The sequence below is a fragment of the Scyliorhinus torazame genome, chromosome 5 (genome assembly GCF_047496885.1).
Source record: "Scyliorhinus torazame isolate Kashiwa2021f chromosome 5, sScyTor2.1, whole genome shotgun sequence".
In the NCBI taxonomy this organism is placed as follows: domain Eukaryota; kingdom Metazoa; phylum Chordata; class Chondrichthyes; order Carcharhiniformes; family Scyliorhinidae; genus Scyliorhinus; species Scyliorhinus torazame.
Window position 1 is genome coordinate 135,907,542 of NC_092711.1, and position 283,801 is coordinate 136,191,342.

General features: G+C 54.0%; 2 protein-coding genes across 2 annotated transcripts; one reads left to right on the forward strand and one right to left on the reverse strand.

Moving 5' to 3' along the window:
* Positions 1–22,003: 22,003 nt before the first annotated feature.
* LOC140417928 (uncharacterized) lies at positions 22,004–230,576 on the reverse strand. Its single transcript, XM_072501359.1, has 22 exons — positions 230,252–230,576; positions 160,848–161,045; positions 153,663–156,441; positions 150,976–151,280; positions 149,330–150,104; positions 143,964–144,087; positions 141,039–141,132; positions 140,457–140,543; positions 135,370–135,486; positions 129,488–129,586; positions 96,116–96,264; positions 89,427–89,565; positions 88,715–88,837; positions 85,530–85,721; positions 75,496–76,502; positions 72,538–72,787; positions 70,469–70,558; positions 67,719–67,943; positions 64,032–64,202; positions 56,919–57,096; positions 55,314–55,394; positions 22,004–24,283 (listed from the first exon to the last, which is right to left on the reverse strand). The coding sequence occupies exons 1-22, from the start codon at positions 230,252–230,254 to the stop codon at positions 24,261–24,263; spliced, it is 7,209 nt and encodes a 2,402-aa protein (XP_072357460.1). The 5' UTR covers positions 230,255–230,576; the 3' UTR covers positions 22,004–24,260.
* Positions 230,577–273,736: 43,160 nt separating this feature from the next.
* LOC140422694 (ubiquitin-like protein ATG12) lies at positions 273,737–274,211 on the forward strand. The gene has a single exon (XM_072507659.1). It carries the CDS (start codon positions 273,754–273,756, stop codon positions 274,150–274,152), a length of 399 nt encoding a protein of 132 aa, XP_072363760.1. The 5' UTR covers positions 273,737–273,753; the 3' UTR covers positions 274,153–274,211.
* Positions 274,212–283,801: the final 9,590 nt, after the last annotated feature.

Here is a 283,801-nt window from a genome sequence, read left to right on the forward strand (position 1 = left end):
GCCCTTATTGATATCAGCTCCCCTCTAACCACTGCCTTCAGTGCCTCCCAGACCACTCCCACCTGGACCTCCCCATTATCATTGAGTTCCAAGTACTTTTCAATGCACCCCCTCACCCTTAGACACACACCCTCATCAGCCATTAGTCCCATGTCCATTCTCCAGGGTGGGCGCCCTCCTGTTTCCTCCCCTATCTCCAAGTCTACCCAGTGTGGAGCGTGATCCGAAATGGCTATAGCCGTATACTCCGTTCCCTTCACCTTCGGGATCAACGCCCTTCCCAGCACAAAAAAGTCTATTCGCGAGTAGACTTTATGGACATAGGAGAAAAACGAGAACTCCTTACTCCTAGGTCTGCTAAATCTCCACGGGTCTACACCTCCCATCTGCTCCATAAAATCTTTAAGTACCTTGGCTGCTGCCGGCCTCCTTCCAGTCCTGGACTTCGACCTATCCAGCCCTGGTTCCAACACCGTATTAAAATCTCCCCCCATTATCAGCTTTCCCATCTCTAGGTCCGGAATGCGTCCTAGCATCCGCCTCATAAAATTGGCATCATCCCAGTTCGGGGCATATACGTTTACCAAAACCACCGTCTCCCCCTGTAGTTTGCCACTCACCATCACGTATCTGCCCCCGCTATCCGCCACTATAGTCTTTGCCTCAAACATTACCCGCTTCCCCACTAATATAGCCACCCCCCTGTTTTTCGCATCTAGCCCTGAATGGAACACCTACCCCACCCAACCTTTGCGTAGTCTCACTTGGTCTATCAGTTTCAAGTGCGTTTCCTGTAACATTACCACGTCTGCCTTAAGTTTCTTAAGGTGTGCGAGTACCCATGCCCTCTTTATCGGCCCGTTCAGCCCTCTCACGTTCCACGTGATCAGCCGGGTTGGGGGGCTTTTTACCCCCCCCCCCCCTTGTCAATTAGCCATCCCCTTTTTCCAGCTCCTCACCCGGTTCCCACGCAGCTGTGTCCCCTCCAGGCGGTGCCCCCCCGCCCATCCCACCCCATACCAGCTCCCCCCTCTCCCCAGCAGCAGCAGCCCAATAATTCCCCCCTCCCACCCCCCCCCCCCCGCTAGATCCCCCACTAGCGTAGTTACACCCCCCATGTTGCTCCCAGAAGTCAGCAAACTCTGGCCGACCTCGGCTTCCCCCCGTGACCTCGGCTCGCACCGTGCGACGCCCCCTACTTCCTGCTTCCCTATTCCCGCCATGATTATCATAGCGCGGGAGCTGAGCCCGCGCTTCCCCCTTGGCCCCGCCCCCAATGGCCAACGCCCCATCTCCTCCACCTCCCCTCCTCCCCCCATCACCACCTGTGGAAGAGAGAAAGGTTACCACATCGCAGGATTAATAACATAAAACTCCTCTTTCCCCCCTTTTTACCCCCCTCTTCGCCCCCCCATACTCGCCCCACCACTTTGTTTCAAACGTTCTTTTTTTTAATAACCCACTCATTCCAATTTTTCTTCCACGATAAAAGTCCACGCCTCATCCGCCGTCTCAAAGTAGTGGTGCCTCCCTCGATATGTGACCCACAGTCTTGCCGGCTGCAGCATTCCGAATTTTATCTTCTTTTTGTGACGCACCGCCTTGGCCCGATTAAAGCTCGCCCTCCTTCTCGCCACCTCCGCACTCCAGTCTTGGTATACGCGGATCACCACGTTCTCCCACTTACCGCTCCGAGTTTTCTTTGCCCATCTAAGGACCATCTCTCTGTCCTTAAAACGGAGGAATCTCACCACTATGGCTCTAGGAATTTCTCCTGCTCTCGGTCCTCGCGCCATCACTCGGTATGCTCCCTCCACCTCCAGCGGACCCGCCGGGGCCTCCGCTCCCATTAACGAGTGCAGCATCGTGCTCACATATGCCCCGACGTCCGCTCCCTCCGCACCTTCAGGAAGACCAAGAATCCTTAGGTTGTTCCTCCTCGCGTTGTTCTCCAGCGCCTCCAGTCTTTCCACACATCGTTTATGGTGTGCCTCGTGCATCTCCGTCTTCACCACCAGGCCCTGTATGTCGTCCTCATTCTCGGCAGCCTTTGCCTTCACAACCCGAAGCTCCCGCTCCTGGGTCTTTTGCTCCTCCTTTAGCCCTTCGATCGCCTGTGATATCGGGGCCAACAGCTCCTTCTTCAATTCCTTTTTGAGTTCTTCCACGCAGCGCTTCAAGAACTCGTGTTGTTCAGGGCCCCATATTAAACTGCCACCTTTCGACGCCATCTTGGTTTTTGCTTGCCTTCCTTGCCGCTGCTCTAAAGGATCCACCGCAATCCGGCCACCTTCCTCTCCTTTTTTCATCCGTATCCAGGGGGGATTCCCTTCTGGTTCACCGCACAGTACTTTTAGCCGTTAAAATTGCCGTTGGGGCTCTTATTAAGAGCCCAAAAGTCCATTCCACCGGGAGCTGCCGAAACGTGCGACTCAGCTGGTCATCGCCGCACCCGGAAGCCGTCGCGACTATATCTTAATCATCGATTACTTTTCGAACTATCCTGAGGTGCTGAAGCTGCTAGACCTCACCTCACGGACCGTCATCAAAGCGTGTAAAGAGACATTCTCACAGCATGGCATCCCGAACACCGTCATGAGCGACAATGGCCCGTGCTTCCACAGTCGAGAATGGTCCACGTTTGCCAAGAGCTACAATTTCAGGCATGTCACCTCCTGTCCGCACTATCCGCAGTCCAATGGCAAAGTCGAAAAAGGGATGCACATCGTTAAGCAGCTCATCCGCAAGGCCGCGGTCTCCGCTTCCGACATACACCTTGCACTACTTGTGTACCAGCTCAACCATGATCACCTCCCGGTGCTGCAGAAGATGCAGCAGCTTTGTGACAGCCAGAAGCAGGGCTATGGCGCACATGCGACCGATGATGTGCTATCCCCGGCAGACACGGTCAGGGTCAAGATACCGGATGGTGGGTGGTCTGCTCCGGCTGTCGTTGTTCGACAGGCCGCGCCCAGATCCTATGTCATACGTATGGCTGATGGCTCCATTGTGCGAAGGAATCGAAGGGCACTGCGAAAAGTTGCTCGCCCACAACCACTTTCCCCTCCATTTCCACATGTCGAATTGCGCCTCCAGACCACCAGTGGGAGCCACCAGTCATGCCTCCCACTCGCCTGTCAAGACACCGTCATCCCCTCCACCACCTCTCCGGCGGTCGGCGAGGATCAGACGGACGTAAGCCTCAGAGACTGGACTTATGAGCATTTGTTTTGTTCGTTCTGTTCTGTATTCCTCAGTCAGTCACATTAGACAGACACATTCACATGTATATACATCTAAAAAAAAACTTTAAAAAAGGGGGAGATGTCATGATATGGAAACAAGCAACCAATGAACACTCAGAATAGGACACAACCAATGGGCAATCAGAACACACAGAGGTGGTATCACCACAAGGGGGCATGACATAAACACTATAAAAGGGATGAGACACTCACGCCCTGCCTCTTTCCACAGACAGACATCTAGAGAGTTAGACAGGGCTGATCAGCAGCATCACACCCCAGCACGTGGCTTAGAGCAGGCTGGTACAGTTAGACTGAGTTACTACAGTTAGATTAGCAGAGAGTCGAACTCATTTGAGAACTGTGTTAATAGTTCAATAAACACGGTGAACTCATTTCAGAGTCTGGAGCATCTTTTAGTTAAGACTGCATCAAGTAGCAGCCTGTGTTATCCGAAGCAGCATATCTACGCCGGCCCTCCCCTGTCCCTCGCCGCCTCAGACAGTGACTTCCTGTCCGCGGACCGGCCCCGCTCTGCCCGATTGTGAAGTTGACGCCCCATTTCCCAAGTGACCCGGCCCTGTGAACGCCTTGCCCCATCTTACCAGCCTGGCGGCGATAGTAGCCGCGCCTCTACCCACACGCTGCTCCAACAGCAATGTCGCCCCCGTGTGCCATGTCTCTCTCACTCGTGCACTAGGCGGGGACCCCGCCCGCGGCTACCTACATCAGGGCGCCTCCAGCAATGGGCGCTCGCGCCATCTTCCACACGAGGGGGGGGGGCAGGTGAGTCACCGCCCCCCTGGCATAAGGTGAACCTCGGTGGAAGGGCAGTGCCTTCGGTTTCCCGTTGATCATTGCATGTTTCCCTGCCTGCGTGGACGGCGGCATCAGCTGCGATCCAAGACCGATGGAAGCAAGTGAGACGTCCGAAGCATTTTCATCCAATTCCACCACCACCACCCCCCAACCGCAGAGGGAATGAAACACTCCACTAACATCTCTCCCCCCCCCCCCCAACACCTGGAATGGAATACTTCACCAACCCCCCCCCCCCTCTACAGAATGGAGCATTCCCCCTTCCCCAGAATAGAACACTCAGTACCATCCCCACATGGAGTGAATACCACCCTCTCCCCAACCCGCCCCCCCCCCCCCTTCCCGCTATCAACATCCTGGGGGGTTACCATTGATCAGAAACTGAACCGGACCCAGCCATATAAATAGTGTGGCTACCAGAGCAGGTCAGAGGCTGGGAGTCCTGCGGTGTGTAACTCACCTCCTGACCCCCCCAAAGCCTCTCCGCCATCTACAAGGCACAAATCAGGAGTGTGATGGGACACTCTCCACTTGCCTGGGTGAGTGCGGCTCCAACAACACTCGAGAAGCTCGACGCCATCCAGGACAAAGCAGCCCCGCTTTGATCGGCACCGCATCCACAAACATTCACTCCCTCCACCACCGACGCACAGTGACAGCAGCGTGTGTACCATCTACAAGATGCACCGCAGCGACTCACCAAGGCTCCTTCGACAGCACCTTCCAAACCCACCACCTCTACCATCTAGAAGGACAAGGGGCAGCAGACACATGGGGAACTCCACCACCTGCAAGTTCCCCTCCGAGCCCCACACTCACCACCCTGACTGGGAAATATATCGGCCGTTCCTTCACTGTCGCCGAGTCACAATCCTGGACCTCCCTCCCTGACAGCACTGTGGGTGTTACCCACACCACACAGGGACTGCAGCCGGTTCGAGAAGGCGGCTTCTCAAGTATATAGAGGAGGGTAGCTAAAGGAAACATTGGTCCCTTAAAGTCAGGAAAAACTGGACCTATAGGGCGGGATTCACCCTTTTGGGGAGTCCCCACGCCCGCCGGAAAGCCGGCGAGAATCACTCTGGACGTTTTCCTTAAAAGTCCAGGGTGATTCTCTGTCTTCCAGGAGGCTTTACAGAGCCACGCAGTGGGCCCGTGCGGAGGAAGGTAGATCCCTCCCAGATGGGAATGGCCCTCCGATTGGTGGGCCCCGATCGCGGGCCTGGCCACTGCTGGTGCCCCCCCCCCCCCCCACCCCCCACGGAGCCAGATTCCCCCCGCCCCCCAGCAGGACCGCCACCGCGGGTCCCAGCTCCCGCCGGGTGGTACCACATGTAAACCACGCCAGCGGACGTTCAGCCGGTCGACCGCGGAGAATCGGTGCCGGGGCCTGTTCAAACCGGCGCCGCATCGATCGCGCTCGCGGGACTGGCGGGTGCGCGGAAGCGCCGGATTTCCGGCGTGAACGGCTATTCTCCGCCCCCGCGCCGGGCGCGATTCCGGCACGGAGAATCCTGCCCATAGTCTCTGGAGTTTAGGACGAGAGGCGATCTCATCAAAAAATATGAAATGTTGACAGGGTGGGTTACTGAGAGGTTGTTTCCCCGAGGCTGGGTGTGGTAAACCACTGTGTTCCTATATTAAGGGTTGTACGGTAGAACCTGCACTACAGGTTCACCTGGGCCCCTGCATGCTAGCTCCGCCCAGGAGGCGGGGTATAAATATGCGTGTCCTCCAGCTCGCAGCCATTCCGCCAGCTGCTGTAGGAGGCCACACTTCAGATACTAATAAAGCCTCAGTTTGAATTCAACTTCGTCTCCAGCCAAATTGATCGTGCCTCAATTTATTAGTATCTGATTCAGAAGATGGACCTCCGGATTAAACCAGATCGCCTGCAGCTGGATCCACACTCAAGCGACGCCAGAAAGGACTTCCAGCACTGGCTAGCTTGTTTTGAAGCGTATATCAACGCGGCGCCGGCCCCTGTTCCAGAGGCCCAGAAGATTCAAATCTTGTACTCCAGACTCAGCTCTAAAATCTTCCCGCTGATCCAGGATGCGCCCAATTACGCTGATGCCATGACTCGACTTCAAAGAGAGTTATGAGCAGAAGATGAACATGCTCTTCGCCTGACACGCGCTCGCAACGCGTACTCAACTACCGGGTGAGTCAATCGAGGACTTCTGGAGCGCCCTGGTCCTACTAGTTCGGGACTGTGACTGCCAGGACGTTACAGCTAAGGAGCACTCAGATCTCCTTATGCGGGACGTTTTTGTAACTGGGATTGGGTCCGATGTTATCAGGCAGCGGCTCCTAGAAGGGGCCACGCGCGACCTCGCAGAGACTAAAACACTAGCGCTTTCCATGACGGTCGCCCTGCACAATGTACAGTCCTACCCCCCCCCAACCGCACGCCCACTCCTCCTACGCTTCATGGGCCCCACAGGCAGCCGCCCCAGTGGGGGCACTACCTACCCAGTACGCCTGCGCTACGCGCCAGCCAGTGATCTCCGGGGTGCCCCGATGCTATTTTTGCGGCCAGCAAAGACACCCCCGCCTATGCTGCCCGGCCCGCGCTGCCCTTTGTAAGGCCTGTGGGAAGAAGGGCCACTACGCAGCGGTGTGCCAAGCCCACTCATCGGCAGCGATCGCCCCCCCCCCCCCCCCCGTCATGGACAATGGGTGCCGCTATCCTCCTCTCCTCCCCAGGCCATGTGCGATCAATGGGCGCCGCCATCTTCTCCCCCGCGCAACACGTGTGTTTCATGGGCGTCACCATCTTGCTCCACCCCCGCAACATGCGTTCCATGGGCGCCGCCATTTTGTGACCCCAGGACTCCGGGCGCCGCCATCTTGTCCACCCCGCAGCACATGGATACCAACGGCATTTCAGGACCCCAACTCAACGGCCGCCTCACTACCCGACGATCAACCATGGCTCGCATCCATGGCAATCGACCAGTCCCGACCACAGGCGTAGAGTTCCAAGGTTTTCGCCTCTACATCCTCCCTAACCTCTGCGCTGCACTTATCCTCGGCCTGGATTTTCAGTGCAGCCTCCAGAGCCTGACCCTTAAATTCGGCGGACCCGTAACACCCCTCACTGTGTGCGGCCTCACGACCCTAAAGGTCGATCCTCCTTCCCTCTTTGCCAATCTAACTCCAGATTGCAAACCCGTCGCCACCAGGAGCAGACGGTACAGCACCCAGGATAAGGCCTTCATCAGGTCCGAGGTCCAGCGGTTGCTTCAGGAGGGACTCATCGAGGCCAGCAACAGCCCCTGGAGAGCTGAAGTGGTAGTGGTTAAATCTGAGGACAAAAACCGAATGGTCATGGACTACAGCCAGACCATCAACAGGTACACGCAGCTCGATGCGTACTCCCTCCCACGCATATTTGACACGGTTAACCAGATTGCACAGTACTGGGTCTTTTCAACGGTGGAACTGAAATCCGCTCACCACCAGCTCCCCATCCATAAATCGGACCAGCCATACACCGCCTTCGAGGCAGACGGCCGGCTATATCACTTCCTTAGGCGTCACCAATGGGGTTTCGGTCTTCCAAAGGGAGATGGACCGAATGGTCGACCCGTACGGCTTGCGGGCCACGTTTCCGTATCGAGACAATGTGAACATCTGCGGCCATGATCAGCAGGACCACGACGCCAACCTCGCTAAATTTCTCCACACCGCCACTCTCCTCAACCTCGCGTATAACAAGGAGAAATGTGTGTTCCATCCTCGGCTACGGAGTTCTGGGGCCCGATCCTGACCGCATGCGCCCTCTCATGGAGCTCCCCCTCCCCCACTGCCCCAACGCCCTCAAACGTTGCCTGGGGTTCTTTTCATCTTACGCACAGTGGGTCCCAGACTATGCGGACAAGGCCCGCCCACTCATACAGTCCACTCATTTCCCCCTGACGACCGAGGCCCAACAGGCCTTCGCCCGGATCAGAGCTGATATTGGCAAAGCTGGAATGCACGCTGTAGACAAAACACTTCCTTTCCAAGTAGAAAGCGACGCATCGGACGTCACCCTTGCCGCCACCCTCAACCAGGCAGGCAGGCCCGTGGCATTCTTTTCCCTCCCCCTCCATGTCTCCGAAATTCGGCACTCATTCGTCGAAAAGAAGGCCCAAGCTATCGTTGAGGCTGTGCGACATTGGAGGCATTACCTGGCCGGCAGGAGATTCACTTTCCTCACTGACCAACGGTCCGTAGCCTTCATGTTTAACAACACACAGCCCGGGCAAGATCAAAAATGATAAAATCTTGCGGTGGAGAATCGAGCTCTCCACCTATAACTACGAGATTAAGTATTGCCCTGGCAAACTCAATAAGCCCCCAGATGCCCTATCCCGAGGTACATGTGCCAGCGCACAGGTAGACCGACTCCGGGCCCTGCACAACAGCCTTTGTCACCCAGGGGTCACTCGGTTGTACCACTTCATTAAGGCACAAAATTTGCCCTACTCCGTCGAGGAAGTAAGGACGATCACCAAGGACTGCCAGGTCTGTGCGGTGTGCAAACTGCACTTCTACCGGACGGACCGCGCGCACCTGGTGAAGGCCTCCCGCCCCTTTGAACGCCTCAGCGTGGATTACAAAGGCCCCCTCCCCTCCTCCGATCGACGCACATATTTCCTCAGTGTGATTGGTGAATACCCCCAGTTTCCCTTCGCCATCCCATGCCCCGACATGACGTCTGCCACTGTCATTAAAGCCCTTAATTCTATCTTCACTCTGTTTGGCTTCCCCGCCTACATCCACAGTGACAAGGGATCCTCATTCATGAGTGATGAGCTATGTCAGTTCCTGCTCAGCAGGGGTATCGTCTCCAGCAGAACGATGAGCTACAACCCCCGGGGAAACGGACAGGTAGAAAGGGAGAATGGGACGGTATGGAGGGCCGTCCAGCTGGCCCTACGGTCCAGAAATCTCCCGGCCTCCCGCTGGCAAGAGGTCCTCCCTGATGCACTACATTCCATTCGCTCATTACTCTGCACGGCCACTAACAATACACCACATGAACGTCTTTTTGCCTTCCCCAGGAAGTCCACATCCGGGGTATCGCTCCCGACTTGGCTCACAGCTCCGGGAACCGTGCTTCTCCATAAACATGTGCGGCTCCACAAGGCGGACCCGTTGGTGGAAAGGGTGCACCTGCTCCACGCAAAACCACAGTACGCCTACGTGGCATTCCCCGACGGCTGCCAGGATACCGTCTCCCTCAGGGACCTGGCACCAGCAGGTTCCACCCCCACACCACCCCCGTCGCCCCCGGCACCACCCTCCCCACCACCCCCCTAGGACCGTCCATCCTCCCCCTGCCCACCCCTGTTGATGAAGAGGATTTTGGCATGCTCCCGGAGTCAACTTCGACCACGACAGCACCAACATCGCCGGCTCCACTTCGTCGATCCCAGAGGACGATCAAGGCGCCGGACCGGCTGAACCTCTGACCGGCCCACCGGATGACCAGAGACATTCTTTTTACTGTTCTGTAAATATTAAAGATTGCTAATTGTATATAGTTATCCACCACCCCCGCCAGACTCAATTTTAACAGGGGGTAAATGTGGTAAACCACTGTGTTCTGATATTAGGGGTTGTACGGTAGATCCTGCACTACAGGTTGACCTGGGCCCCTGCATGCTAGCTCCGCCCAGGAGCCGGGTTATAAATATGCGTGGCCTCCAGCTCGCAGCCATTTCGCCAGCTGCTGTGAGAGCCCACACATCTGATACTAATAAAGCCTCAGTTTGGATTCAACTTCGTATCCAGTCAAATTGATCGTGCCTCACTGGGGAGTCTACAATGTGAAGGGGTGACCGGGGGCATGGCCACCAGGTGTTCACTTTGGATTGATAGGAGGGGAGAATTCTTTCATCCCAGAGCTGCGAAGACTTTGACAATGTGCGCCACCCCCCTCCCCCTTCCTCCCCCCCCCAAAGGGTTGCGGATGAGATCTTGGGAGTATATTTAAGGCTGACCTTTGATCTTGCGGTGGGAGGGGGAGTCAAGGGACACTCGGCGGTAAAAGTGAGCAGGAGGTCGGCCACTGAATCGTACTGAACAGAGGAGCAGCCTTGCGGGGTGTAGCGCACAATGACTTACGCGAGACGAGAAGCGATGAAGTCGATCTAGGCTTTATTAAGCGAGACTTGTCCCCAGCAGCTCAGCAACAGAATGAGGCTGCGGGGAGAAGCTCGGGCTCTTATACTCCGCCTTCAGGGCGGAGCCAGAAGTCAGCAGATCCAACCAGGACCCGGGACCTGTCAGCCAATAGCCTCTCGGCTTCACAGGTACCACATTACCCCTAATACATACCACCACACGGGGCCAAATGGTCTACGGCTCCCAATTGCTCGGGGGAGGGGGAATACTGCACCTAATTCCTCGGTCTGGGCCTACTGGAGATTTCCCCCTCCCCACCACCCGGCCTGGAGTGCCCGTAGGGAAACTGGAGGGGGGAGCAGCAGCGAGTTGGGAACTTGCCTGTAATATCCACATCCCGAAGGGAAATATTTTTTAAAAACAGTGTACTTCCTCCAGCATATTCAAGTCAGTTCTCATGACTGCTGCTCCATTGAACTCACTAAACCCGTATTTTGTATTGTCAGTAACTATAGCAACAATGTTTTGGCCCTTGTTTGGGTGCATTTTTATTCCTTTCATTGCGTTTGGCCTTTCCAGCATTGTGTAATTTTGGCGTTGGCTTTTTAAGTGTTGTTGGCAACACAGGGTTGCCCTGGCGACTGGGAATCAGCGTGCTGTTTTGAGTGGAACCTTCCTGCGACCCCAGTAGGTCCTGGCCGAGGCAGGGCGAAAGTTCGCCCCTATTGCTAACTTTAGCTGTTTCTTAATTTGGCTCTGTTTAATCACGTTTGCTCAAGAGTCGCCAGGTATCTTTCGACACCGCCACAAGGTTCAGAACCGAATACTGATCAATGACTCGATACACCAGTTAGTAAGTTCAAAAGCAATGCTCATTTATTTACACACAGTCAAATCTCCTCATGCATAAACTCTACAAACTAAACTATGACTATTAGGGCAGCGCGGTCGCACAGTGGTTAGCACAGTTGCTTCACAGCTCCAGGGTCCCAGGTTCGATTCCCGGCTTGGGTCACTGTCTGTGCGGAGTCTGCACGTTCTCCCCGTGTGTGCGTGGGTTTCCTCCGGGTGCTCCGGTTTCCTCCCACAGTCCAAAGATGTGCAGGTTAGGTGGATTGAACATTTTAAATTGCCCTTAGTGACCAAAAGGTTAGGTGAGATTACTGGGTTCCGGGGATAAAGGAGATAGGGTGGAGGTGTGGGGCTTAAGTGGAGTGCTCTTTCCAAGGGCCGGTGCAGACTCGATGGGCCGAATGGCCTCCTTCTGCACTGTAAATTCTATGATGATTACTAAAGCCTATACTTAGCTTCGGGCGCCCACTCAGTCAGAGGAACAATGGCCGTTGCTCGGTTCTGAGGCTGCTTGGTTGAGCTGTTTACAGGGTAGCAACTAGGAGCGTCTATCAGGGCAGCACGGTAGCAGGTTAGGTGGATTGGCCATGATAAATTGCCCTTAGTATCCAAAATTGCCCATAGTGTTGGGTGGGGTTACTGGGTTATGGGGATAGGGTGGAGGTGTTGACCTTGGGTAGGGTGCTCTTTCCAAGAGCCAGTGAAGACTCGATGGGCTGAATGGCCTCCTTCTGCACTGTAAGTTCTGTGAATTCTGTGATCTCGTAACGTGCGTTGACTTGGGACTTACTTGGTCTGATGCAGCTGCTAGGCTCGTCTCTCTCTTCGCTGAGAGCCAAAGCCAAAGGAGATTCTCCCTTGGGTGATACGTCTTATACTGCAAAGGGCTTCGCGCTCTTTTGGGCGGGCCTTGAACTTGGCCTCAACTAATTGGGTCTTTCCCAATCATCGGTATCGATTTTCCTCCAATAGAGGGGTGGTTCCCTGATCGCTGGGCGTGTGCTGGTGACTGTCAGTCTGCTTTGTCTTAGCTTCTTCTGGCGCCGGGGAGTCTGTCCTAACAATGTGCATCTAAATGTTTCCCTTTTGTTCCCGGAGATGGCTCATTAGTATGTAAATCGTTTGGTAGTTTCTGTCCTGTCTGAGCATTTAAGGTTCTAATCAACACACAGAGCTTGCACCAGCTTGTTTCTTAGCATTGTCCAATTTTCCCTGCAGTCTTTGCAAGTGTCCATTTTGTAATCGGGACGTGGCCATCCCAGACGGCTACACTCCCTCCTTGTGATCCTCAACACGAAGTGTGAAGGATCACATTACCATGGCGTCTTCATCCTTTGATCCCCAGGGCACCCATGCGTAGGCTCTGCACTGTCCTATCCTATGCAACACAATTTTACCTAAACCATTTTAAATACATTCATTATCAAAAAATTCTACGGGGCACTATGACATTAATACATGCATTACAGAAAAATAAAAAACTGGAACCTCTAACTATTCTCAATAAACTATCCTCATTCAAACAATCCAAAAATACAAACAATCCAAAAATAATCTATACATCTTAACCTGTACAAAATAGCAGCACACAGATTTCTCTGGCCTGGCAGTCAGACACAGAGGTTTACATCTCTTTATTCCATAGAATACATTAAACAAATGGATGCTCTTTAATCCGTCCCAATGGGTTCGGGGGTCTGGTGAAATCCGAAAATGGGGGACCTAAACCTGTATACCGGGGTGCGAGAGCGATATGCTCTCCTTCGCCATTTCCTGACTCTAAACGTTTGCACGACACTGCAAAGTATTCGCAGCACTAAGAGTGCTTCGACTACATATGAGAGTGAGTACCAGGTGATAAACTTAACACACCAGGTCGGGGTATTGCTCGCTGTCGCTGGGCTAGTTATCTCGGGGATCCGTGTATTACAGGGGTGAGAATCATTTACGGTTTGTGTGGTAGGGGTCAGGGGGGTAGCGTCCGTGCGCAACTGAAGGGACCCCGCTAAGATCCATGTGGACACGAAGGCTGTCTTCATCTTTGTCGGACTTCTTTGTCTTCCTCTGGGGTTCCTGGGTTTCTAGAGTTCTGTGAACACAAGCATAATTTCTGTTATTATCTTGCTTAAGATTTCGTATGTCTGTCTGTCTGGCCTTGATTGCCAATTTCCCTTAATAATTGGGCACCATCTGTGACTCCCTCATTTTTAAAAAACCCGAATATTTGGACAAGACATCTAAGAAAATACTGCCGTACTGTGAGCCGTCTCGCAGCCTGTGTGATTTACCATCCCAGTGTTTGAGGATGTAAATAGCACAGGGAAGCAACCCAAGGGTTGCCAAAACCAAACAAAAGAATTTTGAACGTAACGAGCCAAAATGGGGTGCGTATGGGCCGCGGCGGGTAAGAAATGGGTGGAATCCCCGGGTAGGACGGTGATCAATGCCGTATGTGCTCTACCCGAGTGTAGCTGACCAGAGGGGGGTCCTCAGGCAGGGCGGGGACCAATGCCGTTTCTCAACTGCCTGAGCAACCGGCAAGAACGGGTAAGAATGTGGTCGTCGTGGGGGGCTGCCTCTCGAATTAGGAGAGCAACTATGAGTCGGATTCTGTCGACAGACTAGTTCTTCTGAACTATTGTCTGGGACAAACTTGTTCCATTAACAGCCGGGGGGCGTCAAAGGGGGTGGTGACGTGGGGCCGTGAAAAAAACTTTCCGAGTTTACACACAACACTTAACGATAACACTAACGAACAAACATGGTGCAGGTTCCATCAGGTAGGACACCGTATCTCTCCATCGGTTCCTTTTTCTGCATCATCTGGACACCTCACTGCTCAATAGTGAACAGGGTCGCAAAGGGATTGGTTTGGTGGGAGTCAGACTCTCAGTCATCACCTTCTCCCGGCTGCCAAACTCTTGACTGTAGTGACCGTGCTAAAGCTGCTTGGGGCGAATTGGGGTCCATCTCATCATTCCGGATGAGCCTGAACGAATTGTCTCGGTGCCAGAAACGTGTGTCGAGGTTGGAGCTACTATGCTTCAATCCGTAATCGTCGGACGGTGGGTCTGGGTCAGGGGCTTTGATATAGGTGATCTCAAATGGGTCGGTAGAATCATGCTCAGATTCACTGGGAGTGGGGCCTGGTGCAGGAGTGTAGGCATAACGTGGTGTGCTGTGGCTATCGTCATCGTGATCGCTATCACTGTCGCTGCTGGTTGAGGGAAGGGAGAGGCGGAGTCATGCCTCTGGGGGCGGAGGTGAAGTTGTGTCTGAGGACGGGCTGGAGTGGTTGGGGGAGGGTAGGAATACGTCATTTGTGGGCGGAGCGTGCTCGTCTGCTGCTGCGAGCAGGATGTGGTGTGTGTGGTTATTCTGTGAGCCGTAAGCCTTGAGCTGGTTTATATGAAACCAAGCAGACTTACCATTGGGATAGGTTATTTTGTATACTGAGGGGCTGACTTTGTCCGAAATGGAGTACGGTCGGGAAAATTTTGGGGAGAGGAATGAACTGGGGTTGTAAAGGGAAAGCATAACTTGTTGCCCTACTGTAAACTCAGTGGCGTGTACTGTTTTGTCGAAACAGGCCTTGCTCTGTTTCTTCCTGGTTCCAAGTCTCACTGCTACAGCGAGTTATGTTCTGTACTAGTTGTGTGACCGCATTTTCATGCGTGAGGGCTGTGACTGCGGGGCTGGCCAAATCCAGTCCTAATAAATACTCAGTGCCTTTCATGGGGCGTCCGGTCATGAGGGTGTGGGGGGTGAAACCTGTGGATGTAGATACTGTGTTTCTTAAAAACATTAAAGCAAATGGGAGTATTGAATCCCAGGTGCTATTATTCTGCTGTACCATTTTCCTGAGGGTGGCTTTCAATGTCCTATTCATTCATTCTACAATACCACTTGGCTGGGGGTGGTATGCGATATGGAACTTTTGTGTAATTCCGAAAATTGTGAGGACGTTTTTCATTACACGTCCGGTGAAATGGGAGCCTTGGTCGGACTCTATACTGCGTGGGAGGCCCCAACTTGTAAAGATGTGGTGTGTTAATATTTTAGCCGTTGCCTTGGCCGTATTAGTTCTTGACGGAACTGCTTCCACCCATTTTGTGAAGGTGTCTATGACCACCAACACACACTTGTAACCATTTCTGCACGGGGGTAGGGGGTCCTATATAATCCATCTGGAGATTTGTCCAGGGTCCATTAACGGGGCGGGTATGGCTAAGTTGAGCCTTTTTCGCATATCTGTCCGGATTGTTCTGGGCACAGATTAAACAATTCTCTACGTAGTTTCTGACATCGGCTTTTAAATCAGGCCACCAGCAAAGCGGTCTGAGGTGGGCTAGGGTGGGTTCAATTCCTTGGTGTCCATGATTGTCATGGAACTGACAAATGATCTGGTTCCTGTCCTGGCTGGGAACTATATAAATGCCATCCTTTTAAATCACACCGTCGTGTGCGGTGATTGCGTTTCTAAACTTGTCGTACGGGGCTCGGAAGGTTCCCTTTAAAACTTTCCTGAGTTTCTCGTCCTCTTTCTGGGCCTTTGCTAAATCCTGAATCCTAGCAGTTCTGTGAGACCTGAACTGCGTGTACTGGGGTGCTCTCGGGGGGGTTCCAGAAATAACCATGCCTGGAGCCTGCCTTCGCTAGGGCGTCTGCTTTAACGTTTCCAGGGGGGGGGGGGGGGAAGAACGGTGATGATTGCAAACATTAATTATGCCGTATTTCCTATCCTTCGCTGTCTCTAAGATGTGGCGGAGTAATGGGGCTGAGGGTAGGGGTTTACCGTCCGCGGAAACAAATCCTCTTGTTTCCCAGAGTGGTAGGAACTCTGTCAAACTATTACAGACATACAAGCTGTCTGAGTAGATGTTTGCTGGGGTCGGGAACGAGTCTGGGTGGTCTACAATATACGCAATTGCTGCCAGCTCTGCTGCCTGCGAGCCTAAGAGTCCTGGCAACTTCAAGGAAATTTCGTCTGGGCACGTCCCTGCGCGTCCTCTACATATATACCGCAACCGGTAATTCTCTTTCTGTTTAACACTGTGGAGGAGCCATCCACATTTATCTTCAGGGGTGCGCATGTGTCTGTGGGCTGGGGTCTCTAGGATGTACTACCTGTTTTCCTGGGAGGTGTCTTGGGAATAAATGGGCCTGTGTTGTGTTTAGTGGTGATGATCTCACATTTATGAGGGGTGCCTACACACTGCAAATTATCGGCAAGGAAGGTGTGGGTTTTGGTTCTCTTTGCCGTGATGTCCTGTCCCTGTAAAAGAAGGGTCCAACGGGCTGTACAGATTTGGCTGACTGTGCCATCTTTAAGTCGGCCGTCTAACAAAAACTGTGTCGGTGTGTGTTCTGTGAGAATGGTGATGGGGTTGAGTCCTGTAAAGTAGGCAAAGTATTGCACTGCCCAGAAAACTGCGAGCAGGTGCCTTTCACAGGCAGAAAATCCTTGTTCTACGGGGTCTAACATGCGTGAGGCGTATGCTACGGGGCGTAACTGGTTGTGGCGTTCCTGGAGGAGCACAGCCGAAAGGGTTCGGTCGGTGCTTGCTAGCTCAATAGCGTACGGGGAATGTGGATCTGGGACCTGTAGTGCGGGGGCTGTGCTGAGTGCTCTTTTTAAAGCGTCCACGGCATCTGTATGCTGTGGAAGCCATTCCCAAGGTGCCTGCTTCTTAAGAAGTTCGGAATGGGGCACTGCTTTAGTGGCGAAACCGTCAATATGGTTTTGGCAGTAGCCAACCAGTCCTAAAAATGACCGGAGGGCTGAGACATTGTGGGGAAGGGGCAATTTGACGATCGAGTCAATTCTCTTGTGCTCGATCTCGCGTTTACCATGAGTGATCACTGTTCCCAAGTAAATCACTTTTTCATTCCGAATCTGGGCCTTCTTGGGGTTGACTTTACAACCAATTTCTTTTAGGAGTTCTAGGAGCTCGGCGAGAAGCAAAATATGCTCTCCCTTGGTGTCTGTCTGTAGTAACAAGTCATCTACATACTGGACCAGACAATCGGGGCAGGAAAACTTTGCTAATCCATTTGCCAGCTGTCGGTGGAAAATGGAGGGGGAGTTGTGGAAGCCTTGTGGAAGGCACGCCCACGTGTACAGTTGCCCTTGGAATGTAAAGGCGAATTTGTACTGGCACGCTTTAGCCAATGGAATGGACCAGAAGCCATTACTAATGTCCAAAACTGAAAAACATTTTGACTGGAGTCCCTGTTTGAGCATGGTCTCGGGACTCGTGGCTACGGTGGGGGCTGCTGCTGGGGTTACTTTGTTCAGTTCCCGGTAATCAATGGTCAGTCGCCATGATCCATCCGGTTTCCTGACGGGCCAAATCGGTGCGTTGTTTGTGGAGGCTACTGATCTGAGTACGCCTTGATCCAACAAACTCTCTATTACTTTGGAGATTTCTCCCTTTGCTTCCTGGGGAAATCCGTACTGCTTCTGGGGTTTAGGGTCGGGGCCTGTAATGTTCACAAAGCCAGTCAAACTGCCACAGTTGTGCTGTGCAAATGCTGCTTTATGTTCCTGCAGGACTGCCCTAACCTGTTTGTCTGCACTAATGGCTCGAGGGTCGAACCAGAAGTCTCCTACTGAGCTAATCCTATTTATGTATTCTCCTACTGTGAGCATGGCGTTGGCTGGTGCTGCCTTTGCCATTTTCCATACACACTTGTTAACTGGATCAAAAGAAAGGTCATGGGAGCTCATGAAATCGATCCCAAGGATATGTTCTGCTGTCTGGGGCAGATCAACTAAAACTACGGGTGCTTGGTTGCGATGTTCCCTATCTGTATTGCTATAGGGGCTGTGATGTGTCCCTGTTGCAAATGGCCTGTAAAACCGCTGAGTGTGGTGGTGTCTGTTGTGGGCCACGTGTCTCGCTGGAACATCGTGGAGGAATTGAGTGTGGTGCGGGAGCCTCCTATGTCCCAAAGAAATTCCACAGGTTGTCCCCGAACTTTGACTGCTACTACCGGTCCACCAGACTTGTCCCAAAGGGTGTCGCAGACCCAAGTTGGGGAGCCCGAACACCGTCAGTCGGTGCCGTTCATGTCTGTACTCTCTGAACGGGCGCTAACACTATGGATCGGCTTTGCCCTATTCCTGTTTAGGGTGCCTGTCTGCTGGCTCCTCTGCTGCTGCTGGGGCGCGTTGCACTCTCGTGCAAAGTGTCCTAGCTGTCCACAATTATAACAGTACGAAGTCTTACAACACCAGGTTAAAGTCCAACAGGTTTGTTTCGATGTCACTAGCTTTCGGAGCGCAGCTCCTTCCTCAGGTGAATCACAATTATAACATTCTTGAGGTTTTGGCTGGGGTTGACTGTTCCTGCCCTCATTTACCCATGCAGGGTTCTGGTGTGCCTTAACTGTTTTCATTTCTACCTGCTCTTCATCGGGTGTTATAAATGCGATTTTGCCTGCAATTGATTGCTCCCAAGGGCGGGACAATCTCTTCAAAACCCATTTTTTATTGTGGGCCTCATCTGAGGGGTCATAATTTGCGCAAGCTTTTCGTCCTGCGTCTGTGGCGTGGGAGACTAGAATTCGGGTCCATTTGGCCATATTATCTGGGGACAAATGGGCGCGGGCTAACTCTCAAAAAACTGCGGTGAAGTGTATCCACAAGCGTCCAGCAAATGATATGGGGTGCTCTGTCTTCTTTTGCCTACACTTATTTAGGCCTTCTACGGGGTCTCCTCTGTTAAAGCCGGTCGCATCAAGGATCGCTGTGTGCATCTCTTGGAGTGTGCCTCCTCCTACATTGTGGGTCGGGAAGGGCTGCTCCGACTGAAGGGTCGAGGTTCAAAACTGTGAGCTTCACTTGCTCCTTTTCGTCCAGGCCGTCCATGGTAGCCTGTTGTCTGACTTTCGCGAAAAATTGGTGGGGGTCGGATGTGGGAAGGAACGGTGTAATTTTTCCACACGCGTCCCGTAATTGGGTCACGGTTAACGGGGTTGTGTAAAGGAAGTCTGCTTCTCCTTCTCCTGCGGCGTGTGGTCACAGGATTCATGGGGGTATGTTCTGCCTGTTCGGTTGGGGGTTGGGGCGCTCTCCTTTTCTGGGGGTTTTCCTGCGTACATGTCCCATGTACGTATCTATGGGCAGTCTCGTTCAATTCCTGCCAATCGGGGCCATTTTCTTGATCTAATTGGGGTCCGAATGTACTCTGAAAGCCATTTTGCACGGACAGCAGAGATTGCAATCCTGCAATTTGCTTCCGGCACTTTGCATGGTCTACAGAGCTCTGCCTATGTTCCGTTGTGGAAGTATGGAGTGCTCGTAGGGCTGCTTTTAAATCATTGCACTGTTTCTGCAATTTCTCAACTTGCTGTTCTGTTTCTTGTCTTACCAAGACCCCACGTTGCGTGTCCTGGTAGGCCTTATCGTATTGTGTCTGAAAGCTGTTCAAATGCGCGAGACAAGACTGATGTGCCCTCTTGGCTTCATCCACCTCTCTGTCCCTTGCTGCTAACTGCTCTTGCAGATCTCGATTCTCCTTCTCTACCTCACTCATGTCTACCTCACTACTTCTGTCTCTCTCCTCTATCTCCCTACGGAGCGTCCTAACGACCTCCTCTGTACCTCGCAATTGTGCCAAACAGGGCACGATTGCCATCGGCTTGCGAACTTTCCCTAAGCTCTTCTTGTGGATCTCTGACAGGTTCTCCCACCAAGTATGTCCTATACTCCCTGGTCCTGTTTCCTCATTATCACAGAATTCACTCCAAAGGGGCCATCCTTTCCCTTTGAGATATTTCCTGATCTCATCTTCCCAAACGGGACACTATCCTACTCTACTGGTTGCTGCGACCTCAAATTCCTGGGGGTTCATAAGGCGTTCCATTGCCTTCATTGCCATTTTCTCTATCTAGCTTCTCTACTGAATTTGGAACAGGGGGTGATAAAGCGGTGATGTAAACATGGGTACGGCTTACGCTAATTTCCGGCCTATCAAACTCCCGACAGTTTTTCGCAACAAAATCTCTCAGGTTTACCTTATATCCCTGTTAGTACGCACGCATTAACACACTTCCGAATCTCAGTGGCTTGATCAGTGCTGTTTTGACGCTTGTGGTTTTTCTTTCCCAATTGGATTCTCAATTCAAATTTTGGGTTCTCTCGGAGTGGTTAGGCCACTTCTAAATCGAGTCCCGTCAGATGTCGCCAGTAAATGTTGCTGACTTTTGGTTGGTTCTTCATTTGGCTCTGTTTAATCATGTTTGCTCAAGAGTCACCAGGTATCTTTCGACACCGTCACAAGGTTCAGAACCGAATACTGATCAATGACTCGATACACCAGTTAGTAAGTTCAAAAGCAATGCTAATTTATTTACAGTCAAATTTACTCATGCATAAACTCTACAAACTAAACTGCCCCTATTACTAAGGCCTTTACTTAGCTTCGGGTGCCCACTCAGTCAGAGGAACAATGGCCGTTGCTCGGTTCTGAGGCTGCTGGGTTGAGCTGTTTACAGGGTAGCAACTAGGAGCGTCTATCTCGTAGTGTGCGTTGACTTGGAACTTACTTGGTCTGCTGTAGCTGCTAGGCAGGTCTCTCTCGTCACTGAGAGCCAAAGCCAAAGGAGATTCTCCTTTGGGTGATACGTCTTATACTGCAAAGGGCTTCGCGCTCTTTTGGGCGGGCCTTGAACTTGGCCTCAACTAATTGGGTCTTTCCCAATCATCGGTATCGATTTTCCTCCAATAGAGGGGTGGTTCCCTGATCGCTGGGCGTGTCCTGGTGACTGTCAGTCTGCTTTGTCTTAGCTTCTTCTGGCGCCGGGGAGTCTGTCCTAACATTGTGTATCTAAATGTTTCTCTTTTGTCCCCGGAGATGGCTCATTAGTATGTAGATTGTTTGGTAGTTTCTGTCCTGTCTGAGAGTTTAAGGTTCTAATCAACACACATTGCTTGCACCTGCTTGTTTCTTAGCATTGTCCAATTTTCCCTGCAGTCTTTGCAAGTGTCCATTTTGTAATCAGGATGTGGCCATCCCAGATGGCTACACCCCTTTGGCAGAAATCTGATAGAAAGACATCGGGAGGATGGCCTTGTGGGGGGGTGGTATTGTGGGGTTGAGATAGGGACCTTCCATCAGCGAGGCCTGGCAATTAACCAAATGGAGGAAGTGACGGCTGGAACGGAAAAGTCGAGTGACCCGCGTTCAGGCTCCAGCTGAGAATGAGTGCCTGGGATACGATGGCACAAAACAACATGCGGGCCTGGTACGCGCTGCTGACCGGGCAACAAAATGGCCGACAGCCGACCAACAAACTTGATCAGAGCCTGAAGACAGCCAACAAAGTGGCTTCCCACGCGAGAGCAGCCAACAAGAAGGCCGACAGCCCCCGAGCAGCCGTGAAAATGGCCGAGAACTGCGAGCAGCCTGAAGTGTTGGGTACTCTGCTACACAGATGAACCAACACGGTTGCGAATGGTACAACGCAGTTTTATTTCAAACATCTATTTACTCTGGTAAACTGTTTACTGAGGCTCGATCATGACCCTTGATTCTGTGGACCTATTCCTAATTCTATCTTGTAGTGGCACTCAGCACATGATGGATGTCTGAGTGGCTTGCTATGAGCTTTGTGCCCTGAGCTGTCTCGTCCTCGAGTGCCCAGGAAGTGTCGTGTTCCCTGTTTTGTACTGTGTATGCTCTTGCCTGTCCTGTTGTGTGTGTGTTGATTGATCCGTTGATCTGTCCATCAGTATGTATGTATGTATGTATGTGCTATGATGTTCACCTGGATATCATGACACAGCCAACAAGGTGGCCAACAGCCAGACAGCGGGCAACAAAATGGTTGACAGCCTGAGAGAGGCTGACAAAATGGTCTCTGAAGGAAACAGATATGTGAAACGGGTGCAGTTTGGGGTGGCGGTAACACGTGGTACGAACTGTCGATATAAAGGAGTACGCATACGCAGTGAGCAAAGGTCTTTTCCAAATGTTTATTTAATTTACAGCACGGTTTGTCTCCGTGAGACGTCTCTTATCTCTTCACCAAATCGGAGCGTGTCTTCTCGTTCAGTCCCAATAAATTAAGGAATCTCCACGGTGCCCTGCTCCTTCCAGCACAGACCCCGAGGGTTGGGCGGATATGAAACTGGGCCCTTGCTGCCCTCCACAAGGCTCATGCAGCCTTCCCGCCTGTCAACCGATCAAGGCATTGGGAGGGTAGGGAGTTAGTTCAGCGGGTCTCGCTTGTGCCTCTCACTCTCCATTCTCCACTCCACAGACGCGAGCCCCCTATTATCGAGGGCCAACATTCACAATTTCCTGGTGTGCAGTACTGGGTGTGGGAGGTGTGGGGAAGCATGCTTCACTATCATCAGACGTGCTGCCTATTGGCTGACCCAGTAAAACTGAGGGCATATTCCACGGTAAAGATCCCATTATCGCCGGTGGACAACGAGTGCGGCTGTCTTTGGGGGGGGGGTGAGAGAGCTAACATTTTGAGCTCCGTAGCCCAAAACTAAAATACAAACAACGGACAGCCGATCTTTTGTCATTCTCGTGCAGTCCATTCTGTGGAGTAAAGAACCCACCATGCAGCTTACGGAGCAACAGTGATCACTCTTCTCTGCGTGTGCCACGTTAGAGAGACAATAGGAGGGCACCGATTTGTGGTACAGACATCCGGGTTCCGGCGTCTGCCCCGACTCTGCAGAACTGCAGCGGGAGGGAAGGCGGGATGAATTGGGAGTCGGAGTTTGGATTTATTATTTTTCTCATATAAACAGAAGGTGGGCCGTCGCTGGCCGGGCCCAGCATTTATTGCCCATCTCTAATTGCCCCTTGAGAAGGTGGTGGGTGAGCCGCCTTCTTGAACCGGCTGCAGTCCCTGTGTGGTGTGGGTAACACCCACAGTGCTGTCAGGGAGGGAGGTCCAGGATTGTGACCCGGCGACAGTGAAGGAACGGCCGATATATTTCCCAGTCAGGATGGTGAGTGTGGGGCTCAGAGGGGAACTTGCAGGTGGTGGAGTTCCCCATGTGTCTGCTGCCCCTTGTCCTTCTAGATGGTAGAGGTGGTGGGTTTGGAAGGTGCTGTCGAAGGAGCCTTGGTGAGTCGCTGCGGGGCATCTTGTAGATGGTACACACGCTGCTGTCACTGTGCGTCGGTGGTGGAGGGAGTGAATGTTTGCGGTTGGGGTGCTGGTCAAATTGACCCACTCTCTCTTGGGAGGGGAACTTTTCCAGACGGTGGTGTCAGGCTGCTGCCCTTGTTCTTTCTTAGGATCTCTACAGTGCAGAAGAACATCACTCGGCCCATCAACTCTGCACCGACCCTCTGAAAGTGCACTGTACCTAGGCCCATTGCCCCGCACTATATCCGTAACCCCGTCTTTGGACTGTGGGAGGAAACCGGAGCACCCGGAGGAAACCCACGCACACACGGGGAGAACGTGCAGACTCCGCACAGTCAGCCAAGGCCGGAGTTGAAAGCCGGCCCCACTGGCGCTGTGAGGCAGCGGTGCTGACCACCGTGCCATCATGCCGTCCAAGTCCCTATTTTTGTCTCAAGTGCCTCTGGGTGAAGTCAGGGAACAAGGCGGCGGTGGGGGGGGTGCTGTTAAGAGTTGGGGCTTGGAGATTCGAGATGGAAGGGGAATGGAAGGTGGGGGAGCTTCGCAGGAGTCAAAGCCGGTATAAGGAGCGTGGACTCTGCGATGGCAAGCCCCTGAGGACGCTTTCCCCGCCAGGCCCCCCCCGCCCCCCCCCCCCGAGAGGCTTCATCAAGATTCCTAAATTCATGGTTATGAAACAGTATGTGTCCTTTTGGATAATGGAAAAAGAAAATCAACCCGCGTGAGTTCTTGAAGGCGAGCGGGAAGCCTCCGCCTTGGTCCCCGGGTGGCGTAGAGGAGGGTGAAGGATGTTGAGACTGAGGGGGCCAGGCTAACCCCTGCTTCCCCCTCCCGCCGTGGTGAGGGAGAAGACTCTGGTGAAAGAGAGAAAGAACCTCCCATCCTCGGTATCGCCAACAAACCCCGCATTAATCTTTTTGCGGGCGCTTGGTCTTTCCTCCGCCGCCAGTCGCTGCGAACCTCCGGGCCCGGCCCCCGCCAGCTGACCCGGCTTGTGCGATTCCGCCGCCAGGCTCTTCTGCCTCCTCCTCTCTTCCCCGCAGCGCCCCCAGGGACCTCGTGTTCTTTGATCCTCCGTCAGGGACTCGCCAAACGATCCGTCCCTCACTCCGACGTCGCGTTTCCTCCTGCGTGCGTTAAAAATGAAAGGATCAGTCGGATCAAGTTATAATCAGCTGGCGGTCCTTTCCCCTCCCGTGTCTGCTTACAGAAGCGGACATGTGATGGTGCGAATCAGGAGGAGGGGTGCACGCCACTCAAGACTGCTCCACTATTCAATATCCACGCTCCTGCTGACTCCCCGATAACCTTTCACCCCATCCCCTTGGTAATCAGGAATCTATCCAGCTCGGCCTTAAAAACATTCAGAGACTCTGCTCCCACCGCCCTTTGAGGAAGAAAGTTCCAGAGGCTTACCGCCCCATGAGAGAAAATATTTCTCCTCATCTCCTTATTAAATGGACGACCCCTCCCCCACCCCAGTTCGAGATTCTCCCACAAGAGGAAACATCCTCTTCACATCCACTCTGTCCAAACCACCCCCCTCAAGATTTTATGCGTTCCAATCGAACAGGTGAAAGGTCATCGGGGCTTAGGCGGGAATGTGGGAGTTGAGATTCCAATCTGATCAGCCCTGAACTTATCAAATGGCGGCGCAGGCTGGAGGGGCCGAGTGGACTGTGTTCCTGCTCCTATTTTGTATGCCGGATTCAACTGGCTGAATGGCCTGCTCTTGTGTTCATGCCTCTTGTATTTGTGGGGCTCCAAGCATCTACTTCCGCTGAAGGTGTGGAGTGCGCTGGCTGACACATCGGGCTACATTCTGAGGAATGCTGGGGAACAGAGAGAGAGGACGCATCGCTCCTGGGAGTGCTGCTGTCACCTGACTAGTAAATAAAGAGGCCAATGCCCGAATCCTGTCAGCTAACAAACAAGTTCAAATCCCACCAATGGCAGCGGGTGGAATTTAAATTCAATTAATGAAATCTGGAATATATGGCACTAATCCCAGTAATGATGACCGTGACAACTATCATCAATTGTCGCTTAAAAAAACCCCATCTGTTACACTAATGTCCCCCCTTCAACGAAGGGGAAATCTACCGTCTTTACCCGGTCTGGCCTACATGTGACTCCAGACCCACACACAGAGCGATGCGGTTGACTCTTAACCGCCGCCCTCCTCTGAAAAGTGGGTTTCCTCCGGGTGCTCCGGTTTCCCCTCAGTCCAAAAATGTGCAGGTTTGGTGGATTAGCCATGCTAAATTGCCCCTTAGTGTCCAAAATTGCCCCTAGTGTTGGTGTGGGCTTGGGTAGGGTGCACTTTCCAAGGGCCGGTGCAGACTCGATGGGCCGAATGGCCTCCGACTGCACTGTAGATTCTCTATGAGCCTACACTCAGTTTAAGGGGGCAATTGAGGGACGGGCAACGAATGCTGGGCCCCTGCTGGCGACACAGGTGTACTGTGAAAAAAAAAGGGTCCGGAGGAGGAGGCGTGCCCCGTATATGTGGGGGGAGGGGGGGATGCTATCCACCTCACTCCCCCCGCCGGTTCCAGCAGCTTTACCTGGCCTCACATCCTCCTCCCAGTCCACGTCAAGAACATGAACACGGGCGGGTAACCCCTAGCAAGTTGCCCCTTTCTCCAGGGGGAAAGGTAAGCGTTTCTTTAAGCACCGAACATCTTTTTATTTTATTAAAATAAATTTTAGAGTACCCAATTAAAGGGGCAATTTCGCGTGGCCAATCCACCTACCCTGCACATCTTTGGGTTGTGGGGGCAAAACCCACACAAACAAGGGGAGAATGTGCAAATTCCACACGGACAGTGACCCAGAGCCGGGATCGAACCTGGGACCTCGGCACCATGAGGCAGCAGTGCTAACCACTGTTCCACCATGCTGCCCCAAACATCCTTTTATAAGGGGCACTTGAAATCGAGGTGGGCTCTGACTGGTTCGAGCACCCCCCCCCCCACACACACACACAGGGAAGAAAGACCATATTCTATCCATCCCGTGTTGAGTTAATTCTTGGCAGCCAGATGTTGGGGTGGGGTTGTGAAGAGGGGGGGGGGAGGAAGATGTGCTGCACTCTTCCTGAAAGGCTCTTGACTTCAATAATTTGCTCTGTCATATCAGGTCTTGTAGTACAGATCTGCTGCCAGCAGACGGCACCATTGAGTCCCATCAGCTGCTGATCGGTGAAGCTCTTCACAGGGAAGCCTCGCCACCCGGTGGCCGGGGGTTAAACTGCAACATGGCATAGTCTGAGTCCATGGGGAGGGGGTGGGGACGGGAACAGGAGGAGTGAGTCATTCAACCTCGCGAACTCCGTAGCACCCCTAGTTGCAGAAGGAGGCCATTCGACCTTCCAAATGAGCACCCCGCCTCGGCCCACTCCCTCGCCCGAACCGTGTAACCCCACCTAACCTGCACGTCTTTGGACTGTGGGAGGAAACCGGAGCACCCGGAGGAAACCCACGCACACACGGGGAGGATGTGCCGACTCCGCACAGACAGTGACTCAGCGGGGAATCGAACCTGGGACCCTGGAGCTGTGAGGCAGCCGTGCTTACCACCGTGCCTCAGTCTCCTGGTCCCACAAACCTTAATGCCTACACCAGGTCCTAGGTCTCATCTATTTGAGCGTTGAAATTCTATCCCCACCAACCTACACCACTTCCCCCCCCACCCCCAACCTCAATAACCTTGTCAGGTGGACATAGTTAAAGACGTCCATCACGTCCAGGAAATGATTTCAAACTTTGCCGTGGACGATTTTCACTGATTTTCAGGACCCCCCCCCCACCACCCCCGGCTGGAGAAAATAGTCCTCCCTCCATTCCTCCCCCAGTCCCTGCCCTGTCCACTCCTGTGGTCAGAAACACTTGGCTCAGACCGCCCCTTCAATCATCCACACTCGAGAGATCTGAAGCCCGGGTCTGTGCCCAACCCTGTCCTGATAATTTAACCCTTTTATTCCCACAGTCGTTATGGTGAATCTGCTACATCAACAAAGAACAAAGAAATGTACAGCACAGGAACAGGCCCTTCGGCCCTCCAAGCCTGCGCCGACCATGCTGCCCGACTAAACTACAATCTTCTACACTTCCTGGGTCCGTATCCCTCTATTCCCACCCTATTCATGTATTTGTCAAGATGCCCCTTAAATGTCCCTATCGTCCCTGCTTCCACTACCTCCTCCGGTAGCGAGTTCCAGGCACCCACTACCCTCTGTGTAAAAAACTTGCCTTGTACATCTACTCTAAACCTTGCCCCTCTCACCTTAAACCTATGCCCCCTAGTAATTGACCCCTCTACTCCGGGGAAAAGCCTCTGACTATCCACTCTGTCTATGCCCCTCATAATTTTGTAGACCTCTATCAGGTCGCCCCTCAACCTCCTTCGTTCCAGTGAGAATAAACCGAGTTTATTCAACCGCTCCTCATAGCTAATGCCCTCCATACCAGGCAGCATTCTGGTAAATCTCTTCTGCACCCTCTCTAAAGCCTCCACATCCTTCTGGTAGTGTGGCGACCAGAATTGAACACTATACTCCAAGTGTGGCAAGTTCTATACAGCTGCAACATGACTTGCCAACTCTTATACTCAATGCCCCGGCCAATGAAGGCAAGCATGCCGTATGCCTTCTTGACTACCTTCTCCACCTGTGTTGCCCCTTTCAGTGACCTGTGGACCTGTACTCCTAGATCTCTCTTACTTTCAATACTCTTGAGGGTTCTACCGTTCACTGTATATTCCCTACCTGCATTAGACCTTCCAAAATGCATTACCTCACATTTGTCTGGATTAAACTCCATCTGCCATCTCTCCGCTCAAGTCTCCAAACAATCTAAATCCTGCTGTATCCTCTGACAGTCCTCATCGCTATCCGCAATTCCACCAACCTTTGTGTCGTCTGCAAACTTACTAATCAGACCAGTTACATTTTCCTCCATCATTTATATATACTACAAACAGCAAAGGTCCCAGCACTGATCCCTGTGGAACACCACTGGTCACAGCCCTCCAATTAGAAAAGCATCCTTCCATTGCTACTCTCTGCCTTCTATGACCTAGCCAGTTCTGTATCCACCTTGCCAGCTCACCCCTGATCCCGTGTGACTTCACCTTTTGTACTAGTCTACCATGAGGGACCTTGTCAAAGGCCTTACTGAAGTCCATATAGACAACATCCACTGCCCTACCTGCATCAATCATCTTTGTGACCTCCTCGAAAAACTCTATCAAGTTAGTGAGACACGACCTCCCCTTCACAAAACCATGCTGCCTCTCACTAATACGTCCATTTGCTTCCAAATGGGAGTAGATCCTGTCTCGAAGAATTCTCTCCAGTAATTTCCCTACCACTGAAGTAAGGCTCACCGGCCTGTAGTTCCCTGGATTATCCTTGCTACCCTTCTTAAACAGAGGAACAACATTGGCTATTCTCCAGTCCTCCGGGATGTCACCTGAAGACAGTGAGGATCCAAAGATTTCTGTCAAGGCCTCAGCAATTTCCTCTCCAGCATTCTGGGGTAGATCCCATCAGGCCCTGGGGACTTATCTGCCTTAATATTTTTTAAGACGCCCAACACCTCGTCTTTTTGGATCTCAATGTGACCCAGGCTATCTACACACCCTTCTCCAGGCTCAACATCTACCAATTCCTTCTCCTTGGTGAATACTGATGCAAAATATTCATTTAGTACCTCGCTCATTTCCTCTGGCTCCACACAGATTCCCTTGCCTATCCTTCAGTGGGCCAACCCTTTCCCTGGCTACCCTCTTGCTTTTTATGTACGTGTAAAAAGCCGTGGGACTTTCCTTAACCCTATTTGCCAATGACTTTTCGTGACCCCTTCTAGCCTTCCTGACTCCTTGCTTAAGTTCCTTCCTACTTTCCTTATATTCCACACAGGCCTCGTCTGTTCCCAGCCTTTTAGCCCTGACAAATGCCTCCTTTTTCTTTTTGACGAGGCCTACAATATCTCTCGTTATCCAAGGTTCCCGAAAATTGCCGTATTTATCCTTCTTCCTCACAGGAACATGCCGGTCCTGAATTCCTTTCAACTGACACTTGAAAGCCTCCCACATGTCAGATGTTGATTTGCCCTCAAACATCCGCCCCCAATCTAGGTTCTTCAGTTCCCGCCTAATATTGTTATAATTAGCCTTCCCCCAATTTAGCACATTCATCCTAGGACCACTCTTATCCTTGTCCACCAGCACTTTAAAACTTACTGAATTGTGGTCACTGTTCCCAAAATGCTCCCCGACTGAAAGTTCTACCACCACCTGGCCGGGCTCATTCCCCAATACCAGGTCCAGTACCGCCCCTTCCCTAGTTGGACTGTCTACATATTATTTTAAGAAGCCCTCCTGGATGCTCCTTACAAACTCTGCCCCGTCTAAGCCCCTGGCACTAAGTGAGTCGCAGTCAATATTGGGGAAGTTAAAGTCTCCCATCACCACAACCCTGTTGTTTTTACTCTTTTCCAAAATCTGTCTACCTATCTGCTTCTCTATCTCCCACTGGCTGTTGGGAGGCCTGTAGTAAACCCCCAACATTGTGACTGCACCTTTCTTATTCCTGATCTCTACCCATATCGCCTCACTGCCCTCTGAGGTGTCCTCCCGTAGTACAGCTGTGATATTCTCCCTAACCAGTAACGCAACTCCGCCACCCCTTTTACATCCCCCTCTATCCCGCCTGAAACATCTAAATCCTGGAACGTTTAGCTGCCAATCCTGCCCTTCCCTCAACCAGGTCTCTGTAATGGCAACAACATCATAGTTCCAAGTACTAATCCAAGCTCTAAGTTCATCTGCCTTACCCGTAATACTTCTTGCATTAAAACATATGCACTTCAGGCCACCAGACCCGCTGTGTTCAGCAACTTCTCCCTGTCTGCTCTGCCTCAGAGCCACACTGTCCCTATTCCCTAGTTCTCCCTCAATGCTCTCACCTTCTGACCTATTGCTCCTGTGCCCACCCCCCTGCCATACTAGTTTAAACCCTCCCGTGTGACACTAGCAAACCTCGCGGCCAGGATATTTATGCCTCTCCAGTTTCGATGCAACCCGTCCTTCTTATATAGGTCACACCTGCCCCGGAAGAGCTCCCAGTGGTCCAGATAACGGAAACCCTCCCTCCTACACCAGCCCACTTCCACAGTGTGATTTCCTCTCTCTCTCTCTCTCGTCGAGGGGCAATGCCCAATTCCACAGTGTGATTTCCTCTCTATCTCTCGTCGAGGGGCAATGCCCAATTCCACAGTGTGATTTCCTCTCTCTCTCTGTCTCTCTCGTCGAGGGGCAATGCCCACTTCCACAGTGTGATTTCCTCTCCCTCTCTCGTCGAGAGGCAATGCCCAATTCCACAGTGTGATTTCCTCTCTCTCTCTCTCTCTCGTCGAGGGGCAATGCCCAATTCCACAGTGTGATTTCCTCTCTCTCTTTCGTCGAGGGGCAATGCCCAATTCCACAGTGTGATTTCCTCTCTCTCTCTCTCTCGTCGAGGGGCAATGCCCAATTCCACAGTGTGATTTCCTCTCTCTCTCTCTCTCGTCGAGGGGCAATGCCCACTTCCACAGTGTGATTTCCTCTCTCTCCCTCCCTCTCTCGTCGAGGGGCAATGCCCAATTCCACAGTGTGGTTTCCTCTCTCTCTCTCTCTCGTCGAGAGGCAATGCCCAAATCCACGGTGTGATTACCTCTCTCTCTCTCGTCAAGAGGCAATGCCCAATTCCACAGTGTGATTTCCTCTCTCTCGTCGAGGGGCAATGCCCAATTCCACAGTGTGATTTCCTCTCTCTCTCTCTCTCTCGTCGAGAGGCAATGCGCAATTCCACAGTGTGATTTCCTCTCTCTCTCGTCGAGGGGCAATGCCCAATTCCACAGTGTGATTTCCTCTCTCTCTCTCTCTCTCGTCCAGAGGCAATGCCCAATTCCACAGTGTGATTTCCTCTCTCTCTCTCTCTCGTCGAGGGGCAATGCCCAATTCCAGTGTGATTTCCACTCTCTCTCTCGTCGAGAGGCAATGCCCACTTCCACAGTGTGATTTCCACTCTCTCTCTCGTCGAGAGGCAATGCCCAATTCCACAGTGTGATTTCCTCTCTCTCTCTCTCTCGTCGAGGGGCAATGCCCAATTCCAGTGTGATTTCCTCTCTCTCTCTCTCTCTCGTCGAGAGGCAATGCCCAATTCCACAGTGTGATTTCCTCTCTCTCTCTCTCTCGTCGAGAGGCAATGCCCAATTCCACAGTGTGATTTCCTCTCTCTCTCTCTCCCGTCGAGGGGCAATGCCCAATTCCACAGTGTGATTTCCTCTCTCTCTCTCTCTCTCGTTGAGGGGCAATGCCCAATTCCACAGTGTGATTTCCTCTCTCTCTCTCTCGTCGAGGGGCAATGCCCACTTCCACAGTGTGATTTCCTCTCTCTCTCTCTCTCTCGTTGAGGGGCAATGCCCAATTCCACAGTGTGATTTCCTCTCTCTCTCTCTCTCGTTGAGGGGCAATGCCCAATTCCACAGTGTGATTTCCTCTCTCTCTCTCTCTCTCGTCGAGGGGCAATGCCCACCTCCACAGTGTGATTTCCTCTCTCTCTCGTCAAGAGGCAATGCCCAATTCCAGTGTGATTTCCTCTCTCTCTCGTCGAGGGGCAATGCCCAATTCCACAGTGTGATTTCCTCTCTCTCTCTCTCTCGTTGAGGGGCAATGCCCAATTCCACAGTGTGATTTCCTCTCTCTCTCTCTCTCTCGTCGAGGGGCAATGCCCACCTCCACAGTGTGATTTCCTCTCTCTCTCGTCAAGAGGCAATGCCCAATTCCACAGTGTGATTTCCTCTCTCTCTCTCTCTCTCGTTGAGGGGCAATGCCCAATTCCACAGTGTGATTTCCTCTCTCTCTCTCTCTCGTCGAGAGGCAATGCCCAATTCCACAGTGTGATTTCCTCTCTCTCTCTCGTCGAGGGGCAATGCACAATTCCACAATGCGATTTCCTCTCTCTCTCTCTCTCTCTCGTCGAGGGGCAATGCCCACTTCCACAGTGTGATTTCCTCTCTCTTTCTCTCTCTGTCGTCGAGAGGCAATGCCCAATTCCACAGTGTGATTTCCTCTCTCTCTCTCTCGTCGAGGGGCAATGCCCACCTCCACAGTGTGATTTCCTCTCTCTCTCGTCAAGAGGCAATGCCCAATTCCAGTGTGATTTCCTCTCTCTCTCGTCGAGGGGCAATGCCCACTTCCACAGTGTGATTTCCTCTCTCTCTCTCTCTCTCGTTGAGGGGCAATGCCCAATTCCACAGTGTGATTTCCTCTCTCTCTCTCTCTCTCTCGTCGAGGGGCAATGCCCACTTCCACAGTGTGATTTCCTCTCTCTCTCTCTCTCGTCGAGGGGCAATGCCCAATTCCACAGTGTGATTTCCTCTCTCTCTCTCTCTCTCTCGTCGAGGGGCAATGCCCAATTCCACAGTGTGATTTCCTCTCTCTCTCTCGTCGAGGGGCAACGCCCAATTCCACAGTGTGATTTCCTCTCTCTCTCTCTCTCGTCGAGGGGCAATGCCCAATTCCACAGTGCGATTTCCTCTCTCTCTCTCTCGTTGAGGGGCAATGCCCAATTCCACAGTGTGATTTCCTCTCTCTCTCTCTCTCGTCGAGGGGCAATGCCCAATTCCACAGTGTGATTTCCTCTCTCTCTCTCTCTCGTCGAGGGGCAATGCCCAATTCCACAGTGTGATTTCCTCTCTCTCTCTCGTCGAGGGGCAATGCCCAATTCCACAGTGTGATTTCCTCTCTCTCTCACTCTCGTCGAGGGGCAATGCCCAATTCCACAGTGTGATTTCCTCTCTCTCTCTCTCGTCGAGGGGCAATGCCCAATTCCACAGTGTGATTTCCTCTCTCTCTCTCGTCGAGGGGCAACGCCCAATTCCACAGTGTGATTTCCTCTCTCTCTCTCACTCTCGTCGAGGGGCAATGCCCAATTCCACAGTGTGATTTCCTCTCTCTCTCTCTCTCTCTCGTCGGAGGCAATGCCCAATTCCACAGTGTGATTTCCTCTCTCTCTCTCTCTCTCTCTCTCTCGTCGAAGGGCAATGCCCAATTCCACAGTGTGATTTCCTCTCTCTCTCTCTCTCGTCGAGGGGCAATGCCCAATTCCACAGTGTGATTACCTCTCTCTCTCTCTCTCTCGTCGAGGGGCAACGCCCAATTCCACAGTGTGATTACCTCTCTCTCTCTCTCTCTCGTCGAGGGGCAACGCCCAATTCCACAGTGTGATTTCCTCTCTCTCTCTCTCTCTCTCTCGTCGAGGGGCAATACCCAATTCCACAGTGTGATTTCCTCTCTCTCTCTATCTCTCGTCGAGGGGCAATGCCCAATTCCACAGTGTGATTTCCTCTCTCTCTCTCGTCGAGAGGCAATGCCCAATTCCACAGTGTGATTTCCTCTCTATCTCTCGTCGAGGGGCAATGCCCAATTCCACAGTGTGATTTCCTCTCTCTCTCTATCTCTCGTCGAGGGGCAATGCCCAATTCCACAGTGTGATTTCCTCTCTCTCTCTCTCTCTCGTCGAGAGGCAATGCCCAATTCCACAGTGTGATTTCCTCTCTATCTCTCGTCGAGGGGCAATGCCCAATTCCACAGTGTGATTTCCTCTCTCTCTCTATCTCTCGTCGAGGGGCAATGCCCAATTCCACAGTGTGATTTCCTCTCTCTCTCTATCTCTCGTCGAGGGGCAATGCCCAATTCCACAGTGTGATTTCCTCTCTCTCTCTCTCTCTCGTCGAGGGGCAATGCCCAATTCGACAGTGTGATTTCCTCTCTCTCTCTCGTCGAGAGGCAATGCCCAATTCCACAGTGTGATTTCCTCTCTCTCTCTCGTCGGAGGCAATGCCCAATTCCACAGTGTGATTTCCTCTCTCTCTCTCTCTCTCGTCGAGGGGCAATGCCCAATTCCACAGTGTGATTTCCTCTCTCTCTCTCTCTCTCTCGTCGAGAGGCAATGCCCAATTCCACAGTGTGATTTCCTCTCTCTCTCTCGTCGAGGGGCAATGCCCAATTCCACAGTGTGATTTCCTCTCTCTCTCTCTCTCGTCGAGAGGCAATGCCCAATTCCACAGTGTGATTTCCTCTCTCTCTCTCTCTCGTCGAGAGGCAATGCCCAATTCCACAGTGTGATTTCCTCTCTCTCTCTCTCTCGTCGAGGGGCAATGCCCAATTCCACAGTGTGATTTCCTCTCTCTCTCTCTCTCTCGTCGAGGGGCAATGCCCAATTCCACAGTGTGATTTCCTCTCTCTCTCTGTCGTCGAGAGGCAATGCCCAATTCCACAGTGTGATTTCCTCTCTCTCTCTCGTCGAGGGGCAATGCCCAATTCCACAGTGTGATTTCCTCTCTCTCTCTCTCTCTCGTCGAGGGGCAATGCCCAATTCCACAGTGTGATTTCCTCTCTCTCTCTCTCTCGTCGAGGGGCAATGCCCAATTCCACAGTGTGATTTCCTCTCTCTCTCTGTCGTCGAGAGGCAATGCCCAATTCCACAGTGTGATTTCCTCTCTCTCTCTCGTCGAGGGGCAATGCCCAATTCCACAGTGTGATTTCCTCTCTCTCTCTCTCTCTCGTCGAGAGGCAATGCCCAATTCCACAGTGTGATTTCCTCTCTCTCTCTCTCTCTCTCTCTCTCGTCGAGAGGCAATGCCCAATTCCACAGTGTGATTTCCTCTCTCTCTCTCGTCGAGGGGCAATGCCCAATTCCACAGTGTGATTTCCTCTCTCTCTCTCGTCGAGGGGCAATGCCCAATTCCACAGTGTGATTTCCTCTCTCTCTCTCGTCGAGGGGCAATGCCCAATTCCACAGTGTGATTTCCTCTCTCTCTCTCGTCGAGAGGCAATGCCCAATTCCACAGTGTGATTTCCTCTCTCTCTCTCGTCGAGGGGCAATGCCCAATTCCACAGTGTGATTTCCTCTCTCTCTCGTCAAGAGGCAATGCCCAATTCCAGTGTGATTTCCTCTCTCTCTCGTCGAGAGGCAATGCCCAATTCCACAGTGTGATTTCCTCTCTCTCTCTCGTCGGAGGCAATGCCCAATTCCACAGTGTGATTTCCTCTCTCTCTCTCTCTCTCTCGTCGAGGGGCAATGCCCAATTCCACAGTGTGATTTCCTCTCTCTCTCTCTCTCTCTCGTCGAGAGGCAATGCCCAATTCCACAGTGTGATTTCCTCTCTCTCTCTCTCGTCGGAGGCAATGCCCAATTCCACAGTGTGATTTCCTCTCTCTCTCTCTCTCGTCGAGGGGCAACGCCCAATTCCACAGTGTGATTTCCTCTCTCTCTCTATCTCTCGTCGAGGGGCAATGCCCAATTCCACAGTGTGATTTCCTCTCTCTCTCTCTCTCTCGTCGAGAGGCAATGCCCAATTCCACAGTGTGATTTCCTCTCTCTCTCTCTCTCTCTCGTCGAGGGGCAATGCCCAATTCCACAGTGTGATTTCCTCTCTCTTTCTCTCTCTGTCGTCGAGGGGCAATGCCCAATTCCACAGTGTGATTTCCTCTCTCTCTCGCTCTCTCTCTCGTCGAGGGGCAATGCCCAATTCCACAGTGTGATTTCCTCTCTCTCTCCCGTCGAGGGGCAATGCCCAATTCCACAGTGTGATTTCCACTCTCTCTCTCGTCGAGGGGCAATGCCCAATTCCACAGTGTGATTTCCTCTCTCTCTCTCTCTCTCCCGTCGAGGGGCAATGCCCAATTCCACAGTGTGATTTCCTCTCTCTCTCTCGCTCTCTCTCGTCGAGAGGCAATGCCCAATTCCACAGTGTGATTTCCTCTCTCTCTCTCGTTGAGGGGCAATGCCCAATTCCACAGTGTGATTTCCTCTCTCTCTCTCTCGTCGAGGGGCAATGCCCACCTCCACAGTGTGATTTCCTCTCTCTCTCGTCAAGAGGCAATGCCCAATTCCAGTGTGATTTCCTCTCTCTCTCGTCGAGGGGCAATGCCCACCTCCACAGTGTGATTTCCTCTCTCTCTCGTCAAGAGGCAATGCCCAATTCCAGTGTGATTTCCTCTCTCTCTCGTCGAGGGGCAATGCCCAATTCCACAGTGTGATTTCCTCTCTCTCTCTCTCTCTCGTTGAGGGGCAATGCCCAATTCCACAGTGTGATTTCCTCTCTCTCTCTCTCGTCGAGGGGCAATGCCCACTTCCACAGTGTGATTTCCTCTCTCTCTCTCTCTCTCGTTGAGGGGCAATGCCCAATTCCACAGTGTGATTTCCTCTCTCTCTCTCTCTCTCTCGTCAAGAGGCAATGCCCAATTCCACAGTGTGATTTCCTCTCTCTCTCGTCGAGGGGCAATGCCCAATTCCACAGTGTGATTTCCTCTCTCTCTCTCTCTCTCTCGTCGAGGGGCAATGCCCAATTCCACAGTGTGATTTCCTCTCTCTCTCGTCGAGGGGCAATGCCCAATTCCACAGTGTGATTTCCTCTCTCTCTCTCTCTCTCTCGTCGAGGGGCAATGCCCAATTCCACAGTGTGATTTCCTCTCTCTCTCTGTCTCTCTCGTCGAGGGGCAATGCCCAATTCCACAGTGTGATTTCCTCTCTCTCTCTGTCTCTCTCGTCGAGGGGCAATGCCCAATTCCACAGTGTGATTTCCTCTCTCTCTCTCTCGTCGAGAGGCAATGCCCAATTCCACAGTGTGATTTCCTCTCTCTCTCGTCAAGAGGCAATGCCCAATTCCACAGTGTGATTTCCTCTCTCTCTCGTCGAGGGGCAATGCCCAATTCCACAGTGTGATTTCCTCTCTCTCTCTCTCTCTCTCGTCGAGGGGCAATGCCCAATTCCACAGTGTGATTTCCTCTCTCTCTCTGTCTCTCTCGTCGAGAGGCAATGCCCAATTCCACAGTGTGATTTCCACTCTCTCTCTCGTTGAGGGGCAATGCCCACTTCCACAGTGTGATTTCCTCTCTCTCTCTCGTCGAGAGGCAATGCCCACTTCCACAGTGTGATTTCCTCTCTCTCTCTCTCTCTCTCTCTCTCTCGTCGAGAGGCAATGCCCACTTCCACAGTGTGATTTCCTCTCTCTCTCTCGCTCTCTCTCGTCGAGGGGCAATGCCCAATTCCACAGTGTGATTTCCTCTCTCTCTCTCTCTCTCTCTCTCGTCGAGGGGCAATGCCCAATTCCACAGTGTGATTTCCTCTCTCTCTCTCGCTCTCTCTCGTCGAGGGGCAATGCCCAATTCCACAGTGTGATTTCCTCTCTCTCTCTCTCTCTCTCGTCGAGGGGCAATGCCCAATTCCACAGTGTGATTTCCTCTCTCTCTCGCTCGTCGAGGGGCAATGCCCAATTCCACAGTGCGATTTCCTCTCTCTCTCTCTCTCGTCGAGAGGCAATGCGCAATTCCACAGTGTGATTTCCTCTCTCTCTCGTCGAGAGGCAATGCCCAATTCCACAGTGTGATTTCCTCTCTCTCTCTCTCTCTCTGTCGTCGAGAGGCTCTGCCCAATTCCACAGTGTGATTTCCTCTCTCTCTCTCTCTCTCGTCGAGGGGCAATGCCCAATTCCACAGTGTGATTTCCACTCTCTCTCTCGTCGTGGGGCAATGCCCAATTCCACAGTGCGATTTCCTCTCTCTCTCTCGTCGAGGGGCAATGCACAATTCCACAGTGTGATTTCCTCTCTCTCTCTCTCTCGTCGAGAGGCAATGCCCAATTCCACAGTGTGATTTCCTCTCTCTCTCTCTCTCTCGTCGAGGGGCAATGCCCAATTCCACAGTGTGATTTCCTCTCTCTCTCTCTCTCTCTCTCTCGTCGAGAGGCAATGCCCACTTCCACAGTGTGATTTCCTCTCTCTCTCTCTCTCTGTCGTCGAGAGGCAATGCCCAATTCCACAGTGTGATTTCCTCTCTCTCTCTCTCTCTGTCGTCGAGAGGCAATGCCCAATTCCACAGTGTGATTTCCTCTCTCTCTCTCTCTCTCTCGTCGAGAGGCAATGCCCAATTCCACAGTGTGATTTCCTCTCTCTCTCTCTCTCTCGTCGAGAGGCAATGCCCAATTCCACAGTGTGATTTCCTCTCTCTCTCTCTCTCTCTCGTCGAGGGGCAATGCCCAATTCCACAGTGTGATTTCCTCTCTCTCTCTCTCTCTCTCGTCGAGAGGCAATGCCCAATTCCACAGTGTGATTTCCTCTCTCTCTGTCTCTCTCGTCGAGAGGCAATGCCCACTTCCACAATGCGATTTCCTCTCTATCTCTCTCTCTCTCGCTCTCTCTCGTCCAGAGGCAATGCGCAATTCCACAGTGTGATTTCCTCTCTCTCTCTCGTCGAGAGGCAATGCCCACTTCCACAGTGTGATTTCCTCTCTCTCTCTCGTCCAGAGGCAATGCGCAATTCCACAGTGTGATTTCCTCTCTCTCTCTCTCTCTCTCGCTCTCTCTCGTCGAGAGGCAATGCCCAATTCCACAGTGTGATTTCCTCTCTCTCTCTCTCTCTCTCTCTCTCTCTCTCGTCGAGGGGCAATGCCCAATTCCACAGTGTGATTTCCTCTCTCTCTCTCTCTCTCTTTCGTCGAGGGGCAATGCGCAATTCCACAGTGTGATTTCCTCTCTCTCTCGTCGAGAGGCAATGCCCAATTCCACAGTGTGATTTCCTCTCTCTCTCGTCGAGAGGCAATGCGCAATTCCACAGTGTGATTTCCTCTCTCTCTCTCTCTCTCTCGTCGAGGGGCAATGCCCAATTCCACAGTGTGATTTCCTCTCTCTCTCTCTCTCTCTCGTCGAGAGGCAATGCCCAATTCCACAGTGCGATTTCCTCTCTCTCTCTCTCTCTCTCTCGTCCAGAGGCAACGCGCAATTCCACAGTGTGATTTCCTCTCTCTCTCTCTCTCGTCCAGAGGCAATGCCCAATTCCACAGTGTGATTTCCTCTCTCTCTCTCTCTCTCTCTCGTCCAGAGGCAATGCGCAATTCCACAGTGTGATTTCCTCTCTCTCTCTCTCTCGTCCAGAGGCAATGCCCAATTCCACAGTGTGATTTCCTCTCTCTCTCTCGTCGAGGGGCAATGCCCAATTCCACAGTGTGATTTCCTCTCTCTCTCTCTCTCTCTCTCGTCGAGGGGCAATGCCCAATTCCACAGTGTGATTTCCTCTCTCTCTCGTCGAAGGGCAATGCCCAATTCCACAGTGTGATTTCCTCTCTCTCTCTCTCTCTCTCGTCGAGAGGCAATGCCCAATTCCACAGTGTGATTTCCTCTCTCTCTCTCTCTCTCTCGTCGAGAGGCAATGCCCAATTCCACAGTGTGATTTCCTCTCTCTCTCTCTCTCTCTCTCGTCGAGGGGCAATGCCCAATTCCACAGTGTGATTTCCTCTCTCTCTCTCTCTCTCTCGTCGAAGGGCAATGCCCAATTCCACAGTGTGATTTCCTCTCTCTCTCTCTCTCTCTCGTCGAGAGGCAATGCCCAATTCCACAGTGTGATTTCCTCTCTCTCTCTCTCTCTCTCGTCGAGAGGCTCTGCCCAATTCCACAGTGCGATTTCCTCTCTCTCTTTCGTCGAGGGGCAATGCCCAATTCCACAGTGTGATTTCCTCTCTCTCTCTCTCTCTCGTCGAGGGGCAATGCCCAATTCCTCAGTGTGATTTCCTCTCTCTCGTCGAGAGGCTCTGCCCAATTCCACAGTGTGATTTCCTCTCTCTCTCTCTCTCTCACGTCGGAGGCAATGCCCAATTCCTCAGTGTGATTTCCTCTCTCTCTCTCTCTCTCTCGTCGGAGGCAATGCCCAATTCCACAGTGTGATTTCCTCTCTCTCTCTCTCTCTCTCGTCGGAGGCAATGCCCAATTCCACAGTGTGATTTCCTCTCTCTCTCTCTCTCTCTCTCTCTCGCTCTCTCTCGTCGAGGGGCAATGCCCAATTCCACAGTGTGATTTCCTCTCTCTCTCTCTCTCTCTCTCTCTCGCTCTCTCTCGTCGAGGGGCAATGCCCAATTCCACAGTGTGATTTCCTCTCTCTCTCTCTCTCTCTGTCGTCGAGAGGCAATGCCCAATTCCACAGTGCGATTTCCTCTCTCTCTCTCTCTCTCTCTCGTCGAGGGGCAATGCCCAATTCCACAGTGCGATTTCCTCTCTCTCTCTCTCTCTCTCGTCGAGAGGCAATGCCCAATTCCACAGTGTGATTTCCTCTCTCTCGTCGAGAGGCAATGCCCAATTCCACAGTGTGATTTCCTCTCTCTCGTCGAGGGGCAATGCCCAATTCCACAGTGTGATTTCCTCTCTCTCTCTCTCTCTCTCGTCGAGGGGCAATGCCCAATTCCACAGTGTGATTTCCTCTCTCTCTCTGTCTCTCTCGTCGAGAGGCAATGCCCAATTCCACAGTGTGATTTCCTCTCTCTCTCTGTCTCTCTCGTCGAGGGGCAATGCCCAATTCCACAGTGTGATTTCCTCTCTCTCGTCGAGGGGCAATGCCCAATTCCACAGTGTGATTTCCTCTCTCTCTCTGTCTCTCTCGTCGAGAGGCAATGCCCAATTCCACAGTGTGATTTCCTCTCTCTCTCTGTCTCTCTCGTCGAGGGGCAATGCCCAATTCCACAGTGTGATTTCCTCTCTCTCGTCGAGAGGCAATGCCCAATTCCACAGTGTGATTTCCTCTCTCTCGTCGAGGGGCAATGCCCAATTCCACAGTGTGATTTCCTCTCTCTCTCTCGCTCTCTCTCGTCGAGAGGCAATGCCCAATTCCACAGTGTGATTTCCTCTCTCTCTCTCTCTCTCTCGTCGAGAGGCAATGCCCAATTCCACAGTGTGATTTCCTCTCTCTCTCTCTCTCTCTCGTCGAGAGGCAATGCCCAATTCCACAGTGTGATTTCCTCTCTCTCTCTCTCTCTCTCTCTCGTCGAGAGGCAATGCCCAATTCCACAGTGTGATTTCCTCTCTCTCTCTCTCTCTCTCTCTCGTCGAGAGGCAATGCCCAATTCCACAGTGTGATTTCCTCTCTCTCTCTCGTCGAGGGGCAATGCCCAATTCCACAGTGTGATTTCCTCTCTCTCTCTCTCTCTCTCGTCGAGAGGCAATGCCCACTTCCACAGTGTGATTTCCTCTCTCTCGTCGAGGGGCAATGCCCACTTCCAGTGTGATTTCCTCTCTCTCTCTCTCTCTCTCTCTCTCGTCGAGAGGCAATGCCCACTTCCACAGTGTGATTTCCTCTCTCTCTCTCTCTCTCTCGTCGAGAGGCAATGCCCAATTCCACAGTGTGATTTCCTCTCTCTCTCTCTCTCTCTCTCTCTCGTCGAGGGGCAATGCCCAATTCCACAGTGTGATTTCCTCTCTCTCTCTCTCTCTCTCGTCGAGGGGCAATGCCCACTTCCAGTGTGATTTCCTCTCTCTCTCTCTCTCTCTCTCTCTCGTCGAGGGGCAATGCCCAATTCCACAGTGTGATTTCCTCTCTCTCTCTCTCTCTCTCGTCGAGAGGCAATGCCCAATTCCACAGTGTGATTTCCTCTCTCTCTCTCTCTCTCTCGTCGAGAGGCAATGCCCACTTCCAGTGTGATTTCCTCTCTCTCTCTCTCTCTCTCTCTCTCGTCGAGGGGCAATGCCCAATTCCACAGTGTGATTTCCTCTCTCTCTCTCGTCGAGAGGCAATGCCCACTTCCACAGTGTGATTTCCTCTCTCTCTCTCTCTCTCTCTCTCTCTCGTCGAGAGGCAATGCCCAATTCCACAGTGTGATTTCCTCTCTCTCTCTCGTCGAGGGGCAATGCCCAATTCCACAGTGTGATTTCCTCTCTCTCTCGTCGAGAGGCAATGCCCAATTCCACAGTGTGATTTCCTCTCTCTCTCTCTCTCTCTCTCGTCGAGGGGCAATGCCCAATTCCACAGTGTGATTTCCTCTCTCTCTCTCGTCGAGAGGCAATGCCCAATTCCACAGTGTGATTTCCTCTCTCTCTCTCTCTGACAGGTAATGCCCACTTTCAGGGTGATTTCCTCTCTCTCTCGTCGAGAGGCAATGCCCAATTCCACAGTGTGATTTCCTCTCTCTCTCTCTCTGACAGGTAATGCCCACTTTCAGGGTGATTTCCTCTCTCTCCCTCTCTCATTCTCTCTCTCTCTCTTCACCGTCGTCCAGTGATAGCACTGATTGACGGCAGGAAGTGGCAGACTTAGGAGGGCCGGGAATCGGAACATTCCAGTGTTTCATCCATCCCGGGCCGACGTTCAAACAAACAAACAAAAGCCTCCTCTGGGACCTAGCTTCAAATCCAATCTGTGATTGAGGAAGGAGGTGGAGTGGTATATGAAGGCCTCCTCTCTCTCTCTGTGATGGACGGGGTTGACTCTGTTCGAGTGCGCGGGGGAGGGGGTGGTAGTGGGGGTGCGTAGTCAGTGGGCCAGACAGTGACCTTTCATCCGCTGGGATCTTGGGGACAAATTGCAGCCTCATACTGGGCCAGGGACACAGCTGGATCGAGTGCGTGCAGACTTTATTCTGGCCCTGGTTTTAAATTACACACCCAAACAGACACAGATACAGGGTAGACATACACACAGGCATACGGGATAGACACACGCAGACACAGACACACACATAGGATAGACACACGCACAGACACACGGGATAGGCACAGACACATGGGATAGACACAGACATATGGGATAGACACGGGATAGACACACACAGACATACGGGAGTGACACACAGACACATGGGATAGACATATGCACAGACTTATACACAGGCACACGGGATAGAGATATGTAGACACACGCACAGACAAATGCATAGACGCATGGGATAGACATACCGGATAGACATACACAGACACACAGGATTGACATACGCATAGACACACAGGATACACAGACACACGCACAGACACATGCACAGACACATGTACAGACACATGGGATAGACACATACAGACACACGGGATAGACATACTCATAGACACACAAACACAGACACACCGGATAGAGACACACAGACACACGGAATAGACACATACAGACACACGCACAGACACATGGGATAGACACACGCACAGACACACAGATAGACATATCCACAGACACATGCACAGACACACGTGATGTACCTATGCACAGAAACACACAGGCACACAGGATAGACACACGCACAAAAGACACATGGGATATACATACGCAGACACGCACAGACACACACAGGCACACGGGACAGGCACACACAGATAGACACACAAACACAGTACAGGCAAACGGAATAGACATACCCATAGACTCACACGCAGACACATGGGTGGACGGACACACAGACATGCGCACAGACAGACACACAGAAACACGGGACAGACACACGGAATAGACATACACATAGACACCCACAGACACATGGGACAGACACACGCACACACACACGGGATAGGCACATGGGGTAGACACACAGATACATGGGATAGAGACGTGCACAGACACACAGGATAGACACACGCACAGATACACAAACAGACACAGGGGATAGACACACACACACAGACACATGGGATAGACATGCACAGACACACAGGATAGACACACGCACAGACACACACAGGCACACGGAATAGACGCACACACAAAGACACACAGGATATACGTACGCAGACACACACGTGCACAAACACACACATGGGATAGACACACTCACACGGGATATACATATACACAGACGCACACACAGACACACGCATTGACACACACACACACACACACAGGAGAGAGACACACACACAGACACACAAACAGACATGCACAGACACATGGGATAGACATACACAGACACACACACAGACATACGGGATAGACATATGCATAGACACACACAGACACAGGGGACAGACACAAACACAGGCACACACAGACACACGGGATACACATATGCACAGACGCACACAGACACATATGATAGACACAGACACACGGGATAGATGTACACAGACACACGCACAGACACACACACAGACATACGGGATAGACACAAGCACAGAGACATGGATAGACAACACGCACGGAGACAAACAGACACACGCGCAGACACGTAGACAAATGGGATAGACAGATGCACAGACACACACAGGCATACGTACAGACACTCAGATAGACATGCAGACAGCACACACAGATAGACACACGCACACATGCGCAAATAGACACATGCACACACACACACACATTGCACAGTAGCGGGGGTGTGGTGAATGTATTTCACCGAATGCATGAGCTGTCTGTACTGTCAGTATAATGATGTGACCCATGACCTGGAAGTGATGATACGGACTACTTCCAGGTACTGTAATGGAAGCCCAGTGGGCTCCGCCTCTGGCTCCGCCCTCACCGGGGCCATATATAGTCCGGCCACCTGCGGGTGGCACTCATTTGTACAGCCGACTCTGGCAGGCGAGTTCATGGATATTAAAGCCATTCTCACGTTCTCCATTCGCTCGTTCTCACGGTCTCACAGTGAATTGACGGTCTAACAAGTTAATATCCATAGACAGCATCATGGAAGCCGCTCTAAAGCCAGATAAGCTCGAACTCGAAGCGCGCGCGTCGGAAGCCAAGGAGATCTTCGAACATTGGCTTCGCTGCTTCGAGGCCTACCTCGACTCCTCCACAATGCCTCCCACTGAAACCCTCAAGCTGCGACTCCTCCACGCTCGGGTGAGCCATTGAATCTCCGTGCTGATCAAGAAAGCGGCCACGTACGAGGCGGCGGTCGCAACTCTCAAAGCGCATTTCGTGAAGCCTGTAAACGAGGTGTATGCCCGACATCTCCTCACGACTTGCATTCAACGCGCTGGGGGAATTGCTAGGTGAGTACCTGGAAAAACTGACCCTACTCGCGAGGAACTGCAGCTACCAGGATGTGACGGCGGAGGAACACATGAACCTACAGATCCGGGAAACCTACGTGGCGGGGGTCCGATCGAACTACATCAGGCAGCGCTTGCTGGAAAGCGGGACCACTGACCTGCGGGACACAGTAAAGCTATCTACCTCGTTAGAGGTGGCCTACCAGAACCTCAGTGCGTTCCCCGCGGACCCGGCGAACCCCTCGTGGACGCCACCGTCGTGACCCCCGTCGGACCTGACTATGTCGCGGGCCTGTGCCACACGGCTGCCAGTCCAGCCCAGGGAACCGCAGTGCTACTTCTGCGGTCAGGGTCAACACCCCCGGCAGCGTTGCCCAGCCCGCACAGCGACGTGCAGGAAAAAGGGACACTTCGCCAGTCTGTCTGGGCCGACCTAAAGCCCAGAAATGGAACACTCACCAGGCCCGACCGGTGGACTCACAGGCCCGCAGACCCCACAACATGGCTACGTGCCTGCCTGGAACGACCCCTTCAGACGCGTCATCAGCTTTGTGCGATTCGTGGGGGCTGCCATCTTGCCCGCCGGCTCCAACACGTGCGACCGATGGGGCGGCCATCTTGGTCGCCATCTTCGACCCGGCCCGACATGTGCGACTCATGGGGGCAGCATTTTGTGACCCCGACACTGCCGACCACGTTGGCTACCCACTGCTGGGCGCAGTCACCCTCGACCAGTCGCAGCCGAAGCACTTGAAAAACTCAATGATGGTCGTCCGGGTCAACGGGCACGAGACCCCCTGCCTTTCCGACTCCGGGAGCACGGAGAGCTTTGTTCACCCTGACACGGTAAGGCGTTGCTCCCTTCCCATATACCTCGCATCCCAAACCATCTCCCTTGCCTCCGGATCCCATTCGGTCCAGATCCGGGGGTAATGTATCGCTAACCTCGCGATGCAGGGCGCCGAGTACGCCAGTTTTAAGTTATACGTCCTCCCTCACCTTTGTGCCCCCCCTACTGCTTGGATTAGACTTCCAATGCAGTCACCGAAGCCTGAGCCTACAGTTCGACGGACCCTTACCCCCCCCTCACGGTATGCAGCCTTGCGACCATCAAGGTCTCCCCCCCTTCGCTCTTTGCGAACCTCACTCCCGACTGTAAGCCCTCGCCACCAGGAGCAGGCGGCACAGTTCCCAAGATATGGCTTTTATCAAGTCGGAGGTCCAGCGACTGTTGAGTGAAGCGATCATCGAGGGCAGCAACAGCCCATGGAGAGCGCAAGGGGTGGTCATCTGGACCGGGGAAAAGAACCGGATGGTTGTGGACTGCAGCCAGACTATTAACCGGTTCACGCAACTGGATGCGTACCCTTCCCCGCATAGCGGAGATGATCAATCAGATCGCACAGTACCGTGTGTTCTCAACGATCGATCTGAAGTCGGCCTACCACCAGCTCCCAATCCGCCCGGAAGAATGCCACTACACTGCTTTTGAAGCAGCCGGCCGACTCTTCCACTTCCTCAGGGTCCCCTTCGGCGTCACTAACGGAGTTTCGGTCTTTCAGAGAACGATGGACCGAATGGTGGACCAGTACGGTTTGCGGGCTACATACCCGAACTTGGACAATGTCACCATCTGCGGCCATGGTCAGCAGGACCATGACGCCAACCTTCAGAGGTTCCTCCAGGCCGCCCAATCCCTCAACCTCACGTACAACAAAGAGAAGTGCGTTTTCCGCACTACACGACTGGCCATCCTCGGCTACGTCGTGGAGAACGGAGTCCTAGGGCCCGACCCCGACCATATGCACCCCCTCACGAAACTCCCCCCTCCCCACAGCCTCAAGGCCCTCAAACAATGCCTGGGGCTGTTCTCCGACTACGCCCAGTGGGTCCCCAACTATGAAATGAAATAAAATGAAATGAAAATCGCTTATTGTCACAAGTAGGCTTCAAATGAAGTTACTGTGAAAAGCCCCTAGTCGCCATATTCCGGCTCCTGTTCGGGGAGGCTGTTACGGGAAAAGCCCGGACAAAGCCCGCTCACTTATTCAAACCACCACTTTTCCCCTGACGGCTGAGGCCCGCTCGGCCTTCAGCCGCATCAAGGTCGACATCACCAAGCCCGCTATGCACGCGGTGGTCGAGTCCGTCCCCTTTCAGGTAGAGAGCGATGTCAGACGTCGCAATGGCCACCACACTCAACCAGGCGGGCAGGCCAGTAGCATTCTTCTCTAGAACCCTCCATGCTTCTGACATCCGACACTCCTCGGTCGAGATGGAAGCACAAGCCATAGTGGAAGCCGTGTGGCACTGGAGGCACTACCTAGCCAGTAGGACGTTCACCCTCGTCACCGACCAGCAGTCGGTCGCCTTCATGTTTGACAACGCACAACAGGGCAAAATAAAAAATGACAAAATCCTGAGGTGGAGGGTCGAACTCTCCACCTACAATTACAATATCAAGTATCGTCATGGGAAGCTGAACGAGCCCCCAGATGCCCTGTCCCGCGGCACATGCGCCAGCGTGCAAGATGACCGACTTCGGGCTATCCACGATGACCTCTGCCACCTGGGAGTCACCCGGCTTACCCACTTTATTAATGCCCGCAATCTGCCCTTCTCCACCGAGGAGGTCAAGGCCATGACCAGGGACTGCCAGGTCTGCGCGGAGTGCAAACCGCACTTCTACCGGCCAGACAAGGCCCGCCTGGTAAAGGCCTCCCTGCCCTTTGAGCTCCTAAGTATGGACTTCAAAGGGCCCCTCCCCTTCACCAACCGCAATATATACTTTCTTTTTTTTTTAACAAATATTTTATTGAAAATTTTTGGTCAACCAACACAGTACATTGTGCATCCTTTACACAATATTATAACAACACAAATAACAATGACCTATTTTATAAACAAAAAATGAATAAATAATAAATAACAAAAATGAAAACTAACCCTAATTGGCAACTGCCTTATCACAAGTAACACTCTCCAAAAATATAATTTAACAGTCCAATATATAATTATCTGTAGCAACGACCTATACATATTATGCAGTATATATTAACAACCCTGAGAGTCCTTTTGGTTCCTCCCCCCCCCCCCCCCCCCCCCCCCGATCCTGGGCTGCTGCTGCTGCCTTCTTTTTTCCATTCCATCTATCTTTCTGCGAGGTATTCGACGAACGGTTGCCACCGCCTGGTGAACCCTTGAGCCGACCCCCTTAGAACGAACTTAATCCGCTCTAGCTTTATAAACCCCGCCATGTCATTTATCCAGGTCTCCACCCCCGGGGGCTTGGCTTCTTTCCACATTAACAATATCCTGCGCCGGACTACTAGGGACGCAAAGGCCAAAACATCGGCCTCTCTCGCCTCCTGCACTCCCGGCTCTTGTGCAACCCCAAATATAGCCAACCCCCAGCTTGGTTTGACCCGGACCCTCACTACTGTCACCATAGCCTGTAGGCTAGTCCCCCTACAGGACGCCCTCTCTAATCTCTTCCACGCCGCTCCCTCCTCCTCTCCCATCCACTTACTCACCATTGAAATATTAGCGGCCCAATAATACTCACTTAGGCTCGGAAGTGCCAGCCCCCCCTATCCCTGCTACGCTGTAAGAATCCCTTCCTCACTCTCGGGGTCTTCCCGGCCCACACAAAACCCATGATGCTCTTTTCAATCCTTTTAAAAAAAAACACCGGGAGGCACTGAAACACAAAGAGGAATCTCGGGAGGACCACCATCTTAACCGTCTGCACCCTCCCTGCCAGTGACAGGGATACCATATCCCATCTCTTGAAATCCTCCTCCATTTGTTCCACCAACCGCGTTAAATTTAACCTATGCAATGTGCCCCAATTCTTGGCTATCTGGATCCCCAGGTAACGAAAGTCCCTTGTTACCTTCCTCAACGGTAGGTCCTCTATTTCTCTACTCTGTTCCCCTGGATGCACCACAAACAACTCACTTTTCCCCATGTTCAATTTATACCCTGAAAAATCCCCAAACTCCCCAAGTATCCGCATTATTTCTGGCATCCCCTCCGCCGGGTCTGCCACGTATAGTAGCAAATCGTCCGCATACAAAGATACCCGGTGTTCTTCTCCTCCTCTAAGTACTCCCCTCCACTTCTTGGAACCCCTCAACGCTATCGCCAGGGGCTCAATCGCCAGTGCAAACAATAATGGGGACAGAGGGCATCCCTGCCTTGTCCCTCTATGGAGCCGAAAATATGCAGATCCCCGTCCATTCGTGACCACGCTCGCCATCGGGGCCCTATACAACAGCTGCACCTATCTAACATACCCCTCTCCAAAACCAAATCTCCTCAACACCTCCCACAAATAATCCCACTCCACTCTATCAAATGCTTTCTCGGCATCCATCGCCACTACTATCTCCGTTTCTCCCTCTGGTGGGGCCATCATCATTACCCCTAACAACCTCCGTATATTCGTGTTCAGCTGTCTCCCCTTCACAAACCCAGTTTGGTCCTCGTGGACCACCCCCGGGACACATTCCTCTATTCTCATTGCCATTACCTTGGCCAGGATCTTGGCATCTACATTTAGGAGGGAAATAGGTCTATAGGACCCGCATTGTAGCGGGTCCTTTTCCTTCTTTAAGAGAAGCGATATCGTTGCTTCAGACATAGTCGGGGGCAGTTGTCCCCTTTCCTTTGCCTCATTAAAGGTCCTCGTCAATACCGGGGCGAGCAAGTCCACATATTTTCTATAGAATTCGACTGGGAATCCATCCGGTCCCGGGGCCTTTCCCGCCTGCATGCTCCTAATTCCTTTCACCACTACTTCTACCTCGATCTGTGCTCCCAGTCCCACCCTTTCCTGCTCTTCCACCTTGGGAAATTCCAGCCGATCCAAAAAGCCCATCATTCTCTCCCTCCCATCCGGGGGTTGCGCTTCATATAATTTTTTATAAAATGTCTTGAACACTCCATTCACTCTCTCCGCTCCCCGCTCCATCTCTCCTTCCTCATCCCTCACTCCCCCTATTTCCCTTGCTGCTCCCCTTTTCCTCAATTGGTGTGCCAGCAACCTGCTCGCCTTCTCCCCATATTCGTACTGTACACCCTGTGCCTTCCTCCATTGTGCCTCTGCAGTGCCCGTAGTCAGCAAGTCAAATTCTACATGTAGCCTTTGCCTTTCCCTGTACAGTCCCTCCTCCGGTGCCTCCGCATATTGTCTGTCCACACTCAAAAGTTCTTGCAGCAACCGCTCCCGTTCCTTACTCTCCTGCTTCCCTTTATGTGCCCTTATTGATATCAGCTCCCCTCTAACCACCGCCTTCAATGCCTCCCAGACCACTCCCACCTGGACCTCCCCATTATCATTGAGTTCCAAGTACTTTTCAATGCACCCCCTCACCCTTAGACACACCCCCTCATCTGCCATTAGTCCCATGTCCATTCTCCAGGGTGGGCGCCCTCCTGTTTCCTCCCCTATCTCCAAGTCTACCCAGTGTGGAGTGTGATCCGAAATGGCTATAGCCGTATACTCCGTTCCCCTCACCTTCGGGATCAACGCCCTTCCCAGCACAAAAAAGTCTATTCGCGAGTAGACTTTATGGACATAGGAGAAAAACGAGAACTCCTTACTCCTAGGTCTGCTAAATCTCCACGGGTCTACACCTCCCATCTGCTCCATAAAATCTTTAAGTACCTTCTGCTGCCGGCCTCCTTCCAGTCCTGGACTTCGACCTATCCAGCCCTGGTTCCAACACCGTATTAAAATCCTCCCCCCATTATCAGCTTTCCCATCTCTAGGTCCGGAATGCGTCCTAGCATCCGCCTCATAAAATTGGCATCATCCCAGTTCGGGGCACATACGTTTACCAAAACCACCGTCTCCCCCTGTAGTTTGCCACTCACCATCACGTATCTGCCCCCGTTATCCGCCACTATAGTCTTTGCCTCGAACATTACCCGCTTCCCCACTAATATAGCCACCCCCCTGTTTTTCGCATCTAGCCCCGAATGGAACACCTGCCCCACCCATCCTTTGCGTAGCCTAACCTGGTCTATCAGTTTCAGGTGCGTTTCCTGTAACATAACCACATCTGCCTTAAGTTTCTTAAGGTGTGCGAGTACCCGTGCCCTCACTATCGGCCCGTTCAGCCCTCTCACGTTCCACGTGATCAGCCGGGTTGGGGGGCTTCCTACCCCCCCCCCCCCCCCCATGTCGATTAGCCATCCCCTTTTTCCAGCTCCTCACCCGGTTCCCACGCAGCTGTATCTCCCCCAGGCGGTGCCCCCCCCCGCCCATCCCCTCCCATACCAGCTCCCCCCTCTCCCCAGCAGCAGCAGCCCAGTAATTCCCCCCTCCCACCCCCCCCGCTAGCGTAATTACTCCCCCCATGTTGCTCCCAGAAGTCAGCAAATTCTGGCCGACCTCGGCTTCCCCCCGTGACCTCGGCTCGCACCGTGCGACGCCCCCTCCTTCCTGCTTCTCTATTCCCGCCATGATTATCATAGCGCGGGAACCAAGCCCGCGCTTCTCCCTTGGCCCCGCCCCCAATGGCCAACGCCCCATCACCTCCACCTCCCCTCCTCCCCCCATCACCACCTGTGGAAGAGAGAAAAGTTACCACATCGCAGGATTAGTACATAAAACTCCTCTTTCCCCCCTTTTTAACCCCCCCTCTTCGCCCCCCACACTCACCCCACCACTTTGATCAAACGTTCTTTTTAATAACCCGCTCATTCCAGTTTTTCTTCCACAATAAAAGTCCACGCTTCATCCGCCGTCTCAAAGTAGTGGTGCCTCCCTCGATATGTGACCCACAGTCTTGCCGGTTGCAGCATTCCAAATTTTATCTTCTTTTTATGAAGCACCGCCTTGGCCCGATTAAAGCTCGCCCTCCTTCTCGCCACCTCCGCACTCCAGTCTTGATAAACGCGGATCACCGCGTTCTCCCATTTACTGCTCCGAGTTTTCTTTGCCCATCTAAGGACCATTTCTCTATCCTTAAAACGGAGGAATCTCACCACTATGGCTCTGGGAATTTCTCCTGCTCTCGGTCCTCGCGCCACCACTCGGTATGCTCCCTCCACCTCCAACGGACCCGCCGGGGCCTCCGCTCCCATTAACGAGTGCAGCATCGTGCTCACATATGCCCCGACGTCCGCTCCCTCCGCACCTTCAGGAAGACCAAGAATCCTCAGGTTGTTCCTCCTTGCGTTGTTCTCCAGTGCCTCCAACCTTTCCACACATCGTTTCTGATGTGCCTCATGCGTCTCCGTCTTCACCACCAGGCCCTGTATGTCGTCCTCATTCTCGGCTGCCTTTGCCTTCACGACCCGAAGCTCCCGCTCCTGGGTCTTTTGCTCCTCCTTTAGCCCTTCGATCGCCTGTAGTATCGGGGCCAACAGCTCTTTCTTCATTTCCTTTTTGAGCTCTTCCACACAGCATTTCAAGAACTCTTGTTGTTCAGGGCCCCATGTTAAACTGCCACCTTCCGACGCCATCTTGGTTTTTGCTTGCCTTCCTTGCCGCTGTTCTAAAGGATCCACTGCAATCCGGCCACTTTCTCCTCCTTTTTTCATCCGTATCCAGGGGGATTCCCTTCTGGTTTACCGCACAGTGTTTTTAGCCGTCAAAATTGCCGTTGGGGCTCCTATCAAGAGCCCAAAAGTCCGTTTCACCGGGAGCTGCCGAAACGTGCGACTCAGCTGGTCATCGCCGCACCCGGAAGTCCGCAATATATACTTTCTAACCGTCGTCGATGAGTACTCCTGCTTCCCCTTCGCAGTCCCCTGCCCCGACATGACCTCGGCCACTGTGATAAAGGCACTGCACAGCATCTCCACACTGTTTGGTTTCCCTGCTTACGTCCACAGCGACCGGGGCACATCGTTCATGAGCGATGAGCTGCGTCAGTACCTGCTCAGCAAAGGCATCGCCTCGAGCAGGACTACGAGCTATAACCCGCAGGGAAACGGGCAGGTGGAGAGGGAGAACGCGACGGTATGGAAGGCCGTCCTTCTGGCCCTCCGGTCTAGAAGTCTCCCGACCCCCCGGTGGCAGGAGGTCCTCCCTGACGCCCTACACTCCATTAGATCGCTCCTCTGCACAGCCACAAACGAGACCCCTCAGGACCACTTGTTTCTCTTCCCTAGGAAGTCCATCTCCGAGGTCTCGCTTCCATCTTGGCTGACAACTCCGGGACCTGTCCTTCTCCGGAGGCACATGAGGAGCCATAAGACCGACCCCCTGGTCGAGAGGGTCCAGCTGCTGCACACCAACCCCCAGTATGCCTACATCGCGCACCAGGACGGACGGCACGATGTGGTCTCCCTACGAGATCTGGCGCCAGCTGGTTCCCCTGCCAACGCGCCCCCCTCCCTGCTGCCTACAGTCACCCCCTGTGCCCCTTACACCCCCCTGGGTCTCCTGTCTTGGCCCGCGCCGGCTCTGCCGCCACCCCCTTGCCTACCCCCACGGGGGCTTCCCAACTGATTAACCAGGCGCCTGCAACCATTCAGTTGGTCTGCCCTCGCGCCTTCCCTAGACGGTGCGTGCAGCTCGTGATGTTTAAAATCACCGCGCATCCCCCCTTGCCCATCCTCTCTCAACCAGCACCCTCCCCTCCTTAATGAACTCTCCAGAAGGGTCAATGGCCTTCCAGACAGAGCGAGTGGGATCTCGTGGTCCAGCACTCTCCCGCCCTGCTGAAACTAGCTGGAGGCCAGCATGGGGAAATTTCTGTGCGTGTATCTATCCCGTATGTCTGTGTGTGTGTCTATCCCATAGTCTGTGTGCGTGTCTGTGTATGCCTATCCCGTGTGTCCCCACCACCCCAACAATTCCCCTCACCCACCCTCCCCCATGCGTGGGACCCAAACAGTCAGGCCGTGTGAGCGGCATGGTAGCACAGTGGTTAGCATTGTTGCTTCACAGCTCCAGGGTCCCAGGTTCGATTCCCGGCTTGGGTCACTGTCTGTGTGGAGTCTGCACATCCTCCCCGTGTGTGTGCGTGGGTTTCCTCCGGGTGCTCCGGTTTCCTCCCACAGTCCAAAGATGTGCAGGTTAGGTGGATTGGCCGTGATAAATTGCCCTTCGTGTCCAAAATTTCCCTTAGTGTTGGGTGGGGTTACTGGGTTATGGGGATAGGGTGGAGGTGTTGACCTTGGGTAGGGTGCTCTTTCCAAGAGCCGGTGCAGACTCGATGGGCCGAATGGCCTCCTTCTGCACTGTAAATTCTATGATCTAAGAAACGTGCTCGGTCCTGTCATTTGGCTCTGTCTGCAGGTATGGAGCTCCGAGGCCTATAGGAACCTGCTGCTGCTCTTCATACTTCACACATGAACCAGGGGCAGGAGAAGAGGCCACTCGAGCCTGCTCCGTCATTCCACAAGATCACGGCCAATCTGATTGTAACCTCAACACCCACATTCCCGCTGTCCCCCGATAACCTTTCACCCCCGATACCCTTTCACCCCCCCCCCTGTTAATCAAGAATCTATCCAGCTCTGCCTTAAAAACATTCAGAGACTCTGCTTCCACCGCCCTTTGAGGAAGAGACTCACCGCCCTCTGAGAGAAAATATTTCTCCTCATCTCCTTTTTAAATGGATGACCCCTTATTTTTAAACAGTGACCTCCCACCCCCCCCCCCCACCCCCCGTTCTGGATTCTTCCACAAAAGGAAACATCCTCTCCACATCCACTCTGTCCAAGACCCCCTCAGGATCTTAAAGGTTTAAAAAAAAATTTAGAGTACCCGATTAATTTTTCCAATTAAGGAGCAATTTAGTGTGGCCAATCCACCTACCCTGCACACCTTTGGGTTGTGGGGGAGAAACCCACGCAGACACGGGGAGAATGTGCAAACTCCATACGGACAGTGACCCAGAGCCGGGATCGAACCTGGGACCTACCCTGCACACCTTTGGGTTGTGGGGGAGAATGTGCAAACTCCACACGGACAGTGACCCAGAGCCGGGATCGAACCTGGGACCTCGGCGCCGTGAAGCAGCAGGGCTAACCCACTGCGCCACCGTGCTGCCCAGGATCTTAAAGGTTTTGATCAAATCACCTCTCACTCTTCTAAACTCCATTGGCCTCAAACCCGGCCTGTCCCAACCTTTCCCCATAATACAACCCGTCCATTCCAGGTGTGAGTCCAGTAAATCTTCTCTGAACTGCTTCCAACACATTGACATCATTCCTTAAATGAGAGCAATACTGTACACAGTGCTCCAGATGTGGTCTCACCAATGTCCTGTATAACTGAAGCATAACCTCCCTAATGAACATGCGAATTAGGAGCAGCGGAGTATCGGCCACCCGGCCCCTTGAGCTTGCTCCTATATTCAAATGCCCTGGCGCCTCAGGACAAGGGGGGTGGGGGTTCTCCTACCTTTGCCGCTGGCGGAACACAGCACGTCCAGGAACAGCTTGCTTCCCATCCCCATGGAAACCATCTCCTGCTGCCGCAACTCTGGAAAAAGGAGGGGAGAGGGAGACGTTTTCAAAGGAAAATCGAGACCGGCTGCAAACCAGCGCGAGGGGCAAACGGAAAATTTAACAAAAAAAGAGGGGGGGGGGGGGGGGGGGGGGCACGGACGGGATGGGTTTGCCCACGAGGTTTCGGTCAATTCAGAATGACTGGTCTCTTGACCTCTGGGGAGTCTGGAATCAAATCCAACTCCGGAAGGTTGGGCACAAAGTTCCCCCTCTCTCAGGGACGTAGTGGCGTTGTCACTGGACTGGTAATCCAGAGACCCAGGGTAATGCTCTGGGGGCCCGGGTTCGAATCCCACCTCGGCTGATGGTGAAATCTGAACTCAATTTTAAAAAAATTCTGGAATTAAAAATCTTAATGATGACCGTGAAACTGTTGTCCATTGTAACAAAAACGTATCTGCTTCGCCAGTCATTTAGGGGAAGGTGAAATCTGCCGTCCTGATGTGGAGGGCCGACATGTGACTCCAGACCCCATGAAATGTCCACTCAGTTCAAGGGCAGTTAGGGAAGGGCAATGAATGCTGGCCACAGCGACTCCTTGAGTTAAGTAAAACACACCACCCCATGCGCCTGTTCCTAGTTGCCCGGTTCTCTCTTTCCACCTATCTCGCTCCCCAATCTCCCTCTCATTTGGTGTCTGCCTTGTGCCTTTCACATTTTCTTTCACTCACGCTCTCATGCGCGTTCTCGCATGCGTTCTCTATTTTGCACACACCCTATCACGCACTCTTGCATGTTCTCTCTCCTGTGCTCTCTCTCCCACACGCTCTCTCTCATGCTCTTTCTCGTTCGCATGCCCTCTCTCTCTCGATCTCAGTCTCGCATGCTCTTTCTTTCTCGCGTGCTATCTCTCTCACGCACTCTCGCTCATTCTCTCTCTCTCTCTTGCTATCTCTCTCATGCTCTCCCTCTCTCTCTCTCTCGCGTTTTCTCTCTTTTGCGCAGTCTCTCACACGATAAAAATCCATCTGGTTCACTAATATCTTTCAGGGAAGTGGAGGCTGTCGTCCTTACCTGGACTGGTCCATGTGTGACTCCAGACCTCCAACATAGCAATATGAAAATGAAAATCGCTTATTGTCACAAGTAGGCTTCAATGAAGTTACTGTGAAAAGCCCCTAGTCGCCACATTCCGGCGCCTGTTCGGGGAGGCTGGTACGGGAATCGAACCGTGCTGCTGGCCTGCCTTGGTCTGCTTTCAAAGCCAGTGAGTTAGCCCTGTGCTAAACAGCCCCTATGGTTGACTCTTAAAATGCTCTCTTAGAAGGCTGAGCAAGTCAGCCAGTTCAAGGGCAATTAGGGATGGGCACTAATTGCTGGCCCAGCCAGCGATGCCCACATCCCCTCTGGGTACCTGGCTGGTACAGGAGTGCGGACCAGCGAACTACACAGTGATACATTCCTCCTCCACCGCCCCTGCCCCTGTCCCGAAAGCACACCCGTACGCCACCACCCACACTCATGCTACCCCCTCACACCGTCCCACACCGCCTATCACCTTTATTTCGCGAGGCCTGCCTCCACAGGATCTGGGCGATATCCCTTGTCCACGCCTGCTTGATGTCGGCCGTCTCGGCCTGGAAGACATAGGCCTCATTTGAGCGCCTTCGCCGGAACCACACCTCGAAGCGCAGCCCGGTGTCCCCGATATTCTCCGTCAGTCCGACATCCGCTGTCTGAGGCGAGAGAGAGAGAGACAGGGTTAGATAATAAAGGTCAGGTGGTACAGTGATTAGCACTGCTGCCTCACGGCGGCGAGGTCCCAAGTTCGATCCCGACCCTGTGTGGAGTTTGCACATTCTCCCCGTGTCTGCGTGGGTTTCGCCCCCACAACCCTGGGGCTGGTTTAGCACAGGGCTAAAGAGCTGGCTTTGAAAGCAGACCAAGGCAGGCCAGCAGCACGGTTCGATTCCCGTACCAGCCTCCCCGAACAGGCGCCGGAATGTGGCGACTAGGGGCTTTTCATAGTAACTTCATTTTAAAAAAATGTTTATTCAGAATTTTTCAACAAAAATTTTCAACCATTCAAACCCACCCCCCATAACAAAAAAAACAAAAGAAAAGTCACAGAGCAAGACATAAACAAATCAATTCAACATAATACAGAACTTTGTAGAATGGGTTCCTCCCCCACATATCGACTTTCCCATGTTTGTTTTTCCTTTCTCAAGTGCCCCTAGGAAAAACCCCTTTCCCCGCCCACCCTTCTACCCCCCCCCCCCCGAAAGAAACGCCGCCCCCTCCCCTCCCCCCACCCCCGCCCCCTCCCGGGTTGCTGCTGCTGCTGACTGACCTCCATCTAACGCTCCGCGAGATAGTCTCGGAACGGTTGCCACCGCCTGAAGAGCCCCTGCGCAGACCCTCTCAAGGCAAACTTTATCCTCTCCAGTTTGATGAACCCTGCCATGTCGTTTATCCAGGCTTCCACACTGGGGGGGCTTCGCATCTTTCCACAATAGCAAGATCCTCCGCCGGGCTACCAGGGATGCAAAGGCCAGGATACCGGCCTCTTTCGCCTCCCGGCTCGTCCGCCACTCCAAATAGTGCTAGCCCCCCACAGTAACTTCATTGAAGCCTACTTGTGACAAGAAGCGATTTTCATTTTTTCTTTCAACCCAAAAGATGTGCAGGTTAGGTGGATTGGCCACGCTAAATTGCTTCTTAATTTGGAAAAAAAAAGAATTGGATACTCTAAATTTCTTTTTTTTTAAATATAATAAAGGTCACTAAACTGTCAGACTGCACCACTGATTACCCCCGACATTGATCAGAAACAGAACTGGACCCAGCCATATTAATACTGTGGCTACAAGAACAGGTCAAAGCTAGGAATCCTGCGGTGAGTAACTCACCTCTTGACTCCGAAAGCCTGTCCACCACCGACAAGGCACAAGTCAGGAGTGCGATGGGATACTCTCCACTTGCCTGGGTGAGTGCGGCTCCGACAACACTCAAGAAGCTCAACACCATCCAGGACAAAGCAGCCCCGCTTTGATCGGCATCCCATCCACAAACATTCACTCCCTCCACCACCGACGCACAGTGACAGCAGTGTGTGTACCATCTACAAGATGCACCGCAGCGACTCACCAAGGCTCCTTCGACAGCACCTTCCAAACCACCACCTCTACCATCTAGAAGGACAAGGGGCAGCAGATATTTGGGCCCAGCACCACCTGGAGGTTCCCCTGCAAGTCACTCACCACCCCGACTTGGGAATATATCGCCTGCTCCTTCACTGTTGCTGGGGCAACATCCTGGAACTCCTTCCCTATCAGCACAGTGGGGGTACCTACACCTCATGGAGGCAACTCGCCACCACCTTCTGAAGGGCAACTAGGGATGGGCAATAAATGCTGGGCCTAACCAGGGATGCCCCACATCCCGTAAATGAATTTTAAAAACACCATTGTCCCCCGCTTTTGGAAGAGGATTAGGGGGATTTTCACATGCCTCCCTGGTGTTCCACAGAGGGGTTATGGAGTGACAGTGTGAGGGAGCTGGATTAACATCTTTGACAAAGTGTCATCCTTATTTGAGGAAGGATGTGGTGGCATAGGAGGCAGTTCAGAGGAGATTCACCAGGTTGATTCCGGGGATGAAAGGGTTGGCGCATGAGGAGAGATTGAACAGTTTTGATTTATACTCGCTGGAGATTAGAAGGGTGAGCGGGGATCTGATCGAGGCGTATAAAATACTAAAAGGGATTGATAAAGTAAATGTAGACCAAATGTTCCCCCTTGTGGGGCAATCTAGAACAAGAGGTCACAGATAGAGGTTGAGAGGCGGTAGATTGAGAACCGAGATGAGGAGGGACTACTTCTCGCAGAGGGTGGTGAATCTGTGCTGCCCCATAATGCGGTGGAATCTGGATTAAAACGTTTCAAGGAGATGAATATATTTCTGATAAAAAAACGAGTTTAAAGGATATGGGGAGCAGGTGGGGAGGTGGATTTGAGACCAGGAAGAGATGAGCCATGATCTGATTGAATGGTGGAACAGGCTCGAAGGGCTAAATTGCCCATTTCTGCTCCTGATTACGATGTTCCTATTTTCCTTTCTCTCTCCATAGATGCTGTCAGACAGTGTGAGGGAGCTGGATTAACATCAGGGCAGATGGCCTGAGAGGGTACAGGGTTAACACTCTGAAGCATTCCCTGGGACTGAGCCCATTCTCGCTTTAAATCTCGTTGCTGATTTTCTGTATGGTCCTGTTTCTATTGCTTTGAACCTTTTATGAGGGTGTGGGTGTACTAGGTTTGGGACTGAGCCTAAGTAAGCAGGGGGGATTTCCTGTGCGTCTGTGCTTATGTTCAGAGCGCGGCCTTTTTCCTTTATCCCATCATCAAGGAATGTGCAAATTCAAATCATGATTCTGAACAGCATGTCACCCCAGCAAAGCTACTTTTAACGGTAGAGTCTCTCCGTCAGGGACCCCTTTTAAAGAGGGAGTCTCTCCATCAGGGACCCCTTTTAAAGAGGGAGTCTCTCCGTCAGGGACCCCTTTTAAAGAGGGAGTCTCTCCGTCAGGGACCCCTTTTAAAGAGGGAGTCTCTCCGTCAGGGACCCCTTTTAAAGAGGGAGTCTCTCCGTCAGGGACCACTTTTAAAGAGGGAGTCTCTCTGTCAGGGACCCCTTTTAAAGAGGGAGCCTCTCCATCAGGGACCCTTTTTAAAGAGAGAGTCTCTCCATCAGGGACCCTTTTTAAAGAGAGCGTCTCTCCATCAGGGACCCCTTTTAAAGAGAGAGTCTCTCCGTCAGGGACCCCTTTTAAAGAGAGAGTCTCTCCATCAGGGACCCCTTTTAAAGAGGGGGTCTCTCCGTCAGGGACCCCTTTTAAAGAGGGAGTCTCTCTGTCAGGGACCCCTTTTAAAGAGGGAGTCTCTCCGTCAGGGTCCCCTTTTAAAGAGGGGGTCTCTCCGTCAGGGACCCCTTTTAAAGAGGGAGTCTCTCTGTCAGGGACCCCTTTTAAAGAGGGAGTCTCTCCGTCAGGGACCCCTTTTAAAGAGAGAGTCTCTCCGTTAGTGACCCCTTTTAAAGAGGGAGTCGCTCCATCAGGGACCCCTTTGAAAGAGAGAGTCTCTCCGTCAGGGACCCCTTTTAAAGAGGGAGTCTCTCCGTCAGGGACCCCTTTTAAAGAGAGAGTCTCTCCGTCAGGGACCCCTTTTAAAGAGGGAGTCTCTCCGTCAGGGACCCCTTTTAAAGAGGGAGTCTCTCCGTCAGGGACCCCTTTTAAAGAGAGAGTCTCTCCGTCAGGGACCCCTTTTAAAGCGAGAGTCTCTCCGTCAGGGACCCCTTTTAAAGAGAGAGTCTCTCCGTCAGGGACCCCTTTTAAAGCGAGAGTCTCTCCGTCAGGGACCCCTTTTAAAGAGGGAGTCTCTCCGTCAGGGACCCCTTTTAAAGAGGGAGCCTCTCCGTCAGGGACCCCTTTTAAAGAGGGAGTCTCTCCTTCAGGGACCCCTTTTAAAGAGGGAGTCTCTCCGTCAGGGACCCCTTTTAAAGAGAGAGTCTCTCCGTCAGGGACCCCTTTCAGAGAGGGAGTCTCTCCGTCTGACTGGGAAGTATTTGTTGATGGAAACTAAAGTCGCCGAAAGAATAAGTGAACTTTGAAAGTGATGTAGCAGAGAATATAAACTTGTTTTTCGAAAAACAGCACCGTGAATGCCATGTGCTAAACTTCTCATTGCCGGGTGGTGCTAGCTTCCTGCTGTTGACCCGCCTCCCACAACAGGCCTCAGGCAGTATTGATGACACTAACCGGCCAGGACGAGAAATTCTTCCCAGTAAATGGTTGGGGTCAAACCCAACTTGAATTCCCAATCGGACCAAGCGCCGCAGAAGGCCATTCGGTCCGGCATGCACGTGTTGGCTCTGTGAATGAACTAACCAATTAGTCTCCCCTTCGCCCACTCTTTCCTCAGAAACCTCCAATTGATTCATTTCCAAGGATTCACCCAGAATCACAGAAGTGCCCCCCCACCCAACTGCCTCCTCCCCTTAACCCGGCAAGTTTTCCCCATTCAGATAACAATCTGGGGCGAGATGGGCCGAAGACCCGCCACTAAAATGCCTGTCCCGCCGGCGTAGATTAAACCACCTACCTTACCGGCGGGACAAGGTGGCGCGGGCGGGCTCCGGGGTCCTGGGTGGGGGGAGGGGGGCGCGCGGGGCGATCTGGCCCCGGGGGTTCCCCCCACGGTGGCCTGGCCCGCGATCGGGGCCCACTGATCCGCGGGTGGGCCTGTGCCGTGGGGGCACTCTTTCCATTCCGCCTTCGCCACGGTCTCCACCATGGCAGAGGCGGATGAGACTCCCTCCACTGCACATGCGCGGGAATGCCGTCAGCGGCCGCTAACGCTCCCGCGCATGCGCCGCCCGGAGATGTCATTTCCGCGCCAGCTGGCGGGGCACCAAAGACCTTTTCCGCCAGCTGGCGGGGCGGAAATTTGTCCGGCGTGGGCCTAGCCCCTTAAGGTTGGGGCTCGGCCCCCCAAGATGCAGAGCATTCCGCACCTTTGGGGCGGCGCGATGCCCGACTGATTTGCGCCGTTTTGGGCGCCAGTCGGCGAACATCACGCCGACACCGGAGAATTTCGCCCCTGATTCGTTCTTGAATGCCTCAATTGAACTTGCATCCCCGCCCGGCTTCAATTCCGGCCTCAGGTGACCGTGTGGAATTTGCACGCTCTCCCAGTGTCTCTGCGTGGGTTTCCTCCGGGTGCTCCGGCTTGCTCCCACAGTCCAAAAGATGTGCAGGTCAGGTTGTGGGGTTACGGGGTTGGGGTGAGGGATTGGGCCTAGGTAGGGTGCTAGGTTTGGAGGGTTGGCATTGACTCGATGGGCCAAATGGCCACCTTCCGCCCAACAGGGGTTCTGTGATTCTGTAGTCACTGGGCTGGTAATCCAGAGACCCAGGGTAATGTTCTGGGGACCTGGATTTAAATCCCATCACGCCAGATGGTGAAATTCGAACTCAATAAAAATCTAGAAATAAAAGTCTAATGATGACCATGAAAGCCATTGGCGTTAAACCCCCCAATCTGAACAAACAACAACAAAGAAATGTACAGCACAGGAACAGGCCCTTCGGCCCTCCAAGCCCGTGCCGACCATACTGCCCGACTAAACTACAATCTTCTACACTTCCTGGGTCCGTATCCTTCTATTCCCATCCTATTCATATATTTGTCAAGATGCCCCTTAAATGTCCCTATCGTCCCTGCCTCCACTACCTCCTCCGGTAGTGAGTTCCAGGCACCCACTACCCTCTGCGTAAAAAACTTGCCTCGTACATCTACTCTAAACTTTGCCCCTCTCACCTTAAACCTATGCCCCCTAGTAATTGACCCCTCTACCCTGGGGAAAAGCCTCTGACTATCCACTCTGTCTATGCCCCTCATAATTTTGTATACCTCTATCAGGTCGCCCCTCTATCTGGTTCACTAATGTTCCCCTTTAGGAGAATTCTGCCATCCTCACCCGGTCTGACGTACATGTGACTCCAGGCTTCCCCGCACACACACACAGGTTGAATCTTAACCACGCCCCCCCCTTCGCCCCCTCTCTGAAAGGGCTGAGCGATCCCACACTCAGTTTGAGGGGGAAATTAGGGACGGGCGATAGATGCTGGGGCCCCTGCCGCTGACGCCCACACCCCATAAAAGAAAAGCGCCTTGAATCTGTGCCCCTCTCGATGCCTCCACCAGTTTCTCCCTGTCCAGAGGGTAATGACACTGGATCAACAAATCCAGAGGCCCCAGGCTAATGGTCTTTGTGAGCATAGGTTCGAATCCCACCAACGGAGCTGGCGGAACTTAAATTCAACCAACAAACATCTGGAATTATAAAGCTTGTGAAAGGAATGGTGACCATGGACCGTGACAACGATCATCAATTGCTGCACGATTCTTCATTTGCACACTCCAGAGTACTCTGCACGGAGTTCCATAATCAACAGCGATCTCGGCTCAACCGCCTTCCTCAGCGAGCTTCCGTCCATCGTTAAGGTCGGAAGCGGGGTTGTACGCTGATGAATGCACGATGTCCAGCGCCATTCGTGACTCCTCAAGACAAATGCAGCAAGGCCGGGACAATATCCAGGCTTGGGGCTAACGAAGTGTCAGACGATGGCCATCTCCCAACAAGAGGATCCAAACCATATTCCCTTGGCATTCAATGACATTGCCGTTGCTGAATTCCCCCATCCCGTCCCGTAAAGAACATAACATAGAATTGCTACAGTGCAGAAGGAGGCCATTCGGCCCATTGAGTCTGCACCGGCTCTCAGAAAGCGCACCCTGCCTCGGGCCACTCCTCCCGTCCTGTCCCTGAAACCCCACCTAGCCCGCACATCTTTGGAATTTCAACATGCTGACCCAGAGGCCAGCGAGCTGTGGACTGACACTCGTTATTTTTCAAAACATTTTCTCTCACGAGACGTGGGCATCGCTGCCGTGGCCCAGCATTTGTTGCTCACATCCCATCACGAGAAGATATTTGAACGCGGTCTCTCTCATGCCTTCCTCCATCCGAACCACCTTCCGTTCAGCAACGGAACGGCGGTGGGGGGAAACATCCAGATGCAGGTGAAAGAGAGCACCTTCCGACCCACCTTGAGGGACGCCTTGTAAATATAGGTCTCGGAGGCTCCCTCTGTCCTCTTCAACTTGCTGAACACTATGAGCTGCTCGAAGAGGAAGACGTGGCGCATCGACTTCCGGCGCCTGCAGCACACAGCGAAGCTGTCATGGCGGAGGAGCTGGCCTTGCTCCATCAGGTTGACCTACAGAACAGTGAGACCAGTTTTACTCACATAATCCACATCTCTACACTGACTAGCGTCTCTCAGTCCCCTCTCTCTCAGGGAGATGTCTGTACAGTGACTGGTGTCTCTCAGTCCCCTCTCTCTCAGGGAGATATCTGTACACTGACTGGTGTCTCTCAGTCCTCTCTCTCTCAGGGAGATATCTGTACACTGACTGGTGTCTCTCAGTCCCCTCTCTCTCTCTCAGGGGTATATCTGTCCACTGACTGGTGTCTCTCACTCCCCCCTCTCTCTCAGGGAGATATCTGTACACTGACTGGTGTCTCTCTGTCCCCTCTCTCTCAGGGGGATATCTGTACACTGACTGGTGTCTCTCTGTCCCCTCTCTCTCAGGGAGATATCTGTACACTGACTGGTGTCTCTCAGTCCCCCCTCTCTCTCAGGGAGATATCTGTACACTAACTGGTGTCTCTCAGTCCTCTCTCTCAGGGAGATATCTGTACACTGACTGGTGTCTCTCAGTCCCCTCTCTCTCAGAGAGATATCTGTACACTGACTGGTGTCTCTCAGTCCCCTCTCTCTCAGAGAGATATCTGTACACTGACTGGTGTCTCTCAGTCCCCTCTCTCTCAGGGAGATATCTGTACACTGACTGGTGTCTCTCAGTCCTCTCTCTCGGGGAGATATCTGTACACTGACTGGTGTCTCTCAGTCCCCTCTCTCTCAGGGAGATATCTGTACACTGACTGGTGTCTCTCAGTCCCCTCTCTCTCAGGGAGATATCTGTACACTGACTGGTGTCTCTCAGTCCCCTCTCTCTCAGGGAGATATCTGTACACTGACTGGTGTCTCTCAGTCCTCTCTCTCTCAGGGAGATATCTGTACACTGACTGGTGTCTCTCAGTCCCCTCTCTCTCAGGGGGATATCTGTACACTGACTGGTGTCTCTCAGTCCCCTCTCTCTCAGGGAGATATCTGTACACTGACTGGTGTCTCTCAGTCCCCTCTCTCTCAGGGAGATATCTGTACACTGACTTGTGTCTCTCAGTCCTCTCTCTCGGGGAGATATATGTACACTGACTGGTGTCTCTCAGTCCCCTCTCTCTCAGGGAGATATCTGTACACTGACAGGTGTCTCTCAGTCCCCTCTCTCTCAGGGAGATATCTGTACACTGACTGGTGTCTCTCAGTCCCCTCTCTCTCAGGGAGATATCTGTACACTGACTGGTGTCTCTCAGTCCTCTCTCTCTCAGGGAGATATCTGTACACTGACTGGTGTCTCTCAGTCCCCCCTCTCTCTCAAGGAGATATCTGTACACTGACTGGTGTCTCTCAGTCCTCTCTCTCTCCCAGGGAGATATCTGTACACTGACTGGTGTCTCTCAGTCCCCTCTCTCTCAGGGAGATATCTGTACACTGACTGGTGTCTCTCAGTCCCCTCTCTCTCTCTGAGGGAGATATCTGTACACTGACAGGTGTCTCTCAGTCCCCTCTCTCTCAGGGAGATATCTGTACACTGACTGGTGTCTCTCAGTCCCCTCTCTCTCAGGGAGATATCTGTACACTGACTGGTGTCTCTCAGTCCTCTCTCTCAGGGAGATATCTGTACACTGACTGGTGTCTCTCAGTCCGCCCTCTCTCTCAAGGAGATATCTGTACACTGACTGGTGTCTCTCAGTCCTCTCTCTCTCCCAGGGAGATATCTGTACACTGACTGGTGTCTCTCAGTCCCCTCTCTCTCAGGGAGATATCTGTACACTGACTGGTGTCTCTCAGTCCCCTTTCTCTCTCTGAGGGAGATATCTGTACACTGACTGGTGTCTCTCAGTCCCCTCTCTCTCTCAGGGAGATATATGTACACTGACTGGTGTCTCTCAGGGAGATATCTGTACACTGACTGGTGTCTCAGTCCATCCTCTCTCTCAGGGAGATATCTGTACAATGACTGGTGTCTCTCAGTCCCCTCTCTCTCTCTGAGGGAGATATCTGTACCCTGACTGGTGTCTCTCAGTCCCCTCTCTCTCAGGGAGATATCTGTACACTGACTGGGGTCTCTCAGTCCCCTCTCTCTCAGGGAGATATCTGTACACTGACTGGGGTCTCTCAGTCCCCCCTCTCTCTCAGGGAGATATCTGTACACTGACTGGTGTCTCTCAGTCCCCTCTCTCCCAGGGAGATATCTGTACACTGACTGGTGTCTCTCAGTCCCCTCTCTCTCTGGGAGATATCTGTACACTGACTGGCGTCTCTCAGTCTCCTCTCAGGGAGATATCTGTGCACTGACTGGTGTCTCTCAGTCCTCTCTCTCAGGGAGATATATGTACACTGACTGGTGTCTCTCAGTCCCCTCTTTCACAGGGAGATATCTGTACACTGACTGGTGTCTCTCAGTCCCCTCTCTCTCTGGGAGATATCTGTACACTGACTGGTGTCTCTCAGTCCTCTCTCTCTCAGGGAGATATCTGTACACTGACTGGTGTCTCTCAGTCCTCTCTCTCTCAGGGAGATATCTGTACACTGACTGGTGTCTCTCAGTCCCCTCTCTCTCAGGGAGATATCTGTACACTGACTGGTGTCTCTCAGTCCCCCCTCTCTCTCAGGGAGATATCTGTACACTGACTGGTGTCTCTCAATCCCCTCTCTCTCAGGGAGATATCTGTACACTGACTGGTGTCTCTCAGTCCCCTCTCTCTCAGGGAGATATCTGTACACTGACTGGTGTCTCTCAGTCCCCCCTCTCTCTCAGGGAGATATCTGTACACTGACTGGTGTCTCTCAGCCCCCTCTCTCTCTCAGGGATATATCTGTACACTGACTGGTGTCTCTCAATCCCCTCTCTCTCAGGGAGATATCTGTACACTGACTGGTGTCTCTCAGTCCCCTCTCTCTCAGGGAGATTTCTGTACACTGACTGGTGTCTCTCAGTCCCCCCTCTCTCTCAGGGAGATATCTGTACACTGACTGGTGTCTCTCAGTCCCCCCTCTCTCTCAGGGAGATATCTGTACACTGACTGGTGTCTCTCAGTCCTCTCTCGCCCAGGGAGATATCTGTACACTGACTGGTGTCTCTCAGTCCCCCCTCTCTCTCAGGGAGATATCTGTACACTGACTGGTGTCTCTCAGTCCTCTCTCTCTCCCAGGGAGATATCTGTACACTGACTGGTGTCTCTCAGTCCCCTCTCTCTCTGGGAGATATCTGTACACTGACTGGTGTCTCTCAGTCCCCTCTCTCAGGGAGATATCTGTACACTGACTGGTGTCTCTCAGTCCCCTCTCTCAGGGAGATATCTGTACACTGACTGGTGTCTCTCAGTCCCCCCTCTCTCAGGGAGGTATCTGTACACTAACTGGTGTCTCTCAGTCCCCTCTCTCAGGGAGATATCTGTACACTGACTGGTATCTCTCAGTCCCCTCTCTCTCAGGGAGATATCTGTACACTGACTGGTGTCTCTCAGTCCCCTCTCTCTCAGGGAGATATCTGTACACTGACTGGCGTCTACTGAGAGGGTTGAGTTCCCGTCACTCCAGACTCACGTCACACCCCCGGATGGCCTCCATCGCCAGGAGGTTGTTGCCCTGGCGAAGCTGGAACTGGACCATTTCTGTGGCAGCGCGCAGGCCGAGCAGCTCCCGTGTGGTGTCGACCTCGCACTCGGCACTCAGCTCCTGCAGCAGGAGGCTGTAGCTCCTCATCCTCTCGATGGGCTTCTGGAGGTAGGATACCAGGTCCATCCTGTCACCCAGGAAAATCTGCCTTCTCTAGGGGGCGGGGGTAGGGAGTAGAGAGAAAAGGGCAGAGGGAATGGGTTAGAAGCGGATAGGACTGCAGCACGTGGAGAGTGAGTATTTTAGTTCTGAAAAAAAGTTGCTTCCCCATTATTCCTTCACAGGGCGTGGCCGTCGCTGGCAAGGCCCCAGCAGTTCCTGTCCCTTGAATGGACGTCGCTCGGGCAAATGCAGGCCCTACCTGGAAGTGCGCCACAAAAAGACGTTGGGTGCATGACCCCACGTCATCGCACACTCGCGCAATGTTTCAACGGTGGGCGGGCGAGAGAAGCGCTCCTGAGAACAACTAAGCGGGAATTTGGGCCACAAAGGGACCAATTCAGGAATTTTGCGGGAGCCGTCTTTGACGGTCGGCGGGAGGAGGGCGGCGATTGTGCCAGGAGGCCTTTTACCTGTTAGCTCCAATCTCGATCTGGTGCGGGGTGAACCATCCGGGGCTGAAATTAAGTTTTTTTTCAACGGTTGCCTGGGTGGAGGGACTGAGAGTTGTGTTTGAAAGCGCCGCCCAGACACTCTGTACATCGTTTTTCCCATCGCTATTTATTTTTCATGGGTCTGGAGCTCCCGAGACAGCTCTGCAGGTGGCTGTCAACTGGCCGCCCGAGGGAGCACGTTAGAAACGTGAACCCCACACCTTCCTGTTTCTCAGCACTCGCCAACTTCCCGCGCAGCGCTTCTCCTTTTCCAAAGTGCATGTTAATTGGGCAGCCATGCAAAATTGCGGTCCGGGTTTCACGCCCGCTTCCGGGCCCGCCTTGTGCGTGCGACCGATGGGCGACCAATTCTGGCCAGTATCTTGTTCGGCCATTTTGGAGAGTGGCGGTTGAGGGTCAACCACATTGCTGTGTGTGTGTGTGTGGCGGGGGGGGGGGGGGGTCTGGAGTCTCGTGTAGGCCAGACCGTGAAAGGATAGCAGATTTCCCCTTCCCTAAAGGGAGACATTAGTAAACCAGGTGGGTGTTTTTAAAAACGACAATCGATGAGGGTTCTCACAGCCATCATTACCGGGATTAGCACCGTCTATTCGAGATTTTATTAATTGGATTTAAATTCCACCGCATGCCATTGGTAGGATTTGAACCCGTGTCTGTCGTCCCCCCTACAATTAGTCTGGGGCCTCTCAATTACCGGGTGTACCACTATCCCCCCAACCTACAGATTTATGAAGTTCTGCATGTCGATAAGAACAATGGCGGATCTGCTTTTGGCCTCACTTTTCAATGAATCCCTGCAGTGCAGCAAGAGGCCATTCGTCCCATCGAGTCTGCACTGACTCCTAACTGCTCCCCTCGCAAATGGTCGAGAGAGCCAAAGTCTGTTCAAGAGAGCAATCAAAGGATGGGGACAACAAATGATGCGACCCCGCATGATGTGACGTCCACATTCCTTTAGTCCCTTATTTCCCCTTTGTTTTGCCGTTATTATTTTTTATCCATGGATGATTAATGGACATGTGTCTTTAAGTCAAGCAGCAGCGAGAACGAGGAATTCAGAATGCAGGAGAGAACACTCTGCTAGTATCCGCTACTTTGAACAGGAGGAGCTTCAGACTTGTTGACACCAGAGAGAGATGGGGTGGGACTCCGTTTGATCGATCGGCTGGTGGCCAATGAATTGATCCAAAAGGCCTTTCTCTGCCCGGTAACAGGTACTGATTAGATTCTACGATCCTATCCCAGTGGGATGGTTCTGAGTGTCCCAAGGAGTTTGTTTGACTCCTGGCAGCACAGGGACAAGATCCTACTCTTTCTCCAGAAAGGCTGTTTGTCTGAGGCTGCAGGGAACCTAAATGAATGAATGAATCTACAGGAAAACTATTGCAGGCTGCAAACAAAGACAAACAACCTTCTCTCTGGTAAGGTTGTGTGTGCTGTATTTTTGAAACTAGAGACCTGATTGAACCTGCAATAAGATCATGGAACTGAAAGCAAGGTTTGAAGAGGAGTAAGGTGCTGGAAACCACCATTGTGTTTGTCTGTCTTTTGTGTGTGTGTGTGTGTGTGGAGGGTGGGGGCAAGTTAAAGTGGGGAATTCGGAATTAGTTAAGAGTTAACCAGTTGTATTTGCTGCATATTTCATTACAGTTCTTGTTATAAACTAACAGTAATTGTGTTTACATGTACAAACCTGGTGACTGTAATTATTGGGCCGCCAAGAGCCAAAGACGTTGGGTATTTTTCAAGGAATTATTGGTTAATTCACTTGTGTTGTGACTCCAGGGCCTGTGGGGCTGGAATTGATCGTACCCTAGTCCAGGATGTCACAACACCCTGAATCTTTTTTTTAATGATGCTCAATACTGTCCCGCAGAGTAGCCATCTTTTTAGACCAAAAAGCTGGGAGATGGTGACCACTGCCGCTTGCTCAGGCTTCGCACCCACCCATCCAACACTACCACCGTTCCCCCACCCACTTTGTGGCCAACGACCGCCCCTTCCTGTCCAATCGTCACCCGAGACCGAGGTCGGGCCCAAAGAAATCCGACCCAACGCCATTACCTCGAAAAACACGTTGCCATGGCTGGTGAGGAGCGCATCCGATTTTGGCTTGTTCCTCAGGTAGAAGGCGTACATGGCGAACTGCTCTTTCTGTGGAATGGGTTGGGGGAAGTGGGGAGGGTGGGGGGGGGGGGGGGGGGGGGGGGTCGGGGAGAGGGAGGAGAAGAATCACGTCACACCGGGTTACAGTAAAATCGAACGTGATAAACTACCAAGAAGGCACGAGGCGAAGGGGCAGATGGGAACAAGAAGTTATTGAATGGCGAGGCAGCCTCAAGGGTGCGGAGGGTCTACCCCTGTCCCTCGTTCTCGGGGTGTCTTGCTCCACTTGCAAGGATCCATGACAAAGCCCATTAGAGGGAGAGCGAATGGGCAGGGAGTGTACTGAAACGTTACAATTTGTTTTTTTGAGGGGTTGCGGGAGGGGGGGGGGGGGATATGGGTGACACACTGGCGAGGCTGCTGTTTGAAACCGAGATTGGGGGTTAGTGCTTGAGCGTCTTTTTTGAATGGCGGTCAGGGTTGTCTGAATTGTCCCGTCACAGTGGGGGTGGAGGGGCAGTGGCAGATGGTGAATCGGAGCCATGTGTAGATGAGACTGGTCGGCGATGGGGGGATATGGGATGGCCAGCTCACTTCCCCAAAGGACGGAGAGCAGCTCCCAAACCCTAAATCCAGCACTTTTTTGCCACCTCGGGAAACGGGGCTGGCACCCAGGCCACACGGCGATTGAAGCTGTTCGAGGAGGGTCTGTACTAGCCCTGGTATCTTAATGCAACTAGGACTGGGAAATAAAGCTGGGAGAAGGGGTGGTGGCCCTAGACCGACATCACCCACATCCCCAGAATCCATACGCCAATAAATACATTTATTCTGGGCCAAGGGAGGCCTGGCCCCTTTGTAGGTCAGATCTGGGATCAATGGCGACAGGATTGTAATTACGCTTAGTGTTAGAAACCCACACAGCCCCCCCCCCCCCAGTTTAAAAGGTTTTAGGTGGGATTTTCCAGCCCCTCCTCCAGCAGCTCCCCCTCTGCCTCCACTCCGCTGCATGTTTTCCGGTGGCAGAGGCGGTCGGCATTTGCCAACAGCGGGATCTTGTGGTCCCACTGATTTATATGGCCGTTTTTGTGCATGGCCCGCCCGTCCCAGTGTGGGGGTGCCGTCATCGTCATCGGAAGAGGGTCTCACTGAATATTTATAAGGCAGGATTCTTTTTTTCTTCTTATAAATTTAGAGTACCCAATTCATTTTTTCCAATTAAGGGGCAATTTAGCGTGGCCAATCCACCTACCCTGCACATCTTTGGGCTGTGGGGGCGAAACCCACGCAGACACGGGGAGAATATGCAAACTCCACACAGACAGTGACCCAGAGCCGGGATCGAACCTGGGACCTCGGCGCCGTGAGGCCGCAGTGCTAACCACTGTGCCACCGTGCTGCCCTAGAAGGCAGGATTCTTGTCGGGCAATGGGATCAAAGGTATTGGGGAGGGGACGTAGATGGGGAACGTGGAACTCGAAACACAAACAGATTGGCCAATGATCCTATCGAATGACGAAACACGGTCGAGGGGCCAAATGGCCTATTTCCTGCTCCTATCTCTTCTGTGCGTAAGTGACCATGTCCTCTTGTTTCTTCTTGGGTTTGAGGCATCAATCTCGGTCTTAGGCCGTTGAGGGGGAAGCCCCCACCCCCCTCCCAATCGAGAACATAGGACCGTCGACGTCCATCTGCAAGGGAAGACAGATCCCTTCGGGTTGGCGTGCCACCTGCGAGAGACAGCGGGCTGAATTCTCCGCCGTGGGGAAGCTCCGTTTTGCCAGCAGCCCAGGGGTTTCCCGACGACATGGGGCTGCCCCACAATGGGAAACCCCATTGACCAGCCGGTGAAAGGGAGAACCCCACCGGGGCACGGAGCTTGCGGCGCTGGGAGAGTTAGCCAGCCAGTCAGGGAGGATGGGGAACACTGTGCGGAGTGGACAGGGTGAACGTGCGCACCGGTGATCCTGGCCCGGAAGGGGAGAGGCGAGTTGGGAAGGGACTAGGGAGTATGCGCGAGTACTCACGTGACGGAGGAAACATTCGCCAAGGCGGAGCGGGTGAGACAGGCAGCCCCGTAGCTCCGGCAGGAGGCGCTGGCGGTGGAAGGATAGGAGCTTCTCTAGGTTGCCGAAGACGATGCCCCGCTTGCCGCGGAGGTCCTGCGGCACGTCCGGCCGGTCCAACTCCGGGAAGTAGTTCTCCACCACGTGCGCCAGCGAGCCGATGTACTCCTGCTCTGCGGCCAGAGCCTCGGCCAAAGTGCGCCGGGCTTTGCTGAGAGGGGGATGGGGGGGGGGATTGGATGAGAGAAAATAAAAACTTGCCGTGAGCAGGGAGATATCTGTGTCACCACCACTGGTGGGTTGCAATGGGATCCGGTGAGAATGGAAATGGAGGATGGTGCTCGTTTAATACAGATCTGAGGAAGAATTTCTTCCCTCAGAGACCGATGAATCTTTGGAACTCTTTACCCCGGGAAGCTGTGAAGGCTGAGACCGTGAACATTTTTCGAGGCCAAGGTCAACAGGTTTATGATCATCGGGGAATTGAGTGTTACGGAGAGAAGGCAGGAAAGTGGACTTGGTGTGTTCATATCAGCCAAGGTCTTATTAAATGGCAGAGCAGGCTCGAAAGGCTGAATGGCCAACTCCTGTTCCTGTATCTTATGGTCACAACAAGTGGAGGAGGTTTCCACTTGTGGGAGAGTCTCGAACTGGGGTTGGGGGGGGGTCACTGTTTAAAACTAAGGGAGTCTCTGGAACTCTCGTCTTCAAAAGGTGATGGAGACAGAGTCCTTGAATATTTTTCAGGTGGAACTAGGTACATTTTTGATTAACAAGGGGGTAAAAGGTTATCGGGTGATCGGCGGGATGTGGGAGTTGAGATCACCATCAGGTCAACTGTGATCTTACCGAATGGCGGAGGAGGTTGGAGGAGCCGTGTGGCCTCTATGCCCGCTCCCAATTGGTCTGTACTCAACAAGCTTGACACCATCCAGGACAAAGCAGCCCCGCTTTGATCGGCACCCCATCCACAAACATTCACTCCCTCCACCACCGACGCACAGCGACAGCAACGTGTGTACCATCTACAAGATGCACCGCAGCGACTCACCAAGGCTCCTTCGGCAGCACCTTCCAAACCCACCACCTCTACCATCTAGAAGGACAAGGGGCAGCAGACACATGGGGAACTCCACCAGCTGCAAGTTCTCCTCCGAGCCCCACACTCACCATCCTGACTAGGAAATATATCGGCCGTTCCTTCACTGTCGCCGGGTCACAATCCTGGACCTCCCTCCCTGACAGCACTGTGGGTGTTACCCACACCACAGGGACTGCAGCTGGTTCAAGAAGGCGGCTCACCCACCACCTTCTCAAGGGGCAATTAGGGACGGGCAATAAATGCTGGGCCCGGCCGACAATGCCCACATCCCTGTTCCAATGGGGAACAGTTTCTCCCCGTCTACTCTGTCCAGACCCCTTGCGGTTCTGAAAACATCGTCTCTCGACGTCTTCGCCTCACGAGGAGAACGGCTTCTCCAATCTACCTACGTAACTGTTTCCCCCTTTTGACGGGGAGAGCGCAGCGTATTTAGGCTCTGTGGGACCTTCCTAATCGGAAAAAAAAATTAAAGCATTGTGCCTTCCAGGTGTTGTGTTTTACACGGCTCAATTCCTGCATTGGTTAATGAAATAATTCTAAAAATAAAATGAGTTTAAAAATATGAAAGCAAAGTGTTTGCAGTATTTCCTGCTTGCCACGGATCCTGCTTTCAAAATGCCCCCCTCCCTGATTCCCCTGGTCGCAGCGGGTCCTCCTCCTCCCAGACCTCAGACCCTCCCCGACCCGCCCTCTCGCTGAACCTCCCACTCCCCGACTGGCCTCTCGCCGCCTCGCTCTCCTGAGGTCCAAGTCCCCGCTCAAGATTACGATCCGATCCGAAGCTCCGGCGTTGTGGAAGCACGAGTCTCAGTGGTGCAGAGGCACTGGTCTGGGGCCGCTACAATCCGTGTTTTCACTGCCGCTGCGGGCAAGGGCTCGGGAGAGGAGCAGTGAGGTGGGTGGTTTGGGGAAAGAAGGTCCATGATCGTCGTGGCCCCGTGCGTTGCAGTTTAGCACCATCGGCACTTCCATGACACCAGAGCTCCGGCTTCAGGTCGAAACTGGATCTTGAGCAGGTGACGCGGGTCCAGGAGAGAGAAGCAGGAGGAAGGGTAAGTGGGTTGGGTGGGGGCACCCATGGGGCACATGGGAAGTGATGTTAAAGCGACTCGAGCAACGCTGGATCAGAGGCCCCATTTCCCTACCAATGCCAAAGGGGAACAGTGTTAAAGGGGGGAGGGTGCGGGGGTGATGTTAAAGGAAGACTTACTGTCTGAACTCGTCGAGACCAGGTCAGAGGCTGATGGGCTACCGTGGAGATGTGATAATGAACGACAAATTGCTTTTGATGTAGCAAATGGCCTTCCCGCACCACCCAGCAAGGTTTCTCCAACAATAGAGAGCTGACAGCGGGCCACGGGCAGAGAGATTGGTCTTAAGGGCAGGCTTAAAGGAATGGAGAAACCGGGGGAGGGGGGTGTGTGTAGGGAGGGCATTCCAGAGTGCAGGACCCAGGTAGCTGAAGGCATGGCGCGACATGGCAGAACGACTGAAATTGGGGCGAGGTGCGCGAGAGACGCCGGGATTGGAGGAGGGCAGAGATCTCGGAGGGTCGTTAGGATCAAAGAGATATGGAGGGTTGGGGGATAGGAGGGTGGGAGGTAGCGAGTCCACGGAAGGATTTGAGAAAGACAATGAGAATTCTTAAATGGAAGTGTTGATTGACCGGCATCCGATGTAGGTCTGCGTGCACGGTGTGAGGGAGGTGGGCACTTGGAGGACGGGTGAATGGGGAATTGGTTAGACTTGGGCCATGAGTGCTGAGGTTCGGGGGTAGCTCAAGTCGAAGGGATGCTTCGTCACGCTTGTTCACCTACCTGCCCTTGGTCTGCAGTCCCGTCCTGGGTGCACCTCCCCAAGGGGCGTCGGGCAGGGCGGGCCCCGCCCTCGCCAGCATTACGTGCTCCTTGGGTGAGCAGGTCCTGTCCACCACCTCGGTGCTGCTGACCTCCAGACCCCTGATGAGGACCCTGGCGCCGCCACTGTTGCTACTGCTGCTGCTGCTGCCGCTTCCGCCACTGCCTGGCTCACTGAGGGACCTTTGGCTGAAACCGCTGCAGGGGGGTGTTGCTTGGTGCATCAGGGTCTTCTTCGCCACCCACCGGGGGTCGTAAACAGGGGATGGGAAGTCTCCCCGTACCCGCCGCCCCTCTTGCGGCGAGCAGCGGGGGCGGACGAGGAGGCGATCAGTCCCGCGGACATCCGGGGTCGAAGCGTAGATGGGGGAGAAGGTCCTGGTGAGGTCGGAGCTGCGTAGGGGGCTCCCGGTACACCATTCGTCGTCGCGGCCCTCCGAGGATGAAGCCAGGGAGAGGGCCGAGAGCCCATCGCCGGTCCACTCGCTCCTGTCCAAGAGCCTGCAGGCGCCATCGCTGCTCAGTGAGGTCATGCTGAGCGAGGGGGTCATGGCAGCGGTGGCGTCAGGCGGCCAGGGGCCCCTCCGTTCCACGCACGGCGTCCGGCTGCCCCAGGCCCAGTGCCCCGACGCGCCCTCGGGAGCCTTCCTACGGCTGAGCCAGCCGGGACTTGGCCGCCACTCCCCCTCCACGCTGGTCCTCAGGGCGGCCGTCAGCTTGCGGCCGGCCTCTGCCTTGGTCTCCTGGCACTTGGCCCGGCAAGAGGCCCACTGATCCAGGCATCGCCGGTCCCCCAGCTCCTCGGCCAGCTCGCGCATCTCCTGGAAGCGGGACTCGGGAATCTCGGGGTGTCTCTCAGCCAGACGCTCCAAGCTGGCTATGGCTGTGCTGCAGTGTCGGAGAGACAGGCAATGGTCCATACTGATGCCAGCTAGGATCCGGATACTACCCAACGTCCAATTGTAGGCCTGCATGGATGAGACAAAAGGGTAGAACACAGCAGAGAATAATTTTTCATTTGGTGCTGTACAGCCTGTGTCTTTCAGCCAACCCCTGTACATGTACAGAACAGGGCGGGAGAAAGGGGAGTCATTAACTGCCCATCTTCACATTTTTAACATGGAGTCAGAAAACCCTCTCCCCCTGCCCCCGCAGCACCTCACAGTCACTCAGTAACCCCTCTCCCCCAGCACCCTGTGTTACTGACTGTATCTCTACTGATGTTAATCCAGCTCCCTCACACTGTCACTCAGTAACCTCTCTCCCCCAGCACCCTGTGTTACTGACTGTATCTGTACTGATGTTAATCCAGCTCCCTCACACTGTCACTCAGTAACCCCTCTCCCCCAGCACCCTGTGTTACTGACTGTATCTGTACTGATGTTAATCCAGCTCCCTCACACTGTCACTCAGTAACCCCTCTCCCCCAGCACCCTGTGTTACTGACTGCATCTGTACTGATGTTAATCCAGCTCCCTCACACTGTCACTCAGTAACCCCTCTCCCCCAGCACCCTGTGTTACTGACTGTATCTGTACTGATGTTAATCCAGCTCCCTCACACTGTCACTCAGTAACCCCTCTCCCCCAGCACCCTGTGTTACTGACTGTATCTGTACTGATGTTAATCCACCTTACTCACACTGTCACTCAGTAACCCCTCTCCCCCAGCACCCTGTGTTACTGACTGTATCTGTACTGATGTTAATCCAGCTCCCTCACACTGTCACTCAGTAACCCCTCTCCCCCAGCACCCTGTGTTACTGACTGTATCTGTACTGATGTTAATCCAGCTCCCTCACACTGTCACTCAGTAACCTCTCCCCCCAGCACCCTGTGTTACTGACTGTGTCTGTGTTGGTGTTAATCCAGCTCCCTCACACTGTCACTCAGTAACCCCTCTCCCCCAGCACCCTGGTTACTGACTGTATCTGTACTGATGTTAATCCACCTTACTCACACTGTCACTCAGTAACCCCTCTCCCCCAGCACCCTGTGTTACTGACTGTATCTGTACTGATGTTAATCCAGCTCCCTCACACTGTCACTCAGTAACCTCTCCCCCCAGCACCCTGTGTTACTGACTGTGTCTGTGTTGGTGTTAATCCAGCTCCCTCACACTGTCACTCAGTAACCCCTCTCCCCCAGCACCCTGTGTTACTGACTGTATCTGTACTGATGTTAATCCAGCTCCCTCACACTGTCACTCAGTAACCCCTCTCCCCCAGCACCCTGTGTTACTGACTGTATCTGTACTGATGTTAATCCACCTTACTCACACTGTCACTCAGTAACCCCTCTCCCCCAGCACCCTGTTACTGACTGTATCTGTACTGATGTTAATCCACCTTACTCACACTGTCACTCAGTAACCCCTCTCGCCCAGCACCCTGTGTTACTGACTGTATCTATACTGATGTTAATCCAGCTCCCTCACACTGTCACTCAGTAACCCCTATCCCCCAGCACCGTGTTACTGACTGTTTCTATACTGATGTTAATCCAGCTCCCTCACACTGTCACTCAGTAACCCCTCTCCCCCAGCACCCTGTGTTACTGACTGTATCTGTACTGATGTTAATCCAGCTCCCTCACACTGTCACTCAGTAACCCCTCTCCCCCAGCACCCTGAGTTACTGACTGCATCTCCACTGATGTAAATCCAGCTCACTCACACTGTCACTCAGTAACCCCTCTCCCCCCAGCACCCTGTGTCACTGACTGTATTTGTACTGATGTAAATCCAGCTCCCTCACACTGTCACTCAGTAACTCCTCTCCCCCAGCACCCTGTGTTACTGACTGTATCTGTACTGATGTTAATCCAGCTCCCTCACTGTCACTCAGTAACCCCTCTCCCCCAGCACCCTGTGTTACTGACTGTATCTGTACTGATGTTAATCCAGCTCCCTCACACTGTCACTCAGTAACTCCTCTCCCCCAGCACCCTGTGTTACTGACTGTATCTGTACTGATGTTAATCCAGCTCCCTCACTGTCACTCAGTAACCCCTCTATCCCCAGCACCCTGTGTTACTGGCTGTATCTGTACTGATGTTAATCCAGCTCCCTCACACTGTCACTGAGTAACCCCTCTCCCCCAGCACCCTGTGTTACTGACTGTATCTGTACTGATGTTAATCCAGCTCCCCCACACTATCACTCAGTAACCCCTCTCCCCAGCACCCTGTGTTACTGACTGTATCTATACTGATGTTAATCCAGCTCCCTCACACTGTCACTCAGTAACCCCTCTCCCCCAGCACCCTGTGTTACTGGCTGTATCTGTACTGATGTTAATCCAGCTCCCTCACACTGTCACTCAGTAACCCCTCTATCCCCAGCACCCTGTGTTACTGGCTGTATCTGTACTGATGTTAATCCAGCTCCCTCACACTGTCACTCAGTAACCTCTCTCCCCCTGCACCCTGTGTTACTGACTGTATCTGTACTGATGTTAATCCAGCTCCCTCACACTGTCACTCAGTAACCCCTCTCCCCAGCACCCTGTGTTACTGACTGTATCTGTACTGATGTTAATCCAGCTCCCTCACACTGTCACTCAGTAACCCCTCTCCACCCAGCACCCTGTGTTACTGACTGTGTCTGTACTGATGTTAATCCAGCTCCCTCACACTGTCACTCAGTAACACCTCTCCCCCAGCACCCTGTGTTACTGACTGTAACTGTACTGATGTTAATCCAGCTCGTTCGCACTGTCACTCAGTAACCCCTCTCCCCCCGCACCCTGTGTTACTGACTGTTTCTATACTGATGTTAATCCAGCTCCCTCACACTGTCACTCAGTAACCCCTCTCCCCCCAGCACCCTGTGCTACTGACTGTATCTATACTGATGTTAATCCAGCTCCCTCACACTGTCACTCAGCAACTCCTCTCCCCCAGCACCCTGTGTTACTGACTGCATCTGTACTGATGTTAATCCAGCTCCCTCACACTGTCACTCAGCAACCCCTCTCTCCCCAGCACCCTGTGTTACTGGCTGTATCTGTACTGATGTTAATCCAGCTCCCTCACACTGTCACTCAGCAACCCCTCTCCCCCAGCACCCTGTGTTACTGACTGTATCTGTACTGATGTTAATCCAGCTCCCTCACACTGTCACTCAGTAGCCCCTCTCTCCCAGCACCCTGTGTTACTGACTGCATCTGTACTGATGTTAATCCAGCTCCCTCACACTGTCACTCAGTAGCCCCTATCCCCCAACCCCCTGTGTTACTGACTGTATCTGTACTGATGTTAATCCAGCTCCCGCACACAGTTACTCAGTAACCCCTCTCTCCCAGCACGCTGCGTTACTGACTGTGTCTGTATTGATGTTAATCCAGCTTCCTCACACTGTCACTCAGTAACCTCTCTCCCCCAGCACCGTGTTACTGACTGTATCTGTACTGATGTTAATCCAGCTCCCTCACACTGTCACTCAGTAACCCCTCTCCCCCAGCACCCTGTGTTACTGACTGTATCTGTACTGATGTTAATCCAGCTCCCTCACTGTCACTCAGTAACCCCTCTCTCCCCAGCACCCTGTGTTACTGATTGTGTCTGTACTGATGTTAATCCAGCTCCCTCACACTGTCACTCAGTAACCCCTCTCACCCAGCACCCTGTGTTACTGACTGTGTCTGTCCTGATGTTAATCCAGCTCCCTCACACTGTCACTCAGTAACCCCTCTCCCCCAGCACCCTGTGTTACTGACTGTATCTGTACTGATGTTAATCCAGCTCCCTCACACTGTCACTCAGTAACCCCTCTCACCCCAGCATCCTGTGTTACTGACTGTATCTGTACTGATGTTAATCCAGCTTCCTCACACTGTCACTCAGTAACCCCTCTCCCCCAGCACCCTGTGTTACTGACTGTGATGAATGATATCTGTATACATATGTACCGTTAATGCGTAGGCCCCTTTAAGACCGGGTTTGGAACCCTGGGGAACTCCGCCGCCGGCTCCACCCACAGGAAGCTGTATATAAGGTAACGTTCAGCAGGCAGCGTGCAGTGAGCACACTTCTCGGCAGCTGTCTGGTTCTCTGGTAATTAAAGCCTTTGTATTATCAAACTCATCTCCTGAGTCGTAACTGAGGGTATCTCACTGACTGTATTTGTATTGATATTAATCCTGCTCCCTCACACTGTCACTCAGTAACCCCTCCCCCCAGCACCCTGTGTTACTGACTGTATCTGTGTTGGTGTTAATACAGCTCCCTCACACTGTCACTCAGTAACCCCTCCCCCCCAGCACCCTGTGTTACTGACTGTTTCTGTACTGATGTTAATCCAGCTCCCTCACACTGTCACTCAGTAACCCCTCTCCCCCAGCACCCTGTGTTACTGACTGTGATGAATGATATCTGTATACATATGTACCGTTAATACGTAGGCCCCTTTAAGACCGGGTTTGGAACCCTGGGGAACTCCGCCGCCGGCTCCACCCACAGGAAGCTGTATATAAGGTAACGTTCAGCAGGCAGCGTGCAGTGAGCACACTTCTCGGCAGCTGTCTGGTTCTCTGGTAATTAAAGCCTTTGTATTATAAAACTCATCTCCTGAGTCGTAATTGAGGGTATCTCACTGACGGTATTTGTATTAATATTAATCCTGCTCCCTCACACTGTCACTCAGTAACCCCTCCCCCCCAGCACCCTGTGTTACTGACTGTATCTGTGCTGATGTTAATCCAGCTCCCTCACACTGTCACTCAGTAACCCCTCCCCCCCAGCACCCTGTGTTACTGACTGTATCTGTGTTGGTGTTAATACAGCTCCCTCACACTGTCACTCAGTAACCCCTCTCCCCCAGCACTCTGTGTTACTGACTGTATCTGTACTGATGTTAATCCAGCTCCCTCACACTGTCACTCAGTAACCCCTCCCCCCCAGCACCCTGTGTTACTGACTGTATCTGTACTGATGTTAATCCAGCTCCCTCACACTGTCACTCAGTAACCCCTCTCCCCCAGCACCCTGTGTTACTGACTGTATCTGTACTGATGTTAATCCAGCTCCCTCACACTGTCACTCAGTAACCCCTCCCCCCCAGCACCCTGTGTTACTGACTGTATCTGTACTGATGTTAATCCAGCTCCCTCACACTGTCACTCAGTAACCTCTCCCCCCAGCACCCTGTGTTACTGACTGTATCTGTACTGATGTTAATCCAGCTCCCTCACACTGTCACTCAGTAACTCCTCTCCCCCAGCACCCTGTGTTACTGACTGTATCTGTACTGATGTTAATCCAGCTCCCTCACTGTCACTCAGTAATCCCTCTCCCCCAGCACCCTGTGTTACTGACTGTATCTGTACTGATGTTAATCCAGCTCCCTCACACTGTCACTCAGTAACCCCTCTCCCCCAGCACCCTGTGTTACTGACTGTATCTGTGTTGGTGTTAATCCAGCTCCCTCACAGTCACTCAGTAACCCCTCTCCCCCAGCACCCTGTGTTACTGACTGCATCTGTACTGATGTTAATCCAGCTCCCTCACACTGTCACTCAGTAACCCCTCTCCCCCAGCACCCTGTGTTACTGACTGTATCTGTGTTGGTGTTAATCCAGCTCCCTCACACTGTCACTCAGTAACTCCTCTCCCCCAGCACACTGTGTTACTGACTGTATCTGTACTGATGTTAATCCAGCTCCCTCACACTGTCACTCAGTAACCCCTCTCCCCCCGCACCCTGTGTTACTGACTGTATCTGTACTGATGTTAATCCAGCTCCCTCACACTGTCACTCAGTAACCCCTCTCTCCCAGCACCCTGTGTTCCTTACTGTATCTGTACTGATGTTAATCCAGCTCCCTCACACTGTCACTCAGTAACCCCTCTCCCCCAGCACCCTGTGTTACTGACTGTATCTGTACTGATGTTAATCCAGCTCCCTCACACTGTCACTCAGTAACCCCTCTCACCCAGCACCGTGTTACTGACTGTATCTGTACTGATGTTAATCCAGCTCCCTCACACTGTCACTCAGTAAACCCTCTCCCCCAGCACCCTGTGTTACTGACTGTATCTGTACTGATGTTAATCCAGCTCCCTCACACTGTCACTCAGTAACCCCTCTCCCCCAGCACCCTGTGTTACTGACTGTATCTGTACTGATGTTAATCCAGCTCGCTCACACTGTCACTCAGTAACCCCTCTCTCCCAGCACCCTGTGTTACTGACTGTATCTGTACTGATGTTAATCCAGCTCCCTCACACTGTCACTCAGTAACCCCTCTCTCCCCAGCACCCTGTGTTACTGACTGTATCTGTACTGATGTTAATCCAGCTCCCTCACACTGTCACTCAGTAACCCCTCTCCCCCAGCACCCTGTGTTACTGACTATATCTGTACTGATGTTAATCCAGCTCCCTCACACGGTCACTCAGTAACCCCTCTCCCCCAGCACCCTGTGTTATTGACTGTATCTGTGTTGGTGTTAATCCAGCTCCCTCACACTGTCACTCAGTAACCCCTCTCCCCCAGCACCCTGTGTTCCTGAATGCATCTGTACTGATGTTAATCCAGCTCCCTCACACTGTCACTCAGTAACCCCTCTCTCCCCAGCACCCTGTGTTACCTACTGTATCTGTACTGATGTAAATCCAGCTCCCTCACACTGTCACTCAGTAACCCCTCTCCCCCAGCACCCTGTGTTACTGACTGTATCTGTACTGATGTTAATCCAGCTCCCTCACACTGTCACTCAGTAAACCCTCTCCCCCAGCACCCTGTGTTACTGACTGTATCTGTACTGATGTTAATCCAGCTCCCTCACACTGTCACTCTGTAACCCCTCTCCCCCCGCACCCTGTGTTACTGACTGTATCTGTACTGATGTTAATCCAGCTCCCTCACACTGTCACTCAGTAACCCCTCTCACCCAGCACCCTGTGTTACTGACTGTATCTGTACTGACGTTAATCCAGCTCCCTCACACTGTCTCTCAGTAACCCCTCTCTCCCCAGCACCCTGTGTTACTGACTGTATCTGTACTGATGTTAATCCAGCTCCCTCACACTGTCACTCAGTAACCCCTCTCCCCCAGCACCCTGTGTTACTGACTGTATCTGTACTGATGTTAATCCAGCTCCCTCATACTGTCACTCAGTAACCCCTCTCCCCCAGCACCCTGTGTAACTGACTGTATCTGTACTGATGTTAATCCAGCTCCCTCACACTGTCACTCAGTAACCCCTCTCTCCCCAGTACCCTGTGTTACCTACTGTATCTGTACTGATGTTAATCCAGCTCCCTCACACTGTCACTCAGTAGCCCCTATCCCCCAACACCCTGTGTTACTGACTGTATCTGTACTGATGTTAATCCAGCTCCCTCACTGTCACTCAGTATCCCCTTCTCCCCCAGCACCCTGTGCTACTGACTGTATCTGTACTGATGTTAATCCAGCTCCCTCACTGTCACTCAGTAACCCCTCTCTCCCCAGCACCCTGTGTTACTGACTGTATCTGTACTGATGTTAATCCAGCTCCCTCACACTGTCACTCAGTAACCCCTCTCCCCCAGCACCCTGTGTTACTGACTGTGATGAATGATATCTGTATACATATGTACCGTTAATACGTAGGCCCCTTTAAGACCGGGTTTGGAACCCTGGGGAACTCCGCCGCCGGCTCCACCCACAGGAAGCTGTATATAAGGTAACGTTCAGCAGGCAGCGTGCAGTGAGCACACTTCTCGGCAGCTGTCTGGTTCTCTGGTAATTAAAGCCTTTGTATTATAAAACTCATCTCCTGAGTCGTAATTGAGGGTATCTCACTGACGGTATTTGTATTAATATTAATCCTGCTCCCTCACACTGTCACTCAGTAACCCCTCCCCCCCAGCACGCTGCGTTACTGACGGTGTCTGTATTGATGTTAATGCAGCTTCCTCACACTGTCACTCAGTAACCTCTCTCCCCCAGCACCCTGTGTTACTGACTGTATCTGTACTGATGTTAATCCAGCTCCCTCACTATCACTCAGTAACCCCTCTCTCCCCAGCACCCTGTGTTACTGATTTTATCTGTACTGATGTTAATCCAGCTCCCTCACACTGTCACTCAGTAAACCCTCTCCCCCAGCACCCTGTGTTACTGACTGTATCTGTACTGATGTTAATCCAGCTCCCTCACACTGTCACTCAGTAACTCCTCTCCCCCCAGCACCCTGTGTTACTGACTGTATCTGTGCTGATGTTAATCCAGCTCCCTCACACTGTCACTCAGTAACCCCTCTCTCCCCAGCACCCTGTGTTACTGACTGTATCTGTACTGATGTTAATCCAGCTCCCTCACACTGTCACTCAGTAACCCCTCTCTCCCCAGCACCCTGTGTTACTGACTGTGTCTGTACTGATGTTAATCCAGCTCCCTCACACTGTCACTCAGTAACCCCTCTCCCCAGCACCCTGTGTTACTGACTGTATCTGTACTGATGTTAATCCAGCTCCCTCACACTGTCACTCAGTAACCCCTCTCCCCCAGCACCCTGTGTTACTGACTGTATCTGTACTGATGTTAATCCAGCTCCCTCACTGTCACTCAGTAACCCCTCTCCCCCAGCACCCTGTGTTACTGACTGTATCTGTACTGATGTTAATCCAGCTCCCTCACACTGTCACTCAGTAACCCCTCTCCCCAGCACCCTGTGTTACTGACTGTATCTGTACTGATGTTAATCCAGCTCCCTCACACTGTCACTCAGTAACCCCTCTCCCCCAGCACCCTGTGTTACTGACTGTATCTGTACTGATGTTAATCCAGCTCCCTCACACTGTCACTCAGTAACCCCTCTCCCCCAGCACCCTGTGTTACTGACTGTATCTGTACTGATGTTAATCCAGCTCCCTCACTGTCACTCAGTAACCCCTCTCCCCCAGCACCCTGTGTTACTGACTGTATCTGTACTGATGCTAATCCAGCTCCCTCAGACTGTCAGATGTAACACAGCCCCCTCCTCTTCCGTCGCCTGTTAGGGTCTTACCATCTTGAAGAACTCGTAGAGCCGGATGGCCCTGTCGATGGTGAGCCGGCACTGCTCTGCCCGCTGTGTGAAGTCCGTCAGCTGCGTCCTGTAATCCTGGAGCCTGTCTACAAATGCTCCAAGCTGTGGTGAGGTGGCGGCCTCCCAGTGCACCATATCCCGGAGGAGCCCCTGTGCTTTCTGACAATATTCCTGGTGGATTCGAGTGGGGAAAGGGTTGATCAGTTCTCGAGCCTTTACCTCGCGATACTGAATCAGTTTCCCCAGATTCCGTGGAGATAAATGACGCACTGCGCTCCGCAATGAGATGGGAGGGGAGATATCAGCATGGCTAGCGCGAATGCCGTGCATTAAGAAGGGAATCAAATGCGCCATGGCCGTTGTTCCACGAGGGAGATATTAGGAAATTTGCTTCTGAAATTAGATAAAAGATGTAGCAGGCAATTTAGGGGCTAAACCAACTGAGGGAAAATACTACTAGCACAGAGTCAGAGGGAGACGCCCACGCCTGGCCGAGTTACTTTGTGGCAGTCAGACTTAAACTCGTTAGTGGGAATACATTAGATGCCCCATCCATCGTTCTTCGGAACACTCCTGTCGGACCAGCTATTAGCCCATTACAGAGTCTGATGGCCTCTTTGTCCGTCAATGGGAGGTTAGTTGCATATCAATAGCCTAGCTCTGTTCTTTTGTATAAATGGGAGTGGGCCATCAAACAGCCAAGATAATGACGATAGGTCTTGAAATTCCAGAGAACCTTTGTTTGAGGGGCTGAGCAGAGTTTAGAGAGGGAGAGAAATAAAGCTGTTTTGAACAGGTACAGAGAGATGGCTTTGGAAATCGACCGAGAGAGGTCATGAAAGTTGCCACCCATACATGCTTTGGAAAATTTGGAACAAATTCCCCTAAAGAAGAAAAATTACCTCGTAAATGCAAGTGTACATACTTAGAATCCCAACAGTTCAGAAGGGGGCCATTTGGCCCATCGACTCTGCACAGGCCTTGAAGCATTATATCATGGCTAGTCGACCTAACCTGCACATCTTTGGATAGTGGGAGGGAACCGGATCCGGCTCCCGGAGGAAATCCACACAGACACAGGGAGAAAGTGCAAATTCCACACAGTCACCACAGGCCGGAATTGAACCCGGTTCCTGGAGCTGTGAGGCAGCAGTGCTGTGATAGTCACCACTGTTGTATTATATATACTATATACGAGGGTATTACAGTAAGGCCCCTGTACTACAGGTACGGGGGTAGATCCCTGCCTGCTGGCTCTGCCCAGTAGGCGGAGTATAAATGTGTGGGCTCTCCGAACTGCAGCCATTTCAGCAGCAGCTGCGGGAGACTCCACATTTCTGCGTAATAAAGCCTCGATTACTCTCTACTCTCGTCTCGTCGTAATTGATAGTGGATCAAATACTAACCACTGTGCCACCGTGTCTGCCTGTGTAAGTTGCATGAGAGTTGCATGTTCTGTTAGAGTGCTGTTTAATGGGAACCAATGTGTTGCAGTTAAGAAACTACAGATAATCTGCAGAGGGCAGGCCCCGCATTTGAGGTTATTGCGTAAAATAAAATCTCATAGTGTAGGGGGAACATATTGGCACGGATTGACGATTGGCTAGCTGACAGGAAACAGAGAGTTAGCATAAATGGGTCTTTTTCAGGATGGCAGGATATGACGAGTGGTGTGCCACAGGGATCAGTGCTGGGCCCGCAACTTTTACAATTTCTATAAATGACTCGGATGAAGGGACTGAAGGCAAGGTTGCTAAATTTGCTGATGACACAAAGATATGTAGGAAAGTAAATTGTGAAGAGGATGTAAGGAGGCTACAAAAGAATATAGATAAGTGGGTAAAGATCTGGCAAATCGAATATGTGGTGAAATGTGAAATTGTCCATTTTGGCAGGAAGAATAAAAGAGAAGTTTGTTTTCTAAATGGTGAGAGATTGCAGAGCTCTGAGATTCAGAGGGATCTGGGTGTCCAAGAGCATGAATCACAAAAGGCGAGTATACAGGTACAGCAAGTAATTAGGAAAGCTAATAGAATGTTATTGTTTATTGTGAGGGGAATTGAATACAAAAGTAGGGAGGTTATGCTTCAGTTATACAGGACATTGGTGAGACCACATCTGGAGCAGTGTACAGTATTGGTCTCATTTAAGGAATGATGTCAATGTGTTGGAAGCAGTTCAGAGAAGGTTTACTGGACTCATAACCTGGAATGGACGGGTTGTATTGAGGAAAGGTTGGGAGAGGCTGGGCTTGCATCTGCTGGAGTTTAGGGCAGCACTGTGGTTAGCACTGCGGCTTCACAGCTCCAGGGTCCCAGGTTCAATTCCCGGCTTGGGTCACTGTCAGTGCAGAGTCTGCACGTTCTCCCCGTGTCTGCGTGGGTTTCCTCCGGGTGCTCCGGTTTCCTCCCACAGTCCAAAGATGTGCAGGTTAGTTGGGCCTCGGTAGGATGCTCTTTCAGAGGGTCAGTACAGACTCGATGGGCCGACTGGCGTCGTTCTGCACGGTGGGGCTTCTATGATTTTAAAAGTGAGGCGACTTGATTCAAAGCTTTAACTGAGCGGGTCTTGGACATGGAGAGGATGTTTCCAGATGTGAGAGAATGGGGGGCTGGTCACTATTTAAAAGTAAGGGGGTTGGCCATTTAAAATATTTTCTCTCAGAGGGCGGTGAGTCTCTGGAACTCTCTTCCTCACAAGGCGGTGGAATCAGAGTCTTTGAAAATTTTTAAGGCAGAGTTGGATAGATTCTTGGTAAGCAAGGGGGGGGGGATGAAATAATAATAATAATCGCTTATTGTCACAAGTAGGCTTTAATGAAGTTACTGTGAAAAGCCCCTAGTCGCCACATTCCAGCACCTGCTCGGGGAGGCTCGTACGGGAATTGAACCGTGCTGCTGGCCTTGTTCTGTATTACACGCCAGCTGTGTAGCCCACTGTGCTAAACCAGCCCCAATGTTATTGGAGAGGGGTTACGCAGGAATGTGGGGTTGAGGTTACGATCAGATCAGCCGTGATCTTATTGAATGGCGGAGCAGGCCGGAGGGGCCGAGTGGCCTCTTCTCCAGAGCCTCAATCATAAGGGCATCTGTAGCTCCGAGCAAGCCTAAGCGAACCACCTTGCAGAGTCCAGCCACCTGCCGCGTTCCACCACGCCCACTCACCAGCGCCGCATGGTTGAAGATGCAAAACTCCTGCTGTTTCTTCCGGAGGGCCGGGAGGGAGTCGCCCATTTCCCCGTACTCGTCCATCTGCGGCTGTCCCGTGTCTCTGAACCAGTCGCTCACCTGAGGATGGGAGGGAAGAGGAGAAAGTAGTAGGTGAAAAGGAACGACTGATTGAGGTCCAGGGAAAAGTTGATGTGCGCGCGCTTCGGCAGCAAACACAGCCGCGGGAAGGAAAAATAAACACGTTGCAACAAAACGGAAAGGAAAAGGATGGTGATCTGAATCTCAACAACTCGGCGTCGCGTCTGGATGTTGTTGGATGCCTGACCAAGAGGCGAGACGCCGTTCCCCGAGCTCGGGTTGCAATTCATTAAGCAACCGTCGGGGAACGAACGTTGTCCGGGACAGCGGGGATAACAAACCCCCTGCTCCCAGCCTGGTACGAGCTTCCACTCCACTGGAGTTTAGGAGTGCGAGGTGGTGGGGGGGGGGGGGGGGAGGTACGGCATCTCGGAAACATGCAGGGCTCCTGTGGCACTGGCACCAGGATTCAGTGGGAGTCAGAGGGTGCATGTCCCAGCCAAGCGGCCTTGATCTCAAAGGTTGGGGGGGGGTGGGGGGGGCTTCTTCTGCTCTAGCATCTCAACAAATCTTTCTCTCCCCGCCACACTCGTCGGAGACTCAATTGTCAAGCCTGCTGTCCAGTTACCTCCCGAAACTGCTCCTCGAAGCGCCAGAACTTGGCCAGGTTCTCCAGGTCCCTCTGCCGCTGGTTGGACACCTGGACCAGGCGATGGACCTCCTCGTCCACCTGGTTATAGAGGGCACAGGTCAGCTCCATGTCAGGCCTGTTGGTAATTCAGAAGGCCGCAGTCAGTTGAGGCAATTTGCTTTACCGGCGGCTAATTAGCGTCTGGGTTGCGGACACTGGACTGAATCCACCGCCTCAGTCAGCTCCCCGATCAGAGGGAAATCCCGCCCTGCATTGCCACCTGGTCCCAGATAGTAAAAGGTCAACCTTTGAACCGCTGCCATACTCCAGTGATGGAGTCATTCCGGTGCAGCAAGAGGCTGTTCCGACACTCCGGGTCCATGTTGGCCCTTCGTCGAATCCATTCATTTCCGTTCCCCCAGCCGTTCTATCACTTGAAGTTTATTTCCTGCAGATCCCACCCAATTCCCTGATTCTGCCACCCTCGTGGGCAGCGAGTTCCAGGTCATTGCCACTCGCAATGTTGAAAAAAACCTTCCCCTCATCCCCCTTTTGTCTCATGCCCAAAACATTCAATCTGTAACATCCCCTCCTCTCTTTAATTCATTCATGGGGTGTGGGCCATCACGGGCCGGGCCCAGCATTTATTGCCTGCCCCTAATTGCCCCTTGAGAAGGTGGTGGATGAGTCGCCTTCTTGAATCCGCTGCAGTCCCTGTGTGAACAAAGAAAAGTACAGCACAGGAACAGGCCCTTCGGCCCTCCAAGCCCGTGCCGACCATGCTGCCCGTCTAAACTACAATCTTCTACACTTCTGGGGTCCGTATCCCTCTATTCCCATCCTATTCATGTATTGGTCAAGATGCCCCTTAAATGTCACTATCGTCCCTACTTCCACCACCTCCTCCGGTAGCGAGTTCCAGGCATCCACTACCCTCTGTGTAAAAAAGATTTGCCTCGTACATCTACTCTAAATCTTGCCCCTCGCACCTTAAACCTATGCCCCCTAGTAATTGACCCCTCTACCCTGGGGAAAAGCCTCTGACTATCCACTCTGCCTATGCCCCTCATAATTTTGTAGACCTCTATCAGGTCGCCCCTCAACCTCCCATTCCAGTGGGAACAAACCGAGTTTATTCAACCGCTCCTCATAGCTAATGCCCTCCATACCAGGCAACATTCTGGTAAATCTCTTCTGCACCCTCTCTAAAGCCTCCACATCCTTCTGGTAGTGTGGCGAACAGAATTGAACACTATACTCCAAGTGTGGCCTAACGAAGGTTCCATACAGCTGCAACATGACTTGCCAATTCTTATACTCAATGCCCCGGCCAATGAAGGCAAGCATGCCGTATGCCTTCTTGACTACCTTCTCCACCTGTGTTGCCCCTTTCAATGATCTGAGGACCTGTACACCTAGATCTCTCTGACTTTCAATACTCTTGAGGGTTCTACCATTCACTGTATATTCCCTACCTGCATTAGACCTTCCAAAATGCATTACCTCACATTTGTCCGGATTAAACTCCATCTGCCATCTCTCCGCCCAAGTCTCCAAACGATCTAAATCCTGCTGTATCCTCTGACAGTCCTCATCGCTATCCACAATTCCACCAACCTTTGTGTCATCTGCAAACTTACTAATTAGACCAGTTACATTTTCCTCCAAATCATTTATATATACTACGAACAACAAAGGTTCCAGCACTGATCCCTGCGGAACATCACTAGTCACAGCCCTCCAATTAGAAAAGCACCCTTCCATTGCTACTCTCTGCCTTCTATGAACTAGCCAGTTCTGTATCCATCTTGCCAGCTCACCCCTGATCCCGTGTGACTTCACCTTTTGTACCAGTCTGCCATGAGGGACCGTGTCAAAGGCCTTAACTGAAGTCCATATAGACAACATCCACTGCTCTACCTGCATCAATCATCTTTGTGACCTCTTCAAAAAACTCTATCAAGTTAGTGAGACACGACCTCCCCTTCACAAAACCATGCTGCCTCTCACTAATACGTCCATTTGCTTCCAAATGGGAGTAGATCCTGTCTCGAAGAATTCTCTCCAATAATTTCCCTACCATTGACGTAAGGCTCACCGGCCTGTAGTTCCCTGGATTATCCTTGCTACCCTTCTTAAACAAAGGAACTACATTGGCTATTCTCCAGTCCTCCGGGACATCACCTGAAGACAGCGAGGATCCAAAGATTTCTGTCAGGGCCTCAGCAATTTCGTCTCCAGCCTCCTTCAGTATTCTGGGGTAGATCCCATCAGGCCCTGGGGACTTATCTACCTTAATATTTTTCAAGACGCCCAACACCTCGTCTTTTTGGATCTCAATGTGACCAACGCTATCTACACACCCTTCTCCAGACTCAACATCTACCAATTTCTTCTCTTTGGTGAATACTGATGCAAAGTATTCATTTAGTACCTCGCCCATTTCCTCTGGCTCCACACATAGATTCCCTTGCCTATCCTTCAGTGGGCCAACCCTTTCCCTGGCTATCCCCTTGCTTTTTATGTATGTGTAAAAAGCCTTGGGATTTTCCTTAACCCTATGTGCCAATTACTTTTCGTGACCCCTTCTAGCCCTCCTGACTCCTTGCTACTTTCCTTATATTCCACACAGGCTTCGTCTGTCCCCAGCCTTCTAGCCCTGACAAATGCCTCCCTTTTTTTTGACGAGGCTGACATCTCTCGTTATCCAAGGTTCCCGAAAATTGCCGTATTTATCCTTCTTCCGCACAGGAACATGCCGGTCCTGAATTTCTTTCAACTGATATTTGAAAGCCTCCCACATGTCAGATGTTGATTTACCCTCAAACATCCGCCCCCAATCTAGATTCTTCAGTTCCCACCTGATATTGTTATAATTGTGTGGTGGGGGTAACACCCACAGTGCTGTCAGGGAGGGAGGTCCAGGATTGTGACCCGGCGACAGTGAAGGAACGGCCGATATATTTCCCAGTCAGGATGGTGAGTGTGGGGCTCGGAGGGGAACTTGCAGGTGGTGGAGTTCCCCATGTGTCTGCTGCCCCTTGTCCTTCTAGATGGTAGAGGTGGTGGGTTTGGAAGGTGCTGTCGAAGGAGGCTTGGTGAGTCGCTGCGGTGCATCTTGTAGATGGTACACACACTGCTGTCCCTGTGCGTCGGTGGTGGAGGGAGTGAATGATTGTGGATGGGGTGCCGATCAAAGTGGGGCTGTTTATGACCTGCTCTTGTAGCCACAGTGTTTATATGGCTGGTCCAGTTCAGTTTCTGCCCAATGGCAACCCCAGGATGTTGATAGTGGGGGAGGTGGGATTCAGCGATGGTAATGCCATTGAATGTTAAAGGGAGATGCTTAGATTTTCTCTTATTGGGAGATGGTCATTGCCTGGCACTTGAGTGGCGCAAATGTTACTTGTGTGGCCATTTTATCAGTCCAAGCCTGAATGTGTGAATCATTGGCAAGCCCAGCAGCATTTTGTTGCCCGTTCCGAATCGTCCTTGAACTGATTTGCCTGCGGGGTCTCGCTGCGTATGGACGCGGGCTGCTCAACCATCCGCCATGGTCTTGCACGCCAATCAAATCTCTCCTCCAACCACCAAGGAAATGCGGTTGTCTCTTAACTGCGATCCCCCCTCCTCTGAATTGGCTGAGCGAGCCACACTCAATTAATGGGTAATTGGAGATGGGCAACAAATTCTGGGACCTTGCCAGCGACGCCCACATCCGAGGTAAGGATAAAGGTAAGAGCCATCAGAAGGTTCAACTGTCTGCAGATAAGCCGCCGGTGATGGCACCGGAGGAACTGGGCCGAGGTTTATTGGCACTGGAGGCGGACATTTTACCTGCCCAATCTGGGATCCGGCCAGCCTCCAATTGGCCCGGCGGCAAGACGGTCTCAGGATGGTCAGCGCCTGGACTCTGGACTTGCAACCCGAGCCCCCGGAAAAAGCCCCACCGCCTAGTGGTCTCGAGATGGAGGATCAGGGGGCGGGATTCCCTGATCCTGAGGCGAAGTGTTGAGGCCGTCGGAAACGCCGTCGCGTTCCTCAACGGCATCAACATGGCCTCAGGATCAGCAATTCTGGCCCCTGCAGGGGGCCAGCACGGCACTGGGGCGACCCACGCTGCTCCAGCTGCTGATCCCGGCGTCAACGGGGCACCGTGGGGTCCGCGCATGCGCAGTGGCACCAACGCGGACATGCACAGTGGCTCCCTTCTCCGCGCTGGACCCGACGCAACATGGCATAGGGCTAAAGGGGCCGGCGCGGAAGAAAGGAGGCCTCCAGCCCGAGAGGCCGGCCCGCCGATCGGTGGGCCCCGATCGCGGGCCAGGCCACAGCGGAGGGGACTCCCGTCCCCCCGTACAGGCTACCCCCGGACCCTTCCATGCTGAGGTCCCGCCGGGCAAAACCACACACGGATGGCGCCGGCAGGACTCAAATGTTTTGTTACGGCCGCTCGGCCCATCCCGGGCCGCGAATCAGCTGGGAGGGGGGGGCAAGTAGAGCGGCACCCGACTGGCACCGCGCCAACCACATCGGCACCAATGGCGTTGGGGCACGATTCGCGCCAGTGGCAGCGATTCTCCGGCCCGGCCCCGGGCTGAGAGAGTCCCGCCCATGATGTGTGATTGGTCGCGTCTCCGGATTCCGGCCTCCCGACATGTAAACCAGTCGTCTAGACTCCCCAACCCACAGTTTCTGTTGAAAAGTGGAGTTGAGGCTACAATCGGATCAGCCAATATTCTTATTGATTTGTAGCACATCATAAATCTGTAGATCGATGGGCGGCGGAGTGGGGTGGGGGGGGAAGAAAATATATGACACCAATCTCAGTAATGATGACCGTGACAACTATCATCGATTGTCATTAAAGACCCATCTGCTTCTGGCGCAGTGGGTTAGCACTGCTGCCTCACGGTGCCGAGGTCCCAGGTTCGATCCCGGCTCTGGGTCACTGTCCGTGTGGAGTTTGCACATTCTCCCCGTGTCTGCGTGGGTTTCACCCCCACAACCCAAAGATGTGCAGGCTAGGTGGATTGGCCACGCGAAATTGCCCCTTAATTCGGAAAAAAAATTCAAAACCCATCTGCTTCACGCTCATGTCCCGCTTTCGGGGAAGAGAATTCTGCCGTCTTGACCCGGCCTGGCCTACATTTAACTCCAGACTCAAACCCCGCCCCAACAAAAATGCGGTCAACTCTTAACTGCCCCTCTCTGAAAGGGGGCAATTAGGGATGGGCAACAGATGCTGAGGCACCTCCAGCGACTCCCACACCCTGTGAAAGAATTTGCAAAAGAGCGATGAGGGAGCAACACCGCACTGAGCTCACTGGGGCACGATTCCCTGCTCCCGCGCCGTTTCAGAGAATCGCCAAATTTTCCCGCGACGCCGGTCCGACGCCCTCCCGCGATTCACAGAAGCGGCCAGATCGGCACAATCGCGGTTTACGCGGCGCAGTCCAGTGAGTCGCCCGGGACAGCCAAAATGGCGATTCACCGGTACCCCCGCGATTCTCAGTGCCGGATGGGCCGAGCGGCCTGCCCAAAATGGCGGGTTCCCCCCGGCGCCGTCCACACATGGTCGCTGCCGGCGGGAACAGCGCGGGAACGCTGGGGGGGGGGGGGGGGGGGGGGGAGAGGGGGGATCCTGCACCGGGGGGGGGGGGGGCCTCAAATGGGGTCTGGCCCGCAATCGATGCCCACCGATCGTCAGGCCAGCCTCTCTGAAGGAGGACCTCCTTTCTTCCGCAGCCCCGCAAGATCCGTCGGACATCTTCTTGCGGGGCGATCTCGGGGAGTACGGCAACCACGCATGCGCCGGCCAATCCGTGCGTGCGCGGGTGACGCCAGTTATGCTGTGCCGGCCACGTCATGTATGCGGCGGCGCCTTTACGCGGCGCCAAGGCCTGGCGCGTGGAAATGACGCGGCGCCGCTCCTAGCCCATTTTCGGACCCTGAATCGGTCGGGATAGGGGCCGTTTCGCGCCGCCGTGAACCTCGACGGTGTTCATGACGGCGCGAACACTCTGTCTCCATTTCAGAGAATTGCGCCCCTGGTGTTAAACAACAAAGCGTCAGATCAACTGAGCTAGTGAACGGTTAACCAAAATAAAAAGTGACTGAAGTGGAAAACTGATGCCAAGAGAGTTCAGGCTTGCAGCCTCCACAGGCTGACCTCCTGCATTTCCCAATCGTACTGATTCCGTGGGACCGGAATTCTGTTGGCCAGCTGCGATGGCACGAGGGGGCCGCGGGGAAGTGGGCGTGAGCTCCGAACGTCACGAGACGGGGGACATTCCTCAGCCCTCAGAGAGCAGCCCAGGGTCAGGGAGAGGCGTTGACGGGAATAATCAGCAGCATTGTGAGGGGCCAGCGGGACTTTTGGAAAAGAACCAAGTCACTTCAGAGAGAGAGAGATAGTGACTAGGAAATGTCTGCCAAGTGAAACACTTGGGGTGTGGGGAGGCAGGGCAAGGGAGGGAGGAAACAAATAGGATGTTCTCCAGAATTCTCTCTGTGGTTTAATGACAGTGTCCTTGATCCCACCCCCACGACCGGCAAACCTGAGGTTGAACCCAAACCGGAAAAACGGGAGCATTCCAACCCTCCCCCACTTCCCGATCCGTGTGCACACTGGGATTGCAGGTACGCCGGCCATTTTCACCGGCAACGTCCTCTACGAAGCTCACGTGCAATCCTTCGAGCCGCTAATGCTGACGGTCTCCCTCCTCAGCTTCACCAAGATGGCGGCTCCTTCCTGCTGCAACCCGGTCAGCCTGGCATCCTGCAGCACCTGCCTCATCAGCATCTGATCCTCCTCGATGAGAACGGGAATTTCCTGTCGCACACAAACGGGGAGTAAGGTCACGGGGAGATTGGCATAACGCTCGCTGCGATCCCCACCTTCCATGTCAGACCTTCAGTTAAGAAGACCGTTCTCTGGCGGACCACACCTGTTAGTTCCAGGCTGTGTGTCCGTGAGAGAGGAGCTGGTATCTGAGAGTGGGGACAGGCTGTGTGTCAGTGAGGGAGGAGCTGGTATCTGAGAGTGGGGACAGGCTGTGTCAGTGAGGGAGGAGCTGGTATCTGAGAGTGGGGACAGGCTGTGTGTCAGTGAGGGAGGAGCTGGTATCTGAGAGTGGGGACAGGCTGTGTGTCAGTGAGTGAGGGGCTGGTATCTGAGAGTGGGGACAGGCTGCGTGTCAGTGAGGGAGGAGCTGGTATCTGAGAGTGGGGACAGGCTGTGTGTCAGTGAGGGAGGAGCTGGTATCTGAGAGTGGGGACAGGCTGTGTGTCAGTGAGGGAGGAGCTGGTATCTGAGAGTGGGGACAGGCTGTGTGTCAGTGAGAGGAGCTGGTATCTGGGAGTGGGGACAGGCTGTGTGTCAGTGAGGGAGGAGCTGGTATCTGAGAGTGGGGACAGGCTGTGTGTCAGTGAGAGGAGCTGGTATCTGGGAGTGGGGACAGGCTGTGTGTCAGTGAGGGAGGAGCTGGTATCTGAGAGTGGGGACAGGCTGTGTGTCAGTGAGAGAGGAGCTGGTATCTGAGAGTGGGGACAGGCTGTGTGTCAGTGAGGGAGGAGCTGGTATCTGAGAGTGGGGACAGGCTGTGTGTCAGTGAGAGGAGCTGGTATCTGGGAGTGGGGACAGGCTGTGTGTCAGTGAGGGAGGAGCTGGTATCTGAGAGTGGGGACAGGCTGTGTGTCAGTGAGAGGAGCTGGTATCTGGGAGTGGGGACAGGCTGTGTGTCAGTGAGGGAGGAGCTGGTATCTGAGAGTGGAGGCAGGCTGTGTGTCAGTGAGAGAGGAGCTGGTATCTGAGAGTGGGGACAGGTTGTGTGTCAGTGAGGGAGGGGCTGGTATCTGAGAGTGGGGACAGGTTGTGTGTCAGTGAGAGAGGAGCTGGTATCTGAGAGTGGGGACAGGCTGTGTGTCAGTGAGGGAGCAGCTGGTATCTGAGAGTGGGGACAGGCTGTGTGTCAGTGAGAGAGGAGCTGGTATCTGAGAGTGGAGACAGGCTGTGTGTCAGTGAGAGAGGAGCTGGTATCTGAGAGTGGGGACAGGCTGTGTGTTAGTGAGGGAGGAGCTGGTATCTGAGAGTGGGGTCAGGCTGTGTGTCAGTGAGGGAGGAGCTGGTATCTGAGAGTGGGGACAGGCTGTGTGTCAGTGAGCGAGGAGCTGGTATCTGAGAGTGGGGACAGGCTGTGTGTCAGTGAGGGAGGAGCTGGTATCTGAGAGTGGGGACAGGCTGTGTGTCAGTGAGAGAGGAGCTGGTATCTGAGAGTGGGGACAGGCTGTGTGTCAGTGAGAGAGGAGCTGGTATCTGAGAGTGGGGACAGGCTGTGTGTCAGTGAGAGGAGCTGGTATCTGGGAGTGGGGACAGGCTGTGTGTCAGTGAGGGAGGAGCTGGTATCTGAGAGTGGGGGCAGGCTGTGTGTCAGTGAGGGAGGAGCTGGTATCTGAGAGTGGGGACAGGCTGTGTGTCAGTGAGGGAGGAGCTGGTATCTGAGAGTGGGGACAGGCTGTGTGTCAGTGAGGGAGGAGCTGTTATCTGGGAGTGGGGACAGGCTGTGTGTCAGTGAGGGAGGAGCTGGTATCTGAGAGTGGGGACAGGCTGTGTGTCAGTGAGGGAGGAGCTGGTATCTGAGAGTGGGGACAGGCTGTGTGTCAGTGAGAGAGGAGCTGGTAACTGAGAGTGGGGACAGGCTGTGTCAGTGAGGGAGGAGCTGGTAACTGAGAGTGGGGACAGGCTGTGTGTCAGTGAGAGAGGAGCTGGTATCTGAGAGTGGGGACAGGCTGTGTGTCAGTGAGGGAGGAGCTGGTGTCTGAGAGTGGGGACAGGCTGTGTGTCAGTGAGAGAGGAGCTGGAATCTGAGAGTGGGGACAGGCTGTGTGTCAGTGAGGGAGCAGCTGGTATCTGAGAGTGGGGACAGGCTGTGTGTCAGTGAGGGAGGAGTTGGTATCTGAGAGTGGGGACAGGCTGTGTCAGTGAGGGAGGAGCTGGTATCTGAGAGTGGGGACAGGCTGTGTGTCAGTGAGGGAGGAGCTGGTATCTGAGAGTGGGGACAGGCTGTGTCAGTGAGGGAGGAGCTGGTATCTGAGAGTGGGGACAGGCTGTGTGTCAGTGAGGGAGGAGCTGGTATCTGAGAGTGGGGACAGGCTGTGTGTCAGTGAGGGAGGAGCTGGTATCTGAGAGTGGGGACAGGCTGTGTGTCAGTGAGGGAGGAGCTGGTATCTGAGAGTGGGGACAGGCTGTGTGTCAGTGAGAGGAGCTGGTATCTGGGAGTGGGGACAGGCTGTGTGTCAGTGAGGGAGGAGCTGGTATCTGAGAGTGGGGACAGGCTGTGTGTCAGTGAGAGGAGCTGGTATCTGGGAGTGGGGACAGGCTGTGTGTCAGTGAGGGAGGAGCTGGTATCTGAGAGTGGGGACAGGCTGTGTGTCAGTGAGAGAGGAGCTGGTATCTGAGAGTGGGGACAGGCTGTGTGTCAGTGAGGGAGGAGCTGGTATCTGAGAGTGGGGACAGGCTGTGTGTCAGTGAGAGGAGCTGGTATCTGGGAGTGGGGACAGGCTGTGTGTCAGTGAGGGAGGAGCTGGTATCTGAGAGTGGGGACAGGCTGTGTGTCAGTGAGAGGAGCTGGTATCTGGGAGTGGGGACAGGCTGTGTGTCAGTGAGGGAGGAGCTGGTATCTGAGAGTGGAGGCAGGCTGTGTGTCAGTGAGAGAGGAGCTGGTATCTGAGAGTGGGGACAGGTTGTGTGTCAGTGAGGGAGGGGCTGGTATCTGAGAGTGGGGACAGGTTGTGTGTCAGTGAGAGAGGAGCTGGTATCTGAGAGTGGGGACAGGCTGTGTGTCAGTGAGAGAGGAGCTGGTATCTGAGAGTGGGGACAGGCTGTGTGTCAGTGAGAGAGGAGCTGGTATCTGAGAGTGGGGACAGGCTGTGTGTCAGTGAGAGAGGAGCTGGTATCTGAGAGTGGGGACAGGCTGTGTGTCAGTGAGGGAGGAGCTGGTATCTGAGAGTGGGGACAGGCTTTGTGTCAGTGAGGGAGGAGCTGGTAACTGAGAGTGGGGACAGGCTGTGTGTCGGTGAGGGAGGAGCTGGTATCTGAGAGTGGGGACTGGCTGTGTGTCAGTGAGGGAGGAGCTGGTATCTGAGAGTGGGGACAGGCTTTGTGTCAGTGAGGGAGGAGCTGGTAACTGAGAGTGGGGACAGGCTTTGTGTCAGTGAGGGAGGAGCTGGTAACTGAGAGTGGGGACAGGCTGTGTGTCGGTGAGGGAGGAGCTGGTATCTGAGAGTGGGGACAGGCTGTGTGTCAGTGAGGGAGCAGTTGGTATCTGAGAGTGGGGACAGGCTGTGTGTCAGTGAGAGAGGAGCTGGTATCTGAGAGTGGAGACAGGCTGTGTGTCAGTGAGAGAGGAGCTGGTATCTGAGAGTGGGGACAGGCTGTGTGTTAGTGAGGGAGGAGCTGGTATCTGAGAGTGGGGTCAGGCTGTGTGTCAGTGAGGGAGGAGCTGGTATCTGAGAGTGGGGACAGGCTGTGTGTCAGTGAGGGAGGAGCTGGTATCTGAGAGTGGGGACAGGCTGTGTGTCAGTGAGAGAGGAGCTGGTATCTGAGAGTGGGGACAGGCTGTGTGTCAGTGAGAGAGGAGCTGGTATCTGAGAGTGGGGACAGGCTGTGTGTCAGTGAGAGGAGCTGGTATCTGGGAGTGGGGACAGGCTGTGTGTCAGTGAGGGAGGAGCTGGTATCTGAGAGTGGGGGCAGGCTGTGTGTCAGTGAGGGAGGAGCTGGTATCTGAGAGTGGGGACAGGCTGTGTGTCAGTGAGGGAGGAGCTGGTATCTGAGAGTGGGGACAGGCTGTGTGTCAGTGAGGGAGGAGCTGTTATCTGGGAGTGGGGACAGGCTGTGTGTCAGTGAGGGAGGAGCTGGTATCTGAGAGTGGGGACAGGCTGTGTGTCAGTGAGGGAGGAGCTGGTATCTGAGAGTGGGGACAGGCTGTGTGTCAGTGAGAGAGGAGCTGGTAACTGAGAGTGGGGACAGGCTGTGTCAGTGAGGGAGGAGCTGGTATCTGAGAGTGGGGACAGGCTGTGTGTCAGTGAGAGAGGAGCTGGTATCTGAGAGTGGGGACAGGTTGTGTGTCAGTGAGGGAGGGGCTGGTATCTGAGAGTGGGGACAGGCTGTGTGTCAGTGAGAGAGGAGCTGGTAACTGAGAGTGGGGACAGGCTCTGTCAGTGAGGGAGGAGCTGTTATCTGGGAGTGGGGACAGGCTGTGTGTCAGTGAGGGAGGAGCTGGTATCTGAGAGTGGGGACAGGCTGTGTGTCAGTGAGGGAGGAGCTGGTATCTGAGAGTGGGGACAGGCTGTGTGTCAGTGAGAGAGGAGCTGGTATCTGAGAGTGGAGACAGGCTGTGTGTCAGTGAGAGAGGAGCTGGTATCTGAGAGTGGGGACAGGCTGTGTGTTAGTGAGGGAGGAGCTGGTATCTGAGAGTGGGGTCAGGCTGTGTGTCAGTGAGGGAGGAGCTGGTATCTGAGAGTGGGGACAGGCTGTGTGTCAGTGAGCGAGGAGCTGGTATCTGAGAGTGGGGACAGGCTGTGTGTAAGTGAGGGAGGAGCTGGTATCTGAGAGTGGGGACAGGCTGTGTGTCAGTGAGAGAGGAGCTGGTATCTGAGAGTGGGGACAGGCTGTGTGTCAGTGAGAGAGGAGCTGGTATCTGAGAGTGGGGACAGGCTGTGTGTCAGTGAGAGGAGCTGGTATCTGGGAGTGGGGACAGGCTGTGTGTCAGTGAGGGAGGAGCTCGTATCTGAGAGTGGGGGCAGGCTGTGTGTCAGTGAGGGAGGAGCTGGTATCTGAGAGTGGGGACAGGCTGTGTGTCAGTGAGGGAGGAGCTGGTATCTGAGAGTGGGGACAGGCTGTGTGTCAGTGAGGGAGGAGCTGTTATCTGGGAGTGGGGACAGGCTGTGTGTCAGTGAGGGAGGAGCTGGTATCTGAGAGTGGGGACAGGCTGTGTGTCAGTGAGGGAGGAGCTGGTATCTGAGAGTGGGGACAGGCTGTGTGTCAGTGAGAGAGGAGCTGGTAACTGAGAGTGGGGACAGGCTGTGTCAGTGAGGGAGGAGCTGGTAACTGAGAGTGGGGACAGGCTGTGTGTCAGTGAGAGAGGAGCTGGTATCTGAGAGTGGGGACAGGCTGTGTGTCAGTGAGGGAGGAGCTGGTGTCTGAGAGTGGGGACAGGCTGTGTGTCAGTGAGAGAGGAGCTGGAATCTGAGAGTGGGGACAGGCTGTGTGTCAGTGAGGGAGCAGCTGGTATCTGAGAGTGGGGACAGGCTGTGTGTCAGTGAGGGAGGAGTTGGTATCTGAGAGTGGGGACAGGCTGTGTCAGTGAGGGAGGAGCTGGTATCTGAGAGTGGGGACAGGCTGTGTGTCAGTGAGGGAGGAGCTGGTATCTGAGAGTGGGGACAGGCTGTGTCAGTGAGGGAGGAGCTGGTATCTGAGAGTGGGGACAGGCTGTGTGTCAGTGAGGGAGGAGCTGGTATCTGAGAGTGGGGACAGGCTGTGTGTCAGTGAGGGAGGAGCTGGTATCTGAGAGTGGGGACAGGCTGTGTGTCAGTGAGGGAGGAGCTGGTATCTGAGAGTGGGGACAGGCTGTGTGTCAGTGAGAGGAGCTGGTATCTGGGAGTGGGGACAGGCTGTGTGTCAGTGAGGGAGGAGCTGGTATCTGAGAGTGGGCACAGGCTGTGTGTCAGTGAGAGGAGCTGGTATCTGGGAGTGGGGACAGGCTGTGTGTCAGTGAGGGAGGAGCTGGTATCTGAGAGTGGGGACAGGCTGTGTGTCAGTGAGAGAGGAGCTGGTATCTGAGAGTGGGGACAGGCTGTGTGTCAGTGAGGGAGGAGCTGGTATCTGAGAGTGGGGACAGGCTGTGTGTCAGTGAGAGGAGCTGGTATCTGGGAGTGGGGACAGGCTGTGTGTCAGTGAGGGAGGAGCTGGTATCTGAGAGTGGGGACAGGCTGTGTGTCAGTGAGAGGAGCTGGTATCTGGGAGTGGGGACAGGCTGTGTGTCAGTGAGGGAGGAGCTGGTATCTGAGAGTGGAGGCAGGCTGTGTGTCAGTGAGAGAGGAGCTGGTATCTGAGAGTGGGGACAGGTTGTGTGTCAGTGAGGGAGGGGCTGGTATCTGAGAGTGGGGACAGGTTGTGTGTCAGTGAGAGAGGAGCTGGTATCTGAGAGTGGGGACAGGCTGTGTGTCAGTGAGAGAGGAGCTGGTATCTGAGAGTGGGGACAGGCTGTGTGTCAGTGAGAGAGGAGCTGGTATCTGAGAGTGGGGACAGGCTGTGTGTCAGTGAGAGAGGAGCTGGTATCTGAGAGTGGGGACAGGCTGTGTGTCAGTGAGGGAGGAGCTGGTATCTGAGAGTGGGGACAGGCTTTGTATCAGTGAGGGAGGAGCTGGTAACTGAGAGTGGGGACAGGCTGTGTGTCAGTGAGGGAGGAGCTGGTATCTGAGAGTGGGGACAGGCTGTGTGTCAGTGAGAGAGGAGCTGGTATCTGAGAGTGGGGACAGGCTGTGTGTCAGTGAGAGAGGAGCTGGTATCTGAGAGTGGGGACAGGCTGTGTGTCAGTGAGAGGAGCTGGTATCTGGGAGTGGGGACAGGCTGTGTGTCAGTGAGGGAGGAGCTGGTATCTGAGAGTGGGGGCAGGCTGTGTGTCAGTGAGGGAGGAGCTGGTATCTGAGAGTGGGGACAGGCTGTGTGTCAGTGAGGGAGGAGCTGGTATCTGAGAGTGGGGACAGGCTGTGTGTCAGTGAGGGAGGAGCTGTTATCTGGGAGTGGGGACAGGCTGTGTGTCAGTGAGGGAGGAGCTGGTATCTGAGAGTGGGGACAGGCTGTGTGTCAGTGAGGGAGGAGCTGGTATCTGAGAGTGGGGACAGGCTGTGTGTCAGTGAGAGAGGAGCTGGTAACTGAGAGTGGGGACAGGCTGTGTCAGTGAGGGAGGAGCTGGTAACTGAGAGTGGGGACAGGCTGTGTGTCAGTGAGAGAGGAGCTGGTATCTGAGAGTGGGGACAGGCTGTGTGTCAGTGAGGGAGGAGCTGGTGTCTGAGAGTGGGGACAGGCTGTGTGTCAGTGAGAGAGGAGCTGGAATCTGAGAGTGGGGACAGGCTGTGTGTCAGTGAGGGAGCGGCTGGTATCTGAGAGTGGGGACAGGCTGTGTGTCAGTGAGGGAGGAGTTGGTATCTGAGAGTGGGGACAGGCTGTGTGTCAGTGAGGGAGGAGCTGGTATCTGTGAGTGGGGACAGGCTGTGTGTCAGTGAGGGAGGAGCTGGTATCTGAGAGTGGGGACAGGCTGTGTGTCAGTGAGGGAGGAGCTGGTATCTGAGAGTGGGGACAGGCTGTGTCAGTGAGAGAGGAGCTGGTATCTGGGAGTGGGGACAGGCTGTGTGTCAGTGAGGGAGGAGCTGGTATCTGAGAGTGGGGACAGGCTGTGTGTCAGTGAGAGAGGAGCTGGTATCTGAGAGTGGGGACAGGCTGTGTGTCAGTGAGGGAGGAGCTGGTATCTGAGAGTGGGTCAGGCTGTGTGTCAGTGAGGGAGGAGCAGGTATCTGAGAGTGGGGACAGGCTGTGTGTCAGTGAGAGAGGAGCTGGTATCTGTGAGTGGGGACAGGCTGTGTGTCAGTGAGGGATGAGCTGGTATCTGAGAGTGGGGACAGGCTGTGTGTCAGTGAGGGAGGAGCTGGTATCTGAGAGTGGGGACAGGCTGTGTGTCAGTGAGGGAGGAGCTGGTATCTGAGAGTGGGGACAGGCTGTGTGTCAGTGAGGGATGAGCTGGTATCTGAGAGTGGGGACAGGCTGTGTGTCAGTGAGAGAGGAGCTGGTATCTGAGAGTGGGGACAGGCTGTGTGTCAGTGAGAGAGGAGCTGGTATCCTAGAGTGGGGAAAGGCTGTGTGTCAGTGAGGGAGGAGCTTGTGTCTGAGAGTGGGGACAGGCTGTGTGTCAGTGAGGGAGGAGCTGGTAACTGAGAGTGGGGACAGGCTGTGTGTCAGTGAGGGAGGAGCTGGTATCTGAGAGTGGGGACAGGCTGTGTGTCAGTGAGGGAGGAGCTGGTATCTGAGAGTGGGGACAGGCTGTCAGTGAGGGAGGAGCTGGTATCTGAGAGTGGGGACAGGCTGTGTGTCAGTGAGGGAGGAGCTGTTATCTGGGAGTGGGGACAGGCTGTGTGTCAGTGAGGGAGGAGCTGGTATCTGAGAGTGGGGACAGGCTGTGTGTCAGTGAGGGAGGAGCTGGTATCTGAGAGTGGGGACAGGCTGTGTGTCAGTGAGAGAGGAGCTGGTAACTGAGAGTGGGGACAGGCTGTGTCAGTGAGGGAGGAGCTGGTAACTGAGAGTGGGGACAGGCTGTGTGTCAGTGAGAGAGGAGCTGGTATCTGAGAGTAGGGACAGGCTGTGTGTCAGTGAGGGAGGAGCTGGTGTCTGAGAGTGGGGACAGGCTGTGTGTCAGTGAGAGAGGAGCTGGAATCTGAGAGTGGGGACAGGCTGTGTGTCAGTGAGGGAGCAGCTGGTATCTGAGAGTGGGGACAGGCTGTGTGTCAGTGAGAGGAGCTGGTATCTGGGAGTGGGGACAGGCTGTGTGTCAGTGAGGGAGGAGCTGGTATCTGAGAGTGGGGACAGGCTGTGTGTCAGTGAGAGGAGCTGGTATCTGGGAGTGGGGACAGGCTGTGTGTCAGTGAGGGAGGAGCTGGTATCTGAGAGTGGAGGCAGGCTGTGTGTCAGTGAGAGAGGAGCTGGTATCTGAGAGTGGGGACAGGTTGTGTGTCAGTGAGGGAGGGGCTGGTATCTGAGAGTGGGGACAGGTTGTGTGTCAGTGAGAGAGGAGCTGGTATCTGAGAGTGGGGACAGGCTGTGTGTCAGTGAGAGAGGAGCTGGTATCTGAGAGTGGGGACAGGCTGTGTGTCAGTGAGAGAGGAGCTGGTATCTGAGAGTGGGGACAGGCTGTGTGTCAGTGAGAGAGGAGCTGGTATCTGAGAGTGGGGACAGGCTGTGTGTCAGTGAGGGAGGAGCTGGTATCTGAGAGTGGGGACAGGCTTTGTGTCAGTGAGGGAGGAGCTGGTAACTGAGAGTGGGGACAGGCTGTGTGTCGGTGAGGGAGGAGCTGGTATCTGAGAGTGGGGACAGGCTGTGTGTCAGTGAGGGAGGAGCTGGTATCTGAGAGTGGGGACAGGCTTTGTGTCAGTGAGGGAGGAGCTGGTAACTGAGAGTGGGGACAGGCTTTGTGTCAGTGAGAGAGGAGCTGGTATCTGAGAGTGGGGACAGGCTGTGTGTCAGTGAGAGAGGAGCTGGTATCCTAGAGTGGGGAAAGGCTGTGTGTCAGTGAGGGAGGAGCTTGTGTCTGAGAGTGGGGACAGGCTGTGTGTCAGTGAGGGAGGAGCTGGTAACTGAGAGTGGGGACAGGCTGTGTGTCAATGAGGGAGGAGCTGGTATCTGAGAGTGGGGACAGGCTGTGTGTCAGTGAGGGAGGAGCTGGTATCTGAGAGTGGGGACAGGCTGTCAGTGAGGGAGGAGCTGGTATCTGAGAGTGGGGACAGGCTGTGTGTCAGTGAGGGAGGAGCTGTTATCTGGGAGTGGGGACAGGCTGTGTGTCAGTGAGGGAGGAGCTGGTATCTGAGAGTGGGGACAGGCTGTGTGTCAGTGAGGGAGGAGCTGGTATCTGAGAGTGGGGACAGGCTGTGTGTCAGTGAGAGAGGAGCTGGTAACTGAGAGTGGGGACAGGCTGTGTCAGTGAGGGAGGAGCTGGTAACTGAGAGTGGGGACAGGCTGTGTGTCAGTGAGAGAGGAGCTGGTATCTGAGAGTAGGGACAGGCTGTGTGTCAGTGAGGGAGGAGCTGGTGTCTGAGAGTGGGGACAGGCTGTGTGTCAGTGAGAGAGGAGCTGGAATCTGAGAGTGGGGACAGGCTGTGTGTCAGTGAGGGAGCAGCTGGTATCTGAGAGTGGGGACAGGCTGTGTGTCAGTGAGAGGAGCTGGTATCTGGGAGTGGGGACAGGCTGTGTGTCAGTGAGGGAGGAGCTGGTATCTGAGAGTGGGGACAGGCTGTGTGTCAGTGAGAGGAGCTGGTATCTGGGAGTGGGGACAGGCTGTGTGTCAGTGAGGGAGGAGCTGGTATCTGAGAGTGGAGGCAGGCTGTGTCAGTGAGAGAGGAGCTGGTATCTGGGAGTGGGGACAGGCTGTGTGTCAGTGAGGGAGGAGCTGGTATCTGAGAGTGGGGACAGGCTGTGTGTCAGTCAGAGAGGAGCTGGTATCTGAGAGTGGGGACAGGCTGTGTGTCAGTGAGGGAGGAGCTGGTATCTGAGAGTGGGGACAGGCTGTGTGTCAGTGAGGGAGGAGCAGGTATCTGAGAGTGGGGACAGGCTGTGTGTCAGTGAGAGAGGAGCTGGTATCTGAGAGTGGGGACAGGCTGTGTGTCAGAGAGAGAGCAGCTGGAATCTGAGAGTGGGGACAGGCTGTGTGTCAGTGAGGGAGGAGCTGGTATCGGAGAGTGGGGACAGGCTGCGTGTCAGTGAGTGAGGAGCTGGTATCTGTGAGTGGGGACAAGCTGTGTGTCAGTGAGTGAGGAGCTGGTATCTGTGAGTGGGGACAGGGTGTGTGTCAGTGAGAGAGGAGCTGGTATCTGAGAGTGGGGACAGGCTGTGTGTCAGTGAGAGAGGAGCTGGTATCAGAGAGTGGGGACAGACTGTGTGTCAGTGAGGGAGGAGCTGGTATCTGAGAATGGGGACAGGCTGTGTGTCAGTGAGGGAGGAGCTGGTATCTGAGAGTGGGGACAGGCTGTGTGTCAGTGAGGGAGGAGCTGGTATCTGAGAGTGGGGACAGTCTGTGTGTCAGTGAGGGAGGAGCTGGTATCTGAGAGTGGGGACAGGCTGTGTGTCAGTGAGGGAGGAGCTGGTATCTGAGAGTGGGGACAGGCTGTGTGTCAGTGAGGGAGGAGCTGGTATCTGAGAGTGGGGACAGGTTGTGTGTCAGTGAGAGGAGCTGGTATCTGAGAGTGGGGACAGGCTGTGTGTCAGTGAGGGAGGAGCTGGTATCTGAGAGTGGGGACAGGCTGTGTGTCAGTGAGAGAGGAGTTGGTATCTGAGAGTGGGGACAGGTTGTGTGTCAGTGAGAGGAGCTGGTATCTGAGAGTGGGGACAGGCTGTGTGTCAGTGAGGGAGGAGCTGGTATCTGAGAGTGGGGACAGGCTGTGTGTCAGTGAGAGAGGAGTTGGTATCTGAGAGTGGGGACAGGCTGTGTGTCAGTGAGGGAGGAGCTGGTATCTGAGAGTGGGGACAGGCTGTGTGTCAGTGAGGGAGTAGCTGGTATCTGAGAGTGGAGACAGGCTGTGTGTCAGTGAGGGAGGAGCTGGTATCTGAGAGTGGGGCAGGCTGTGTGTCAGTGAGGGAGGAGCTGGTATCTGAAAGTGGGGACAGGCTGTGTGTCAGTGAGGGAGGAGCTGGTATCTGAGAGTGGGGACAGGCTGTGTGTCAGTGAGGGAGGAGCTGGTATCTGGGAGTGGGGACAGGCTGTGTGTCAGTGAGAGAGGAGCTGGTATCTGAGAGTGGGGACAGGCTGTGTGTCAGTGAGAGAGGAGCTGGTATCTGAGAGTGGGGACAGGCTGTGTGTCAGTGAGGGAGGAGCTGGTATCTATGAGTGGGGACAGGCTGTGTGTCAGTGAGAGAGGAGCTGGTATCTGAGAGTGGGGACAGGCTGTGTGTCAGTGAGGGAGGAGCTGGTATCTGAGAGTGGAGACAGGCTGTGTGTCAGTGAGAGAGGAGCTGGTATCTGAGAGTGGAGACAGGCTGTGTGTCAGTGAGAGAGGAGCTGGTATCTGAGAGTGGGGACAGGCTGTGTGTCAGTGAGGGAGGAGCTGGTATCTGAGAGTGGAGACAGGCTGTGTGTCAGTGAGAGAGGAGCTGGTATCTGAGAGTGGAGACAGGCTGTGTGTCAGTGAGAGAGGAGCTGGTATCTGGGAGTGGGGACAGGCTGTGTGTCAGTGAGAGAGGAGCTGGTATCTGAGAGTGGAGACAGGCTGTGTGTCAGTGAGAGAGGAGCTGGTATCTGAGAGTGGGGACAGGCTGTGTGTCAGTGAGAGAGGAGCTGGTATCTGAGAGTGGAGACAGGCTGTGTGTCAGTGAGAGAGGAGCTGGAATCTGAGAGTGGGGACAGGCTGTGTGTCAGTGAGGGAGCAGCTGGTATCTGAGAGTGGGGACAGGCTGTGTGTCAGTGAGGGAGGAGTTGGTATCTGAGAGTGGGGACAGGCTGTGTGTCAGTGAGGGAGGAGCTGGTATCTGTGAGTGGGGACAGGCTGTGTGTCAGTGAGGGAGGAGCTGGTATCTGAGAGTGGGGACAGGCTGTGTGTCAGTGAGGGAGGAGCTGGTATCTGAGAGTGGGGACAGGCTGTGTCAGTGAGAGAGGAGCTGGTATCTGGGAGTGGGGACAGGCTGTGTGTCAGTGAGGGAGGAGCTGGTATCTGAGAGTGGGGACAGGCTGTGTGTCAGTCAGAGAGGAGCTGGTATCTGAGAGTGGGGACAGGCTGTGTGTCAGTGAGGGAGGAGCTGGTATCTGAGAGTGGGGACAGGCTGTGTGTCAGTGAGGGAGGAGCAGGTATCTGAGAGTGGGGACAGGCTGTGTGTCAGTGAGAGAGGAGCTGGTATCTGAGAGTGGGGACAGGCTGTGTGTCAGAGAGAGAGCAGCTGGAATCTGAGAGTGGGGACAGGCTGTGTGTCAGTGAGGGAGGAGCTGGTATCGGAGAGTGGGGACAGGCTGCGTGTCAGTGAGTGAGGAGCTGGTATCTGTGAGTGGGGACAGGCTGTGTGTCAGTGAGTGAGGAGCTGGTATCTGTGAGTGGGGACAGGGTGTGTGTCAGTGAGAGAGGAGCTGGTATCTGAGAGTGGGGACAGGCTGTGTGTCAGTGAGAGAGGAGCTGGTATCAGAGAGTGGGGACAGACTGTGTGTCAGTGAGGGAGGAGCTGGTATCTGAGAATGGGGACAGGCTGTGTGTCAGTGAGGGAGGAGCTGGTATCTGAGAGTGGGGACAGGCTGTGTGTCAGTGAGGGAGGAGCTGGTATCTGAGAGTGGGGACAGTCTGTGTGTCAGTGAGGGAGGAGCTGGTATCTGAGAGTGGGGACAGGCTGTGTGTCAGTGAGGGAGGAGCTGGTATCTGAGAGTGGGGACAGGCTGTGTGTCAGTGAGGGAGGAGCTGGTATCTGAGAGTGGGGACAGGTTGTGTGTCAGTGAGAGGAGCTGGTATCTGAGAGTGGGGACAGGCTGTGTGTCAGTGAGGGAGGAGCTGGTATCTGAGAGTGGGGACAGGCTGTGTGTCAGTGAGAGAGGAGTTGGTATCTGAGAGTGGGGACAGGTTGTGTGTCAGTGAGAGGAGCTGGTATCTGAGAGTGGGGACAGGCTGTGTGTCAGTGAGGGAGGAGCTGGTATCTGAGAGTGGGGACAGGCTGTGTGTCAGTGAGAGAGGAGTTGGTATCTGAGAGTGGGGACAGGCTGTGTGTCAGTGAGGGAGGAGCTGGTATCTGAGAGTGGGGACAGGCTGTGTGTCAGTGAGGGAGTAGCTGGTATCTGAGAGTGGAGACAGGCTGTGTGTCAGTGAGGGAGGAGCTGGTATCTGAGAGTGGGGCACGCTGTGTGTCAGTGAGGGAGGAGCTGGTATCTGAAAGTGGGGACAGGCTGTGTGTCAGTGAGAGGAGCTGGTATCTGAGAGTGGGGACAGGCTGTGTGTCAGTGAGGGAGGAGCTGGTATCTGGGAGTGGGGACAGGCTGTGTGTCAGTGAGAGAGGAGCTGGTATCTGAGAGTGGGGACAGGCTGTGTGTCAGTGAGAGAGGAGCTGGTATCTGAGAGTGGGGACAGGCTGTGTGTCAGTGAGGGAGGAGCTGGTATCTATGAGTGGGGACAGGCTGTGTGTCAGTGAGAGAGGAGCTGGTATCTGAGAGTGGGGACAGGCTGTGTGTCAGTGAGGGAGGAGCTGGTATCTGAGAGTGGAGACAGGCTGTGTGTCAGTGAGAGAGGAGCTGGTATCTGAGAGTGGAGACAGGCTGTGTGTCAGTGAGAGAGGAGCTGGTATCTGAGAGTGGGGACAGGCTGTGTGTCAGTGAGGGAGGAGCTGGTATCTGAGAGTGGAGACAGGCTGTGTGTCAGTGAGAGAGGAGCTGGTATCTGAGAGTGGAGACAGGCTGTGTGTCAGTGAGAGAGGAGCTGGTATCTGGGAGTGGGGACAGGCTGTGTGTCAGTGAGAGAGGAGCTGGTATCTGAGAGTGGAGACAGGCTGTGTGTCAGTGAGAGAGGAGCTGGTATCTGAGAGTGGGGACAGGCTGTGTGTCAGTGAGAGAGGAGCTGGTATCTGAGAGTGGAGACAGGCTGTGTGTCAGTGAGAGAGGAGCTGGTATCTGAGAGTGGAGACAGGCTGTGTGTCAGTGAGGGAGGAGCTGGTATCTGAGAGTGGAGACAGGCTGTGTGTCAGTGAGAGAGGAGCTGGTATCTGAGAGTGGGGACAGGCTGTGTGTCAGTGAGGGAGGAGCTGGTATCTGAGAGTGGAGACAGGCTGTGTGTCAGTGAGAGAGGAGCTGGTATCTGAGAGTGGGGACAGGCTGTGTGTCAGTGAGGGAGGAGCTGGTATCTGAGAGTGGGGACAGACTGTGTGTCAGTGAGGGAGGAGCTGGTATCTGAGAGTGGGGACAGGCTGTGTGTCAGTGAGGGAGGAGCTGGTATCTGAGAGTGGGGACAGGCTGTGTGTCAGTGAGGGAGGAGCTGGTATCTGAGAGTGGGGACAGGCTGTGTGTCAGTGAGGGAGGAGCTGTTATCTGGGAGTGGGGACAGGCTGTGTGTCAGTGAGGGAGGAGCTGGTATCTGAGAGTGGGGACAGGCTGTGTGTCAGTGAGGGAGGAGCTGGTATCTGAGAGTGGGGACAGGCTGTGTGTCAGTGAGAGAGGAGCTGGTAACTGAGAGTGGGGACAGGCTGTGTCAGTGAGGGAGGAGCTGGTAACTGAGAGTGGGGACAGGCTGTGTGTCAGTGAGAGAGGAGCTGGTATCTGAGAGTGGGGACAGGCTGTGTGTCAGTGAGGGAGGAGCTGGTGTCTGAGAGTGGGGACAGGCTGTGTGTCAGTGAGAGAGGAGCTGGAATCTGAGAGTGGGGACAGGCTGTGTGTCAGTGAGGGAGCAGCTGGTATCTGAGAGTGGGGACAGGCTGTGTGTCAGTGAGGGAGGAGTTGGTATCTGAGAGTGGGGACAGGCTGTGTCAGTGAGGGAGGAGCTGGTATCTGAGAGTGGGGACAGGCTGTGTGTCAGTGAGGGAGGAGCTGGTATCTGAGAGTGGGGACAGGCTGTGTCAGTGAGGGAGGAGCTGGTATCTGAGAGTGGGGACAGGCTGTGTGTCAGTGAGGGAGGAGCTGGTATCTGAGAGTGGGGACAGGCTGTGTGTCAGTGAGGGAGGAGCTGGTATCTGAGAGTGGGGACAGGCTGTGTGTCAGTGAGGGAGGAGCTGGTATCTGAGAGTGGGGACAGGCTGTGTGTCAGTGAGAGGAGCTGGTATCTGGGAGTGGGGACAGGCTGTGTGTCAGTGAGGGAGGAGCTGGTATCTGAGAGTGGGGACAGGCTGTGTGTCAGTGAGAGGAGCTGGTATCTGGGAGTGGGGACAGGCTGTGTGTCAGTGAGGGAGGAGCTGGTATCTGAGAGTGGGGACAGGCTGTGTGTCAGTGAGAGAGGAGCTGGTATCTGAGAGTGGGGACAGGCTGTGTGTCAGTGAGGGAGGAGCTGGTATCTGAGAGTGGGGACAGGCTGTGTGTCAGTGAGAGGAGCTGGTATCTGGGAGTGGGGACAGGCTGTGTGTCAGTGAGGGAGGAGCTGGTATCTGAGAGTGGGGACAGGCTGTGTGTCAGTGAGAGGAGCTGGTATCTGGGAGTGGGGACAGGCTGTGTGTCAGTGAGGGAGGAGCTGGTATCTGAGAGTGGAGGCAGGCTGTGTGTCAGTGAGAGAGGAGCTGGTATCTGAGAGTGGGGACAGGTTGTGTGTCAGTGAGGGAGGGGCTGGTATCTGAGAGTGGGGACAGGTTGTGTGTCAGTGAGAGAGGAGCTGGTATCTGAGAGTGGGGACAGGCTGTGTGTCAGTGAGAGAGGAGCTGGTATCTGAGAGTGGGGACAGGCTGTGTGTCAGTGAGAGAGGAGCTGGTATCTGAGAGTGGGGACAGGCTGTGTGTCAGTGAGAGAGGAGCTGGTATCTGAGAGTGGGGACAGGCTGTGTGTCAGTGAGGGAGGAGCTGGTATCTGAGAGTGGGGACAGGCTTTGTGTCAGTGAGGGAGGAGCTGGTAACTGAGAGTGGGGACAGGCTGTGTGTCGGTGAGGGAGGAGCTGGTATCTGAGAGTGGGGACAGGCTGTGTGTCAGTGAGGGAGGAGCTGGTATCTGAGAGTGGGGACAGGCTTTGTGTCAGTGAGGGAGGAGCTGGTAACTGAGAGTGGGGACAGGCTTTGTGTCAGTGAGGGAGGAGCTGGTAACTGAGAGTGGGGACAGGCTGTGTGTCGGTGAGGGAGGAGCTGGTATCTGAGAGTGGGGACAGGCTGTGTGTCAGTGAGGGAGCAGTTGGTATCTGAGAGTGGGGACAGGCTGTGTGTCAGTGAGAGAGGAGCTGGTATCTGAGAGTGGAGACAGGCTGTGTGTCAGTGAGAGAGGAGCTGGTATCTGAGAGTGGGGACAGGCTGTGTGTTAGTGAGGGAGGAGCTGGTATCTGAGAGTGGGGTCAGGCTGTGTGTCAGTGAGGGAGGAGCTGGTATCTGAGAGTGGGGACAGGCTGTGTGTCAGTGAGGGAGGAGCTGGTATCTGAGAGTGGGGACAGGCTGTGTGTCAGTGAGAGAGGAGCTGGTATCTGAGAGTGGGGACAGGCTGTGTGTCAGTGAGAGAGGAGCTGGTATCTGAGAGTGGGGACAGGCTGTGTGTCAGTGAGAGGAGCTGGTATCTGGGAGTGGGGACAGGCTGTGTGTCAGTGAGGGAGGAGCTGGTATCTGAGAGTGGGGGCAGGCTGTGTGTCAGTGAGGGAGGAGCTGGTATCTGAGAGTGGGGACAGGCTGTGTGTCAGTGAGGGAGGAGCTGGTATCTGAGAGTGGGGACAGGCTGTGTGTCAGTGAGGGAGGAGCTGTTATCTGGGAGTGGGGACAGGCTGTGTGTCAGTGAGGGAGGAGCTGGTATCTGAGAGTGGGGACAGGCTGTGTGTCAGTGAGGGAGGAGCTGGTATCTGAGAGTGGGGACAGGCTGTGTGTCAGTGAGAGAGGAGCTGGTAACTGAGAGTGGGGACAGGCTGTGTCAGTGAGGGAGGAGCTGGTATCTGAGAGTGGGGACAGGCTGTGTGTCAGTGAGAGAGGAGCTGGTATCTGAGAGTGGGGACAGGTTGTGTGTCAGTGAGGGAGGGGCTGGTATCTGAGAGTGGGGACAGGCTGTGTGTCAGTGAGAGAGGAGCTGGTAACTGAGAGTGGGGACAGGCTCTGTCAGTGAGGGAGGAGCTGTTATCTGGGAGTGGGGACAGGCTGTGTGTCAGTGAGGGAGGAGCTGGTATCTGAGAGTGGGGACAGGCTGTGTGTTAGTGAGGGAGGAGCTGGTATCTGAGAGTGGGGTCAGGCTGTGTGTCAGTGAGGGAGGAGCTGGTATCTGAGAGTGGGGACAGGCTGTGTGTCAGTGAGCGAGGAGCTGGTATCTGAGAGTGGGGACAGGCTGTGTGTCAGTGAGGGAGGAGCTGGTATCTGAGAGTGGGGACAGGCTGTGTGTCAGTGAGAGAGGAGCTGGTATCTGAGAGTGGGGACAGGCTGTGTGTCAGTGAGAGAGGAGCTGGTATCTGAGAGTGGGGACAGGCTGTGTGTCAGTGAGAGGAGCTGGTATCTGGGAGTGGGGACAGGCTGTGTGTCAGTGAGGGAGGAGCTCGTATCTGAGAGTGGGGGCAGGCTGTGTGTCAGTGAGGGAGGAGCTGGTATCTGAGAGTGGGGACAGGCTGTGTGTCAGTGAGGGAGGAGCTGGTATCTGAGAGTGGGGACAGGCTGTGTGTCAGTGAGGGAGGAGCTGTTATCTGGGAGTGGGGACAGGCTGTGTGTCAGTGAGGGAGGAGCTGGTATCTGAGAGTGGGGACAGGCTGTGTGTCAGTGAGGGAGGAGCTGGTATCTGAGAGTGGGGACAGGCTGTGTGTCAGTGAGAGAGGAGCTGGTAACTGAGAGTGGGGACAGGCTGTGTCAGTGAGGGAGGAGCTGGTAACTGAGAGTGGGGACAGGCTGTGTGTCAGTGAGAGAGGAGCTGGTATCTGAGAGTGGGGACAGGCTGTGTGTCAGTGAGGGAGGAGCTGGTGTCTGAGAGTGGGGACAGGCTGTGTGTCAGTGAGAGAGGAGCTGGAATCTGAGAGTGGGGACAGGCTGTGTGTCAGTGAGGGAGCAGCTGGTATCTGAGAGTGGGGACAGGCTGTGTGTCAGTGAGGGAGGAGTTGGTATCTGAGAGTGGGGACAGGCTGTGTCAGTGAGGGAGGAGCTGGTATCTGAGAGTGGGGACAGGCTGTGTGTCAGTGAGGGAGGAGCTGGTATCTGAGAGTGGGGACAGGCTGTGTCAGTGAGGGAGGAGCTGGTATCTGAGAGTGGGGACAGGCTGTGTGTCAGTGAGGGAGGAGCTGGTATCTGAGAGTGGGGACAGGCTGTGTGTCAGTGAGGGAGGAGCTGGTATCTGAGAGTGGGGACAGGCTGTGTGTCAGTGAGGGAGGAGCTGGTATCTGAGAGTGGGGACAGGCTGTGTGTCAGTGAGAGGAGCTGGTATCTGGGAGTGGGGACAGGCTGTGTGTCAGTGAGGGAGGAGCTGGTATCTGAGAGTGGGCACAGGCTGTGTGTCAGTGAGAGGAGCTGGTATCTGGGAGTGGGGACAGGCTGTGTGTCAGTGAGGGAGGAGCTGGTATCTGAGAGTGGGGACAGGCTGTGTGTCAGTGAGAGAGGAGCTGGTATCTGAGAGTGGGGACAGGCTGTGTGTCAGTGAGGGAGGAGCTGGTATCTGAGAGTGGGGACAGGCTGTGTGTCAGTGAGAGGAGCTGGTATCTGGGAGTGGGGACAGGCTGTGTGTCAGTGAGGGAGGAGCTGGTATCTGAGAGTGGGGACAGGCTGTGTGTCAGTGAGAGGAGCTGGTATCTGGGAGTGGGGACAGGCTGTGTGTCAGTGAGGGAGGAGCTGGTATCTGAGAGTGGAGGCAGGCTGTGTGTCAGTGAGAGAGGAGCTGGTATCTGAGAGTGGGGACAGGTTGTGTGTCAGTGAGGGAGGGGCTGGTATCTGAGAGTGGGGACAGGTTGTGTGTCAGTGAGAGAGGAGCTGGTATCTGAGAGTGGGGACAGGCTGTGTGTCAGTGAGAGAGGAGCTGGTATCTGAGAGTGGGGACAGGCTGTGTGTCAGTGAGAGAGGAGCTGGTATCTGAGAGTGGGGACAGGCTGTGTGTCAGTGAGAGAGGAGCTGGTATCTGAGAGTGGGGACAGGCTGTGTGTCAGTGAGGGAGGAGCTGGTATCTGAGAGTGGGGACAGGCTTTGTATCAGTGAGGGAGGAGCTGGTAACTGAGAGTGGGGACAGGCTGTGTGTCAGTGAGGGAGGAGCTGGTATCTGAGAGTGGGGACAGGCTGTGTGTCAGTGAGAGAGGAGCTGGTATCTGAGAGTGGGGACAGGCTGTGTGTCAGTGAGAGAGGAGCTGGTATCTGAGAGTGGGGACAGGCTGTGTGTCAGTGAGAGGAGCTGGTATCTGGGAGTGGGGACAGGCTGTGTGTCAGTGAGGGAGGAGCTGGTATCTGAGAGTGGGGGCAGGCTGTGTGTCAGTGAGGGAGGAGCTGGTATCTGAGAGTGGGGACAGGCTGTGTGTCAGTGAGGGAGGAGCTGGTATCTGAGAGTGGGGACAGGCTGTGTGTCAGTGAGGGAGGAGCTGTTATCTGGGAGTGGGGACAGGCTGTGTGTCAGTGAGGGAGGAGCTGGTATCTGAGAGTGGGGACAGGCTGTGTGTCAGTGAGGGAGGAGCTGGTATCTGAGAGTGGGGACAGGCTGTGTGTCAGTGAGAGAGGAGCTGGTAACTGAGAGTGGGGACAGGCTGTGTCAGTGAGGGAGGAGCTGGTAACTGAGAGTGGGGACAGGCTGTGTGTCAGTGAGAGAGGAGCTGGTATCTGAGAGTGGGGACAGGCTGTGTGTCAGTGAGGGAGGAGCTGGTGTCTGAGAGTGGGGACAGGCTGTGTGTCAGTGAGAGAGGAGCTGGAATCTGAGAGTGGGGACAGGCTGTGTGTCAGTGAGGGAGCGGCTGGTATCTGAGAGTGGGGACAGGCTGTGTGTCAGTGAGGGAGGAGTTGGTATCTGAGAGTGGGGACAGGCTGTGTGTCAGTGAGGGAGGAGCTGGTATCTGTGAGTGGGGACAGGCTGTGTGTCAGTGAGGGAGGAGCTGGTATCTGAGAGTGGGGACAGGCTGTGTGTCAGTGAGGGAGGAGCTGGTATCTGAGAGTGGGGACAGGCTGTGTCAGTGAGAGAGGAGCTGGTATCTGGGAGTGGGGACAGGCTGTGTGTCAGTGAGGGAGGAGCTGGTATCTGAGAGTGGGGACAGGCTGTGTGTCAGTGAGAGAGGAGCTGGTATCTGAGAGTGGGGACAGGCTGTGTGTCAGTGAGGGAGGAGCTGGTATCTGAGAGTGGGTCAGGCTGTGTGTCAGTGAGGGAGGAGCAGGTATCTGAGAGTGGGGACAGGCTGTGTGTCAGTGAGAGAGGAGCTGGTATCTGTGAGTGGGGACAGGCTGTGTGTCAGTGAGGGATGAGCTCGTATCTGAGAGTGGGGACAGGCTGTGTGTCAGTGAGGGAGGAGCTGGTATCTGAGAGTGGGGACAGGCTGTGTGTCAGTGAGGGAGGAGCTGGTATCTGAGAGTGGGGACAGGCTGTGTGTCAGTGAGGGATGAGCTGGTATCTGAGAGTGGGGACAGGCTGTGTGTCAGTGAGAGAGGAGCTGGTATCTGAGAGTGGGGACAGGCTGTGTGTCAGTGAGAGAGGAGCTGGTATCCTAGAGTGGGGAAAGGCTGTGTGTCAGTGAGGGAGGAGCTTGTGTCTGAGAGTGGGGACAGGCTGTGTGTCAGTGAGGGAGGAGCTGGTAACTGAGAGTGGGGACAGGCTGTGTGTCAGTGAGGGAGGAGCTGGTATCTGAGAGTGGGGACAGGCTGTGTGTCAGTGAGGGAGGAGCTGGTATCTGAGAGTGGGGACAGGCTGTCAGTGAGGGAGGAGCTGGTATCTGAGAGTGGGGACAGGCTGTGTGTCAGTGAGGGAGGAGCTGTTATCTGGGAGTGGGGACAGGCTGTGTGTCAGTGAGGGAGGAGCTGGTATCTGAGAGTGGGGACAGGCTGTGTGTCAGTGAGGGAGGAGCTGGTATCTGAGAGTGGGGACAGGCTGTGTGTCAGTGAGAGAGGAGCTGGTAACTGAGAGTGGGGACAGGCTGTGTCAGTGAGGGAGGAGCTGGTAACTGAGAGTGGGGACAGGCTGTGTGTCAGTGAGAGAGGAGCTGGTATCTGAGAGTAGGGACAGGCTGTGTGTCAGTGAGGGAGGAGCTGGTGTCTGAGAGTGGGGACAGGCTGTGTGTCAGTGAGAGAGGAGCTGGAATCTGAGAGTGGGGACAGGCTGTGTGTCAGTGAGGGAGCAGCTGGTATCTGAGAGTGGGGACAGGCTGTGTGTCAGTGAGAGGAGCTGGTATCTGGGAGTGGGGACAGGCTGTGTGTCAGTGAGGGAGGAGCTGGTATCTGAGAGTGGGGACAGGCTGTGTGTCAGTGAGAGGAGCTGGTATCTGGGAGTGGGGACAGGCTGTGTGTCAGTGAGGGAGGAGCTGGTATCTGAGAGTGGAGGCAGGCTGTGTGTCAGTGAGAGAGGAGCTGGTATCTGAGAGTGGGGACAGGTTGTGTGTCAGTGAGGGAGGGGCTGGTATCTGAGAGTGGGGACAGGTTGTGTGTCAGTGAGAGAGGAGCTGGTATCTGAGAGTGGGGACAGGCTGTGTGTCAGTGAGAGAGGAGCTGGTATCTGAGAGTGGGGACAGGCTGTGTGTCAGTGAGAGAGGAGCTGGTATCTGAGAGTGGGGACAGGCTGTGTGTCAGTGAGAGAGGAGCTGGTATCTGAGAGTGGGGACAGGCTGTGTGTCAGTGAGGGAGGAGCTGGTATCTGAGAGTGGGGACAGGCTTTGTGTCAGTGAGGGAGGAGCTGGTAACTGAGAGTGGGGACAGGCTGTGTGTCGGTGAGGGAGGAGCTGGTATCTGAGAGTGGGGACAGGCTGTGTGTCAGTGAGGGAGGAGCTGGTATCTGAGAGTGGGGACAGGCTTTGTGTCAGTGAGGGAGGAGCTGGTAACTGAGAGTGGGGACAGGCTTTGTGTCAGTGAGAGAGGAGCTGGTATCTGAGAGTGGGGACAGGCTGTGTGTCAGTGAGAGAGGAGCTGGTATCCTAGAGTGGGGAAAGGCTGTGTGTCAGTGAGGGAGGAGCTTGTGTCTGAGAGTGGGGACAGGCTGTGTGTCAGTGAGGGAGGAGCTGGTAACTGAGAGTGGGGACAGGCTGTGTGTCAGTGAGGGAGGAGCTGGTATCTGAGAGTGGGGACAGGCTGTGTGTCAGTGAGGGAGGAGCTGGTATCTGAGAGTGGGGACAGGCTGTCAGTGAGGGAGGAGCTGGTATCTGAGAGTGGGGACAGGCTGTGTGTCAGTGAGGGATGAGCTGTTATCTGGGAGTGGGGACAGGCTGTGTGTCAGTGAGGGAGGAGCTGGTATCTGAGAGTGGGGACAGGCTGTGTGTCAGTGAGGGAGGAGCTGGTATCGGAGAGTGGGGACAGGCTGTGTGTCAGTGAGAGAGGAGCTGGTAACTGAGAGTGGGGACAGGCTGTGTCAGTGAGGGAGGAGCTGGTAACTGAGAGTGGGGACAGGCTGTGTGTCAGTGAGAGAGGAGCTGGTATCTGAGAGTAGGGACAGGCTGTGTGTCAGTGAGGGAGGAGCTGGTGTCTGAGAGTGGGGACAGGCTGTGTGTCAGTGAGAGAGGAGCTGGAATCTGAGAGTGGGGACAGGCTGTGTGTCAGTGAGGGAGCAGCTGGTATCTGAGAGTGGGGACAGGCTGTGTGTCAGTGAGAGGAGCTGGTATCTGGGAGTGGGGACAGGCTGTGTGTCAGTGAGGGAGGAGCTGGTATCTGAGAGTGGGGACAGGCTGTGTGTCAGTGAGAGGAGCTGGTATCTGGGATTGGGGACAGGCTGTGTGTCAGTGAGGGAGGAGCTGGTATCTGAGAGTGGAGGCAGGCTGTGTCAGTGAGAGAGGAGCTGGTATCTGGGAGTGGGGACAGGCTGTGTGTCAGTGAGGGAGGAGCTGGTATCTGAGAGTGGGGACAGGCTGTGTGTCAGTCAGAGAGGAGCTGGTATCTGAGAGTGGGGACAGGCTGTGTGTCAGTGAGGGAGGAGCTGGTATCTGAGAGTGGGGACAGGCTGTGTGTCAGTGAGGGAGGAGCAGGTATCTGAGAGTGGGGACAGGCTGTGTGTCAGTGAGAGAGGAGCTGGTATCTGAGAGTGGGGACAGGCTGTGTGTCAGAGAGAGAGCAGCTGGAATCTGAGAGTGGGGACAGGCTGTGTGTCAGTGAGGGAGGAGCTGGTATCGGAGAGTGGGGACAGGCTGCGTGTCAGTGAGTGAGGAGCTGGTATCTGTGAGTGGGGACAAGCTGTGTGTCAGTGAGTGAGGAGCTGGTATCTGTGAGTGGGGACAGGGTGTGTGTCAGTGAGAGAGGAGCTGGTATCTGAGAGTGGGGACAGGCTGTGTGTCAGTGAGAGAGGAGCTGGTATCAGAGAGTGGGGACAGACTGTGTGTCAGTGAGGGAGGAGCTGGTATCTGAGAATGGGGACAGGCTGTGTGTCAGTGAGGGAGGAGCTGGTATCTGAGAGTGGGGACAGGCTGTGTGTCAGTGAGGGAGGAGCTGGTATCTGAGAGTGGGGACAGTCTGTGTGTCAGTGAGGGAGGAGCTGGTATCTGAGAGTGGGGACAGGCTGTGTGTCAGTGAGGGAGGAGCTGGTATCTGAGAGTGGGGACAGGCTGTGTGTCAGTGAGGGAGGAGCTGGTATCTGAGAGTGGGGACAGGTTGTGTGTCAGTGAGAGGAGCTGGTATCTGAGAGTGGGGACAGGCTGTGTGTCAGTGAGGGAGGAGCTGGTATCTGAGAGTGGGGACAGGCTGTGTGTCAGTGAGAGAGGAGTTGGTATCTGAGAGTGGGGACAGGTTGTGTGTCAGTGAGAGGAGCTGGTATCTGAGAGTGGGGACAGGCTGTGTGTCAGTGAGGGAGGAGCTGGTATCTGAGAGTGGGGACAGGCTGTGTGTCAGTGAGAGAGGAGTTGGTATCTGAGAGTGGGGACAGGCTGTGTGTCAGTGAGGGAGGAGCTGGTATCTGAGAGTGGGGACAGGCTGTGTGTCAGTGAGGGAGTAGCTGGTATCTGAGAGTGGAGACAGGCTGTGTGTCAGTGAGGGAGGAGCTGGTATCTGAGAGTGGGGCAGGCTGTGTGTCAGTGAGGGAGGAGCTGGTATCTGAAAGTGGGGACAGGCTGTGTGTCAGTGAGGGAGGAGCTGGTATCTGAGAGTGGGGACAGGCTGTGTGTCAGTGAGGGAGGAGCTGGTATCTGGGAGTGGGGACAGGCTGTGTGTCAGTGAGAGAGGAGCTGGTATCTGAGAGTGGGGACAGGCTGTGTGTCAGTGAGAGAGGAGCTGGTATCTGAGAGTGGGGACAGGCTGTGTGTCAGTGAGAGAGGAGCTGGTATCTGAGAGTGGAGACAGGCTGTGTGTCAGTGAGAGAGGAGCTGGTATCTGAGAGTGGGGACAGGCTGTGTGTCAGTGAGAGAGGAGCTGGTATCTGAGAGTGGAGACAGGCTGTGTGTCAGTGAGAGAGGAGCTGGAATCTGAGAGTGGGGACAGGCTGTGTGTCAGTGAGGGAGCAGCTGGTATCTGAGAGTGGGGACAGGCTGTGTGTCAGTGAGGGAGGAGTTGGTATCTGAGAGTGGGGACAGGCTGTGTGTCAGTGAGGGAGGAGCTGGTATCTGTGAGTGGGGACAGGCTGTGTGTCAGTGAGGGAGGAGCTGGTATCTGAGAGTGGGGACAGGCTGTGTGTCAGTGAGGGAGGAGCTGGTATCTGAGAGTGGGGACAGGCTGTGTCAGTGAGAGAGGAGCTGGTATCTGGGAGTGGGGACAGGCTGTGTGTCAGTGAGGGAGGAGCTGGTATCTGAGAGTGGGGACAGGCTGTGTGTCAGTCAGAGAGGAGCTGGTATCTGAGAGTGGGGACAGGCTGTGTGTCAGTGAGGGAGGAGCAGGTATCTGAGAGTGGGGACAGGCTGTGTGTCAGTGAGAGAGGAGCTGGTATCTGAGAGTGGGGACAGGCTGTGTGTCAGAGAGAGAGCAGCTGGAATCTGAGAGTGGGGACAGGCTGTGTGTCAGTGAGGGAGGAGCTGGTATCGGAGAGTGGGGACAGGCTGCGTGTCAGTGAGTGAGGAGCTGGTATCTGTGAGTGGGGACAGGCTGTGTGTCAGTGAGTGAGGAGCTGGTATCTGTGAGTGGGGACAGGGTGTGTGTCAGTGAGAGAGGAGCTGGTATCTGAGAGTGGGGACAGGCTGTGTGTCAGTGAGAGAGGAGCTGGTATCAGAGAGTGGGGACAGACTGTGTGTCAGTGAGGGAGGAGCTGGTATCTGAGAATGGGGACAGGCTGTGTGTCAGTGAGGGAGGAGCTGGTATCTGAGAGTGGGGACAGGCTGTGTGTCAGTGAGGGAGGAGCTGGTATCTGAGAGTGGGGACAGTCTGTGTGTCAGTGAGGGAGGAGCTGGTATCTGAGAGTGGGGACAGGCTGTGTGTCAGTGAGGGAGGAGCTGGTATCTGAGAGTGGGGACAGGCTGTGTGTCAGTGAGGGAGGAGCTGGTATCTGAGAGTGGGGACAGGTTGTGTGTCAGTGAGAGGAGCTGGTATCTGAGAGTGGGGACAGGCTGTGTGTCAGTGAGGGAGGAGCTGGTATCTGAGAGTGGGGACAGGCTGTGTGTCAGTGAGAGAGGAGTTGGTATCTGAGAGTGGGGACAGGTTGTGTGTCAGTGAGAGGAGCTGGTATCTGAGAGTGGGGACAGGCTGTGTGTCAGTGAGGGAGGAGCTGGTATCTGAGAGTGGGGACAGGCTGTGTGTCAGTGAGAGAGGAGTTGGTATCTGAGAGTGGGGACAGGCTGTGTGTCAGTGAGGGAGGAGCTGGTATCTGAGAGTGGGGACAGGCTGTGTGTCAGTGAGGGAGTAGCTGGTATCTGAGAGTGGAGACAGGCTGTGTGTCAGTGAGGGAGGAGCTGGTATCTGAGAGTGGGGCAGGCTGTGTGTCAGTGAGGGAGGAGCTGGTATCTGAAAGTGGGGACAGGCTGTGTGTCAGTGAGAGGAGCTGGTATCTGAGAGTGGGGACAGGCTGTGTGTCAGTGAGGGAGGAGCTGGTATCTGGGAGTGGGGACAGGCTGTGTGTCAGTGAGAGAGGAGCTGGTATCTGAGAGTGGGGACAGGCTGTGTGTCAGTGAGAGAGGAGCTGGTATCTGAGAGTGGGGACAGGCTGTGTGTCAGTGAGGGAGGAGCTGGTATCTATGAGTGGGGACAGGCTGTGTGTCAGTGAGAGAGGAGCTGGTATCTGAGAGTGGGGACAGGCTGTGTGTCAGTGAGGGAGGAGCTGGTATCTGAGAGTGGAGACAGGCTGTGTGTCAGTGAGAGAGGAGCTGGTATCTGAGAGTGGAGACAGGCTGTGTGTCAGTGAGAGAGGAGCTGGTATCTGAGAGTGGGGACAGGCTGTGTGTCAGTGAGGGAGGAGCTGGTATCTGAGAGTGGAGACAGGCTGTGTGTCAGTGAGAGAGGAGCTGGTATCTGAGAGTGGAGACAGGCTGTGTGTCAGTGAGAGAGGAGCTGGTATCTGGGAGTGGGGACAGGCTGTGTGTCAGTGAGAGAGGAGCTGGTATCTGAGAGTGGAGACAGGCTGTGTGTCAGTGAGAGAGGAGCTGGTATCTGAGAGTGGGGACAGGCTGTGTGTCAGTGAGAGAGGAGCTGGTATCTGAGAGTGGAGACAGGCTGTGTGTCAGTGAGAGAGGAGCTGGTATCTGAGAGTGGAGACAGGCTGTGTGTCAGTGAGGGAGGAGCTGGTATCTGAGAGTGGAGACAGGCTGTGTGTCAGTGAGAGAGGAGCTGGTATCTGAGAGTGGGGACAGGCTGTGTGTCAGTGAGGGAGGAGCTGGTATCTGAGAGTGGAGACAGGCTGTGTGTCAGTGAGAGAGGAGCTGGTATCTGAGAGTGGGGACAGGCTGTGTGTCAGTGAGGGAGGAGCTGGTATCTGAGAGTGGGGACAGACTGTGTGTCAGTGATGGAGGAGCTGGTATCTGAGAGTGTGGACAGGCTGTGTGTCAGTGAGGGAGGAGCTGGTATCTGAGAGTGGGGACAGGCTGTGTGTCAGTGAGAGAGGAGCTGGTATCTGAGAGTGGGGACAGGCTGTGTGTCAGTGAGGGAGGAGCTGGTATCTGAGAGTGGGGACAGGCTGTGTGTCAGTGAGGGTGGAGCTGGTATCTGAGAGTGGGGACAGGCTGTGTGTCAGTGAGGGAGGAGCTGGTATCTGAAAGTGGAGACAGGCTGTGTGTCAGTGAGGGAGGAGCTGGTATCTGAGCGTGGGGACAGGCTGGGTGTCAATGAGAGAGGAGCTGGTATCTGAGAGTGGGGACAGGCTGTGTGTCAGTGAGAGAGGAGCTGGTATCTGAGAGTGGGGACAGGCTGTGTGTCCGTGAGAGGAGCTAGTATCTGAGAATGGGGACAGGCTGTGTGTCAGTGAGGGAGGAGCTGGTATCTGAGAGTGGGGACAGGCTGTGTGTCAGTGAGGGAGGAGCTGGTATCTGAGAGTGGGGACAGGCTGTGTGTCAGTGAGGGAGGAGCTGGTATCTGAGAGTGGGGACAGGCTGTGTGTCAGTGAGGGAGGAGCTGGTATCTGAGAGTGGGGACAGGCTGTGTGTCAGTGAGGGAGGAGCTGGTATCTGAGAGTGGGGACAGGTTGTGTGTCAGTGAGAGGAGCTGGTATCTGAGAGTGGGGACAGGCTGTGTGTCAGTGAGGGAGGAGCTGGTATCTGAGAGTGGGGACAGGCTGTGTGTCAGTGAGAGAGGAGTTGGTATCTGAGAGTGGGGACAGGTTGTGTGTCAGTGAGAGGAGCTGGTATCTGAGAGTGGGGACAGGCTGTGTGTCAGTGAGGGAGGAGCTGGTATCTGAGAGTGGGGACAGGCTGTGTGTCAGTGAGAGAGGAGTTGGTAACTGAGAGTGGGGACAGGCTGTGTGTCAGTGAGGGAGGAGCTGGTATCTGAGAGTGGGGACAGGCTGTGTGTCAGTGAGGGAGGAGCTGGTATCTGAGAGTGGAGACAGGCTGTGTGTCAGTGAGGGAGGAGCTGGTATCTGAGAGTGGGGACAGGCTGTGTGTCAGTGAGGGAGGAGCTGGTATCTGAAAGTGGGGACAGGCTGTGTGTCAGTGAGAGGAGCTGGTATCTGAGAGTGGGGACAGGCTGTGTGTCAGTGAGGGAGGAGCTGGTATCTGGGAGTGGGGACAGGCTGTGTGTCAGTGAGAGAGGAGCTGGTATCTGAGAGTGGGGACAGGCTGTGTGTCAGTGAGAGAGGAGCTGGTATCGGAGAGTGGGGACAGGCTGTGTGTCAGTGAGGGAGGAGCTGGTATCTATGAGTGGGGACAGGCTGTGTGTCAGTGAGAGAGGAGCTGGTATCTGAGAGTGGGGACAGGCTGTGTGTCAGTGAGGGAGGAGCTGGTATCTGAGAGTGGAGACAGGCTGTGTGTCAGTGAGAGAGGAGCTGGTATCTGAGAGTGGGGACAGGCTGTGTGTCAGTGAGGGAGGAGCTGGTATCTGAGAGTGGGGACAGGCTGTGTGTCCGTGAGAGGAGCTAGTATCTGAGAATGGGGACAGGCTGTGTGTCAGTGAGGGAGGAGCTGGTATCTGAGAGTGGGGACAGGCTGTGTGTCAGTGAGGGAGGAGCTGGTATCTGAGAGTGGGGACAGGCTGTGTGTCAGTGAGGGAGGAGCTGGTATCTGAGAGTGGGGACAGGCTGTGTGTCAGTGAGGGAGGAGCTGGTATCTGAGAGTGGGGACAGGCTGTGTGTCAGTGAGGGAGGAGCTGGTATCTGAGAGTGGGGACAGGTTGTGTGTCAGTGAGAGGAGCTGGTATCTGAGAGTGGGGACAGGCTGTGTGTCAGTGAGGGAGGAGCTGGTATCTGAGAGTGGGGACAGGCTGTGTGTCAGTGAGAGAGGAGTTGGTATCTGAGAGTGGGGACAGGTTGTGTGTCAGTGAGAGGAGCTGGTATCTGAGAGTGGGGACAGGCTGTGTGTCAGTGAGGGAGGAGCTGGTATCTGAGAGTGGGGACAGGCTGTGTGTCAGTGAGAGAGGAGTTGGTAACTGAGAGTGGGGACAGGCTGTGTGTCAGTGAGGGAGGAGCTGGTATCTGAGAGTGGGGACAGGCTGTGTGTCAGTGAGGGAGGAGCTGGTATCTGAGAGTGGAGACAGGCTGTGTGTCAGTGAGGGAGGAGCTGGTATCTGAGAGTGGGGACAGGCTGTGTGTCAGTGAGGGAGGAGCTGGTATCTGAAAGTGGGGACAGGCTGTGTGTCAGTGAGAGGAGCTGGTATCTGAGAGTGGGGACAGGCTGTGTGTCAGTGAGGGAGGAGCTGGTATCTGGGAGTGGGGACAGGCTGTGTGTCAGTGAGAGAGGAGCTGGTATCTGAGAGTGGGGACAGGCTGTGTGTCAGTGAGAGAGGAGCTGGTATCTGAGAGTGGGGACAGGCTGTGTGTCAGTGAGGGAGGAGCTGGTATCTATGAGTGGGGACAGGCTGTGTGTCAGTGAGAGAGGAGCTGGTATCTGAGAGTGGGGACAGGCTGTGTGTCAGTGAGGGAGGAGCTGGTATCTGAGAGTGGAGACAGGCTGTGTGTCAGTGAGAGAGGAGCTGGTATCTGAAAGTGGAGACAGGCTGTGTGTCAGTGAGAGAGGAGCTGGTATCTGAGAGTGGGGACAGGCTGTGTGTCAGTGAGAGGAGCTGGTATCTGAGAGTGGGGACAGGCTGTGTGTCAGTGAGGGAGGAGCTGGTATCTGGGAGTGGGGACAGGCTGTGTGTCAGTGAGAGAGGAGCTGGTATCTGAGAGTGGGGACAGGCTGTGTGTCAGTGAGAGAGGAGCTGGTATCTGAGAGTGGGGACAGGCTGTGTGTCAGTGAGGGAGGAGCTGGTATCTATGAGTGGGGACAGGCTGTGTGTCAGTGAGAGAGGAGCTGGTATCTGAGAGTGGGGACAGGCTGTGTGTCAGTGAGGGAGGAGCTGGTATCTGAGAGTGGAGACAGGCTGTGTGTCAGTGAGAGAGGAGCTGGTATCTGAAAGTGGAGACAGGCTGTGTGTCAGTGAGAGAGGAGCTGGTATCTGAGAGTGGGGACAGGCTGTGTGTCAGTGAGGGAGGAGCTGGTATCTGAGAGTTGAGACAGGCTGTGTGTCAGTGAGAGAGGAGCTGGTATCTGAGAGTGGAGACAGGCTGTGTGTCAGTGAGAGAGGAGCTGGTATCTGGGAGTGGGGACAGGCTGTGTGTCAGTGAGAGAGGAGCTGGTATCTGAGAGTGGGGACAGGCTGTGTGTCAGTGAGGGAGGAGCTGGTATCTGAGAGTGGGGACAGGCTGTGTGTCAGTGAGAGAGGAGCTGGTATCTGAGAGTGGAGACAGGCTGTGTGTCAGTGAGAGAGGAGCTGGTATCTGAGAGTGGAGACAGGCTGTGTGTCAGTGAGGGAGGAGCTGGTATCTGAGAGTGGAGACAGGCTGTGTGTCAGTGAGGGAGGAGCTGGTATCTGAGAGTGGGGACAGGCTGTGTGTCAGTGAGGGAGGAACTGGTATCTGAGAGTGGAGACAGGCTGTGTGTCAGTGAGAGAGGAGCTGGTATCTGAGAGTGGGGACAGGCTGTGTGTCAGTGAGGGAGGAGCTGGTATCTGAGAGTGGAGACAGGCTGTGTGTCAGTGAGGGAGGAGCTGGTACCTGAGAGTGGGGACAGGCTGTGTGTCAGTGAGGGAGGAGCTGGTATCTGAGAGTGGGGACAGGCTGTGTGTCAGTGAGAGAGGGGCTGGTATCTGAGAGTGGGGACAGGCTGTGTGTCAGTGAGAGAGGGGCTGGTATCTGAGAGTGGAGACAGGCTGTGTGTCAGTGAGAGAGGAGCTGGTATCTGAGAGTGGAGACAGGCTGTGTGTCAGTGAGAGAGGAGCTGGTATCTGAGAGTGGGGACAGGCTGTGTGTCAGTGAGGGAGGAGCTGGTATCTGAGAGTGGGGACAGGCTGTGTGTCAGTGAGAGAGGAGCTGGTATCTGAGAGTGGGGACAGGCTGTGTGTCAGTGAGAGAGGAGCTGGTATCTGAGAGTGGGGACAGGCTGTGTGTCAGTGAGAGAGGAGCTGGTATCTGAGAGTGGGGACAGGCTGTGTGTCAGTGAGAGAGGGGCTGGTATCTGAGAGTGGGGACAGGCTGTGTGTCAGTGAGAGAGGGGCTGGTATCTGAGAGTGGAGACAGGCTGTGTGTCAGTGAGAGAGGAGCTGGTATCTGAGAGTGGGGACAGGATGTGTGTCAGTGAGAGAGGAGCTGGTATCTGAGAGTGGGGACAGGCTGTGTGTCAGTGAGAGAGGAGCTGGTATCTGAGAGTGGGGACAGGCTGTGTGTCAGTGAGGGAGGAGCTGGTATCTGAGAGTGGGGACAGGCTGTGTGTCAGTGAGGGAGGAGCTGGTATCTGAGAGTGGGGACAGGCTGTGTGTCAGTGAGAGAGGAGCTGGTATCTGAGAGTGGGGACAGGCTGTGTGTCAGTGAGGGAGGAGCTGGTATCTGAGAGTGGGGACAGGCTGTGTGTCAGTGAGGGAGGAGCTGGTATCTGAGTGGAGACAGGCTGTGTGTCAGTGAGGGAGGGGCTGGTATCTGAGAGTGGGGACAGGCTGTGTGTCAGTGAGGGAGGAGCTGGTATCTGAGAGTGGAGACAGGCTGCGTGTCAGTGAGGGAGGAGCTGGTATCTGAGAGTGGGGACAGGCTGTGTGTCAGTGAGAGAGGGGCTGGTATCTGAGAGTGGGGACAGGCTGTGTGTCAGTGAGAGAGGAGCTGGTATCTGAGAGTGGGGACAGGCTGTGTGTCAGTGAGGGAGGAGCTGGTATCTGAGAGTGGGGACAGGCTGTGTGTCAGTGAGAGGAGCTGGTATCTGAGAGTGGGGATAGGCTGTGTGTCAGTGAGAGAGGAGCTGGTATCTGAGAGTGGGGACAGGCTGTGTGTCAGTGAGAGAGGGGCTGGTATCTGAGAGTGGGGACAGGCTGTGTGTCAGTGAGAGAGGGGCTGGTATCTGAGAGTGGGGACAGGCTGTGTGTCAGTGAGGGAGGAGCTGGTATCTGAGAGTGGGGACAGGCTGTGTGTCAGTGAGAGAGGAGCTGGTATCTGAGAGTGGGGACAGGCTGTGTGTCAGTGAGGGAGGAGCTGGTATCTGAGAGTGGGGTCAGGCTGTGTGTCAGTGAGGGAGGAGCTGGTATCTGAGAGTGGGGACAGGCTGTGTGTCAGTGAGAGAGGAGCTGGTATCTGAGAGTGGGGACAGGCTGTGTGTCAGTGAGGGAGGAGCTGGTATCTGAGAGTGGGGTCAGGCTGTGTGTCAGTGAGGGAGGAGCTGGTATCTGAGAGTGGGGACAGGCTGTGTGTCAGTGAGAGAGGAGCTGGTATCTGAGAGTGGGGACAGGCTGTGTGTCAGTGAGAGGAGCTGGTATCTGAGAGTGGGGACAGGCTGTGTGTCAGTGAGAGAGGAGCTGGTATCTGAGAGTGGGGACAGGCTGTGTGTCAGTGAGAGAGGAGCTGGTATCTGAGAGTGGGGACAGGCTGTGTGTCAGTGAGGGAGGAGCTGGTATCTGAGAGTGGGGACAGGCTGTGTGTCAGTGAGAGAGGGGCTGGTATCTGAGAGTGGGGACAGGCTGTGTGTCAGTGAGAGTGGAGGCATGTTTACAATCGAGCTTTTGCTGCCGCAGTGGGTGGATCGTCCACCATTACCTTGGCAGATTGAGGCAACTGTTTGGCTTCCAGCTGGTTGCTTGTGCTGCGTAGGAAGTCGACGGATGCTCTGCAGGCATGGAGCAGTGACTCGAGACGCTGGAAAACAGGGGGAATTCTGTTAATGCCATCAAAGTGTGCGGCTGGGTTTGCCGAGTGATGTCTGGAGCCTGACTTACTTACCCATGAATCAGACCCGACCTTTCCAAGTTTGGAGAAACCGAACTGCGGTCACGCGATTTCACACTGCCTGTCTCGGGTTTACTGGGCCCATGGTACCTAAGCTCCCCTCCTGCCCCCTCGCACTCACTCCCCTCCTGCCTCCTCGCAGTCACTCCCCTCCTGCCCCCTCGCAGTCACTCCCCTCGCAGTCACTCCCCTCCTGTCCCCTCGCAGTCACTCCCCTCCTGCCCCCTCGCAGTCACTCCCCTCGCAGTCACTCCCCTCCTGTCCCCTCGCAGTCACTCCCCTCCCGTCCCCTCGCAGTCACTCCCCTCCTGTCCCCTCGCAGTCACTCCCCTCCCGTCCCCTCGCAGTCACTCCCCTCCTGCCCCATCGCAGTCACTCCCCTCCTGTCCCCTCGCAGTCACTCCCCTCCTGTCCCCTCGCAGTCACTCCCCTCCTGCCCCCTCGCAGTCACTCCCCTCCTGTCCCCTCGCAGTCACTCCCCTCCTGTCCCCTCACACTCACCCTGCTCCTGCCCCCTCGCGCTCACTCCCCTCCTGCCCCTCACACTCACTCCCCTCCTGCCCCCTCGCACTCACCCTGCTCCTGCCCCCTCGCAGTCACTCCCCTCCTGCCCCCTCGCACTCACTCCCCTCCTGCCCCTCACACTCACTCCACTCCTGTCCCTCAGTCACTCGCCTCCGGCCCCCTCCCCCTCACTCCCCTCCTGTCCCTCAGTCACTCCCCTCCTGCCCCCTCCCCCTCTCTCCCCTCCTGACCCTCACTCACTCCCCTCCTGCCCCTCGCACTCACCCTGCTCCTGCCCCCTCACAGTCACTCCCCTCCTGCCCCCTCGCAGTCACTCCCCTCCTGCCCCTCGCACTCACTCCCCTCCTGTCCCCTCACAGTCACCCCCCTCCTGCCCCCTCGCACTCACTCCCCTCCTGCCCCCTCGCACTCACTCCCCTCCTGCCCCCTCACACTCACTCCCCTCCTGCCCCTCACACTCACGCCCCTCCTGTCCCTCAATCACTCCCCTCCTGCCCCCTCCCCCTCACTCCCCTCCTGTCCCTCAGTCACTCCCCTCCTGCCCCCTCGCAGTCACTCCCCTCCTGTCCCCTCGCAGTCACTCCCCTCCTGTCCCCTCACACTCACCCTGCTCCTGCCCCCTCGCACTCACCCTGCTCCTGCCCCCTCGCACTCACTCCCCTCCTGCCCCTCACACTCACTCCCCTCCTGTCCCTCAGTCACTCCCCTCCTGCCCCCTCGCACTCACCCTGCTCCTGCCCCCTCGCAGTCACTCCCCTCCTGCCCCCTCGCACTCACTCCCCTACTGCCCCTCACACTCACTCCCCTCCTGTCCCTCAGTCACTCCCCATCTGCCCCCTCGCACTCACTCCCCTCCTGCCCCTCACACTCACTCCACTCCTGTCCCTCAGTCACTCCCCTCCGGCCCCCTCCCCCTCACTCCCCTCCTGTCCCTCAGTCACTCCCCTCCTGCCCCCTCCCCCTCACTCCCCTCCTGACCCTCACTCACTCCCCTCCTGCCCCTCGCACTCACCCTGCTCCTGCCCCCTCGCAGTCACTCCCCTCCTGCCCCCTCGCAGTCACTCCCCTCCTGCCCCTCGCACTCACTCCCCTCCTGCCCCCTCGCACTCACTCCCCTCCTGTCCCTCAGTCACTCCCCTCCTGCCCCCTCAGTCACTCCCCTCCTACCCCCTCGCACTCACTCGCCTCCTGCCCCCTCGCACTCACTCCCCTCCTGCCCCCTCGCACTCACTCCCCTCCTGCCCCCTCGCACTCACTCCCCTCCTGCCCCCTCGCACTCACTCCCCTCCTGACCACTCGCACTCACTCCCCTCCTGTCCCCTCGCACTCACTCCCCTCCTTCCCCCTCGCACTCACTCCCCTCCTGCCCCCTCGCACTCACTCCCCTCCTGCCCCCTCGCACTCACTCCCCTCCTGCCCCCTCGCACTCACTCCCCTCCTGCCCCCTCACACTCACTCCACTCCTGCCCCCTCGCACTCACTCCTCTCCTGCCCCCTCGCACTCACTCCTCTCCTGCCCCCTCGCACTCACTCCCCTCCTGTCCCTCAGTCACTCCCCTCCTGCCCCCTCGCACTCACTCCCCTCCTGTCCCTCAGTCACTTCCCTCCTGCCCCCTCGCACTCACTCCCCTCCTGCCCCTCGCACTCACTCCCCTCCTGTCCCTCAGTCACTCCCCTCCTGCCCCCTCGCAGTCACTCTCCTCCTGCCCCCTTGCACTCACTTCCCTCCTGTCCCTCAGTCACTCCCCTCCTGCCCCCTCGCACTCACTCCCCTCCTGCCCCCTCGCACTCACTCCCCACCTGCCCCCTCGCACTCACTCCCCTCCTGCCCCCTCGCAGTCACTCCCCTCCTGCCCCTCACACTCGCCCTGCTCCTGACCCCTCGCACTCACTCCCCTCCTGCCCCTCGCACTCACTCCCCACCTGCCCCCTCGCACTCACTCCCCACCTGCCCCCTCGCAGTCACTCCCCTCCTGCCCCTCACACTCGCCCTGCTCCTGACCCCTCGTACTCACTCCCCTCCTGCCCCCTCGGACTCACTCCCCTCCTGACCCCTCGCACTCATTCCCCTCCTGCCCCCTCGCACTCACTCCCGTCCTGCCCCCTCGCACTCACTCCCGTCCTGCCCCCTCGCACTCACTCCCCTCCTGCCCCCTCGCACTCACTCCCCTCCTGCCCCCTCGCACTCACTCCCCTCCTGCCCCCTCGCACTCACTCCCCTCTTGCCCCCTCGCACTCACTCCCCTCCTGCCCCCTCGCACTCACTCCCCTCTTGCCCCCTCGCAGTCACTCCCCTCCTGCCCCCTCGCACTCACCCTGCTCCTGCCCCCTCACACTCACTCCCCTCCTGACCCCTCGCACTCACCCTGCTCCTGCCCCCTCGCACTCACCCTGCTCCTGCCCCCTCGCACTCACTCCCCTCCTGCCCCTCGCACTCACTCCCCTCCTGCCCCTCACACTCACTCCCCTCCTGTCCCTCAGTCACTCCCCTCCTGCCCCCTCGCACTCACCCTGCTCCTGCCCCCTCGCAGTCACTCCCCTCCTGCCCCCTCGCACTCACTCCCCTCCTGCCCCTCACACTCACTCCCCTCCTGTCCCTTTGTCACTCCCCATCTGCCCCCTCGCACTCACTCCCCTCCTGCCCCTCACACTCACTCCACTCCTGTCCCTCAGTCACTCCCCTCCGGCCCCCTCCCCCTCACTCCCCTCCTGTCCCTCAGTCACTCCCCTCCTGCCCCCTCCCCCTCACTCCCCTCCTGACCCTCACTCACTCCCCTCCTGCCCCTCGCACTCACCCTGCTCCTGCCCCCTCGCAGTCACTCCCCTCCTGCCCCCTCGCAGTCACTCCCCTCCTGCCCCTCGCACTCACTCCCCTCCTGCCCCCTCGCACTCACTCCCCTCCTGTCCCTCAGTCACTCCCCTCCTGCCCCCTCAGTCACTCCCCTCCTGCCCCCTCAGTCACTCCCCTCCTACCCCCTCGCACTCACTCCCCTCCTGCCCCCTCGCACTCACTCCCCTCCTGCCCCCTCGCACTCACTCCCCTCCTGCCCCCTCGCACTCACTCCCCTCCTGCCCCCTCGCACTCACTCCTCTCCTGCCCCCTCGCACTCACTCCCCTCCTGTCCCTCAGTCACTCCCCTCCTGCCCCCTTGCAGTCACTCCCCTCCTGTCACCTCGCACTCACTCCCCTCCTGCCCCCTCGCAGTCACTCCCCTCCTGTCCCCTCGCACTCACTCCCCTCCTGCCCCCTCGCACTCACTCCCCTCCTGCCCCCTCGCACTCACTCCCCTCCTGCCCCCTCACACTCACTCCACTCCTGCCCCCTCGCACTCACTCCTCTCCTGCCCCCTCGCACTCACTCCTCTCCTGCCCCCTCGCACTCACTCCTCTCCTGCCCCCTCGCACTCACTCCCCTCCTGTCCCTCAGTCACTCCCCTCCTGCCCCCTCGCACTCACTCCCCTCCTGTCCCTCAGTCACTTCCCTCCTGCCCCCTCGCACTCACTCCCCTCCTGCCCCTCGCACTCACTCCCCTCCTGTCCCTCAGTCACTCCCCTCCTGCCCCCTCGCAGTCACTCTCCTCCTGCCCCCTTGCACTCACTTCCCTCCTGTCCCTCAGTCACTCCCCTCCTGCCCCCTCGCACTCACTCCCCTCCTGCCCCCTCGCACTCACTCCCCACCTGCCCCCTCGCACTCACTCCCCTTCTGCCCCCTCGCAGTCACTCCCCTCCTGCCCCTCACACTCGCCCTGCTCCTGACCCCTCGCACTCACTCCCCTCCTGCCCCTCGCACTCACTCCCCACCTGCCCCCTCGCACTCACTCCCCTCCTGCCCCCTCGCAGTCACTCCCCTCCTGCCCCTCACACTCGCCCTGCTCCTGACCCCTCGTACTCACTCCCCTCCTGCCCCCTCGCACTCACTCCCCTCCTGACCCCTCGCACTCATTCCCCTCCTGCCCCCTCGCACTCACTCCCGTCCTGCCCCCTCGCACTCACTCCCGTCCTGCCCCCTCGCACTCACTCCCCTCCTGCCCCCTCGCACTCACTCCCCTCTTGCCCCCTCGCAGTCACTCCCCTCCTGCCCCCTCGCACTCACCCTGCTCCTGCCCCCTCACACTCACTCCCCTCCTGACCCCTCGCACTCACTCCCCTCCTGACCCCTCGCACTCACTCCCCTCCTGCCCCCTCGCACTCACTCCCCTCCTGCCCCCTCGCACTCACTCCCCTCCTGCCCCCTTGCACTCACTCCCCTCCTGCCCCCTCGCATTCACTCCCCTCCTGCCCCCTCGCACTCACTCCCCTCTTGCCCCCTCGCAGTCACTCCCCTCCTGCCCCCTCGCACTCACCCTGCTCCTGCCCCCTCGCACTCACTCCCCTCCTGACCCCTCGCACTCACTCCCCTCCTGCCCCCTCGCATTCACTCCCCTCCTGCCCCCTCGCACTCACTCCCCTCTTGCCCCCTCGCAGTCACTCCCCTCCTGCCCCCTCGCACTCACCCTGCTCCTGCCCCCTCGCACTCACTCCCCTCCTGACCCCTCGCACTCACTCCCCTCCTGCCCCCTCGCACTCACCCTGCTCCTGCCCCCTCACACTCACTCCCCTCCTGACCCCTTGCACTCACTCCCCTCCTGCCCCCTCGCACTCAATCCTTTCCTGCCCCCTCGCACTCACTCTCCTCCTGACCCCTCGCAATCACTCCCCTCCTGTCCCCTCGCACTCAATCCTCTCCTGCCCACTCGCACTCACTCCCCTCCTGACCCCTCGCACTCACTCCCCTCCTGCCCCCTCGCACTCAATCCTCTCCTGCCCCCTCGCACTCACTCCCCTCCTGACCCCTCGCACTCACTCCCCTCCTGACCCCTCGCACTCACTCCCCTCCTGTCCCCTGACACTCACTCCCCTCCTGCCCCCTCGCACTCAATCCTCTCCTGGCTCACTTTCTTCTCCTGTCTCGCTCCCAGTTACTGGTCTCAATCCCCCTGCGATATGATGCAGTGCACAGTGGGAATGATTTGCTCGCATTGGGTACTGTAAACCTCATCTCTTTCTTCATCAAATCCTCGTATTCTTTAATTTATTCTTTGATGGGATGTGGGCTTCGCAGGCTGGGCCCCAACATTTGTTGCCTCATTGACACTGGGACCGAGTGTGAACCGGCACAAGCTACTCACCAGCCGATAGCGAATCCACTTCTCGTTACTGTACGGGAAGCCTCCGGCGAAGCACTGTGTCAACTGGGCGGGTTCCACATGCTTGTGCAGGCTCCGCACAGATGTCAGGATGTCCACCTGCGAGCGGGAGGGTTTACAAGAGAAATTGAGTGTGGCGGGGCCACAGGAACATGCCAGAACTCACCCGCAGGTAGCCGCCTGTCTGCACGGGGTTAGATAGAACAAAGACAAAGAAGAAAGAAAACTACAGCGCAGGAACAGGCCCTTCGGCCCTCTAAGCCTGTACCGGTCATGATACCACCCTTGGCCAAAACCCTCAGCACGTCCTTGTGCCGTATCCCTCTATACCCATCCTACCCATGTATTTGTCTCGATGCCTTTTGAACGCCGTTAATGTGCTTCCAAAACCTCCCCTGGCAACGCGTTCCAGGCACTCATCATCCTCGGTGTAAAAAACCTGCCTTACACATCTCCTCTAAACCTTGCCCCCCGGACCTTTAACCTATGTCCCCTGGTGACTGATCCCTCACCCTGGGAAAGAGTGCCTGCCCATCCACTCTATCCGTGCTCCTCATAATCTTGTCGACCTCTATCAGATCATCACTCAACCTCCTTCATTCTAATGAAAGCAGTCCGAGTCTATTCAGCCTCTCCACATGGCTAACACCCACTAGGCCAGCCAACATTCTGGTAAACCTCCTCTGCACCTTCTCCAAAGCCTCCACATTCTTCTGGTAGTGTGGCGACCAGAATTGTGAGCAATATTCCAAGTGCGGCCTTACCAAGGTTCTATACAACTGCAACATGACTTGCCAGTTTTTATACTCGATGCCCCGTCCAATGAAGGCAAGCATTCTGAATGCCTTCTTGACTACCTTGTCCACTTGTGCTGCCACTTTCAAAGATTTGTGGACCTACACGCCCAGATCTCTCTGACTTTCTATATTCCTAAGAGTTTTTGCCATTTACGGTATATTTACCCTCTATGTTAGACCTACCAAAATAAATTACCTCACACTTGTCCGGATTAAACTCCATTTGCCATTTCTCTGCCCAAGTCTCCAATCTATCTATGTCCTGCTGTATCCTCTGACAATCCTCAACACTATCTGCCACTCCACCAACCTCGGTGTCATCCGCAAACAGACCGGCTACATTTTCCTCCAAATCGTTTATATACACTTCAAACAACAGAGGCCTAAGCACCGACCCCTGTGGAACACCACTAGTCACAACCTTCCATTCAGAAAAACACCCTTCTACTGCTACCCTTTGCCTTGTGACTGAGCCAGCTCTATATCCATCTTACCACCTCACCTCTGATCCCGTGTGATTTCCCATGTACAGAATAAAACTCCCTCTACACTGTGTAAGGAGCCTCTTTTAAATCCTTGCCTGATCCTGGTTTCCTTTTTAATGCCTGCCCTGCTGGTTGCTTTTAAAACTGCAGACTTTTGGTTTCGAAATGAATCCCCCCCCACCCTCACAATTTGCTATTTGAACTGACCTAGGCACCCCCTTTGATGCAGTGTGTTCTGTGGCATATCCTGTGATGTCATTTTGATGTACCTGGCTATCAGCCAATCCCCTCTTCTGAAATTCTGGGACATTTTCTGTTTTCGATTGGGATTGGTAGAGCTTTTCACAAGATTCTGGAGCAGAAGGCAGATATTTTTTGCTTTCAGTTCTGTTCTGAGTTTAAGCTGGGCAGAAGCTTGTTTAGTATCACTTCTTCTCTGTCTGATATCTCGGCTGGAGTGAGCCGGTCTGACTGGACACTCTATTAGGCCTATGAAGGTTTAGTTTTGATTTAAACGCTGCAGGCATTCTCTCCAGCCAGGCCTCTGCAAGTTAAACCTATGTGAGAAAGACTAGGAAAGACAGACATCCTTCCTCAGAATCCAAATAGGGTCCTGAAGTCCAGGCCCTTTTCTCTCCCACTATACCGCAGCTGGAAATCCCACACAGAGACCAGACAAGCAGCTGAAAGGCAGTGCAGACGGTGAACTCCCTGTAAACACTCAGGTAGAGAATTCTAGTACGATCTCAATGAGACTGAGGGTCAATGTGGTGAAGGCTTATCCAAGTGAAAGTGACTCTACAGAGAATTTCCTCAGCCCGTTCGGTCTAATTGTAATAATAACCTTTATTGTCACATGTAGGCCTTCACTGCAATGAAGTTAATGTGAAAAGACCCTAGTCGCCACAGTCCGGCGCCTGTTCGGGTCACAGAGGGAGAATTCAGAATGTACAAATGACCTAACAGCACGTCTTTCGGGACTTGTGGGAGGAAACCGGAGCACCCGGAGGAAACCCACGCAGACACGGGGAGAACGTGCAGACTCCACAGACAGTGAACTAGGCCGGGAATCAAACCCGGGACCATAGCGCTGTGAAGCAAGAGTGCTACCCACTGTGCTACCGAGCTGCCCCTTTGAAGGCAGATTCTAAAGGATCCAAACCAACCAACGGTTTCTAGATCGCCGAGGACCACCTCAGCAGCAAAGATTAATCTCAGCCCTTTTAATCCCTGTTATTTTTGAACCTTTCCTTCCCAGTCACCGCGTGTCTGTCTGGTGTGTGTCTGGGTGGAGGGTGAGACAGGGTTTGGGGAATAGTAAGATTAATAGACCATTGTTGTATTACATCCATCACATGTTTAATCTCTACTCTTGTTATATATAAAGTTTTTTAAAATGTTTTACAAATCTAGTGCCAGTAATTCATTAGAGCAGTCAAGGGTAAAATAACTCATAGAAACACATGAATTATTGGCTAATTCACTTATGTTGGGACTCCAGCAACTGTGGGGCTGGAATTGACCGTGCATTCGCCAGGGTGTCATAAAAGCCGTCACCAGCAAACACTCCCAGGACAGGTACAGCACGGGGTTAGATACAGAGTAAAGCTCCCTCTACATTGTCCCCATCAAACACTCCCAGGACAGGTTCAGCACGGGGTTAGATACAGAGTAAAGCTCCCTCTACACTGTCCCCATCAAATACTCCCAGGACAGGGCCAGCACGGGGTTAGATACAGAGTAAAGCTCCCTCTACACTGTCCCCATCACACACTCCCAGGACAGGTACAGCACAGGGTAAGATACAGAGTAAAGCTCCCTCTACACTGTCCCCATCAAACACTCCCAGGACAGGTATAGCACAGGGTTAGATACAGAGTAAAGCTCCCTCTACACTGTCCCCATCAAACACTCCCAGGACAGGGACAGCACGGGGTTAGATACAGAGTAAAGCTCCCTCTACACTGTCCCCATCAAACACTCCCAGGACAGGTACAGCACGGGGTTAGATACAGAGTAAAGCTCCCTCTACACTGTCCCCAGCAAACACTCGCAGGACAGGTGCAGCACGGGGTTAGATACAGAGTAAAGCCCCCTCAACACTGTTCCCATCAAACACTCCCAGGACAGGCACAGCACGGGATTACATACAGAGTAAAGCTCCCTCTACACTGTCCCCATCAAATACTCCCAGGACAGGTACAGCACGGGGTTAGATATATAGTAAAGCTCCCTCTACACTGTCCCCATCAAACACGCCCAGGACATGTACAGCATGGCGTTAGATGCAGCGTAAAGCTCCCTCTACACTGTCCCCATCAAACACTCCCAGGACAGGCACAGCACGGGGTTAGATACAGAGTAAAGCTCCCTCTACACTGTCCCCATCAAACACTCCCAGGACAGGTACAGCATGGGGTTAGATACAGAGTAAAGCTCCCTCTACACTGTCCCCATCAAACACTCCCAGGACAGGTACAGCACGGGGTTAGATACAGAGTAAAGCTCCCTCTGCACTGTCCCCATCAAACACTCCCAGGACAGGTACAGCACGGAGTTAGATACAGAGTAATGCTCCCTCTATGCTGTCCCGTCAAACACACAAGATCCTGAGGCAGGTCTTGGACAGGGTGGATGTGAAGTATTTTCTCACAGAGGGTGGTGAGTCTCTTCCTCAAAGGGCGGTGGAAGCAGAGTCTCTGAACAATTTTAAGGCAGAGCTGGATTGATTCTTGATTAACAAGGGAGGATGAAAGGTTATCGGGGGGGTCGGCGGGAATGTGGGGTTGAGATTACAATAAGACCGGCCTTGATCTTAAATGACTGGCAGTGCAGGCTGGAGGGGGCTGGGTGGCCTCTACTCCTGCTCGTAATCCTTAGGCATCTTAAACATTGATTCCTGCTCCACTAACAAGGTCAACTGTCAACAGGAAGAGAGAGACAGAGAGATTCAGGGTCGTGCTTTCCATATTAGCCTTGGAGGGAGTGCAGCAAATGTTCATCAGATTGACTCCTGGAATGGCAGGACTGTCGTACGAGGAGAGATTGGGTCGACTGGGACTTGTGTTCACTGGAGTTTAGGAGAATGAGGGGATCTCACTGAAACGGTGTGTGAGTGTGTGGGGGGGGGGGGGGGTGCGTGCGTGCACAGACCAAGCGGGTTATGGCCTCAGCTAGAGGGTTAGCCAGTTACGACTGAGATGAGGAGAAACCGCTTCACTCGGAGGTTGCTGAACCTGTGGAAATCTCGACCACAGAGGGGCCATGGAGGTCCAAGACACTGAAGACATTTCAGAAGGAAATAGACAGATTTTGAGACAGTAAAGACATCAGGTGGTATGGGGGAAGGGGGTGGTGAGAGAGCGGGAGTGTGGGCGTTGAGCTAGAGGATTAGCCATGGTCACAGTGAATGGCGCGAGCAGACTGGAAGGGCCGAATGGTCCACTCCTGCTCCCAGTTTCTATGGTTACATTACGGGGAGACCTGATGACAGCCTTATCCCAGCAACAGGCATTGGCCAACCTAACAACTGAGCTTCCCCAACAAGCTCACCATTCCCATCTCCCACAGCCCCCATCCCTTTCAACGTACCATTGAAAATTAGACATTTGCTTTGTTTGAAAAGTAGAGATAGAGACGGAAAGCACGCTTGGTCGACTGATTGACGACACCTGTCGCCCTGAAGGACCAAACAAAATACAGAGTTCAGTGGGGGAGGTGGGGACCCACTAGCGTTACTGCAGTACAGCACCAGCCAAAGGCAAGAGACACCCAGCTTCCGAAGTACCTGGACGCCCGTGAACCCCACCGCACCGATGGAAGACTCTTTGTTCGCCAGCATCAGGATGGAGTGAATCCCACCATGGATGGTCTTCTGGAGAGAGGGGGGGTGGAAAAAGACGAGAATCAGAAAAGACAAACTGAACTGCGGTCACGTTGACAACATGCTGGGCTCCCATTACCCAGACAACCAAGGAACTTCCAGCAGGCCCCCTAACCTCCTCGAGGAGTACAGATTGCAGAAACCCCTCCCCCCCCCACCACCACCATCGGTCCACATCAACAAAAAGGGGAACATAAGTGGGGGCCAATATTTAATAATGTTATCAGGATGTGGGAAAGAAGACAAACAAATTTCCTTGCCCGGCATTCCCAATGGGTTCCCGCCTGCAATATTTACCCTGCGATAGGCGAGGCCTGGTCGAGCACTTACCCAATTGAGGCCCTTAAATGGCCAATCATTAATGGCGCCTCTCCATCCCATCTGTCGCCCCCCCCCCACTCCTCGATTTCGCTGGCGACCCCTACATTGCCCGCCCCACCTGCCCACACTCCCCAACCCTCCCCTCCCCCACGTCGCGCTCCTTACCTGGAAGATGTGGATGGCCCTGTAGAGCATGGCAGCATGCTGGCAGTCTCGAGCGTCTATCAGCACCCTAAGGCCCACGTTTTGCACCTCCTTCCTGGAGGAATGAAAGGCAGAAAAGGGGTGACATGAGAATGCGGGTGGTGGGTGGGTGGGAGGGAGGGGGTGAGAAGGGTTGACAGGCGGCAGGCAGATGCGCAAATGGGAGAGATAAAGAGCGGGGACGGAGGGAGAGAGAGGAGTGAAGGTGCGAGAGGGAGAGAGAGAGAGCTGGGGAGAGGCAGACAGAGAGAGAGAGAGACACAGAGAGAGGAGGGAGAGGGCAAGAGATCAGAAGCGGGACAGAGACGTGAGGACAGGCACAGGCAAAGACAGAGATGGTCTTTGGAACAGAACGCGGCCACTGAACCCTCAAGCCTGTTGTGTCGTTTAATGAGTTCATGGATGACCTGCCTCCACGCGCCTTGGCTCCTGTGACCCTCATCACAATTGGCCAGCAAAAGAAAGCTACTGATTGCAGGTTTAAAAGTACTTGAGCTGAGCCAAACATCTAAATCGTTTTGTTGGAGAAAGTTCCACACTCTAAAATGAGTGGGAGACACATACTAAAGAAGATACAGGGGACGATTCTACTCCCCCGCCCTTTGCGGTGCGTCCGCCTCCCCGCTATTCCTGGAGAGGAGCGGGAAAGCCCCTAAACAGGGTTCGCGCCGGGGGCCAGGAGGAGCTCGATGTTCCAGGCCCACGAGACTCGCATGTTTCAATGAGTGATTAAACTCATTTAAATATGCATCTTTGAATTTTCAGCCGGGGTCTCTCGGCAGCCGGGAGTCACTGACCACGCCGGCCTCATTCTCCATCAACAGAGATCAGATATGATCAGGGCTAAGTTGGGGGGAGGAGCGTTGGTATCAGCTATAGGAAGGGGAAGGTGTGGGGGGGGGGCGCTGATGCCTGCGGGTGGTGAGGGCTCTCTGCTGGTGAGTGCGTGGGGTACAGCGAGTTGTTTGAAGAACGGGACGCCCTTTGAAAACGGCACCCCCATCTCATAGAATGATAGAATTTACAGTGCAGAAGGAGGCCATTTGGCCCATCGACTCTGCACCGGCCCTTGAAAAGAGCACCCTACCCAGGCCCATCTCCTAGGAGTCGGCCTGGCAGCCATCTTTTCAGTCCCGTGCTTCTCTCTCCCAGCGGGAATTTCCCCAAATAATCGACTGAGTGTGGGTGGATTGCGATGGGAATCGCGCCGGAATGGCCAACGGGATGCTCACCGGTTCATCAACTCCCACCGCCCCAACACTTTTTGGGAGAATTCCACCCGAAGCAATGATAGCGAGAGCCAGGAAGAGTGAAGCAGAGAGGCACGGGCCAGAATTCATCCGCCCGTCGGCCACTTAATAGGGCATCGGCGCCGGGTTGCGGGTAAGGCTGAGCCCTGCCGGGGATTGGCGGGCGCTCAGAATAAGGAGGGTGAGGGCTGGCATTTCTAATGTGCTCCTCTAGGGGAGCGGGGGCTTTGAGGGGGCAGCCGCTTGGGAGCTATGAAATGAAAATCGCTTATTGTCACAAGTAGGCTTCAAATGAAGTTACTGTGAAAAGCCCCTAGTCGCCACATTCCGGAGCCTGTTCGGGGAGGCTGGTACGGGAATTGAACCGTGTTGCTGGCCTGCCTTGGTCTGCTTTAAAAGCCAGCGATTTAGCCCAGTGTGCTAAACCAGCTATCTCAGGGGACCGCCGTATCCCTGAAAAATAAATACTGAGTGTCCAGGCAGCATTTTTGTAAACAGATCCTCAGTTCCCCCAGACACCCTTTTTGAGCCCGCCCCGGATCGACGTTGAAGCAAAAACGTAAAAGGCCACCTGGCCAATCCCCCCCCCCCCCCCCCCCCCACTCCTCCAATGGCCGTAAAAGCATACACGCAGTGTAAACTCGCGTGCAGCTGGCCCCTTAATGGGCAAGATTGCCCACTTGACTGAGCAGAGTGCAATCTTGTCCCCACCATGCCTCCCGCCGGCCGAGATATTGCATTGGGATGCACGCCCGACACCTTCCCACGTGGTTTCACGCGCTTCTAGGTCGGGAGCACGTCTGCCTGCCCAAGCAATGAAAAATTCTGGCAGTAGAGACACTGAGAGAGAGTGAAGCAGAGTGGGAGAGAGAGAGAGAGAGACGTACAGACACACACAGGCAGCCAGTGAGAAGGATGGCGACACAGGGTGAGCGGAAGAGAGGAGTGAGACAGACAGAGTGTGAGAAATCATTTAACTTGAGGAAACAGTGTTAAATCGATGGTATCATCGGAAATTGTGCAGTTAACCATGACGAGGTTAGAAGGGAAAATCAGACGGGATGTACAAGTGGGGGCAAATTCAATATTCACACCGTCACCCAATCAAAAATTATCCAGAGAGACAAAAGAAGTCCCTGTGGGAGAGGCTCCCTCTTTAAAAGGGGTCCCTGACAGAGAGACCCCCTCTTTAAAAGGGGTCCCTGACGGAGAGACTCACTCTTTAAAAGGGGTCCCTGACGGAGAGGCTCCCTCTTTAAAAGGGGTCCCTGACGGAGAGACTCCCTCTTTAAAAGGGGTCCCTGGCGGAGAGACTCCCTCTTTAAAAGGGGTCCCTGACGGAGAGACTCCCTCTTTAAAAGGGGTCCCTGACGGAGAGACTCGCTCTTTAAAAGGGGTCCCTGATGGAGAGACTCCCTCTTTAAAAGGGGTCTCTGACGGAGAGACTCCCTCTTTAAAAGGCGTCCCTGACGGAGAGACTCCCTCTTTAAAAGGGGTCCCTGACAGAGAGACTCCCTCTTTAAAAGGGGTCCCTGATGGAGAGGCTCCCTCTTTAAAAAGGGGTCCCTGACGGAGAGACTCCCTCTTTAAAAGGGGTCTCTGACGGAGAGACTCCCGCTTTGAAAGGGGTCCTTACTTTGAGATGTTGTAGTAGTATATCAGAATCCTGGCTACTTCCGTGCTGGAGCACTTTGGGTTCTCCCAGATTGCGTTATTTGTCATCACGACAACCAATGCTCGACCATTTCTGTCCCTGTTCCCTGCAGTGTGAAAAGCACAGCAAGATAACAAGGCTATTTTGTACTGCAAAAAAGCCATTCCACACTGTCAACCTGCCTGAACCATGTCGGACATGCACCACATCAGGCGGCATGTGTTGTACTGGCTGCTCCCACACCATACTACACCAGGCCCTACACCCGGGTCTGAGACAACTCAAAGCAAGTTATGTCTGTGCAACATGAGTGCCAGGTGATGATCATCTCCAACTCGAGAGAATCTTTACAAAAAATAAATTTCAAGTGCCCAATTATTATTTTTTTTCAATTAAGGGGCGATTTAGCACGGCCAATCCACCTACCCTGCACCTCTTTGGGTTGTGGGGGTGAGACCCACGCAGACACGGGGAGAATGTGCAAACTCCACACAGATAGTGACCCGTGGCCAGGATCGAACCTGGGACCTCGGTGCCGTGAGGCTGCAGTGCTAACCACTGCGCCACCATACCACTCCAACTCGAGAGAATTTAACCATTTCCTGACAACATAAGACCACAAGTCATAGGAGCGGAAGTAAGGCCATTCGGCCCCTTGAGTCCACTCGACCATTCAATCATGGTTGATTTCAACTCCATTTACCCGCTCTCTCTCCATAGCCCTTAATTCCTCGAGAAATCATGAATTTATCAACGTCCCGGCCTCCACCGCACTCTGTGGCAATGAATTCCACAGACCCACCACTCTCTGGCTGAAAAAATTTCTCATCTCTGTTCTAAAGTGATTCCCTTTTATTCTAAGGTTGTGCCCCCGGATCCTAGTCTCCCCTGCTAATGGAAACAACTTCCTATGTCCACCCTATCTAAGCCATTCATTATCTTGTAAGTTTCTATTAGATCTCCCCGCAACCTCCTAAACTGCAATGAATATAATCCCAGGATCCTCAGACGTTCATCGTATGTTAGGCCTACCATTCCTGGGATCATCCGTGTGAATCTCCACTGGACCCGCTCCAGTGCCAGTATGTCCTTCCTGAGGTGTGGGGCCCAAAATTGCTCACAGTATTCTAAATGGGGCCTAACTAGTGCTTTATAAAACTTCAGAAGTACATCCCTGCTTTTATATTCCCAGCCTCTTGAGATAAATGAGAACATTGCATTTGCTTTCTTAATTACGGACTCAATCTGCAAGTTTACCTTTAGAGAATCCTGGACTAGGACTCCCAAGTCCCTTTGCACTTCAGCACCGTTTAGAAAATAGTCCAAAGTGCAAGACCTCGCACTTGCCCACGTTGAATTTCATCAGCCATTTCTTGGACCACTCTCCTAAACTGTCTAAATCTTTCTGCAGCCTCCCCACCTCCTCCATACTACCTGCCCCTCCACCTATCTTTGTATCATCGGCAAACGTAGCCAGAATGCCCCCAGTCCCGTCATCTAGATCGTTAATACATAAAGGGAACAGCTGTGGCCCCAACACTGAACCCTGCGGGACACCACTCGTCACCGGTTGCCATTCCGAAAAAGAACCTTTTATCCCAACTCTCTGCCTTCTGCCTGACAGCCAATCCATGTTAGTACCTTGCCTCGAATACCATGGGCCCTTATTTTACTCAGCAGTCTCCCGTGAGGCACCTTATCAAAGGCCTTTTGGAAGTCAAGATAGATAACATCCATTGGCTCTCCTTGGTCTAACCTATTTGTTATCTCTTCAAAGAACTCTAACAGGTTTGTCAGCCACACCACACAGGGACTGCAGCGGGTTCAAAATGTCAGCTCACCCACCACCTTCTCAAGGGGCAATTAGGGACGGGCAACAAATGCTGGGCCCAGCCAGCGACACTCACATTCGATGAAGGGTTAAAATGAACACCACCTTAGGCCCAGGCTAACTCCATACCTAACCCAATTAATTCCTGACTCCAAGTGTAGCCCGAACACGAGCCCCTATCTCAGCAAGCCCAAACTGAATAATTTACCCAATCGCCTGATTCCCTTATGCTGATAATATTACCGCGTGTGTAATACACTGGAATACGGGCAGCACGGTAGCATTGTTCGTAGCATAATTGCTTCACAGCTCCAGGGTCCCAGATTCAATTCCCGGCTGGGTCACTGTCTGTGCGGAGTTTGCACACTCTCCCCGTGTGTGCGTGGGTTTCCTCCGGGTGCTCCGGTTTCCTCCCACAGTCCAAAGATGTGCAGGTTAGGTGGATTGGCCATGATAAATTGCTCTTAGTGTCCAAAATTGCCCTTAGTGTTGGGTGGGGTTACTGGGTTATGGGGATAGTGTGGAGGTGTTGACCTTGAGTAGGGTGCTCTTTCCAAGAGCCGGTGCAGACTCGATGGGCCGAATGGCCTCCTTCTGCACTGTAAATTCTATGATAACTTGTCACCACTCCCTCCCCTCTAAACGCAGCCTCTGACCACCCCTCACAGCGTTACCCTGTGAGCTTCCCATGGTTTGAACCTGTTGCCCGCTGGGCGTGCGCCCTCTGCGGGCCCAGACACTGGCGCACAATACGCATTAGGAAAAGGTTGTGTGCTGCCCGGGGAGGGCAGGGAAAGAGGGCAGGCGGTGAGAAAAGGGAGAGTGCGGGCTTCGCTTTTCTAACATGCTCCCTTAGCTAGGAGGGGGGAACAGCCGCTTGCGGAATCAAAGACACTTATAGTGCAGAAAAGGCCCTTCAGCCCATCGGGTCTGCGCCGGTCAAAAACAGCCACCTAACTATTCTAATCCCATTTCCCAGCACTTGCCCACGGCCTTGTATACCCTGGGGTCGTAAGTGCACATCTAAATACTTATTAAATGTTTCAAGGGTCTCTGCCTCCACCTCCCTTTCAGGCAGCGAGTTCCAGACTCCCACCACCCTCTGGGTGAAAAGGTTTTTCTTCACATCCCCTCTAAACCTCCTGCCCCTTACCTTAAATCTGAATCCCTGGACATTGACCCCTCCATCCAGGGGAATCGTTTGTTCCTGTCTACTCTATCTATGTCCCTCATAATTTTACACATTTCAATAATGCCCCCCCCCCCCAACTCAGTCTCCGCTGCTCCAAGAAAAACAACCCCAGTCCATCCAATCTCTCTTCATAACTAAAACTCTCCAACCCAGGCAACATCCTGGTAAATCTCCTCTGCACCGCACGGTAGCACAGTGGTTAACACTGTTGCTTCACAGCTCCAGGGTCCCAGGTTCAATTCCTGGCTTGGGTCACTGTGTGTGCGGAGTCTGCACGTTCTCCCCGTGTCTGCGTGGGTTTCCTCCGGGTTCTCCGGTTTCCTCCCACAAGTCCCGAAAGACGTGCTGTTGGGTGAATTGGACATTCTGAATTCTCCCTCTGTGACCCGGACAGACTCCGGAATGTGGCGACTGGAGGCTTTTCACAGTAACTTCATTGCAGCGTTAATGTCAGCCTACTTGTGACAATAAAGATTGTTATTATTATTATAAATGTGGATTCCAGAACTGCACACAATCCTCTAGCTGTGGCCTAACCAACATTTTATACAGTTCCAGCATAACCTCCCTACTCTTAAATTCCTCGGCTAATAAAGGCAAATATACCATATGCCTTCTTAACCGCTGTATCTACCTGCTCTGCTACCTTAAGAGACCAGCGTACATGCATATAAAGATCCCTCTGATCCTTGGTGCTCCCCAGATCCTGCTGTTTATCATGTGTTCCCTTGCCTTGTCTGTCCTACCCAAGTGCATCGTCTCACACTGATCCGATTGAATTCCATTTGCCACAGATCAGCCCATCAGACCAGTCAGTCTATATCCTCCTGTAATCAAAGGCTATCCTCCTGACTATTTACCACCACACAAATTCAGTAACATACATAGAAACATAATAACAATCTTTATTAGTGTCACAAGTAAGCTTACATTAACACTGCAATGAAGTTGCAGTGTTAATGGAGGACCCGTGAAAAATAAATAGTGTCATGTGAGTGTTCCTTTAAGAAAGGTTTAGTCTCTTATCATGTGACTTATCGCATATTGGGCTGTGGCTGTCAGGTGACAGGGGTTTATTTTAGGTTTCAGTTTGGCTGCTTTGGACGGCAGAAGGAGAAAGAAGTGTTTTCCCTATTTTTCTCTGTTTTCATTTTAAAAGTTGTTCCAGTAAAAAGCACATTGGATGTGACTAACTGCCTTGGTACCTTTAAAGATTATAGTCGCTTTCCGGAAGAAGTTTAAATCTGCTGGTTGGAACTGGACCAGAATTTCAGGAAAAGGACCTGTCCTATTCAAGTGGGAATACAGTGTGTTGGGCCACGCCCTTGAAAAGAGGTTTCTTGGATTTTGTTATTGAATTGGAACAGTTAAGGGGAATTCATTAAGTGTTATATACATAGATTACTGTAGCTGTGTGGTGTCTTTATGTTTGTAATTGATTAAAATTCTTGCTGTGTTAACTACATTCTTAGAATAAACCTGGTTTGATTAAAGCGCCTAGGAAGTCTGATAAATCACACCTGCAGTTTATGGGGCAGCACGATACTGTGGCTTCACAGCACCAGGGTCCCACTTTCAATTCCCCGCTGGGTCACTGTCTGTGCGGAGTCTGCACGTTCTCCCCGTGCCTGCGTGGGTTTCCTCCGGGTGCTCCGGTTTCCTCCCGCAGTCCAAAGCCGTGCAGGTTAGGTGGATTGGCCAGGATAAATTACCCTTAGCGACCATAAAGTTAGGAGGGGTTATTGGGTTATGGGGATAGGGTGGAAGTGAGGGCTTAAGTGGGTCGGTGCAGGCTTGATGGGCCAAATGGCCTCCTTCTGCACTGCATGTTCTATGTTCTCAGGCTGTATGTTCATCCCAGCCAAATTCTACATAAAGGATGTAGGTTGGGTGAACGTCATAATACACTGTTGGGTATCTAAGCCCTGGCCCATAACAATAGTAACAGGGAAAACTGTGCAAAACGTGTCAGGGCGGCACGTTGAAACACAGACCTCGGTCGCCCCCCCCCCCCCCCCCCCCCCCCGCTTTTATGAAAAAATAAAAGCCTCCTGGCCAACCGCCGTCCCCCCTCCGGCCCCCAACCGTAAAAGCTACATGGTCCACATGAAATCACGTCCAATTGGCTCCTCAATGGGCTAAATCGCCTGCTCGATTGTCGATATGACGACTGAGTGGGCGATGAGCGAGGGAGGCGCGCCCGATATCTTCGCATGTGGGTTCACATGATACCGCATCGGGTGTCGCCTGACCAACATAAACCTCTAGCCCATGTGTAATCCAGTAACCTGTCCCAACACCCCACCCCACCGGTCCCCTGCATACCTGGAAGAGAGAGAACTCCAGAATGAAGAATGTCCAAATCAAGCTTTAGCAAATTGGCAGGGTAACAGCCAATGGCTTGGACCTGGGCATCAGGCTCCTTCTGAGCTTTGCCAGGAGCATCCCTCGATCCAGCTGCGGTAGCGCGGAGCGAGGAGACGTCTGATGGGTGGTGAGATGAGGCATTGGCGGGTTGGTGAGATGAGACATCAGATGCTTGAAATGAGGTACTGGACGGTGGGGGTGGGGAGGTAAAAGAAGGTGAGGGTGGGGAGTTAACGGACAGAGGGGGTGGGGAGATATTGGAAGGTGGGGGTGGGGAGGCATCTGAAGGTGGGGGAGGGGGGTGGGGGTGGGGAGATATCGGAAAGTGGGAGTGAGGCGATATCGGACGATGAGGCTGGGGAGTTACCGGACGGTGGGAGTGGGGAGGAAACAGGTGGTGGTGGTGGGGAGGTATCGGACAGTGGGAGTGGGGGTGGGGGTGGGGAGGGATTGGATGGTGGGGAGGTGACAGACGATGGGAGTGGGGAGGTGCCAGGCGGCGGGGGTTGGGAGGTAATGGGAGATGGGGTGGTATTGGCCGGTGGGGGTGGGGAGGTATCGGCCGGTGGGGGTGGGGAGGTATCGGCCGGTGGGGGTGGGGAGGTATCGGCCGATGGGGATGGGGAGGTATCGGCCGGTGGGGGTGGGGAGGTATCGGCCTGTGGGGGTGGGGAGGTATCGGCCGGTGGGGAGGTATCGGCCGGCGGGGATGGGAGGTATCGGCCGGCGGGGGTGGGGAGGTATCGGCCGGCGGGGGTGGGGAGGTATCGGCCGGCGGGGGTGGGGAGGTATCGGCCGGCGGGGGTGGGGAGGTATCGGCCGGCGGGGGTGGGGAGGTATCGGCCGGCGGGGGTGGGGAGGTATCGGGCGGCGTGGGTGAGGAGGTACCGGGCGGCGTGGGTGGGGAGGTATCGGGCGGCGGGGGCGGGGAGGTATCGGACGGTGGGGGTGGGGAGGTATCGGACGGTGGGGGTGGGGAGGTATCGGACGGTGGGGGTGGGGAGGTATCGGACGGTGGGGGTGGGGAGGTATCGGACGGTGGGGGTGGGGAGGTATCGGGGGGTGGGGAGGTATCGGGGGGTGGGGAGGTATCGGGCGGTGGGGAGGTATCGGGCGGTGGGGAGGTATCGGGCGGTGGGGAGGTATCGGGCGGTGGGGAGGTATCGGGCGGTGGGGGCGGGGAGGTATCGGGCGGTGGGGGCGGGGAGGTATCGGACGGTGGGGGCGGGGAGGTATCGGACGGTGGGGGCGGGGAGGTATCGGACGGTGGGGGTGGGGAGGTATCGGACGGTGGGGGTGGGGAGGTATTGGAATGTGAGGTTGGGGAGGTCTTGGACACTGGGGGTGGGGAGGTATCAGGCGGTGGGGAGGTATCGGGCGGTGGGGGCGGGGAGGTATTGGGCGGTGGGGGCGGGGAGGTATCGGACGGTGGGGGTGGGGAGGTATCGGACGGTGGGGGTGGGGAGGTATCGGACGGTGGGGGCGGGGAGGTATCGGACGGTGGGGGTGGGGAGGTATCGGACGGTGGGGGGTGGGGAGGTATCGGGCGGTGGGGTTGGGGAGGTATCAGGCGGTGGGGGTGGGGAGGTATCGGGCGGTGGGGGTGGGGAGGTATCGGACGGTGGGGGTGGGGAGGTATCGGACGGTGGGGGTGGGGAGGTATCTGAAGGTGGGGGTGGGGAGGTATCGGACGGTGGGTTTATGGAGATATTGGAATGTGTGGATGGGGAGGTCTTGGACACTGGGGGTGGAGAGGTATCGGAACGTGAGGGTGGGGAGGTCTCGGACACTGGGGATGGGGAGGTATCGGAACGTGAGGGTGGGGAGGTGTCTGAAGGTGGGGGTGATGAATCCTCAGTATCGGCCTGGTCATCTGGTAAATTGCGAGTTGTACAAGCTTCACTGGAACCTAAGATCACAGCCACAGAAAATGGGTAGATAGCACAAAAAGACACGGACAACATTGTACAATGGGTTTGTCCCATTTTGCAACATGAGCGACATTGATATTGCCTTGACAAGGGAGGGGATGACGATGGCACTGCAATCCAAGGGGAGGGGGAAGACGATGGAGTCACAATTTGAGGGAGGGGTAAGGTGATGACATTTCACTCCGAGGGAGAGGAAGACGATGGTCTCGCACTGAGGAAGGGGGGAGATGATGGTCTCGCAATCCGAGGGAGGGGAAGACGATGGTCTCGCACTCTGAGGGAGGGGGAAGATTATAGCATTGCACTCAGAGGGAGGGGAAGACGATGCCGTTGCAATCCGAGGGAGGGGAAGACGATGGTCTCGCACTCAGAAGGAGGGGGAAGTTAATAGCGTTGCACTCTGAGGGAGTGGAAGACGATGGTCTCGCACTCAGAAGGAGGGGGAAGTTAATAGCGTTGCACTCCGAGGGAGTGGAAGACGATGGTCTCGCACTCAGAGGGAGGGGGATGATGATGACGTTGCACTCCGAGGGAGGGGAAGACGATGACGTTGCACTCCGAGGGAGGGGAAGACGATGACGTTGCACTCCGAGGGAGGGGAAGACGATGACGTTGCACTCCGAGGGAGGGGAAGACGATGACGTTGCAATCCGAGGGAGTGGAAGACGATGGTCTTGCACTCCGAGGGAGGGGAAGACGATGACGTTGCACTCCGAGGGAGTGGAAGACGATGACGTTGCACTCCGAGGGAGGGGAAGACGATGACGTTGCACTCCGAGGGAGGGGAAGACGATGACGTTGCACTCCGAGGGAGGGGAAGACGATGACGTTGCACTCCGAGGGAGGGGAAGACGATGACGTTGCACTCCGAGGGAGTGGAAGACGATGGTCTCGCACTCAGAGGGAGGGGGATGATGATGACGTTGCACTCCGAGGGAGGGGAAGACAATGACGTTGTACTCCGAGGGAGGGGAAGACGATGACGTTGCACTCCGAGGGAGGGGAAGACGATGACGTTGCACTCCGAGGGAGGGGAAGACGATGACGTTGCACTCCGAGGGAGGGGAAGACGATGACGTTGCACTCCGAGGGAGGGGAAGACGATGACGTTGCACTCCGAGGGAGGGGAAGACGATGACGTTGCACTCCGAGGGAGGGGAAGACGATGACGTTGCACTCCGAGGGAGGGGAAGACGATGACGTTGCACTCCGAGGGAGGGGAAGACGATGACGTTGCACTCCGAGGGAGTGGAAGACGATGGTCTCGCACTCAGAGGGAGGGGGAAGATGATGACATTGCACTCGGAAGGAGGGGAAGACGATGGTTGTGTTCCTCAGACTGACTTCTGACAGCTTCTCTCCTAAGGACTTTGGGACTAAATCTGTAAGCCACTGAGTGTTAAATTATATTAATAATTGGCACTTGACCTGTGTATGTGGAATTTACTTCATTAACATTTTAGAAGTAGATGGGAAAGTGAGCTCAAAGACCTTTACTATGTTAAGAACTGTGGCACTGTTAATTGAAAAGCTGATTTTTCTTGGATGTTAATGGGGTAAATTCTGTGCTAACAAAAAAGTTTGTGTTAAATCAAAAAGATTCTTATTTGTCAGTGGAACCACTCAGTTTACAAACTGAAAAACTGTTGGGGCCTCGTCCAGGTATCGTAATCGAAGGCACTGGATATTGCAACGGTTATGGGTCCTGACAACATTACAGGAATAGTCCTGAAGATTGGTCTCCGGAACATGCCACGTGCAAGGGGAGCTTTACTCTGTATCTAACCCCGCGCTGTATCTGTCCTGGGAGTGTTTGATGGGGACAGCGTAGAGGGAGCTTTACTCTGTATCTAACCCCGTGCTGTACCTGTCCTGGGAGTGTTTGATGGGGACAGTGTAGAGGGAGCTTTACTCTGTATCTAACCCCGTGCTGTACCTGTCCTGGGAGTGTTTGATGGGGACAGTGTAGAGGGAGCTTTACTCTGTATCTAATCCTGTGCTGTACCTGTCCTGGGAGTGTGTGATGGGGACAGTGTAGAGGGAGCTTTACTCTGTATCTAACCCCGTGCTGTACCTGTCCTGGGAGTGTTTGATGGGGACAGTGTCGAGGGAGCTTTACTCTGTAACTAACCCCGTGCTGTACCTGTCCTGGGAGTGTTTGAATCTGTTCCTTTTTCAAACATAGCCATTGTTAGTCTTGGTCACAGAATTATCATTGTGAATCAGATTTTCGGAATGGGTGGAACACTGTGTCGGGGAGGATGATGGGGTGGGTAGCCGGGAGCCGCCGGTATTGGTAATGGAGCTGAGTAAATCCCTGATCAATGATCTATCAGAGTCCAATGCAAAGCATCGCTTACCTTTTTTGGTCAGGTCTCTCATATCATCCGTTTGCGAAACCTCTCCGTCACGTACTGTTCCCGTCTCCCCATCCCATCCGAGATCGGTGGATTCTGAAGCAGGCGCCCACCCAGGCACGACAGCGACAGTGGATCTCGCCTTCCAACTACTCTGATCCACAGGCCCCAAAGCCAGGCAAGGATCCGGTGCTATGGCGGGTGATCCCCCTGCCCCCTGCCGCCCGTTATCGCCGTCGAGGATTACGCTTCTCGCGCCCGCTTCCCCTGGGCTAGCCGTTCTTCTCGCTGCCTCGTGCACGGGCATCTGAGCTCCTGCCTTCATGGACGCGGTAGATCCTGCGCTCCTGTCATAATACTGTCGGCCGACTTGTGTCCCTCGCAGCGAGGTGGCAGTCCGCTCTCCTTCAAGATAATCAGCCCCGAGGCCTTTGGATCCGGTTGTTGTAACCGGCCGTGGAACCCTGCCCACAGGATCGCCCGATTCAGCCAATGGCCGCTCGCTGTCCCATCGCCATTCAGCCCATTCAACCAACGAACGCTCAGTCCCGGCTCTCGCTGTGTCCTGCCCAATCGGTTTTCCATCGGTTCTCTTTGGTACTGCCTGGAACCGTTCAGCCTCCATCTCTGCCGCGATCTGTTCGGCCAGCGGCAGTTTTGTCTCAGCTGTTGGTTTCTCCTCTCCTGCCAGTGACGCTGCAGTTCCTGTTGATGGCGTGGCCTGATCAGCCAGCAGCAACTCCATTGCACTTGCTGACAGCTCGTGCTCAGACAACGGCCGCAGAGTCCCAGAAGTTGCTTTCTCCTGATCAGCTAACAACAGCTCAGTCCCTGTTGATTTCTTCTGTCCAGCTAATGACTGTTGGGTGCCAGTAGTTGGTTTCTCCTGCTCAGCCAATGGCAGCTCGGTTCTAATTGTGGATCCATTATGCTCAGCCAATGGCAGTTCAGTCCCAATTATGGATCTATTCTGCACAGCCGAAGACAGTTCAGTGTCAGTTGATCTACCCTGCTCAGCCAATTGATGTTCAGTTTCAATTATGGGTCTGTTCTGCCCAGTCAATGATAGTTCAGTATCCGCCTTCGGCTTAGCCAATAACGGTCCAATCTGAGTTGATTGCTTATGTTCAGCCGATGACAGGTGAATCCCAATTATGGCCCTATTCATCTTGGCCAATGACGGTTCAATACCAATTGATTCCCCCTGCTCATCCAATGGCTGTTCAGTCCTGGTTATGTCTCTATTCAGCTTGGCCAATGACGGTTCAGTCCCAGTTGATTCCCCCTGCTCAATCAATGGACGCTCACTCCCTATTATGGGCCTCCTTTGCCCAGCCAATGATAATTGAGTCCCAAATAAGGATCCATTCTTTTCAGCCAATGAAGGTACAGTCCCAATCATGGACGTATTCTGCCCATCCAATGGCGGTTGAGTCCCAATGATGGATCCATTCTGCTCGGTCAACGATCGTTCAGGCATAATCACGGATCCATTCGGCTTAGCCAATGGCATAGGAGTCCCAATGATGGGTCTATTCCACTCAGCCAATGGCAGGTGAGTCCCAATGATGGATCTATTCTGCTCGGCTAATGACAGTTGGGTCCCAATTATGGATCTACTCTGCTCAGCCAATGGCACCTCGGTACCGCCCTCCTCCTGCTCAGCCAATGACGGTTGATGGTGGCACGTGCAGCGGCCACGTGCCCGGTCTTCGAGTGCGCCACGTGATCTTCCGGTCGCCGGCGGTTGGTGGGCGGGTCGGGGAGGGGGCGTGGTCTTCTGCTCCTCCTCCTCGTGCGTTCGCCGTTCCCACAGCGAGGGGGCGCGGCCCACGTGATCCCCACTGTCAACGTAGACCAGGCGGGCGCGGCAGGACATCCACTCGCCGGCCTCATCCGGGACGTTCCGTCCGCCGCCGCCTCCTCCACCGGACCGCTCGGGGGCGCCTGCGCACCTCTTCCTGCGGCGGTGCCGGAGGTGGAGCCAAGCCCTGTGCCGCGCCTGCGCGCCCCTCCTCCGCCGTTGTTGGTGGTCGCGACGGCCGCCGGCGGCCGGCAGGGTGCTGGCGCGCAGGCGCGGTCGCCCGGCAGCGGCAGCGACGGGAGTCGACGCTCCCGCCGAAACTTCCAGAAGCTCGACGTACTCCCCGCCCCCGTCGTCGTCGAGGTAGTGAAGGAGGGCGGCGATTCGATCCTCCTCCTGCTGCAGGCGGGTCGACTCCAGGCCGTCGGCGGCGCGGTCGGCGTCGTCTCCCGTTCCTTTACTCGGCCAGGCGGCACCGGGGGCGTCCTCCTCGGGCTCGGCCGCCGCCCCGTCTCCCGACAGCCGGCCGCCGGCCGAGGCCAGCAGGCGCGGGAAGACCAGCTGGCGCCAGCGCATGCGCCGCAGCCGGCCGCCGGCCGAGGCCAGCAGGCAGTTGGCCAGGCTGCGCGTGCGCGGCCGCTCCCGCCGCCGGCCGCCAGCGGAGGCCCCGCCCAGCAGGCGGTTGACGCCGTCCAGCCACTCGGCGGTGAAGAGGTGCGGGTAGGAGGATTCTGGCACCGTCAGCTCCCTCAGCGCCCCGCCCTCCAAGTCGTCATCGCCGTCGTCATCGTCCTCGCGGTACTTGAGCAGCAGGCGGGCCCCCCGCTGCCGGCCCGGCGACGCCAGCGGCGCCAGCTGCAGGTAGAAGTCCTCCGGCTGCAGCGCCCTCCAGTCCAGCGCCGAGAACTGCAGCACCAGCTGCTCGCCCAGGCAGAGCGGCCAGCCCTGGTGCAGGAAGAGGCAACCATCGTACTGAGCCTGGGGCGGGGGGGGAGAGAGAGAGAGGAGTTAGGGTAATGTCTCCAACAACAATTTAGCATTGAGGGAGCGAGGGGGGTGGTTCAAGGGCAATGACTCCAACAACAATTTAGCATTGAAGGAGAGAGGGTTCAAGGGCAATGTCTACAACAACAATTTAGCATTGAAGGCGACAGGGTGTTCAAGGGCAATGTCTACAACAACAATTTGGCATTGAAGGTGACAGGGTGTTCAAGGGTAATGTTTAGACCAACAATTTAGCATTGAGGGAGAGAGGGTTCAAGGCCAATGTCTACAACAACAATTTAGCATTGAAGGTGACAGGGTGTTCAAGGGCAATGTCTACAACAACAATTTGGCATTGAAGGCGACAGGGTGTTCAAGGGTAATGTTTAGACCAACAATTTAGCATTGAGGGAGAGGGGGTGTTCAAGGGCAATGTCTACAACAACAATTTAGCATTGAAGGCGACAGGGTGTTCAAGGGCAATGTCTACAACAACAATTTCGCATTGAAGGCGACAGGGTGTTCAAGGGTAATGTTTAGACCAACAATTTAGCATTGAGGGAATGGGGGTGTTCAAGGGCAATGTCTACAACAACAATTTAGCATTGAAGGAGAGAGGGTTCAAGGGCAATGTCTACAACAATTTAGCATTGAAGGAGAGGGTTCAAGGGCAATGTCTACCACAATTTAGCATTGAGGGGGAGAGAGGGTTCAAGGGCAATGTCTACAACGACAATTTAGCATTGAGGGAGAGGCAGAGTTTGAGGGAAATGTCTAGAGCAACAAATTAGTATTGCGGGAGCGTGAGGGTTCAGAACAGTGTCGACAACAAAAATCTAGCAGGAAAGGAGAAAGGGATCAGAGCAATGTCTGCAGCAACAATTAACATTGAGGGAGAGAGGGTTTGAGGGCAATGTCTACAGCAACAATTTAGTATAGAGGGTCAATAAATGCAACATAATTTAGCAGAGAGTGGGGGTTCAAGGGCAATGTCTACAACAACAATTTAGCAGGGAGGGAGAAAGGGGTCTAAGCCATGTCTGCAACAACAATTTAGCACTGAGGGAGACCGGGTACTCGAGATTGTCTATAACAAATATTTAGCATTGAAGGTGAGAGGTGTTCAGGACAGGCAACAACAATTTAGCACGGAGGGAGAGGGGGTTCAGGATAACGTCTATGATGAAAATTTAGCACCAAGGGAGAGAGGGCGGGTTTGGGGCAATGTCTACTACAGCAATTTAGTATTGAGAGAGGTGGTTCCAGGTTATGTCTACTACAGCAATTTAGTATTGAGGGAGGGAAAGGGAGATCAGGGCAAAGTTTACAACAACAATTTAGGAATGAGGGAGAGAGGGTTCCGGGCAAAGCCTACAACAATAATTTAGCATTAAGGGAGAGAGAGCATTCAGGGCAATGTCTTGCAACAACAATATAGCATTGAGTGGGTTCAAGGGCAGCCTCCATAAGAACAATTTAGCATTGAGGAAGAGAGAGGGTTCAAGGGCAGTGTCTGCAAGAACAATTTAGCATTGAAAGAGTGAAAGATTCAGGACAGTGTCTACAACAATTAGCATCGAGGGAGGGAGGGAGCGGGTTCGTTCCACTACAACAACAACATTTAGAGAACATGTAAATGCTCTAGCTGAGTGATTTAACCCCCCTCTGGAGCCTTTTCCAAACACATTTGATACCTGAGCCAAATAGGGAGATGTCGGGTCAGGCAAGATCAGTCCAACGCTCTTGACAACCGAGGTAAAGGAGAAGTGAGAGAGGCAGAGGGGATTGCAGTGTTGCCAGCTGGAGATTCTGTCATTGAAATCGGTGGGGCAAGGGATGGGTGAAGCTTTCAGGATTAGGGGAGCGCAGGGGTCAGGAAGGGCTGTGCGACCTGGAGAGAAGGACCAGATCGCTAGCGTTCTTACAGGAAGGGGGCGTCATACCAAAGCCGAGAGTGGGAATTGAAGCACGAGGGTTGAGGGAGCAATGTCCACCATCACGTGTTAACTTTTGTGTATCGGTGAACATACCAATCTAGTTAGTTCCTTCAAGCACAGGGATTGATGTACAAGATTAAATCCGTCTCGCCGCTATTGTACCAGGGCTTCAGCGAGAATGCATCTGTGTGCAGTTTTGGTCTCTGTATTTAAGAAAGGATGAGCTTCGTTTGGAGATGGCACGGCAAAGCTTCACTAGATTGGTGAAAAAATGAAATGTAAATCGCTTATTGTCACAAGTAGGCTTCAAATGAAGTTACTGTGAAAAGCCCCTAGTCGCCACATTCCGGTGGCTGGTACGGGAATTGAACTGTGCTGCTGGCCCGCCTTGGTCTGCTTTAAAAGCCAGTGATTTAGCCCTGTGCTAAACCAGCCCGGGATTTGGTGGTGGTGGTGGGGTGGGGGGGGGGGGGGGGTGCGGATTTGTTGTCCTATGCAGAGAGCTGAGTAACCTACAGCGATATTCTCTGGAGTTTGGAAGAATTTGAGAAACGGGCCGGATTCTGAGAGAGCTTAATAGGTGTGGGCATTCTGCATTTGCACGACGCACATTCGGGGCTGGAGGCAAGAGTGCATAGAGCAGGTTAGGGGGTTGGGAGTCAGGCCGCATTGGCAGAAGAGTGGTGAGGAAAAAACGAAATTGACATCTGGGGAGTGGCTTCAAAAGATGTTGCTCGTTGCCGTGACCATCACACACGTGCGCCACGAATGGGAGAATGTACCTGACATGTCAGCCCCCTGCAGCTACGGCACAGGGGAATTCCCCGGACACAATCAATTACTCCCTGCTGCATAGAGCGGGGACCCAGGGGAATTCCCGGGACACAGTCAATTGCTCCCTGCTGCATAGAGCGGGGACACGGGAATTTCTGGGACACAGTCAATTGCTCTGTGCTGCACAGAGCGGGGACACGGGAATCCCCAGGACACAGTGGATTGCTCCCTGCTGCATAGAGCGGGGACACGGGAATTCCCGGGACACAGTCAATTGCTCCCTGCTGCATAGAGCGGGAACACGGGAATTTCTGGGACACAGTCAATTGCTCTGTGCTGCACAGAGCGGGGACACGGGAATCCCCAGGACACAGTGGATTGCTCCCTGCTGCATAGAGCGGGGACACAGGGGAATTCCCGGGACACAGTCAATTGCTCCCTGCTGCATAGAGCGGGTCACATGGTAATCCCCGGGACACAATGGATTTATCCGTGCTGCATAGAGCGGGGACACGGGAATCCCTGGACACAGTTGATTGCTCCCTGCTGCATAGAGCGGGGACACGGGGAATCCCCAGGACACTGGTGAGATGGGGCACAGGGGAACCCTGGAAACAGTTGTCAGGTCAGTGACACTGAAGTGAACGTGTCTGCTCCCTGATGCCAAGAGTTGTGGCAAAGGAAAGCCAGCGACAAGGGTAATCCGCTTGGCAAGGCTAAAGAGGTAGTATACTGCCAATCAGCCAGACCTGGTCATTCCTCAACCGTTTACCTGCCAGAAACGTTCAGGCCTGTGTCCCTCATACTTGTGGAAACAGCAACTGTGGTCGGGGTGGGGTGGGGGTTACAACCAGGCTGAGCGGAAGGGGTGGATTCTGAGGGTTTTACTGCGAACTCGGTGTCAAAGGTGAACTTGAAACGCAACAGAAACATTGTGGTGAACGAAGAGCCAAAGGCTAGGCAGGTGCTGTTGTGACTTGTTCCCTGCCCCTCACCCAGAGGGGCGAACGGAGGAGGAGGTTGGGCTGGTTTAGCACACTGGGCTTAATCGCTGGCTTTTAAAGCAGACCAAGGCAGGCCAGCAGCACGGTTCAATTCCCGTACCAGCCTCACCGAACAGGCGCCGGAATGTGGCGACTAGGGGCCTTTCACAGTAACTTCATTTGAAGCCTACTTGTGACAATAAGCGGTTTTCATTTCATTTCAGATTATATGGGGGAGGGGGGGGCGAAGGAAATCGCCTGAGCTGGCCTTACCCGTGACCGGTACAGAGGAACCACCCACGACTGCGCAGTGAAAGGGAATGAACCCGAATACAGCTGGGGAGGCCGGTCAACTCCGAGGAGGAAAGGCAGGGTGAGTTACCTGTACCTCAGTGATCCCTCTATCTCCCTCTGTGCTGAGGTACAAGTGTCAACCTGCAATCATGGCCCAGAACAGCAGATACACAGTCAGTTGTATTCCTCAATATACGGCTTTAGGGTAGATTCTGCTTCCACCGTCTCTTATCACACACCCAAGCAGACTTCCCCAAATCGAATAAACCCGACAGTCGATTGTGGAAACCTCTTATCGCTCTTCGTTAACCTTCACCCCCATTCCCAAATCCAGCCCAGTGACCCCCTTCATAAAGAGCACCCCCCCCCCCCTCCCCCAGTTAGGCTGCAGCTCTCTCCAGCTAGTACTCACGCAGGCCTGCTGCTGGATCGTCTCCAGGATGTGCTTGGCGGGGATGAAGAAGTCGATGACATAGCGCAGAGCGTCGTGGTGGAAGGTCTTCTCCAACACGTCAAACACCTGGCCAAGGAGGGTGGCGGCTGTGTCCTCGAAGGGAGGGTAGAGGGCGGCGAGCGATCTCTGGATGCAGCTGTCCACTGCTTCAGACTCCTGCGGAGGAGGCGGCCGGTGGAGAGAAAGAAAATGACAAACGAGACATTATTAGGAAGCATCTGGAACAACCGCGGCCTGACGTCGTTCACAGAATAGCCCTCTTGCCTATCTGATGGGCACCGCGGGGGTGCATAGTAAACCCCCAGTACCACGTTTTAATTTAAAGTTTGATCAGTTTCCATTGAGTTGTATTTTGTCGCAGTGGCCCTTTTTAGGAGGGCTTTCACCTCATTCGACTTGTCCACTGCTTAATTTGACAATTTGTTAACTTTTCTTAAAATTTAGAGTACCCAATTCATTTTTTTCCAATTAAAGGGCAATTTAGCATTTCCAATCCACCTACCCTGCTCATCTTTGAGTTGTGGGGGTGAAACCCACGCAAACACGGGAAGAATGTGCAAACTCCACACGGACAGTGACCCAGAGCCGGGATCGAACCCTCTGTGTTCGGCGCTGTGAGGCAGCAGTGCTAACCACTGCACCACCATGCCGCCCCTGACTCTGTTGCTTTTAATCCACTAATTTCACCCTGAGGTTTCATTGGTTTATTCAAAAGCAGCACAGGGCAGCCCCACATTCCTGCTGTGCGCCTTTCCGTCCCACCGACAGAGAGGCAGGAACTGGGTGCATAATGGACATGGGTAGTGACAGTGTAACAGAAAGCTGTTGCAGAAAGAGAGTGTGTCATGGCCAGTGTCTGTCGCAGAGAGAGTAAGCGAGAGGCGGGCAGGGAGAGTCCATGAGAGTGAGCGGCGGGTAGGTGGAGAATGTCCCCGAGGGTGGGCAGCGGGGCAGGCGGGGAATGTCCCCGAGGGCGGCATGGCAGACGAACGGTTGGAGGATATGCCAGAGTGTAATAAAAACAGAAAATGCTGGAAAAACCCAGCAGGCCTGGTGGTATGTGCGGAGAGAAAAACAAGAGATAACGGTTCGAGTCCAATATGACTCTTCAGAGTTAACAGAGAATTATGTTGATGACGGTATCTTATGGCAGGGATTCATCTGAGCACGGTGCAGTCAAGGGCTGTTCCTACAGTCGGCATGCATGTTTGGAAACCGAGGGCAGCACGGTGACGCAGTGGGTTAGCGCTGCTGCCTCACGGCGCCGAGGTCCCAGGTTCGATCCCGGCTCTGGGTCACTGTCCGCGTGGAGTTTGCACATTCTCCCCGTGTCTGCGTGGGTTTCGCCTCCACAACCCAAAAAGATGTGCAGGCTAGGTGGACTGGCCACGCTAAATTAATTGGGAAAAAATGAATTGGGTACTCTAAATTTATATTTAAAAAAAGAATGTTTGGAAACCAGGGTCTGGGGTGGTTGGCCATGGTGGAGTTTTTTGTGAAATTACTAAATGGGCGAGGGGACCTAAGCAGTGCAGTTGGGCGGGGTAGGAAGACAGGAGTTGGAATTGGTCAGGGTTTGGCGGTCAGCAGGTGGAGGCTGGTGAGTTGAGAAGGGAATCTCGGTGGGATAGTTTCCTGTGGCTAGGCAGGCCTGGGACGCAAAAGAAGTAGGCCGGCACTCCAGCACTGAAGGGCTGCTGCGCTGCCAGTGCCGTCTTTCAGAGACAACCTTAAACCGTGTTTGTGTCAGTGTAAAAGATCCCATGTAACTACAAGTTGAGCATCTTTTGTCTGGAAACAGCACATCCAAAAACCCAGCGTTTTTTTTGAACAACTGCAATTAATTTGGACGTTAACAAAGCAACGTAATATATTAGTGGTGGGTAAATGTTAACAGGCACGAAATATGGACGAGGAGTAGGCCACCCGACCACTCCTACCTGCTCCCGATATTTAATAAGATCACTGATATGATTGTAACCTCCAACCTGCATCCCACTCCCCGATAACCTTTCACCTCACCCCCCCCCTTGTTAATCAAGAACCTATCCAGCTCTGCCTTAAAAATATTCAAGTTTTGAGGAAGAGTTCCAGAGACTCACCACCCTCTGAGTGAAAAGGTTTCTCCTCAACTCTGTTTTAAATGGACGACTTCTTATTTGTAAACAGTGCCCCCCCCCCCCCCCCCCCCCCCCCCCCGCCCCAGCGTTGTACAGAATGCTCCAGATGCGTTCTCTCCAATGCCCTGTGCCACTATAGCATAATCTATGGTAAACCACTGTATTGTATTGTACTGTTGTATCGTTACATGCCTGGGCTTGTCCCTGCTGGCTCCGAACCACTGTAGTATATAATGTGTATTGTGGTAAACTGTCCTGTATTATATGTAACGTGGTAAACCACTGCCTGCTGGCTCCGCCTCCCCTCGGGCTCGGTATAAAGGTGGCTGGTCTCCGCCGCTGCCCCAGTTCGGGATCCGAGGCCAGGAGGCTTTCTGTTTAGCTTATTAAAGCCTCAGTTACGTTCACTGCTCGTCTCGTGATCGTTGATGGCACATCAATGGGGCAGCACGGTAGCATTGTGGTTAGCACACTTGCTTCACAGCGCCAGGGTCCCAGGTTCGATTCCGACTTGGGTCTCTGTCTGTGCGGAGTCTGCACATCCTCCCCGTGTGTGCGTGGGTTTCCTCCGGGTGCTCCGGTTTCCTCCCAGAGTCCAAAGATGTGCAGGTTAGGTGGATTGGCCATGGTAAATTGTCCTTAGTGTCCAAAATTGCAGTGTTGGGTGGGGTTTACTGGGTTATGGGGATAGGGTGGAGGTGTTGACCTTGGGTAGGGTGCTCTTTCCAAGAGCCGGTGCAGACTCGATGGGCCGAATGGCCTCCTTCTGCACTGTAAATTCTATCTAAATTCTATCATAACCTCCCTGTTTTTGTATTCCATTCCCCTCCCAATCAACAATAGCATTCTGTTAGCTTTCTCTAATGACCTTTGCTGTGCCTGAGCGGTAATGTTTTGCGATTAGGGTGCGAGAGAGTTGGCAAATGGAGAAGCCACCTACTGCGGTATTTGCAGATGTTAGCTCGGCTCGGCTTTAGTCTATCTGAATGCAAAATATCTGAAAATCTGTAACACAATGGGCCCCAAGGGTTTGGGATAAAGGATATACGACCAGCATTTCGAGTAAAGGCAAGGTGGTAGCCACCTACATTCCCGCCCACCCTCCTCCCCCACCCACTCCAAGGACCCCCCCCGGTGCCCTGGGCAATAATATTTAGCCCTCAACAAACATGAAAAGCGGACCATCTGGCCATATCGCATTGCTGTTTGTGGGACCTCAGTGCGTGCCTCTTGGCCGCCAACGTTTCCTACGCCACAACAAGAGTTGCTGCATTTGTTGGCTGCAAGGCACACTGAGAGACGTGCAGCGGGCGTGGAAGGCCCTGGAGGAATGCTTCTTTCCTGCCTCTCCATCGTGGTTGCAGCAGAGCGCAGGATTGAATGGGAAGGACCTCCTCGAGATGGGGAACTTAAGCTGGAAGAGGAGGAGGCTGAACCTACTCTTGAGGAGAGTGGGGGGGGTGATGCTGGATTTCACACAGCTCTCTGCTTTTATAACTTGCCAGAGGAGAGCATGTTTTTTCTATTTTTGTATGAGCTCGGAAGCCCCCCTCAATCGCCCCGCCCCTGTTTTGCAGGCAGGAATTCCTGGCCTGGATAGAGTGCCTGGTGCCTCTTCGATTGGGGAGCGAGCCAGGGAGTGTGTGGATAGTTTCTGTACAAAAAGAGCATTGGATGTGCAGTGAAGGGAGATCTGGATGCGGCGTGTGACCGGCGAAAGAGGGAGATGGGCTCCAGCCATCGAGACAGAATAACAGCCGGTCCCTGATTAACCTCCGATGGTGCCAGGCATATGAACTAAGAGCAGAAATGTGGGCCACTCAGCCCCTCGAGGCTGATCCGTCAATTTAATAACGTCACGGCTGATCTGATTGTGACCCCAACCCCCCGGATAACCTTTCACCCCCTTGTTAATCAAAGATTTAGCTGTGCCTTAAAAATATTCTGCTTCCACTGCCTTTTGAGGCAGAGAGTACCAGAGACTCACCTGTCTAAAATGGGCTATCTCTTATTTTTAAAAAGTAACCCCAAGTTCCAGATTCTCCCTCAAGAGGAAACATCGGGGGCGATTCTCCAAAATGGAGCCCAAGTGTTTGCGCCGTCGTGAACGCCGTCGCGTTTCACCACGGCGCAAACAGGGCCCAGGAATGACCGATTCTGGCCCCCACAGGGGGCCAGCACGGTGCTGGAGCGGTTCACGTCGCTCCAGCCTCCTTGCGCGGCGCCAACTTGCGCATGCGTGGGGGACTTCTTTAGTGCGCCGGCCCCTACTCAACATGGGGTCGGTGTTCAGGGGCCGGCCGTGCCAGGAAGTAGGGGGGGGGGGCCTGCGGAGGCCCCTCCCGGGGGCGGAGCCCCCATGCCCCCCCCCCCCCCCGCCACAGGCCGCCCCCCACCCCGACCGTTCCCGCAGAGTTCCCGCCGGCAGCGACCAGGGGTGAATGGCGCCGGCGGGACTCTGTTGTATCCGCACGGCCGCTCGGCCGGAGAATCGGTGGCCCCGCCGATTTCAGTGGCCAACCGTGCCGGCGCAAATGGCGCCGATTCTCCGCATCTCGGAGAATCGCGTGCCGGCGTCGTGGCGCGGTTGCGGCGATTCTCCGGCCCGGCGTTGGGCTCGGAGAATCGCCCCCATCTCCTCCACATCCACCCTGTCAAGGACCCCTCGGGATCTTGTATGCTTCAATCAAGTCGCCTCTTGCTCTTCTAAACTCCAGCAGGTACAAGCCCAATCTCTCCCAACCTTCCCTCATAAGACAACCCGCCCATTCCAGGTATTAAGCCTGGTAAACCTTCTCTGAACTGCTTCCGACATAATCGCATCATTCCTTAATTAGGGAGCACCTGGACACTTCCAGCTCCTTTACCGTGGTTTAAAACTTGGTGAGTCATTCCACAGGGGCGTGACCGGACAAAATTGATGGGAACAAGGGGATTAGGACGGGTGACTGAGCGCTCGGTTCATAGTGAGTAGCTTTCAATTTGTGCCCTGAGAGGAGGCGGGAAAAGCAGAGAGAGAGGTTGAGGGAGGGAATTGTGAAGCTCTGAGCTGGCTTGATGTGGCTACAGCTGCCGGTGTTGAAAGGTGACCAGGGATAACGGCTCGGGGGGGGTCTCTGAGTTTTAGAACATGACTAAAAGGGCCCCTCAGAGCATTCAGCGTTTGGGGGGGCGCTCCTCAAACACCCGCTACAATTTATTAACGGCATCTGGATGCCAGGACAGGGCCGCTTGTCCCATGTTTGCTGATACGACAAGGATGTCGGGAGAAAGAGGCGCCGATAACCAGCGGACGGGCAAAACTACGCGTCGGCGAATGGATTTCAACGCAGGCAAAATGGAGGCCGTCCACTTTGGTGCTTAAAGAAAGAGAGGTTGTTTCAAAATGTGAAAAAAGCTGGAGGCTGTGGCCGGAACCGAGAGACTTGGGCGTCTGCCTACGTATATCGTTCAAATAATAATAACCTTTCATTTATTTATTTTTTAAAAATACAGCACGGAACAGGCCCTTCGGCCCACGATGTTATGCCGAACCTTTGTCCTAGATTAATCATAGATTATCATAGAATTTACAGTGCAGAAGGAGACCATTCAGCCCATCGAATCTGCACCAGCTCTTGGAAAGAGCACCCTACCCAAGGTCAACACCTCCACCCTATCCCCATAACCCAGCAACCCCACCCAACACACAGGGCAATTTTGGACACTAAGGGCAATTTATCACGGCCAATCCACCTAACCTGCACATCTTTGGACTGTGGGAGGAAACCGGAGCACCCGGAGGAAACCCACGCACACACGGGGAGGATAAGGCAGCACGGTAGCCTTGTGGATAGCACAATTGCTTCACAGCTCCAGGGTCCCAGGTTCGATTCCAGCTTGGGTCACTGTCTGTGCGGAGTCTGCACATCCTCCCTGTGTGTGCGTGGGTTTCCTCCGGGTGCTCCGGTTTCCTCCCACAGTCCAAAGATGTGCAGATTAGGTGGATTGGCCATGATAAATTGCCCTTAGTGTTCAAAATTGCCCTTAGTGTTGGGTGGGGTTACTGGGTTATGGGGATAGGGTGGCGGTGTTGACCTTGGGTAGGGTGCTCTTTCCAAGAGCCGGTGCAGACTCGATGGGCCGAATGGCCTCCTTCTGCACTGTAAATTCTATGTGCAGACTCCGCACAGACAGCGACCCAAGCCGGAATCGAATCTGGGACCCTGGAGCTGTGAAGCAGTTGTGCTATCCACAATGCTACCGCGCTGCCCACATTGTCACAAGTATGGTGTGACTGTGAAAAGCCCCCAGTCGCCGCATACCAGTGCCTGTTCGGGGAGGCTGGTACGGGAATTGAACCCGCGCTGCTGGCCTTGTTCTGCATCACAAACCAGCTGTCTAGCCCACTGAGCTAAACCAGCCCTATGTAGACAATCACAAACACCTAAAAGTGAAGGCTAATGCTGCTGGCCTTTCTATTCGAAAGGCGAGAACAGTGCAGTAGAAGTCATAGTTAAGCTAAACTGATTATAGTCCTTCTGTGACTGCTGGGCACTGCTGGTGATGCTATGGTGTAATTTATTGACCCACCCCATAATCACATTCTAACTTGTAATATTGTACGTTCCCTTTGTGAGATTTTGTTCTTTGCTTGTTGCGGTGTCCCGTTTAAGTGGCTGATTTCTTAACTTTGAGCCGTATTTTGTTGATTTAGTTGAATTAGTTGCTGCCTACTGTTAGAGTTACTAATATAGCTCTTCCATGACCAGTGGGCACCGCTGGGGCTGTGGGGTGTTTTATTAAGACACGTAATCCCGTTTTGAATTTGAATTTTATAACTGCTTTTTGAGTTTTTGTTCCTCGGCTGTCATGGTGCCCCTTTTTTATTATTTTTTTTACAGGGTATCCGCTTTCACTCATTTGTTTGACCATTTGATAGTTTGTCAATTTGTGAATTGATTTCATCAAAAGGGTATACTGATGTGATTAGACCACAGCTGAAGCGAGCAGCTCTGGGGCACTGAGCCGTGGTGAGCGAAGGCTCCCTCTATACTGTCCCCAACACTCGCAGGACAGGGGCAGCACGGGGTTAGATACAGAGTAGAGCTCCCTCTACACTGTCCCCATCAAACACTCCCAGGACAGGTACAGCACGTGGTTAGATGGAGAGTAAAACTCCCTCTACACTGTCCCCATCAAACACTCCCAGGACAGGTACAGCACGGAGTTACATACAGAGTAAAGCCCCCTCTACACTGTCCCCATCAAACACTCCCAGGACAGGTACAGCACGAGGTTAGATACAGAGTAAAGCTCCCTCTACACTGTCCCCAACACTCCCAGGACAGGTACAGCACGGGGATAGATACAGAGTAAAGCTCCCTCTACACTGTCCCCATCAAACACTCCCAGGACAGGTACAGCACAGGGTTAGATACAGAGTAAAGCTCCTTCTACACTGTCCCCATCAAACACTCCCAGGACAGGTACAGCACGGGGTTAGATACAGAGTAAAGCTCCCTCTACACTGTCCCCATCACACACTCCCAGGACAGATACAGCACGGGGTTAGATACAGAGTAAAGCTCCTTCTACACTGTCCCCATCAAACACTCCCAGGACAGGTACAGCACGGGGTTAGATACAGAGTAAAGCTCCCTCTACACTGTCCCCATCAAACACTCCCAGGATAGGTACAGCACAGGGTTAGATACAGAGTAAAGCTCCTTCTACACTGTCCCCATCAAACACTCCCAGGACAGGTACAGCACGGGGTTAGATACAGAGTAAAGCTCCCTCTACACTGTCCCCATCACACACTCCCAGGACAGATACAGCACGGGGTTAGATACAGAGTAAAGCTCCCTCTACACTGTCCCCATCAAACACTCCCAGGACAGGTACAGCACGGGGTTAGATACAGAGTAAAGCTCCCTCTACACTGTCCCCATCACACACTCCCAGGACAGATACAGCACGGGGTTAGATACAGAGTAAAGCTCCCTCTACACTGTCCCCATCAAACACTCCCAGGACAGGTACAGCACTGGGTTAGATACAGAGTAAAGCTCCCTCTACACTGTCCCCATCGAACACTCCCAGGACAGTACAGCACGGGGTTAGATACAGAAGAAATATTCCAATGTGAGGCTGAATAGAGAGTTTTTAAAACTATAAATTGAGAGTACCCAATTCTATTTGTCCAATTAAGGGGCTGCCCTCTGAATAGAGAGTTGAGCATAAGGATTGATGAGGGAGTGGCATATCACTCCAGGGAGTGTGCGAGTGTTAGTTTGGGAAAGCAGATCATGTGGAGCCGTTTGTGTTTAATATCGGGTTATGGGAGGGGCAGCACTGTGGTGCAGTGGTTAGCACTGCTGCCTCACGGCGCCCAGGTCCCAGGTTCGATCCTGGCTCTGGGTCACTGTCCGTGTGGAGTTTGCACATTCTCCCCGTGTCTGCGTGGGTTTCGCCCCCACAACCCAAAGATGTGCAGGGTAGGTGGATTGGCCACACTAAATTGCCCCTTAATTGGAAAAAATAATTTGGGTACTCTAAATTTAAAATATATATATATAGGGTTATGGGGAGAGAGCAGGGCTGTGGGATTTGTTTGAGATTGATACAGGGCTATGAGAAGAGAGTGGGACAATGGAATTGATACATGGCAATGGGGAGATAGCAGGGTGCATGATTATTGGGAATAGAGAGAGGGATATGGAGAGAGAGTCTGACAGTGGGATTCGTTTCGGATTCATACAGGGCTATGGAGAGAGCGGGGCAGTGGGGTTAGTTTGGGATTGATACAGAGCAATGGGGAGGAAGTGGGGCAGTGGGATAATTTGGGATTGATGTAGGGCAATGGGGAGAGAGCAGAGCAATGGGGATCAGTTTGACCATAAGACAGGAGCAGAATTAGACCACTCGGCCCATCGAATTTGCTCCGCCATTCAATCATGGCTGATATTTTCTCATCCCCATTCTCCTGCCTTCTCCCCATAACCCCTGATCCCCTTATTAATCAAGAACCTATCTATCTCTGTCTTAAAGACACTCAGTGAATTGGCATCCACAGTTTTCTGCGGCAAAGAGTTCCACAGATTCACCCCCCTCTGGCTGAAGAAATTCCTCCTCATCTCTGTTTTGAGGGATCGTCCCTTTAGCCTGAGATGGTGTCCTCTGGTTCTAGTTTCTAGTTGGAACATCCTCTCCACGTCCAGTCTATCCAGGCCTCACAGTATCCTGTGGGTTTCAATAAGATCCCCCCCCCCCCCCCCCCCCCCCCCCCATATCCTTCTAAACTCCGAGTACAGACCCAGAGTCCTCAAACATTCCTCATACGACAAGTTGTTTCATTCCAGGGATCATTCTTGTGAACCTCCTCTGGACCCTTTCCAAGGCCAGCACATCCTTCCTTCGATACGCAGTCCAAACCTGCTCACAATACTCCAAATGGGGTCTGACCAGAGCCTTATACAGCAGGACATCCCTGCTCTTGTATTCTAGCCCTCTCGACATGAATGCTAACATTGCATTTGCCTTCCTAACTGCCCACTGAACCTGCACGTTAACCTTAAGATAATTTTGAACAAGGACTCCCAAGTCCCTTTGTGCTTCTGATTTCCTGAGCATTCCCCCATTTAGAAAATAGTCTATGCCTAAATTCCTCCTTCCAAAGTGCATAACCTCACACTTTTCCACATTGTATTCCATCTGCCACTTCTTTGCCCACTCTCCTAGTCCTTCTGCAGCCCCCCCGCTTGCTCAATACTATCTATCCAACATATCTTTATATCATCTGCACACTTAGCAACAGTGCCTTCAGTTCCTTCTTCCAGATCATTAATAGATATTGTGAAAAGTTGTGGTCCCAGCACCGACCCGTGAGGTACACCACTAGTCACCGGCTGCCACCCTGAAAAGGACCCCTTTATCCCCACTCTCTGCCTTCTGCCAGTCAGCCAATCCTCTATGCCAGGAATTTACCCTGAACACCATGGGCTCTTAACTTCTTTAACAGTCTCCTATGCGGCACCTTGTCAAAGGTCTTCTGGAAATCTAAATAAATCACGTCCACTGGTTCTCCTTTGTCTAACTTCCTTGTTACTTCCTCAAAGAACTCTAACAGATTTGTCAGACATGATGTCCCTTTGACGAAGCCGTGCTGACTCAGTCCTATTTTATCATGCACTGCCAAGCACTCCGCAATCTCATCTTTAATAATGCACTTGAAAATCTTTTTTTTTCAAATTTAGAGTACCCGATTATGATTTTTTTTCCCCCCAATTAAGCGGCAAATTAGCGTCGCCAATCCACCTAACATGCACACCTTTGGGTTGTGGGGGTGAAACCCACACAGACATGGGGAGAATATGCAAACTCCACACGGACAGTCACCCAGTGTTAGGTTTCAAACCCGGGTCCTCAGCGCTGCAGACCGAGTGCGAGCCGCTGCACCACATGCCGCCCTGACTCTAAAATCTTGTCAATGGTCGAAGTCAAACTAACTAGCCTGTCATTTCCCGTCTTCTGCCTCCCTCTACGCAGAGAGAGTGGGGCAATGAAATTAGTTTGGGATTGATACAGGGCTATGGGGAAAGAGTGGGGCAGTGGGATTAGTTTGGGATTGATACAGAGCTATGGAGAGAGCGGGGCAGTGGGATTAGTTTGGGATTGATACAGGGCTATGGGGAGAGTGGGACAGTGGGATTAGTTTGGGATTGATACAGGGCTATGGGGAAAGAGTGGGGCAGTGGGATTAGTTTGGGATTGATACAGAGCTATGGAGAGAGCGGGGCAGTGGGATTAGTTTGGGATTGATACAGGGCTATGGGGCGAGAGTGGGGCAGTGGGATTAGTTTGGGATTGATACAGAGCTATGGAGAGAGCGGGGCAGTGGGATTAGTTTGGGATTGAAATAGGGCTATGGGGAGAGTGGGGCAATGAAATTAGTGAGTGGGGCAATGAAATTAGTTTGGGATTGTGACAGGGCTATGGAGAGAGCGGGGCAGTGGGATTAGTTTGGGACTGATACAGGGCTATGGGGAGAGTGGGACAGTGGGATTAGTTTGGGATTGATACAGGGCTATGGGGAAAGAGTGGGGCAGTGGGATTAGTTTGGGATTGATACAGAGCTATGGAGAGAGCGGGGCAGTGGGATTAGTTTGGGATTGATACAGGGCTATGGGGCGAGAGTGGGGCAGTGGGATTAGTTTGGGATTGATACAGAGCTATGGAGAGAGCGGGGCAGTGGGATTAGTTTGGGATTGAAATAGGGCTATGGGGAGAGTGGGGCAATGAAATTAGTGAGTGGGGCAATGAAATTAGTTTGGGATTGTGACAGGGCTATGGGGAGAGCGGGGCAGTGGGATTAGGTTGGGATTGTTACACGGCTATGGGGAGAAAGCGGGACAGTGGGATTAGTTTGGGATTGATACAGGACTATGGAGAGAGAGTGAGATAGTGGGATTAGTTTGGGATTGTTACAGGGCTATGGGGAGAGCAGGGCAGTGGGATTAGTTTGGGATTGTTACAGGGCTATGGGGAGAGAGCGGGGCAGTGGGATTAGTTTGGGATTGATACAGGGCTATGGGGAGAGAGCGGGGCAATGAAATTCGTTTGGGATTGACACCGCTATGTGGGGCAGTGGGATTAGTTTGGGATTGTGACAGGGCTATGGGGCGAGCGGGGCAGTGGGATTAGTTTGGGATTGATACAAGGCTATGGCGAGAGCGGGGCAGTGGGATTAATTTGGGATTGATACAGGGCTATGGGGAGAGAGCGGGACAGTGGGATTAGTTTGGGATTGATACAGGGCTATGGGGAGAGAGTGGGGCAGTGGGATTAGTTTGGGATTGATACAGGGCTATGGGGAGAGATGGGCAGTGGGATTAGTTTGGGATTGATACAGGGCTATGGAGAGAGCGGGACTGTGGGATTAGTTTGGGATTGATACAGGGCTATGGGGAGAGCGAGGCAGTGGGATTATTTTCGGATTGATACAGGGCTATGGGGAGAGAGCGTTGCAGTGGGATTAGTTTGGGATTGATACAGGGCTATGGGGAGAGAGCGGGATAGTGGGATTAGTTTGGGATTGATACAGGGCTATGGGGATGGAGCGGGGCAGTGGGATTAGTTTGGGATTGATACAGGGCTATGGGGAGAGAGTGGGGCAGTGGGATTAGTTTGGGATTGATACAGGGCTATGGGGATGGAGCGGGGCAGTGGGATTAGTTTGGGATTGATACAGGGCTATGGGGAGAGAGTGGGGCAGTGGGATTAGTCTGGGATTGATACAGGGCTATGGGGAGAGATGGGGCAGTGGGATTAGTTTGGGGTTGATACAGGGCTATGGGGAGAGAGCGGGGCAGTAGGATTAGTTTGGGATTGTTACAGGGCTATGGGGAGAAAGCGGGGCAGTGGGATTCGTTTGGGATTGATACAGGTCTATGGGGAGAGAGTGGGACAGTGGGATTAGTTTGGGATTGATACAGGGCTATGGGAAGAGTGGGGCAGTGGGATTAGTTTGGGATTGATAGAGGGCTATGGGGAGAGAGTGGGGCAGTGGGATTAGTTTGGGATTGATTCAGGGCTATGGAAAGAGTGGGATAGTGGGATTAGTTTGGGATTGTTACAGGGCTATGGGGAGAGAGCGGGACAGTGGGATTAGTTTGGGATTGATACAGGGCTATGGGGAGAGAGCGGGATAGTGGGATTAGTTTGGGATTGATACAGGGCTATGGGGATGGAGCGGGGCAGTGGGATTAGTTTGGGATTGATACAGGGCTATGGGGAGAGAGTGGGGCAGTGGGATTAGTTTGGGATTGATACAGGGCTATGGGGGTGGAGCGGGGCAGTGGGATTAGTTTGGGATTGATACAGGGCTATGGGGAGAGAATGGGGCAGTGGGATTAGTTTGGGATTGATATAGGGCTATGGGGAGAGATGGGGCAGTGGGATTAGTTTGGGGTTGATACAGGGCTATGGGGAGAGAGCGGGTCAGTGGGATCAGTTTGGGATTGATACAGGGCTATGGGGAGAGATGGGGCAGTGGGATTAGTTTGGGGTTGATACAGGGCTATGGGGAGAGAGTGGGGCAGTAGGATTAGTTTGGGATTGTTACAGGGCTATGGGGAGAAAGCGGGGCAATGAAATTAGTGAGTGGGGCAATGAAATTAGTTTGGGATTGTGACAGGGCTATGGGGAGAGCGGGGCAGTGGGATTAGGTTGGGATTGTTACACGGCTATGGGGAGAAAGCGGGACAGTGGGATTAGTTTGGGATTGATACAGGACTATGGAGAGAGAGTGAGATAGTGGGATTAGTTTGGGATTGTTACAGGGCTATGGGGAGAGCAGGGCAGTGGGATTAGTTTGGGATTGTTACAGGGCTATGGGGAGAGAGCGGGGCAGTGGGATTAGTTTGGGATTGATACAGGGCTATGGGGAGAGAGCGGGGCAATGAAATTCGTTTGGGATTGACACCGCTATGTGGGGCAGTGGGATTAGTTTGGGATTGTGACAGGGCTATGGGGCGAGCGGGGCAGTGGGATTAGTTTGGGATTGATACAAGGCTATGGCGAGAGCGGGGCAGTGGGATTAATTTGGGATTGATACAGGGCTATGGGGAGAGAGCGGGACAGTGGGATTAGTTTGGGATTGATACAGGGCTATGGGGAGAGAGTGGGGCAGTGGGATTAGTTTGGGATTGATACAGGGCTATGGGGAGAGATGGGCAGTGGGATTAGTTTGGGATTGATACAGGGCTATGGAGAGAGCGGGACTGTGGGATTAGATTGGGATTGATACAGGGCTATGGGGAGAGCGAGGCAGTGGGATTATTTTCGGATTGATACAGGGCTATGGGGAGAGAGCGTTGCAGTGGGATTAGTTTGGGATTGATACAGGGCTATGGGGAGAGAGCGGGATAGTGGGATTAGTTTGGGATTGATACAGGGCTATGGGGATGGAGCGGGGCAGTGGGATTAGTTTGGGATTGATACAGGGCTATGGGGAGAGAGTGGGGCAGTGGGATTAGTTTGGGATTGATACAGGGCTATGGGGATGGAGCGGGGCAGTGGGATTAGTTTGGGATTGATACAGGGCTATGGGGAGAGAGTGGGGCAGTGGGATTAGTCTGGGATTGATACAGGGCTATGGGGAGAGATGGGGCAGTGGGATTAGTTTGGGGTTGATACAGGGCTATGGGGAGAGAGCGGGGCAGTAGGATTAGTTTGGGATTGTTACAGGGCTATGGGGAGAAAGCGGGGCAGTGGGATTCGTTTGGGATTGATACAGGTCTATGGGGAGAGAGTGGGACAGTGGGATTAGTTGGGATTGATACAGGGCTATGGGAAGAGTGGGGCAGTGGGATTAGTTTGGGATTGATAGAGGGCTATGGGGAGAGAGTGGGGCAGTGGGATTAGTTTGGGATTGATTCAGGGCTATGGAAAGAGTGGGATAGTGGGATTAGTTTGGGATTGTTACAGGGCTATGGGGAGAGAGCGGGACAGTGGGATTAGTTTGGGATTGATGCAGGGCTATGGGGAGAGAGCGGGATAGTGGGATTAGTTTGGGATTGATACAGGGCTATGGGGATGGAGCGGGGCAGTGGGATTAGTTTGGGATTGATACAGGGCTATGGGGAGAGAGTGGGGCAGTGGGATTAGTTTGGGATTGATACAGGGCTATGGGGGTGGAGCGGGGCAGTGGGATTAGTTTGGGATTGATACAGGGCTATGGGGAGAGAATGGGGCAGTGGGATTAGTTTGGGATTGATATAGGGCTATGGGGAGAGATGGGGCAGTGGGATTAGTTTGGGGTTGATACAGGGCTATGGGGAGAGAGCGGGTCAGTGGGATCAGTTTGGGATTGATACAGGGCTATGGGGAGAGATGGGGCAGTGGGATTAGTTTGGGGTTGATACAGGGCTATGGGGAGAGAGTGGGGCAGTAGGATTAGTTTGGGATTGTTACAGGGCTATGGGGAGAAAGCGGGGCAGTGGGATTCGTTTGGGATTGATACAGGGCTATGGGGACAGAGTGGGACAGTGGGATTAGTTTGGGATTGATACAGGGCTATGGTGAGAGAGTGGGGCAGTGGGATTAGTTTGGGATTGATACAGGGCTATTGGGAGAGTGGGGCAGTGGGATTAGTTTGGGATTGATAGAGGGCTATGGGGAGAGAGTGGGGCAGTGGGATTAGTTTGGGATTGATTCAGGGCTATGGAAAGAGTGGGATAGTGGGATTAGTTTGGGATTGTTACAGGGCTATGGGGAGAGAGTGGGATTAGTTTGGGATTGATACAGGGCTATGGGGAGAGAGCGGGACAGTGGGATTAGTTTGGGATTGATACAGGGCTATGGGGAGAGAGCGGGACAGTGGGATTAGTTTGGGATTGATACAGGGCTATGGGGAGAGAGTGGGGCAGTGGGATTAGTTTGGGATTGATACAGGGCTATGGGGAGAGAGTGGGGCAGTGGGATTAGTTTGGGATTGATTCAGGGCTATGGGGAGAGCAGGGCAGTGGGATTAGTTTGGGATTGATACAGGGCTATGGGGAGAGAGTGGGATTAGTTTGATGCTGCCATTTCAGTGAGCTAATTTAGGAATGATGGGTGGAATAATGCAGGAAGTTGAGTGGGCAGGACTGGAGTGCCAGGCGTCTTCTGGTATTGAATGGAAATTGGTAGCCTTGGGGGACTGACCCATGGGCCAAACATTGAGGCTTGACAAGCTTTTTTGTTTTTCCTTTAGCTGCTGCAGCTGTCGTGAGGCCTGTGCCAAACATATCATCTGGGCAGGCCTGCAGCCCGCTGTTGGGAATTGAGTTGAGAGGAGACGCTGGAAATGCTCAGGGTTGACGATCAAGCTCAGTGGCTGCTGAACAAATGCGTGGCGGCGTGTGAACAGGCCTGCCAAGCAAGCGGGAAACCATCGGCAGGGGCGCTGAGGTGAGTTTGCAACCTGCTTCCTGCACGTGAAAGTGCACTGTTTGTATTGGCCATCGAGTGTCTTTTAGTGATGTCGATAGGGGTTAAACCCCACCCCCGCTCTTACAAGTGTGGCTGTAGGACCGACCCCAACAGGCTGATATGGCCTTCAGTTTGTATAAGGCAGAAGGAGGCCAACTAGCCCCTCTGGCCTGTTCGAGGAGATCACGGCGGACCCTCAATCTAATTCCGCATCCCCACCTTCATCCCAAGCTCCTGATTTAACAAAAACCCATCAGTTTCGAACTCAAAATTAACAACTGATCAAACATCAGTTGCTGTTGGTGGAAGAGAGTTCCAACCCCACTTCCCCCCCGGGCGATATGACCGGATTTTCGTCATCCCGATTGGGACCCAACAGAGGGTGGGGCAGGAGGGGAAGGGCAGCACGGTAGCATTGTGGATAGCACAATTGCTTCACAGCTCCAGGGTCCCAGGTTCGATTCCCGGCTTGGGTCACCATCTGTGTGGTGTCTGCACATCCTCCCCGTGTGTGCGTGGGTTTCCTCCGGGTGCTCCGGTTTCCTCCCACAGTCCAAAGATGTGCAGGTTAGGTGGATTGGCCATGATAAATTGCCCTTAGTGTCCAAAATGCCCTTCGTGTTGGGTGGGGTTACTGGGTTATGAGAATAGGGTGGAGGTGTTGACCTTGGGTAGGGTGCTCTTTACAAGAGCCGGTGCAGACTCAATGGGCCGAATGGCCTCCTTCTGCACTGTAAATTCTATGAAAATGGCCGCTGAGCACAGCACCCCAGATTCCCGGCTCCACTTCCGCCCTCTGCTCTTTTCGCAAAGTCGGCGAGGAGGGAGGCGGTCAGCGGCATTGTGGGCTCTTTGGGAGCTCACCCCAGGTAAGATTTTGATTTCCACGGAGGATTTGTGGCAGCTGGCGAGTGGATTAAACGGCGGATTAGAGGCTGAACGAGTTTTGCAAGGGTAAGTCGAATGGTCCATTCGGACGACTCACCTCCGTGCTGTGATTGGAAGATGCAACTACCCAGTAAACAATGGCCTGAATTCTCCAGCCGTTGGGATTCCCTCTCCCCGCCGGTTCTCCCGTGCGGCGTGGGGTGCCATCAATGGGAAATTCCCATTGGCAAGCGGCAGGAAGAGAAATACCCCGCTACACGTTGCTGAGAAACACACGGCTGGGGGAGAGGAGAATCCAGCCCCATCTGTTTGCCAGATTGTCACGTCTGGCGACTGGCACGCTGTCAAGTTGAGGGTTGACACCGTGAATGTGGAAAAATCTTCTGATTTAATGAGTTTGTAAAATGGTACAGCATTCTCTCTGTCCCTTCCACGCTCTGTCCCCGACCTCTCTCTCTCTCTGTCCCTCCCACTCTCTGTCCCCCATCTCTCTCTCTCTCTGTCCCTTCCACTCTCTGTCCCCGACCTCTCTCTCTCTCTGTCCCTCCCACTCTCTGTCCCCGACCTCTCTCTCTCTCTCTGTCCCTTCCACGCTCTGTCCCCGACCTCTCTCTCTCTCTGTCCCTCCCACTCTCTGTCCCCCATCTCTCTCTCTCTCTGTCCCTTCCACTCTCTGTCCCCGACCTCTCTCTCTCTGTCCCTCCCACTCTCTGTCCCCGACGTCTCTCTCTCTCTCTGTCCCTTCCACGCTCTGTCCCCGACCTCTCTCTCTCTCTGTCCCTCCCACTCTCTGTCCCCGACCTCTCTCTCTCTGTCCCTCCCACTCTCTGTCCCCCACCTCTCTCTCTCTGTCCCTCCCACTCTCTGTCCCCCACCTCTCTCTCTCTGTCCCTCCCACTCTCTGTCCCCCACCTCTCTCTCTCTGTCCCTCCCACTCTCTGTCCCCCACCTCTCTCTCTCTCTCTGTCCCCCACCTCTCTCTCTCTCTCTGTCCCTCCCACTCTCTGTCCCCCACCTCTCTCTCTCTCTCTCTCTGTCGCTTCCACTCTCTGTCCCTTCCACTCTCTGTCCCGGACCTCTCTCTCTCTCTCTCTCTCTGTCCCTTCCACTCTCTGTCCCTTCCACTCTCTGTCCCCCCACCTCTCACTCTGTCCCCGACCTCTCTCTCTCTCTCTCTTTCCCTTCCACTCTCTGTCCCCCACCTCTCTCTCTGTCCCCCACCTCTCTCTCTCTCTCTGTCCCTTCCACTCTCTATCCCCAACCTCTCTCTCTCTCTCTGTCCCTTCCACTCTCTGTCCCCGACCTCTCTCTCTCTCTCTGTCCCTTCCACTCTCTGTCCCCCACCTCTCTCTTTCTCTGTCCCTTCCAATCTCTGTCCCCCACCTCTCTCTCTCTCTCTCTGTCCCTTCCACTCTCTGTCCCTCCCACTCTCTGTCCCCGACCTCTCTCTCTGTCCCTTCCACTCTCTGTCCCCCACCTCTCTCTCTGTCTGTCCCTTCCACTCTCTGTCCCCGACCTCTCTCGCTCTCTGTCCCCACCTCTCTCTCTCTCTCTCTGTCCCTTCCACTCTCTGTCCCCGACCTCTCTCTCTGTCCCTCCCACTCTCTGTCCCCCACCTCTCTCTCTCTCTCTCTCTGTCCCTCCCATTCTCTGTCCCCGACCTCTCTCTCTCTCTGTCCCTTCCATTCTCTGTCCCCGACCTCTCTCTCTCTGTCCCTCACACTCTCTGTCCCCCACCTCTCCCTCTCTCTGTCCCTTCCACTCTCTGTCCCCCACCTCTCTCTCTGCCTCTTCCACTCTCTGTCCCCCACCTCTCCCTCTCTCTGTCCCTTCCACTCTCTGTCCCTCCCACTCTCTGTCCCCCACCTCTCTCTCTCTCTCTCTGTCCCTTCCACTCTCTGTCCCCGACCTCTCTCTCTGTCCCTCCCACTCTCTGTCCCTCCCACTCTCTGTCCCTTCCACTCTCTGTCCCCGACCTCTCTCTCTCTCTCTCTGTCCCTTCCATTCTCTGTCCCCGACCTCTCTCCCTCTGTCCCTTCCACTCTCTGTCCCCCACCTCTCTCTCTCTCTGTCCCTCACACTCTCTGTCCCCCACCTCTCTCTCTCTCTGTCCCTCCCACTCTCTGTCCCCCACCTCTCTCTCTGTCTGTCCCTTCTACTCTCTCTCCCCGACCTCACTCTCTGTCCCTCCCACTCTCTGTCCCTCCCACTCTCTGTCCCTCCCACTCTCTGTCCCTCCCACTCTCTGTCCCTCCCACTCTCTGTCCCTCCCACTCTCTGTCCCTCCCACTCTCTGTCCCTCCCACTCTCTGTCCCTCCCACTCTCTGTCCCTCCCACTCTCTGTCCCTCCCACTCTCTGTCCCTCCCACTCTCTGTCCCTCCCACTCTGTCCCCCACCTCTCTCTCTCTCTGTCCCTCCCATTCTCTGTCCCCGACCTCTCTCTCTCTCTGTACCTTCCATTCTCTGTCCCCGACCTCTCTCTCTCTGTCCCTTCCACTCTCTGTCCCCCACCTCTCTCTCTGCCCCTTCCACTCTCTGTCCCCCACCTCTCCCTCTCTCTGTCCCTTCCATTCTCTGTCCCCCACCTCTCTCTCTATGTCCCTCCCACACTCTGTTCCCGACCTCTCTCTCTCTGTCCCTACCACTCTCTGTCCCCGACCTCTCTCTCTCTGTCCCTCCCATTCTCTGTCCCCCACCTCTCTCTCTCTCTCTCTCTCTCTCCTCTGTCCCTCCCATTCTCTGTCCCCCACCTCTCTCTCTCTCTCTCTCTGTCCCTCCCATTCTCTGTCCCCGACCTCTCTCGCTCTCTGTCCCTTCCATTCTCTGTCCCCGACCTCTCTCTGTCCCTTCCACTCTTTGTCCCCCACCTCTCTCTCTCTCTGTCCCTCACACTCTCTGTCCCCGACCCCTCTCTCTGTCCCCGACCTCTCTCTCTCTCTGTCCCTCACACTCTCTGTCCCCCACCTCTCTCTCTGTCCCTCACACTCTCTGTCCCCCACCTCTCTCTCTGTCTGTCCCTTCCACTCTCTGTCCCCGACCTGTCTCGCTCTCTGTCCCCACCTCTCTCTCTCTCTCTGTCCCTTCCACTCTCTGTCCCCCACCTCTCTCTCTCTCTGTCCCCGACCTCTCTCTCTGTCCCTCCCACTCTCTGTCCCTCCCACTCTCTGTCCCCCACCTCTCTCTCTCTCTGTCCATCCCATTCTCTGTCCCCGACCTCTCTCTCTCTGTCCCTTCCATTCTCTGTCCCCGACCTCTCTCTCTCTGTCCCTTCCACTCTCTGTCCCCCACCTCTCTCTCTCTCTGTCCCTCACACTCTCTGTCCCCCACCTCTCTCACTCTCTCTGTCCCTTCCACTCTCTGTCCCCCACCTCTCCCTCTGCCCCTTCCACTCTCTGTCCCCCACCTCTCCCTCTCTCTGTCCCTTCCATTCTCTGTCCCCCACCTCTCTCTCTCTCTCTCTCTCTGTCCCTCCCACTCTCTGTCCCCGACCTCTCTCTCTCTGTCCCTCCCACTCTCTGTCCCCGACCTCTCTCTCTCTCTCTCTCTCTGTCCCTCCCATTCTCTGTCCCCCACCTCTCTCTCTCTCTCTCTCTGTCCCTCCCATTCTCTGTCCCCCACCTCTCTCTCTCTCTGTCCCTTCCATTCTCTGTCCCCGACCTCTCTCTCTCTGTCCCTTCCACTCTCTGGCCCCCACCTCTCTCTCTCTCCCTCACACTCTCTGTCCCCCACCTCTCTCTCTCTCTGTCCCTTCCACTCTCTGTCCCCCACCTCTCTCTCTGCCCCTTCCACTCTCTGTCCCCCACCTCTCCCTCTCTCTGTCCCTTCCATTCTCTGTCCCCCACCTCTCTCTCTCTCTCTCTCTCTCTGTCCCTCCCACTCTCTGTCCCCGACCTCTCTCTCTCTGTCCCTCCCACTCTCTGTCCCCGACCTCTCTCTCTCTCTCTCTCTGTCCCTCCCATTCTCTGTCCCCCACCTCTCTCTCTCTCTCTCTCTGTCCCTCCCATTCTCTGTCCCCCACCTCTCTCTCTCTCTCTCTGTCCCTCCCACTCTCTGTCCCCCACCTCTCTCTCTCTCTGTCCCTTCCACTCTCTGTCCCCGACCTCTCTCTCTCTGTCACTCCCACTCTCTGTCCCCCACCTCTCTCTCTGTCCCTTCCACTCTCTGTCCCTTCCACTCTCTGTCCCTTCCACTCTCTGTCCCTTCCACTCTCTGTCCCTTCCACTCTCTGTCCCTTCCACTCTCTGTCCCGGACCTCTCTCTCTCTCTCTCTCTCTGTCCCTTCCACTCTCTGTCCCCCCACCTCTCACTCTGTCCCCGACCTCTCTCTCTCTCTCTTTCCCTTCCACTCTCTGTCCCCCACCTCTCTCTCTCTCTGTCCCTTCCACTCTCTGTCCCCGACCTCTCTCTCTCTCTCTGTCCCTTCCACTCTCTGTCCCTTCCACTCTCTGTCCCCCACCTCTCTCTCTCTCTGTCCCTTCCAATCTCTGTCCCCGACCTCTCTCTCTCTCTTTCCCTTCCACTCTGTCCCCCACCTCTCTCTCTGTCCCTCCCACTCTCTGTCCCCCACCTCTCTCTCTCTCTGTCCCTTCCACTCTCTGTCCCCGACCTCTCTCGCTCTCTCTCTCTCTCTGTCCCTTCCACTCTCTGTCCCCCACCTCTCTCTCTGTCTGTCCCCGACCTCTCTCGCTCTCTGTCCCCACCTCTCTCTCTCTCTGTCCCTCCCATTCTCTGTCCCCGACCTCTCTCTCTGCCCCTCCCACTCTCTGTCCCCCCCACTCTCTGTCCCCCACCTCTCTCTCTCTCTCTGTCCCTTCCACTCTCTGTCCCCCACCTCTCTCTCTCTCTCTCTGTCCCTCCCACTCCATGTCCCGACCCCTCTCTCTCTCTCTCTGTCCCTTCCACTCTCTGTCCCCCACCTCTCTCTCTCTCTGTCCCTCCCACTCTCTCTCTCTGTCCCTCCCACTCTCTGTCCCCCACCTCTCTCTCTCTGTCCCTTCCACTCTGTCCCCGACCTCTCTCTCTCTCTCTCTCTCTCTCTGTCCCTTCCACTCTCTGTCCCCGACCTCTCTCAAGCTCTCTTTCCCTTCCACTCTCTGTCCCCGACCTCTCTCTCTTTCTCTCTGTCCCTTCCACTCTCTGTCCCCGACCTCTCTCTCTCTCTCTCTCTCTCTCTCTCTCTCTCTCTCTCTCTCTCTCTGTCCCTCCCATTCTCTGTCCCCCACCTCTCTCTCTCTCTGTCCCTCCCACTCCATGTCCCCGACCTCTTTCTCTCTCTCTCTGTCCCTCCCACTCTCTGTCCCCGACCTCTCTCTCTCTCTCTCTATGTCCCTCCCACTCTCTGTTCCTGACCTCTCTCTCTCTGTCCCTCCCACTCTCTGTCCCCGACCTCTCTCTCTCTGTCCCTCCCATTCTCTGTCCCCCACCTCTCTCTCTCTCTCTCTCTCTCTCTCTCTGTCCCTCCCATTCTCTGTCCCCCACCTCTCTCTCTCTCTCTCTCTGTCCCTCCCATTCTCTGTCCCCGACCCCTCTCGCTCTCTGTCCCTTCCATTCTCTGTCCCCGACCTCTCTCTGTCCCTTCCACTCTTTGTCCCCCACCTCTCTCTCTCTCTGTCCCTCACACTCTCTGTCCCCCACCTCTCTCTCTGTCTGTCCCTTCCACTCTCTGTCCCCGACCTCTCTCGCTCTCTGTCCCCACCTCTCTCTCTCTCTCTCTGTCCCTTCCACTCTCTGTCCCCCACCTCTCTCTCTCTCTGTCCCTCCCATTCTCTGTCCCCGACCTCTCTCTCTGTCCCTCCCACTCTCTGTCCCTCCCACTCTCTGTCCCTCCCACTCTCTGTCCCCCACCTCTCTCTCTCTCTGTCCCTCCCATTCTCTGTCCCCGACCTCTCTCTCTCTCTGTCCCTTCCATTCTCTGTCCCCGACCTCTCTCTCTCCGTCCCTACCACTCTCTGTCCCCCACCTCTCTCTCTCTCTGTCCCTCACACTCTCTGTCCCCCACCTCTCTCTCTCTCTCTGTCCCTTCCACTCTCTGTCCCCGACCTCTCTCTCTCTCTCTGTCCCTTCCACTCTCTGTCCCTTCCACTCTCTGTCCCCCCACCTCTCACTCTGTCCCCGACCTCTCTCTCTCTCTCTTTCCCTTCCACTCTCTGTCCTCCACCTCTCTCTCGGTCCCCCACCTTTCTCTCTCTCTGTCCCTTCCACTCTCGGTCCCCCACCTCTCTCTCTCTCTGTCCCTTCCACTCTCAGTCCCCCACCTCTCTCTCTCTCTGTCCCTTCCAATCTCTGTCCCCGACCTCTCTCTCTCTCTTTCCCTTCCACTCTGTCCCCCACCTCTCTCTCTGTCCCTCCCACTCTCTGTCCCCCACCTCTCTCTCTCTCTGTCCCTTCCACTCTCTGTCCCCGACCTCTCTCGCTCTCTCTCTCTCTCTGTCCCTTCCACTCTCTGTCCCCGACCTCTCTCTCTCTCTCTGTCCCTTCCACTCTCTGTCCCCCACCTCTCTCTCTGTCTGTCCCCGACCTCTCTCGCTCTCTGTCCCCACCTCTCTCTCTCTCTGTCCCTCCCATTCTCTGTCCCCGACCTCTCTCTCTGCCCCTCCCACTCTCTGTCCGTCCCACTCTCTGTCCCCCACCTCTCTCTCTCTCTCTGTCCCTTCCACTCCATGTCCCGACCCCTCTCTCTCTCTCTCTGTCCCTTCCACTCTCTGTCCCCCACCTCTCTCTCTCTCTGTCCCTCCCACTCTCTCTCTCTGTCCCTCCCACTCTCTGTCCCCCACCTCTCTCTCTCTGTCCCTTCCACTCTCGGTCCCCGACCACTCTCTCTCTCTGTCCCTTCCACTCTCTGCCCCCCCACCTCTCTCTCTCTGTCCCTTCCACTCTGTCCCCGACCTCTCTCTCTCTCTCTCTCTCTCTCTGTCCCTTCCACTCTCTGTCCCCGACCTCTCTCAAGCTCTCTTTCCCTTCCACTCTCTGTCCCCGACCTCTCTCTCTCTCTCTCTGTCCCTTCCACTCTCTGTCCCCGACCTCTCTCTCTCTCTCTCTCTCTCTCTCTCTCTCTCTCTCTCTCTCTCTCTCTCTCTCTCTCTCTCTCTCTGTCCCTCCCATTCTCTGTCCCCCACCTCTCTGTCTCTCTCTCTGTCCCTCCCATTCTCTGTCCCCCACCTCTCTCTCTCTCTGTCCCTCCCACTCCATGTCCCCGACCTCTTTCTCTCTCTCTCTGTCCCTCCCACTCTCTGTCCCCGACCTCTCTCTCTCTCTCTCTCTGTCCCTCCCACTCTCTGTCCCCGACCTCTCTCTCTCTCTCTCTGTCCCTTCCACTCTCTGTCCCCCACCTCTCTCTCTGTCCCTCCCACTCTCTGTCCCCGACCTCTCTCTCTCTGTCCCTCCCACTCTCTGTCCCCAACCTCTCTCTCTCTCTCTCTCTCTCTGTCCCTCCCATTCTCTGTCCCCCACCTCTCTCTCTCTCTCTCTCTCTCTGTCCCTCCCATTCTCTGTCCCCGACCTCTCTCTCTCTCTGTCCCTTCCACTCTCTGTCCCCGACCTCTCTCGCTCTCTGTCCCCACCTCTCTCTCTCTCTCTCTGTCCCTTCCACTCTCTGTCCCCCACCTCTCTCTCTCTCTGTCCCTCCCATTCTCTGTCCCCGACCTCTCTCTCTGTCCCTCCCACTCTCTGTCCCTCCCACTCTCTGTCCCCCACCTCTCTCTCTCTCTGTCCCTCCCATTCTCTGTCCCCGACCTCTCTCTCTCTCTGTCCCTTCCATTCTCTGTCCCCGACCTCTCTCTCTCCGTCCCTACCACTCTCTGTCCCCCACCTCTCTCTCTCTCTGTCCCTCACACTCTCTGTCCCCCACCTCTCTCTCTCTCTCTGTCCCTTCCACTCTCTGTCCCCCACCTCTCTCTCTGCCCCTTCCACTCTCTGTCCCTCACCTCTCCCTCTCTCTGTCCCTTCCATTCTCTGTCCCCCACCTCTCTCTCTCTCTCTCTCTATGTCCCTCCCACTCTCTGTTCCCGACCTCTCTCTCTCTGCCACTCCCACTCTCTGTCCCCGCTCTCTCTCTCTCTGTCCCTCCCATTCTCTGTCCCCCACCTCTCTCTCTCTCTCTCTCTCTCTCTCTCTGTCCCTCCCATTCTCTGTCCCCCACCTCTCTCTCTCTCTCTCTGTTCCTCCCATTCTCTGTCCCCGACCTATCTCTCTCTCTGTCTCTTCCATTCTCAGTCCCCGACCTCTCTCTGTCCCTTCCACTCTTTGTCCCCCACCTCTCTCTCTCTCTCTCTGTCCCTCCCATTCTCTGTCCCCCACCTCTCTCTCTCTCTCTCTGTCCCTCCCACTCTCTGTCCCCCACCTCTCTCTCTGGCCCTTCCACTCTCTGTCCCCCACCTCTCCCTCTCTCTGTCCATTCCATTCTCTGTCCCCCACCTCTCTCTCTCTCTCTCTCTCTCTGTCCCCGACCTCTCTCTCTCTGTCCCTCCCACTCTCTGTCCCCGACCTCTCTCTCTCTCTCTGTCCCTCCCATTCTCTGTCCCCCACCTCTCTCTCTCTCTCTCTCTCTCTGTCCCTCCCATTCTCTGTCCCCCACCTCTCTCTCTCTCTCTCTCTCTCTCTCTCTGTCCCTCCCATTCTCTGTCCCCCACCTCTCTCTCTCTCTGTCCCTTCCATTCTCTGTCCCCGACCTCTCTCTCTCTCTGTCCCTTCCACTCTCTGTCCCCCACCTCTCTCTCTGTCCCTTCCACTCTCTGTCCCCCACCTCTCCCTCTCTCTGTCCCTTCCATTCTCTGTCCCCCACCTCTCTCTCCCTCTCTCTCTCTGTCCCTCCCACTCTCTGTCCCCGACCTCTCTCTCTCTGTCCCTCCCACTCTCTGTCCCCGACCTCTCTCTCTCTCTGTCCCTCCCATTCTCTGTCCCCCACCTCTCTCTCTCTCTCTGTCCCTCCCACTCTCTGTCCCCCACCTCTCTCTCTCTCTGTCCCTTCCACTCTCTGTCCCCGACCTCTCTCTCTCTGTCACTCCCACTCTCTGTCCCCCACCTCTCTCTCTCTCTGTCCCTTCCACTCTCTGTCCCCGACCTCTCTCTCTCTCTCTCTCTGTCCCTTCCACTCTCTGTCCCTTCCACTCTCTGTCCCGGACCACTCTCTCTCTCTCTCTCTCTGTCCCTTCCACTCTCTGTCCCCCCACCTCTCACTCTGTCCCCGACCTCTCTCTCTCTCTCTTTCCCTTCCACTCTCTGTCCCCCACCTCTCTCTCTGTCCCCCACCTCTCTCTCTCTCTGTCCCTTCCACTCTCAGTCCCCCACCTCTCTCTCTCTCTGTCCCTTCCAATCTCTGTCCCCGACCTCTCTCTCTCTCTTTCCCTTCCACTCTGTCCCCCACCTCTCTCTCTGTCCCTCCCACTCTCTGTCCCCCACCTCTCTCTCTCTCTGTCCCTTCCACTCTCTGTCCCCGACCTCTCTCGCTCTCTGTCCCCACCTCACTCTCTCTCTGTCCCTCCCAGTTTCTGTTCCCGACCCCTCTCTCTGCCCCTCCCACTCTCTGTCCGTCCCACTCTCTATCCCCCACCGCTCTCTCTCTCTGTCCCTCACACTCTCTGTCCCCCACCTCTCTCTCTCTCTCTGTCCCTTCCACTCTCTGTCCCCCACCTCTCTCTCTCTCTCTGTCCCTCCCATTCTCTGTCCCCGACCTCTCTCTCTCTCTGTCCCTTCCATTCTCTGTCCCCGACCTCTCTCTCTCTGTCCCTTCCACTCTCTGTCCCCCACCTCTCTCTCTGCCCCTTCCACTCTCTGTCCCCCACCTCTCCCTCTCTCTGTCCCTTCCATTCTCTGTCCCCCACCTCTCTCTCTATGTCCCTCCCACACTCTGTTCCCGACCTCTCTCTCTCTGTCCCTACCACTCTCTGTCCCCGACCTCTCTCTCTCTGTCCCTCCCATTCTCTGTCCCCCACCTCTCTCTCTCTCTCTCTCTCTCTCTCTGTCCCTCCCATTCTCTGTCCCCCACCTCTCTCTCTCTCTCTCTCTGTCCCTCCCATTCTCTGTCCCCGACCTCTCTCGCTCTCTGTCCCTTCCATTCTCTGTCCCCGACCTCTCTCTGTCCCTTCCACTCTTTGTCCCCCACCTCTCTCTCTCTCTGTCCCTCACACTCTCTGTCCCCGACCCCTCTCTCTGTCCCCGACCTCTCTCTCTCTCTGTCCCTCACACTCTCTGTCCCCCACCTCTCTCTCTGTCCCTCACACTCTCTGTCCCCCACCTCTCTCTCTGTCTGTCCCTTCCACTCTCTGTCCCCGACCTGTCTCGCTCTCTGTCCCCACCTCTCTCTCTCTCTCTGTCCCTTCCACTCTCTGTCCCCCACCTCTCTCTCTCTCTGTCCCCGACCTCTCTCTCTGTCCCTCCCACTCTCTGTCCCTCCCACTCTCTGTCCCCCACCTCTCTCTCTCTCTGTCCATCCCATTCTCTGTCCCCGACCTCTCTCTCTCTGTCCCTTCCATTCTCTGTCCCCGACCTCTCTCTCTCTGTCCCTTCCACTCTCTGTCCCCCACCTCTCTCTCTCTCTGTCCCTCACACTCTCTGTCCCCCACCTCTCTCACTCTCTCTGTCCCTTCCACTCTCTGTCCCCCACCTCTCCCTCTGCCCCTTCCACTCTCTGTCCCCCACCTCTCCCTCTCTCTGTCCCTTCCATTCTCTGTCCCCCACCTCTCTCTCTCTCTCTCTCTCTGTCCCTCCCACTGTCTGTCCCCGACCTCTCTCTCTCTGTCCCTCCCACTCTCTGTCCCCGACCTCTCTCTCTCTCTCTCTCTCTGTCCCTCCCATTCTCTGTCCCCCACCTCTCTCTCTCTCTCTCTCTGTCCCTCCCATTCTCTGTCCCCCACCTCTCTCTCTCTCTGTCCCTTCCATTCTCTGTCCCCGACCTCTCTCTCTCTGTCCCTTCCACTCTCTGGCCCCCACCTCTCTCTCTCTCCCTCACACTCTCTGTCCCCCACCTCTCTCTCTCTCTGTCCCTTCCACTCTCTGTCCCCCACCTCTCTCTCTGCCCCTTCCACTCTCTGTCCCCCACCTCTCCCTCTCTCTGTCCCTTCCATTCTCTGTCCCCCACCTCTCTCTCTCTCTCTCTCTCTCTGTCCCTCCCACTCTCTGTCCCCGACCTCTCTCTCTCTGTCCCTCCCACTCTCTGTCCCCGACCTCTCTCTCTCTCTCTCTCTGTCCCTCCCATTCTCTGTCCCCCACCTCTCTCTCTCTCTCTCTCTGTCCCTCCCATTCTCTGTCCCCCACCTCTCTCTCTCTCTCTCTGTCCCTCCCACTCTCTGTCCCCCACCTCTCTCTCTCTCTGTCCCTTCCACTCTCTGTCCCCGACCTCTCTCTCTCTGTCACTCCCACTCTCTGTCCCCCACCTCTCTCTCTGTCCCTTCCACTCTCTGTCCCTTCCACTCTCTGTCCCTTCCACTCTCTGTCCCTTCCACTCTCTGTCCCTTCCACTCTCTGTCCCGGACCTCTCTCTCTCTCTCTCTCTCTGTCCCTTCCACTCTCTGTCCCCCCACCTCTCACTCTGTCCCCGACCTCTCTCTCTCTCTCTTTCCCTTCCACTCTCTGTCCCCCACCTCTCTCTCTCTCTGTCCCTTCCACTCTCTGTCCCCGACCTCTCTCTCTCTCTCTGTCCCTTCCACTCTCTGTCCCTTCCACTCTCTGTCCCCCACCTCTCTCTCTCTCTGTCCCTTCCAATCTCTGTCCCCGACCTCTCTCTCTCTCTTTCCCTTCCACTCTGTCCCCCACCTCTCTCTCTGTCCCTCCCACTCTCTGTCCCCCACCTCTCTCTCTCTCTGTCCCTTCCACTCTCTGTCCCCGACCTCTCTCGCTCTCTCTCTCTCTCTGTCCCTTCCACTCTCTGTCCCCCACCTCTCTCTCTGTCTGTCCCCGACCTCTCTCGCTCTCTGTCCCCACCTCTCTCTCTCTCTGTCCCTCCCATTCTCTGTCCCCGACCTCTCTCTCTGCCCCTCCCACTCTCTGTCCCCCCCACTCTCTGTCCCCCACCTCTCTCTCTCTCTCTGTCCCTTCCACTCTCTGTCCCCCACCTCTCTCTCTCTCTCTCTGTCCCTCCCACTCCATGTCCCGACCCCTCTCTCTCTCTCTCTGTCCCTTCCACTCTCTGTCCCCCACCTCTCTCTCTCTCTGTCCCTCCCACTCTCTCTCTCTGTCCCTCCCACTCTCTGTCCCCCACCTCTCTCTCTCTGTCCCTTCCACTCTCGGTCCCCGACCACTCTCTCTCTCTGTCCCTTCCACTCTCTGCCCCCCCACCTCTCTCTCTCTGTCCCTTCCACTCTGTCCCCGACCTCTCTCTCTCTCTCTCTCTCTCTCTGTCCCTTCCACTCTCTGTCCCCGACCTCTCTCAAGCTCTCTTTCCCTTCCACTCTCTGTCCCCGACCTCTCTCTCTTTCTCTCTGTCCCTTCCACTCTCTGTCCCCGACCTCTCTCTCTCTCTCTCTCTCTCTCTCTCTCTCTCTCTCTCTCTCTCTCTGTCCCTCCCATTCTCTGTCCCCCACCTCTCTCTCTCTCTGTCCCTCCCACTCCATGTCCCCGACCTCTTTCTCTCTCTCTCTGTCCCTCCCACTCTCTGTCCCCGACCTCTCTCTCTCTCTCTCTCTGTCCCTCCCACTCTCTGTCCCCGACCTCTCTCTCTCTCTCTCTGTCCCTTCCACTCTCTGTCCCCCACCTCTCTCTCTGTCCCTCCCACTCTCTGTCCCCGACCTCTCTCTCTCTGTCCCTCCCACTCTCTGTCCCCAACCTCTCTCTCTCTCTCTCTCTCTCTCTCTCTGTCCCTCCCATTCTCTGTCCCCCACCTCTCTCTCTCTCTCTCTCTCTCTGTCCCTCCCATTCTCTGTCCCCGACCTCTCTCTCTCTCTGTCCCTTCCATTCTCTGTCCCCCACCTCTCTCTCTCTCTCTGTCCCTCACACTCTCTGTCCCTCACCTCTCTCTCTCTCTCTGTCCCTTCCACTCTCTGTCCCCCACCTCTCTCTCTGCCCCTTCCACTCTCTGTCCCCCACCTCTCCCTCTCTCTGTCCCTTCCATTCTCTGTCCCCCACCTCTCTCTCTCTCTCTCTATGTCCCTCCCACTCTCTGTTCCTGACCTCTCTCTCTCTGTCCCTCCCACTCTCTGTCCCCGACCTCTCTCTCTCTGTCCCTCCCATTCTCTGTCCCCCACCTCTCTCTCTCTCTCTCTCTCTCTCTCTCTGTCCCTCCCATTCTCTGTCCCCCACCTCTCTCTCTCTCTCTCTCTGTCCCTCCCATTCTCTGTCCCCGACCCCTCTCGCTCTCTGTCCCTTCCATTCTCTGTCCCCGACCTCTCTCTGTCCCTTCCACTCTTTGTCCCCCACCTCTCTCTCTCTCTGTCCCTCACACTCTCTGTCCCCCACCTCTCTCTCTGTCTGTCCCTTCCACTCTCTGTCCCCGACCTCTCTCGCTCTCTGTCCCCACCTCTCTCTCTCTCTCTCTGTCCCTTCCACTCTCTGTCCCCCACCTCTCTCTCTCTCTGTCCCTCCCATTCTCTGTCCCCGACCTCTCTCTCTGTCCCTCCCACTCTCTGTCCCTCCCACTCTCTGTCCCTCCCACTCTCTGTCCCCCACCTCTCTCTCTCTCTGTCCCTCCCATTCTCTGTCCCCGACCTCTCTCTCTCTCTGTCCCTTCCATTCTCTGTCCCCGACCTCTCTCTCTCCGTCCCTACCACTCTCTGTCCCCCACCTCTCTCTCTCTCTGTCCCTCACACTCTCTGTCCCCCACCTCTCTCTCTCTCTCTGTCCCTTCCACTCTCTGTCCCCGACCTCTCTCTCTCTCTCTGTCCCTTCCACTCTCTGTCCCTTCCACTCTCTGTCCCCCCACCTCTCACTCTGTCCCCGACCTCTCTCTCTCTCTCTTTCCCTTCCACTCTCTGTCCTCCACCTCTCTCTCGGTCCCCCACCTTTCTCTCTCTCTGTCCCTTCCACTCTCGGTCCCCCACCTCTCTCTCTCTCTGTCCCTTCCACTCTCAGTCCCCCACCTCTCTCTCTCTCTGTCCCTTCCAATCTCTGTCCCCGACCTCTCTCTCTCTCTTTCCCTTCCACTCTGTCCCCCACCTCTCTCTCTGTCCCTCCCACTCTCTGTCCCCCACCTCTCTCTCTCTCTGTCCCTTCCACTCTCTGTCCCCGACCTCTCTCGCTCTCTCTCTCTCTCTGTCCCTTCCACTCTCTGTCCCCGACCTCTCTCTCTCTCTCTGTCCCTTCCACTCTCTGTCCCCCACCTCTCTCTCTGTCTGTCCCCGACCTCTCTCGCTCTCTGTCCCCACCTCTCTCTCTCTCTGTCCCTCCCATTCTCTGTCCCCGACCTCTCTCTCTGCCCCTCCCACTCTCTGTCCGTCCCACTCTCTGTCCCCCACCTCTCTCTCTCTCTCTGTCCCTTCCACTCTCTGTCCCCCACCTCTCTCTCTCTCTCTCTGTCCCTCCCACTCCATGTCCCGACCCCTCTCTCTCTCTCTCTGTCCCTTCCACTCTCTGTCCCCCACCTCTCTCTCTCTCTGTCCCTCCCACTCTCTCTCTCTGTCCCTCCCACTCTCTGTCCCCCACCTCTCTCTCTCTGTCCCTTCCACTCTCGGTCCCCGACCACTCTCTCTCTCTGTCCCTTCCACTCTCTGCCCCCCCACCTCTCTCTCTCTGTCCCTTCCACTCTGTCCCCGACCTCTCTCTCTCTCTCTCTCTCTCTCTGTCCCTTCCACTCTCTGTCCCCGACCTCTCTCAAGCTCTCTTTCCCTTCCACTCTCTGTCCCCGACCTCTCTCTCTCTCTCTCTGTCCCTTCCACTCTCTGTCCCCGACCTCTCTCTCTCTCTCTCTCTCTCTCTCTCTCTCTGTCTCTCTCTCTCTCTCTCTCTCTCTCTCTCTCTCTGTCCCTCCCATTCTCTGTCCCCCACCTCTCTGTCTCTCTCTCTGTCCCTCCCACTCTCTGTCCCCGACCTCTCTCTCTCTGTCCCTCCCACTCTCTGTCCCCAACCTCTCTCTCTCTCTCTCTCTCTCTGTCCCTCCCATTCTCTGTCCCCCACCTCTCTCTCTCTCTCTCTCTCTCTGTCCCTCCCATTCTCTGTCCCCGACCTCTCTCTCTCTCTGTCCCTTCCACTCTCTGTCCCCGACCTCTCTCGCTCTCTGTCCCCACCTCTCTCTCTCTCTCTCTGTCCCTTCCACTCTCTGTCCCCCACCTCTCTCTCTCTCTGTCCCTCCCATTCTCTGTCCCCGACCTCTCTCTCTGTCCCTCCCACTCTCTGTCCCTCCCACTCTCTGTCCCCCACCTCTCTCTCTCTCTGTCCCTCCCATTCTCTGTCCCCGACCTCTCTCTCTCTCTGTCCCTTCCATTCTCTGTCCCCGACCTCTCTCTCTCCGTCCCTACCACTCTCTGTCCCCCACCTCTCTCTCTCTCTGTCCCTCACACTCTCTGTCCCCCACCTCTCTCTCTCTCTCTGTCCCTTCCACTCTCTGTCCCCCACCTCTCTCTCTGCCCCTTCCACTCTCTGTCCCTCACCTCTCCCTCTCTCTGTCCCTTCCATTCTCTGTCCCCCACCTCTCTCTCTCTCTCTCTCTATGTCCCTCCCACTCTCTGTTCCCGACCTCTCTCTCTCTGCCACTCCCACTCTCTGTCCCCGCTCTCTCTCTCTCTGTCCCTCCCATTCTCTGTCCCCCACCTCTCTCTCTCTCTCTCTCTCTCTCTCTCTGTCCCTCCCATTCTCTGTCCCCCACCTCTCTCTCTCTCTCTCTGTTCCTCCCATTCTCTGTCCCCGACCTATCTCTCTCTCTGTCTCTTCCATTCTCAGTCCCCGACCTCTCTCTGTCCCTTCCACTCTTTGTCCCCCACCTCTCTCTCTCTCTCTCTGTCCCTCCCATTCTCTGTCCCCCACCTCTCTCTCTCTCTCTCTGTCCCTCCCACTCTCTGTCCCCCACCTCTCTCTCTGGCCCTTCCACTCTCTGTCCCCCACCTCTCCCTCTCTCTGTCCATTCCATTCTCTGTCCCCCACCTCTCTCTCTCTCTCTCTCTCTCTGTCCCCGACCTCTCTCTCTCTGTCCCTCCCACTCTCTGTCCCCGACCTCTCTCTCTCTCTCTGTCCCTCCCATTTTCTGTCCCCCACCTCTCTCTCTCTCTCTCTCTCTCAGTCCCTCCCATTCTCTGTCCCCCACCTCTCTCTCTCTCTCTCTCTCTCTCTCTCTGTCCCTCCCATTCTCTGTCCCCCACCTCTCTCTCTCTCTGTCCCTTCCATTCTCTGTCCCCGACCTCTCTCTCTCTCTGTCCCTTCCACTCTCTGTCCCCCACCTCTCTCTCTGTCCCTTCCACTCTCTGTCCCCCACCTCTCCCTCTCTCTGTCCCTTCCATTCTCTGTCCCCCACCTCTCTCTCCCTCTCTCTCTCTGTCCCTCCCACTCTCTGTCCCCGACCTCTCTCTCTCTGTCCCTCCCACTCTCTGTCCCCGACCTCTCTCTCTCTCTGTCCCTCCCATTCTCTGTCCCCCACCTCTCTCTCTCTCTCTGTCCCTCCCACTCTCTGTCCCCCACCTCTCTCTCTCTCTGTCCCTTCCACTCTCTGTCCCCGACCTCTCTCTCTCTGTCACTCCCACTCTCTGTCCCCCACCTCTCTCTCTCTCTGTCCCTTCCACTCTCTGTCCCCGACCTCTCTCTCTCTCTCTCTCTGTCCCTTCCACTCTCTGTCCCTTCCACTCTCTGTCCCGGACCACTCTCTCTCTCTCTCTCTCTGTCCCTTCCACTCTCTGTCCCCCCACCTCTCACTCTGTCCCCGACCTCTCTCTCTCTCTCTTTCCCTTCCACTCTCTGTCCCCCACCTCTCTCTCTGTCCCCCACCTCTCTCTCTCTCTGTCCCTTCCACTCTCAGTCCCCCACCTCTCTCTCTCTCTGTCCCTTCCAATCTCTGTCCCCGACCTCTCTCTCTCTCTTTCCCTTCCACTCTGTCCCCCACCTCTCTCTCTGTCCCTCCCACTCTCTGTCCCCCACCTCTCTCTCTCTCTGTCCCTTCCACTCTCTGTCCCCGACCTCTCTCGCTCTCTGTCCCCACCTCACTCTCTCTCTGTCCCTCCCAGTTTCTGTTCCCGACCCCTCTCTCTGCCCCTCCCACTCTCTGTCCGTCCCACTCTCTATCCCCCACCGCTCTCTCTCTCTGTCCCTCACACTCTCTGTCCCCCACCTCTCTCTCTCTCTCTGTCCCTTCCACTCTCTGTCCCCCACCTCTCTCTCTCTCTCTGTCCCTCCCACTCTCTGTCCCCCACCTCTCTCTCTCTGTCCCTTCCACTCTCGGTCCCCGACCACTCTCTCTCTCTGTCCCTTCCACTCTCTGCCCCCCACCTCTCTCTCTCTGTCCCTTCCACTCTCTGTCCCCCACCTCTCTCTCCCTCTCTCTGTCCCTTCCACTCTGTCCCCGACCTCTCTCTCTCTCTCTCTCTCTGTCCCTTTCACTCTCTGTCCCCGACCTCTCTCTCAAGCTCTCTTTCCCTTCCACTCTCTGTCCCCGACCTCTCTCTCTCTCTCTGTCCCTTCCACTCTCTGTCCCCCACCTCTCTCTCTCTCTCTGTCCCTCCCACTCTCTGTCCCCGACCTCTCTCTGTCTCTCTCTCTCTCTCTCTCTCTCTCTCTGTCCCTCCCATTCTCTGTCCCCCACCTCTCTCTCTCTCTCTCTGTCCCTCCCATTCTCTGTCCCCCACCTCTCTCTCTCTCTGTCCCTCCCACTCCATGTCCCCGACCTCTTTCTCTCTCTCTCTCTGTCCCTCCCACTCTCTGTCCCCGACCTCTCTCTCTCTCTCTCTGTCCCTCCCACTCTCTGTCCCCGACCTCTCTCTCTCTCTCTCTGTGCCTTCCACTCTCTGTCCCCCACCTCTCTCTCTCTGTCTCTCCCACTCTCTGTCCCCGACCTCTCTCTCTCTGTCCCTCCCACTCTCTGTCCCCGACCTCTCTCTCTCTCTCTCTGTCCCTCCCATTCTCTGTCCCCCACCTCTCTCTCTCTCTCTCTGTCCCTCCCATTCTCTGTCCCCCACCTCTCTCTCTCTCTCTGTCCCTCCCACTCTCTGTCCCCCACCTCTCTCTCTCTCTCTGTCCCTCCCACTCTCTGTCCCCGACCTCTCTCTCTCTCTCTCTCTCTCTCTCTCTCTCTGTCCCTCCCATTCTCTGTCCCCCACCTCTCTCTCTCTCTCTCTGTCCATCCCACTCTCTGTCCCCGACCTCTCTCTCTCTCTCTCTGTCCCTCCCACTCTCTGTCCCCGACCTCCCTCTCTCTCTCTCTGTCCCTTCCACTCTCTGTCCCCCACCTCTCTCTCTCTGTCCCTCCCACTCTCTGTCCCCGACCTCTCTCTCTCTGTCCCTCCCACTCTCTGTCCCCGACCTCTCTCTCTCTCTCACTCTGTCCCTCCCATTCTCTGTCCCCCACCTCTCTCTCTCTCTCTCTCTCTCTCTCTCTCTCTGTCCCTCCCATTCTCTGTCCCCCACCTCTCTCTCTCTCTCTGTCCCTCCCACTCTCTGTCCCCCACCTCTCCCACTCTCTGTCCCCCACCTCTCTCCCTCTCTGTCTCTTCTACTCTCTGTCCCCGACTTCTCTCTCTCTGTCCCTCCCACTCTCTGTCCCCCACGTCTCTCTCTCTCTGTCCATTCCACTCTCTGTCCCCGACCTCTCTCTCTCTCTCTCTCTCTTTCTGTCCCTCCCACTCTCTGTCCCTTCCACTCTCTGTCCCGGACCTCTCTCTCTCTCTCTCTCTCTCTCTGTCCCTTCCACTCTCTGTCCCCCCCACCTCTCGCTCTGTCCCCGACCTCTCTCTCTCTCTCTCTCTTTCCCTTCCATTCTCTGTCCCCCACCTCTCTCTGTCCCCCACCTCTCTCTCTCTCTCTGTCCCTTCCACTCTCTGTCCCTTCCACTCTCTGTCCCCCCACCTCTCACTCTGTCCCCGACCTCTCTCTCTCTCTCTTTCCCTTCCACTCTCTGTCCCCCACCTCTCTCTCTGTCCCCCACCTCTCTCTCTCTCTCTCTGTCCCTTCCACTCTCAGTCCCCCACCTCTCTCTCTCTCTCTGTCCCTTCCAATCTCTGTCCCCGACCTCTCTCTCTCTCTTTCCCTTCCACTCTGTCCCCCACCTCTCTCTCTGTCCCTCCCACTCTCTGTCCCCCACCTCTCTCTCTCTCTCTGTCCCTTCCACTCTCTGTCCCCGACCTCTCTCTCTCTCTCTCTCTGTCCCTTCCACTCTCTGTCCCTCCCACTCTCTGTCCCCGACCTCTCTCTCTCTCTCTCTCTCTGTCCCTTCCACTCTCTGTCCCCCACCTCTCTCTCTGTCTGTCCCCGACCTCTCTCGCTCTCTGTCCCCACCTCTCTCTCTCTCTGTCCCTTCCCCTCTCTGTCCCCGACCTCTCTCTCTCTCTCTCTCTGTCCCTTCCACTCTCTTTCCCTCCCACTCTCTGTCCCCCACCTCTCTCTCTCTCTCTCTCTCTCTCTGTCCCTCCCATTCTCTGTCCCCGACCATCTCTCTCTCTGTCCCTTCCACTCTCTGTCCCCCACCTCTCTCTCTCTCTGTCCCTCCCACTCTCTGTCCCCGACCTCTCTCTCTCTCTCTCTGTCCCTCCCACTCTCTGTCCCCGACCTCTCTCTCTCTCTGTCCCTCCCAGTCTCTGTCCCTAATCTCTCTCTCTCTCTCTGTCCCTTCCACTCTCTGTCCCCGACCTCTCTCTCCCTCTCTTTTCCTTCCACTTTCTGTCCCCGACCTCTCTCTCTCTCTCTCTGTCCCTTCCACACTCGGTCCCCCACCTCTCTCTCTCTCTCTCTGTCCCTTCCACTCTCTGTCCCCCACCTCTCTCTCTCTCTGTCCCTTCCACCCTGTCCCCGACCTCTCTCTCTTTCCCTTCCACTCTCTGTCCCCGACCTCTCTCTCTCTCTCTCTGTCCCTTCCACTCTCTGTCCCCGACCACTCTCTCTCTCTTTAACTTCCTCTTTCTGTCCCCGACCTCTCTCTCTCTCTCTTTCCCTTCCACTCTCTGTCCCCCACCTCTCTCTCTCTCTCTCTGTCCCTTCCACTCTCTGTCCCCGACCTCTCTCTCTCTTTCCCTTCCACTCTCTGTCCCCGACCTCTCTCTCTCTCTCTCTCTCTCTCTCTCCCTTCCACTCTCTGTCCCCCACCTCTCTCTCTCTCTCTGTCCCTTCCACTCTCTGTCCCCCACCTCTCTCTCTGTCCCTTCCACTCTCTGTCCCCCACCTCTCTCTCTCTGTCCCACCCACTCTCTGTCCCCCACCTCTCTCTCTCTCTCTCTCTCTGTCCCACCCACCCTCTGTGCCCCACCTCTCTCTCTCTCTGTCCCTTCCACTCTCTGTCCCCCACCTCTCTCCCTCTCTTTCCCCCACCTCTCTCCCTCTCTTTCCCTTCCACTCTCTGTCCCCGACCTCTCTCTCTCTCTCTCTCTGTCCCTTCCACTCTCTGTCCCCCACCTCTCTCTCTCTCTCTGTCCCTTCCACTCTCTGTCCCCCACCTCTCTCTCTCTCTGTCCCTTCCACTCTCTGTCCCCGACCCCCCTCTCTCTCTCTGTCCCTCCCACTCTCTGTCCCGACCTCTCTCTCTCTTTCCCTTCCACTCTCTGTCCCCGACCTCTCTCACTCTCTCTGTCCCTTCCACTCTCTGTCCCCGACCACTCTCTCTCTTTCCCTTCCACTCTCTGTCCCCCACCTCTCTCTCTCTTTCCCTTCCACTCTCTGTCCCCCACCTCTCTCTCTCTCTCTCTCTCTCTCTTTCCCCCACCTCTCTCTGTCCCCCACCTCTCTCTGTCCCCCACCTCTCTCTGTCCCCCACCTCTCTCTGTCCCCCACCTCTCTCTGTCCCCCACCTCTCTCTGTCCCCCACCTCTCTCTGTCCCCCACCTCTCTCTGTCCCCCACCTCTCTCTGTCCCCCACCTCTCTCTGTCCCCCACCTCTCTCTGTCCCCCACCTCTCTCTGTCCCCCACCTCTCTCTGTCCCCCACCTCTCTCTGTCCCCCACCTCTCTCTGTCCCCCACCTCTCTCTGTCCCCCACCTCTCTCTGTCCCCCACCTCTCTCTGTCCCCCACCTCTCTCTGTCCCCCACCTCTCTCTGTCCCCCACCTCTCTCTGTCCCCCACCTCTCTCTGTCCCCCACCTCTCTCTGTCCCCCACCTCTCTCTGTCCCTTCCACTCTCTGTCCCCCACCTCTCTCTCTCTCTGTCCCTTCCACTCTCTGTCCCCGACCTCTCTCTCTCTCTCTCTCTGTCCCTTGCACTCCCTCCCCGACCTCTCTCTCTCTCCCTCTTTCCCTTCCACTCTCTGTCCCCGACCTCTCTCTCTCTCTCTCTCTCTCTCTCTCTCTTTCCCTTCCACTCTCTGTCCCCCACCTCTCTCTCTCTCTCTCTCTTTCCCTTCCACTCTGTCCCCCACCTCTCTCTCTCTCTCTCTCTCTGTCCCTTCCACTCTCCGTCCCCCACCTCTCTCTCTCTCTCTGTCCCCCACCTCTCACTGTCCCCCACCTCTCACTGTCCCCCACCCCTCTCTGTCCCCCACCTCTCTCTGTCCCCCACCTCTCTCTCTGTCCCCCACCTCTCTCTCTGTCCCCCACCTCTCTCTCTGTCCCCCACCTCTCTCTCTGTCCCCCACCTCTCTCTCTGTCCCCCACCTCTCTCTCTGTCCCCCACCTCTCTCTCTGTCCCCCACCTCTCTCTCTCTCTCTCTCTCTCTCTCTCTGTCCCTTCCACTCTCTGTCCCCCACCTCTCTCTCTCTGTCGCACCCACTCTCTGTCCCCGACCTCTCTCTCTCTCTCTCTCTCTCTCTGTCCCTTCCACTCTCGGTCCCCGACCCCTCTCTCTCTCTTTCCCTTCCACTCTCTGTCCCCCACCTCTCTCTCTCTCTCTCTGTCCCTTGCACTCCCTCCCCGACCTCTCTCTCTCTCCCTCTTTCCCTTCCACTCTCTGTCCCCGACCTCTCTCTCTCTCTCTCTCTCTCTCTCTCTCTCTCTCTCTTTCCCTTCCACTCTCTGTCCCCCACCTCTCTCTCTCTCTCTCTCTCTCTGTCCCTTCCACTCTCCGTCCCCCACCTCTATCTCTCTCTCTGTCCCCCACCTCTCACTGTCCCCCACCTCTCTCTCTGTCCCCCACCTCTCTCTCTCTGTCCCCCACCTCTCTCTCTCTGTCCCCCACCTCTCTCTGTCCCCCACCTCACTCTCTCTGTTATCCACCTCACTCTCTCTGTTCCCCCACCTCACTCTCTCTGTTCCCCCACCTCACTCTCTCTGTCCCCCACCTCACTCTCTCTGTCCCCCACCTCACTCTCTCTGTCCCCCACCTCACTCTCTCTGTCCCCCACCTCACTCTCTCTGTCCCCCACCTCTCTCTCTCTCTGTCCCCCACCTCTCTCTCTCTCTGTCCCCCACCTGTTTCTCTCTCTGTCCCCCACCTCTCTCTCTTTCTGTCCCCCACCTCTCTCTCTCTCTGTCCCCCTCCTCTCTCTCTCTCTCTCTCTGTCTGTCCCCCACCTCTCTGTCTGTCCCCCACCTCTCTGTCTGTCCCCCACCTCTCTGTCTGTCCCCCACCTCTCTGTCTGTCCCCCACCTCTCTGTCTGTCCCCCACCTCTCTGTCTGTCCCCCACCTCTCTGTCTGTCCCCCACCTCTCTGTCTGTCCCCCACCTCTCTGTCTGTCCCCCACCTCTCTGTCTGTCCCCCACCTCTCTGTCTGTCCCCCACCTCTCTGTCTGTCCCCCACCTCTCTGTCTGTCCCCCACCTCTCTGTCTGTCCCCCACCTCTCTGTCTGTCCCCCACCTCTCTGTCTGTCCCCCACCTCTCTGTCTGTCCCCCACCTCTCTGTCTGTCCCCCACCTCTCTCTCTCTCTCTCTCTCTCTCTCTCTCTCTGTCCCCGACCTCTCTCTCTCTGTCCCTTCCACTCTCTGTCCCCCACCTCTCTCTCTCTCTGTCCCTTCCCCTCTCTGTCCCCGACCTTTTTCTCTCTCTGTCGCTTCCACACTCTGTCCCCGACCTCTCTCTCTCTCTGTCCCTTCCACACTCTGTCCCTGACCCCTCTCTCTCTCTCTCTCTTTCCCTTCCACTCTCTGTCCCCGACCTCTCTCTCTCTCTCTCTTTCCCTTCCACTCTCTGTCCCCGACCTCTCTCTCTCTGTCCCTCCCACTCTCTGTCCCCGACCTCTCTCTCTCTCTGTCCCTCCCACTCTCTGTCCCCGACATCTCTCTCTCTCTGTCCCTTCCACTCTCTGTCCCCGACCTCTTTCTCTCTCTGTCCCTTCCACTCTCTGTCCCCGACCTCTCTCTCTCTCTCTCTCTCTCTCTGTCCCTCCCACTCTCTGTCCCCGATCACTCTCTCTCTCTGTCCCTCCCACTCTCTGTCCCCGACCCCTCTCTCTGTCCCCGACCTCTCTCTCTCTCTCTGTCCCTCCCACTCTCTGTCCCCGACCTCTCTCTCTCTCTCTCTCTCTGTCCCTCCCATTCTCTGTCCCCGACCCCTCTCGCTCTCTGTCCCTTCCATTCTCTGTCCCCGACCTCTCTCTCTCTCTGTCCCTCACACTCTCTGTCCCCCACCTCTCTCTCTGTCTGTCCCTTCCTCTCTCTGTCCCCGACCTCTCTCGCTCTCTGTCCCCACCTCTCTCTCTCTCTCTCTCTGTCCCTTCCACTCTCTGTCCCCCACCTCTCTCTCTCTCTGTCCCTCCCATTCTCTGTCCCCGACCTCTCTCTCTGTCCCTCCCACTCTCTGTCCCTCCCACTCTCTGTCCCCCACCTCTCTCTCTCTCTGTCCCTCCCATTCTCTGTCCCCGACCTCTCTCTCTCTCTGTCCCTTCCATTCTCTGTCCCCGACCTCTCTCTCTCCGTCCCTACCACTCTCTGTCCCCCACCTCTCTCTCTCTCTGTCCCTCACACTCTCTGTCCCCCACCTCTCTCTCTCTCTCTGTCCCTTCCACTCTCTGTCCCCCACCTCTCTCTCTGCCCCTTCCACTCTCTGTCCCTCACCTCTCCCTCTCTCTGTCCCTTCCATTCTCTGTCCCCCACCTCTCTCTCTCTCTCTCTCTATGTCCCTCCCACTCTCTGTCCCCCACCTCTCTCTCTCTTTCCCTTCCACTCTCTGTCCCCCACCTCTCTCTCTCTCTCTCTCTCTCTTTCCCCCACCTCTCTCTGTCCCCCACCTCTCTCTGTCCCCCACCTCTCTCTGTCCCCCACCTCTCTCTGTCCCCCACCTCTCTCTGTCCCCCACCTCTCTGTCTGTCCCCCACCTCTCTGTCTGTCCCCCACCTCTCTGTCTGTCCCCCACCTCTCTGTCTGTCCCCCACCTCTCTGTCTGTCCCCCACCTCTCTGTCTGTCCCCCACCTCTCTGTCTGTCCCCCACCTCTCTGTCTGTCCCCCACCTCTCTGTCTGTCCCCCACCTCTCTGTCTGTCCCCCACCTCTCTGTCTGTCCCCCACCTCTCTGTCTGTCCCCCACCTCTCTGTCTGTCCCCCACCTCTCTGTCTGTCCCCCACCTCTCTGTCTGTCCCCCACCTCTCTGTCTGTCCCCCACCTCTCTGTCTGTCCCCCACCTCTCTCTCTCTCTCTCTCTCTCTCTCTGTCCCCGACCTCTCTCTCTCTGTCCCTTCCACTCTCTGTCCCCCACCTCTCTCTCTCTCTCTGTCCCTTCCCCTCTCTGTCCCCAACCTTTTTCTCTCTCTGTCCCTTCCACACTCTGTCCCCGACCTCTCTCTCTCTCTGTCCCTTCCACACTCTGTCCCTGACCCCTCTCTCTCTCTCTCTTTCCCTTCCACTCTCTGTCCCCGACCTCTCTCTCTCTCTCTCTTTCCCTTCCACTCTCTGTCCCCGACCTCTCTCTCTCTGTCCCTCCCACTCTCTGTCCCCGACCTCTCTCTCTCTCTGTCCCTCCCACTCTCTGTCCCCGACATCTCTCTCTCTCTGTCCCTTCCACTCTCTGTCCCCGACCTCTTTCTCTCTCTGTCCCTTCCACTCTCTGTCCCCGACCTCTCTCTCTCTCTCTCTCTCTCTGTCCCTCCCACTCTCTGTCCCCGATCACTCTCTCTCTCTGTCCCTCCCACTCTCTGTCCCCGACCCCTCTCTCTGTCCCCGACCTCTCTCTCTCTCTCTGTCCCTCCCAGTCTCTGTCCCCGACCTCTCTCTCTCTCTCTCTCTCTGTCCCTCCCACTCTCTGTCCCCGATCACTCTCTCTCTCTGTCCCTTCCACTCTCTGTCCCCGACCTCTCTGTCTCTCTGTCCCTCCCACTCTCTGTCCCCCACCTCTCGCTCTCTGTCCCCCACCTCTCGCTCTTTCTGTCTCTCACCTCTCTCTCTCTCTCTCCCCCACCTCTCTCTCTCTCTCTGTCCCCCACCTCTCTCTCTCTCTCTGTCCCCCACCTCTCTCTCTCTCTCTCTCCCCCACCTCTCTCTCTCTCTCTGTCCCCCACCTCTCTCTCTCTCTCTCTCTCTCTCTGTCCCTTCCACTCTCTGTCCCCCACCTCTCTCTCTGTCCCCCACCCCTATGTTCCCCACCTCTCCCTCTGTCCCCCACCTCTCCCTCTGACCCCAGCCTCTCCCTCTCTGTCCCCGCCTCTCCCTCTCTGTCCCCCGCCTCTCCCTCTCTGTCCCCCGCCTCTCCCTCTCTGTCCCCCGCCTCTCCCTCTCTGTCCCCCGCCTCTCCCTCTCTGTCCCCCGCCTCTCCCTCTCTGTCCTGCGCCTCTCCCTCTCTGTCCTGCGCCTCTCCCTCTCTGTCCCCCGCCTCTCCCTCTCTGTCCCCCGCCTCTCCCTCTCTGTCCCCCGCCTCTCTCTCTCTCTGTCCCCCACCTCTCTCTCTCTCTGTCCCCCGCCTCTCTCTCTCTCTGTCCCCCACCTCTCTCTCTCTGTCCCCCCCACCTCTCTCTCCCCCACCCCTCTCTCTGTCCCCCCACCTCTCTCTCTGTCCCCCCACCTCTCTCTCTCTCTCTCTCGCTCTCTCTGTCCCCCACCTCTCGCTCTCTCTGTCCCCCACCTCTCGCTCTCTCTGTCCCCCACCTCTCGCTCTCTCTGTCCCCCACCTCTCGCTCTCTCTGTCCCCCACCTCTCGCTCTCTCTGTCCCCCACCTCTCGCTCTCTCTGTCCCCCACCTCTCGCTCTCTCTGTCTCCCACCTCTCGCTCTCTCTGTCTCCACCTCTCGCTCTCTCTGTCTCCCACCTCTCGCTCTCTCTGTCCCCCGCCTCTCTCTCTCTCTGTCCCCCGCCTCTCTCTCTCTCTGTCCCCCACCTCTCTCTCTCTCTGTCCCCCACCTCTCGCTCTCTCTGTCCCCCACCTCTCGCTCCCTCTGTCCCCCACCTCTCGCTCTCTCTGTCCCCGACCTCTCTCTCTCTGTCCCTCCCACTCTCTGTCCCCGACCCCTCTCTCTCTCTCTTTCCCTTCCACTCTCTGTCCCCGACCTCTTTCTCTCTCTGTCCCTTCCACTCTCTGTCCCCGACCTCTCTCTCTCTCTGTCCCTTCCACTCTCTGTTCCCAACCTCTCTCTTTCTCTGTCCCTTCCACACTCTGTCCCCGACCTCTCTCTCTTTCCCTTCCACTCTCTGTCCCCGACCTCTTTCTCTCTCTGTCCCTTCCACTCTCTGTCCCCGACCTCTCTCTCTCTCTGTCCCTCCCACTCTCTGTCCCCGACCCCTCTCTCTGTCCCCGACCTCTCTCTCTCTCTCTGTCCCTCCCACTCTCTGTCCCCGACCTCTCTCTCTCACTCTCTCTCTCTGTCCCTCCCACTCTCTGTCCCCGATCACTCTCTCTCTCTGTCCCTTCCACCCTCTGTCCCCGACCTCTCTCTCTCTCTCTCTCTCTCTCTCTCTCTGTCCCTCCCATTTTCTGTCCCTGACCTCTCTCTCTCTCTGCCCCTCCCACTCTCTGTCCCCGACCTCTGTCTCTCTGTCCCTCCCACTCTCTGTCCCCCACCTCTCGCTCTTTCTGTCTCTCACCTCTCACTCTCTCTCCCCCACCTCTCTCTCTCTCTCTCTGTCCCCCACCTCTCTCTCTCTCTCTCTCTGTCCCCCACCTCTCTCTCTCTCTCTGTCCCCCACCTCTCTCTCTCTCTCTCTCTCTCTCTCTGTCCCTTCCACTCTCTGTCCCCCACCTCTCACTCTGTCCCCCACCCCTATGTTCCCCACCTCTCCCTCTGTCCCCCACCTCTCCCTCTGTCCCCCGCCTCTCCCTCTCTGTCCCCCGCCTCTCCCTCTCTGTCCCCCGCCTCTCCCTCTCTGTCCCCGCCTCTCCCTCTCTGTCCCCGCCTCTCCCTCTCTGTCCCCGCCTCTCCCTCTCTGTCCCCGCCTCTCCCTCTCTGTCCCCCGCCTCTCCCTCTCTGTCCCCCGCCTCTCCCTCTCTGTCCCCCGCCTCTCCCTCTCTGTCCCCCGCCTCTCCCTCTCTGTCCCCCGCCTCTCCCTCTCTGTCCCCCGCCTCTCCCTCTCTGTCCCCCGCCTCTCCCTCTCTGTCCTGCGCCTCTCCCTCTCTGTCCCCCGCCTCTCCCTCTCTGTCCCCCGCCTCTCTCTCTCTCTGTCCCCCTCCTCTCTCTCTCTCTGTCCCCCACCTCTCTCTCTCTCTGTCCCCCACCTCTCTCTCTCTCTGTCCCCCCCACCTCTCTCTCCCCCACCTCTCTCTCTGTCCCCCCACCTCTCTCTCTGTCCCCCCACCTCTCTCTCTGTCCCCCCACCTCTCTCTCTGTCCCCCCACCTCTCTCTCTCTCTCTCTCTCTGTCCCCCACCTCTCGCTCTCTCTGTCCCTCACCTCTCGCTCCCTCTGTCCCCCACCTCTCGCTCCCTCTGTCCCCCACCTCTCGCTCTCTCTGTCCCCCACCTCTCGCTCTCTCTGTCTCCCACCTCTCGCTCTCTCTGTCTCCCACCTCTCGCTCTCTCTGTCTCCCACCTCTCGCTCTCTCTGTCTCCCACCTCTCGCTCTCTCTGTCTCCCACCTCTCGCTCTCTCTGTCTCCCACCTCTCGCTCTCTCTGTCTCCCACCTCTCGCTCTCTCTGTCTCCCACCTCTCGCTCTCTCTGTCCCCCACCTCTCGCTCTCTCTGTCCCCCACCACTCGCTCTCTCTGTCCCCCACCACTCGCTCTCTCTGTCCCCCACCACTCGCTCTCTCTGTCCCCCACCTCTCTCTCTGTCCCCCACCTCTCTCTCTGTCCCCCACCTCTCTCTCTGTCCCCCACCTCTCTCTCTGTCCCCCACCTCTCTCTCTGTCCCCCACCTCTCTCTCTGTCCCCCACCTCTCTCTCTGTCCCCCACCTCTCTCTCTGTCCCCCACCTCTCTCTCTGTCCCCCACCTCTCTCTCTGTCCCCCACCTCTCTCTCTGTCCCCCACCTCTCTCTCTCTCCCTCTCTCTCTCTCTCTGTCCCTTCCACTCTCTGTCCCCCACCTCTCTCTCTCTGTCGCACCCACTCTCTGTCCCCGATCTCTCTCTCTCTCTCTCTGTCCCTTGCACTCCCTCCCCGACCTCTCTCTCTCTCCCTCTTTCCCTTCCACTCTCTGTCCCCGACCTCTCTCTCTCTCTCTCTCTCTCTCTCTCTCTCTCTCTCTTTCCCTTCCACTCTCTGTCCCCCACCTCTCTCTCTCTCTGTCCCTTCCACTCTCCGTCCCCCACCTCTATCTCTCTCTCTGTCCCCCACCTCTCACTGTCCCCCACCTCTCTCTCTGTCCCCCACCTCTCTCTCTCTGTCCCCCCACCTCTCTCTCTCTGTCCCCCACCTCTCTCTCTCTGTCCCCCACCTCTCTCTGTCCCCCACCTCTCTCTCTCTGTCCCCCACCTCTCTCTCTGTCCCCCACCTCACTCTCTCTGTTATCCACCTCACTCTCTCTGTTCCCCCACCTCACTCTCTCTGTTCCCCCACCTCACTCTCTCTGTTCCCCCACCTCACTCTCTCTGTTCCCCCACCTCACTCTCTCTGTCCCCCACCTCACTCTCTCTGTCCCCCACCTCACTCTCTCTGTCCCCCACCTCACTCTCTCTGTCCTCCACCTCACTCTCTCTGTCCCCCACCTCTCTCTCTCTCTGTCCCCCACCTCTCTCTCTCTCTGTCCCCCACCTGTTTCTCTCTCTGTCCCCCACCTCTCTCTCTTTCTGTCCCCCACCTCTCTCTCTCTCTGTCCCCCTCCTCTCTCTCTCTCTCTCTCTCTGTCCCCCACCTCTCTGTCTGTCCCCCACCTCTCTGTCTGTCCCCCACCTCTCTGTCTGTCCCCCACCTCTCTGTCTGTCCCCCACCTCTCTGTCTGTCCCCCACCTCTCTGTCTGTCCCCCACCTCTCTGTCTGTCCCCCACCTCTCTGTCTGTCCCCCACCTCTCTGTCTGTCCCCCACCTCTCTGTCTGTCCCCCACCTCTCTGTCTGTCCCCCACCTCTCTGTCTGTCCCCCACCTCTCTCTCTCTCTCTCTCTCTCTCTCTCTCTCTCTCTCTGTCCCCGACCTCTCTCTCTCTGTCCCTTCCACTCTCTGTCCCCCACCTCTCTCTCTCTCTGTCCCTTCCCCTCTCTGTCCCCGACCTTTTTCTCTCTCTGTCCCTTCCACACTCTGTCCCCGACCTCTCTCTCTCTCTGTCCCTTCCACACTCTGTCCCTGACCCCTCTCTCTCTCTCTCTTTCCCTTCCACTCTCTGTCCCCGACCTCTCTCTCTCTCTCTCTTTCCCTTCCACTCTCTGTCCCCGACCTCTCTCTCTCTGTCCCTCCCACTCTCTGTCCCCGACCTCTCTCTCTCTCTGTCCCTCCCACTCTCTGTCCCCGACATCTCTCTCTCTCTGTCCCTTCCACTCTCTGTCCCCGACCTCTTTCTCTCTCTGTCCCTTCCACTCTCTGTCCCCGACCTCTCTCTCTCTCTCTCTCTCTCTCTGTCCCTCCCACTCTCTGTCCCCGATCACTCTCTCTCTCTGTCCCTCCCACTCTCTGTCCCCGACCCCTCTCTCTGTCCCCGACCTCTCTCTCTCTCTCTGTCCCTCCCACTCTCTGTCCCCGACCTCTCTCTCTCTCTCTCTCTCTGTCCCTCCCATTCTCTGTCCCCGACCCCTCTCGCTCTCTGTCCCTTCCATTCTCTGTCCCCGACCTCTCTCTCTCTCTGTCCCTCACACTCTCTGTCCCCCACCTCTCTCTCTGTCTGTCCCTTCCTCTCTCTGTCCCCGACCTCTCTCGCTCTCTGTCCCCACCTCTCTCTCTCTCTCTCTCTGTCCCTTCCACTCTCTGTCCCCCACCTCTCTCTCTCTCTGTCCCTCCCATTCTCTGTCCCCGACCTCTCTCTCTGTCCCTCCCACTCTCTGTCCCTCCCACTCTCTGTCCCTCCCACTCTCTGTCCCCCACCTCTCTCTCTCTCTGTCCCTCCCATTCTCTGTCCCCGACCTCTCTCTCTCTCTGTCCCTTCCATTCTCTGTCCCCGACCTCTCTCTCTCCGTCCCTACCACTCTCTGTCCCCCACCTCTCTCTCTCTCTGTCCCTCACACTCTCTGTCCCCCACCTCTCTCTCTCTCTCTGTCCCTTCCACTCTCTGTCCCCCACCTCTCTCTCTGCCCCTTCCACTCTCTGTCCCTCACCTCTCCCTCTCTCTGTCCCTTCCATTCTCTGTCCCCCACCTCTCTCTCTCTCTCTGTCCCTCCCACTCTCTGTCCCCCACCTCTCTCTCTCTTTCCCTTCCACTCTCTGTCCCCCACCTCTCTCTCTCTCTCTCTCTCTCTTTCCCCCACCTCTCTCTGTCCCCCACCTCTCTCTGTCCCCCACCTCTCTCTGTCCCCCACCTCTCTCTGTCCCCCACCTCTCTCTGTCCCCCACCTCTGTCTGTCCCCCACCTCTCTGTCTGTCCCCCACCTCTCTGTCTGTCCCCCACCTCTCTGTCTGTCCCCCACCTCTCTGTCTGTCCCCCACCTCTCTGTCTGTCCCCCACCTCTCTGTCTGTCCCCCACCTCTCTGTCTGTCCCCCACCTCTCTGTCTGTCCCCCACCTCTCTGTCTGTCCCCCACCTCTCTGTCTGTCCCCCACCTCTCTCTCTCTCTCTCTCTCTCTCTCTCTCTGTCCCCGACCTCTCTCTCTCTGTCCCTTCCACTCTCTGTCCCCCACCTCTCTCTCTCTCTCTGTCCCTTCCCCTCTCTGTCCCCAACCTTTTTCTCTCTCTGTCCCTTCCACACTCTGTCCCCGACCTCTCTCTCTCTCTGTCCCTTCCACACTCTGTCCCTGACCCCTCTCTCTCTCTCTCTTTCCCTTCCACTCTCTGTCCCCGACCTCTCTCTCTCTCTCTCTTTCCCTTCCACTCTCTGTCCCCGACCTCTCTCTCTCTGTCCCTCCCACTCTCTGTCCCCGACCTCTCTCTCTCTCTGTCCCTCCCACTCTCTGTCCCCGACATCTCTCTCTCTCTGTCCCTTCCACTCTCTGTCCCCGACCTCTTTCTCTCTCTGTCCCTTCCACTCTCTGTCCCCGACCTCTCTCTCTCTCTCTCTGTCCCTCCCACTCTCTGTCCCCGATCACTCTCTCTCTCTGTCCCTCCCACTCTCTGTCCCCGACCCCTCTCTCTGTCCCCGACCTCTCTCTCTCTCTCTCTCTCTGTCCCTTCCACTCTCTGTCCCCGATCACTCTCTCTCTCTGTCCCTTCCACTCTCTGTCCCCGACCTCTCTGTCTCTCTGTCCCTCCCACTCTCTGTCCCCCACCTCTCGCTCTCTGTCCCCCACCTCTCGCTCTTTCTGTCTCTCACCTCTCTCTCTCTCTCTCCCCCACCTCTCTCTCTCTCTCTGTCCCCCACCTCTCTCTCTCTCTCTGTCCCCCACCTCTCTCTCTCTCTCTGTCCCCCACCTCTCTCTCTCTCTCTCTCCCCCACCTCTCTCTCTCTCTCTGTCCCCCACCTCTCTCTCTCTCTCTCTCTCTCTCTCTCTCTGTCCCTTCCACTCTCTGTCCCCCACCTCTCTCTCTGTCCCCCACCCCTATGTTCCCCACCTCTCCCTCTGTCCCCCACCTCTCCCTCTGACCCCAGCCTCTCCCTCTCTGTCCCCGCCTCTCCCTCTCTGTCCCCCGCCTCTCCCTCTCTGTCCCCCGCCTCTCCCTCTCTGTCCCCCGCCTCTCCCTCTCTGTCCCCCGCCTCTCCCTCTCTGTCCCCCGCCTCTCCCTCTCTGTCCCCCGCCTCTCCCTCTCTGTCCTGCGCCTCTCCCTCTCTGTCCTGCGCCTCTCCCTCTCTGTCCCCCGCCTCTCCCTCTCTGTCCCCCGCCTCTCCCTCTCTGTCCCCCGCCTCTCTCTCTCTCTGTCCCCCACCTCTCTCTCTCTCTGTCCCCCACCTCTCTCTCTCTCTGTCCCCCACCTCTCTCTCTCTGTCCCCCCCACCTCTCTCTCCCCCACCCCTCTCTCTGTCCCCCCACCTCTCTCTCTGTCCCCCCACCTCTCTCTCTCTCTCTCTCGCTCTCTCTGTCCCCCACCTCTCGCTCTCTCTGTCCCCCACCTCTCGCTCTCTCTGTCCCCCACCTCTCGCTCTCTCTGTCCCCCACCTCTCGCTCTCTCTGTCCCCCACCTCTCGCTCTCTCTGTCCCCCACCTCTCGCTCTCTCTGTCCCCCACCTCTCGCTCTCTCTGTCCCCCACCTCTCGCTCTCTCTGTCTCCCACCTCTCGCTCTCTCTGTCTCCACCTCTCGCTCTCTCTGTCTCCCACCTCTCGCTCTCTCTGTCCCCCGCCTCTCTCTCTCTCTGTCCCCCACCTCTCTCTCTCTCTGTCCCCCACCTCTCGCTCTCTCTGTCCCCCACCTCTCGCTCCCTCTGTCCCCCACCTCTCGCTCTCTCTGTCCCCGACCTCTCTCTCTCTGTCCCTCCCACTCTCTGTCCCCGACCCCTCTCTCTCTCTCTTTCCCTTCCACTCTCTGTCCCCGACCTCTTTCTCTCTCTGTCCCTTCCACTCTCTGTCCCCGACCTCTCTCTCTCTCTGTCCCTTCCACTCTCTGTTCCCAACCTCTCTCTTTCTCTGTCCCTTCCACACTCTGTCCCCGACCTCTCTCTCTTTCCCTTCCACTCTCTGTCCCCGACCTCTTTCTCTCTCTGTCCCTTCCACTCTCTGTCCCCGACCTCTCTCTCTCTCTGTCCCTCCCACTCTCTGTCCCCGACCCCTCTCTCTCTCTCTGTCCCTCCCACTCTCTGTCCCCGACCTCTCTCTCTCACTCTCTCTCTCTGTCCCTCCCACTCTCTGTCCCCGATCACTCTCTCTCTCTGTCCCTTCCACCCTCTGTCCCCGACCTCTCTCTCTCTCTCTCTCTCTCTCTCTCTCTGTCCCTCCCATTTTCTGTCCCTGACCTCTCTCTCTCTCTGCCCCTCCCACTCTCTGTCCCCGACCTCTGTCTCTCTGTCCCTCCCACTCTCTGTCCCCCACCTCTCGCTCTTTCTGTCTCTCACCTCTCACTCTCTCTCCCCCACCTCTCTCTCTCTCTCTCTGTCCCCCACCTCTCTCTCTCTCTCTCTCTGTCCCCCACCTCTCTCTCTCTCTCTGTCCCCCACCTCTCTCTCTCTCTCTCTCTCTCTGTCCCTTCCACTCTCTGTCCCCCACCTCTCACTCTGTCCCCCACCCCTATGTTCCCCACCTCTCCCTCTGTCCCCCACCTCTCCCTCTGTCCCCCGCCTCTCCCTCTCTGTCCCCCGCCTCTCCCTCTCTGTCCCCGCCTCTCCCTCTCTGTCCCCGCCTCTCCCTCTCTGTCCCCGCCTCTCCCTCTCTGTCCCCGCCTCTCCCTCTCTGTCCCCGCCTCTCCCTCTCTGTCCCCCGCCTCTCCCTCTCTGTCCCCCGCCTCTCCCTCTCTGTCCCCCGCCTCTCCCTCTCTGTCCCCCGCCTCTCCCTCTCTGTCCTGCGCCTCTCCCTCTCTGTCCCCCGCCTCTCCCTCTCTGTCCCCCTCCTCTCTCTCTCTCTGTCCCCCTCCTCTCTCTCTCTCTGTCCCCCACCTCTCTCTCTCTCTGTCCCCCACCTCTCTCTCTCTCTGTCCCCCCCACCTCTCTCTCCCCCACCTCTCTCTCTGTCCCCCCACCTCTCTCTCTGTCCCCCACCTCTCTCTCTGTCCCCCCACCTCTCTCTCTCTCTCTCTCTCTGTCCCCCACCTCTCGCTCTCTCTGTCCCTCACCTCTCGCTCCCTCTGTCCCCCACCTCTCGCTCCCTCTGTCCCCCACCTCTCGCTCTCTCTGTCCCCCACCTCTCGCTCTCTCTGTCTCCCACCTCTCGCTCTCTCTGTCTCCCACCTCTCGCTCTCTCTGTCTCCCACCTCTCGCTCTCTCTGTCTCCCACCTCTCGCTCTCTCTGTCCCCCACCTCTCGCTCTCTCTGTCCCCCACCACTCGCTCTCTCTGTCCCCCACCACTCGCTCTCTCTGTCCCCCACCTCTCGCTCTCTCTGTCCCCCACCTCTCGCTCTCTCTGTCCCTCACCTCTCTCTCTCTCTGTCCCCCACCTCTCTCTCTCTCTCTGTCCCCCACCTCTCTCTCGCTCTCTGTCCCCACCTCTCTCTCTCTCTCTCTCTCTCTGTCCCTTCCACTCTCTGTCCCCCACCTCTCTCTCTGTCCCCCACCCCTATGTTCCCCACCTCTCCCTCTCTGTCCCCCGCCTCTCCCTCTCTGTCCCCCGCCTCTCCCTCTCTGTCCCCCGCCTCTCCCTCTCTGTCCCCCGCCTCTCCCTCTCTGTCCCCCGCCTCTCCCTCTCTGTCCCCCGCCTCTCCCTCTCTGTCCCCCGCCTCTCCCTCTCTGTCCCCCGCCTCTCCCTCTCTGTCCCCCGCCTCTCCCTCTCTGTCGCCCGCCTCTCCCTCTCTGTCGCCCGCCTCTCCCTCTCTGTCGCCCGCCTCTCCCTCTCTGTCCCCCGCCTCTCCCTCTCTGTCCCCCGCCTCTCCCTCTCTGTCCCCCGCCTCTCCCTCTCTGTCCCCCGCCTCTCCCTCTCTGTCCCCCGCCTCTCCCTCTCTGTCCCCCGCCTCTCCCTCTCTGTCCCCCGCCTCTCCCTCTCTGTCCCCCGCCTCTCCCTCTCTGTCCCCGCCTCTCCCTCTCTGTCCCCGCCTCTCCCTCTCTGTCCCCCGCCTCTCCCTCTCTGTCCCCCGCCTCTCCCTCTCTGTCCCCCGCCTCTCCCTCTCTGTCCCCCGCCTCTCCCTCTCTGTCCCCCGCCTCTCCCTCTCTGTCCCCCGCCTCTCCCTCTCTGTCCCCCGCCTCTCCCTCTCTGTCCCCCGCCTCTCCCTCTCTGTCCCCCGCCTCTCCCTCTCTGTCCCCCGCCTCTCCCTCTCTGTCCCCCGCCTCTCCCTCTCTGTCCCCCGCCTCTCCCTCTCTGTCCCACGCCTCTCCCTCTCTGTCCCACGCCTCTCCCTCTCTGTCCCACGCCTCTCCCTCTCTTTCGCCCGCCTCTCCCCCTCTGTCCCCCGCCTCTCCCCCTCTGTCCCCCGCCTCTCCCTCTCTGTCCCCCGCCTCTCCCTCTCTGTCCCCCGCCTCTCCCTCTCTGTCCCCCGCCTCTCCCTCTCTGTCCCCCGCCTCTCCCTCTCTGTCCCCCGCCTCTCCCTCTCTGTCCCCCGCCTCTCCCTCTCTGTCCCCCGCCTCTCCCTCTCTGTCCCCCGCCTCTCCCTCTCTGTCCCCCGCCTCTCCCTCTCTGTCCCCCGCCTCTCCCTCTCTGTCCCCCGCCTCTCCCTCTCTGTCCCCCGCCTCTCCCTCTCTGTCCCCCGCCTCTCCCTCTCTGTCCCCCGCCTCTCCCTCTCTGTCCCCCGCCTCTCCCTCTCTGTCCCCCGCCTCTCCCTCTCTGTCCCACGCCTCTCCCTCTCTGTCCCACGCCTCTCCCTCTCTGTCCCCCGCCTCTCCCTCTCTTTCGCCCGCCTCTCCCCCTCTGTCCCCCGCCTCTCCCCCTCTGTCCCCCGCCTCTCCCCCTCTGTCCCCCGCCTCTCCCCCTCTGTCCCCCGCCTCTCCCCCTCTGTCCCCCGCCTCTCCCTCTCTGTCCCCCGCCTCTCCCTCTCTGTCCCCCGCCTCTCCCTCTCTGTCCCCCGCCTCTCCCTCTCTGTCCCCCGCCTCTCCCTCTCTGTCCCCCGCCTCTCCCTCTCTGTCCCCCGCCTCTCCCTCTCTGTCCCCCGCCTCTCCCTCTCTGTCCCCCGCCTCTCCCTCTCTGTCCCCCGCCTCTCCCTCTCTGTCCCCCGCCTCTCCCTCTCTGTCCCCCGCCTCTCCCTCTCTGTCCCCCGCCTCTCCCTCTCTGTCCCCCGCCTCTCCCTCTCTGTCCCCCGCCTCTCCCTCTCTGTCCCCCGCCTCTCCCTCTCTGTCCCCCGCCTCTCCCTCTCTGTCCCCCCGCCTCTCCCTCTCTGTCCCCCGCCTCTCCCTCTCTGTCCCCCGCCTCTCCCTCTCTGTCCCCCGCCTCTCCCTCTCTGTCCCCCGCCTCTCCCTCTCTGTCCCCCGCCTCTCCCTCGCTGTCCCCCGCCTCTCCCTCGCTGTCCCCCGCCTCTCCCTCGCTGTCCCCCTCCTCTCCCTCGCTGTCCCCCGCCTCTCCCTCGCTGTCCCCCGCCTCTCCCTCGCTGTCCCCCGCCTCTCCCTCGCTGTCCCCCGCCTCTCCCTCGCTGTCCCCCGCCTCTCCCTCGCTGTCCCCCGCCTCTCCCTCGCTGTCCCCCGCCTCTCCCTCGCTGTCCCCCGCCTCTCCCTCGCTGTCCCCCGCCTCTCCCTCGCTGTCCCCCGCCTCTCCCTCGCTGTCCCCCGCCTCTCCCTCGCTGTCCCCCGCCTCTCCCTCGCTGTCCCCCGCCTCTCCCTCGCTGTCCCCCGCCTCTCCCTCGCTGTCCCCCGCCTCTCCCTCGCTGTCCCCCGCCTCTCCCTCGCTGTCCCCCGCCTCTCCCTCGCTGTCCCCCGCCTCTCCCTCGCTGTCCCCCGCCTCTCCCTCGCTGTCCCCCGCCTCTCCCTCGCTGTCCCCCGCCTCTCCCTCGCTGTCCCCCGCCTCTCCCTCGCTGTCCCCCGCCTCTCCCTCGCTGTCCCCCGCCTCTCCCTCGCTGTCCCCCGCCTCTCCCTCGCTGTCCCCCGCCTCTCCCTCGCTGTCCCCCGCCTCTCCCTCGCTGTCCCCCGCCTCTCCCTCGCTGTCCCCCGCCTCTCCCTCGCTGTCCCCCGCCTCTCCCTCGCTGTCCCCCGCCTCTCCCTCGCTGTCCCCCGCCTCTCCCTCGCTGTCCCCCGCCTCTCCCTCGCTGTCCCCCGCCTCTCCCTCGCTGTCCCCCGCCTCTCCCTCGCTGTCCCCCGCCTCTCCCTCGCTGTCCCCCGCCTCTCCCTCGCTGTCCCCCGCCTCTCCCTCGCTGTCCCCCGCCTCTCCCTCGCTGTCCCCCGCCTCTCCCTCGCTGTCCCCCGCCTCTCCCTCGCTGTCCCCCGCCTCTCCCTCGCTGTCCCCCGCCTCTCCCTCGCTGTCCCCCGCCTCTCCCTCGCTGTCCCCCGCCTCTCCCTCGCTGTCCCCCGCCTCTCCCTCGCTGTCCCCCGCCTCTCCCTCGCTGTCCCCCGCCTCTCCCTCGCTGTCCCCCGCCTCTCCCTCGCTGTCCCCCGCCTCTCCCTCGCTGTCCCCCGCCTCTCCCTCGCTGTCCCCCGCCTCTCCCTCGCTGTCCCCCGCCTCTCCCTCGCTGTCCCCCGCCTCTCCCTCGCTGTCCCCCGCCTCTCCCTCGCTGTCCCCCGCCTCTCCCTCGCTGTCCCCCGCCTCTCCCTCGCTGTCCCCCGCCTCTCCCTCGCTGTCCCCCGCCTCTCCCTCGCTGTCCCCCGCCTCTCCCTCGCTGTCCCCCGCCTCTCCCTCGCTGTCCCCCGCCTCTCCCTCGCTGTCCCCCGCCTCTCCCTCGCTGTCCCCCGCCTCTCCCTCGCTGTCCCCCGCCTCTCCCTCGCTGTCCCCCGCCTCTCCCTCGCTGTCCCCCGCCTCTCCCTCGCTGTCCCCCGCCTCTCCCTCGCTGTCCCCCGCCTCTCCCTCGCTGTCCCCCGCCTCTCCCTCGCTGTCCCCCGCCTCTCCCTCGCTGTCCCCCGCCTCTCCCTCGCTGTCCCCCGCCTCTCCCTCGCTGTCCCCCGCCTCTCGCTCTGTCTCTGTCCCTTCCACTCTCTGCCCCCCACCTCTCTCTCTCTCTCTGCCCCCACCTCTCTCTCTCTGTCCCTTCCACTGTCTCTCTCTGCCCCCACCTCCCTCTCTCTGTCCCTTCCACTTTCTGTCCCCCACCTCTCTCTCTCTACCCCACCTCTCTCTCTCTCTCGCTACCCCACATCTCTCTCTCTCTACCCCACCTCTCTCTCTCGCTCCCCCACATCTCTCTCTCTCTACCCCACCTCTCTCTCTCGCTCCCCCACCTCTCTCTCTCTGTCCCCCACCTCTCCCTCTCTCTGTCCCTTCCACTCTCTGTCCCCCACCTCTCTCTCTCTCTGTCCCTTCCACTCTCTGTCCCCGACCTCTCTCTCTCTCTCTCTCTCTCTCTCTCTCTCCCTTCCACTCTCTGTCCCCCACCTCTCTCTCTCTCTTCCCCCCCCCCCCAACTCTTTCTCTCTCTGTCCCCCACCTCTCTCTCTCTCTGTCCCTTCCACTCTCTGCACCCCACCTCTCTCTCTCTGTCTCCCACCTCTCTCGCTCTTTGTCCCCATCTCTCTCTCTCGCTCTCTGCCCCCCATCTCTCTCTGTCAAGCGACACGCTGGCACAGTGGTTAGCACTGCTGCCTCACAGCACCAGGTACCTGGGTTCAATTCCGGCCTTGGGCGACTGTCTGGGGAGTTTGCACTTTCTCCCCGTATCTGCGTGGGTTTCCTCAGGGTGCTCCGTTTTTTTCCCACAATCCCAAGATGTGAAGGTTAGGTGGATTGGCCAATGCAGAATTGCCCCTTAATGTCCTAGATGTGCATGGTTGTTGGGATTACGGGGCTCGGGTGGGGGATTGGGCCTAGGTAGCGGGTTCTTTCAGAGGGTCGAATGGGCTGAATGGCCTCGGGCACTGCAGGAATTCCCCGGTTTCCCCACCTATCTCTCTCGGGTCCAGTTGCCCTCGAGCCGTTTCGTCGACCTGCCCTGGGTTTGGAACCTATTTGGAAATGGCGAGCCAGAGGCTTTCAAGGCCTATAATGCACACATGTGTACAGATAGACGTGTATACACACATGTGTACAGATAGACGTGTATACACATATGCGCAAACACATAAGCAGGCGCAAAGAGACAAGAAATATAGACAGATAAGCACAGAGCTATGTAGATCAACACACAGCCATCGCGACACTAAGCCAGAGGGAGGTGTAATAAATGCAGGCTGGAGGGGCTGAATGGCCTACCCTTGCTCCTTTCTCGTATGCTCGTACATAATGAATAAATGGAAAGCCACAGGCCGGGACGTTGTAATAAACAGAGACAGCTGCAGAGTCACAGCAGCGGAAAGGAAAGGCTTGCTTGTTGATTTCATTCCAATTCATTTAAAGAGTCTGGAGGGAGAAAACAGGATGAAGAGGGTGGTGCTGAAATGCACATTCCCTTGAAATCACTCAATCCTGTATTTCCTTTAGAGCGTCAGTTCACTGTCGTTTGAGCCATCTATTGTACCCATCTCCTCCGCATGTCTCTGTCTCTCCCTCTCTTCCTCTTGTCGCCAACTGCCTTTCTCATTGTTTGACCCTCGCTGTCTCTATAGCTCGCTCACTCACTCCCTCTCTCTCTCTCTCCCTCCCTAGCTGTCTCATTCTGTCTGTCATTAGCTCTATGCCCTTCACTAACTGACTCCATTTCTCTTTCTCTCACTGACCCCACCTCTCCCTTTCCCTCCTTCCCAATCCCTTGTTTTCTCTCTCTCTCTCCATCCTCTCCTGGCTCTCTTTCCCCACCCCTGTCCACTCTCTTTGTCCCCTAATGACCTCCCTCGCTCAGTCCCCATCTATTTTGGGTTGCTCCCTTTGTCCCCACCCTTCGTTCTCTCTCTATCTCCTCATCCCTCACTCTCTCTCACTCTCTCTGCCCCACCTATCTCCCGCTCTCTTTTTCATTTCTCTATCTCTCTCCCTCTGACCCCACCCCTCACTTTCTGTCATCACCTTTCGCTCTTTGTCACCGCCTATACCTCTTTGATTCTGTCCTCACGCATTTTTCTCTCTGTCCCCACCGATTGATCGCTATCTTCCCACCGAACTCTTGCTCTCTGACCCCAGTGATCTGTCTGTCTCTCTCTCTCTGTCCCCACCTATCACTCTCTCTCTCTCTCTCTGACCTCAGACCATAAGATATAGGAGCAGAATTAGGCCACTCGGCCCATCGAGTCTTCTCCGCCATTGAATCATGGCTGATATTTTTCTCATCCCCATTCTCCTGCCTTCTCCCCATAACCCCTGATCCCCTTATTAATTGAGAATCTATCTATCTCTGTCTTAAAGACACTCAGTGATTTAGCCTCCACAGCCTTCTGCGGCAAAGAATTCCACAGATTCACCACCCTCTGGCTGAAAAAATTCCTCCTCATCTCTGTTTTGAGGGATCGCCCCTTTAATCTGAGATGGTGTCCTCTGGTTCTCGTTTTTCCTACAAGTGGGAACATCCTCTCCACGTCCACTCTATCCAGACCTCGCAGTATCCTGTAAATTTCAATAAGATCCCATTCCTCATATGACAAGCTCTTCATTCCAGGGATCATTCTTGTGAACCTCTTCTGGACCCTTCCCAAGAACAGCACATCCTTCTTTAGACACGGGGCCCAAAACTGCTCACAATACTCCAAATGGGGTCTGACCAAAGCCTTACACAGCCTCAGAAGTACATCCCTGGTCTTGTATTCTAGCCCTCTCGACATGAATGCTAACATTGCATTTATCTTCCTAACTGCTGACTGAACCTGCACGTTAACCTTAAGAGAATCTTGAACAAGGACTCCCAAGTCCCTTTGTGCTTCTGATTTCCAAAGCATTTCCCCATTTAGAAAAGCCTATGCCTAAATTCCTCCTTCCAAAGTGCATAACCTCTTTACCACATTGTATTCCATCTGCCACTTCTTTGCCCACTCTCCTAGCCTGTCCAAATCCTTCTGCAGCCCCCTGCTTCCTCAATACTACCTCTGTATCTACAGATCTTTGTATCATCTGCAAACTTTAAAAAAATAAATTTAGAGTACCCAATTCTTTTTTTCTAACTAAGGGGCAATTTAGTGTGGCCAATCCACCTACCCTGCACATCTTTGGGTTGTGGGGGCGAAACCCACGCAGACACGGGGAGACTGTGCAAACTCGAGACAGACAGTGACCCAGGGCCGGGATCGATCATAGACAGCAGTGCTAACCACTGCGCCACCTTGCCACCCTGTATCATGCAAATTTAGCAACAGTGCCTTCAGTTCCTTCTTCCAGATCATTAATAGATATTGTGAAAAGTTGTGGTCCCAGCACAGACCCCTGAGGCACACCACTAGTCACCGGCTGCCATCCTGAAAAAGACCCCTTTATCCCCACTCTCTGCCTTCTGCCAGTCAGCCAATCCTCTATCCATGCCAGGATCTTATCCTTAACACCATGAGCTCTTAACTTGTTTAACAGTCTCCTATGCGGCACCTTGTCAAAGGCCTTCTGGAAATCAAATAAATCATGTCCACTGTGTCATGGGAATGCCACTTTAAGAAATGTTTGGCTGCTCAAGTGGCTGCAGTGATGTCAGAGTATGGGTGGAGCTGAGCTCTGGCTCTGTTTTTTAGTTTCGCTTTGAGGGAAAGCTTGGGTGTGTCTGTGTTTTTTGGTTTTGTTTTCGTGTTGGAGCTGAAGCCAGCCAAAGAAGGTGTAATTTTGATCTCTCTGCCATCTTAAGACTATCTTTAGATCATTTGGTGAATTCAGAGTGATAACTGCTCTCAGTAGAGAATTTAAACCTGATGTGCTTCTGTAAAAAGGATTTTTGTCTTATAGATGTTAAAAGGAAAGTTTAAGGATTATTTTGAGTGTTGTATTCTTTGGGGGTTGTATTTGAATTGATGGTTGCTAAGATGTTCACTGTATGTTTTAAAAAGGTTAACTTGAGTTCATAGAATAAACATTGTTTTGCTTTAAAAAAAAGTTTCCATTTCTGCTATACCACACCTGTAGAGTGGGCCGTGTGCTCCCCATACCACAATATAGGAAAAGCTGTGGATCAGGTGAACTCCATGCTACACTTTGGAGTTTTCAAAACCGTGGCCCATAACAGCTGGTTCTCCATTGTCTAACTTCCTTGTTACTTCCTCAAAGAACTCTAACAGATTTGTCAGACATGACGTCCCTTTGACGAAGCCGTGCTGACTCAGTCCTATTTTATCATGCACTTCCAAGCACTCCGCGATCTCATCTTTTTAATGGACTCTAAAATCTGACCAATGACCAAAGTCAGGCTAACCGGCCTATAATTTCCCATCTTCTGCCTCCCTCCCATCTTAAACAGGGGTGTTACATTAGCCTCTTTCCAGTCCTCTGGGACCTTTCCTGCCTCCAGTGATTCCTGAAAGATCACAACCAATGCCTCCACAATTTCCTCAGCTATCTCTTTTAGGACCCTGGGGTGTAGTCCATCTGGTCCAGGTGATTTATCCACCTTCAGACCTTTCAGTTTCCCCAGAACCTTCTCCTTAGTAATGGTCACTGCACTCACCTCTGCCCACTGGTTCTCCTGGAGCTCTGGCATCCCACTGGTGTCTTCCACCATTAACTCTGATGCAAAGTAACTATTCAGTTCCTCTGTAATTTCTTTGTTTCCTATTATTACTTCTCCAGCCACATTTTCCAGTGATCCAATGTCTATTTTTGATTCTCTCTTACCTTTTATATATTGAAAAAAACTCTTCCTATCTTCTTTTCTATTTCTAGCTAGCTTGCACTCATACTTCATCTTCTCCCCCCTTATTGCTTTTTTAGTTGTCCTCTGCTCGCTTTTAAAGGCTTCCTAATCCTCTGGCTTCCCACTAATGCTCGCCACTTGGATGCCTTGTCCTCCCCTTAGCATGTTTCCTGCTCCTTGGGATGAATTTCTGTTGTGCCTCCCAAATAACCCCCCAAAACTCATGCCATTGCTGTTCCACTGTCTTCCCTGCTCGGCTCCCCTTCCAATCAACTCTGGCCAGCTCCTCCCTCATGTCTTTGTGGTTACCCTTATTTAATTGTAATACCGTTACATCTGATTCCAGCTTCTCCCTCCCAAACTGCAGGGTAAATTCTATCATATTGTGGTCACTGCTCCCTAAGGGTTCCTTCACCTTAAGTTCCCTAATCAAGTCTGCCTCATTACACATCACCAAATCCAGAATTGCCTGTTCCCTAGTAGGCTATGTCACAAGCTGCCCCCAAAAAACATCTCAGACATTTCACAAATTCCTTTTCTTGGGATCCACTACCAACCTGATTTTCCCAGTCCACCTACATATTGAAGTCGCCCATGATTATTGTAGTTGCCTTTTTACATGCCTTTTCTATCTCCTGATTTATTTTCTGCCCCACCTCCTGACTACTGCCAGGAGGCCGATACATAACTCCCATCAGGGTCTTTTTATCTTTGCAATTCCTCAACTCTACCCACAGAGATTCTACGCCTTCTGATCCTATATCGCTCCTTGCTATCGATTTAACTTTATTCCTTACTAACAATGCAACCCCGCCCCCTTTGCCCATCTGCTTGGCCTTTCGATAGAACACACATCCTTGTATATTTAGCCCTGAACCTCTTGCAACCACGTCTCTGTGATGCCCACAACATCGTACCGGCCAATTTCAATGTGCGCAACAAGCTCATTTACCTTGTCCAGTATACTGCGCAAATTTAGGTACAACACCCACGGTCCTGCATTGACCACCTCCCTTCTCACACTTGTCACCTTTTTTGCTCTGCCTGAGGGTGATGTTCTATTATTTTTTTCTCTATTTCCCCTTCAGTTATGACACCTAAGCTAACGCTCTGGTTCCCAACACCCTGCCATACCTTTTTAAAAAGTAAATTTAGTGTGTCCAATTCATTTTTTCCAATAAAGGGGCAATTTGGCGTGGCCAATCCACCTACCCTGCACATCTTTTGGGTTGTGAGGGCGAAACCCACGCAAATCCGGGGAGAATGTGCAAACTCCACACGGACAGTGACCCAAAGCCGGGATCGAACCTGGGACCTCGGCGCCGTGAGGCAGCAGGGCTAACCCTCTGCGCCACCGTGCTGCCCTCTCCCCTGCCATACCTCACCACTCATTTTCTGTCCATAGAACCCGAGAATTGCTACAGTGCAGGAGGCCATTCAGCCCATCGAGTCTGCACCGACCCTCTGCAAGAGCACCCTATCGAAGCCCACTCCGCCCACCCTATCCCTGCAACCCCACTTAACCTGCACATCTTTGGACTGTCATCACCTCTCCCTCTTTGTTGCCACCTAAATCTCTTTCTCTCTGTCCCCAACGATCCCTTTTTCTTCTCCCTCCCTCTCTCTCTCTCTCTCTCTCTCTCTCTCTCCCCGTCCCCACCAATCTCTTTCTCTCTTCCCCCCCCCCCCTCTCTCTCCATCCAAACTTATCTTCCTCTCTTTGACCCATCCCTTGACCTATCTGTCCTCCGCTCTCCTCTCTTTGACCCCTCCTCTCTTTCTCAGTCCCTGCTCTGTCTAACTCTGCCACTGTCCCTCCCCACTTTCCCGATCACCCCCCCCCCCCCCCCCCCCCCCCAATTATCTGCCAGTCCCTCCCATTACACCGGCTCCCCACTCCATCCAAGTTCCAATCTCTCCCGAATTTCTACGACAAATTCCATTTCCGACCTAGTGACATTCCAGGCTTTTTTGTTGTTGATCACAATGACATTTGTCAGTGAGACAATGCACGGTGAGGGGGCGGTGCGGAGAGCCAGATCAGCAACTATTATACAGCAACCAACATGAATCAGCCAGTCATGGGACACAGCAAAACGTTTTACACTGGGCTGCACACAGGAACCATCGAGAATACTCTCTTGCTCAAAAACATTCGTTCTCGATTGTGCACCCTCTCCATCCATCCCTCTCTCTCTCTCTCTTCCCCTCTCTCTCTCTCTCTCTCTCTCTCTCTCTCTCTCTCTCTCTCTCTCTCTTCCCCTCTCTCACTCCTCTCCCTTTTCCCCCTCTCTCTCTCTTCTTCTCTCTTCCCGCCTCTCTCACCCCTTCTCTCTCTCCCTTTCTACCCCCCTCTTTCCCTCCCCTGTTTTTCCTCCCTCACTCCCTCTCTCCATCCACCCTCTCTACCCCTTCCCTCCACTTCTCCCCCCACTCTCCCCTCTCCTTCCCCCCTCTCTCTCCCCCTCCCCTCTCACTCTCCCCCCTCTCTTTCTCTCCCTATCTCCTCCCCCTCCCTCCCTTCTCTGTCCCCCTTTCTCTCCACCCTCTCATTCCTCACTGCACACACTTGCAGTCTCTCTCTCTCTCTCTCTCTCTCTGTCTCCTGGTTCACTTCACATGTTTATTTGCTTTACTCTGTTGCCCCTGTGGGAATAATTTCTTAACGACTACTTATATTTGTTCAGGGCCTTTAATGTGTGAAAAACACCCCAATCGCTTTAGAACAAAATCTGACAGCGAGCCACCTGAGGAGATGTTGCAGTAGGTGACCAAAAGCTGGGTCGAAAAACGCGGTCTTTTGATCGAGCCAAGAACAGGAAAATTAGGAGCAGGGTAGGCCACCCGACCCCTCCACCTTGCTCCCCCACTTGATATGATCATGGCAGATCTGATCAACTCCACTTGCCTGCCTGTCTCTTACCCCCCCCCCCCCCCCCCCCCATATCTCCGGAGCTACTTAAAGAATAATTGAGACAGATTTAGGGTGCCTGCCTGTCTCTTACCCCCCCCCCCCCCAATATCTCCGGAGCTACTTAAAGGATAATTGAGACAGATTTAAGGCACAGTGGGGGGGGGGGGGGTTTGGAGAACCAATTGGAGGTGGCCCCTCTCTTCCCGAGCTTCAGGAGAGCGCCCAGAGATTAAGCAACCCGGGCGGGCACCTTGGCCACTATTCAATATCAAACAGAAAATGGAGCCGGGCCACCACATAAGGAGGAGAAACCCCCTCTGAAGTGTGACCACACCCTGGCAGGGAAAATCTGTAGAACATGGCCCCCGTCCTCCACCTGTGGACGGATCTGCCCCCCCCCCCCCCAACCTGTTTGCTGCTGAGCGCTTTTGATCTGCTCCAGAAAGCGGAAATGCCAGTCAACCTCTTCAATGACCATGGATGCCTGCCCATCTTGTCGGGGTTGTGGGGGAGGGTTAGGTGTCTCTTTTTCCTTTTCCTTTCGTTCACCGGATGTAGGGCGCCACTGCCTGGGCCCAGCATTTATTGCCCCTGAGAAGGTGGTGGGTGAGCCACCTTGTCGAACCTGTTGGCAGTCCCAGTGTGGTGTAGGCGACGCCCGCAGTGCCCCTGTCGTGGTTGGATACAACCAAGTGGGCTCCTTTCAGAGAGGGGGGGGCTGTTAAAAGTTGACACTTTGCTGTGGTGCAAGGGTGGGGGGAGGGGGGGGGGTCTAGAGTCACATTTAGGCCAGACCGAGAAAGGACGGAAGATTTGCATTCCGTAAAGAGGGGACATTAATGAACCAGATGGGGGTTTCATGGTTTAGACTTTTGATTCCAGATTCTTGCCAAAAGATTTTTGCCGGTCTTGGGGATGGTATGGAAATGCGGTCAGAAGCTCATCTCGAGGTCCAATATGACGCTACGGTTTGCGAACAAACCTGCTTTCCAGTCCCAGACCATCCCCAGGGAGAAGGATCCAGTTTAGTGGCCGGAAACGTGCAAAGTCCAAAGCGGGGGGCAGAAAATAAAATGGCTCCAGTCTGCCCGATACTGAATTGGAGGCGGTTTCCACCTACACAGCACCGCAACAAGCAGTCTGATCGTTTAGGGGCGGTCAAGGTATCACGAGAGGTGACGTGGTGCTGTGGTTGGATGCCCTCAGTCAAAGGGGCAGGATTCCCCAATCTCGTCCATGGCGGGATCCGCCGTTGCAAGCGAGAATGGAAAATATGGCATTCCCGCCAAAACCTCATTCGCCGTCGGTGGCACTGGAAGATCTGCGTGGGTTTCCTCCGGGTGCTCCGGTTTCCTCCCATAGTCCAAAGATGCACACGTTTGGTGGATTGGCCATGATAAATTGCCCTTAGTGTCCAAAAATAAAAGTTTAGTTGCAGTGAGGAAAAAGGCTCTCACTGGAAAAAGGCAGTGAGAGCCTTTTTCCTCGGATGGTGATGTCTGGCACGAGGGGACATAGCTTTAAATTGCGGGGAGATAGATATAGGACAGATGTCAGAGGTAGGTTCTTTACTCAGAGAGTAGTAAGGGCATGGAAGGCCCTGCCTGCAACAGTAGTGGACTCGCCAACACTAAGGGCATTCAAATGGTCATTGGATAGACATATGGACAATAAGGGAATAGTGTAGATGGGCTTTCGAGTGGTTTCACAGGTCGGCGCAACATCGAGGGCCGAAGGGCCTGTACTGCGCTGTAATGTTCTATGTTCTATGGTACAGGGATAGGGTGGAGGTGTGGGTTCAGATAGGGTGTTCTTTCCAAGGGCCGGTGCAGACTCGGTGGGCCGAATGGCCTCCTTCTGCACTGTAAATTCTATGATTCTATGATCCCAGCCGCGAATGAGGACAGGAGGTTTCAGGCACGGATGCTGCCTTTTGGTTCACGTCACTGAGGGACAGCTCATCGGTGACAAAATAGGAAAGGGGGGGGCAGGCCAAGGATTGATCTGCGGTGGGGGGGGGGGGGGGAACGGCAACAGGAAGAGACCATTTCTGGCGATTCTCTGGCAGATGGTTAAGGATGGAAGCAGGCAAGAGGCATCCCACCCAGTCGGGTGACAACCGAGAGGCGTCGGAGGTGAGTTCGATTGTGACTTCGGTGAGATCCGTCTTGACACTGCGGCGAGCACGGTGGGGGAGAAACGGGCGCGGGGGGGGGGGGGGTGGAAACCTGATTAGAGGGGTTCGAATGTGGATTTCCGGGCAAAGTGGGCACAGATTTAGCGGCGATGGGGGAGGTGACAACATGGGACACCGGAGAGGAATAGGAGTTTGGAAGTTGCGGTTGAGGGGGAGGGGGGAGTCGAGAGTTGGTTTTGTTAGAAGTGAGGGGACGGCCATAGGATTAAGGAAGGACACCTGAGGGGAAAGAAAGATTATCAGCTAAAATGGGGGCCAGGCGGGGGGGGATGTGGATGGTCAGCAGTTAAAAACTTATAGAACATGGAACAGTAAAGCACATACAGGCCCTTCGGCCCACGATGTTGTGCCGACCATTTATCCTAATCCAAGATCAACCTAACCTGGACCCCTTCAATTTACTGTTGTCCATGTGGCTGTCCAAGAGTCGCTTAAATGTCCCCAATGACTCTGACTCCACCACCTCTGCTGGCAGTTCATTCCACACACCCACCACTCTCTGTAAAGAACCGACCTCTGACATCTCCCCTGTACCTTCCTCCAATCACCTTCAAATTATGTCCCCCCGTGACAGCCATTTCCACCCTGGGGAAAAGTCTCTGGCTATCCACTCTATCCATGCCGCTCATCAGTTATGTCGCACTTTTCCTGACCAACGCACTCGCAAAGCGTTTTACAACCATTTATCTTGTTTCTGAAGTGTAGGCCAGAGGTTTACGCCCCCCCCTCAATCCCCCTTCCAGCAACCCTGGAGGTGGGTGAATTGAAATTGTATGAATGGGATTCCCTCCTGGATCCTACCATCTACCCCAACCTGATGACAAAAGTCTCCATCGGGGCATGCAGGACCTCTGAGGAGAAGCCCGGCCTTGTCCCAGTTAAGGCTTTTAAATGGCCACTTTCCCTGCCCAATTTCTAGGCTGGCGGGCAGATCGAGGGTGCGGGGAGAATCCTGATATTGAACCAAGTTTGATCCTGGGTGGTAAACATTTGTTGGGGGTGGAGGGATGCTCTAGCAGGAGCCCTCTTCTGACAGGAGACACCTGTTGACCTCCCACCCTCCCTCCCTACCTCTCTTCCGACCCTGCCCATCCCCCCTCCCCCCCCCCCCCCCCCTCCTGTGGCATTCCCGACCCGCCATTCCTGCGGCATTCCCGACCCGCCATTCCTGCCGATTCTCTGGCTACGATCAGGTGGTTAAGGATGGAAGCAGGTGAGAGGAGTCCCACCCAGCTGGACCCCGGTCACTTCGACTTTCCTCCAGTTCCCGTTACTTATGCTAAAGGCAGTTAGCTGCAGTGCCTCTCCCGGCCACTGTGGCGCTGTCCCTGGAATGGCGGGAGAGCAGGGGGCCAATCTGAATGGCCGTCGTGACAGCCCTCCAAGGCGGGGCTCCCTCTCAGAGATGGGTGTACGTCCTATCCTGCCTTCCCCTGTACAGCGTGAAATTGCACTGGTGCCCGGGCTCGCTGGAGTCGGCAGGGATCTGTTCATCTGCACCGACCCGGGGACCCTCTTTCCCCCCCGGCGCCAACCTGAAAATCCTGGCTATTCGTGTCAGTCAGAAATGCGCGGCCAATTCACACCAAACAACTGTTCACTAATGACCAGTTAATTTCTATTTCTTATGATATCGACTGAGGGATAAATATTGGCCTGGACACCAGAAACTCCTCTTCGAACCAGGGGCCATGGGATCTTTTGTGTCAACCCACAGCAAACAAATGGGGGGGAGATTCTGTTTAGCGCCAGCGCTTGAGAGATGGCATCTTAGACAGTGCAGTGTTCCCTCAGCACTTGTGAAGTTCATACGTTCTCCACGTGTCCGCATGGATTTCCTCCGGTTTCCTCCCAAAGTCCAAAGATGTGCAGGTTAGGTGGGGTTATGGAGATTGGACTGGGAAGTGGGCCGAGGTGGGGTGCCCTTTCAAAGGGTTGTTGCAGACTTGATGGGCCGAATGGCTTCTTTCTGCACTGTAGCGATTCTATGGTTCGACGAGGAAAACATTTTTCTCTTGGGGGTTTTGTGATTGGAATTCTTGGGCAGCACGGTAGCACAAGTGGATAGCACTGTGGCTTCACAGCGCCAGGGTCCCAGGTTCGATTCCCCGCTGGGTCACTGTCTGTGCGGAGTCTGCACGTTCTCCCCGGGTCTGCGTGGGTTTCCTCCGGGTGCTCCAGTTTCCTCCCACAGTCCAAATACGTGCACATTAGGTGGATTGGCCGTGATAAATTGCCCTTAGTGACCAAAAAGGTTAGGAAGATAAGGTGGAAATGAGGGCTTAAGTGGGTCAGTGCAGACTCAATGGGCCGAATGGCCTCCTTCTGCACTGTATGTTCTATTTAAGGCGGAGGGAATAGACTCTTGTTAGGTAAGGGAATCAAAGGTGGGGGGTGGTAGACGGCTTTATAAAACGCAGAAACACAACCGGATCTTATTGAACGACGGAGCAGACTCGAGGGGCTGACTAGCCAACTCCTGCTCATACCTGGTATGTTCGCATTAACCTTTTCTGAGCACCCAATGTCTTTTGCTCATTAACTGCTGAAGAAAATGAAACCAGGTGGGCCTATGGATAGTCAGAGGCTTTTCCCCAGGGTAGAGGGGTCAATTACTAGGGGGCATAGGTTTAAGGTGAGAGGGGCAAAGTTTAGAGTAGATGTACGAGGCAAGTTTTTTACGCAGAGGGTAGTGGGTGCCTGGAACTCACTACCGGAGGAGGTAGTGGAGGCAGGGACGATAGGGACATTTAAGGGGCATCTTGACAAATATATGAATAGGATGGGAATAGAAGGATACGGACCCAGGAAGTGTAGAAGATTGTAGTTTAGTCGGGCAGTATGGTCGGCACGGGCTTGGAGGGCCGAAGGGCCTGTTCCTGTGCTGTACTTTTCTTTGTTCTTTGTTCTCCCAAACATGGTGGTGAGCCCAGAGCAAAGCGAGGAGAGACGGGAGAGAAACCAGGGAAAAAGGTGGGGTTTCGGGCTGGATGGGGTCAGTTTCATGGGAAGGGAGGCAGCAGATTGGTTGGTCTCCAAATGACGTCCATGATGTTCCTCATACTAAGCGTCAGAGATGAGACCCCGCGCCGTCCCTAGAGACGTGAGGTGCACTCTCGCTGGGCCCGTTTTCCCTCTAACGCTCTCTGCGCTGCACTCTAACAATAATCTTTATTATTGTCACAAGTAGGCTTACATTAACACTGCAATAAAGTTACTGTGAAAATCCCCTAGTCGCCACATTCCAGCACCTGTTTGGGTCACGAGGGAGAATCCAAAATGTCCAATTCACCTTACAATTCTAGGGCAGCACGGTAGCATTGTGGATAGCACAATTGCTTCACAGCTCCAGGGTCCCAGGTTCGATTCCGGCTTGGGTCTCTGTCTGCGCGGAGTCTGCACATCCTCCCCGTGTGTGCGTGGGTTTCCTCCGGGTGCTCCGGTTTCCTCCCACAGTCCAAAGATGTGCAGGTTAGGTGGATTGGCCGTGATAAATTGCCTTTAGTGTCCAAAATTGCCCTTGGTGTTGGGTGGGGTTACTGGGTTATGGGGATAGGGTGGAGGTGTTGACCTTGGGTAAGGTGCTCTTTCCAAGAGCCGGTGCAGACTCGATGGGCCGAATGGCCTCCTTCTGCACTGTAAATTCTGTGATAATCTATGATCCCTTACAATTGCGTTTTCTTCCCTGTGTCTTCAGGCTGCGTTCTTCATCTTTGGGGGCGGAGGAGGAGGGCTTAACTGGTGAAGTCCCTTTTCCAGTGAATGGGCAATGCCTGTGCCCCAAGGAATGGAAAGAGAGCACTTGCCCCAGCAAGGGTTGGGAGCACACCCAGCCACCCACACACACACACTGCCCCTCAAACATCCCTGAGTGAGAGGTCGGCGCCCCCACGGCGCAAGCAGGGCCAGTTGTGAGTGAGAGGTCAGATCCTGCCCACCCCCCTCTTGACTAAGCCAGAGGCTGGAGCCCCCCGGCAGGAGGCTAAAGACCCCATGCCTGAGTGAGAGAGCGAGATGGCAACAAATGTGTCTCACTGTTTGCCTCTGTCTCTCTAATCCACCTAACCATTTGCTGCTTTTCAATTCTCTCTCCGCCTCTCTCACTTTCTCTCACTCTCTCTCTCTCTCTCTTTTCCCCTCACTCTGTGTTGCCATGTCTGCACCAGCAAGAAGGAAGTGCCTAATCAGGAGACGATGTATCATGGAAAAACAAATAAAAGTGTTCCTTTCACCGTGGCACTTGCTCACCAAACTGACTCCATCCCTGTCTCTCTCTCTCTCTCTCCCCCTCTGTCTCCCTCTGTCTCTTGCTGTGTTTCTCTTTCGTGCTTACTCTCACTCAGTGACTCATTCTAACTCCCGGTGGTCTGTCTCCTTTTCTTTTTCCCTGTCCTTGTCCCTCGCTCACTCTGTCTCTCGCTCAGTGTCTTTCTCAGCCTCTTCTCCGTCCCTCTGTCTCTCGTCTTTCTCCCTCTCTCTCTCTGAGCAACTTTGCATCCAGCTCCCTCCCCCAGTCTCCCATCAGATCGAGCCCCTCGTACTTTTGGCACACAATTGGCGTTTTTGAACAGAGGATTCCAAAAGAAAACAGATTTAAACCTACCATGGTCGTCACAGCTCCTCCTTGCCGTCTCCTTCATCTTCGGCGGAGGGCGAGGATGCCCACCTTGAGTCGCGGTGGGATTCTGCGGTGGCTTTGCCTCAGAGAACGAGACTGTGTAGCGTTTGTGTGAGAGGGTAACAGACGCCTTTCAATCCCGTCTGATCTGACACACACACACAGACACACACACACACACACACAGAGTCCCAAAGCTCACTTCTACAGTTCTCTTGGCAGTTTCTAGATTTCCCCCTGCTTGCTCCCACACAAGGGGAGGGGATAGGAGTTAGGGGGGGGGGGGGGGTTCTCCTAGTTTTAATAGTTTCAAATTCTCTTGCTGTTCAGCGAAAGAGAGAGGAGGTATGGCCGGGCCGGGGGAAGGGACAGCACAATCAGCCTGAGGGGGATTTTCGACAACCAACGGAAAAGGACCCCACTGAGATCACCGCATGCTGTGTGTGGCCCCCCTCCGCCTGGGAGGCTGTGGTTGTAAGAGGTTAGCCTGTGACAGAGGCACCATTAATACAGCAAAGTGGGAGGTGCGAGAGAGGGGGGGGGGGGGGGGGTGGGGGGGGCTGCTGTGGGGAGGAAAGGGAATGGTTCACATCACCGTCAGCGGGCAAGGTAATGTAGTGGGAATGTTACTGGACTAATAATCCGAGGCCTGGACCAATGTACCGTCTAATATTCCTCCTTTGGAGTGTACGGACGATTCTGTTAAGTGCCTGGCCCCGTTAAGTTAATAAAAAAGGTAAAGTTGCCATAGTCCCAGATGACCAGATACTGCTTTCCCCTTTGAGGGGGGAGAGCTGACTGGTGGTGATTTAACCTGAGGATCACCAAGCCTCCGGTGAGGGGCAAGGTTGAAAAGGTGGAGCCTTCGTGCATAACCTCAGCCGGTACGGGAATTGAACCCGCGCTGCTGGCCTCGCTCTGCATCACAAACCAGCGTCAAGCCAACTGAGCTAAACCGGCCTAAGCAGCAACTTGCTAGTTGTCCTGCAGCCATGCGACTGAGCAACTCAGAGGGAACATTGATTCCCCCGGTCTATAAAATCGCCGCCCTTACCCGGTCTGGCCTACATGGGACACCCGACCCACGTAAAGGCAGACTGTCAAAGCTTCTTTAGGTACTTGGAAGAGGAAATGGGTAGCCAGGGCAATCTTAAGCCCAAGACTGGTTGGGGCAGGAGAATTTACAGTGGAGAGCGGGGCAACTAAACGGTTACTTTGCGGCTGTCTTCACAGGAGAAGATACAGAAAATCTCTCTGCAATAACACACGGGGGACACCGCAATTGATATCCCGTGGGACCCGTGGAATCCGAGCTCCCCCATTAGTGAGCGGAGGCCTGCCCAGCTAGGGGTGAGCCCGGACTGGCACCGGCATGATCAGTAGTCGCAGTTGGAACTGTAGGCCGTGTTGCAGCCTTTGTGTTGCTTAATTAGTAAAATAAGTAAAGTCGCCATCGTCCTGTGGTGGTATGTATTAGGGGTAATACTGTACACCATGAATGCCGAGGAGCTATTGGAGGACAGATGCTGGATCCCGATTGGATCTGCCGCCTACTGGGCTCCACCCAGATAGGCGGGGTATAAGAACCCGGTTTACTCCCCGCAGCTGCGTTCTGTGACTGAGCTGCTGGGGAACAAGTCTGCTCAATAAAGCCTCGATTGAAGTTCTCTACGTCTCGCCTCGTGTGTGATCGATGGTGCTACATGTCCCAAATGACCTTGGGCTGCTTTCCCCTTTGAGGGTGATTTAATCTGAGGATCACCACACCTCAGGCGGGGGACAAGGTTGAGAAGGCAGGGCCTTCATGAATAACCTCAGCTGGTATGGGAATTGGACCTGCGCTGTTGAACGCGCTCTGCATCATAGAATTTACAGTGCAGAAGGAGGCCATTCGGCCCATCGAGTCTGCACCGGCTCTTGGAAAGAGCACCCAAGGTCAACACCTCCACCCTATCCCCATAACCCAGTAACCCCACCCAACCCTAAGGGCAATTTTGGACACTAAGGGCAATTAATCGTGGCCAATCCACCTAACCTGCACAGCTTTGGACTGTGGGAGGAAACCGGAGCACCCGGAGGAAACCCACGCACACACTGGGAGGATGTGCAGACTCCGCACAGACAGTGACCCAAACCGGAATCGAACCTGGGACCCTGGAGCTGTGAAGCAATTGTGCTATCCACAATGCTACCGTGCTGCCCTGTTGTCCAGCCAACTGAGCTGAACCTCAATTAAATATTTAATTGCTTAATTAAATACTGTTTAACTTACCTTCCCGGGCCTCCTGAGCTTTTATATTGGCGACGAGGAAAGTAGCGGCTGTGATTCTGGAAGTCCTGACTGCATCGGAATACCCCAGCATGGGAGTGAGGTCAGTGGAGTTTGCAAATTGCCACTTTCCAGAAGGCTAGAGGCTTTTGACGCTGGCGGAGAAGACTGGGCTCAGTGTATCGAATGGATGCGGTATTTCTTCCAGGCAGATGGCATTGTTGGAGACTGCCGACAGAAAGTAGCACTCCTGACCGTGGTCCCAACATTCAGCGTAACCTAGCGCCTCACCTACCCGGCAACCTCAGACTGAATTACCTTTAGCAACCTCATGATTATGGCTTCAATGCGGCCGGATGAACCCCTGGGGAATCAGTCACGGAATTTGTGATGCGCCTTCGCGAGTTATCCGAACATTGTGACTCCAGCCCATCCCTCCCTGAGATGTTAAGAGATTGTTCGGTGTGTGGCATTAACAATATGGTGACTTAGGGCGGCACGGTAGCGCAGTGGTTAGCACTGCTGCCTCACGGTAACGGGGACCTGGGATCGATCCCGGTCACTGTCCGTTTGGAGTTTGTACGTTCTCCCCGTGTCTGTGTGGGTCTCACCCCCGCCACCCAAACACGTGCAGGTTAGGTAGATTGGCCACGCTATATTGCCCATTATTTGGAAAACAAATGAAGGAAAAACAATATGGTGACTCAAAGGAAGCTGTTAGCCGTGGACCTGAAAAAGGTCACTGAACTGTCAAGCCCACGAAAATGTGGAAAAAGGGGCCCAGGAGCTCCAGGGTTCCCTGGATTATGGCGTATACAGCTTTGGCTGGACCTGTTCCAAAGGGTGAAACTCCCCCGGTGAAGGTTAGGGCTCACGTAACCCAGTCACCTTCAAATCAGCGTCAGGGGCAGACCAGATGGCCAATGGGCCTCCGTGGTCCGTACGACATCTCTCCGGAGGACGATGAGCCCCCACAAGACTGCTGCACTTGCGGTCTAACAGACTGTGATGGTCGAGGCTCCCAGACTCGAACAGCGAACATGGCGCCTTGGTCAGGTGGCATAAGTGCCCCGAGCCAGGGCTTTGCACATTGCCCCGCCCAAGGAAGAAGACCTAATGCAGTTAAATTGCATCACGATCCCCAATTCGTATACGACTTCAAGTTAGCGGTCACCCTTTGGGCATGGAAATCGACATGGGGGTTGCTGTCTCGATTATCAAACAACCAACTTTACGTAGGCTCCGCATGGGAATCCTGCACCTGGGTTTAAGGAATACCGAGGCCCGGCAGGCAACATACACCGGGGAACCATTGATGATCATCGGTACCACGGCTACCGCTAGTAATGGTGCAAGAACCCGGACCCAGCCTCCGAGTCCATGATTGGTTACAAAGACTCCGTCTGGACTGGCAACAGGTTTTCCAGATGGATACTGGTGCTTTGCGTGAAGTCCTCGGAAAGTTTCCAAAGGTTTTCCAGGAGGACCGGGAAAAATAAAGGGGGCCAAAGCAAAACCCGGAGGCCCAAACCAGACATTCTGGGGGCCGGCCGGTCCCATACGCCCTGCTTACGAGAGAGGATGAAGAATTGAGCTTACTAGACAGCTAGGGTAGAATACACCCAGTAGCGTTCACTGGGCAGTGCCGGTGGTCCCGGTGCTGAAACCAGACAAACCCATCCGTCTGTGTGGTGATTATAAAACATCAGTAAACAGGGCCTCCCGCTTGGACTGATACCCCATGCCACGCAAAGATCTGTTTGCAAAGTTGGCCGAGGGTTTCTCATTCACAAACCTTAACATGAGCCATGTGTATCTCCAGTTGGAGTTAGACGCAGTGTCACAAAATATGTCACCAGCACCCACAGGAGGGAGTACATCAGGCTTCCATTCAGGGTGCCGTCCACATGCGCGATTGTAAATGGAAGACATTCTCCAAAGGCCTCCCAGGTTGGCAGCCTACCATGCTCATTACAGGAGCCACTGAGAAGGAACGCCAGGGCAACCTGGAAGAGGTTGTGAGATACCCTCAATTACAACTCGAGAGAGAAGATTGATAATTCAAAGGCTTTAATTAGCAGAGAACCAGACAGCTGCCGAGAAGTGTGCTCACTGCATGCTGCCCACTGAACATGACCTGAAATATAGTTCCCTGGGGGTCCGGAGGCGGAGTCCCCCAGGGTTCCAAACCCAGTCTTAAAGGGATCATCACATTAAAGGTACAGTTATCATTCATCACAGGTTGTACAACGGTTCTCCGGCATGGGTGTCCGCCTGAAGAGGGGCAAGTGCATCTTCCAGGTAAAAGAGGTTACACACCTTGGATACTGCGTCGATAAGGACGGGTTGCACCCAATGGAGAAAAGAGTCCCGGCTATTAAGGGAGCCCCAACGCCTGAGAGCATACAGAGCTGAGGTTGTTTTTAAGGCTCGTCGATTATTATGGGAAGTTCATCCCGAACCTCGTTGGCGCCCCTCTGCGCTATTAAAGAAGAACCAGAAATGGGCATGGAAAGCGCCGCAGGTAGAATCATTCACCAGAGTGAAGCAGCAATTGTTATCATCCAAACTGTTGCTGCACCATGATTCCTCAAAGCCACTCGTCCTTACACGTGGCACCTCTCCATATGGCACTGGGGCAGTGTTGGCGCAGTGGCATGATGGGATGGAACCGCCGATAGCTTACCCGTCCAGAACCCTGGACAACGCAGAGTGCCGCTATGCGCAAAGGAAGGACTGGCTGTGATATTCGCAGGAAAGAAATGTCATCAGTGCGTCTATGGCAAGGTGATCATAGACCCTTAGATCATAAGCCCTTACTTGGCCTCTTTAAGGAAGACAAGATGATACCGCCAATAGCTTTGGATAGAGTCCAATGATGGGCACTACTGGTGGCGTCGTATGAGTACACCTTTGAACATCGTCCAGGAGCACAGATTGCACATGCGGATGTCCTTAGCCGACTCCCGATGTCTCTGAACCACCCTGACCCCGCCATTAGCGGATATTGTCATTGAACTTTATGGACACCCTACCCGAGACGGCCACAGGAATAAGCACATGGACCCAAAGGGACCCTACGTTGGGGAAATTGCATCAAGTCATCCTACATGGAAAACCTCCAGACCAACTGCGGGCCTATCTGGCAAAACGGGAGGAGCTCAGTGTGGAGGACAGCATCCTCCTGCCCAAGTGGTTATCCCGCGGCCTGGTCTGAGCACAATCTTGCAAGATTTGCACAGCGGACACGCAAATGGTTCCAAAATGAAGATGCTCGCAAGGCGTGGCCAGGGCTCGATGGCGACATCGTGTGAATAGTGCAGCAATGTGTGTCTTTCAAGGAACACCTGAAGCTCCATCAGCCTTGTTCCAGCCTTGCGAATTGCCAGGAGGCCCGAGGGCGCGCTTGCATGCCGACTTCGCCAAGCCCGTCATGGGGTCAACATTTCTGCTCCTTATAGACGCCACTGTAAGTGAATGGACATGTGCGCGAAGTTGCGCCAATCCTTCAGCACCCATGGGGTCCCAGAGGTGCTTATCATGGACAGTGGTAATTAGCGAACAACGGTACACATCACAACTGGGTTAACCGGCAGAATTACCGTCACCTCCACACCCGCCCGAGTTTAACGTTCCAGGGTCTTGGCGGGAAGGTGGAAAGGAAGCGGGACCTCCAGAAGAGGTATGACGATCACTGAATGCATGACCGAGGTTTTAAACCAGGGGACGCTGTCCGTGTTCAGAATTTCAGAATTTTTAGAGAGAACGGGGCCAGTTTCATATGCTGCCAGAACAAGTGAGCGGACCATGCAAAAACACGAGGGCAGGGAGCCCAACCCAGATGACGCCACATCAGATTAATCTGGCCCTCGACCACCCTGTCTGCCATCCTTTAGCCAGGAGGCACTTCCCACCCCCCAGGGACCGATGCCCGGGCCGGCAGGAAGCAGACAACTCAGCAAGCGATATGGACGCAGAATCCTCAGTGCTCTCGGAGGACTTTGTGACCATGATTGATTACACCGTAGGGAGCCGGCCTGGAATGGGACCGGTGTGATCGGTAGTCCCGGTTGGGAGCTTTGAACTGTCAGCCCCTTTGTGGCCTTTACTTTGCATCGGTTAATTAAATGCTGTTCAAGTTACCTTGTCAGGATCGGCTTTTATCCTCTCCTGAAAACTCTCCGGGGCTTGCGAAATTGAGAGTCAAAAGGAAATTAGAATTAGTGAAGAGGTAGTACTTTTGCCCAGAGTGGACGGGGCGAGCCCTTAACCCGTCTCCTTGCTTGCTCCACAAGCCACTTCAAATTCAAACTGAATCCAATTCATGATCCCCACAAAAGAGACATAACTAGATCCAAGCTGACAAGAACAGGCGTCACACCTGACCACGGGCTTGATCCTTAGCTCCATCTTGAGCCGAAAAGCTGAGACCCGATAATAAAGTACTTGAAAAGTTAACTGGAGGATTTTTTAAAAAAGCTATGGAGGTGCTGCTGACCACCCATCTCGGAGGGGGGGGGGGGGGTTCCTGCACCGCGTGGGGGGTGTCGTTCGTTGGCACCAGGTGCTCTGCCCAGTTTTTATTCTCATTTGGCCTTTCCTTGGCTGATCGATGCATCCTGTGTGGCACTCACTCGGCCATTTCAGAGGGGCAATTAAGAGGCAACCCTGGATTGGATTTGTTTATTGTCACGTGTACCGAGGTACAGTGAAAAGTATTTTTCTGCGAGCAGCTCAACAGATCATTAAGTACATGGGAAGAAAAGGGAATAAAGGAAAATACATAAGAGGGCAACACAAGGTATACAATGTAACTACATAAGCACTGGCATCGGATGAAGCATACAGGGTGTAGTGTTAATGAGGTCAGTCCGTAAGAGGGTCATTTAGGAGTCTGGTAACAGCGGGGAAGAAGCTGTTTGAGTCTGTTCATGCGTGTTCTCAGACTTCTGTATCCCCTGCCCGATGGAAGAAGTTGGAAGAGTGAGTAAGCCGGGTGGGAGGGATCTTTGATTATGCTGCCCGCTTTCCCCAGGCAGCGGGAGGTGTAGATGGAGTCAATGGATGGGAGGCAGGTTCGTGTGATGGACTGGGTGGTGTTCACGACTCTCTGAAGTTTCTTGCGGTCCTGGGCCGAGCAGTTGCCATACCAGGCTGTGATGCAGCCCGATAGGATGCTTTCTATGGTGCATCTGTAAAAGTTGGTAAGGGTTAATGTGGACATGCCGAATTTCCTGAGGAAGTATAGGCGCTGTTGTGCTTTCTTGGTGGTAGCGTCGACGTGGGTGGACCAGGACAGATTTTTGGAGATGTGCACCCCTAGGAATTTGAAACTGCTAACCATCTCCACCTCGGCCCCGTTGATGCTGACAGGGGTGTGTACAGTACTTTGCTTCCTGAAGTCAATTACCAGATCTTTAGTTTTGCTGGCATTGAGGGAGAGATTGTTGTCGCTACACCACTCCACTAGATTCTCTATCTCCCTCCTGTATTCGGACTCGTCGTTATTCGAGATCCGGCCCACTATGGTCGTATCGTCAGCAAACTTGTAGATGGAGTTGGAACCAAGTTTTGCCACGCAGTCGTGTGTGTACAGGGAGTAGAGTAGGGGGCTAAGTACGCAGCCTTGCGGGGTGCCGGTGTTGAGGACTATTGTGGAGGAGGTGTTGTTGTTCATTCTTACTGATTGTTGGTCAGAAAATCGAGGATCCAGTTGCAGAGTGGGGAGCCAAGTCCTAGGTTTTGGAGCTTTGATATGAGCTTGGCTGGGATTATGGTGTTGAAGGCGGAGCTGTAGTCAATAATTAGGAGTCTGATGTAGGAGTCCTTGTTTTCGAGATGCTCTAGGGATGAGTGTAGGGCCAGGGAAATGGTGTCTGATGTGGACCGGTTGCAGCAGTATGCGAATTGCAGTGGATCAAGGCGTTCTGGGAGTATCATCTGACAGGAGCAGATGGGAGGAGGACCCCGGTATAGGCGGCCAGCAGCGCCTCCAGGGGATTTATCAACCTTCGATCCAGTTAACTTTTGAAGTACTGCCTCTTTACTAATTTTTATTTCCTTTACACCCTCCAAGCGGTTGCCTAATTTGTCTGAGAGATTTTCTGCATCTCCATCCGTGAAGACAGACGCAGAGCAACTGTTTAGTTTCTCCGCCATTTCCCTGTTCTCCACTATAAATTCTCCTGCCCCAACCTGTAATGGAGCCACATTCACCCTGTGGCTTTTCATCTTTTCCTTTATGCGTACCTAAAGAATCTGGTTTTATGTGCCTCACTAGTTCATTATATTCTCTTATCTCTTTCTTAATCATTCCCTTGGCCGTCCTTCACTGGGTTCTCAGTTATTCCCTGTTATGACATCCTAGACTGGTGCGCAGTCAATTCCAGTCCTACTTGACCCGGAGTCACAACACCAGTGAATTAACTAATAATTCTTAGAAAAATACCCAACTTCTTTGGCTCTTGGCGGCCCAATTATTACGGTCACCAGGTTTGTAAATGTAAACACAATTACTGTTAGTTTATAACAAGAACTGTAATGGAATATGCAGCAAATACAACTGGTTAACTATTATCTAATTCCTAATTCCCCACTTTAACTTGCTCCCCACCCTCTACACACACAAGACAGAGAAACACAGAGGGGACAAAAGGGGTAGAAAATCATAAGTAAAAGGGGGAAAAAGTCTTTGCTTCAGATGGTGCTTTTTAGCACTTTATTTCTCCCCAAACTTTGCTTTCTGTCTGAGATTTTACTGTCAATTCATTTTGGTCTCTGTAGTTTCAGAAATACAGCTCGCACACCTTTCTGGAGCGAGAAAGAGCAGGTTCTTGGCTTTGTTCGCAGTGTGTAATGGTTCCCCTGCAGATTAATTTCATTCAGGTTCTCTGCAGCTTCAGGAGTGCAGCACTCACAACCTTTCTGGAGAGGGAGAGAAAGTAGACCCTTGTCTTTCTGGGTCTAGGACTCAACTGCACCTTCAGGTCTCTGAGAACCATCCCGCTGGGGTAGGGTCCAGTCACCACCTGTTACCGGGCAGAGTACGGCCCTTTTGGGCCAATTCATTGGCAACAAGCTAATCAAACCAAGTCCCACTCCATCTTTCTCTCTGGTCTCAAAAGATCTGAAGCTCCTGTTCAAACTAGCAGGAACTAGCAGAGTGTTCACTCACTCCTGTAACTTCACAGTTCCTCATTCTCTCTGCTGTTTGACTTAAAGACACATGTCCATGAATCACCCATGGATCAAAAATGATTGCGGCAAAATAAAAGAAAGGGGAAATAACGGAAATAAACAGGAAGGACGGCAGCGGATGGTGACCATCCGCAGGAGGACCTTGTAGACCTCGGCTCACACCTGGAACGGTTATGGGGCAAGAAGCCAGCGAAGCAATGAGTGCTCCGTTGGAAGGGGAAGATGAGGAGCTCGGAGATTGGTACTCTACTCGAATGTACTTCCGGAATCACATGGAAGGCAGAAATTATGCGTTGCTTGGGTGGGCGACCCAGACGTGAGTGAAACCCGTCGCGCACCCTAGCAGTATTTCGGTCGAGAAGGGGCACAGTAGTCTCACAGCACCAGGGACCCAGGTTCAATTCCAACCTTGGATGACTGTGTGGAGTTTGCACGTCCTCCCACGGTCCAAAGATGTGCAGGTTAGACGGGGTTACAGGGTGGGGGGAGTGGGGCCTGGGCTAGGGTGCTCGATCAGAGGGTTGCTGCAGACTCGATGGGCCGAATGGCCTCCTGCACTGTAGGGATTCTGAGAGTCAGAAGTGCGCCTGCCGATAATCAAGCAGGCAATTCAGCCCATTCAGGGGCCAATTGAACCCAATCTTTTGCGGCCTGTCTGCTTTTACGATGAGGTGGGTATGGTACCAATTAGCCAGGTGGCCTCGATCTGGGTGGGATGGACTGTTTGGGCTGAAATAAAATTTTAAAGGATTGCTTGGGGGACTGAGGCTTCTGCTTGAGTGCACCGCCAAGAAACTCTTTGTACAGTTTTTCCTCTCGCTTTATATCTTTCATGGTCTGCAGCTCCTTGAGAACAGCTCCACAGCAGCTGTCTCCCCACCACCCTGCCCAAGGGAATGTGTTAGAAATACCAGCCGTGCAGCACGGTGGCGCAGTGGTTAGCACTGTGCCTCACGGCGCCGAGGTCCCAGGTTCGATCCCGGCTCTGGGTCACTGTCCGTGTGGAGATTGCACATTCTCCCCGTGTTTGCGTGGGTTTAGCCCCCACAACCCAAATATGTGCAGGGTAGGTGGATTGGCCACGGTAAATTGCCCCTTAATTGGAAAAAAATAATTGGGTACGCTAAATTTATATTTAAAAAAAATGAAATGCCAGCCCCACACTCTCCTTTTTCTCAGCGACCGCCCTCTTCCCGCGCAACACTCACCTTTTCCCCAGCACACTGTTCACGCTGGCTGCCCCGTTTATAGTTCGGGGGGGGGATGATGGCCAGAAGTGCAACCTCCTATTACGATCCCAGACCAGATCCCAACAGTGGCTAGGATACTGGACAGAAACCACAATATTTTAATTTTGTAAGACTGAGGAAAGGATGCTTCGCTCCAGGAGTGATCTCACACAAAATAGGGATGTGGTTATATTAAAACAAACTGTATTACTAACACAGGATTAAAATATCTTTAACATCACACAAGAAAATAGCTTACAATTACCCCTTAAACAATGCTAATCAATACAGTGACACAATAACCCTTAACTGCTATCTTTATTCCCACTCAAACAACAGAATCATCTCCGTTCCCAATCCACTTTTAAATACAGTTAGCACTCAGGAATACTCGCTGTCCAGAGATGTCTTGAAAACTACACTTTGAGAAAGAGAGATCTTTTGAGGCTGCATGAAAGAAAGAGACCTGCCCCCATCAGAATAATGCAGAATCTCTGGCTGTATTACTTCAGAAAACCTTCTCAGCTCCCCTTCCGGCCAAGAACTAACTCTGAACCTCAACACCAGTCTGATTCAACATCTCACTCAGCTGAACACAATGCCTCTAATTAACTACTCTACAGGGAACTCTCTTAGTATGTGATAGAAGCCCATTAGCCCAAACTTTTACGATGCTTTAATTGCACCCCTGCCCCCCCCCCCCAAAAAGCCTCGCTTGTCTTGCAAACCAGGATTGTCAAAAACACTGCTGCAGCAGTCATACATGTAGTAACCCAGGCTTTTAAACCCCTGATAACCTATCACCCGCCCCAACTTGCTTACTAAGACTCCTATCCACCTCTCCCTTAAAAATATTCAGAGACTCTGCCTCCACTACTTTTTGAAGATAAGAGTTCCGGAGCCTCCCCACCCTCTCCAGTGGGAAAAGTTCACCTCGTCTCCCTCTAGTTCTAGATTCACCCACAAGAGAAGGGGCGACATCCCCTCCACATCCAGTAACAGTAAAGGAGGTTACAGAAATAGTGCAAATAGGGGCTGGTTTAGCACAGTGGGCTAAACAGCTGGCTTGTAATGCAGAACAAAGCCAGCAGCGCTGGTTCAATTCCCGTACCAGCCTCCCCACAGGCACCGGAATGTGGCGACTAGGGGCTTTGCACGGTAACTTCATTGAAGCCTACTTGTGACAATAAGCGACTATGATTACGATTCTGAAATAATTCAAGAAATTGTTTAACATTATCAAAAGTGCCAACGTTATGCTTGTGGAGCGATGTGGCATAATGGGTTAATGAAATAGTGATGTGCATGGCAGCACTGCTGCCTCACAGCGCCAGGGACCCAGGTTTGATTCCGACCTCGGGTGGCTGTCTAGGTGGGGTTTGTATGTTCTTCCCCTGTCTGCGTGGGTTTCCTCCGGGTGCTCCGGTGTCCTCCCACAGTCCAAAGATGTGCAAATTCGGTGGATTGGCCCTGCTAAAAATTAGTGTCCAAAGATGGGCAGCTTAGGTGGGGTTACTGGGATAGGGCGGCGGAGTGGGGCGAGGTAGAGTGCTGTTTCAGATAGTCGGTGCGGACTTTGCGGACTTGATGGGCCGAATGGCCTACTGCACTGTAGGGATTCTATGATGTAACAGTGACATCAACAGTGCTAGAGACTCTACAGAAACTGGAATAGTCTGCACACAAGTGAGAGATGTACTTCCCTAATGACTTATTCGATATGAAAGTCACCACAGTCCTCAAGGACCATAGGCTGCACTCCCCTTTTGAGGGGGAGAGCTGACTGGTGGTGGTTTAACCTGAGGGTCATCACACCCCGGGCGAGGCGTAAGGTTGAGAAGGCGGGGGCCTTCACAGATGACCTCAGCCGGTACGGGAATCGAACCGGTGCTGTCAGTGTCACTCCACGCCACAAGACAGCCGTCCAGCCAACTGAGCTAAACGAATCCCCAAAGCAATGGTGCCCAGTGTGGGGCTCGATCAGAGGACCCTGAGATCAGGAGACTTATCCTGTATTAAAGTAGTTTTGAAGTCTCCCCACCTGAGTCAGTCATGAGCCGAGAGATGCCGACCCAGGATGGATAACCCGGCAAATGCTATCAGGTGCAGCAGTTCAAGAAGGCAGCTCACCACCGCCTTTCCCGAGAGGCAATTAGGGACGGGAATGCTGGGCCTCACCAGGTGATCACATCCCACGGCGGAATTTATTTTGAAAATGTGACCTTGATCCTTCTATCACCTCAATCGCAGATAACCCATCTCTGACCAGTTCCCTGCACTACCCCCCCACCCCCCCCCCCCCACCCTTCCCTGAGAGAAAAAAAACTGCACCCCCAATTCACTTGCAACTACACTTTGAAAATCCCAACATCCTGACCCTTGGCTCTCCATGTGTGCAGCCCTGGATTTGCTCAACCATGTCCTTGTCATGTTATGTACTCTGGGATAACACAGGCTGCAACTGGATGCAGCTTTAACCAAAATACCTTGCAGTTAGTTCAATCTGATTTACTGAACCAATAGCACAGTTCTCTATGAGTTCGACTCTCTGCTAACCTAAGTGTGGTTACTCTGTCTGACTGAACCAGACTAGCTCTTAGCCATGTGCTGGAGGTGTGATGCTGTACATACACTCTGACTCACTCTGTAGATGTTCATCAGTGGAAAGAGACGGAGTGTGAGTGCCTCGTGCCTTTTATAGTGACATACCACCCGAGTGTCCTGCCTGATCATTGGTCATGTCCTGTTTTCTGTGTTCATTAGCTGCCTGTCCGTGCCTGTATATCATTATCTGCATGTATTAACAAATTTACAAGCGGTGGCATATGTGAACGTATTTACCTGTGAAGACAGCTGTCTAATGTGAGAATATAGAACATAGCAAACAAAACAAATGTTCATAAGTCCAGTCTCTGGGGCTTGCGTCTGATCCTTGTCGACCGCCAGAGAGGTGGTGGTGGGCCGACGGCGCCTTGACAGGCAGGATGGAAACCTGACTGGTGGCCTCGTAGTTCAAGGTATCAGGAGGTGGCAAAACAATGGGTGGAAACAGAAAAGAAAGCGGCTGCGGGCAGGCAACTTTGCGCAGTGCCCGTCTGTTTCGTCGCACAACAGAACCATCAGCCATACGTACAACATACAAGCAGGGCGCAGCCTGTCGAACAACGACAGCTGGAGCAGACCAGCCACCATCCGGTATCTTGATCCTGACAGTGTCTGCCGGGGATAACACGGGCATATTGGTGGCATGAGCATCATAGCCCTGCTTTTGCTGGTTTCGGAGCTGCTGCACCTTCTGCAGCACCAGGAAGTGATCCAGGTTGGGCAAGTGTATGGCTGGAAGTGTCGTCCACAGGGAGTGGAATGACAATCCGGTCTAGCTTGAGGAGGATACCAATCACCGTCAGGTCGTCCTTTACACTGTACAATTGAGGGCACTGTCCTTTCTGCCAGTCATTGGCGAGGTAGTGCATGACACGCTGTAAGAAGGGGTCTTTGGCTGTCTCCTTGCGGATGCGAACCACGTTCTCATCAGACGCCGGGAGGGTGCTAGCACACAGCTACACCTGTGATTCGATCTGCCAGATGATTTCCAGCGGTTCACAAGGCAATGTGATGGAGTGGGACAATGCATCAGCGATGATGAGCTTCTTGCCAGGCATGTACACTAAGTCAAAGTTGTACCTTCTGAGTTTGAGGAGGATGCGCTGCAACCGAGGCATCATGTCGTTCAGGTCCTTGTGGATAATGTGGACCAGAGGCCCATGATCCGTCTCGACGATGAATGTCGGCAGGCCGTAGACATAGTCGTGAAACTTGAGAATGCCAGTGAGAAGACCCAGGCATTCCTTCTCTATTTGCGCATACCTTGTTTCGGTGGGCGTCATGGCCCTCGATGCGTAGACTACCGGTGCCCAGGATGAAGTGTCATCGCGTTGAAGCAGCACCGCACCGATGCCATCCTGGCTCGCATCTGTTGAGATCTTCGTCTCTCTGTCTGGGTCGAAAATGCCAAGACGGGTGCAGTGGTGATCTTGGCTTTCAGCTCCAACCACTCTGCCTGATGTGCTGCCTTCCACTCAAAGGCAGTGGACTTTTTAACCAGGTTTCGTAGGGCTATGGTGTATGAGGCCAGGTTTGGGATGAACTTGCCCAGAAAATTGACCATGCCCAGGAAGCGCAGCACCGCCTTCTTGTCTTCAAGGGCCTTCATGGCTTCGATGGCCTTGACCTTGCGCGTGTCCAGGCGCACGCCCTGCTGAGAGATCTGGTCACCTAGGAACTTGAGTGTCGACATGCCAAAGCAACATTTGGACCTGTTCAGCAGGCCATTTGCATGGACACGGCGGAATACATGCTGGAGATGGGAAACATGCTCTTCAGGGGTCGTGGACCATATGATGAAGTCGTCCACGTACACACGAACCCCTTCAATGCCCTCCATGATGCGATGGAAGATCTCTGAAGACGAGACAATGCCAAACGGCATGTGATTATAGCAGTATCTTCCAAATGGTGTGTTGAATGTGCAGAGCCGTCTGCTGGACCCATCCAGCTGGATTTGCCAAAATCCATGTGACGCATCTAATTTGGTGGAAAAATCGTGCGTGTGCCATCTCACTGGCGAGTTCCTCCCGCTTCGGGATGGGGTAGTGTTCACCGATTATATTCTTATTGAGATCCTTGGGATCAATGCAGATGCGCAGGTCCCCCGAAGGCTTCTTTACGCACACCATCGAGCTGACCCAGTCAGTCGGGTCGGTGACCTTGGAAATGATGCCTTTTTGCTGAAGATCCTTGAGCTGTGCTTTCAGGTGCTCTCTCAGCAGAGCCGGGACCTGGCGTGGTGCGTGGACCACTGGCTTGGCATCAGGTTGTAGCAGAATCTTGTATCGATATGGCAGCGTGCCCATCCCATCGAATACATCCAGATACTGAGCGGGGATGTCGTCAATGCTGGCCTGGAGATCCACATTGGAGGATGTCGTTGTGTAAACCCGCTACACGAGGTTCAGCTGTTTGCAGGCATGTGCGCCAAGTATGGATGCCCTGCCTGGCTTGACAATTTCAAAACGTAACCATGCATGGGTGCTCCGGTTGGAGACGAGTAGATGGCAGGATCCCAGTGCCATGAAGGCATTTCCGTTGTAGTCCAGGAGCCTGCAGGCTGCTGGAAGGACCTTGGGGGGCTGCTTGACGCGTTTGAAATCTGCCTGTGAGAGAAGGTTGGCAGATGCACCTGTGTCCAGCTTAAACTGGATGGAGCAGTGGTTGACCTGCATCACCGCACACCATTTGTCCGCAGAATCCACAGCAAGGATGGATTGAATTTGTGATAAGTTGGATGTGGCATATTCACTTTTGGTAATGATGCCCACACAGTAGGCAGAGTCCAGGCATTCTTCCTCTGGATCCGTTGTGCTGCCAGGGTCAGAATCCTGCAATCGTTGTTGCACACTCTGAACATGCCGTCGCGGAATTGGGAGCACTGGCTCCTGACTGGTGGTGCAGACCTGCACAATGCTGCATAGTGTCCAGGCTTCCCGCAGTTTAAACATCGCCTGCCTCTTGCAGGGCAGTGTTTCTTTAAGTGGGCGTTGCCGCAGTTCGAGCACGTCATGACGTTGGCGTCCTGACGCTCCGCGCGACGTCGCACATGCGAAGTGCGGGTGTCGGCCGCTTCGTTATCCCGTTCGCATCACGAATGCGTGGGGCCCCGGGAAAAGTGCACAAAATGGCCGCTTTCATCGATGCTGAGGCGCTGCATCCGGGAGATGGCCTGCACACCCTCTGCCTCGTGGGAGGCAAGTTTCTCACTTTCAGCCGATTTGTACTGGGCATAGTGATTTTTGGCGTGCTCATGCACTGTGCATGTTTCAATCGCGACTGGCAGGGTCATATGCTTGATTTTCAGTAGCTGCTCTATCAGAGGATCAGAGTGAACTCCAAAAACGATTTGGTCTCTGATCATGGAGTCAGCAATATCACCAAAGTCACTTGCAGGCGGAGGTTAGTTAAGAAGGAGTTGAAAGATTCATCTTTACCTTGTAGACGCTGTTTGAATATGTCGCGCTCGAAGATTTCATTGGTGTCCACTTCACAGTGAGTGTCAAACTTGTCCAGGATGGTCTGAAACTTTGCCTTCTCCTGGCCTGCGGTGAAGTGAAAAGAGTTGAAAAGTTTGATGGCTTGATCACCTGCTGTTGAGAGGAGAAGCGCGATCTTTCTAGCATCAGACGCACCCACAAGGTCTGAAGCTTCGATGTACAGCAGAAACTTTTGCTTGAATGTCTGCCAGTTGGCACTGAGATTGCCGGAGGTTCTGAGCTGGTGAGGAGCCTGAATCTTCTCCATGGTGCTGGGATACATTCGCTGGTCATCACGGAGCGGACTGAGGTAAACCACCTAGATTAAGCAGTCGCCTGGTAGCATGTCGTGTTATGTACTCTGGGATAACACAGGCTGCAACTGGATGCAGCTTTAACCGAAAGATACTCCAGACCTTGAAGTTAGTTCAATCTGATTTATTGAACCAGTAGCATAGTTAGCACAGTTCTCTATGAGATCGACTCTCTGCTAACCTAAGTGTGGTTACTCTGTCTGACTGAACCAGACTAGCTCTTAGCCACGTGCTGGAGGTGTGATACTGTACATACACCCTGACTCACTCTGTAGATGTTCATCAGTGGAAAGAGGCGGAGTGCGAGTGCCTCGTGCCTTTTATAGTGAGATACCACCCCTGAGTGTCCTGTCTGCTCGTTGGTCATGTCCTGTTCTCTGTGTTCATTAGCTGCCTGTCTGTGCCTGTCTGTATATCATTATCTGCATGTCTGCATATCATGACAGTCCTCACCTGTACCTCTGATGACCTGGTCGCCATTAAACCCATTACTGTTTGTCCTGGTCGTATTTGCACCCCCTCCCCCTCCACTCCCGGAATAGTCCTCATCTCCGCTCACTTTACATCCCAGAGATGCTTAGACGTTGTGAAAAACTGTTTTAGCCATTCACCAGTCAGATCTGACCAACCGGCCAAAAGCAAAATTTGCCTATCGAGTCCTGGCACTTCTGTGCCCAGGCTGAACCGAACTTGCAAAAACTAATCCCCAGCTTCCCGTCTCCGCTACCAGCCCCCTGCTTCATGTGGATGGGGCACACTCACCCACCAGGGCAATTTTCCACATCGCCAGGTAGATGCCAGTGTTGTAGCCACACTGGAGCAGCTTGTCGAGGGGCACATCTGGTTCTGGAGCACCAGTCTTCAGTACCACCACCAGAATGTTGCTAGGGCCCGCACAAAGTGGGGACAGACCAAGGAATTAGGAGCAGGAGTATGCCATTCGGCCCATCGACTCTGCCCTGCTGTTTCCAGAAATATGCACACATGGCTACTCAGTCATGCTTTGATTGTAGGTGATATCGAGGGTCTCGACAGCCTCCCATTGTGGCTCAAGGATGGTGGTTATCTGACCTTTTACTCGATGTCATGCGAGAGTACCTTTAAGAAATGGGTGTTTATAAATGGGTGTGTATATAAATATCTGCAGTGAGAGTACCTTTAAGAAATGGGTGTTTACAACTGCAGTGATGTCAGAGAGTGGATGGAGCTGGGCTGTCTGTCAGCTTTTTATTTTCATTTTTGAGCAGGCTGTAGGGTGTGTTTTAGTTTTGTTTACAGTGTTGGAGCTGAAGCCAGACAGAGCGGGTGTACTGTTGATCTCTCTGCCATGAAAAGACTGTCTCTTGATCATTTGGCGAATTCAGAATTATAAATGTTCTCAGTAGTGAATGTAAACCTAATGTGCTTCTGTTGCAAGGTGTTTCTTCTGGATGTTGTTTGGGAAGTTATTAAGGATTACTTAGTGTTGTATTCTTTGGGGGTTGTATTTGAGTTGATGGTTTGCTAAAATGTTCACTGGATGTTTTAAGAAGGTTAACTTGAGTTCATAGAATAAACATTGCTTTCCTTTAAAAAATACTTTTCCATTTCTGCTGTACCACACCCGTAGAGTGGGCCGTGTGCTCCCCATACCACAATCTAGTAAAAGTTGTGGGTCAGGGGAACTCCATGATACACTTTGGAGTTCTCTAAACCCGGGCCCATAACATCAAAGATTCGTAGCACCTGAACTTTGCAATTTAGTGTTTTACACCTGGATGTGAACTGTGTTCAGCCATTCCAGGTGACCAGCCAGTATTGCAATACCAGCTTCGGTGTCAGTTTTGAACTCAAGTTTTAAAACTTTTACCTTCCGCAGTGGCTCATGTTCCTGATCCTTTTATTTCTCCCAGGATCTCTGCAATCTCACGTCTTGTGTTATTTCCAATTTAAAAAAAAATTACCTGCATGTGATGGTCAGTGAAATATTTTTGGGCTAGATTCTCCGTCAGCAGGATCTTCTGTTCCGCCGGCAGCGCACTCACGCCCATGGATCTCCTGTCGGCGTGGGGGTGCCCAGAATGGGAAAGCCCCATTGGCTGGCTGCCGGGACAGAGGATCCGGCACCCGGCAGGGGGGGCACGCCACACTAGAAAACGAGTGCGGCGGGACAGAGAATCGCGCCCTTTAGATTTACAGAACTGTTTAAAGTGTCTTGTATTGCCACGTTGGAAACACTCTGCATGGCCCCTGCTGGGCAATCTTGCCTCTCCGTGCTGCTTTTTAGCATCGCAGCGTAAGGACCTCAAGATGGTGTCCTCAGGGTTGCCTGCCCTTTCTCCCGTTTTGTCTGGGTTCTGAATGAGGTGGAGCTGTTTTTGGACCGATCCAATCAACAACTGAGTCCAAAGCCTTGCCGTTCGATGGATTGTAGCCCCATTTAGAAACACAGAAAAAAATAGGAGCAGGAGGAGTTTAATTCGGCCCTTCAAGCCTGCTCCGCCATTCATTATGATCATGACTGATCATCCAACTCAATAGCCTAATCCCGCTTTCCCCCATATCCTTTAATCCCCTTCACCCCAAGTGTTATATCTAACTGCTTCTTGAAACCATACAATGTTTTGGACTCAACTACTTCCTGTGGGGCAGCTCGGTGGCGCAGTGGGTTAGCCCTGCTGCCTCACGGTGCCGAGGTCCCAGGTTCGATCCCGGCTCTGGGTCATTGTCCGTGTGGTATTTGCACATTCTCCCCTTGTTTGCATGGGTTCCGTCCCCACAACCCAAAGATGTGCAGCCCTAGGTGAATTGACCACGCTAAATTGCCCCTTAATTGGAAAAAATGAATTGGGTATTCTAAATGTTAAAATAAACTACTTCCTGTGGCAGTGAATTCCACAGGCTCACCATTCTCTGGGTGAAGAAATTTCTCCTCATCTGTGTCCTAAATGGTCTACCTCGTATCCTCAGACTGTGACCCCTGGCTCTGGACACCCCCACCATCGGGAGCATCCTTCCTGCATCTGCCCGGTCCAGTCCTGTTAGAATTTTATAGGTTTCTATGAGATCCCCCCTCATTCTTCTGAACTCCAGCGAATACAATCCTAACCGATTCAATCTCTCCTCGTATGTCAGTCCTGCAATCCCAGGAATCAGTCTGGTAAACCTTTGTTACACTCTATAGCTAGAACATCCTTCCTCAGATAAGGAGACTAAAACTGCACACAGTGTTCCAAGTGTGGCCTCACCAAGGCCCTGTATAACTGCAGCAAGGCATCCCTGCTCCTGGACTCAAATCCTCTCGCTATGAAGGCCAGCTTACCATTAGCCTTCTTTACCGCCTGCTGCACCTGCATGCTGACCTTCAGTGACTGGTGTACGAGGACACCCAGGTTGCTTGGTGTCATCTGCAAATTTGGAGATATGACATTTTGTTCCCTCATCTAAATCATTAATATATATTGTGAATAGCTAGGGTCCTAGTACCGATCCCTGTGGCACCCCACTAATCACTGCCTGCCAATTTGAAAAGGACCCTTTAATTCCTACTCTTTGTTTCTTGTCTGACACCATTTTTCTATCCATCTCAATACACTACCCCCAATTCCATGCGCTTTAATTTTATACACTAACCTTTTATGCAGGACTTTGTCAAAAGCCTTCTGTAAGTCCAAATACACCACATCCACTGGCTCCCCTTCATCAATTCTACTAGTTACACCCTCGAAGAATTCCAGTAGATTTGTCAAGCTTGATTTCCCCTTCATCAATCCATGCTGACTCTGTCCGATTCTGCCACTGTTCTCTAAGTGCTTTGCTATAAAATCTTTGATAATGGATTCTAGAATTTTCCCCACTACTGACGGCAGGCTATAATTCCCTGCTTTCTCTCGACCTCCCTTCTTAAATAGTGGAGTTACATTAGCCACTCTCCAATCTGCAGGAACTGTTCCAGGGTCTATAAAATCCTGGAAGGTGACCACCAATGCATCCACTATTTATAGAGCCACCTCCTTCAGTACTCTGGGATGTAGGTTATCAGGCCCTGTGGATTTCCGAGCCTTCAATCCCATCAATTTCCCCAACACCATTTCTCTACTGATATTGATCACCTCCCTCTCACTAAACCTTGTGTTCCCCAACATTTGTGGTATCTGATTTGTGTCCTCATTTGTGAAGACAGAATCAAAGTATGTATTTAGTTGTTCAGCCCCTTTCTTTGTCCCCTATTATACATTTTCCTGTTTCTGACTATAAGGGACCTACATTTGTCTTCACCAATCTTTTTCTCTTCACGTACCTATCAAAACTTTTACAGTCAGCTTATTTTCGTTCTCCCCCTTCTGAAACAATCCCTTGGTCCTTCTTTGCTGAATACTAAACAACTCCCAATCTGCAGACCTGTTGCTTTTCTTGACCAATTTATATACTACTACCTTGGATTGAATACTATCCCAAATTTCTCTTGTAAGCCATGGATTGGCCACTTTTCCTGTTTTACTTTAGTGCCAGACAGGAATAAAGAACTGTTGCAGTTCCTCGATGTGCTCATAGAATTTACAGTGCAGAAGGAGGCCATTCGGCCCATCGAGTCTGCACCGGCTCTTGGAAAGAGCACCGTACCCAAGCCCACACTTACACCCTATCCCTGTAACCCCACCTAATACTAAGGGCAATTTTGGACACTAAGGGCAAATTAGCATAGCCAATCCACCTAACCTGCACATCTTTGGACTGTGGGAGGAAACCGGAGCACCCGGAGGAAACCCACGCAGACACGGGGAGAACGTGTAGACTCCGCACAGACAGTGACCCAGCGGGGAATTTAACCTGGGACCTTGGAGCTGTGAAGCAATTATGCTAACCGCTATGCTACCGTGCTGCCCGGTACCTTCTTTGAATGTTTGCCATTGCCTATCCACTGTCATCCCTTCAAGTAACTCTCCCTTATCGATCAGAGCCAACTCACGCCTCCTTTCATCGAAGTTTCCTTTGTTAAGATTCAGGACCCTAGTCTCAGAATCAACTACTTCACTCTCCGTTTTGATGGAAAATTCTATCATATTATGGTTGCCCATCCCCAAGGGGTCGCACACAACTAGATTGCCAATGATTCCATTCTCATTACATAGTACCCAATTTGGCTCCCCATGTTTGGCCTGTCTAGCATATTGAACCACTTGCTCCGTTATGAGGTGCCACTTTGGGCTGAAGTATACCTCTGTTGTGGGAAAAATCAACCACTTCAGGAGTCAGACTTGCTGTGTCCAATCAGTGCAGTTTTATTGTTACACGAAGCTTCGGGAGAAAGCGTACGTACCCCGCGGTACGGTAGCCAGCCTTTCTCGTGGTTTGAATGGCAGTCATTCATTTTATACTTTGGGTTCACAATGGGCCCAGATACAAAACAATTATCACCGTGTTATCTTTAAACAGCCACTTCGGGTTCACAATGAGCCCAGATACAAAACAATTATTACCTTGTTATCTTTAAACATTTTATAGATTGTACATCACGATTTGTAAGCGTTTTGCCGTTTACACGTGGTTATAGTTAAAGAGGTTTCACAGGTTACAGGTAGCAGCAGGAAAGTAGTATCGATTGTCCCTTTGTTTTAGGAAATGGCCCAAGACATTCGTATTAGCATATCATTGTGTACACCTTGGCTAAAGTCAGCTTTATTCAAGTGGTGTCCCGCATTTATGTATTTCTTAGTCTTCCTGTCTGGCTCCCTTTGTCCTGGATCTGTTCCTATCTGTCCCACTGGCACCCTGCTGGGCTCCAGGCATCAGTTATGTCTGCTTTATTCTCTGTGTCTCTATCTTGTGTGTCAGGCAGCCATCTTCTGTGCCAAGTGCCCTTCTGAACCACTTCCCACTTCACCTCGAACAGTTGCCAAGTCTGCAGAGGTCTCTCCGACCACCACCGTCTCAGGAGGGCATCAGCAACAAGCCCTACTGCGTAGAACAGCGATGAGCAACCTACGCTTGTGAGTTGCCGCATGAGTGACCCCTCCTTTATCTCAGTGGGCTGCAATTGAAATAGGGCTCATTCACGAACCCTGACCCCATGAATAAGTTTAAATACATTTAATGCACAGCGAATATTTCATATCGAGTTGTAGAAAATGCTTAGTCATTCCCCTGCCTTTTCAGTTCAAACCCATCACAGCCACTCAATCAAATACACCCCCTAGGAGTTTAGTACCGGTCCTTTCCACGTGTAACCCGTCCAGTTTGCACTGGCCCCACCTCCCCAGAACTGGTCCCAGGAATCTGCACCCCTCCCCCATACACCATCTCTTCATCCGCGTATTCATCCAATATATTCTGCTATTTCTCCTCTGACGAGCCCGTGGATCTGGTAGTAATCCTGAGATCACAGCCTTTGAGGCCTGACTTCTGAACTCTCTTCCTAGCTCCCTATATCCTGCTTTCAGTACTCTCATCCCTTTTGCGACCTACGTCATTTGTACCAATGTGTACCACGAGTTGGACGTAACCATAAACAGCAGAGAAATGGGTCTTTGAAGGGGGTTGAATTTCTAGCCAGGAGCCAGACTGCAGCATGCAGACAGGTAAAAGGAGGAATGATTCAATCCAGTCTCGTATTTTGCAGCCCAGTATGTATCAACTCCCGCACATTTTTCATCTTTATGCTTTCATGGGTGTTGTGTTATGCTGCTTCATGTAGCATAAGCTGCTTCCTTGATGTATGCTTTGACAAAGGAAGCTCCAGACTGTGAAATGAGTTCAACTTGTTTATTGAACTATTAACACAGTTCTTAAATTAGTTCGACTCCCTGCTAATCTAACTGTAGTAACTCAGTCCATCTTTACCAGCCTGCTCTAAGCCACGTGCTGGGTGTGATGCTGTTGATCAACCCTGATGTACACTCTAGATGTCTGTCTGCGGAAAGTGGCAGAGCATGTGTGCCCTGTCCTTTTACACGGGTTGTGAAGTGCCCCCTTGTGGTAATGCCACCTCTGGGTGTCCTGATTACCCATTGGTTGTGTCCTGTTGTAATGGCCCATTGGCTGTATGTCTGCTTGTCATGACATTTCTGGTGCTCCCTCTAGTGGTTACTTTGTTGTAGTGTATTTACATTAACCCCTTGTGTATATACAGTGATGTATGTCACCACAATGGGGAGGGGTGGGGGTCACCAGCAAGGCCCCGACATTTGTTGCTCAACCCTAATTGCCCCTTCAACTGAGGGGCTTGCTTGGCCGTTTCAGAGGGCAGTTAAGAGTCAACCGTGTCGCTGTTAGGTCTGAAGTCACACGTCGGTCAAGCCAGGTGAGGACAGCAGATTTCCTTCCCTGGAGTACCGTGAACCAGATGTTTATTTTCATGGAGATCGATGATAGTTAATGGTCACCATTACTGAGACTAGCGCCATATATTTTTCCAGATTTATTAATTGAATCTGAATTACACCAGCTGTGGCTCCAGAGCTTTAGCCTAGTTCAATGACATTAATTACCCCGGAGACCCCCAAACTCCCCATTTGTACATTGTGAAGTATACCTCGGCCGCGGTGCATGCCAATATTTTAAGAGGTAATGTTGGTCGTCCTGGGAAGATCGGTGTTGTGAAGGTAGAGTAATTAAAGTGCTGGGCATTAGAGCTTGCCAGAGCACCTAAAAGGAAAAGGCAGATCAGCAGGCTACCCCTGTTTGTTGAACAGGCTCAGAACAGAAGAGATGGAGTCATTAAAATAACAAATTGGGCCTACTTAGTTGGAGAACCGGGATCTACGCTGATTGCAGAGGCACGCAGTCCAAAGAGATGTTTTGGGAGCTAAAACTAAGGTAGTTTAAAGCATTCAGTCGACCTGAAAGACATGGAGATGGGTGGAGCTTCAGAATGTTCTCTCTAGTTTCACTTTGTGTTTGCTGGGAATCGAGTTTGGCTGCAGTTTGGACCAGGCGTAGTTTGCAGCTCATGGAGAAACCAGCTGTTAGCAGGCTCCAGGCAGTAAGGACTCAGAGAGGTTCTGGTGACCTGAGAAGGTGGTGTAAGGTCATTGCTTCCATGCTGGAGAAGGCTCGGGCTCAGGAGATGGTAATGGCTCAGAAGACCTGGGAGCCACACATAGCTTGGTGCAACCGAGAGTCTGGAATTCAGAGACCCCCAGGGCATTGTCAGCTTAGTGAAGCTAGCAGTCTGAGAAAGAATTGTATTTGTGCCAGTACTTAGAGGTGCGAGTGCAGTTTTATGAATATCGTGGAATGCAACCACGGGTCAAGAGATTGAACCATCAGGCAGTTTAACAGTTACTGAGGCTGTCTGGGCTGGAGCAGCTTTTGTGGGAGTTCAGAGGCTAGATTTTCAAAAGTGAAGAATTTAAATCCCTCACGGGGGAGCCAGAGTCTTAACAAGACTTTGTGACTCACAATGATCACTGACATCTGGGTTTGTTCTGCAGAAATCCATGGCATTTGTCTTGGTCGCGTCTGCCATTTAAAGCGCGGTGTGGAACGTTAAACCGTAGTTTGTCCATTAAATGACATGGGCCTCATATTAATTCTGAATGTTAAGAGTATAAGGTAGATTTTGTAAATAGTGATACTTCCTTTCTATATCGATTCGTATTAGAGTTTTATCATTGCTGTTTTACTTTTCTGACTTTGTACAGGCAAGTTTCTGCTGTTCATTTAAAACCATGAAATCTTATGGCATTATTTGCCTAGTGCGTAACTGGGATTTCAACTTTTGCCTTCTTTAAACAAAAGGTGACTGGCCTCTAACTGGATCATAACAACACGGACAGTACACCTCAGGCAATGGGGAATAATTCATTTCTGCCAGGTGGTGTGTGTGTCTCAGCATCAACTCCTGTACATGTAAAGCACACAGCGGGTAAAAGCGAATGATTACAGTGTCTGTATATCCCTTGTTGTCGGAGCGAACCGTGGGATCTTGGGCTGTTGACAGCTACCTCTTTATCACTTCAGTGCCAGAATATTCCTGTGTTGACTGGTAGGCGAAGTGGGTGAAAATACAACATCAATCGACACTTAAATCTGCTGCTGCTGCGGAGTTTGTAAGCGGATAGATCTATGCTGTGTTCCGAGGCTGAATAGCAACGTATCTCTCAGTTGTCTGCAATCGACTGGGGAGTTCAACCTGGGCGTTGTGAACATTTCCGCCATTCCCCCCTCCCCCAACGCACCCACCTCCCAGCGCCGAGATTAAATTATGGGCTCACATTTGAGATGGAGCCACACCTCCACCTATCGGTCATGGCTGATAATGCAGAGTCTTAACTGGACCAGCTGTATAAATACTTCGCGCAGCATTGCGAGCAGGTCAGAGGCTGGAAATCCTGCGAGGAGCAACTCGCCGCCTGGCTCCCCCCCCCCCCAAGCCTTTCCACCATCTCCAAGGCACAAGTCAGGAGTGTGATGGGATACTCTCCACTTGCCTGGATGAGTGCGATTCCGACAAAAGTCGAGAAGCTCGACACCATCCAAGACAAAGTAGCCCCACTTTGATCGGCACCCCATCCACAAACATTCACTCCCTCCACCACCGACGCACAGTGACAGCAGCGTGTGTACCATCTACAAGATGCACCGCAGCGACTCACCAAGGCTCCTTCGACAGCACCTTCCAAACCCACAAGCAGAGTCTTTGAATATTTTTAATGCAAAGCTAGATAGTTTCTTAACCTTTCACCCCCTTGTTAATTATCGCAGTGGGAGGGGTAAGCAGGAATGTGGAGGTGAGGGTACAATCAGATCAGCCCTGATCTTATTGTATGGTGGAGCAGGCTCGAGTGGCCTACAGTCCTGCTCCTTATTTGTATGTTTGGGACCTCATTGATGCCAGATACATGGGGAGCATCACCACCCCCACTCCAAAGCCTCTCTCTCTCTCTAAGCTACACCCAGCCCCTCAAACAAAGGTTCTCTGCTGGGCTTTCCAGGCTTGAACCCATCAGGGTTATCTTGGCTGTTTGATTGCCCAGTCCGTTTAGACAAAAAGAACAGAGCCATGCTATTGACATGCAACAAACCTGCCATTGATGGACAAAGAGGCCATCAGACTCTGTAGTGGGCTAATAGCTGGTCAGGCAGGACTGTCCCGAAGAACATTGGATCTGTGACATCCAACGGGGCAGCATGGCGGCACAGTGGTTAGCACTGCTGCCTCACGGAGCCGGGGTCCCAGGTTCGACCCCGGCTCTGGGTCACTGTCCGTGTGGCGTTTGCACATTCTCCCCGTGTTTGCGTGGGTTTCGCCCCCACAACCCAAAGATGTGCAGGGTGGGTGGATTGGCCACGCTAAATTGCCCCTTTATTGAAAAAAATGAATTGGGTACACTAAATTCATAAATAAAATTTTAAAAATTAGGAAAATCTTATGTATTCCAACTAATGAGTTTAAGTCTGACTGGGACAATGTAACTCAGTCAGGCGTGGGCGTGTCCCTCTGACTGCATGCCAGCCGTAATTTCCCTCAGTCAGTTTAACCCTTAAATTGCCTGCTACATCTTCGATATCATTTCTGGAACCAATTTCCTAATATCTCCCTCGTGTAACACCTCCCTTCCTAGAGAGAAAATGAACCATCTATATACACAGATGGCTTCATTATCTGAACCCTTTTCAATTTTCTCCATCCCTTAAGATCCCACACAATTTACATTCTATATTGTGTATTTATTTGTTTCATTTTTAAACAAGCAAACATCACATGAATATAGTCCATTGTAGGCTTTCCCCATGTCACAATAATGTTAGGGCATTAGCAATCACATTTTCTTTCGCATACGTTTTCATTAGTTCTGTCATAGTAATCCTGGTATTATCTGACCTAAAAGTAGTCTAGGTGACAGGCTCCATACTTTCACACATCAAAACTTTGTCAGTAATTCAATTGCATGCATTTGTCCAGCTTTACCCTGATGCGCAATCAATTACTCTCGAGACAAGGTGAGTCATAACTAATAGGCTTTAATCTGCTAGAACTGTTCCCCAGCAGCTGAACATCAGCAGTACAGAAAGTGAAGGCTATGGAATTCCTTGCCCAGTGAAGCAGTAGAGGCTCCTTCATTAAATGTTTTTAAGATAAAGATAGATAGTTTTTTGAAGAATAAAGGGATTAAGGGTTATCGTGTTCGGGCCGGAAAGTGGAGCTGAGTCCACAAAAGATCAGCCATGATCTCATTGAATGGTGGAGCAGGCTCGAGGGGCCAGATGGTCTACTCCTGCTCCTAGTTCTTATGTTCTTATGTTCTGGAAACTGTATTCCACCACTGACGATGCTCTCTGTGAAACGTTGAGACCGCTTAAGACCTTCATCTGTTCCCCCTGACCAGATCCGAGTGTCATCACTTCCTGTGTCACCATTAAGATAGGAATTTGATCGCTCTTGGTGCTCCACAGTTCCTGCAGTTTCTTTCACTACAACCTGCTGTCTTTGTGAGTAGCTCGCTCCCTTGTTGTAGTTGTGGCCGCTCCTCTTCGATCACACGCAGATGATTGCTGATATGCTGGAGTTCCTGTGCAATCTGATGCTGGATCTCGGCTTTCTTCCAAATCTGCCTTTCCAGACTAGCTTTCTCTTCCGTGTAATCATCACTGATACCTCCTGTTGAATGATGTTCCCATGCCAGCTTCTTCTTCGGCTTCCTTTCTCCATTCCCTCTGTCAAGGAGTTCAATTCTTCTTTTACATGAATCAGCCATCTCTGTTTGTACCTGTGCTGTCGTGAGTGGATTGAGCTTGCATGGGTGTTGCTTATTGGGAACATCATATCCGATAGCTACATCCTGAGCAATTACTTTTGTACGTCCCAAGTTATCCCCCCCACACAGCTCTATGTGACTAATGACTCTTTCAGATCATTTTTTCCTCCGGAAGGTAACTCAATAATTTATCCCAAGTTTTAAATGTTTCCTCAATTTCCAATTGAACATAGAACATAGAAAAATACAGCACAGAACAGGCCCTTCGGCCCACGATGTTGTGCCGAACCTTTGTCCCAGATTAATCATAGATTATCATAGCATTTACAGTGCAGAAGGAGGCCACCCGGCCCCCCGAGTCTGCACCGGCTCTTGGAAAGAGCACCCTACCCAAGGTCAACACCTCCACCCTATCCCCATAACCCAGCAACTCCACCCAACAATTTTGGACACTAAGGGAAATTTATCACTGCCAATCCACCTAACCTGCACATCTTTGGACTGTGGGAGGAAACCGGAGCACCCGGAGGAAACCCACGCACACGGGGAGGACGTGCAGACTCCGCACAGACAGTGACCCAAGCCGGAATCGAACCTGGGACCCTGGAGCTGTGAAGCAATTGTGCTATCCACAATGCTACCGTGCTGCCCTTAAGAACAAATTCATTTACACCATATCATTCTACCGTAATCCATGTACCTATCCAATAGCTGCTTGAAGGTCCCTAATGTTTCCGACTCAACTACTTCCACAGGCAGTGCATTCCATGCCCCCACTACTCTCTGGGTAAAGAACCTACCTCTGACATCCCCCCTCTATCTTCCACCATTCACCTTAAATTTATGTCCCCTTGTAATGGTTTGTTCCACCCGGGGAAAAAGTCTCTGACTGTCTACTCTATCTATTCCCCTGATCATCTTATAAACCTCTATCAAGTCGCCCCTCATCCTTCTCCGTTCTAATGAGAAAAGGCCTAGCACCCTCAACCTTTCCTCCTAAGACCTACTCTCCATTCCAGGCAACATCCTGGTAAATCTCCTTTGCACCTTTTCCAAAGCTTCCACATCCTTCCTAAAATGAGGCGACCAGAACTGTACACAGTACTCCAAATGTGGCCTTACCAAAGTTTTGTACAGCTGCATCATCACCTCACGGCTCTTAAATTCAATCCCTCTGTTAATGAACGCGAGCACACCATAGGCCTTCTTCACAGCTCTACCCACTTTGAGTGACAACTTTCAAAGATGTATGAACATAGACCCCAAGATCTCTCTGCTCCTCCACATTGCCAAGAACTATACCGTTAACCCTGTATACCGCATTCATATTTGTCCTTCCAAAATGGACAACCTCACACTTTTCAGGGTTAAACTCCATCTGCCATTTCTCAGCCCAGCTCTGCATCCTATCTATGTCTCTTTGCAGCCGACAACAGCCCTCCTCACTATCCACAACTCCACCAATCTTCGTATCGTCTGCAAATTTACTGACCCAGCCTTCAACTCCCTCATCCAAGTCATTAATGAAAATCACAAACAGTAGAGGACCCAGAACTGATCCCTGCGGTATGCCACTGGTAACTGGGCTCCAGGCTGAATATTTGCCATCCACCACCACTCTCTGACTTCTATCGGTTAGCCAGTTCGTTATCCAACTGGCCAAATTTCCCACTATCCCATGCCTCCTTACTTTCTGCATAAGCCTACCATGGGGAACCTTATCAAATGCCTTACTAAAATCCATGTACACTACATCCACTGCTTTACCTTCATCCACATGCTTGGTCACCTCCTCAAAGAATTCAATAAGACTTGTAAGGCAAGACCTACCCCTCACAAATCCATGCTGACTATCCCTAATCAAGCAGTGCCTTTCCAGATGCTCAGAAATCCTATCCTTCAGTACCCTTTCCATTACTTTGCCTACCACCGAAGTAAGACTAACTGGCCTGTAATTCCCAGGGTTATCCGTAGTCCCTTTTTTGAACAGGGGCACGGCATTCGCCACTCTCCAATCCCCTGGTACCACCCCTATTGACAGTGAGGACGATAAGATCATTGCCAACGGTTCTGCAATTTCATCTCTTGCTTCCTATGGAATCCTTGGATATATCCCGTCAGGCCCGGGGGACTTGTCTATCCTCAAGTTTTTCAAAATGCCCAACATATCTTCCTTCCTAACAAGTATTTCCTCGAGCTTACCAGTCTGTTTCACACTGTCCTCTCCAACAATATGGCCCCTCTCATTTGTAAATACTGAAGAAAAGTACTCGTTCAAGACCTCTCCTATCTCTTCAGACTCAATACACAATCTCCCGCTACTGTCCTTGATCGGACCTACCCTCGCTCTAGTCATTCTCATATTTCTCACATATGTGTAAAAGGCCTTGGGATTTTCCTTGATCCTACCCGCCAAAGATTGTTCATGCCCTCTCTTAGCTCTCCTAATCCCTTTCTTCAGTTCCCTCCTGGCTATCTTGTATCCCTCCAGCACCCTGTCTGAACCTTGTGTCCTCAGCCTTACATAAGTCTTTTTCTTCCTCTTAACAAGACATTCAACCTCTCTTGTCAACCATGGTTCCCTCACTCGACCATCTCTTCCCTGCCTGACAGGGACATACATATCAAGGACATGTAGTACCTGTTCCTTGAACAAGTTCCACATTTCACTTGTGTCCTTCCCTGACAGCCTATGTTCCCAACTTATGCACTTCAATTCTTGTCTGACAACATCGTATTTACCCTTCCCCCAATTGTAAACCTTGCCCTGTTGCACGCACCTGTCCCTCTCCATTACTAAAGTGAAAGTCACAGAATTGTGGTCACTATCTCCAAAATGCTCCCCCACTAACAAATCTGTCACTTGCCCTGGTTCATTACCAAGTACCAAATCCAATATGGCCCCTCCTCTGGTCGGACAATCTACATACTGTGTTAGAAACTATTTGATCTAAAGAGTTCCCACTCAATGTTTGGGAAGTTGAAGTCACCCATGACTACTACCCTGTGACTTCTGCACCTTTCCAAAATCTGTTTCCCAATCTGTTCCTCCACATCTCTGCTACTATTGAATTTGAGGAATGTCAAATTCAGAATTGACTGGATTTTTTTCCGTTATGCCTGGTGTTGCTCCTGGCATGCCTTCCTACGCTGTATAATATAGTAATCTTTATTGTCACAAGTAGGCTTACATTAACACTGCAATGAAGTTACTGTGAAAAGCCCCTAGTCGCCACATTCTGGCGCCTGTTCGGGTCACAGAGGGAGAATTCTGAATGTCCAATTCACCCAACAGTTCATGAAACCAGGGTTGATAGCGAAGCTTGAAGTAACAGATTATTGTTGGATACTATTCTGCCGATGGCCCACAGCGCTTCATGGATTCCCAGTCTTAACTTGCTGGCTCTGTTTGAAATCTCTCCCATTTAGCATGGTGGTTGATGAAGAGTATCTCCACAAGGTCTGTGTGGTGACCACTCCGACCAATACTGTCATTGACGGATGAATCTAAGACAGGCAGAATCGGCGAGGATGAAGTCAAGTAAGATTTTCCCTCTTGGTTCCCTCGCGACCTGCTCCAGGCCCAGTCTAGCTGCTGTGTCCTTCAGGACTCATTCAGTAACGGTGTTACCAAGCCACTCTTCATGTTAGACCTTGAAGTCTCCCACCCAGAGTACACTGTGCGCCCTTGGACCCCCTCAGTGCTTCCTACAAGGGGCGTTCAACATGATTCATCAGCTGAGGAGGGACAGTACGTGGCAATCAACAGGAGGTTTCCTTGCCCATCTTCGGCCTGATGCCAAGAGACTTGATTGGTTCCAGAGTTGATGTTGAGGACACCCAGGGCAATATCTGTTTGGCAGAATCTTCCCCTCTGTGCACAGTGTGCTGGCTGAGGCGGGTAAACCGGCGTGCAGACCTATAGCCGTGCTTCCTCTCCAGACTTCAACAAAAATCTGGGGCCGTGGTTTTTGGCTTCACTCTGGCGGGGCAAGCAAGGCCTGATAGAGCCAGTTCCACAGAGAATGGGACGGCATTTTAACAGGGTTCCCCGATCTGTGATAGAAATAGACTCCCCACAAACACAGGGAACCCCACGCAAGCAGAGGGGCAACCCCCCCCCCCCAGGGGTTGTTTAAACAGGGTAGATTCAGACAGAATGTTCAATCCAGAACTAAGGGTCATAGTTTGAGGGTAAGGGGTTAACCATTTAGGACTACGGTGAGGAGAAATTTCCTCATCCAGAGAGTGGTGAATCTGTGGAATTTGCTACCACAGAAAGTGGTTAAGGCCAAAACGTGGGGCGGGATTCTCCGACCCCTCCCCCCCCCCGGCCGGGTCGGAGAATCGCCGGGGGTGGCGTGAATCCAGCCCCCGCCAGCTGCCGAATTTTCCGGCGCCGGGGTTTTGGCGGGGTGGGAATTGCGGTGCGCCGGTCGGCAGGTGTGGCAACGGCCCCGCCGGCAATTCTCCGGCCCGCGATGGGCCGAGTTGCCGCCCGTTTTCGGCAGGTCTTGCCGGCGTAAATCACAACAGGTCCTTACCGGCTGGTCCTGGCTCCATGGGCGGCCTGCAGAGTCCTCGGAGGGGCGCGGGGGGGATCTGGCCCCGGGGGGGGGGAGGGGGTGCCCCCACGGTGGCCTGGCCCACGATCAGGGCCCACCGATCCGCGGGCGGGCCTGTGCCCTGGGGGCACTCTTTCCCTCCGCACCAGCCGCTGTCAACCTCCGCCATGGCCGGTGTGGAGAAGAACCCCCCTGCGCATGTGCCAACTTGCGCCAAACACTCCAGCGCCAGCCTAGCCCCTGAAGGTGTAGAGGATTCCGCTCCTTCGGGGCGGCCCGACGCCGGAGTGGTTCACGCCACTCCTCGGCGCCGGAGTGGTCCGCCCCGCCGGTTCGCGGAGAATCCCGCCCGTGTAATTTCAAGAAGGAATTAGATATAGCCCTTGGTGCTAAAGGGATCAAGGAACATGGGGGCAAAGCTGGCCAAGGGTATCGAACCTGATGATCAACAATGATCATAATGAATGGTGAGCAGGCTCGAAGGGCTGAATGGCCTCCTCCTGCTATTTTCTATGTATTATGCTCCACCTGCCAAATTTCTACCGAAGCCATTGCCTCCTCATTCTGCTAAACTGCAGAAAATATAGAGCCTTTCTACTCAATCTCTCCCTCGTAGGAGAGCCCTCTCATCTCCAGAATTGACCGACAGAACCTTATCTCTCCTGCCTCAGTGATAAGCAAATCCCCCAATGGGGCCGGAGACCAAAACCGCGCACACGGCTCCAGCCACAGAAGCAGAAAATGGTGGAAAAGCCTAGCAGTCCGGCTAGGGGAGAGAAACGAGAGTTAACGCTTCGAGTCTGCATGACCCTCCTTTGGAGCTAAACAGAAGGAGAAATGGGATGGATTATATACTGCATAAGAAATACGAAGAGTGGGGAGCAGAGTAGAGATCAGTGACCAGTGGGAGCTAGGAGGGATTGCATCAAAGACATGTGAAAGGCACAAGACAGGGCAAGTGTTAATGGCAGTGTGAAGGACAATGGAAGGTGCCGATAGCGGCATAAAGTTAGATAACAATGTCTTAATAGCGGTACAAAGGTCAGGAGTCAGTGAAAGCAAAAGTTGAGAACAAATGCCAGGTAGCCCAGTAAGTTGGGGAGCGTGGGTTGCCGGCAGGGGAGGGGTGATTGCGTTGGAACAATGCTATTTTAAAAAAATTGCTTGCTGGCCTGCATGATAACTTTGTGTTTTGTGCACAAGGACAGCCAGATCCTTCTGTACAGCAACGTTTGCGGGAAAATGGCGTTGCAGGGGAAGATCAACCGTGATCCAGGTGAATGGTGGAACAGGCTCAAGGGGTCGAATGGCCTACTCGTGCTTCCAATCTCCTCCACCTATTGGTACGATCGTAACTGATGGACAAGTCGGATCCCAGTGTGAAACCTGGCTTCATAGATCTGTATGCCGATGTGTTATTCACTTCCTTTTAGGGTAGCCCCTAGTCGCCACATTCCGTCGCCTGTTCAGGGAGGCCGGTACGGGAATTGAACCTGCGCTGCTGGCCTTGTTCTGCATTGCCAGTCAGCTATTCAGCCCACTGTGCTAAACCAGCCCCTAATATACTCTAAAAAAAAATTAAATGTAAATATATTTCTTCTTAACATGTTAATTACTTTTCAACCATGCAGCTGCTGCTTTGGCCTTAATTATTTTGCCTGATGGCTGTGCGCAAAACGTGCTTCCGGCCAAAGGCGGACTTTCAGTGAAACACACAGCTTTGCAGCGCAGGACCCCAGCAGATGGGGGGCCCGTAGAGTTGACTGCTGCAATGGGAACACCAATCAGAGCCTTGGTGGCACTGATCAGCTCAATCGCATTTCGGGAGACCATCAGCGGGCAATGCAATACAACATTGGGCTCTGATTGGTCGAGTCCCCTTTAGAGTGGGAAAACAGTTCAGACACGGGTCTCCAGAATTAGCCTGAGGTTATTGAACTTACACTGAGTAAAGGTGCAAAGCACCATCCAGGTTTCTGGCATTCGGTCTGGCGGGCAGCCCCAGGCAAAAGTGAGGTCTCCTACCAAACTTTGGGTGCGAGCCTGCGAACGAGGCACTGCCAACGGCCATCAAGGATAGCAGCAGGGCGACACTTGACCTCCAGGCCAGGCCTGAGGAGGGTGGGCGGGGAACCAGCCAAAAATGAACAGACGCTAGCCAGGCAGCCTGCCAGGAGCGCACGTGCTTGTTGAGGCCGGAGACATGGCCACCCAAGGAAGAGATGAGCAGAGTAGGAGTTGTGAGGTGCGAAGAAGGCCAGGCCAGGCCAGAACCAGCGCGGTCAGGAGGGCATTGACGAAATTCAGGGTGGGGCCCGGTGCCATGGTAGGCGGGGCTCAATGACTGGGGGTGTGGCTCAATGTCACAAGGTGGTGGGACGTGCCGGCGGGCCCCTACAAAGAAGGAGAGCGCGGGGCCCGCTAAAAGTGTTAAATCTGCCTCTGCTTTTGGCTGCGATGGGCCCCAGAAGACAAATTCACTTTGACTGACTGAGTGGTGGGAAGAGGGCTGGCACGGAGAAAAGGGAGGGCGAGGGCTGGTGCTTCTAATGACGTTCGTGGTGGGGGAGGGGACGCAGGCAGCCGTTGTCTCAGGGAGCGATAGACCTGTTTTTTAAAAAAAAATTACAATGCAGAAACGCAAAGGTCGCACATTCAAGCACAAACATCAGTCCACAGACACCTTTTAAAATCTTACTGAAGCTCTTAAATTCCCCCCCCCCCCCCCCCCCCCCCCGGCCAACTGGTAAAAGCAGATGGGCCAGGTAAAGTTGCAGTCACTTGGCCCCTGTACAGGCTAAATTGCCTGCCTGCCTGACTGATGGAGGGTGTGCGTCCCACTCTCATGTGGGCCCGCCAACTGAATTGAGGCGTCCGAGAGGGGATTATTTGTAGCGAATGGGGGGGGGCTATGGGGAGAAAGCCAGGAGAATGACACTAAATCTTAATACTCATTTAGAGAGCCAATGCAGACACAATAGGCTGCTGAATGGTCTGCGCCGTAACAATTCCGTGGGTATGTACTATTGCTCAGTAGAACCACATCCAAATCGTGTGTTATTGATATCCAGGGTACAGACAGAAGAACCTTTAGACCAGGAAGACGGTCTCACAGATCAACTTTGTTTTGTTTCAGAAATCATGGAAAAACGTTCCTGAACAGCTTCACAGGTGTTTACTGATGAACCTTTGACATAAAGAAGCAAACACTTATTAAGCAAGGGAAAATGAAATATATTACAACAGACAGAAAGAATGTCAGTACAAACACCAGAAAGTGATTCAAACTCAATGGCCTTCCTTTTATCCCTGCAATACCCTTACAGACACAAAACACCAGTGAAGATTTACCACTATCTTTACACCAAGGCTCCTTGCTTGGGCTGGCCCAAGTCGCAAAAAAAAAGAAGAAAAATGAGCTGAAACCATGTCCCATCGTTTTTAACACACCAATGCAGATCACAATTGAAGTTACAGTTGTCCATTGTTTCTAAAGTTAGAATTTTCTGGCCGTTTCACTGGAAGAACCTATCCCCCCCCGGCCTTTCTCTCCCCGCCGTTGTCAACGGGATTTCCCGTATAATGCACCCCTCGCCGCTGGGCTGCCCAGATCATTTTCTCAACCCCCATTTTTGACCCCCCCCCCTTCCTGTCCCCCACAACCTCGGGGAGGTCCCAGGAACCCCACCTCGACCTGGTAAGATGCCCTCCTGGGCCCGATCCCTGGCAGTGCTGGCACTCTGACAGTGCCCCTGCCAGCCTAGTGGTGCCACCTGGGCACCCTGGCACTGCCAGGCCGAAGGTGCCCAGGTGCTACCCTGCCCTGTCCCCCCACCATCGGGGGGTCTCCAATGGCCTGGGAGACGCCCCCCCTCCCAATTGCCATTATGACTGTTGCCATTATGACGTGGTCTCCCAGCTGCGGATGGTGAATTGTGTGCCCCGGTGAATCTGGCAAACGTGTATTAAAATGGCCCGTTGAATCTCGCGAGATGTTTCAAGCGTCGTGAATCTCTCGAGAGGCCTCTTGCCAGATTCAACGGTCTTACCCAACACCAATTGGGCATGACTAGGCCGCTGACTTGCGCCCAATGTCTCTCAGTATCTACTCCTCGGGGAAGCATTATATGAGCAACGTTCCATTGGCCTAACTTCAAGAAAACAATATCCATGGCTGGAATGAATTATGCTCTTACTTTTATGATGCTTTAATTGCACCTTTGTAGCCAGGGTGTCTGCTGACCTTGTAAACCAGGATATTTGTTAATAGATTACTGCAGCAGTCATACACACACCAACCCAACCTGGGCTTTTAGCCCTTACTGCACCAAATACATATATTGTAAGGGTTCTGCCTGTTTATTCCCTTATTTCTTTTATCTTGCTGTTACATTTTTGATCTATGGATGTTTAATGGACAGATGATTTCAAGGGAAGCATCTCGCATCTTTGATTCAAAGAGAAGAACCCAAAAGGCTGTGCTGGTTTAAACTGGAGATTGACCAGTGACAGAGAGATGGGTGGGGTCTCGGTTTGATTGACTGGCTGGTGGCCAATGGATTGGCCCAAAAGGCTGTGCTCTGCCCGGTAACAGGTGGTGATTGGATCTGATCACACAGATGTTTTTCAGAGTCTCAAGGCTTCAGATTTGATTCAGTTTTGATTCTGGCAGCTCGGTGAAGAGATCGAACCAACTCTCTCCAAAAAGACTCAGAGAATTCCAAAAGAGTCAGTCGTGCAGGCAGTCGGGAATGAGGAACTCACGGCGTCACAGACACAAAAGCGAGAGGAGGGGGGTGGGCAACGTAATCATGATGGGCCAAATGGCCAGCTCCTGCCTTGTACGCTTTGGTAATTCTAACTTTGCTCTGTCTCTTTCCATTTCTTTATGTCTGCCTCTAACTTCCTGCAACCCCCTATCTCCACTCTCTCTCTCTCTATATCCCTATATTATCCATTCTGCGTAGCACAGTGGTCAGCACTATTGCTTCACAGCGCCAGGGTCCCAGGTTCGATTCCCAGCTTGGAGTCTGTGTGGAGTCTGCACGTTCTCCCCATGTCCCCGTGGGTTTCCTCCGGGGGCTCCGGTTTCCTCCCACAAGTCCCGAAAGACGTACTGTTGGGTGAATTGGCCATGCTAAATTGCCCTTAGGTTAGGTGGGGTTACGGGGACAGGGTGTGGGCATGGGCTTAATGCTTTCCAAGAGCCGGTACAGACTTGATGGGCCAAATGGCCTCCTTCTGCACTGTACATTCTATGATTCTCTCTGCCCACCTCGCTCTCTCTCTCTCTCTCCCCTCCTTTTTCTGTCTATCTCTCTCCCTCCAGCTCTCTCTTTATCTACTGTTCTTCCCTGCCTCTGTGTGTGTGTGTGTGTATGTGTCTCCTCCCTCTCTCTCTGTCTCCTCCCTTTCTCTGTCCCCCTCTCTCACATCAGGGGCTGGATTCTCCGCTGGCGGGATGCTCCGTTTTGCCGGCAGGAGGGGGATTTCCCGACGGCATGGGGCAGCTCCACAATGGGAAACCCCATTGACCAGCCGGCGTCACAGAGCATCCTGCCAGCGGGGTGAACCAGAAATGCGGCAAGCCGGAGAATCCAGCCCCATGTCTCCTTATCTCTCGCTCCGTCCTTGCCTCTAGCTCTTGCACTCTCTCTCTCTCTCTCTCTCTCTGCCTCTCATTCCTTCCACTTTCTCTACCCCATACTCTCTCATGCTCTTTTACACTTATTTTGTGTTTCATACTTTGACTCTCACTCTGCCTCTTTCACTCTCATGTCCACTCTCTATCTTGCTCTGTCCCTCCATCACTCATAGTCTCCCCCTCACTTGCTGTGCCCACCTGTCCCATTCTTTCTCTCTCTCACTCTCTCTCTTTCTGTGTCTCCCTGCTCCCCGCTGCCCCGCCTCTCACTCTGTCTTGGTCTCTAACTCTTGTGCTCGTGCTCTCGCTCTCTCTCTCTCTCTCTCTCCCTCTCCATCTCTCTCTCTCTCTCCCTCTCCATCTCTCTCTCTCTCTCTCTCCCCCCCCACTGTTAAGTAATGGGTTAAAAGTCATTTCAATTAGTTGTCTCATTTATGTTACGCATCCAATAATTGACACTGATATGTAAAGGGGCTTCAGGTGGCCTTTGTGTCAGGTGATGTGAAGATAGAATTTTGTGCAAAGTCTGTTAAAGTGGAATAAAGGTGTTTGTAAAAAGGAGCAGTACTTTGACTCTTTATACAACAGCAGCTAAACGTCTAACAAATGGTAGCAGAGGATGGTTGCTGTGTAAATGTGAAGGGTTGAAAGATACAACTTTTCCAGAGCAAACCAAGGAGTGAGTGAGAAGAAAAAAAAAGAAGATATATGACTGAACCGAGGATAAAGATGGCCGGATATGACTATCCTCCCTTCTTTTCTGAAAGGGAATCGTACGACCAATGGAGAAGTGCAGTAGTTATGTGGACTAAGGTAACTGCTTTGGGAAAGAGAAAACAAAGTATGGCATTGGCTCTTTCTCTACCATATGGCAGTAAAATCCGGAGCAAAGGTTTTCTGAGCTGGAATTGGAAGAGTTAGATTCAGAAGAAGGTCTGGAGACTATATTACATTATATGGTTAAGATTTATAAGAAAGATGACTTGTTAAGTGCGTATGAAGCATGGTCGGATTTTGATAAGTTCTGGAAAATAGAGGATATCTCCATGGAAGACTATATAATGGAATTTGGCAGACTATATAAAAGGCTGCAGAAACACAACTTGGAATTTCCATAGTCTGCGTTGGACTTTAAATTACTTGACTGTGCTAGAGTGAGCATCATGGATAGGCTCCTGGTTCAGACAGGAGTTAAGTTTGTGGATAAGGATACCTTATTCTATCAGATGACAGAAGCTTTAAAAAAGTTTCTGGGGAAACATTCGATTCCAATGACTCTGATGACCCAAATAGGTCAGTCTGCAATCAAGCAGACTATGGAAGATACACTACGAACAGGATGGCGAAATTGTACGGCTACAAACAGGTTCCAAGACTATAGAAAGAGATCGGGACCTGGAAATTATGAAGACAGAAACCCAGTTAGAACCTACAATAGGAAGATGAACCCCAGAAATGCACGGGGCATGATAAATCGATGTTTTCGATGTGACTTTCAATACCATTATGCTTTCAACTGCCCAACACGTTATAATAAGAGTGTTTGAAGCGACACATGACTTGGAAGAGTCAGAAGAGGAAAAGGATAGTGACCAGAAAGAAGGCATTGTCCTATTAACAAGCAGTTTTACTCCGGTAATGAGGGTGTTGGTTGTAGAATCCTTCAATTGTGCCGTATTGGACAATGGCTGCACATCTACTGTGTGTGGAATTGACTGGTTAAAATGTTACCTGGACTCCTTGAATGCTGAAAATCGTAACAAGGTTAAGGAATTTGAAAGTTCCACAAGTTTCAGGTTTGGGGATGATAATACTCTGAAGTCGCTGAAAAGTGTGGTGATCCCTTGCAATATTGCCGGAGTGAATCATTTCATTAGCACGGATGTTGTATCAAGTGAGATACCTTTTGCTTCTGAGCAGACTGTCGATGAAGAAAGCACGCATGAAACTGGATATGGAACAGGATAAGGCAACAGTTTTTGGAAAGGCGATGGACTTAAAATTTACACAGTCGGGACATTACTGCCAAATAATATTTCAAGTAGAGTGGTTAAGGATGTGTTAATGGCAGTTGAAAATGGGACTTTAGCTGATAAAAAGCTTGTATTAAAACGGCACAGGCAATTTGCGCATCCGTCTCCTCGGAGGCTGAAAAATTTATTAAAGGATGCAGGGGTAAGGGATGAAGACTATACTAAACTGATAGAACAAGTTTGTGATAACTGTGAAGTTTGTAGGAAGTACAGAAGGACACCAGCACGACCGATAGTAACCCTACCTTTGGCCAGGGATTTTAACGACATTGTGGCCATGGACTTTAAGATCTGGGATAAAGCCAATAATATATTTATTTTGTAGATTTAGCAACCAGATTTAGTCCATCAACGATTGTACAAAGTAAAAAAAAGAGAGTAATTCTGGATCAAATCGTGGAAAAATGGATAGGGACAGGAATGGGTCCACCGGCAAAATTCCTTACGGACAATGGGGGAGAATTTGCTAATGATGAGTTTAGGGATATGTGTGAAAACGTGAACATCACAGTTATGAATATGGCTGCAGAAAACCCATTTAGTAATGGTGTGTGTGAATGAAACCATGCGGTAAAAGATGACATGCTCCGGAAAATTTTGGCAGATAGACCAAACTGCAAGCTAAATTCAGCTTTAGCATGGGCAGTACATGCAAAGACTTCATTGCAGACGGTTGGGGGCTATAGTCCCTATCAATTAGTGTTTGGTAGAAATCCTAAAATTACATCCATTTTAGATGACCAGCTTCCAGCTTGGGAAGGGACGACAATTAGCTCTGCCTTTGCTGAACATTTAAATGCATTACATAGCAGTTGAAAAGCTTTTTTGGAAGCAGAAGTCTCTGAAAGAATTCGCAGAGCTTTAAGACATAATGTACGGCCATCAGATGCCGTTTTTCAGCAAGGAGGCATGGTATACTATAAGAGAGACAATTATAATGAATGGAAAGGCCCAGGGAAGATCATAGGCATAGATGGCAAAACAATTATTTTGCAACATGGCGATCAGACTGTTAGGGTACATTCATCAAGGATAATGAGTACAGATTACAAATTTTCAAATTTATACAGAGCAGACAGACATGACGAGGAACCAGAATCATCTGGTATGCACGTGTTACAGAACTATGAGGACCAGTTAACTGATATAGACAGGGTTTCTGTAGAGGAACACAACACTTCTGATGAATTAGAACAGGCCATTTTTCCAAGAGGACAACTGCCAGAAGTTGGTACAAAAGTGACATACTTGCCTGAAGGGTCTAGTCAATGGAAGGATGCAACTGTTATTAATAGAGCAGGGAAGGCCACTGGAAAGTATAAACATTGTTGAATGTACAGCATTCAGGGGAAGGAGTAAAGACAATGGATTGGGAACACAAAGTTCAAAAATGGAGGGCACAGAAACGCAGTGCCAATTCAGATAGTACATCGGACAGTGAACAGGTCCGCAGGAAAAGGTCGAGAACTATTGAAAGGACATCCCACAGCAGAAGGGAAAGATCTAGCAGTACAGAACGAGATACCAGGTGGGCGAGGGGACGTAGTTTAACAAGATCTCGGAACATGAGTAAGACTACGAACACTGTTAGGAGTAGAAGCCCACCTGCACGTGACATTTTGATGACTTCCAATAAATTAGATGAAAAAGTAATCAAAAATGCCAAACAGCAAGAACTGCATAGTTGGAGTGAACATGGAAGTACTGGATAGGGGACAAAGAGCTCTATCCCACAGATGGATTTGCACGGAAAAGTTTCTTCCGGATGGAACTTATAAGGCAAAGGCCAGGCTTGTGGCAAGGGGATTTGAAGAAAACTTAGAAGATCAGGATTTAAGGGTAGATTCACCTACAGCAGGAAAGGTTATTTTAAATATCTTCTTGGCTCTATTAGCCACAAAGGCATGGCAATGCAAATCTATAGATATAAAAGCTGCCTTTTTGCAGGGGCATCAGCTCCAGAGAGACATTTTTCTCCGTCCTCCTAAAGAAGCAGCTAACACAGAAGGGGTACTCTGGAAGTTGAACAAATGTGTATATGAATTAAATGATTCATCTAGAGTCTGGTATTTTTCAGTAAGGTCAGTTTTGTTAAAGTTAGGCTGTTGAAAGCAGATCCTGCAATGTTTTACTGGCACTATAAAGGAAATCTTTCTGGCATTTTTATGATGCATGTCGATGATTTTTTGTGGGGTGGGACTAGTGATTTCGAAGCTATTGTAATCTCTGGTTTGAGGAAAGAATTCAGGGTTGGAAGTCAGGCTTCCGGTGCATTTAAATATATTGGACTGGAAATCGGACAGACAAAGTTAGGGGCAACTTTACGTCAACAATCTTATTTGGAAAGCTTCAGCCCAATAGCAATTAGTCGTGGCCGAGTTTCACAAAAAGACGCAATGGTTTCAACGATGGAAAAAGAGAGGACGGTGGCGTCAATTCCGGCGCCGCGGTCCCCATCCACCTGCCGACAAGATGGCGGACGCCGAGAACGACAGAGGCCCCTCGGCCGAAGGCGACGCAGAGGCCCGCTCGCCCGGCGGCTCCGCTGCCCCTCCTGATTCTTCGGCGGCGCCGGTCGCCGAGGAGGCGCAGGCCGATGTGAAGAAGAAAATCAATGTGCTCCTGAAAGCTGTGGGCGACACCCCAATGATGAAGCAGAAAAAATGGACAGTGGAGAGGGTGCGGACGATTCAGGGGCTCAGCCAATTCATCAAGAAATTCCTCCAGGTCGAAGCAACGGAACAGTTGTTCATCTACGTCAACCAGACCTTCGCACCTCCCCCAGACCAGGACGTGGGTACCTTGTACGAGTGCTTCGGAAGTGACGGCAAGCTGGTTCTGCATTACTGCAAGTCGCACGCCTGGGGCTGAAGTACGGCAGGATTTTCTTTGACTGCGGGAGTTGCTGTCGCACGGTGTCTGTCTGTGTGTGTGTGTGTGTGTAGAGGTGCCGCGCCCCCTCTCTCCCACCCCCCCCCTCCCCCTCCCACCTCCCCACCCCCCTCCGCGATGCCTGCTCCACTGCCGCCTCGTCCTGGGGAGGCCTTGCGGATGGCTGTGGAGCGGACAGCCTCCTGCTCGAATTGGACAGACTGCTTAGTGGCACGTGTTCCGCCCCTTGTGAGCGGTGCGAGCAGTGCGCTTCCCTGACTCTTGTGTCTCCCTGTGTGCCTCCCTGACTCTTGTGTCTCCCTGTGCGCTTCCCTGACTCGTGTGTCTCCCTGACTCTTGTGTCTCCCTGTGCGTCTCCCTGACTCTTGAGTCTCCCTGACTCTTGCGTCTCCCTGTGCGTCTCCCTGACTCTTGAGTCTCCCTGACTCTTGCGTCTCCCTGTGCGTCTCCCTGACTCTTGAGTCTCCCTGACTCTTGCGTCTCCCTGTGCGTCTCCCTGACTCTTGAGTCTCCCTGTGTGCCTCCCTGACTTGCGTCTCCCTGAATCTTGTGTCTCCCTGTGCGTCTCCCTGACTCTTATGTCTCCCTGACTCTTGCGTCTCCCTGTGCGTCTCCCTGACTCTTGCGTCTCCCTGTGTGCCTCCCTGACTTGCGTCTCCCTGAATCTTGCGGCTCCCTGTGCGTCTCCATGACTCTTGTGTCTCCCTGACTCTTGCGTCTCCCTGTGCGTCTCCCTGACTCTTGTGTCTCCCTGACTCTTGCGTCTCCCTGTGCGTCTCCATGACTCTTGCGTCTCCCTGTGCGTCTCCATGACTCTTGTGTCTCCCTGACTCGTGTCTCCCTGACTCTTGCGTCTCCCTGTGCGTCTCCATGACTCTTGCGTCTCCCTGTGCGTCTCCATGACTCTTGCGTCTCCCTGACTCGTGACCCCCTGTGTGCCTCCCTGACTCTTGTGTCTCCCTGACTCGTGTCTCCCTGTGCGTCTCCCTGTCTCTTGCGTCTCCCTGTGTGCATCCCTGGCTCTTGTGTCTCCCTAGTCTGCCTCCCTGACTCTTGCGTCTCCCTGTGCGTCTACTCCCCACCCCCTCTCTCGCTCTCTGCCCCCCTTTCCCCGCCCCCCCTACCCCGCACTCCACAGTGAGTCACGGCGAACTGGACGATCGAAACCCTCCTCTGCCTGCGTCAACTCTTCAACGCTGGGGAACCGTGTCAAATCTGCAATAAAGCGACTGCCTGTATGTGAAAAAAAAAGATGGAAAAAGAGCAACTGTGAAGTTTAATTGGCAACTGAATTGGTTAGGTAGACAGACTAGACCGGACGAGAGTTTTGATGTCTTAGAGTTGAGTACAAAAATGAATGATCCCAAAGTGGAAGACATAATAAGAACAAATAAAGCGTTGGCCAAACTAAAAATGCAGGAGTGTGTTTTGAAATTCCTGGTTTTAGGTGACCTTAGGCACTTGAAATTCATGGTTTATAGTGATGCGTCTTATGCAAATTTATGTGATGGGGTTTCAAGCACAGGAGGTTTTATAATTTTCCTTTTGGGAACAATGGTAAATGTTGCCCTCTTGTGTGGGAAACAAAGAAAATAAGGAGAGTGGTCAAAAGCACTTTGGCTGCTGAGACGTTAAGCCTTGTAGAGGCGGTGGATGTGGCCTTTACAAAATCTCAGATATTGACAGAAATTTTGGGATTAGGGGGTTTGGGTAATATACCTATTGACTGTCACATTGACAATAAATCCCTGTGGGAAAATGTGCACTCTACAAAAAGTGTCAACGAAAAAAGGTTACGGATAGACATCGCAAGTTTGAAGCAGATGTTGGACAGCGGGGAGACAGCAACAATTAAATGGGTCGACAGTAGCTATCAATTGTCAGACTACTTTACAAAAAGAGGGGCTAGTTCACAGAAACGTTTGGATATTGTTAATGAAGGGCGCCTGTTTCTGTGACTTTTTTTCTTCCTAAAAAAAAATGAAAAAAAGAGGGGAAATCATGTGTGTGTTTTTGAGTTTCTTGTAATTTTGTTTTCACCTAATAATTTTTTTTCTCCAAGGAAGGGGAGACTGTTAAGTAATGGGTTAAGAGACATTGCAATTAGTTGTCTCATTTATGTTAAATATCCAATAATTGACACTGATATGTAAAGGGGCTTCAGGTGGCCTCTGTCAGGTGGTGTTGTTAAGAGTTTTGTGCAGAGCTGTGGAAGTGAAATAAAGGTGTTTGTAAAAAGGAGCAGTACCTTTTGGCTCTTCATACAACAGCAGCTAAACGTCTAACACCCACCTCAGCAGTTTATTCTCCTAATACTGAGGAAACGTGAGAGCTGCTGGTTTCTCTCTCTCTGTCTCTCTCTCTATACCCCTCCCAATGTCAGCAGTTTATTCTGATAATGCTGAAGAAACGTGACTGCTGGTCTCTCTCTCACCAGCAGAGGTCGCCAGAGAGCTCTAAATAGACCTGTAACCCTTCACTACCATGGGGAACAGTAGGAAGTCTTACAACACCAGGTTAAAGTCCAACAGGTTTGTTTCGATGTCACTAGCTTTCGGAGCGCTGCTCCTTCCTCAGGTGAATGAAGAGGTATGTTCCAGAAACACATATATAGACAAATTCAAAGATGCCAGACAATGCTTGGAATGCGAGCATTAGCAGGTGATTAAATCTTTACAGATCCAGAGATGGGGTAACCCCAGGTTAAAGAGGTGTGAATTGCATCAAGCCAGGACAGTTGGTAGGATTTCGCAGGCCAGATGGTGGGGGATGAATGTAATGCGACATGAATCCCAGGTCCCGGTTGAGGCCGCACTCATGTGTGCGGAACTTGGCTGTAAGTTTCTGCTCGGCGATTCTGCGTTGTCGCGGGTCCTGAAGGCCGCCTTGGAGAACGCTTACCCGGAGATCAGAGGCCGAATGCCCTTGACTGCTGAAGTGTTCCCCGACTGGAAGGGAACATTCCTGCCTGGTGATTGTCGCGTGATGTCCGTTCATTCGTTGTCGCAGAGTCTGCATGGTCTCGCCAATGTACCACGCTTCGGGACATCCTTTCCTGCAGCGTATGAGGTAGACAAGGTTGGACGAGTCGCACGAGTATGAACCGCGTACCTGGTGGGTGGTGTTCTCACGTGTAATGGTGGTATCCATGTCGATGATCTGGCATGTCTTGCAGAGATTGCCATGGCAGGGTTGTGTGGTGTTGTGGTCACTGTTCTGAAGGCTGGGTAGTTTGCTGCAAACAATGGTTTGTTTGAGCTTGCGCGGTTGTTTGAAGGCAAGTAGTGGGGGGGGGTGTGGATGACCTTGGCAAGATGTTCATCTTCATCGATGACGTGTTGAAGGCTGTGAAGAAGATGTCGTAGTTTCTCCGCTCTGGGGAAGTACTGGACGACGAAGGATATTCTGTCGGTTGTGTCCCATGTTTGTCTTCTGAGGAGGTTGGTGCGGTTTTTTGCTGTGGCGCGTTGAAACTATCGATCGATGAGTCGAGTGCTGCCATATCACGTTCGTACGAGGGCATCTTTCAACGTCCGTAGATGTCTGTTACGCTCCTCGTCTGAGCAGATCCTGTGTATACGGAGAGCTTGTCCATAGGGGATGGCTTCTTTAATGTGTTTAGGGTGGAAGCTGGAGAAGTGGAGCATCGTGAGGTTATCCGTGGGTTTGCGGTAAAGCAAAGTGCTGAGGTGACCGTCCTTGATGGAGACGAGTGTGTCCAAGAATGCAACTGATTTTGGAGAGTAGTCCATGGTGAGTCTGATGGTTGGATGGAACTTATTAATGTCATCGTGTAGTCGTTTCAGTGATTCTTCGCCGTGGGTCCAAAGGAAAAAAATGTCATCGATGTATCTGGTGTATAACGTCGGTTGAAGGCCCTGTGCAGTGAGTAGGTCTTGTTCAAACTTGTGCATGAAGATGTTGGCGTATTGGGGTGCGCATTTGGTCCCCATGGCTGTTCCATGCATCTGGATGAAGAACTTGTTGTCGAAGGTGAAGACGTTGTGATCCAGAATGAAGCGGATGAGTTTCAGAATTGCATCTGGAGATTGGCAGTTGTCGGTGTTGAGTACTGAGGCTGTTGCAGCAATGCCGTCGTCATGGGGGATGCTGGTGTAGAGTGCCGAGACGTCCATTGTGACCAGGAATGTTTCCTGGTTCAACTGGTCCATGGGTGCTGAGTTTCTGTAGGAAGTCTGTCGTGTCGCAACAGAAGCTGGGCGTACCTTGTACGATGGGTTTCAAGATGCCCTCGATGTAGCCAGAGAGGTTCTCACAAGAGGGTCCCATTGCCTGAAACGATAGGACGGCCTGGTGGTTGGCCTTGTGTATTTTCGGGAGGCAGTAGAGATCTCCAATGCGGGTGTACGTGGGATGAGAGCACGTAGGGTCCTCTGAAGATCTGGATCCAAGGTCCTGATCAGTCTGTTAAGTTGGCGGATGTGTTCCTTGGTCGGATCTGCGGGTAACTGTAGTGTTCTTGGTTGTTCAGTTGTCGGTATACTTCTTTGCAGTAGTCCGTTCTGTTCAGTATGACAGTGGCCCCTCCTTTGTCTGCTGGTTTGATGACGATGCTGCGGTTGGTCTTGAGAGCGCGGATGGCATTGCGTTGTGCTTGGGTGACGTTCGGGGCTGTCTTGTGAATGCGACTGATGAATCTGGCATTGACGTGACTCCTGACGGCTTGAGCATACATGTCGAGTCTAAGGCAGCGGCCTTCCGGAGGGGTCCAATTCGACTCTTTCCTCTTCGGTTGCCGCACCGCAGATCTCTCGGTCTGCTGTTCTGGTTCATTGGTAGTCTGCTTGGGTTCGCTGTTGGCCTCTTGGGGTCTGTGTAAGAATTCCCGGAGCCTCATTCGCCTGATGAATTCCTCCGTGTCTGCCGCGAGACTGATGGGGTCCATTTTTGTGGTGGTGCAGAAATTGAGCCCTCTGCTGAGGACTTCGATTTCGTCTGGTTGAAGGGTGTAGTCTGACAAGTTGACAATAGATTTCCCTGTATTGTTTTCTACTGTGGTACCGGGGGTGGCTTGGTTGCTGCTGGTGGTGATGCTGGGTTTCTCAAGCTTCCTGTTCTTGGTGTGCATATATGTGGCATAGTATTGTTGTCTCATCTGTTTGGCGGTGTTCCGCAGCTGGTCTGCTGCGTCCTGAGCACAAGTTGAGAATGTGGCCTCTATCTTGGTTTCCAGGTTGCGGCGTGTGCTGTAGAGCTGGTGTACGAGGTGGTTGAGGAGTATGAGAGAGGTGCGACGGCAGAGTCTCTCAGCATAGTCGGTGTTGTAGGTCGACTTGAGTGGGTTTGTGATCTGTCGCCCTTTCGGGATCTTGTCTGCTTTCTTGCATCTTTGTAGAAACTTAATGTCAGTGTCTATATGCGCAATCTTCCTGGAGATCCTCTCCACTTTGAGCCGGCAGTTTGCAGACGCTGCGACAACGAATGAATGGACATCGTGCGACAATCACCAGGCAGGAATGTTCCCTTCCAGTCGGGGAACACTTCAGCAGTCAAGGGCATTCAGCCTCTGATCTCCGGGTAAGCGTTCTCCAAGGCGGCCTTCAGGACCCGCGACAACGCAGAATCGCCGAGCAGAAACTTATAGCCAAGTTCCGCACACATGAGTGCGGCCTCAACCGGGACCTGGGATTCATGTCGCATTACATTCATCCCCCACCATCTGGCCTGCGAAATCCTACCAACTGTCCTGGCTTGAGACAATTCACACCTCTTTAACCTTGGGTTACCCCATCTCTGGATCTGTAAAGATTTAATCACCTGCTAATGCTCGTATTCCAAGCATTGTCTGGCATCTTTGAATCTGTCTATATATATGTTTCTGGAACAGACCTCTTCATTCACCTGAGGAAGGAGCAGCGCTCCGAAAGCTAGTGACATCGAAACAAACCTGTTGGACTTTAACCTGGTGTTGTAAGACTTCTTACTGTGCTCAGCCCATTCCAAGGCCGGCATCTCCACATCATAGCATGGGGAAAGCAGAGCGTATTTCACAGATCACTCTCTCTCTCTCTCCCTCTCTCTTTGTCTCCTTCCTTCTCTCTCTGTATCTTTCCTTCTCCCTGTCCCTCCCTCATCCTCTGTCCTCTCTCATCCTCTGTCTCTCTCTCTCCTTGTCTTTAGCTCTTGCACTCTCATTTCTGTCTCTTTCTCTATCCCACACTCTCTCATGCTCTATTCCTCTTACTTTGTGTTCCATATGTTTTCTGGTCTCTCTCTCTCTCCCTCTGTTCCCTCTTTTTCTCTCTCTCCACATAAACACTGATACTAAAGGCTTCTGTAAGTATATAAAGAGAATGGCGAAAGTGAATGTTGGCCCTTTAGAGGACGATACTGGTGAGGTAATAATAACATTTTTCCAAAAACTGCAGTTAATGGAGAGGAACTTGGTGCAATAACCATCACTAGGGAGAAGGTATTGAATAAACTGATGGGACGAAAGGCAGAAAGGTCTCCGGGACCTGGTGGCCTGCAGCCTAGGGTATTAAAGGAGGCGGCAGCAGAGATGGTGGATGCATTGGTTATGATATTTCAAAATTCCCTGGATTAAGGAAAGGTCCTGGTGGATTAGAAACACCCCTATTCAAAAGAGAGAGAGGCAAAAAGTAGGAAACTATAGACCGCTTAGCTTGACCTCTGTGGTGGGAAAGTTGCTGGAATAAATCATTAAGGACGAGATGACTGAACATGTGGAAAGACAAAGCTCAATCCACCATTGTCAGCATGGTTTTATGAAGTAAGTCATGCTTGACAGACTTGCTTGAGTTCTTTGAGGATGTGACCAGCAAGGTGGATAATGGGGAACCTGTCGATGTGGTATATGTAGACTTCAAGAAGGTGTTTGACAAGGTGCCGCATAAAAGACTGATCCAGAAGATGAGATCGCAGGGCATTGTGGGTAGAGTACCTGATTGGATTGACGATTGGCTGACTGACGGAAAGCATAGTGTCTGGAAAATGGGTCCATCTCTTGCTGGCGAACTGTAACTAGCGGGTGCCGCAGGGTCAGTCCTCGGACCTCAACTTTTTGCAACCTATATAAGTGATCTGCAAGCAGGGACAGAGTGTAACATAGCAAACTTTGCGGATGATACTAAAATAGAGGGGAAAGCAGGCAGTGAAGTGGAGATAAAGGGCGGGATTCTCCATCCCGCCAGCTCTGGTTTCCGGTGCAGACTCGATGGGCCAAATGGCCTCCTTCTGCACTGTAAATTCTATGATTCTTTGTTCGTGAATCGCAGAAAGTCGGTGTGCAGGTTAAAAATGCAAATGGAATGTTAGCGTTTATTGCCAAAGGACTGGGGTATAAAAGTAGAGAAGTGTTGTTGTAATTGTACAGGGTGTTGGTGAGACCACATCTGGAGTATTGTGTCCAGTTTTGGCCTCCTTATTTGAGGAAGGATGTGGTGGCATTGGAGGCAATTCAGAGGAGTTTCAGCAGATTGATTCCGGGGAGGAAAGGGTTGACGTATGAGGAGAGATTGAACAGTTTGGGCTCATACTCGCTGGAGTTTAGAAGGATGAGAGGGCATCTGATTGAGGTGTATCAAATACCAACAGGGATTGATAATGGGACTAAAGGCAGAAAGGTCTCCGGGACCTGGTGGGCTGCAGCCTAGGGTATTAAAGGAGGCGGCAGCAGAGATGGTGGCTGCATTGGTTGTGATATTTCAAAAACTACTTGCAGAGGGTGGTGAATTTGTGGAACTCGCTGCCCCGCAGTGCGGTGGAATCGGAGTCATTAAATGGTTTCAAGAAGGAGACAGATATATTTCTGATAAGAGCCGAGTTTAAGGGATTTGGGGAGCAGGTATGAAAGGTGGATTTGAGACCAGGAAGAGATCAGCCTTGATCTGATTGAATGGCGGAGCAGACTCGAAAAGCTGAATTGCCTCCTTTGCTCTTCATTCCTATATTCTCTCTCTCCTCCACCCCGGTTTCCCTCTCTCTGATTCCCTCTCTGAGCCCCTCTCCCTCTGTCCCCTCTCTCTACCTCTCATCCCTTTCTCGGTCTCTCCCCCCCCCCCCCCTCCCCCCCCCTCCCCCTCCCCCCCCCCCCGGCTCTCACTCTGTCCTGGTCTCTAGCCCTTGTGCTCTCTCTCTGTCTCCCTCTCTCTTTTCCCAATCTCAGCAACTCATTGTGATAATGGTGAGGAAAGGTAAGAGTCGCCGGTCTCTCTCTCTCACCAGCAGAGGTGGCTTGCGGAGCCCTAATTAGATCCTTAGCCCTTCACTGGGAGGGAGACGACAGGGTACTTCACGATAGCTTGCTCTTTCTGATTCTGTCTCTCTTCTGTTCGCCCTCTCTCACATCCTGCCGCCGTATCACACTCTATCCTTGTCTCTAACTCTTGCACTCTCTCTGTCGCTCATTCCTGCCTCCTCTATCCCACACTTTCTCCTGCTGTTTCTCTTACTTTGTGCTCCACACATTCCCTGTGCCTCGCTCTGTGGGCTGGATTCTCCGATTTGAAGACTAAGTGCTGACGCCGGCGTGGGAACAGGGGTGTTTTACGACCGGATAAATGGCGGAAAAGCTGCACCGATCCTCCGTTTGGAGGGGTGGTGGGGCCATCAGGCAGGCGGCGTAAAGGCCCTGGCTTTACCTGCGGATATGGGCGGAGAATTGGCGGGTCCATGGTCGCACATGCGCACGGCGGCAGCCTAAAGCGGCTGTGCCGTGCAACATGGGGCCGCCGCGCGTGGACCCGGCCTGCCAAAAACTGTCCCCCTGTACTCAGCCTCACCGCCGCCGGAACCCCCCCCTCTCCCTCACTCTGTCCCTCTCTTCCTCGCCATCAGGAACTCGGCCCACCGGGGAGGTGGAACATCGGGGGAGGGCCTCAGGTGACGTCCTGAGGCCCTCCCGACGGCGTGCGGCGTACTCTTGGAGTATGCCGTTTTCGAGGGGGCGCAGCGTCGCAAAAGCAGTGCCGCCCCCCCGATTTCGGCACAAACGGGGGGTTTCCGACCGAACACGATTTTGGCGACCGGAGAATCCCACCATGTCTCTCTCATTCTCACTCTTTCGTTCAGCCCTGCTCTCTCCCTCACTCTGTCCCTCTCTCCCTCACTCTGTCCTGCTCTCTCTCTCACTCTGTCCCTCTCTCCCTCACTCTGTCCCTCTCTCACTCTGTCCCTCTCTCCCTCACTCTGTCCTGCTCTCTCTCTCACTCTGTCCCTCTCTCCCTCACTCTGTCCTGCTCTCTCTCTCACTCTGTCCCTCTCTCCCTCACTCTGTCCCTCTCTCACTCTGTCCCTCTCTCCCTCACTCTGTCCCTCTCTCACTCACTCTGTCCTGCTCTCTCTCTCACTCTGTCCCTCTCTCCCTCACTCTGTCCCTCTCTCCCTCACTCTGTCCCTCTCTCCCTCACTCTGTCCCTCTCTCACTCACTCTGTCCTGCTCTCTCTCTCACTCTGTCCCTCTCTCCCTCACTCTGTCCCTCTCTCCCTCACTCTGTCCCTCTCTCCCTCACTCTGTCCTGCTCTCTCTCTCACTCTGTCCCTCTCTCCCTCACTCTGTCCCCCTCTCACTCACTCTTTCCCTCTCTCACTCTGTCCCTCTCTCCCTCACTCTGTCCTCTCTCTCTCACTCTGTCCCTCTCTCTCT

Coding starts and splice junctions, on each gene's coding strand:
- LOC140417928 (XM_072501359.1), bottom strand. Junction 72,788..75,495: donor GGACTGCAGACCAAGGGCAG/GTAGGTGAACAA, acceptor TCCCCCTCTCAG/CAAAGCCCGGCGCACTTTGG. Junction 55,395..56,918: donor GCAGGCCTCGCGAAATAAAG/GTGATAGGCGGT, acceptor TCCTTTTTCCAG/AGTTGCGGCAGCAGGAGATG.
- LOC140422694 (XM_072507659.1), top strand. CDS start 273,754: ATGGCGGACGCCGAGAACGACAGAGGCCCCTCGGCCGAAGGCGACGCA.